At 42.9% G+C, this 288,358-nt stretch overlaps 1 protein-coding gene and 1 non-coding gene across 2 annotated transcripts; both read right to left on the reverse strand.

Moving 5' to 3' along the window:
- Positions 1-20,604: 20,604 nt before the first annotated feature.
- On the reverse strand, positions 20,605-237,456 carry NFKB1 (nuclear factor kappa B subunit 1). Its single transcript, XM_033935869.1, has 23 exons — positions 237,288-237,456; positions 197,231-197,279; positions 191,432-191,504; positions 145,410-145,447; positions 136,072-136,170; positions 95,623-95,771; positions 93,888-94,051; positions 93,303-93,461; positions 88,010-88,114; positions 77,853-77,944; positions 70,649-70,787; positions 63,637-63,774; positions 61,607-61,696; positions 58,691-58,826; positions 55,112-55,226; positions 53,834-54,035; positions 47,001-47,170; positions 37,544-37,646; positions 36,979-37,103; positions 35,944-36,010; positions 28,247-28,419; positions 25,511-25,673; positions 20,605-21,053 (listed from the first exon to the last, which is right to left on the reverse strand). The coding sequence occupies exons 2-23, from the start codon at positions 197,270-197,272 to the stop codon at positions 20,878-20,880; spliced, it is 2,718 nt and encodes a 905-aa protein (XP_033791760.1). The 5' UTR covers positions 197,273-197,279; positions 237,288-237,456; the 3' UTR covers positions 20,605-20,877.
- LOC117352815 lies at positions 52,353-52,459 on the reverse strand. Its single transcript, XR_004537868.1, has one exon. It is a non-coding gene; the product is annotated as a U6 spliceosomal RNA (small nuclear RNA).
- Positions 237,457-288,358: the final 50,902 nt, after the last annotated feature.

Consider the following 288,358-nt stretch of genomic DNA (forward strand, 5'->3'; position numbering starts at 1 on the left):
AGCAAAGGCAAAGTCTGCCTCCCTTGCTGACCTGCCAGCCTCTTCCATCAGTTATGCAGCAAGACAGCAGCAGCCCCTGCCTCCACCCGCATCAATGGCAGGCCATGGAGTGGATGTGATGATATCCTGGGACAAGAAGTAGTCGTCCGCATGATAAGTAGTGGCATGGCTCACTGGGAAAATGATATCCCTGGATGTCCAGTCCTTGCAGGTAGTAAAAAAAACTTGAAATGTAACTAGCTGCTGTGGCTGTTCATCCCAGATGCTCCAGGACAGTATCTAGCAGGTGCTTGATCCCTATCCTGTGCTTTCTGGGCCATGTCCAAATGCAGGCACAGTAAGTAGCACTGATTTCATGAGCCATACCTGGCCCAGCCCATACATTATGCAGGCAGGGGCAGGAAGTAACAAGTTTGTGTACTTTTTATTTTTGTAAACTGTCTTGTATGTTCTTGAAAGGTGGTATAGCTAAAATAAACTCTTTAATGGGGATACAGCAGCAGGGTACAGAACCATACTATGACCCATAAGGCCAATGAAAGACCAGGAGTGTCCCTAGGACTTTTGTAACAGTTGATGCAGGAACCATAACTAGGGCAGTGAGTAATGGGGAACATAAGAAGTGCCGCTGCTGGGTCAGACCAGTGATCCATCATGCCCAGCAGTCCGCTCAGGCAGCGGCCCTTTTGGTCAAAGACCAGCGCCCTAACTGAGACTAGCCCTACCAGCGTATGTCCTTGTTCAGTAGGAACTTGTCTTTGTCTTGAATCTCTGAAGGGTGTTTTCCCTTATGACAGCCTCCGGGAGAGCATTCCAGTTTTCCACCACTCTCTGGGTGAAGAACTTCCTTACATTTGTACAGAATCTATCCCCTTTCAACTTTAAAGTGCCCTCTCGTTCTCCCTACCTGGGAGAGGGTGAACAACCTGTCCTTATCTACTAAGTCTATCCCCTTCAGTACCTTGAATGTTTCGATCATGTCCCCTCTCAATCTCATTGAATATTGTTTCTTTGTTCTGAACACTGACGCCCTATTTTGGCTTGCATTAAATGTAAAAGTCTGGTACTTGTTTACAAGGGTCATCATGTTACTGCTCCTGTCTGCAGTAATTTTCTGCTCCTTTTCACTCCCTCATTCTTTTTGTAACTGACTTCTCACAGGAGGACCCCAGACTGATTCACATTTAACTTGTAGCCTAAAACTGTGTTTGAGGAAGTGTTGCATGCCTATCATCTCTATTATAAGCAAATCTGTCTCATGCATATTTGTTACTCAAACAAAATTTGGTACATATAAATCACTGAAGCAAAATAATTGTTCCTCTCTATTTTTGAATGCATATTCATTAGGGATATCTTGAAAACCTGACTGGCTGTGGGGGGTCCTTTAGGATAGGTTTAAGAATCACTAACCTAAAACATTACCAGGTTAGACTCTTTATTTCTTAAGCAAATTTTAATAAAACTTACAGTTCAGTTGATCTTAAGGAATTTCTTCATATTCAGAATCCACACTCTACCAATACATCCCAGAGACGGGGAAACTGGGAGTGTATTTCCCATACTCTTTGAAGGATAATATTTGTGCTCCAAACAACTAAGCTGTATTATTACTAGCAGATTCAAAACTTAGCAAACACTAAGGGGCTCATAATCGAAAGAGAAAAACGTCAAAAACAAGCCTAAGTTGGCACTTGGACGAACATTTCCCAAATACGTCCAAGTGCCGATTATAAAAATGGGTTTTGGATGTATTTCTAAACTGCCTAGGCCTACATAGTGCCACTGAACAACCAAAGCTAAATGGGGTGTTTTGGGAAGAGGGTTGAGGGCGGGACATGGGCCGGCTTAGACTTAGTCGTACAGCATGTATAACCGAAAGTTATACATGCTGTATGACAGTCTAAGCCGGCCCATGGTCTAAGTCACAAAAAACCACCTAAAGTCACCAGATAAGCACTGCAAACACATAAAACAGACCCCCCCCACACACACACACACTACCCCAGTGATTCCTCCCAGCCCCATAAAAATATTAATTGCACATTTAAAATTCAGCCTCAAGACCATCATCACCTGACCACCTGGCATAGGAAAGCTTAGTCATCCAGCACAGAGGCAGCTTAAGTCGTCTTGGGGACTCATGGAGAGGAGAACCCATGCCCATAAGCCCCTGTAATCACTGCATTGATACTGAAACATGTGCAATCTCATATACACCCCCAAAACCCTTTTGTACTGGCATATAAGTGGCTCCTGCAGCCATAAGGGCTATTGGGGTGGTAGATAAGTGGGTCTAGGGGATTCTGGAGGTGATTTGGGGGGCTCACCATGACCTATAAGGGAGCTGTAGTGAGGAGAAGACATGGCACTCTTTTTGTGAAGTTCATAGCAGTGCCCTGTAAGGTACCCCACTATTTAGGTGGCATGTTTGGGTGTTCAGTCCATCACTTTGCAAACCCCTCCCACATTCAACAGGGCTTGTCCTAGGCGTTTTGGACTTGGACGAAAATGTGGTATAAAGATGGACGATTTAGTGGCTTGGACGATCAGATCGGCAGGACGTATAATTAGACGATTTTCAAAATGAAAAAAAGTTGGACGTAGGTTTTGAAAATGTGTCTTAAGCTGTTTTGTTTTTTTTTTACTTTGGATGACATGCAAGATGGAAGTAAACGGACTTAGACGTCCCTTTCAATCATGCCCCTCCACGTTATTCAACAGCTAGCAAACTTGAGGCTAACAGATTGAAAGGAGTAAACCTAATGGGGAACAATGCTATCCTATGGCCATGTGCAGCTCTAAAATGGAGTCAGCACTCTCCAAATACAAGAGAAGCAGCCAGGAGAAAAGGGAGCTCAGCCCACTGGGCATATAGCAGTGCACTCTGGAAGCTTATCTTAAAGAATTATACACTCTGTTTATATTTTCTCCATACAGAAAATCTGTTCACTTGAATATGTCATCACTGATATTTTGGGTTGGTGAAGCTTTGAGGTACACTGCTGCAGCAGTCAGCTCAGAGGTCGATTCAGCTCTTTAATTACCATAACACTAAACACTGCATGACCACAAGAAGATCAGACATCAGAAAATATGTTCATCATCTCCCCCTGGTCTTACAATTCAATATGGTGCGCTATGAGTAGGCACAGAAGCTGCATATATCCTATTCTGTGCAGGCAAGGGGAACTGCATTGGATCTTTGGTGATGCCTTCTCTGTTCACAGATAATGCATACAAAAAAAAACCCCACAAGAATATTTATGAACAGCCTAAACGAATATAGATATCTATATAAATAAGTGAAGGGAAGGCTTTCATAACAAATTTTTCTGAGCCATCAAAGCAGCTGACAGTCTGGGCTGCTGCTAATAGGCCACCTTAAGTGTTTAATCAGAGAACTATTACGAAAATATTATTTCGATATAATGAACGTGCATCACAAACACCGAGAGCTGGCATGGTTAAAAGGTGAAATGAAAGAGGCTTTAAAAAAAATCCTTTAAAGAATGGAAAAAGGATCCAGATGAAGAAAATAAGAGACATAAACACTGACAAGTTAGATGTAAAGCATTGATAAAGAAAGCTAAAATAGAATATGAAGAGAAACTTGCCAAAGGCAAAAACTCATAGTAACAATTTTTTTTGAAACATCAAAAGCAGAAAACCTGTGAAAGAATTCATGGGACCCGTGGATGATCAAGGAGCACTCAGAGGACATGACCATAGCTGAGAGACAGGTCCGATTTCTAAACAGCAATCAATGTTCATATGGCTGCCCATGCAAATGAATTTTGCAGAGAGAAGTCAAAATCCCATTCAATTGCTCACATAGAAATCGGCTTTCACACATGCGCAGAGCCAGTTTGGGAAAGCCGGAACAGCTGAGCGGCTGGGGATGCCCCAAAGCAGCCTCCTGCCATTCAGCTGATGGGGCTTTTTTCTTTTTTAATAGCACAGATGTGCATGTGTTAACGCACAATATCTGCTGCATTTAAAAAAAAAAATTTGAGTTAAGCCACAACCCCCCCTACAATGATGAATCCTCCTCTATAACCCCCAGAAGAAAACTAGAAGCAGGAGGGATGCCCACTCCCTCCTGCCTCTGTGAACTCCTCCCCCCCAGCCGAACCAACCCCCTTACCAGGAACCCCCCTCTGCGGATTTAAATAAAAATTGGAAGGAGGGTTGCCAACTCCATCCTGTCTTTGCTAACCCCCTATGTTGAACTGACTGACACCCTCTCCTCACAGGACCCCTCTCTCCTCCCCTTCCCCACTTCCCCTACTTTAGAATCTGCAGGAGGGATGCCCACTCGCTCTGCCACCAGATACCACCCATCTCCCCTGAACCGGCCTTAGGTATCTGAGCCAATCAGACTCCTCCCTGTGTATCACTGGGGCAGGGGAACCTAAGGCCTTTATTTGTTCAGGTGCCCCCTGGGAGGGGCCTTAAGCATCTGAACCAATCTGGGCCTTAGGCCCCTGCACTGGTGTATCCTGGGATACACAGGGAGAAGCCTAAGGCCCTGATTGGCTCAGATGCCTAAGGCCCCTCTCAAAAGGCATCTGAGCCAATCAGGGTCTTAGGCCCCTCCCCATACATCCCAGGATGCACTGGGAAGGGGAAAACCTGCCATTTTATAGTGGCGGACCTGCGAGCAGGGACTGGGCATCCCTCCTGCTGTCTTCTTTCTGTACAGGTACGGGGTGGCTCAGGGGGGCCGGGGGCATCTGGTGGCAGGAGGGAGTGGGTATCCCTCCTAACGATTCTTTCTAAAGTAGGGGTAGTGGGGAAGGGGAGGAGGTCAGTTGGTTCAGTGGGGGGTGTTCCCATAAGCAGGAGGGAGTGGGCATCCCTCCTGATTTTTATTTAAGTCTGCAGAGGGAGGTCTTGGTTGTGGGGGTTCTTGGTGGTAGGGGGTCAGTTTGGCTCGGTGGGGGGAGGGTTGCAGAGGCAGGAGGAAGTGGGCATCTCTCTTGTCTCTATTTTTATTCCAGGGGTCATTGGTGGGGGGTGGGGGGGGGAGGAGAGCCAGCTTGGGGCAGATATTGTGTGTTACACACACATCTGTACCCATAGGAAAAAAGAGAAAAAAACAGGCAGAAAGGTCTAGACCAGTGGTTCCCAACCCTGTCCTGGAGGACCACCAGGCCAATCGGGTTTTCGGGATAGCCCTAATGAATATGCATGGAACAGATTTGCATGCCTGCCACTTCCATTATATGCAAATCTCTCTCATGCATATTCATTAGGGCAAGCCTGAAAACCCGATTGGCCTGGTGGTCCTCCAGGACAGGGTTGGGAACCACTGGTCTAGACCAGTTTTTTTCAGTTGGTATTAGTGATCCAACTATGGCAGGGGTTGGGAACTCCAGTCCTCGAGAGCCGTATTCCAGTCGGGTTTTCAGGATTTCCCCAATGAATATGCAAATAGATCTCATGCATATTCATTGGGGAAATCCTGAAAACCCGACTGAAATATGGCTCTCGAGGACCGGAGTTCCCTACCCCTGAACTATGGCATGCAATGTTAGGCCATACAATATTCCATGCTACTGATCCATGGAAAGCAGTGGCTTCCCAATGTTTTTCTCCATAGTCTGTTATTGAGAAAGACATTGGGAAGCCACTGCTTTCCCTGGATCGGTAGCATGGAATATTGCTACTCCTTGGGTTTTTGCCAAGAATTAGTCTGACTCAGTAAGGCTATACTTATGTTCTTATGCCATCAATCGGATGGCTCGTTTTAATTTTAATGACCTCATTTTAATAGTAATGAGATCATTTGCATGCCAGAATTGGAGAATGTATGAATGCTCAGAAAACCACATGGTGAGCCGTTTTCAACATCAGGTTGGCAAATTCAGTTGGTCGCTAAACCAGTCAAATTGGTTTAGTGACCATTGGTACACGATTGGAGCATTTAGTACATCTAGCCTTGATTTAATTATTTGCTTCGGTCTTTAAAGAAGAAGATATAAGAGATTACCTAAACTGGAAATGGTTTTTAAGGGTGATGATGTGGAAGAACTTGGACCAGATAGTATACATCCCAGGGTACTGAAAGAACTCAAACATGAAATTGCTGATCTGTTAGTGATCTGTAAACTAAAATCATCCTAGAACCTGAAAATTGGAGGGCAGCCAATGTTATACTGATTTTTAAAAAGGGTTCCAGGGGAGATCTGGGAAATCACAGAGCAGTGCAGGACAAGGCAGGAAGTGCAAAGGTTGCGCTCCTGCGTTGTGCGCTGCTCTATGAGAAAAGCAGCCATCCAGCAGGAGACCGCACTGGACCACCACCAGTTAAAAAAGGTACTGGGGTGGGGGGGGGGGGGAGGTCTGCAGGCTGCTTCGGGCTTCCCAGCACCAGACGCACCTACGTGTAGAGAAGGAAAAACCAAGAAAAAAAAAATTCTGAACCAAATTTTTTTTCTTGGGTTTTCCTCCTCTACACATAGGTGCGTCTTATGGTCAGATGCGTCTTATAGACTGAAAAATATGGTAAATGTTGTGCCAGCCCTTGGGGTGAGACTGCCCTGAGACAAGGTAGCCCTTACAGTTGTATGTATCCGTAGGTATATATGTAAATGTATCTCAAAAGTAATGTTTCTAACATAAATAATCCCACATTTAAAAGCATGTCATCAACTGACACATTCACAGCTACAAAAACAAATACAATTAACCAATGAAACTTAATTGCATTTCATGAATTTTTTTTATTATAAAAGTAAAATAAAATAAGCATTTATAAAGCAATATTTGCTTCTCAAGCAGTTCATCAAAACACATACAGTATTTACAAACAGTAAAAATAGACAGTTTCAAAGGATAGCAGTCACCATTTTAAATATGTTCACTAAAATATACATTCTCAATGTGCAGCATGATTACAAATTTTTTTGCCTGATCGGAACAGATTTACCTAGAGAGTGTGAAAAATACATGCTTGCCAGCTGTTTTGAATATTGCATGCTGGTTTTTGCTGTTCTCATTCCTATCAATATTTCAGAAAACAATTGAAGACCTATCTCTTTTCAAAATATTTGGTCAATTACATTTTCATGGTTTCCTTCCTTGTTATTATGTACCTTTTTGTACACCGCATTGAACTTAAGGTTCTAGAAACCTGATGTAATGTAATCAGATGTGTGTCAATGATTGGCATGCCTTCCTAGTTCAAATGCACATATTTTCTTTATCTGTTGTCTTCCTGAACCATTTGTATGCCTTGCCTTTGAACTTTCTGCTCCTTTAATTCTCTAGCAGGCAGGCTTTCTTATCCTGTTAGGTCATACACATTATTATTATCCAATGTCTTAAAAGATATTAGAATTGTTGCAGTTGCTGAATCCCAGACTACAAAAATTTTTTTATTGAAGGTATAACAGAAGAATTTCAATCCTTGATTGAACTTGGTAATATAAAGACATAAAACAACCCCCCCCCCCCAAAGGAAATAAGGTGATACTTTTTTTTCTTGGATTAAAGGTATATCACTTTATTTCCTTTGTTTTATTTCTTTATATTACCTTGGAAAGTGGACTAACACAGCCACCACACCATTTCACTCTTGATAGAATGGAAAATACTGACGCCTAGAATCAGGAGTAGGGTGGTAGTGGCTATTATATTTTATTGAATTTAATACACCACCTTTTCTAAGCACATAGCATAGTAGTTTACTACTATTACTAATATTTATCATTTCTATTTTTTTTTTTTTTAATTTAATTTTATATTTCGTTCTCCCAGGGGAGTTCAGAACGGTTTACATTAATTTATTCAGGTACTCAAGCATTTTCCCTTTCTGTCCCGGTGGGATCACAATCTATCTAATGTACCTGGGGCAATGGGGGGATTAAGTGACTTGCCCAGGGTCACAAGGAGGGTGCAGGTTTGAACCCACAACTTCAGGGTGCTGAGGCTGTAGCTTTAACCACTGCACCACACTCTCCCCTGCAAGGCATATGCAGCGCTGTACTTTTAACATACAATAGACAGTCCCTGCTCAGAAGAGCTAACAATCTGATTTGACATTTCAGGGTTGAGGAGATTATGGTAGAGGAAATGATACAGTAGGTACAGTTTACATATTAAAATTAGAAAGAAAGGAACACTGTTTTAACAAAGAAAGGGGGAAAGCCAAGTTACAATGATAGAGAAGGTCAGCCTGCCCTAAGTTGCCTCTCAACCTCACTGATCACTAAGCCCCCCTTTTAGGGTTTTTTTTTTTTATCGCTGGCCTCTGCGGTAAGAGCTTCAACACTCAAAGAAATTCTATGAGCGTCAGAGCTTTTACTGCAGCAGTTGGCGAAAAAATACCCTAACACGGTTTGATAAAGGGAGCCTACATGCCTTCTGGAAAAGATAAATTTTCAAGGCCTGTTTACCTCTGGTTCAATGCGTAGAGCACAGGGAATAGAATTCCAAAGTAAAGGAGCATCACAGAAAAATGCACTTTGACAAGTTGAATTAAATTGGGTTAAAGCAATGGGTAAAATCTTTTAGGACCTCTAATATCACAGGTTGCTGCGGTAAATGCCCCAAAGCCCATAGGGATTTAAAGGGTTTCGGGGCATTTGCCACACACTTGCTAGCATGGCTTCATAAAAGAGGCCCTTTAGTTTTTTTTGCCTCGAACGCTACATGTCTGTCTTTCTACTGGGAATGTGCCTTCATTAGTACACATTTGGCTCATTTGGGCACCTTAAAAATTTTAATGTGTGCAATATTGATTCTATACAATAGAATCAACATGCACAGAGGAAGGCGGTATATCAAATAGAGATAACCATTACCACATGTTGAAGAGTTATAATATATGTACAAAAAAGTTATTAAAATGAATGTATAAATGAACTGGGGAAAAGTACCTTCCAAAATTTAGAAAAATTGGAAAAATTACTCAAATTTGTTTGGCATATAATCCCTAATGTATCTGTTAGTGCACATTCGGCTCACTTAGTAATTCCCCACCTGAGTACTGTGTACAGATATACCTTTTTGTCCAGTTTGTCATAACTAGATTGTAAGCTCTTTTGATCAGGGACTGTCTCTTCCATGTTCAGTGTACAGTGCTGTGCAGGAACAAAGATTTGGAATGATCTTCTAACTGCACTATGAAAAGTTTCTTCTCATTATATCTTTAGAAAATAGTTAAAAACTTTTTATTTTTAATGATTGTTAAATTAATAATTTTGTACGGACACAATATTTTTGTAATTGTTGTCATCCGCCTAGAATCTATTGTGAGAATAGTGCGGAATATAAATAAATAAGAATACTAGTTCTTTGTATTCATGTCCACAACTTTGCTAGTTCTTTGCTATCATGTCTACAACTAGCTCAAAATGCAGCAGTAAGACTCATATATAGACTATGGAAATCAGAACACCTATAGCCCTACTATATGAAACTACATTGGCTGCCCATAACCGCAAGTTTAAATTAGGCATCACTGCCTTTAAGATCCTGAGAGGGAATGGCCCCGACTACCTAACAAAGTTGGCTATCCTACTCCAGGGTGATTCCAACAGATATTCCACCAGAAATCTTTTCCACTTAAAATTCCCAGCATGCAACAATATAAAGTCTTATCCACAGAACAATAAAAAAAAAGGCAAGAGTAGGAACTAACTCAATATAACTACAACACACTACTCTCTTCAGGAGACGTGAGAATGAATCTGCTCCAACAACTTTAATAATGTGGAGAAAAAAGACCTCAGTGCTCACAGCGCACCTCTTAAAGAGGCAAAAGCCACTATAGTCAAGAGGACACACACTAATCCTAGGTCGTCCCCCCCCCCCCCCCCCCCCACACACACACATCATTACTTTTGTTAACAGTCCATCCCCACAAACCCCTGGAAACTATGATGGAAATAGTGGATTAATGCAATGAATGATGAAAAATAATGTTTAGGTGCAGAATTCAAAACTCTAACATGTCCAATCAGCATGGGAATAATTCATAACATTGCATACAACAAATGTCCCCACAACTGGTGCAAATCTTCATATAAGGACAAAAAACATTCATCTGAGGCTTTGAGACAAGCTAATTGGCTATGGCAGGGACTGCAGCTTGAACAGTGATATAGAAAAAACAAATGAGATGGTAAGTAGATTCTTGTAGGTTAATGAAGATCTGCTCCTGATGGATGAAAGACGGGTTGAATCAGTAAAGTATTAGATCAAGGCATGTAGATAATGTAGGATTTGAATTTGGAGAATAGAGAATGACATGGGGACTGTTTCCCATGGTAAACCTGCAGGAACAGGGAAAAACATTGGCCGTTTGCTGCAAGTATGGGAACAAGGCTTTACATGTCCCCGCAGTAAAGGATCTGCCACGAGTTGCCTCCCTATTCCACCCCTCTCGGCCAGCAGCCCCCATCCACCCTCCATATCGCAGGTCCAACAGCCCCCCTCCTTTGCTCCCGATCGTGGGTCAAAATCGGCAAATCCTCCCCAAAACTGCGACTCCCCTGGGTCAGCCCCTTTGCGCCTCCCGCCTCGGTACTACCAGCCTCTTAGAAGCTTTGTCGATGAAGAGGCAACATCGCAGACCTGCTCCGGGACCTTCTTCCGGCCAAGTCCCTCCTTTTGAGAATGGAAATTTCCCCACAGCCCACTTTGGACATCTAGTGCCATATGTCCGAATCAGACTTAGACGTATCTTTTGATCATGCCCCTCCACAATAGAATGAGGAAACTAATTGGTAAGAAACTAAAAGGAGCAGTTACAAAGATTAAAAACCTGCAAATGAAGTGGAAATTCTTTAATAATACAATCTTTGAAGCCCAGTAAAATTAAAAAAGGTTGAAGGATAAGATAAAACACACCTGCAGGTTAAATGTAAATTATTAATAGTAAAAGCCCAGAAAGAATTTGAGATGATATTTGACAAAGAAGCAAAAGTTAACGACGAAAACTTTGTCAAATACATTAAGAACAAGAAACCTGTGAGGTAGTCAATTTAAGCAGTCTTTGCTTTGGTCTTTACAGCGGAGAACATTGGGGAGAGAACGAAAACAAATCAGTGTTAATCTGGAAGAGGTGCTACTCGTAGAGCAAATAAAAGCAGCAAATCACGATGGTATTTACTCCAGATTTCTAAAGGAATTCAAATATGGAATTGTGAACCTGACATTGGTAATCTACAGTATAACCTATCATTTAACAATGCCTCTGTACCAAAGACTGGAGGGTAGCCATTTACTGACAATTTCGAAAAAGGATTCCCTGGGTGGAGATCGAGCAAGAGGGTGCTGGTGGAGCTCCACTGCTGCATTTACCTTGGGTGGCCCTGGGGGAGTAAACTGGAGGGTGATTTGGAGTCTATATGCACTACTCTGCGGGACTGGAGGGGGGGTTAGGGGCACATTATTGTTGGGCGGGAAGTATTCTTGGTTCATCCCCCTGAAGTTCAATTGGAAATTCTCTCCAGGTTGGATTGCTATGTTATTTCAATCCTGGGAGACTAAGGGCTTGATCTATGTGGGTCAATTTATAGATCCAAGGGGGGGGGGGGGGGTTTGATTATTTGTGGACCTTAAGGAAAGGTATGGTTTGGAGCCTAGAGTCCTTTTTTCCTATTTGCAGGCCATGCATTATAGTCAAGTTTAGGGATGTTGAAGGACGGGGGGTGGGGTGGGGGGGAAGTCACCCTTAAATATATGATAGCGTGGAAGAGGGACTTGGGTCAAAACATTTCCTTAGAGGAATGGGAGCTTATATGACACCATACTGGGCCACTGGGGTTGGCAACCCTTTTGGTAGAGAACGGGTATAAAATGTTGATGAGATGGTCTTACACCCCATTTTTGTTTGCGAAAATGAAGCTGGAAAGAGTGGGGAAGTGTTGGAGAGGCTGTGAATCAGAGGGGATATATATGTATATGTGGTGGGAATGTACATTCCTCAGGGAATTTTGGAATTCTGTTTTCCAAGGGCTTTCCCAAATCCTGGGCCGGCAGCTTAGCGCCTCAGTTGAGATTGCTTTTTTGCATCTCTACCAGACTGATATGGCTGAAGGAGACATTTGCTTTGCTAAGTTGCTTTAGACAGCTGCACGGTTGGTTGTTGCCTCAACATGGAATAAAGCGATCCAGCTGGAATGGAGGCAAGTGAAGCAGAAGTTAGATGACTGATTTGCCCTGTATAGATTGACAGCTCAAAAACATTATAAGAATGGGAGTTTTCTTTGGAAATGGAAAAATTAATCAATTTGGGGAGACTTTCCTGGGACTTAATGATGTTTATGAAGGTGGAAAAGAGACAACAGTAGGTTGGATGGGTAGGAGGGTTAGAGGGAAGGGGGGGATCTGTTGGGAATTTGTTACTTGTTTCAGCGAAAGAAGATATTTGAGGCTACCTTTGAATACCAAGAAGCTCTTATCTGCAACAAACTACCAACATACCTAAGACAACCCACCACTTACCTTGACTTTTCTCTCTGTAATCAGTCCCTTACCCTTCACCTCCTCCCCCTAACAATCACAAGACAGGGCTTATATATGTAATTTCAAGAACTTGATCTAAGTCTTATTACAAACGGCATCAATTCCTTGGAGAGAATTGCAGTATATAAGACACTGCATTGTATTTTACTGTATGCTAGAACTGCTGCATTGAAGAAACAACATGTACCAGTTTTCCAGTGCTGTGACACTTAGACTGTATAGTTACTAAATGTGATACGCATATTTATGTGCAATAAAAGATTTAAATTTAAAAAAATGAACAAGGATTCCTCAGGTGACCCAATTAGTTGAAAAGATCAATAAATCTGATACTGATGATGGGCAAAATGGTGGAAGTTAACTGTTAAGAACAAAATTACTAGTCCTATATTTAAACATGGCTTAATAGGGAAGTGCCAGCATGAAGTTTGAAAATAAGGAAAGGCATTTAGTTCATATCTTTCAGAAGCAATTCAAGGTGCATTGCATTCAGGTACAGTCGACATTTTCCTGCCCCCAGAGAGCCTACAATCTCAGTTTGTACCTGAGGCATCGGAGGGTTAAGTGATTTGCCGAGATTATAATGGTGGCAATGGGATTTGAATCTGGCTTCCCTGGCTTTCAGCCCTTTGCTCTAACCATTATGCTACTCCTTCACTCCTAACTAATCTATTAGAAGTTTTTGAGGTGTGAATACGCATGTGGCTATAGTGATTTTGTTTTATTTATGTTTTAATGTAATCTCTCATGAGAGACTCATCAGGAAATTAAAATGTTAAGCAATAGAGCAGGGGTGCACAACTTTGGCCTTGCCAGGCCAGGTTTTCAGGATTTCCCCAATGAATATGCATGAGATCAATATGCATACAATGGAAGCGGTGCAGGCAAATAGATCTCATGCACATTCCAGGATGGTCTCGGGACTCAGGGAGCTCCCGTACGAGGAGCGGTTGGGGAATTTGCAGCTCTACTCACTCGAGGAGCGTCGAGAGAGGGGAGATATGATCGAGACATTCAAATATCTCACGGGCCGCATCAAGGTGGAAGAAGACATCTTCTTCTTCAAGGGTCCCGCGGCAACAAGGGGGCATTCGTGGAAAATCAGGGACGGGAAACTGCACAGTGACACTAGGAAGTTCTTCTTCACTGAAAGGGTGGTTGATCGCTGGAATAGTCTTCCACTTCGGGTTATTGAGGCCACCAGTGTGGCGGATTTTAAGGCCAGATGGGATAGACATGTGGGATCTATCCGCAAAGATAGATAGCGAGGATCACTGGAGTGGGCAGACTTGATGGGCCGTGGCCCTTATCTGCCGTCTATTTCTATGTTTCTATGTTTCCACTGGGGAAATCCAGAACACCTGACTGGATTCGGCCCTCGAGGGCCGGAGTTGTGCACCCCTGCAATAGGGGGGGGGGGGGTGATGTTTTACTGTGGATCAGCATCTGATGAAAATGGAAAGAAAGAAAGAAAGAGAGCTCTGGGGTCTGTACTGAGACCAGTGGAGCTAACATATTCATTAACAACCTGGAAAGGGCAGAACTGAGCGAACTGGTGAAATCTGCAGATTCCACAAAATTATTCAAAGTAGTTGAAACACAAGCTGCTTGTGAGGAATTGCAGGGCCCTGCCAGACTAGGGAAAGAGACATCAAAATGACAGCTGAAATTTAATGTGCACAATTGCAAAGCGATGCATCCAGGACAGGGCTAGGCAATTCCGGTCCTTGAGAGCCGGAGCTAGGTCAGGTTTTCATTCACACATAGAGCAACTTTTGGAACCCACCTCTTCAACTATTAGGAAAGAAATCGAGGGAATGGAGAATAAAACAGAAACTATCCTTTCATGCCTCTGTATTGCTCCAGGTACGAATGCACCTTGAATACGGCGGGCAGTTCTGGTCACCCCATCTCAAAACATATAGTGGAACAGGAAAAGACAGATACTTATAAAATCATAGGTTGGGTGGAATTGCTAGGGTATTGGGCTACATTTTAGGCACAATTTTGGTGCTATCTTGTAAAGCAGTGGTCTCAAACTCAAACCCTTTGCAGGGCCACATTTTGGATTTGTAGGTACTTGGAGAGCCTCAGAAAAAAATAGTTAATGTCTTATTAAAGAATGACAATTTTGCATGAGGTAAAAAAAACTCTTTAGAGTTTATAAATCTTTCCTTTTGGCTAAGTCTTAATAATAATATTGTAATTTGAGGGGTGGATTCCAAGATGGCCGCTGCATGTCTGCTGCAGTGAGGACGCCGTTAAGCTTCAACTTTACCTGCACTAATATGCCGAAGAGACGGGGCAGGAACGCTGGTGGCGCCTCCCAGTGATCGACTGCCCCTTCGGTAACGATCGATGATCTTCTTCGACGTCTGCAACAGGAGCAAGAGGCGTCGGGAGCTAGCTCGCATGGGACACCGTCGGGGAGTAGTGCGGTGGTGAAAACCTCTGGGCTCAATGTAACTCTAAGCCCCAACGTCAGGACGCCACCCCTTCAACCATTGCCGCAGGCAGCCAGCTCTCCACGGGACCAGAATGCACCCGAAGAGGTAGCCCTCTCGTCTCCAGAGGCCAGTGTATTGGAGGGCTTGCCGTTTGAGACATCTCAGAGTGGCATGTTCACTCTGGTAGGACCTGTGACCGGGACAACCGAGGTTGGGGTAGCACAAGACTTCATGGAGGTAAACCAAATCTCAGAACAGTCTCTCACAGCACAAGTACATCTTTTTTTTTCCTACTAAACCCCCAGAAGTCACTCTTGAAGCATTATGGGACTTGGTAGTGAATTTAAATCCTTAAATCCTCAAATTAAAATATGACCACATTAGCCCCTATTACACTAAACTCCACTGGCTGCCGGTGGAGGCAAGAATCATCTTTAAATTCGCTTGTCTCTGCTTCAAAACCTTAGCAGGCTCTTCACCAATTTACCTATCTGAGCACCTTGAAATTGCTGGCCCGTCTCGTACTCGAAATACCTACCTGTTTTCCTTTCCCTCCCTGAAGGGTTGCCTCTACAAGAAATTCCTCGACAGATCCCTAGCATTCCAAGCGGACAAATGGAACAAATGCCTCTCAACTCTCATCTCCAATTCCCCCCCCCCTATCAAACATTCAGGAAGTTAATCAAAACCTACCTTTTTGACAAATTCCTCTGATCTATCCACCCTCTTCCTTGCCTCCTCCTCTGACCTCGACTCTCCCCCAGACTCTTCACCGCCGTATGTAACACTGCTATTTGTAACACCGTTGTATGTAACTTACAGCAAATGTAACTACTCAGTATATGTCAACCTAGCTGAAAAAACAACTTCACCGTAAATTTATTGTCTAAAATGTAAATGTAACATTACTGAAAATGTATCATCTAAAATGTAAATGTAACATTACTGAAATTGTAACTTCGCTGTAAATGTACAGTCTCTTCATTTGTTAACCGCATAGAACTTCCATGGTAATGCGGTATACAAGAATAAAGTTGTTATTATTATTATTAAAAATTTGGATAAAGAACTTAAAGAACAAAAAGGAGAAATAAAATTGATAAAACAAGATATATCTCAGTTAAAAATAGAGACAAAAACACAAGTAAAGAGCTAACATTAGTAAAATATAATCAAGAGTTACTGGTTAAAGATAATATAATTCTCAGGAGGAAATTGGAAGCTCTGGAGAACAATGGTCGAGCTAACAATTTGAGAATTATAAATTTTCCTAAGATCTTATCAATTTCTCCTCAAGAAATGGTGAAGCGTTACTTTATGAAAATACTGGAAATTCCTGAAAGCTCTTTACCTCCTCTTACAAGGGTATATTATCTTCCTGTCAAATTCCAAATCAAAAAAGAAAAAGTTGAGGAATCTCGGGAAAGACCCATTGGACATTTCCGCAATATTGGAACAATCGGATAGAGAATTGGCTGTTTCAGCCACTCTCTTGTTGTCTGTGGCTTTGGCTCCAGACAAGGATTGGATATTAAAACTTTTCTTTAAAAATAGATCCAAGAACTTCCTGGGACATCACATTCAGATATTTCCTGATGTCTCAAAAGACTCAAAAAAGAAGAAGAGAATTCTTAATCTTGAAACCTGGAGTGACTCAAATTAGGGGTATTTTCTTTCTGAGATATCCATGTAAATGTGTAGTTAGATACTGTTCTTTGAAGTACACTTCACCCTCCGGATTCGCGGGGGATAGGGGCATAGCTGGACCGCAAATGGCGAAAAACCGCAAATATCCAGCTCTGACCCACCCCCGGCTCCCTCCCGCCCTTACCTGGTGGTCTTGCGAGCTTTCGGGGCAGGAGCGATCTTCCTACGCTCCTGCCCTGTGCAGATCGCCATTAGGAAATGGCTGCTGTGAGTTCCTGTAGTCTCTCGAGACTACGACGGGAACTCCCTACAGCTATTTCCTAATGGCGATCTGCACGGGGCAGGAGCGTAGGAAGATCGCCTCCTGCCCCGAAAGCCTGCTAGACTACCAGATAAGGCCGGGATGCCAGGGGGGAAGACTTAACAATTTTTTTTTTTCTTTTTTCCTCCCTCCCCCCAAAAAAATCATGAATATGTGAAACCGCGATTACCAATACCACGAATGGGGAGGGGGAAGTATATATCTTTACAGAGCCATCTCATTTGATAAGTTTCCTCTCAATGAAACGTCTTGAGAAAGGAATAGCTGCGCCTAAGGAAATTTAACTCTTTGTACTGCAGTAGACATATGGCTTTCCTTGATAAATTTTCTGATTAATTTTGCTCTACTCTTTAAATCTTGGATCCAATTATTGAGGACTAGTGTGTGATCAAATGAGTTTATGTATTTTTATTTTAAGTTTAGCTGTGTGTTTCAATTTTGGAAAATTAAGTTAATTTGGTTTTTGATCGCACTTTTCTGTACAAGATGTTTATGCTTGGTAATATTATAAAATTGTATAAATAAATAAATAATAATAAAAAAAAAAAAATATTGTAATTTATAGCTAAAGAGACATATGATCAAGAAACTGTTTTATTTTACTTTTGTGATTATGATAAACATACCGAGGGCCTCAAAATAGTACCTGGCGGGCCGCAAGTTTGAGACCACTGTTGTAAAGGTAGCAATGTGACTTTCACATTTATTTGACCTAAAGTAACAGCGACTCTATAAAATATCAACAATCACATGAATAAAGTAATGGGAATACCTCTCTCTTTACCAGGAACTGCCACTTGCTCTGGAATAGAGAATGACACGGGGACAAATTTTTCCCCGTCCCCGCGGAAACTCATTTTCCCATCCAATCCCCGTGAGTTCTTTTCCTGTCCCTGCCCCCATTCCTGCAAGCTCTGTCCTCACCTGCACAAGCCTCAAACGCTTTAAAATGATAAGTGTTCAAGGCTTGTGTGGTTAAGGCAGAGTTTACAGGAATGGGGCAGAGACAGGGACAGCGACAAAACTCGCGGGGACGGTGAAAAATTTGTCCCTGTGTCATTCTCTACTCTGAAATAAGTAGTATTCATTTAGGGCTAAGGAAAACTGCTCTAGAGCATGCTCAGAGACAAGACCACCACTGGCAAGAGAACAGAGAAAAATAAGGAGCGGAGACTTATCTTAAGAGACACAGCTGGGTCAGCACTGGCAAACCAGGGTGCATAAAATGTCAGCAGTGAATTTTAAATGCTCATTGCTGTATTTGAAACCAACTCTACCTGACATTCTTTTAATATTTGTTTTGTAACTGAACCGTGCTTTGTTGAACCGACTGCAAATCCCACCATCCGCTTGTAAAAGTTATAGATCCTGATACTCAGTCATTCCAGGCAACATTTTTTTAAAAACATCAACTGTCACTGGTATTTTATGGAGCACACAGACCTAAAGGAATCCACAACATAAACTGTAGCAAAGCAGACAGACAGCGACATGGCCCTCGGATGAAACCAAAGCTGGAGGTAGGGACAGTAGAAGCCACAATTTTATTAAAAGACCCAACACGGCCTGTGTTTGGTGTGTTGCCTGCATCAGGGGTCAATAATCTCACAGATTAGGCTTCCGGTGATGTCGAAATCCAACAAATAGGTCGTATAGTCGAGCACAGTGACCTGGGGACTGGCATAACTCGACTACACTATCCTATTTGTTGTATTTCTATTGTTTGAACATCACTTCCAGTGAGATCATTATTGACCCCTGATGCAGGCAACATACCAAAACACAGGCTGTGTCGGGCCTTTTAATAAAATTTTGGCCTCTACCACCCCTACCTCCAGTTTCTTCTCACCTAAGAGCCACTTCACTGTCTATTTGGTTTGCTGGCATTTTATACAGCGTTGGTATCCAGATATTGGCACTCGCTGAATACCTGGGTGAGTACAGCTGCCATCTGATTCGTGGCCAAATTCAGTGCTGTTTTAACTTTAACTGGCTAGCTCTCTGATTATGCACTGAATATCACTTCTAACTGGGTAACCTGCGACTCCCCCTCTCTCTGCCCTGGCACTAACTGGAAGGATCCAGTGCAGCCTGTCAGGATGTTCAACGGCACTATCCAGCTAGTGGTATTTATTCAGATAAATGCTTTTGAATATTGATTCATGTTTTTTCTATCAATAAGGTATACTTTGATATACGAGGGATGATTGAAAAGTAATGAGACTGCTGCTGTTTTGTTTTTTTTTAAAAATTCAGAATCAAGATGACTCCACAGGATTTGAACATTATTCTTTTTCAACGTAGCATCCTTCACATTCAAAACATTTTCTGATGCGCTTCAAAAATGATACAAGACGTGCAGTAGACTGTTTTACATCATCACTCAGCGCTGTGGTGTTTTTCACTTCATCATCAGCTCCCTGCATGATATCTTCCATGCGATTTCTTTGTAATAGCTATGTCTCTGTAGTAATTCTAATATTGTGCAAGTGGCAATGATTCCTAGGATACAAGAGTTGGTATGGTATGGTATCATCTGAAGAGAACTTCTTTCTGCACAGTTGAGTTTTTTTTTTTTTCTTTCAGGGTTGGGAAAGCCAAGAAATCACAGGGCGCTAAGTCTGGGCTACGTGGAAGGTGTTCCAGTGCTGTCCCATTAATTTCAGTCAGTGATGCCAATGCAACCTGTGGCCAGGTATTGTCATGGAGTAAAAACCACTGTTTCTTCAACAAATGTGGTCTTTTCTTCCTCATGGCTCCAGGCAAATGGGTTTTCAGGACGTTTGCATAGTATCCACCATTAACTGTCTGTCCATGTGGAACCTAGTGCTGTACAATCGTACTGTGCGCCTCAAAGAACAGCAGAAACATGACTTTACCCACCAAAAGACTCACACAGAATTTGGGGGGCGGAGGCGAATTTGCCTGTTTCCATACACTGGACTGTTGTTTGGATTTCGGGTCATAATGATGAATCCGCAATTCGTCACAATTGATGTCAGGAAATTGGGAATCCTCTCCAACATTCGAACAGTGTTCTTGCACACTTCAATTTGTCATTACATCCTCTGTGAGATTTCTGGGTACCCACCTGGCACACATGCAGCACATTTTCAGTTCCTCTGTCACAATATGTTGAACCCGTTCAAATGAGATGCCAAGTAAAAGCCAAAAGTTAGCCTTCTGTCATTTTGCAACATCTCCATAGCTCTGGCAATGTTGACATCCATAACCGCGGTGGGTGGCCTCCCAGAATGCGCTTTGTCAGTCACTCATGTGTTACCCTCTTTGCGGTGTTTCCACCACCAAAATACTGCAGCACAGCTATTTGTTTCACCACTGCATGTTTTCCATAACATTTCAAGACTTTGATTACCACTCTTTCCAAGTTTAACGCACTTCTGGCGTACTCTCACAGACACGGCTTCCTCATCTGCCATGATGAAACGTATGAAGTTCTTCCTCTCGCTATGACCCAACGATGAAGACTAAGGCAGTCAAACTGCAGGTTCAGAAATGTCAATGTATGAGCTTCAGAAGAACCAGCACAGCGTTGCCACGTCTACTTTTGAGAATGAGAAACAGAGGCAGTCTCATTACTTTTCAATCAGCCCTCATATATTTAAAAAACGTGCTTGACAACTGATTTTGGAATATCGAATCCCTTCACATAGAAAAAAAAAAAAAAAAGAAAACCCAACCCATAAACAAACATGATTGCTATCGTAACCCGTTTAAACACCTAGCTTTCTAGCGGTGCGTTCCTTTTCGTCAAGTCAGTTTGATAGAAAGCATTGCTTGCAACCTGTCTGGTTATCTTCGACTAGAGAGGAGCTGCAAGATATACCATTTCTCAATAGTCAATGCTTGGCTGTGCTGCTATCTTCAGTGCACACTGGATGACGCTCGTTTTGCAGCCTGTCAATTTAAGGAGTCCCTTTTCAAGCTTCTTCATCTGTTTTAGGTAACGTGAATTATTTGTTAAACTTTGCCTTCCTCTGAGTGTTTCTGTCTGACCTCTTGGAGAGCTGGCATGGGGGGTTTGAAAGGAGAGCGGCTGTTTAAAGACTCGGAGGAAGAGATGCTGAGTCTCTGAAAGGATGTTTCTACACCGCTGTCACACATGCTGTCATTGTCCTTGAGATTGTAAACTTCATCTGGGAAAGGGGGGGGGGGGGGAAAAACAGAAAACATGGGTTTGATTGTGATGTTAGCAGTTTAGCAGACTATTTTCAATGTTCACTTTAGGTTATGTTACTTTAACCTCCATAAAGAACTTATGTTTTTTTAAAAAAACAAGTAAGCCTTCACTACAGAAAAATACACTATATAATATTTCAAGTATAATCATCTTCAATGTGGTACTGGAAGCGGGTCTCGCGTGGCATTCTGAGGCAGCTGAGAATGTTCCAGTCCACTGTTTCCCAGCTTTATCCTGAAGGCACACCTAACCAGTCTGGTTTTTTTTTTTCAGGACATCTAACAAATAGGGAGGGGAGAGATTTGCACATACTAAAGGCATACCCCTGGATTCTAAATATGGTGCCCTAATTTGCACACATGCCCACGATTAACAAGCCCTTAACCAGCAATAACCGAGTGCTAACAACCAATTATTGCAGCCAATTGACATCGATCAGGATTCGTACGTGTCTGGCTGTATGGCACCCAAATCCCATGGTGCACATTTGAAAAGGGGTGTGGCTAGGGGGCATGTCAGGGGCTTTCCTAAAAGTTACATGCGCACTTACAGAATACTGCCTCAGTGTGCCTGCATTATATGCCAGCAGGCACATGTCTGGCAGCCAAGGTTAGGGCATGTGCCCTTTACAGAATCATACTTAGCGCTGATATTTTCCTGCACCCATTTCTAAATACCATTTACTGAATCCAGCCCATAATGGATGTTCCATAACTCTGAGCTGAGAAAACTAGCACTTACATGTGTAATTGTTCTAAGCACTATTCTGTAAGGCAGTGTATAAGTGCCTTAACGCAGAACACATAGGCAGAGCATGAGAGGGGCATGGGCGTGTCTCCAACTTATGCAAATAATTTATAGAACACTTTTACTAAGCCACGGTAGAGGTTTCTACTGTGGCCCGGAGCACTAATGCTCCGACGCTGCTCTGATGCTTATAGAATTCCTATGAGCCTCGGAATAGCGTTGGAGCATTTAGCACTCTGGGCCGTGGTAGAAACCTCTACCGTGACAGTTACATACATTGCATTTATGCCTACCATGGACCCGGAATCAATGATAATGCCGAAATGCAGGTGTGTCAATTTGGGTTTATGCTAATATTCTATAAGTAAACTAAACTATGAGCTCCTCTAAGTTTGCCGAACGGTGCTTCAAAAGATACAAAAAGGAGGCAAAAAATGTCAATAAGGACTCTATGAGTGTGTCTATCAGCTAAACACTCCTAACAAACCAAACCACACAAGTACCAAATATCAATTAAAGGATAGGGACGCTCTCAGTGTGAGGTTGTTAGCGACGGGAGAACAAACTCCAGCGCTTCCACTTACAAAGACGGAGGTGAATTACCTCCGTCTTTGTAAGTGGAAGCGCTGGAGTTTGTTCTCCCGTCGCTAACAACCTCACACTGAGAGCGTCCCTATCCTTTAATTGATATTTGGTACTTGTGTGGTTTGGTTTGTTAGGAGTGTTTAGCTGATAGACACACTCATAGAGTCCTTATTAATATTCTATAAGGGCATTTTGGCGCACAGATGCCATTATAGAATTGGTGCTGAGCATGCAGCACCTGACTGGAGACATCAAGTTATAGAATAGCCTCACCAGGGTATGAAAACATCTCTCGTGGGTATTCAAGAAAGCAATCCTGAAAATAATTCCAGGGCTAGCACAGGAAACCCAGTCACTCTTGCTCAGTACAGGGTTGTGAGCAGGTCACATGCTACCAGGGGGCACTAGATCATTATTCTAGCTTCTAGAATAATGGTAAACTTGGCTCTTCCCTCCCTTTCAGAATCACTCAGCTCTGGAACAGTCTCCCTTCCCCTCTCCGCAATTTGAGCCCCCTTCTACCATTCCGTAAGCTTCTGAAGACCTGGCTCTTCTCCAAAACGTAACCCCGTCCCTTTCCTGGCACTCTCACACCTAACCTCTCTTCTCTCTTACTTATATAATTCCACTGGAGTTCCGTTCCTTCCCTAACCATGTAAACCGTGTCGAGCTCCATCTGCGGAGATGATGCGGTATATAAACCCAAGATTTAGTTTAGTTTAGTTTCTCTGGTTCATGGGAGGCACAAAATTCAAAGCAAATTATGTTACGTAAGTTAGCTCTCTGAATATTGCCCTCCCTCAGGCTGGCTAAAGAGATGTACATTAAGAGAACCTTTCTGAGCACTGTGTTCTGAAGAAAGCCTCACAAAAAAGCAGGTGCAGATATCTGTGGATAATCTGTACGCAGCACATTTTAAAGCACCCACAAACTTTGCAGCATCGCAAACAGTTTGAAAATTGCCAATTTATTATCCTGCAATCCAGGATCCACAAAACTCTGACTCTGGAATCCTCAAACAGCGCTTGTTTAAGGGACATTCACAAGCATCTCTATCCAATATGCTCTCTAGGATCTAATTGCTAATGTAATAACTGATCCCAATCTTATTGTAAGCCACAATGATTCCTTGCTGAAAATTGCGGGATATAAAAAAACTACATGGTATGGTATAGTATATACATACTGGGCTGGAGTGGGATGATTTATAGTGGCCATTTCATCGTGGGATGCTTCATCACGACCACGATGAATTGTCCTCTCCACAATGGCTGCAATGAATCGTGCCTCTCGTTCTCGTGCCGGTGCATCTCCTCCTTTCTGCCCCCCTTCACTGCCAGTGCCTTTCCTTCTCCCCTACCACTAATGCCTCTCCTCCTTCCCATCCCCCCCACCATACCTCTTGAAAAGCGAGCAGCATCTTCCACCTCCTGCTCGGCTGGCCTTGGCTCTCACTTCCTAGTTGTGGGACCAGGATGTGACATCAGAGGAGAACCGAGGCTGGCGTGAGAAGGCGATAAAAGATGCTGCTTGTGCCAGTGAACTTTTCAAGGGGGGGGGTGTAGAGGCACTCCTACTTTGGAGGGGGGGTGACAGGGCATAGCCCCCCACAAGAGGTCAGGTGCTGCCGTGGATGATTCATCGTGGCTGATTCAGCAATGAAATGGCCATGATGAATTATCTTAGACCTTACTGGGCAGCCAGTCTAAGAACCAGTTTCATTTGCATACGTTTTTGAATTGAAAACCAGCCCAGGTGCAATACTCCAAGGCCAGGGTTTGGGAAAACACTGGCCCTCATACTGAGTTGGCATGGCGACGGGTTGAACTTAGGCTGATGGTATTGAGTCAATATCTGACTGCATAGCTCTGGTGCTTAGGATTCAAAAATGTGCTTATACATTCACCAGCCACTGGTGGACACAATTTCTTTCAAATGTTGGGCTCCACAAAAGATCCACAATACACAAACCATCCCATCAAACCTACCCTTTATTTTATTTATTTATCAAACAGTTAACACTGCTGCCTACAGGGAACATTTCATGGCACATCATACAGAAGTTCATACTAGCTAAAAAAGAATTATTTTTCTTAACCAGAACTATTGGTGGCAAACACTGAGGAAAGTGATCTTTCCATTTTAAGTACAGTTTTCATGGAACAATATTTACATTGGCCTTGCTCACCAGGGATCTGCATGAAATAATTTTTTAAGTGCTTGCTAGATTGGATAAGGTGTTCAGGTTGAGGATGATTTATTGTTGGGTGTTTTCACCCTGTTATAAAATAGATCTATGTGCTTTTCCTAAAAGGAGCTCCCACAGGCGGTTTCCTTCTGCTAGACAACGCAGCGCTTTTTCTGATCTCTTTTCTGTCTGCTTTTAGGAAGAGGTACAATCGTATTTAATCACAAAAGCTTAAATTCAACACGTATTGTAAATGAGGTTAGGTAGAAGGGATTCATTCATACCAAAAGGACAGAAAAAGACTGTTGAGAAAATCATAAAACGCAACGGAGAAAAATAAACCTCAATTGAGAGCAGCCGGGACTACGCAAGTGCCCTAAGCCGCCCTCATCATCACAGGTTTATTAAAAAAACTCCGTACAATTATAAATAACTTTCATACATCAAAATATTATATTTTTTTCAATTTTTCAATCTTTTTTCTTCAGTATGTTTGATATTTTCCCAAAAATGTCACTTATTGAATCTGTCCAAAAAAAAGGGGGAGAAATCATTCCCAAACACCTACTATGTGGCAATCAGCTCAAAGCTGCGTGACTTTGTGAAACCGAAATATCATATATCACTCATCTGGAGATGTGAAACTTCCTAGTCCCGACAGAAAAGACTTCCTGTTTCGCCAGAAAACGGCTACTTCAGGGGATCCATGTTGTTCGGAATACTCCACGCTTCTTAGCAAGACAAAACTACAGCTGGCTCCTCACAAAATGATTTTGTCAACAGTCTTTTTGGTATGAATGAATCCCTTCTACCTAACCTCATTTACAATACATGTTGAATTTAAGCTTTTGTGCTTTTAGGAAGATACATTCAACATATAGATTTTAATTTACCTGATTGCTCTCTAATGTTAGGAGGACCGGATGGCTGATCCACATTTCTCTCAGTGCTGGTCTTGTTTTCAGTGCATAAGGTTTCCTGAATAATTTCAATTGCTTCTATATAGTTCATCAGTGTCAAGGCATCCAGAAGTTCTTTTACTGTACCACCAGAAACCTGTCAGAAATGGAAGATGGGGGAAGTTGAGGGCTCCGCGACATCCCAATCACCAGATGTTGAACCCAGGGTTTCTTATTTTCTAAGGATACCTTTACATTTCATGTCTAACTCCACAGCCCTTGCTTCATTTGTCTCCTTTGTGCTGTAAGCAGAAAGGCCTTGAAACGCTGTATCTGCTAGTCCTGATCTGAGAAGCTGATGTAATAAGCTGTGTGCCAGTGTTCTAACACTGACGCTAAAAAAAAAATCATTTATTCTCAATGCACTAATCTAATGCAGTGGTTCCCAACCCTGTGCTAGAGGACCACTAGGACAACTGGGTTTTCAGGCTAGCCCTAATGAATATGCATGGAGCAGATTTGCATGCCTGTCACTTTTATTATATGCAAATCTCTCTCATGCATATTCATTAGGGCTAGCCTGAAAACATGATTGGTCTGGTGGTCCTCCAGGACAGGGTTGAGAACCACTACTCTGATGCATGCAAATTACAGAAAAAAGCAGCGAACATTGCCACGGTAAGCAGTAGCAGCTTTATTCACTAAGAATAAATGTTTCCCTTTCTTTTGGTGCATGATCAGGGGTCGGTCGATTCATACAGTAACAGGAAGGAGCAGACTGAAGGTCCTCCAAGTTCAGTATCCTCTTTCTAACAGTGGCCAATCCAGGTCACAAGTACCTGGCAAGATCCCAAAACAGTAAAACAGATTTTATGCTTGTGGACTTTTCTTAGGAAATTATCCAAACCTTTTTTAAACCCTGTTAACTGCTTTCACCAAATTCTCTGGCAAATGAATTCCAGAGTTTAATTACACACTGAGGCCCAGATTCTCTAAAAGTGCGTCCCGATTTTAGGCAGCTGTAGGCATAGCGGGTCCGCCCATCCCCACTTAATCTAAGGCCTGATTGGCCAATCAGACCTTAGACTTAGTAGGGATGGGCGGACCCGCTATTCCTAAGGCCTGATTGGTCCAGGCTTCTAGAGCCTGGGCCAATCAGGCCTTAGGCTTCGGCGGGATGGGCCGGGAAGGGGCGGGCCCGCCTCATTTCGATGAGGCGTGCCTGCTTGCTCAACGTGCAAGACCCATCTGTAAGAACAGGTTTGGTGGAGTGGGGGTTGTTAGCGCCGGGGGGGGTGCGTCTTCGGGCAGGAGGGATTGGGCACCCTCCTGCCAGCGACCGATATTGTCGGGGGGGGGGAGATCGGTAATGTCGGGGGGGGCGCGGTCGGTAGTGTCGGGGAGGGGTGTGTGTCTTCGGGCAGGAGGGTTTGGGCACCCTCCTGCCAGTGATCGGTCAGGGGGCCACGGCCCGCTATACTTATAGCGGCAGAGAGATCCCTTGCCGCGATAAGTGTAGCGGGCCGTGTCTAATCTAACCCGATTCTCTAACCCGCGTCTGTAACATGGACGCCGGTTACAGTTTAGTTTAGGCCGATTCTGAATAGGACGCCTCTCCCGGGCGTCCTATACAGAATCAGGGCCTAGGTGTCTTGCGGACTTCGCCTTCAATATAGGCGGCCTGCCTGGGGAGCATTTTTTTTAAAAAAACGTGCATCCCGATTGGCTGATTAGACATCTGTAGGACGCCTACAGCTGCCTAAAATCGGGACGCACTTTTAGAGAATCTGGGCCTGAGTGAAGAAATATTTTCTCTGGTTTGTTTCAAATGTACCACTTAGTAGCTTCACTGAATGCCCCCTGGTCCTAGTATTTTTGTAAAGAGTAAACGTGATTTACATCTGCCTGTTCCACTCCACTCAGTATTTTATAGACCTCTATCACATTCTCCAAGTTGAAAAGTCCTAGTTGCTTTAGCCTTTCCTCTTAGGGAAGTCGTCCCATCCACTTTATCATTTTTGTCACCCTTCTCTGTACCTTTTCTAATTCCGCTATATCTTTGTTGAGATGCGGTGACCAGAATTGCACACAGGTTGGGGGATAAGAGTGGTCCTAACAAGTATCTGAACAGTGGTGATATTCGGCAGCTAAAGATAATTTATCCTTGCAGCTTAGGTCTGCAAACTAAATAGGCACAACCAGCATGATCACCATACCACCTGTATGGATGGCAGCATGTAGTGTATGGATTCATTTAAGTGCTGGTGTCAGTGGTTAACTTAAGTCAACAACTGCGCTGGAAGAAAACTAATCCCTCTTTGGCTGGAAAGTTTGAAAGAGGACTGCTTCTATGATCAACAAGTTTCAAATTTTTATTAAAATTTGATTTGATCGCTTATCTTGTTTTACTAAGCGAAATACAATAATAAAAAAGCATTAAAAGACATACAATTACAATGTAAGAACTGAACATAAAATAAGGTAAACTAAACCGACATACAAACAAACTAATACAAAAGGGTAGAGGGGGTAGAACTACAATTTGGTTTGTAAAGTCTAAAAGAGTAACATGTATGGAAAGTACGATAAGGTAGGAGTGGGAAAGAGGAAAAAAAGAGGGAGAAAGAGAGAAAAGAAAAAGAATCGGAAAAGGAAGAAGAGATATCAATTTTAAAAGAAAAATAAAGGCTGAAAGCATCTTTAAATAAGAAACTTTTGCAGCAGATTCACCTCATAGTTGTCTAACAGAGTTTTGGATGGCAAGGGGCTCAGTCGGAAGGCATTGTTCAGTATTCCTAGTCCCAGGTTCTGTGCCAGGGTGGACCAGTTCTTGCTGGGATCAGGAGTGTCAAGCAACTTGTACAGTTTCAGTTTTGCATTCTCGTTCAGGCTGCTCATATCCCCTGGAGAGACAAAGGCACAATACAAGCTAGTTATGAACCCCAAATTGCTCCTTGGTGGAACTGCTGATAGCAGCATAGCTGAGTTAGTCAAGCTAATCACCTACTATGGCGCAGCACATTTAAGCAAATGACAATTTGGATTTTTTTTTTTTACACTGTAAATAAATAACTGTTTGGAAAGGCAAAATGATGTACCGTAAAGTTTCATTGCTCTGGGTAGCAGTACATTAAGGGGCTCATAATTAAAACGGAAATACGTCTAAAATCCCACCTAAACCGGCACTTGGACGATCAAAAAGACAAGTTGTATAAGTGCCGTTAATCGAAACGGGTTTTAGATGTATCTAAAAACAGCTTAGGCCTTTTCAGTGCCCAGAGGTGAAAGGGGCGTTTTAAGAGGAGTGGTGAGGGTAGATTTGGGCGGGACGTGGGCTGACCTAGACTAAGTATAACCGAAAGTTTAAAGTTTAACGAACTTGCCTAGATGGAACTTGTACGTTGTGTCTTAGGCGATCTAGAAACAGGTCTAAGTGCCCAGAAGGAATCCAAAGTGACCAGATAACCACTGCAGACACAAAATGCAGGCCCCCCCACACACACTGCCCCAGTGATCACTGGCCCCCCCCACCACAATACCATAATTTCATAATAAAAATGTACATACCTGCCTGCAGAACATTAGCACCTGGCATAGGAAAGCCTAGTAGAGCAGCACAGAGGTGGCTTAAATAGTTTAGGGGGTGGGCTAGTGAACCATAGAGAGGAGGACGCAGGCACATAAGCCACTCTAACCACTGCATTCATGGTGAAAAATGTACACCCACAACTCCCCACAACCCTACTGTAATGCCATATAGGTGCCACCTGCAGCCCTAAGGGCTATTGGGATGGTAGACAGGTGGGTCTAGTAGGTTTTGGGGGGTGTTTGGGGAGCTTACTAAGGCCTATAAGGGAGTTATGGTGAGATGTTTATGTGACACTCTTTCTGTGAAGTTTGCAGCAGTGCCCTGTAAGGTGTTGCCATGTCTGGGTGGCCAGTCCATCACTTTGCTGGCCTCTCCCACGTCCAAAAAGTCTTGCTCTAGGCGCTTTTGACTTGGACAAATTTTTGGACGAGAATGGAGTATAAAGATAGACAACTTAGCAGTCTGGACGATCAAATGGCTGGACATACAGGTAGACAATTCTCAAAAAAAAAAAATTGGGGGATGTATTTTTTGAGAATGGACTTTAGACACTGCCGACTTTGGGCGACTAGCCACTGATTATGCCCTTCCAAGTATTTTTTTTTTTTTTTAAATGCTTAATCATCTTACTTCCAAAATATGATGGTCTAAAAATATCATCCTTTATAGTTCTTTATATTATTCATTCTTTTTCAATTACAGTAATGTGGTCTAAGGACATACTTTGCAGTTTGGTTTTGTTTCTCAGATGAAAAACATAAAACCCCCAGCAGTGTCATTCAGTTTAAAAATATCGAAACAAAAAAAAGATATAATGGGACTAAAGGGACAGCAGTATATAATCCAGGACATTTTCCCATATGATTTTCAAAAACAAGATTTCCTCATCATTTATCCCGAATTTGACTTCTTTTTCCCATTTATAGCTGTCAACCAAATTTCACACATGCACAAATAACAATTTCGAACCCAGAAAGAACAAAGTCTTCATAACATGAACATTTCATATACAAAACAAATAATAAAAAAGATGTTTAAAGAAATAATAATAATAAAAATAATTTATTTTTATATACCGCCATATCCGGAAGTTGTAGGCGGTTCACAACAATTTAAACATGATACATACAATGCAAATCATTTAAAATTCAGTAAGTTAGATACATACGATATAGGAGGAAATACAAACAATTTTAAAATGAATAAAAGATAGTAAGATAAATATTAAGATTCATTAGGAATTCTGCCTATTGAATAATTGAATTTTTATTTGTTTTCTGAAATCAAGATAAGAGGAGGCTTCTAACACAGTTTTGGCAAGCCATGAATTCAATTTGGCCGCCTGAAAAGAAAAGGTTCTCTCTAGGAACCTTTTGTAATAACAAGATTTTATTGAGGGATATGCAAATAAGTGTATTCTTTGAGAGCTCTTGTTAGTATAATTCAAAGTAAAATGAGGAATAAGATAACCTGGTAGCATGCCAAATACTGTTTTATAGCAAATGCACGAGCACTTAAATAGAACTCTGGATTCCAATGGCAGCCAGTGAAGCCTTTGATAAAAGGGGGTAACATGCTCCCATTTCTTTAAATCAAAAATAAGGCGAACCAAAACAGTTCACACTTTGGAAATAGAGGTTTCTTCTTTAAACAGGCATTTGGACAAACTTCCCTATAGTTAGAGTGAAGAAATCATTACTTCTCTGTACCTTCATGCACTCTTTTTCAAATAAATCTTCCAATACAGCAAAACCCATTTCTCCCTGGAAAAGCGAAGACTTAGAGGAGACATGATAGAAACCTTCAAGATCATGAAGGGCATAGAAAAAATAGACAGGGACAGATTTTTCAAATTAAGGGGATCAATAAGTACAAGGGGCACTCAGAGAAATTGAAAGGGGAGAGGTTTAGAACAAACGCCAGGAAGTTCTTTTTCACACAGAGGGTGGTGGATACATGGAACGCGCTACCAGAGGATGTGATAAACAGGAGCACGCTACAGGGGTTCAAAGAAGCTTTGGATAGTTACTTGGAAGACAAAGGGATTGAGGGGTACAGATAAGAGTAGAGGTAGATTATAGGGATGGGATTAGAGGTAAGTTACAAAATTAATCAGGGACCACTGTTCAGGCACTAGGCCTGATGGGCCGCCGCGGGAGCGGACCGCTGAGCAAGATGGACCTCTGGTCTGACTCAGCGGGGGCAACTTCTTATGTTCTTCTCTTTATACACACTATATTGTGACTGATTCTACAGGAGCATTTGTTTATTTTAAAAAATTTCTTCTCCGCTTAATGCCTAAGCGGATTACAATAAAACAGACATAATCAATTACATACAGACTCAGAAGAAAAACATTATCTCTTCAACCTCTTCCCTACAAACCTCATATTACGAGTATATCAAATATACTTAAAAACAGTACCATTCTAATAAAAAAAACTTGTACTGATAAATACGTTTTAAATTTGTTTTTGAAAGACCTCAAGTTTTTACACAATCTCAAATAACCTGGCAATCCATTCCACAAATGTGGACCTGCTACTGAAATAGCCGTTGCTTGTGTTGAAAAGGCAGTCACCAAGTAGTGATGCATTTGCACTTCCATTCCAACTCAATGACAAGAGAGAGACAAAGAACTCTTCCGCCTCATTTGCCAAAAGAAACAATTGAATTTGAGGGCTTGTGTCACGTGATGTCTCAGCAACCAGCATCCATGTGGCAGAACGCATGCTCCAATGATCACAGGAGACAGATTTCAACAAGATTGGGGGTGCTAACTCAACACAAACTATCATCACAAAGTTGTTTGCTCAATATTGAGGGAGCTCCAGCATGCTGTGCCCTCATATAACTGGCACCTATGTCAATGATCACCACTGTAAGGGTAATTTTAACAGGGCATCTAGGCTGTGAAGACACACTGGCAGATAGATTCTCCCTATTTTATAAATGCACAACTATAACACTTCAGCTGTACTGTATTTAATTAGATTAGAAACCCCACCCCATATAATAACAATTATTTTTCTTCTTCTAATCTAATTCAGTGGTTCCCAACCCTGTCCTGGAGGACCACCAAGTCAATCGAGTTTTCAGGCTAGCCCTAATGAATATGCATGAGAGAGATTTGCATATAATGGAAGTGACAGGCATGCAAATCTGCTCCATGCATATTCATTAGGGCTATCCTGAAAACCTGATTGGCCTGGTGGTCCTCCAGGACAGGGTTGGGAACCACTGATCTAATTAACTACAGTTTGGACAACAGTCTACCATAAGGTTGTGAACATCGTATCTACCAGACTGAGAAGCAGGCATCAAATCAAGGATTGAAGGTGGGTCACTGGCACATGTGATCTTTGGGCTTCCCTAACAGACTTCATCTTCCAATATCAGTATTCCCTTCAAGGACCAATCCACAGTGCTGAATCATGACTAGTCTCTAACTAGTTCCTTTTCTTTTTTTAAAGGTCAATTCATGGACATGGACATGGACTGAAGCTGAGTCCATGACAAGTCCAAGACAAATATCAGGAAGTTCTGCTTCACGCAAGTGGTGGACACCTGGAATGCTCTCCCAGATGAGGTTATTGCGGAATCCACCGTTCTAGGATTTAAAAGCAAACTAGATGCACTTCTCCTTAAGAGAGGCATAGAGGGATATGGGTGACTAATATTACGCCAGGTGTACACCTGGCTGGGCCTCCGAGTGTGCAGATCGCCAGACTTGATGGACCGAAGGTCTGATCCGGAGATGGCAGTTCTTATGTACAGTGGAACCTTGGTTTACGAGCATAATTAGTTCCAGAAACATGCTCGTAAACCAAATTGCTCATATATCAAAGCGAGTTTCCCCATAGGAAGTAAGAGAAACTCGGTTTGATTCGTTCCACCTCCTCCCCTCCCCCCCCCCGAGGCTACCGGCGCTGCTCCATCACCCCCCACTCAAACCGGCATCACATCCCCCGTCCGTGAATGCCCCCCCGCGAGAACCGCATCGCACCCCTGTGCTGGAAGCAGCATCCGCCCACCCGCCCACCCAAACAAGCTCCTTACCCCATCTGCTGCATGCCGGTGCCAGTTAAGGAAAGATCTCGCCTCTTGCCTGGGCTGGGCCTTGAGCATCTGCGCATGCTCAAGGCCTTCTGGCTCTCGTTCTTTTCGAGTTCCCAGTTGTTCAATGACTTAGGACAGGGACAAGCTTTAGGCACCCAAAACAGCCTTACTTTTAAACCTGGCTTCACACTTCAGCTGTGCTGGGATTCCCTCCCCCACTGCACCAAAGCCCATTCACACCTCTGTCCTCACACACTCATTCAAATCTCAGTTTCAATCTTAACTTTTAAACAGTTAGGTTTCTTAGTTAATCAGCTTTATTCATCCATGCTTTCACCAAACATACCTTCCTCTGGTTCATAACTGCACTCTATGGCATAATCTGGGTTATTTGAATCAAAACCCTTCTCAGTTACTTCCATATGCTTCTCCTCTGTTCTCTGGCTCCCCACCTCCCATCCTGTGGAAGCCCTCGTTTCTCACAGCCAGCTTGTGTAAATTCTTCCTCAGAATCCTTCCCTTTCCAAGCTAACCTTTCTTGCCTGTGTGCTTCTGGCTGAATTTGCCTGCAAGGTAGAGAGGGACTGGTGCACAAACTGTCTCAGAGTTTGTTAAGGTGCCTGGCAGAATTCTCAGCTTCCCAGCTCTGGCTTGCTGCTCTTCCACTCATCTCTCAGCTGTAGAGGCTTTATTCTACAGTTAGCTGCTAGCTGGGACAGGACCCGACACCTCACCTCAAGGGAGGGAGGGATTGCTCCCACCCCAGCCTGGCTCACCACTGAATTACCAGAATTTAAGGTGGACCCGCAGAGAGGCCAGTGCTGGGTTCTGGAGGGGGGGAATAGTAGGGTAGGTGCACAGTTGGACGGCACTTGAATATAAACATTCAGTTTATGTTTGAGTTAACATTTCCCCCCTCCCCCCTTTTTTAAGGGGAAAAATGTCATCTCGGTTTATATTTGGATTGGTTTATATTCGAGTACATACAGTAATTCATAATTTAAAATCTTAAGAACAATGGGTCGAATATTAAAGCATCATAGCAACTGTATTAATTAGCTCCTCCTTCGCCTAAAAGCCCTTGTTTTGGACGTTTGGGACTTAGGCTTTTTTTTAGGTTGATTATATGGTGTTAGTGGGCATTTAAACAGCTGAACGTAGAGGCAGGCCATTATAAAAAAAAACCTTCTTTTGGACGTTTTTTTTTGATAATGGACATTTTCCCTGCTTCTACTTTCAACGTTTAAGGCCTTAGGCCAAAAGGGACTTAGACGTTTTTTTTTTATTATGCCCCTTCACCTGTTTAGTTAGGCCTGCTGTTCAGTAGGTCTAAATTAAATGCATAAGTTACCTGGATAGTTTCAAAGCCTATTCTCATTCCACCTCAAACCCAGACCCATACTATACAAACAGTATCGAGCCATTCATTCATATTTCAGCCTGAAACTATCCATATCATATATGGATAAGCCAGTTATATATTCACCAACTACCACTGAAAGTACTTTGAATACTTGCCTTCTTGATCTATCTGCTGCCTTTGATACTGTGTTGATCATCGTGACATGCTGTACTCGCTGGGATTCCAGGGTTCTGCTCTCTCCTGGTTTTCTTCCTATCTCTCTCATCGCACCTTCAGTGTATGCAACAGTGGTTCCTCCTCTACAGCCTTCCCACTATTGATTGGTATACTTCAAGGCTCTGTCCTGGGACCACTCCTTTTCTCATTCTACACTTGCTCACTTGGAGCACTGTTTTCCTCCCATGGTTTCCAGATTCACTTCTATGCTGACAACTCCCAGATCCACCTCTCCGCACCAGATATCTCTACTGAAACCTAGACCAGAGTCGCAGCCTGCCTGTCCGACATTGACGCCTGGATGTCACCGCCATCTAAAACTGAATATGGCTAAAACCGAGCTGCTCATCTTCCTGCCTAAATTCACCTCCCCGATTCCCCTGTCTTTGTGGACAACAATCTCATCCTTCCTGTCTTGTCTGCTTGCAATCTCAGGGTCATCTTTGACTCCTCTCTCTCCTTCACCGCCCAGATACAATATATTGCTAAATCCTTCGGCTTCTTCCTCTATAAAATCTGACCCTTCCTCTCTGAGCACACTACCAAAACCCTTATCCACGCCCTTATCACCTCACGCTTAGACTACTGTAACTCGCTACTTTCAGGCCTTCCACTTAGTCATCTCGTTTCCCTCCAATCCATCCAGAATTTGGCTGCACGACTCATATTCCGTGAGAGCCACAATACTCACTTTACCCCTCTTTTAAAGTCACTTCATTGGCTTCCCATCTGTTTCTGAATACTATTCAAACTCCTCTTAGTGCCCCTCACTATCTCTCTTCGCTTATCTCTCTATGTTCCCCTCCCCCCCCCGTGAGCTCCACTTAGCTAGTAAGTCCTCGTGTTTGTATCCTTCTCTTCCTCCGCCAACTCCAGGCTCCGTCCCTTCTACCTTAATGCACTGAATTCCTACAGCGGGCTCCATCTCTGGCAGTGTTGAAGGCCCAGTTACTCTTCGAGATTGCTTTCAACTCCTAACTCCTCTCACCTTGGGTTCTGCATCCTTAACCATATATGTCATGTCTATCTGTCCAAGTTAGATTGTAAGCTCTTCTTAGCAGGGGACCAGCTATTAAATTTCAAAATGTACAGCACTGCATATGACTTTCTGCGCTATATAAGTGATAAATAGTAGTAGTAGTGCTATTCTGTTTCAAAGTGGTAACAATATCCTTAATTCAGTTCTTCATGATACCTCACCTTGTATCAATGCATCATCAAATGTAACTCTAGATTCATAGGGCTTGCCATTTAATATGTCATATACCTGTATAAAAAAGTAAAAAAATGAAAAATGTGAAGAATAGAACCATTCATGTCATAGTTTTACTCTATAGGAACATTATGTTCCCTTTTAAATAAATTAGTAAGGACAAAACATACACCCTACTCATGATAAAAAGGTATCAAATTTTTCCCTCCAGCTTTCTTCCCTCCATTGTCTCATCTCTCCTCCCCACTCTCTCCTTTCCATCTACTCATCTCTCCCTTCAGCCTCTTTCCTCTAACTTCTCATACCCTGTTACCTTAGTCCTTCTGCTCTAGCCTCACACCACTCCCTCCTCCAATCTCTTCCCTCCAGCTTCTCATTTTTCGCCTCATCATCCCATCTGAATTTCTCATTCCTTCCTACCCCTGGCCTCCTCTCTCCAGGGGTGGCAATAAGAGGCTGAAGGGTAAGAGAGATGATAGATGGGGAAGGAAGAGATTAAAGGGTGTCTGGAGGTGATGGACTTTGCCTGGAGAGGTATGGGTGAAAAATGTTCAGAGGGAAAAACTGGAGGCAACGGGATGGTAGAAAAAACATATTCCTAGGCCTCAGGACATGCTCAGGACATGGAGAGTGCTTGCTATTTCCTGACTCTAGACTGTTTGAAAACTGCCCTTGAGAAGCTACAATGTACATGCAGGCTTCACAAAGGGAGCATTTCTCAGGGAGTAAAGTATGTGTGCAGAACGGTGTTTTCAAATCTATGAGCGTGTGTGTCCCTTTTCACACACCCTTGTAGTTTTTTCCTTGAAAACCACCTACCAGGTCAGTAGGCACAAAGGTACCTTTGGACTCCACACCTAGGTTGGCTACTCATAATCACCCTCTGGATCCAGTTCCAGTCATACATTCTTTCCTCAGCAAATGAACCGGCCCCTCTTGCCACTTACACCACAATCTGCCTTTCACATATGGTTACCCTCTCTTTCCTGTGCTTTTCTAGCTAAAGGATGCCTTTACATCACCTCATCACTAGCTGCCATGTCCAGGGGGGTTGTTCCGGGCACTATGCCTTCATCTTCACTGTCCTCATCTTGAAGATCCTCTAGGTCATAGAGAGGCTCACAGTTTTCAACGTGAGGATTTGCTCCTGCACAGCAACACAATCCGAGATGAATCTATTATATTACGTTAAATAATCCACAAATCTCACTAGATAATACATTCAGTAGATGTACTGTACTATATACAGTATATTGAACCTTCAGAGGTGTCACTTAGTTGTCCATGGAGATTTATATACCATGCTTGTCATTAGCACAATATAGGACCAAAATTTTAAGCTATTAAATCTTTAATGTTCTGATTTTTTTATAGTTTTACATTTTATTTTTCATAGCAAAAATTGTATACTCATTTTTTAAAATCAAAGTTAGCATAGGGACAAATATCTGTCATGAATCTTGTTGTGTCAAGGAATGATCCCTTTATAGTATAAGTCCATAATGAAGTTTCACTAATGCTTATCAAAATCAGTATTACTCCCCTCACCCCTACCGTGCAAGCAAACAGCAGCCAAGGTGCCCCTACCTGCTGCTTTGAGTAGGGCTGTCAGTTTCATTGATCCTCTTCCCGCTGCTATGTGAAGTGGAGTAGTTCCATCAAATGTAGTACTATCAACACGGGCATCACCCTAGTGTCCAAAGAGAGCAAGTTTGGTGTGTTATTTGACTATAAATGTAATCATTTTATTATTCTCTGAGTACTTCCACAGACTAAAGATTCCCCTTCTCATGATACCCAGTTAACAAAACAGGTATCCAGGTAAAAGTGTTGGTTGAACGTTACCTTCCCCTTTAGCAGGTTAAAGGATTCAAACCACAAAAGGGTGATGGCAGGTGGCGTCAGACAATTCACAGGGATTTTCCTATAAAATTTTGGGCCTGATATTCAAAAGACTGCACTATTTTGTACTGCATCCATGCTCTTTAACCATTCTTTCAGCTATCTTAAATCATGCCTCATTTTTTTTCTGCTCCCTAGGGATGTCTTCTCTGTTGTAGATCTTAGTAAATCCAACAAAATATAAATCCACTTACAAAGACATTAATAATGCATGTAAAAATATCTTACCCCCTCCTTTACAAAGCTGCGCTAGCGCTCTTAGCGCCGGCCGTGGTGGTAAGAATTCGGACGCTCATGGAATTCATATAAGCGTTGGAGTCCTTACTAGAGAATGACACGGGGAAAAATTCTGTCCCCGTCACTGTCCCGTCCCTGGACCACCATCCCCTTCACTGCCCCGTCCCTGTCTCCGCCCCATCCCCTTCACTGCCCCATCCCCTTCACTGCCCCGTCCCCTTCACCGCCCCGTCCCCGCAGCATCCATACAAGCCTCAGTACTGCAATATTTAGCTTATTCCTTCCTTATAAATCAAAGTTCTGGCTGCTGAACTAGAGAAAGAGATGTTCAGCAGCCAGGGCTTTGTTTATAAATTTTTATCAACACAACTAATATACTACTTTATCCTACAGCAAATAAAAAAAAAAAAAGGAAATAAATAGAAATTTTTTTTTTTACCTTTGTTGTCTGGTTTCTACTTTCATCTTCTCATTCAATTCCTTCCATCCACTGTCTGTCTTCTCTCAGCATCTTCCATTTGCTCTGTTACTGTGCCTTTCCCTTCACCCATGTTCTTCCCTCTGCTCCCCCCATAGTCTGGCATCTCTGTCTTCTCCCCACTCTGTCTTCCCCATTTCCCTTCCAGCGTCTTCTGCCTACTCTTGTCTTCCCCATTTCCCTTCCAGCGCCTTCTCCCTCCCTCTCGCCACCTCACTGTCCTTCAGCACCCCCTCGCACGGCCCGAGAATCCCCCTCCCACTTACCTTCGCGGCGCGTTAGTAAAGTAAGTTGCTGAAGCTGGCCAAGCCTGCCGGAAGTTGCGTCAGAGGAAAAGCTTCCGCCAACACACACACGCGACTGCAGGCAGGCTCGGCCGGCTTGAGCAACTTACTTTACTAACGTGCCGTGAAGGTAAGGGGGAGGGAGGGAGATATATTTGGTAGGTAGGAAGGAGGGAGGGGGGCAGCGCGCGGTGACCGCGCGTGTTCCCTCCTTTAACTGCGGAGACAAGGCCATTCACTGCTCCACGGGGCGGTGGATGGCCTTGTCCCTGTGTCCGCAGTGAGCACTTCCCCCTACTACTATTTCGGCAGGTTACCTGCAGCTAGCCGCGGGTATCAGCCACCGTGTCATTCTCTAGTCCTTACCACCACGACTGGTGCTAAAACGCTAGCATGACTTTGTAAAGGAGGGGGTAAATAAAATAAGATCTATACCAAAGCAAATCAAACAAACCACTTACTAGATTTAATAAAGTGTACCAATGCTGTTATATCAAATTACCTGTATTAGATAACATTTGGTAGTATATTACATTACATTAGTGATTTTTATTCTGCCATTACCTTGTGGTTTAAAGCGGATTACAGAAGAGGATTTCTGGACATGTCTAGAGGTGTTACAGAGTAGAGCAGGGTGCTTCACAGGATTGAAATGTTTCATATGGTGTTAGTTAGTCTTCATGGATTTCTTGAATAGCAGGGTTTTTATTTCTTTTCTGAATCTTTTATAGTCTGGGATCACGATTAGTAGATTGGAAAGTTGGTGGTCTAGTTTTGCTGCCTGTGTGGCTAGAAGGCCATCGTACAGTTTTTTCCGTTTGATGTCTCTGATTGGAGGGTATGTGAATGGTGTCTGGATTCTCCTGTGTCTGGCTGTGGTAGTTTGGATTAGGCGGTTGTTCAAGTAGGCTGAGCTGTCACCATTTATGGATTTAAATAATAGACAGTAGAATTTAAATAGTTTTCATGCTTGAATTGGGAGCCAGTGTGAATCGAGATATGCCTCGGTAATGTGGTCATGTTTTCTTAGTGAATAGATTAGTCTCAGGGCTGTGTTTTGTACTGTTTGTAGTTGTTTTATCATTGTTGCGGGGCAAGGGAGATAGAGGATGTTGCAGTAGTCAAGAAGACCTAGGACTAGGGACTGAACCATGAGCTGGAATTGTTTTCTGTCGAAGAATTTTCAAACTTGCCTTAGGTTTCTCATGACCGTGAATGATTTCTGTATTGTTTTGTTGATTTGTGGTTGCATGGTGCAGCATCTGTCTATCGTCATTACATCGCGACCAGTGGAGGTAATTCTATAAAACAATGCTAACATCTATGTGCTAGTGGTTTCATTATTTCATTTTTTAATAGGCTTGGAGTTAGCCGATTGCTTGTATACCTTCTATCACCATTTGGATTAAGAATTTTTCAGGCATTGATATACATTTAAAAATTCCTTTTCCAAATGATGTTTGATGTTGGTACTTTTACTTAAAAAAAAAAAAAAAAAATATATATATATATATAAAGAATGTGTCCCCCTCATTTAGCTTCATATATATGTTTGCTCTCCTAATTTAAATTAATATACATCTGATCCTCTTAAAGTTTTTTTTTTACCATAAATATTTTTGTTACACATTAGTTTATGTTTAATACCCCCCACTCCTTATACTAAGCTGTGGCAGAGGTTTCTACCACGGGCCGGAGTGTTAAATGCTCCAACGCTCTCAATCAACCAGAAAGCACAGTTACTTACCGTAACAGGTGTTATCCAGGGACAGCAGGCAGATATTCTTAACACATGGGTGACGTCACCGATGGAGCCCTCGGTACGGACCTTTTTAACTAGAAGTTTCTAGTTGGCCGCACCGCGCGTGCGCGAGTGCCTTCCCGCCCGACGGAGGAGTGCGTGGTCCCCAGTTAGGATAAGCCAGCTAAGAAGCCAACCCGGGGAGGTGGGTGGGACTTAAGAATATCTGCCTGCTGTCCCTGGATAACACCTGTTACGGTAAGTAACTGTGCTTTATCCCAGGACAAGCAGGCAGCATATTCTTAACACATGGGTGACCTCCAAGCTAACAAAGAGGGAGGTGGGATGGTTGGCCATTAGGAAAATAAATTTTGTAACACAGATTGGCCGAAGTGTCCATCCCGTCTGGAGAACGCATCCAGACAGTAGTGAGTAGTGAACGTGTGAACTGAGGACCAAGTGGCCGCCTTGCAGATTTCCTCGATGGGCGTGGAACGGAGGAAAGCTACAGAAGCAGCCATAGCTCGGACTCTGTGGGCCGTGACAGTTCCTTCCAGTGAGAGACCGGCCCGAGCATAACAGAAGGCAATACAGGCAGCAAGCCAATTTGAAAGTGTCCGTTTGGAGACAGGACGGCCCAAACGGTTGGGATCGAAAGACAAAAAGAGCTGAGGGGATGTTCGGTGAGCTCTGGTACGATCAAGGTAGTAAGCAAGGGCACGCTTACAATCCAGCGTGTGCAACGCCTGTTCCCCAGGATGCGAATGAGGCTTAGGGAAGAAGACGGGCAACACAATGGACTGGTTGAGGTGAAAAGCCGAGACCACCTTGGGAAGGAATTTAGGGTGGGTACGCAGAACAACCTTGTCATGGTGAAAAACAGTGAACGGTGGATCAGCAACCAGTGCATGCAGTTCGCTAACCCTCCTGGCAGAGGTGATGGCAATTAGGAAAAGCACCTTCCAGGTAAGAAGTCTGAGCGAAGTTGTGGCAAGAGGCTCAAACGGAGGTTTCATGAGAGCTGAGAGAACCACATTCAGGTCCCAGACGACAGGAGGAGGCTTGAGAGGCGGTTTGATATTGAAGAGCCCTCTCATAAATCTGGAAACCAGAGGATGAGCCGTGAGGGGTTTTCCGAGGATAGGTTCATGAAACGCAGTGATGGCACTGAGGTGGACTCTGATGGAGGTAGTTTTGAGGCCAGCATTGGACAGTGAGAGCAAATATTCCAAGACAGTTTCCACCGCCAAGGAGGTGGGTTCCTGATGATGCCGGAGACACCACGAGGAGAATCTGGTCCACTTCTGATGGTAACATTGGAGAGTGGCCGGTTTCCTGGAGGCGTCCAAAATGAGGCGGACCGGTTGAGATAGATTCTCCGGAGAGGTCAGCCCGAGAGAAACCAAGCTGTCAGGTGGAGTGAAGACAGATTGGGATGCAGTAGAGACTGATGCTGCTGTGTAAGCAGAGTAGGAAACACAGGAAGAGGAATGGGCTCCCTGGAGCTGAGTTGAAGCAGGAGGGAGAACCAGTGTTGACGAGGCCACCGAGGGGCGATGAGAATCATGGTGGCGTTGTCCCTGCGGAGTTTGGACAAGGTCCGCAACATCAGAGGAAGTGGAGGGAAGGCATAGAGGAACCGATCCCTCCAGTCGAGCAGGAATGCATCCGGGGCCAGACGGTGAGGCGAGAAGAGTCTGGAACAGAATTGGGGCAGCTGGTGGTTGTGAGGTGCTGCAAAGAGGTCCACCTGCGGAGTGCCCCATCGAGCAAAGATGGAGAGCAGAGTCGGAGGGTCCAACGTCCACTCGTGAGGTTGAAGGATGCGGCTGAGATTGTCGGCCAGAGAGTTCTGTTCGCCCTGGATATAGACCGCCCTGAGAAAGAGATTGCGGTCCGTGGCACAGGTCCAGATGCGCAGAGCCTCCAAACAAAGGGGGCGAGATCCGGTGCCGCCTTGCTTGTTTATGTAGTACATGGCGACTTGATTGTCTGTGCACAGAAGGAGGACTTGAGGGCAGAGAAGATGTTGGAAAGCCTTGAGGGCGTAGAACATGGCTCTGAGTTCCAGGAAGTTTATGTGATGACGACGCTCCTGTGGGGTCCAAAGTCCCTGGGTGCGTAGATCTCCTAGGTGAGCTCCCCATGCGTAGGGGGACGCATCGGTGGTGATGATCATCGAGTGGGGGGGCGGATGAAAAAGTAGACCCCTGGAAAGATTTGAGGAGGTCAACCACCATTGGAGAGATTGCTGAAGAGATGATGTCACAGAGATGGGATGAGAAAGAAGATCTGTAGTCTGTGACCATTGGTTGGCGAGAGTCCACTGAGGCGTACGAAGGTGGAGACGTGCCAGAGGAAGGACATGCACCGTCGAGGCCATATGACCCAGGAGGACCATCATCTGACGGGCCGGAATGGAGGGATGCATGAGTACCTGACGGCAGAGATGGAGCAGGGTCTGCTTGCGATCGGAGGGGAGAAAGGCCCTCATCAGCGTGGTATCCAGAACTGCTCCAATGAATTGAAGTCGCTGGGTGGGAAGCAGATGCGACTTGGGGTAGTTGATCTCGAACCCCAGGAGGTGGAGGAGAGAGATGGTGTGATGAGTAGCTTGTAGCACGAGTTGAGAAGAAGGTGCTTTCACCAACCAATCGTCCAAGTAGGGGAACACCTGGAGGTTGTGAGACCTGAGGAAGGCCGCCACCACTATCAGGCATTTGGTGAAGACTCTGGGGGAGGAGGCGAGGCCAAATGGTAGAACTTTGTACTGGTAGTGGTGGTGTAGTACCTGGAACCGCAGGTAGCGGCGAGAGTTCTGATGGATGGAGATGTGAGTGTAGGCCTCTTTGAGGTCCAGGGAACATAGCCAGTCGTGTTGAGAAAGAAGAGGGTAAAGTGTGGCAAGGGAGAGCATCCTGAACTTTTCCTTGACCAGACACTTGTTGAGGTCCCTGAGATCGAGAATGGGACGGAGGTCTCCCGTCTTTTTGGGTACAAGGAAGTAGCGGGAGTAGAATCCCTGACCCCTTTGATCTGGAGGTACTTCTTCGATGGCATTGAGAAGGAGGAGGGATTGAACCTCCCTCAGTAGGAGGGGGGTTTGAGAGGAGTGTGAAGCAGACTCTACGGGAAGGTTGTCCGGAGGAAGAGTCTGGAAGTTGAGAGAGTAGCCGTGGCGGATGATGTTGAGGACCCACTGGTCTGACGTGATGACTTCCCAACGGCTTGAGAAAATGGTGAGACGACCCCCTATAGGCTGTGGAAGAGGCAGCGAGGGTGGATGACTGGCTATGCCCTGGAGAGAAGAGTCAAAAGGGCTGAGATTGTTTAGCAGGCTGAGAAGGCTTGGAGGGTTGAGTGGCCTGAGATCGAGCCTGGGCATGGTGCGGCTGTTGACGGGGTCGCCGAGATTGTTGAGGAGGCGGATTGAGAGGCCTGGCTGAGAACCTCCGCTGGTAAGATGATTGAGGCCGATAGGGTCGAGTAGGCGGAGCCTTCTTCTTCGGCTTGATTAGGGTGTCCCATCTGGTCTCATGGGCCGAGAGTTTCTGGGTGGTGGAATCCAGTGACTCTCCAAAGAGTTCATCCCCGAGACAGGGGGCGTTGGCCAAACGATCCTGGTGGTTGATGTCCAGGTCGGAGACTCTGAGCCAGGCTAAACGACGCATGGCTACGGCCATGGCAGAGGCCCGAGAGGTGAGCTCGAAGGAGTCGTATATTGAGCGGACCATGTATTTACGCATCTGGAGAAGGCCAGAGATGTGTTGTTGGAATAACGGGACCTTGCGCTCAGGAAGGTACTTCTGGAGGGCAGACAGTTGTTGGACCAAATGTTTCAGATAGAAAGAGAAATGGAAAGAATAGTTGTTTGCCCTGTTGGCAAGCATGGCATTCTGGTAAAGCCTCTTGCCAAACTTGTCCATGGTCTTACCTTCTCTGCCAGGAGGGGTAGAGGCATAGACACTGGAGCCCTGAGTCTTTTTCAAGGTGGATTCCACCAGAAGGGACTCATGGGGCAATTGGGATTTGTCGAATCCAGGAATAGGAATGACACGGTAAAGGTTGTCCAGTTTACGGGGGGCTCCCGGTACCGTGAGGGGATTTTCTAAGTTTTTATAGAATGTTTCCCGTAGGATGTCATGCACGGGAAGCTTGAGGAACTCCTTAGGAGGTTGCTCAAAGTCTAAGGCTTCTAGAAAGGCTTGAGACTTTTTTGAGTCAGATTCTAGAGGAAGTGACAGGGCAGCAGACATTTCTCTCAGAAATTTAGAAAAAGAGGACTGCTCTGGTTTGGAGGTGGCATCGGGTGCCGATGGTTCATCATCAGATGAGGAGGGATCCTCCTCGGTACCGAGAGGAGTGTCCTCCCATAAGTCAGGGTCCCGGACCTCTGGTGCATGTCAAGACACCGGGGTGGAGGGCGCGGTATGGCGAGTCTTGGACAAAGATTTTCCAGAGCGCACCGAAACGGTACCAGGGGAGGAGGACCGGCGTCTATCTCGGTCCCGAGAAGAGTGCCGCACCGCCTGGTGCTGAGGAGGATCCAATGCGGCCTGAGAAAGAACCACTGGATCGCTATGAAGTTGTTGGGCCGAAAGGATCGGCATGGAGGTGTTCACCGGTACCGAAGGAGTGGACACCGGGGGCTCGGTACGGGGCTCGGGCCGGTCTGGTACCGGAAGGAGCGGTGCCAGGATAGTGGGCAACAGTTGTTCAAGTTGTTTCTTCAACTGCTCCTGGAGTTGAGCCTTTAAGATGGCCGAGATACGGTCATCGAGGGGTGGCATCGGAACCGCTTTCTTTTTCTTCGGTTCCTTAGATGCCGCTCCACGCCCCGGCGATGAGGAGGCCGATGACGAGGCACTCACCGAGATCGGGGCGGAGCGTTTGCGGGGCCGGTGCGATGCCGGCAAGGACGGTGTCGCCACCGTAGCTGGAGGGCGCTCGAGGGAAGAGGAAGGCTTCTTAGCCGGCTTACCTGGCGCCAGCGACGCCGATGCGGGGTCGGTCGGTGTCGAGGTCGACGGTGCCGATTTTTGAGGTACCGCCGTTGGAGGTGAGGAGTCCATTGCCGACTCGGTGCCGAAAAGAAGAGTTTGTTGAATTTTTCGGTTTTTAAGAGTTCTCTTTTTAAGAGTGGCACAGCGGGTGCAGGAATCCGCCCGATGCTCCGGACCCAGACACTGCAAACACCAATTGTGTGGGTCAGTTATGGAGATCGGGCGTGCACACCGCTGGCACTTCTTAAAACCGACCTGCGGGGGCATGAAGGGGAAGATAGCCTCCGCAAAATCGAAGCCCGAGGCCTGTATAGTGGCAACAGGCCCCGCCGGGGCAAAACGAAAGAAAAAGGGAAAAAAGCAAAGTTTTTTTTTTTTTTTGCAAATCAAAGAAAAATAAACCCGAAGGTAAAGAAAGAAAAATAAGGAAAAAAAGCGCGAGCGGGAAGGCAAAAAAGTGGTTTCAACGGCCGTTGAAAAAACACACGCGTCTTCTTCGCTCCGCGGAAACGAAGAAACTGGGGACCACGCACTCCTCCGTCGGGCGGGAAGGCACTCGCGCACGCGCGGTGCGGCCAACTAGAAACTTCTAGTTAAAAAGGTCCGTACCGAGGGCTCCGTCGGTGACGTCACCCATGTGTTAAGAATATGCTGCCTGCTTGTCCTGGGATAAAAACAGTTATCCGGCATCCACCAATCCCCATGGGTGCCGGATAACTGAGATTCTACCGTATTATGTTTCAGTTTGCTAATTTTCAGTTTACCTCATTCATTGCATTTTTTATTTGGTCTTTTTACCACTGTTATGCTATTAACAGAATTGCAAGCTTTATGTTGAATTGTACTCGCTGTACACTGCCTTGGGTGAATCTCTTCATAAAGGCGGTTAACAAATCCCAGTAAATAAAGAAATACATAAATAATGTATGCTCTGCCACGCCTGGCTTTGAGTACTGGCCCAGTAATTTTCAAAAGGGATTAGCAGGAATTCAATCCACATAGCCTGCAAGAATTAATGGGAGCCAGGAAAAGCTACATTTCTTCCCACAGAAGCTTAGCGTTGAATTTCAATGACTGCTAGGGAAGTACATTACATTAGTGTCTTTTATTCCGCCAATACCTCGCGGTTCTAGGTGGATTACAAAAGAGGTCTTCTGGACATTTCCAGTATAATTACAAGATAGATATTGAGTTGGAAAGTTAGGATCCAGGGATAGATTGAAGTGATCGGTTATATCATTACCTTGTCTTGATAAATTTCCTGAATAACATGGTTTTTTATTTCTCTCCTGAAGGTTTTGTAGTCTGGTGTCATGATCAGTAGGTTTTACATCATGCACACCCACCATAAGTAAACACATTGCAAAAAATTCATACCCCACTGCAGCATGGAGCTCACCTCGAGCAAGAGGCAGCCAGCCAGTGACACATTCTCTTGTTCAACAGCTAAATGCAAGGCGGTTCTCCCTGATTTTTGCTCCTGAGCATTGATGTCAGCTCCTTTTGTGATCATCAGCCTAAGGCAGTTCATACTGTTTGCCATCACTGCCAGATGAAGGGCACTTAATCCTGTAAAAACAAAAAAACATATGAGATACTGCAATCTGAATCCCAAAACGGCACCAATCTTTCACGTGTGCTGGTGTTTTAAACTGCAATGTGCTTCTTTTTCTAAGTTTCTACTTGCTGTGAAAAACAAGTCGGTGTTAGAAGACAATTTTCAGAAGTCATTTACTTGTCTAAACTAGCAGGCTGAAAACTGCCCTGCTCTTACCCAACACTTTTAGGTACATAGATACAAGAGAAGTGTTCCCAGAGCTGTGGCTACATTAGGGAAGGAACCCCTTTCACACTATCTATCGGGAAAAAGCAGTTTGAAAGAGGAAAGAATCTGTATGAGAGATGCAACTTGAAGATAAGTTTGCCTTGCTTGTTTATATCACGTTTAGTTAGACCTCCCGATATGAACTGAAAATCACTTTTTACTCCAAGCTGTTATATTTTGGCAGATTTAATCTCTCGTTCCATTCCATAATAATTATGAGGACAGAAAATGAACTTTGAAAAATGAAGTTGTCTTATTTTGTGTATTTCGTATATCTATATATTTCACAGGTCAGGAGTAGGGGTGGGTGGGGGGTGGTTTGGATCCGGTTTTCTACGGTGTATTCTAATGTATGTTATAGTATTGGGGTGTTACGATCTGTCCTGGGGGGTTTTCAGAGGGTTTTACATGAAAAATTGTATTGAGCACCTCTTGATCCTGCGACATCTGATCTTGGTTGTGTTTATGACCTTTGCTCTCTGTATGCCCGGTAGGGCGGTTTTTTTCCTGAATTGATGGATGTCCATTTACTCTGCTATGTTCTGTATGTACTGGTTTGCTCAATAAAGAAATATTATAAATAAAAAAAAAGAAAAATGAAGTTGGTAGGAACGAATGAAATGAAAAATTGATGATATAAACATATAGAGTTTTTTCAGACCAGTGATGATACGGATAGCTTAGGGTACTGTATAGTCCCAGCTGTTCGTGTATGAGGTCTGTTTTCTCCATTTTTTGTATATATTATTAGTTTCTGTCTTGTTTTATTTATTTTTGATGAGATAGTGTGAATAGGGTTTCTCTGCTAAATTTACTATACAGTATGGGTTTGTTTGTTTTTTTTAGTTTGTGTCTGCTACACACGACTGTACCCTGATATTATTGGTACATTAGGGAAGGTCCATCCAAATATTAAGCTTGAAAATCTTAAGTTACTCAAACACCAATCTTGATGATACACAACATGGAGAGTATACTTGTACAATATTAACCTATTTATAGGACCTCGTACATCCAGGACATTGCTCAAATTTCTTTCATGCCCTTACTGGGGTGGTGTATTCATCATTGGTCCTTTTTTTGATTATTTTCAAATTTGGCTATCTTACCCACTTGTGTACGCATTCAAAAAAAGAAAACGGAGGAAGCATTTAACTTTAGCCCAGTCCCGGCAAAGCTCCTGCCCCATAACCAACAATGGCCCAACCGTTTCGCCTCATGGCTGCATCAGGAAAAAGGGGAGGTAGAGCTTTTCAATTCGGCACTAACGTGCTCACTATAGGCTATTGTGAGCACGTTTGTACCGAATCAGAAAGCTCTACCTCCCCTTTTCCCTGATGCAGCCATGAGGCGAAACAGTTGGGCTGTCATTGGTTTTGGGACAGGAGCTTTGCCTGGACATACTTTGAGCTGGACATGCTGCAAAGATTAAGTTTCAAGTTTAAGTTTCAAGTTTATTGAGATTTTGATTTAAATGCAATATCAAATATTTTCAATGTGTATAACAAAAATAAATTTGGGGAAATAAATAAAACCATTTGAACAATAAACATACAAACATATCCATAGATGATTAAAAATACATAAGGAGTACAAGGATAAACTACATTTGTTTAAAATAAAAACCCCCAAAAGAAAAACATTTAGGGAAGAACAACATCAGGAAGGGTAAAACCCCCCCTCCCCACTGATTTTTGGGTGAAACTTGGTATTATCTGATCTAAGATTCATATGCATCTTTATAAAGATAGCTTTTTAATTTACTTTTAAATTTCTCTAGAGAGGTTTCGGCGCGTAGAGAGGTTGGAAGTTTGTTCCAGATCTGAGGTCCCAAAATAGAAAAGGTTGTAGTTCTTCTAGTGCCAATCACTTTCAATGATGGAATGGTCAGCAAATACTGATCTGCTGATCTAAGAGATCTAGCTGGCGAATAAGGTATGCTTCAACAATGTTTTTGTGCTTGAGACATTGCTTTAATATACTAACGGTGATTAATACACTAAAGAGAATTTGTGCTGTATGAGTGCTACTAACGGTGTGGCTAACAGTGTGGGAGCAGAAGGAGGTTTTTCTGCCAGTGATGTTACTTGCCCTCTCAAGATAGAGAAGGATTCATAGACAAAACCGCGGAAGACAAAGGCGCGCGCCGACAACTGAGCGCAAGACGGAGGCGCGCGCCGAAGAAAATGACAGTTTTTAGGGGCTCCGACGGGGGGGTTTTGTTGGGGAGCCCCCCCACTTTATTTAATACAGATCGCGGCGGCGGCGGTGGGTGGTTTGGAGAGTTGTAACCCCCCTCATTATACTGTAAACTTAATTTTTTCCCTGTTTTTAGGGAAAAAGTGAAGTTTTCAGTAAAATGTGGGGGGTTACAACCCCCCAAACCGCGGCGCGATCTGTATAAAGTAAAGTGGGGGGTTCCCCCCCACACACACACCCCCGTCGGAGCCCCTAAAAACAGTTATTTTCTTCGGCGCATGCGTCTACGCTGCGCTCAGTGGTTGGCGCGCGCCTTTGTCTTCCGCGGTTTTGACCTGACACCTTAGAGAAGGGCTCTTCTCTAACGGGGCTCTGAGGCTTTTCCTCCTTTTCGCTACAAGCACTAATCCAGAATTGCTGTCTTTTCACTTTTGTAAATAGTAGGGTTCCCCAGGTGTCTGCGCTGAGCCTGAGGCCTCTGCTTTTTTAATAACCTACATGGAGCTCGCAGTGACAGGGACAAACTTTTTCACTGTGTCCTACTCTAGTTTGGCCCAAAAGCCTCTAGTTTATCCATTTAAGACTTTAAACATAAGAATAATAATTTTAAAATGCATTTGAGATTCCCCAGGAAGCCAGTAAGGCTGTGTAATCACTCGGGATATGAGTCCTCAACCGTCAAAACTCCAACAGGTCTTGCCCCTGCATTCTGCAATATTTGAAGCCACCTAAGTGATTTCTGCAGCAGCTCAACATATACTGCACTACATTTGTTTATTCTAGACCGTAAATGAAATGGCAGACAGGGTCAAAAGTGATCAATAATCCTTAGAACAGGGGTGTCAAAGTCGATCACATAAGGGGCCGAAATCTAAAACACAGGCTATGTTGCGGGCCAAATTTTAAAATTAAGATACTTACCCCCTCTTCTATTAAACTGCGCTAGCAGTTTGTAGTGCAGAGAGCCATGCTGAAGGGTCCGTGCTGCTCCCGCCGCTCATAGGAGCTCTATGAGCGTCGGGAGCAGCACGGGCCCTTCAGCGCAGGTCACCGTGCTAAAAACTGCTATCGCAGTTTCGTTGAAGAGGGGGTTAGTCTTAGTAGAAGTATAGATCCTTCCTCACCCTGAGACACCATTCCAGTGATCCACCTGTTCTTTTCACCTCATAGATGTTACCATACTTAATCCCAACTTTATTTAAATAGTCACTCTAGGCATAGGCAGTGGAAAGCTTTTTTGTTTGGGGGGAGGGTGAAAGCTCCGCCCCAGACCCCACCTCATAATAGTACTAATTGTAATAGCATATTTTCCACAATTGCGCAGAGTTCTCAACCAGGACCGTTTTTAGCTTTTGATCCACGGTTTTTTGCCTTAGGACTTTCAGAGACCCCTGAGGAAGACAGGGTTGTCGAAACACGGACCATGTTGGGTCCATAGTCCCCAATTATTTGGGTCCTAGACATTTCATTATGTGGATTAATTGACTGTATTTTCAATAAAGCCTGCATCTTGGACATCATCTTCTCCACAGTGTTTTTGTTTTCGGATATTTTCCATTCATTTTTCATATATACACACAATATAATCTTATTAACAACACATAATGGTTAACCACAAAATTAAACTAAACAAAGCAGACTGTATGCTTTCAACATTCATTCCTACCAGAACACCTGGCTTAGGTCACACATGCAGAACACAGATAACCCCTATGCAAATTACGGGACCACAAACTAAAAGTACTAATATATACAAACGAAACCCTAAGATGCAAGACTCTGCATGCAGTACAACCCCAGAGAAATAGAAACAAATACATTTCTTTCTGAACAGTGCAAAATATAGACAGCAGATGTAAATTCTCAAAACTAACACAATTCAATCACTAAATTGAAAATAAAATCATTTCCCCTATCTTTGTTTTCTGGTGATTTTGTTTTTCAAACCATCTTTCCCCAGTCTCTGGCTGCACTTCCTTCTGTCTGTGCTCTTAACTGTGTATCCAGAGCCACCTTATCCATTTACTGTTTTTCTCTCCTTCACTTTCTGCCATACGTCCATTAGCATTAACTTTTAACATTCAACCTTCTTCCATTTTTCTGCTTTCTTCTCAAAATCTATCTATCTATCCAAGTGTAAAGCCCTTATTCCCTCCAAAAGGTGTCCTTCTCAATCTTGAGGGTCCTGATCTTCACTGATATGAAATGATGCAAGAGCCTATAGTCAGTCAGCACCGGAGACTTTGAGAGTCGGCATGTATACTAACATTCAACATCTGTTCTGAGGAAGGAGTTAAAGTTTAGGTCTCAGTGGGCATGTGCAAAATAGCCCACAAGGGTAAACATAACATGCTATTTCTTACATGCTCATTAAAGTTTATTTTGTATGCATTGATCCCTCATTTGTATGTAAGTATTTTAGTACATACCTGTTGATATGATCAAAACCCAATTTAGCATGCTAAGGGGCTCATAATTGAAACGGAAATACTTAAATACTAAAAACCGGCCTAAATCGGCACTTGTACGATCAGTAAGACAAGTCGTCCAAGTGCTAATAATCAAACCGTGTTTTAGACATATCTAAAAATGACTTATGCCTTTTCAGTGCTGCTGTATGACCAGAGCTAAAAGGGGCGTTTTAGGAGGAGTGGTGAGGGCGGGATTTGGGAGGGTTGTGGGCTGATCTAAACTTAGTCGTACTGCAAGTATTTTTTTTTTTTTTTTTTAAATATGGAACGCTTCACGAATTTGCGTGTCAACCTTGCGCATGGGCCATGCTAATCTTCTCTGTATCGTTCCAATTTTAGTATATGTGCTGCCGAAGCGAGCACAGTCGTACTGCAAGTATAACCGAAAGTTTAACGAGGCTGCCTGGACGGAACTTGTACGTTGTGACTTAGGCCATGTAAAACCAGGTCTAAGTGCCAACAAGGTATCCAAAGTGACCAGATAAGCACTGCAAACACAAAGTACAGACCCTCCCACACACTGCCCCAGTGATCACTGACCCCCCCAACACCATAAAAATCGGAATAAAAACGTACATACCTGCCTCCAGAACATCAGCACCTGGCATAACAAAACCTAGTACAGCATCACAGAGGTGGCTTAAGTAGTGTGGGTGGTGGGCTAGTGAACCATAGAGAGGAGGACCCAGGCATATAAGCCACTCTAACCACTGCATTTATGGTGAAACATGTGCAATCCCCAAACCACCCTAAACCCTACTTTACTGCCATATAGGTGCCACCTGCAGCCGTGAGGACTATTGGGTTGAAACACAGGTGGGCCTAGTAGGTTTTGGGGGGCTCACCATGACCTAAAAGGGAGTTGTAGTGAGTTGTTTAGGTGACACCCTTTTTGTGAAGTTCACAGCAGTGCCCTGTAAGGTGCCCCACTACTCTGTTGCCATGTCTAGGTGTCCAGTCCATTACTTTGCTGGTCACTCCCCCACTCCACGTCCAAAAGGTCATTTTCTAGGCATTTTCGACTTGGACAAATGTTTGGACGAGAATGGGGTATAAAGATAAACGACTTAGCGGTCTGGGTGATCAAACAGCTGGACGTACAGTTAGATGACTCTCGAAAAAACAAAATATTTTTGTTGTATTTTTCGAGAATGGACTTTAGACACTGCCGACTTTGGGCGACTTAGGCCCAAAACGGATTTAGATGTTTCTTTCGATTATGCCTCTCTAAGGTTTTAGTTTGCATTCCATTTTTTGTGCATGCCACACGGCCTTGATATACACACACTAAGATCTAGTGGACAGACCCCTACGTGAGTATATACAATGGATGAAATGCTCTGGTAACTTTATTTATATCAATATTAGGGTTACTAGATTTTCGGGAACAAAAATCCGGACCCATGGCCCTGCCCCGAGCCGCACACCCTCAACACGGTTGCTTGTCAGGAGGGCATCTGAGCATGCGCTGGTGTTACACGAAGACGCTGCACGCAAGCACGCATCCCCGTGTTGCACCTGAGCATGCACAGATGCTGTCCCAATGTTGCTGCTAGCTGGAAGCTTTTCAAAACCTCAACAAAGTGCCGGGTTTTGAAAAGCCATCCAGACCCCCAGACATTTCCTTGAAAAGAAGGACATGTCCGTGGAAATCTGGATGTCCGGTAACCCTAATCGATACATACAGCATCTCTTAAGTCCAGGGAGAGATCCCGAGCATCTAATGTGGTCTCATACCGTCTCCATTTGGTAGGCTTATTATCCTCGATGTCTTCTCATGGCTAAGAAGTGTGCTTAACACCTTTTCATCTCCGGCTTTCGCAGCAAGGTGCAAGGCTGAGTTGCCATGGCAATCTAGAAGGGCCACATCAGCTCCAGCAGCCAGCAGACACTCCACTATGTCGGCCTGACGCGTAATGACTGCCAAGTGCAAAGGTGTCTGTAAAAAGTAAGGGAAGGGCAAAAAAGAAAGTACAAAGTGAGTCATAACATGAGGTAAATCTTCGAACATGGCTTCCGGCCTCAAGGTGAAGGCACTCAATGCAGGGTTTTTAATTTTGAAAACAGCAGCGAAAATCCTAGGGCTAGATTTATAAAACCAGAAGTAGCCCTGGTTGACGCTGGTGACCCAGAGCCATTTCTATTGCTGAGGAGATGCTCAGGAAAACCAGGTGACAGGCTACCTTCAAAGTCAAATGAAGTGCAACTATAAACCATCCAAGTTATTTTTAAAAATTGACCTACAGTTTTGAGTATACCCTGGGAGTTTATGTGATTAGAGGTTTATGAGTGAATGAGGCCAAGAAAATTTTGTTTGAAAATTTAAACTTAAAATCCTGTATCATTTTTTAAAATAATAAATTCCAGTTTTGCAGCAAAACATTACATACCATTTGCACAGTGCATCAAGGAACATGAAGAGGTGTGTGTAGAAAACCAGACAAGGGAAATAAATGAAAATAAGAAAATGGAGAAAGTATCAGTACCAGCATCCCTAACTTCCAGTACCAAGTCAGACCTCATAACAAACTCAGGACCCCTTTTACAAAGCCGTGGTAGAGGTTTCTACTATGGGCTGGCGCGGTAAATTCTCCGACTTTCATAGGAATTCTATGAGGGTTGAAGCACTTACCTCGCCGGCCTGAGGTAGAAACCTCTACCACAGTTTTGTAAATATTTCAGTGCATAAGCCCAATTCTATTTCTGATTTCAGTTCTCAGAACCCACTTTTAATTGATACCAGAAAGCCTTCAAAGTTTCTCCTTATTTTTTAAGTGATAGATTATATAATTTCTGTGGAATGGAAGGTTCCAGATGTTTGGACTGGTCTGGTGGTACAATCTAGAACAAGAATTTTGAGATGCTCCTCTTCAAGCCGGTGGTGCTGGTGTACCACAAGGTACTAGTGATTCTACACCCAGCACATGTAAAGAGTCCAACAACAAACGAATCAAATCTTGTGCACGTTTTTCCATTTGTAAAAGGAATGTTTTCTCATTGAAACCACAAACATACCTGATAAAGGTCATTTCTCATATTGGCCACATCATCTGATATCAAACCTGATATCACATCTAAGAGGTTCCTCACTAAGGTGGTGTGTAGGTGGATGATGGCTAGGTGCAAGACACTAAATGATGAGAAAAACAAACAGGGGTTAGAAACAATTTCTCATCAGAGACTAAATTTGCAAACATGTGTTATCAGACCCTTGCATTTCTAAATACCTCTTCCTCTCCAATACATCTGCAAACTCTTTTACACTTTACAGCTAGGCACCCAAAATGGGTAATTATAAAGATCTTTTGCCCATGTGTAAAGACTGTTATATACACTGGAAAGGCATTTTATAAAATTGCCTGAATGCATAAGTGTGCACATATCTTTTATGTAATCTGCCTGTAGGTGATCCTGGGGGCAAAGTCTGGAAGGGAAAGGAGGTGGAGTTGCAATGTATTTGATCACATTTACTCCAGCTTCAGGGCAGGGCAAAAGTGTGTATTGATATCTAGGGTTACCATATGGCTCCAGAAAAAATAAGACGGATTAAGATATCCGGGTCTTACTTCCACTGAAAGCAATGGAAGTAAAACCCGGATGTCTCAATCCGTCTTCCTTTTTCTGGAGCCATAGGGTAACCCTAATTTGCACTCTACTGGGGCTGGTTCTGGGAACCTATTTTAAAAAGGCACATAGGCATTTTATGTTGCCTTTATAAACAGGTGTCTTTTTGGATTTTTGTGCGTGTCCTGGCATTGAATATCTGGGATTGGTTCAGCCCGTAGCTGAAAGCAGCTTGCTAGCCGCTTACCGCCGCAGGTTGAATAGATTTAGTAAGATCTTCAGCTGAAAATTAGGTGGCCATGTTTTGGCCAGCTATGTGCTACATCCTAATTTGCAAATTTACTCCTAAGCTTTGTAGAACATAGAGAATGATTTGAAATAGTGTGAAGAATTTATGGGTGAGAGGAAGCAAAGGAATCACCACAGCCATTAATGAAATTTCCAAAGGCCTCTTCAGAAACAGAGCAGACTTTTCATCTGGGATTTTTTTCCTGCACAAAATATTTGTTTCACTTATTTATTCGCATGTGGGAGATGACTGCTAAAGACAGGAAGTTAGCCAAAAGGCTGGGTGGTACTACAGTTATGTTTATCAAAGATCTGTCTTTTAAAGAAAAAAAATTGTATACTAGTAGCTTTCAATGATCACAAACAGTATCAGTGATAGTCCTCTGTATACGAAACAGGGGCCTCCTAGGTAAGTGACTGCAAGTTTCAAGTGTTTTCACCAACAGGACACAGTTCAAAGTCTTCCCTCTAAGTCAGTGAATCGCAAACTGTGTGCCGCCAGGGATTGAAGGACACATGCCATATGCCGAGTGTCGCTTCTGGCGTCAGTGCCTCTCCTCTCCTTCACCTCCACATGAACCTTGTCTCATTTTCCATGAGTTTGGGGCCGTGTTTGGAGGGCCTCTGATGTTGACATGATGACATTGTGCGTCATTGCGCTGACATCCACGCATGCTCGGAAGCCCTCCAGACCCAGCCCTGAGCTCAGGGAAAATGAGATGAGGTTTGTGTGGGGCGGGGCTGGGGGGTGGGGCTGGGTTGTGGGTGTGCTACAGAAAAAAAACATTTGCTCCGTTAGTGTGCCAGAGCAAAAATAAATTTGCAGGACAGTACTGCTCTAAGCTGAGCAGGAGTCATCCATTTAAAGTCCTGCCAGTAGGGGGTGCTGTTTCACTATCTCATTTTCAATAGTGAGGGACAGGCTAGCTCTGCAGGACTCCAGGGAACCTGCCTGTCTCTAGTGACTAAAAACACAATATTGACGCACCCCCTCCCCCCCAATGGCAGCAATGCAATTGGAGGGCTCCTGTTTAGTTTAGAGGGAACAGTGGTTCAAACCTTTCACACTCATACACAAGGCTTTACATAATGATACTTCCCCTGCCAGTCACATCTTTGTTAAGAATTTATTGCCCTTCAAGACCACTTCATTCTTCAGACAAGTGTTTACTAGATGTGCTGTGTTTTGGGCAAATTAAGCTGGAAGAGTATCATTTGTCATTTTTCTAGGTAGCTGAGCCAGTCTTATGAAATGCATTGCCTCTTGAATTACAGCTGATTGCTAATTCAACTTCCTTTCAGAAATAACTACAGGCTCATTTTTTTCAAGAAGGCTTTTCATAGCTTGTAACCTACCTAAGGTGACAAGATTTTCAGTGTCCTTAATTTTTAGAGGACATTATTAAGGGCGATGAAAATGAGGAAAGGCTAAAGTGGCTAGGGCTCTTCAGCTTGGAGAAGAGATGTCTCAGGGGTGATATGATAGAGGTCTATAAAATACTGAGTGGAATGGAAAGGGTAGATGTGAATCGCTTGTTCACTCTTTCCAAAAATACTAGGTCTAGCGATGAAGCTACTAAGTAGTAGATTTAAAACAAATCGTAGAAAGTATTTCTTCACACAATGTGTAATTAAACTCTGGAATTCGTATGGTGAAATCAGTTAGATTAGCGGGGTTTAAAAAAGGCTTGGATAATTTCCTAAAAGTGAAGTCCATAGGTGATTATTTAGATGGCTTGGGGAAATCTACTGCTTATTCCTAAGATAAGCAGCATAAATCTGTTTTACTACTTGGAATCTAGCTAGTACTTGGGACCTGGGTTGGCCACTTTTGGAAACAGGATACCGGGCTTGATGGACCTTCGGTCTGTCCCAGTGTGGCAATTCTTTTGTTTTTATGAGATGCATGTAGTTTGTGTGCATATGTATGTACCCTGACGGTGGTTATTTTAATGGCTATTTAGCTGCAATATGATTTTGTCTTGTTTTTGCTTTATGTATTGGTTTATATATGTTTTATTGTTACCTACCTAGAATTGCACGTAGGGGAGATATAAGTTGTTTTAAATACACGCATATATACCAGCTGACAAAAATAATTAAGAACCATGTGGTCCAAAAGCAACACCCAACGAAGAAGCACATTTCCACCAAGATGTTAATATCAACTAGCTACCACATGGGATATCAACTAACTATAACAGGGGATTGGAAGTCTAGGGAGCAGCCAGACCTTAAGTTGCTTGTAGCAGGTTTCTGGGTCTCGCTGCTTCTTGTCAGGTAGAAACTGATGTTTCAGCCATGCTGTGGCTTTCTTCAGGGTATGCTGTGAGGTCTGAAGTTTGTCTTTGCAAATAGTGTGTTCACTGACCTGATTGGATACAGGGCAGTTCACCAATTTGAATTTTGTTGGGAAAGTCAGTTGGTTAGAAATTCGAATTTTGTTGTGAAAGTCAGTTGGTCTCTTTTTCCATAGAATGGAAAAGTCTCTGGTGAGTTTAAAGATTTCTCCCAGTGGAGCTGGGTGACATGTTCTCTCAAATTGGTGGACTCGCCAAACAAGTTATCCACATAATTTTACCAACATATCCAGCAGAACTCCAACCTATGCCCATCAATATATCTAAATAAAATTTTTGGGACACTTTAGGATAGCAATTTGTTTGACCCAAAGTTAGACGAACAAATCATTTAGAAAGCAACCTCAGAGTAAACAAAACTTAACTGAAAAGACTAACATACTTGTCACCATTATCATCCTGGGCTGCTGTGAGGTGGCGTTGAACAGCAAGGAGCATCTTCACATCTCCAGTGACGGCATAGTCAAAGAGAGCATTGGCATGGCGCTTAGCAAGCTCACTGGCTGCCTCCAAAAAATCTGCAAGAAAAAGAGGACACTTTATACATTACTGAATTTAGAGCAACATCTGGTAAGTAAGACCATGTTTTCCCTCCACTGAACCCCTCTCTGCAAGAACAACTTCCAGACCTAAACTTAAGGTGAATGAATATAAAATACACTTCCATTTTGGATAGACTTTCTTGTATTTTTTTAAGATATTCAAATTATCATTATCAGTGTACCGTATATACTCAAATATAAACTGATCTGAATATAATCAGAGATAACCTTTTTTTCAAGGTTGACTTGAATATAAACCGAGGGTTTATATTCAAGTATAGATAATGCTTTCTCTCCTTCCTCCTCCTTCCCTAATTTCCAAATACCTGCCTTCCCCAAGGTGTCCTGTCCTTCCTGTTTCTGTACCCAGAACCTCCCTCCCTCCCACCCAATGCCCATTGCAGGCCTCTCTCTGGACCTACCTTAAACTTTGGTGGTCCAGTGGTGAGTCAGCAAATGAGCAATCCCTCTTTGTCCTGTCCTAGCAGACTCTGTGCACCCCCCCCCCCCCTGTCCCCTCCCTGACCTACTGCAGGCCTCCTTCGGGCCTAACTTAATCCCTGGTGGTCCAGTGGTGAACCGGAGCAGGAGTGATCCTCCTACACTCTTGTCCCATGCAGAGCAGCGAATGAAAATGGCTGCTACAAATTCCCGCGAGGTTTAGTATCACTTCTAGTCCGCCTTTATCCAAAGTGGATTAGAAAAATATACATACACAGTAAAACAATTAAAAATACATACATAACTATTAACAGGACTGCTTGCCTTTAAGGCCTAATCGTATAGTCATAGACCAAAAAACCGGTATATATGTTAGAGTCAATTACTTCAATAGAATGTGAGTATGCCTCAGCCCCACCACTCCACCGCTGTGCTATCTCTTGACTGCGGAGAGAATTATGTGGCACTTCATCATTGGCTGCTCATAACCATGTTTATTATATCCCTGTTCATTAAAGTGTTTATAAATATTTCTTCATTATTTGCAGTTTTGTTAAAATAAATGTACTTAGCTCATATGTTTAGCTGTTATCAGCCAACGCCTGGGAGTTTAACCCAACATGTTTCGCACCAACAGGCGCTGTGTCAAGGGTCTCCCGAGGTCGTGCGTGTCATCCGGCTCGAGTAGTATCCAGAGTAAGATGGATCTTACTCTGGATACTACTCGAGTCGGATGGGCCATCTTACTCTGGATACTACTCGAGTCGGATGGGCCATCTTACTCTGGATACTACTCGAGTCGGATGGGCCATCTTACTCTGGATACTACTCGAGTCGGATGGGCCATCTTACTCTGGATACTACTCGAGTCGGATGGGCCATCTTACTCTGGATACTACTCGAGTTGGATGGGCCATCTTACTCTGGATACTACTCGAGTCGGATGGGCCATCTTACTCTGGATACTACTCGAGTTGGATGGGCCATCTTACTCTGGATACTACTCGAGTCGGATGGGCCATCTTACTCTGGATACTACTCGAGTTGGATGGGCCATCTTACTCTGGATACTACTCGAGTTGGATGGGCCATCTTACTCTGGATACTACTCGAGTCGGATGAGGCCATCTTACTCTGGATACTACTCGAGTCGGATGAGGCCATCTTACTCTGGATACTACTCGAGTCGGATGAGGCCATCTTACTCTGGATACTACTCGAGTCGGATGACACGCACGACCTCGGGAGACCCTTGACACAGCGCCTGTTGGTGCGAAACATGTTGGGTTAAACTCCCAGGCGTTGGCTGATAACAGCTAAACATATGAGCTAAGTACATTTATTTTAACAAAACTGCAAATAATGAAGAAATATTTATAAACACTTTAATGAACAGGGATATAATAAACATGGTTATGAGCAGCCAATGATGAAGTGCCACATAATTCTCTCCGCAGTCAAGAGATAGCACAGCGGTGGAGTGGTGGGGCTGAGGCATACTCACATTCTATTGAAGTAAGTGACTCTAACATATATACCGGTTTTTTGGTCTATGACTATACGATTTGTTGATATTTGACCCCGGCAAAACGACAGTTAGAACAGCGGCCATTTACTTGGTGCCTTTAAGGCCTAAACATCTTACCAAATGCTATGCTTCCTATCCACTATTTAAGTTATTGCACAACACCAAGTGCCATATTTCACAATGCAAAACAAGTGAGGGTTTTTAACATTTGCTTAAATTCCTGCAGTTTTGTTAACCGACGTAAATATACAGGTAACTTTTCTACTCCATAGACCCTACACAAGAGAACATACTTTTCCTTGTATTCTCATAGTGAAGGCTTTTTGAAGATGGAACTTGCCTGTGTGGAAGATCTGAATTGTCTTGCTGGAACATAAAGCGTCAGACAATCACATAAGTACTTAAGAGCTATATGACTGAAACTCAAATAAACCATCAACAGTAGTTTGTATTTTACTTGAAACTCCATAGTCAGCCAAAACATTGCAATATGATGTCTTGTAACATGCTCAAATTTTTCAATCCACACAACATCCGTCTTATTGAATTTTGAGCCACCTGCAAAGCATGCAAGCACGTTGCTGGGATTCCCAAAAACACATTACAATAATCCAACCCTGTAATCATACCTAGGTAAGTATGATTGCAGATTATTTAACATTCACAGTTTAAAATAAGTTTTTAATTACGTTCTGCATGTGAGAGCGAAAGCTAAGCTGAAAATTTAACAAAACCCCTAAACAAAGTTACATTTTTGTTAGTGCTAAGCATTTACTTCTTGCTTTACCATGTTTCATTCCAGGATTGGTGTTCATTGTGCCTGAATGGAAATGGATCCCTCCATAATTAGGGTAACCATAGGAAGAGAAACCATATCCTAAAAGAGAAAAAGAACCATTACGTTCAAATGGTGAATGCACTGTATGACCTCTCTTCTATACTCGATATGTCACTATTTCAAAAAATACAAAGATTTATTTTCTTTCTTTCTTTAAATCTTTATTAATTTTTCAAAACTAATACAAAGTGCCAGGAATTGTACAGACATTAATAATCAACATAAGCACTTAAAATCAATCAATAACAATGCAGAAAAAAAATATCCCTCCCCTCCCATCCAACAATTTAATCAAAGAATAAACCAAAAAGATATCCCTCCCACCCTGTCCTGGATGTGTATAAAAATAAAAAATAAAAAAGTAAAAGACAACTATGTTGAAGTAACAAAGGATGTCAACGAGCCCCAAACCAATTTAAATAAATTGCTATGCCCCAACATATCAGCATTCATCTTTTCATTTTTGAGATTTATTTTCTTAAACTATCCAATCCAAAGGCAAAACAGTTGAGGAACAAAGGATATAATATCTGATGTGTGAATCAAAAATCTAACAAGCCTTTATTTAATCAAAAAGATCCGATATAGGCCTTGTTTCGGCCAAAGTGGTCTGCATCAAGGATCCAGAAAAAATCTAAAGAAAATATATTACTCAAATTACAAATAGGATCCATTTTACAAAGTCACAGTAGCGAGTCCCAGTGCGGGAATGCAACACAGCCTATAGGAACTGAATGGGCTGCATCACATTTGCCATGCGGGAATTGCTACCACGGATTTATAAAAGAGGCTCAATGTGACAAACCTTGTATATTTATGGTTGAATAGGTTTTATTGCTTTCCTTTTTTTCTTCATGGTCTCTTTGTGTAAGTGCCAGATATATGAGTACAGCTGGTTGCTGCCAGATAGGTGAGATCTGGGATTAGTACACTATTGTGTTAATCAGCCGCTACCACAGCTCTATCACGGTGGTCTGCTGTGTTTTTGCTTGGACTGGATATTACAGAGCTTACAGATCATTTGCCTGTTTGTTTGTTTTTGATAAATCAATTATGACACACAGTCATGTGATAAAATGAGGATACCCCATGATATATTCAGTTCTTTCTTAAGAAATGTTCATATATTAATGCCAAATCTTTTTTTAAATTTATCTCTGTAAAAGAAAGTGATGTAATTGAAGGTAAAAACAAAAATTTTCCGGGGTGGGGGTCTGCAGGTTTGGGTGGTGTCGGGGAGGAGGGTGTTAAGGTTTGGGGGTGTTGGTGGTTTGGGGGGATTGGGTATCCCTTCTGCCAGTCTTCAATGCAGGGGGGTGGTTCGGGGGATCGAAGGGGCTGGTAGCAGGAGGAAATAGGCATCCCTCCTGCCATTCTCAGATCTGGGGGAGTGGCGGCTGTTTGGGGGGTCTTGGAAGGAGGGAGTGGGCATCCTTCCTGCCAATTTGGGGGGTACTTGTTGGGGGGGTCCTCAGCTAATCACACATGGGACAAATCAAACGGTGCCATCTGCTGGCTGATGGCTATAACTCACAGGTTCTGGACTGGTCTGGCAGCGCTGCTAATTAATTATATAATTACAGTGCAAGAGAATTCTACATTTTCATAGTATGGCAAAAACCAGTAATACAAGGCAAATCCAAACATATTAGAGAATATTCTGCAGAACTTTACTTATTTTCTCTTTAAAGCATCGCAAAACCATCAAACAGTAAACAGACATGATCATAGGCCTGGGGGGTAAAGGTAATAGGAAATGTATGTACAGCTAAAAATGTCCCCAAAATGTCTATATAATTGCATCCCAATATTTATTATATTTTGTATACTGCCCTTTAAAATCCAATAACATACAAAAAATATTAAAAAGTTCTTTAGAGTAACTGTGCTGAATGATAGTGCGGTTGGATAGTGCGGGCTAAACATTTTATAAATAAATAAATTAATGAATTTTGTTAAGTAGATTCAAGCCATCTTACCACCTCCAGAGCCCACACCACTCCCTCCTCCGCTGCCAAACATTCCCCCTCCTCCTCCTCCTCCTGCACCACCGCCACCACTGTAGTCAGAAAAACTGGGCATTAGCTTCTGTCGCTTCCGCAGCACTTCTTCTTTGTCTGTTTTGGGCAAAGCAAAATAGAAAAGGTGGCTGTTCAGTGTACAATGTTCCTTCCTGTGGCTTCAGATAGGGGGCCCCTGTCCTATAGTCAGGAAGTCCATAAAGAAACGCGAAAAAAAAAAAAAATCACTGGCAGGTGTTTTTCTAACAATACGTGTGGTTAACCATTTTTATCTTGGACTTTTTTACTGCCTACAATATGGAATATATGGGCAACGGGAGGTATCTTGCCACTGTAGACCACTGAATGTAAGGAACATTGGCCTTATAACACTCCATCCCCTTCTTCTGTGTCTTAGCTATTCTATCGGTGTCAGGTTAAAAGTGCGCCGGGACAAAGGCGCGCGCAGACAATTGAGCGCAGCGTGGAGGCGCGCGCCGAAGAAAATTACTGTTTTTAGGGGCTCCGACGGGGGGGCGTGGGGGGGACCCCCCCACTTTACTTAATACAGATCGCGCCGCGTTGTGGGGGCATTGTGGGGGTTTGGGGGGTTGTAACCCCCCCACATTTTACTGAAAACTTCACTTTTTCCGTGTTTTTAGGGAAAAAGTTACGTTTCCAGTAAAATGTGGGGGGTTACAACCCCCCAAGCCCCCCACAACGCCGCCGCGATCTGTATTAAGTAAAGTGGGGGGGGGGGGGGGCTTCCCAACAAACCCCCCCGTCGGAGCCTCTAAAAACAGTAATTTTCTTCGGCGCGCGCCTCCGCCTTGCGCTCAGTTGTCGGTGCGCGCCTTTGTCTTCCGCGATTATGTCTATGAACCATTCTATCTATTCATCAATCTTATATACTACATTCTTCCCTTGAAAGGTCCTGAAGTAGTTTACAGAAAGAATAGTACAACCTTATAGATGAACAAATGAAAAACAGCATTATGGGCTCCTTTTACTAAGCTGCGGTAGCGTTTTTAGCGCACGCTAACCCCTGTGCTACGTGGAAAAACTAACACCAGCTCAATGGAGGTGTTAGCATCTAACGTGCGCGCTAAAACCACTAGTGCAGCTTAGTAAAAAGAGCCCTATGAGTTACTTGGGTATTCTTTTTGACAATGCACTTACGTTTGCTCTGCAAATCTCTTCTGTTGTAAAATCATGTTTACATTTACTTAGACTCATACGTTTTATTTGGTGATACATAGATGATGACTCTTTTACTTTATGCGTTGGTTACTACAGAACTTGACTACTGCAATGTTGTTTGTGCAGGTCTTCCTTTGATTTCCCACAAAAACTATTCAGCACAACTCGATCAAGCTACTCTCTCATGCATGACATTTCGATCATGTTACCTCCCCTGCTGAAAGAACACCACTGGCTTGCAGTAAAATATCACACTGAGTTTAAAATTCTTACATTGGTTTATAAAACATTACATAAGAACATAAGAAATGCCTTCACCGGATCAGACCTTAGGTCCATCTAGTCCGGAGACCTGCACACGTAGAGACCAAGCTAGGTGCTCCCTGATGGAGACCCTGTTTACCCGTATCCTTCAATGTGATTCGCAAGAAGGTGTGCATCCAATTTGCCCTTGAATCCCAGAATGGAGGTCTCCGATATAACTTCCTCCGGGAGAGCTGCGTGTGACATTTGTCTTGGGCCTGTTGCCCCTCAGTTTCAGCCCATGTCCTCTTGTCCGAGTCACATTTGACAATGTGAACAACGGCGTTTCTTGCTCTATCCTGTCAAAAACTTTTAGTATTTTAAAAGTCTCTATCATATCCCCTCTCAGTCTTCTCTTCTCGAGGGTGAACAAACCCAGTTTTTTGAGGCGTTCCTTGTAGATATATAACCCTGCAGACTCAGCAGTTGCCAATAAGTCCAATATATGAAATAATCTATAATTGGCTAACTGTTTTAAACCTCAGGGAGAGTGTTAGGCCTTGCAGGAATAAAAATCTATTCCAAACCCTGTTCTTAAACCCCCGAGACGCCATTAAAAACTTTTACTTTCCCGCAGCGATTGCTTGATTTTTTCACGCTCAGGAAGAAGAGTCGACAGATTTGAAAAGTTTTCTGTCGCCGAGTCAACTAAATCTAAGGTATCTTCCGCTCCTGACGAAGACGACGAAACAGAGCTCTGTCGAGTGGCAGTACTTTTCAAAATTATATTGAGCTAAGTACTCCTCAGTGCAGTATACTTTTGAGGGGTAGCACACTTTTCCTAAAATTTGTAGCAAAGTACTCCCCCGTGCAGTAAAACATAAATATTTCATGAATTAAGTGGTATTATAAACTGTTTATAGTTAAATGAATTATGATGAATTGTTATGAGTATTACATGAATTGTTAGGAAGCAACATGAACTTGTTTGGATGAAATATGAGCTTTCTATAGACTCTTTTCAGGATTTTCATTTTTTTCTATACACATTTTTTGGTATCTCTTTCAGTTTTTAATGCAATGTGTGTTTTTTGAACACCTATTTCTATGTGTTTTTATGAAATATTTCTTTATCTATAGCTGTGTTCATGAATTTTTGACAAATTGAACATCTGGGATTTCCATGTATGCTTTCTTTATGCACTATGCACTTTTATATGTGAATATGGACACTTATTAGTCCATGCTCTTTATGAATTTCTTGTAATCTTTCTGAGGCATTTTACACGTATTTTCATGTGATTTTTCCCCTTAGGGCACTGTGAGGGGTCCTTTCACACTATTGTGTATTTTTAATCCATTTCCAACTAATTGTATTAATTTATATTCCTAGCACTTGCACTTTAGACAGGATTTGTTATAGAGAATAGATAGGGCACATTCTAGGGAGTTTATAGAACGTAAGTTATATACTTTTTTTTTCCCCGGAGCGATTGTTTGACCTTGATCTTATAAGTCTTTGATTTATTTTACACGGTTTGCACATTCAGGACTAAATGATGTAAGAGGCAGCGCTCATTTAGACTTATGTCTGGTGCTGGTCACCCACGAGTTGCTACCTGAGCTCATAAATCCCACGTTTATACTGATGTCCATTTATTTACAGGGTTTGGAATAGATTTTTATTCCCGCAAGGCCTAACACTCTCCCCAAGGTTTAAAACAGTTAGCCAAGTATAGATTATTTCATTTTTTTTATAAAACATTACCCACTGGACTCCTTTCATATTTAGGGCTCCTATTACTAATCTGCGATAGCATTTTTAGCGCACGCAGAATTTTAGCGCGTGCAAAACCCGCGCTAAGCAGCTAGAACTAACACCAGCTCAAGGCTGGCGTTAGCGTCTAGCGTGTGCTAAAACCGCTATCGCAGGTAAGTAAAAGGAGTCCTTAGCTTCCATTATATTTAGCTTCTTTCATCAATTAACTATGCCTTCAGTACACATGACCAGACTTAATTCCAAATGTCACTCTGCTTTCTTTGCTTTAGTTCTATCACTATGGAACTCTCTTCCCTCTGAACTTTGCTCAGAATCATCTTACCCTAAATCCCATGCCCTCCTTAAAAGACTTCTTTTTACTCAGGCATTTGGTCAAAATGGCTGAGTATGATGTCGTATAGTTCTGTACTGAATCGAAAATAATGGGGGGGGGGGGTGTCTCCTATCTTTCAATTGATTTCCTTTCAATATTTTTAATTTGCAAACCACCTTCATGTTTGTTAAAGGTCAGTCTACAAAAATGTTATTGAATATAAACATAAATGATCATATTACAAAAAAAAAAACCAAAACCCACCCCAAAACAACCCAACAACAGCAGCAATTGTCCCTACAATAAAAAAGTTTTCAGATTTCTTCTTAAAACAAAAAAATTAGTTGATAAACCTACTAAACTTGGGGAGTGCATTCTAAATTTGAGCTGCTTTATATGAGAAAAATTGTTCAAGCAGAAATTTTTTTAATGATTTTTGATAAATAATCACCAAATATAAGTGTAATTCAAAACTTTTTTTGAAAATATTTTTTTCACTAAATCACAGTGATCTTGCTGTCTGTCTCTCCCTCAAAAGAAAATTGTGATGTCAGCAAGTCATTGTGATCGTGATCTTGGCTTAATCCTTCTGCTTGAAAATGGTCAAGCAGAAAGATTAAGCCGAGATCACGATCACATGACTTGCTGACATCACAATCTTCTTTTGAGGTGGAGAACAACCCCCTCCCCTGAAAAAGCTTCAAGCGAAACAGCCAGGCCTCCCATTGGGCTATTGAAGATAAGTGTTCTTCGATTTTGGGGCTGTTCCTTTTATTGAATGTGTTCACAGCCTTTTGAATTTGCTAACAGCTTTGCAGTTCTCTTGAATGCAGCCATTAGAGAAAGCAAGATCACTGTGATTTAGTGAAAAAAATATTTTCAAAAAAAGTTTGGAATTACACTTATATTTGGTGTTAGGTTGGTGATTATTTATCAAAAATCATTAAAAAAATTTTCTATACACCAATGTCACAAGAAGATTTTTGACCTATGGTAAGAACCCTAACCCCATTCGATTGTCATTACAAAAACTCCGGTATTTTGACAAAGGGGAAGTTGAGGTCTTTTTTCCCCGTTGTGCTCATTGATATCACGATTACTGTGTCTCTTTTTGGTATGTTAGTCTTAGGGCTCTTTTTACTAAGGTGCGCTAGCGTTTTTAGTGCACGCACAAAATTACTGCACGCTACACCGCACAGTACGCTTCTAGAATAACACCAGTTCAATGCTGGCTTTAAGGTCTAGCGCTATTCCGTGCGTTAAGGCCCTAACGCACCTTAGTAAAAGGAGCCCTTAGTTGTAACCACATATCATCCCCAAGCATGGCTGACAGTATCAACTATCAGTCAAGATGTCTTCCTCTCCCCCCTGAGCTGCAGAGCATCCTCACTCACTGCACATGATATTAAAGTAATCTACATTATTGGAGCTGCTGACACTTCACCTGTCTTTTGCTTGTTTTGTGAGATCAGATGTAAACGCAACCTGGTAAAATCTATTTTCCAAGTATGAGGAGAACCATCTCAGAGCCTGCCCTTTGATCCCAATTACAAAAAGATGGTTTAGCAGCAGTTGATTGCGTTTTGTCAAACGTTGAGGTGAGGGAGAAAAAGGGTCAGAAGGAAATAGTTGGGCTGGGAAAGAAATTATAAAAAAAGATTGAAATAAGTGACCAGAAAAGGAACACAGTGTCAATAATGCTTATCAGGAAAATAAATCTAAAGAACAAAGCTTTGCTTTTATAAGCAAAAATCCCCCAGTGAAATCATCTAAGATGATTCACATGAAAGAAAAGCAAAAAGGAGGAAGCTCCACAGAACGGTGAAGGATAAACCACCTTCAGTATATGACAGAAGGAAAGGCAGGGAAACTGCTCTCCTTACAAACCTGGCTCTGATCTGTAGCCAGGAGTGCAATTCAGAGCCTACACAACATGAAGTGGAGGAGTAACTTCACAGCTACAGACACAGGCTGAGAACCAGTTTCTCCTGTTGACAAGAACATTCATAAATGACCAGAATACTGGCATATGTGCTTTCATATATACACATATACATTTAAATGCCAATATTCTGTTCATTAAATGGCACCTAAATGCAATGGTACATAACTTGAAAGTGGCATAGGTGCTAATTTATTTATTTTTTAGCAATCTAAGCGCAAGCATTAATATCAGCTCAATGGCTGGAATAACTAGCTGCACTGAAATTACTGTATATGCATGTATTTGTACTGCTATGCTAGTATTCTATAAAGGAAAGTAGGTGTCAACTTTATTTTATAAAATGAGCTCCTTATGACCATTTTGTTGGTGCCTAGAAATAGGCACTCTTTTATAGAACTGCCCTCCACATGACCTTGGGCAAGTCACTTCACCCTTCACTTAGCTGTAAGCCCCTGGACAGTGAAATAATGTATACCGTATACTCCAATATGAGATTTTTGGGGCCAAAAAAATGGCCCAAAAATGGGGGTCTCAGCTTTTGTTCAGGCCAGCGCCCAACTGCCCCCCTCCTGGAATTGTTGCAGGCCACCAGGCTCTGCACCCTGTCCCCCCTCCCTGCCCTGACTATTGCACCTCCTCTCTGCCGATATCCTGCATGCCGTTGTGCCTTCCATATGACCCACGTACCTGGAATCCCTGGTGGTCCAGAGGTGTAGCGGGCAGGAACAAGCTTTCCATGCTCCTGCCCCACTCCTGAGCCAGTCACTGCCGTGAATTCTGGCGGTTCAGCTGTATGCTGCTGCCTGGCACTGAGTGGCTTCCTGAATGGCTGCCCTGAGTTCTCGCGAGTCTCATGAGAACTCAGGGCAGCCATTCAGGAGGCTGCTCAGCGCCGGGCAGCAGCATACAGCTCAACCACCAGAACAGTGCAGAAAGCTTACTCCTGCCCGCTACACCTCTGGACCACCAGGTATTTCAGGTACATGGATCATACGGAAGGCGTGGCAGCATGCAGGATATCGGCAGACAGGAGGTACAAGGGACAGGACAGAGAGGGGGGACAGGGTGTAGAGCCTGGGAGGGAGAGGGGACAGGATGGAGAGAGCCTGACAGGGTAGGCAGGGAGGGAAGGGGCTTGTGTGTAGTACCTGATAGGGGAGGGGGCATTGGGTGCAGATCCTGGCAAGGCAGGGCACTTGAATATTATGCCCCGTCTTATTTTCGAGTCAATTATTTTTCTTCCTTTTGGGGGGGAAATTGGGGTCTCGGCTTATATTAAGATTGGCTTATATTCAAGTATATATGGTAAGTCATGTACATGACTTTTACTCACTTTGACCTTTGATTTTGAATAGGTGAGTGATAAATCTAAAAATTTATGTCCAAAATGCCTTTGGGCTGAGAAATGTACTAGGTCACCACACTGATGATTAAGTAGAGCAAAACCTGAAAAAGTGTCATGCTCTTATGTGCTCACAGGTTTGTAAATAAAGCTATTCTAATTACTCACCTTTGATTTCTGGGTAGTAGAGGAAGGGCTTTGGTTCACTAGTTTCTAAATCAGATTTTCGTCGGAGTTGAACAAACACATTTGCTGGCTTTAGGATATTGACATCTCTGTATTTGGGGGTTTTAAACACTATAGCAAACTGAATAAAAAGGAAAATACAATATTACAGTATGCAGTTCATAATTCAACAAGTTTTACAAATACGGAGGACAAGATTCGATTCAAAGAGCCTTTAATTTTGTATTTTTATTCCCCTTATTGAGAAACACAACTTTAGATTTTTTTCCCTGGATTCATTCAGATACTGTGTGGTTTCATTTCCATTATCTCCTCCAACAACTAAAATAGTGAGCTCTATTCGTTCAGCTCCCTGGTATTTACCCCACTATCGGGCACTAAAACAGGGTTATAGAAAACTGGAACGAAGATGGAGAAAAACTAATTTAGATTCTGATAAGAGGAATTGAAAAATGAACATTAAGAAATATAATTTGGAGATTAGAATCACAAGAAAGAATTATTATGGTTCCAAGATAATTAAATCCAACAATCAAAGCACTCTTTTTAAACTTTGGCGATCCCTATCTTTATTAAATACAAAACCAAAACATAGTAATACTCCAATTGTGGAGGAATTAGCAAAATTTTTCAACAACAAAATCACTCTTATTAGAGATACTTTTACAGCCATTAATTTTGATGATTTTACTTTAGGCTCTGATGAACCTACACTAATCTTCACGGACCGTCTCTGGAAGGCATTTTATCCTGTTTCAGAGCTTCAAGTCCTAAAATTATGTGAAAAATTGAAAAGGTGTAGCTGTACTTTGGATCCCTTCCCTTCCTATCTTTATTGTAATATTCCTTTACAGGCCATCACTTGGTTGACTTCCTTACTAAATCATACTCTCAGTAATGGCCATTTTTCATTGGAGATGGGTAAAATAGTTCTAACACCTTTGTTGAAAGGGGTTGACTTGGACCCCTCAGTCTCTTCCCACTATCGTTCTATTGCAAATATACCTCTATTGACAAAAATGTCGGAATCAATTATTTCCAAACAACTTTCCAACTATCTAGAGAAGTTTTCTATTCTATAACCATTTCAACATAGATTTATTTTAGACCTAATTTCAGTACAGAAACTCTTTTGATATCTTTAATTGCAAAAATTCAAAATTTACAGTTACAGAATAAATATGCAGTATTATTACAATTTGACTTGTCTGCCGCATTTGATGTGGTTCATCATGATATTTTGATTCCTATGTTGGCTGACATAGGTTCTAGATTGGTTTAGTAAATTTATTTTGCAACGTTCTTATGAGGTATGCTTAGAGGGCCAGGTCTCATCTTCATGGATACCCAAATGTGGGGTGCCGCAAGGTTCTCCTTTGTCACCTATTTTATTTAATATCTATATGACATCTTTAAAACATTTCTGTCTTTTGCTTGCAGAATCTATTTTTACCTTTGCAGATGACATTTTTATTTTATTGAAAGTCAAACATGATTTCAGTGACCTGGTTACAGGCATAGATAGCTGTATCTCTAAGCTCCAGAGTTGGGCGAACTCCATTAACATAAGAACATAAAAATTGCCTTTGCTGGGTCAGACCAGTGGTCCATCATGCCCAGCAGATCGCTCACGCGGTGGCCCTCCCTAACTGAGACTAGCCCTACCAGCGTACGTCCTTTTGTAGCGGGAACTTGTCTAACTTTGTCTTGAATCCCTGGAGGGTGTTTTCTTCTATGACAGACTCCAGAAGAGCGTTCCAGTTTTCTACCACTCTCTGGGTGAAGAAGAACTTTCTTACGTTTGTACGGAATCTATCCCCTTTTAACTTTAGAGAGTGCCCTCTCGTTCTCTCTACCTTGGAGAGGGTGAACAACCTGTCCTTATCTACTAAGTCTATCCCCTTCAGTACCTTGAATGTTCGATCATGTCCCCTCTCAATCTTCTCTGTTCGAGGGAGAAGAGGCCCAGTTTCTCTAATATTTCGCTGTATGGCAGCTCCTCCAATCCCTTAACAATCTTCGTCACTCTTCTCTTGGCCCTTTCGAGTAGTACCGTGTTCTTCTTCATGTGCAGCCACCAGTGCTGTACGCAGTACTCCAGGTGAGGGCGCACCATGGCCCGGTACAGCAGCATGATAACCTTCTCTGATCTGTACATTATCCCCTTCTTTATCATTCCTAACATTCTGTTTCCCTTATCGCCGCCGCCGCACAATGCGTGGACGGCTTCATTATCTTGTCGATCAGAACTCCCAAGTCCCTTCCTGGGAGGTCTCTCCAAGTACCGCCCCAGACATCCTGTATTCGTGCATGAGATTTTTGTTACCAACATGCATCACTTTACACTTGTCCACGTTGAACCTCATCTGCCATGTCGATGCCCATTCCTCGAGCCTGATTATGTCAAGTTGCAGATCTTCGCAATCCCCCTGCATCTTCACTACTCTGAATAACTTCGTATCGTCCGCAAATTTAATCACCTCGTTCATCGTACCTATGTCCAGATCATTTATAAAGATGTTGAAGAGCACGGGTCCAAGCACCGAGCCCACTGGTGACGGTCTTCCAGTCCGAGTATTGTCCATTTACCCCCACTCTCTGTTTCCTAAGCTCCAGTCAGTTTTTAATCCACGTGAGTATTTCATCCTCAATTCCATGGCTTGCAATTTTCCGAAGAAGTCGTTCATGCGTAACTTTGTTGAATGCCTTCTGAAAATCCAGATACACAAATGAAACTGAATGCTTTAAAAATTAAGCTGCTTTGGATCGGACCTAGATTAGTTCATCTCCCTACTAATATTGCATTGAAATCAAATATTATATTACAACTTGACTTCATTTCTAGAGTTTTGAGTATTATTCTGGATTCCTCTATCACTTTTAATGACAAGATAAATTTCTTAGCAAAGAAATGTTTCTTTAGTTTGCGCATGCTGAGGAAAGTCAGGTCAGTATTTTATCAAGAACATTATTTATTACTGGTACAATCCACTGTATTGGCCCAGTTGGACTACTGTAATTCTATTTATTTGGGTATTAAACAGGTCAATTAATACAGAATACAGCGGCCAAACTTATTTTTGGAAAGAGAAAAGTACGACCACGTTTCCCCATTGCTGAGAAAACTCCATTGGCTTCCAGTCCATCATAGGATACAATTCAAGTGTGCATGTGTGATTTTCAAACTCCTTTATGGAATATTTGACTCTTTGATTCCCCTTAGTGGGAATTCCTTTAGATCCTGGTATTCAAGAATTACAACAATTCACAAATTAGCATTTCCTTCTCTGAAAGGTATTACCATATTTTCACGCATATAACGCGCACCCGTGTAAAATGCACACACGAGTATAGTGCGCGGGAAACCAAAATTTATGTAAATAAATTAACAGATAGCGCGCACATGCGTATACCGCGCATGCTGCTCATTGAATTAAAACCTCCTCCTGCCTTGCTGTCCCGACTCTCCTCTTGCCGCTCTGCCCCGAATCGCTGCCCTGCTCTTGCCTTGCCGTCCCGACTCTCCTCTCGCTGCCTGTCCCCCCTTGAAGTCCTGTTCCCCCTTAAAGTTCTGCCTGTCCCCCTTGAAGTCCTGTCCCCACCCTGAAAGCCTGATGCCCCACCCTGAAGGACTGCTCGCACCCCCACCCTGAAGGACCGCTCACCCCCCCCCGACGTCCGATTCATCCCCCAGCCCCCCCCCGCACCATTTGCGGTGGAGAAGCAGCCTACCGTGGGTTCGCAATGCCAGTGAGCCCTGCTGCTTCCTCTGCCGGCGGTCCCGCCCCTTCTCTGAGCCCTGCGCTGCTTCCTCTGCCGCGGTCCCGCTCTTTCTGAGCCAATCAGGCCTTAGGATTAGTGGGGATGGGCGGACCCGCTATGCCTAAGGCCTGATTGGTCCAGGCTTCTACAGCCTGGGCTAATCAGGCCTTAGATTTAGCGGGGATGGGCCGGGAAGGGGCGGGCCCGTCTCATTTCCACGAGGCGGGCCTGTCGGCTGGACGGCAGCAAGACCCGTCCAGCCGACCAACATTGAAAGGTTAGTTGGGGGAGGGAGATTAGTTGGGGCGGGGGGTCGTCGGGCTTTGCGGCAGGAGGAGTTGGGCATCCTCCTGTCGGCGATTATGAGTTTGGGGGGGAAGGGGTGTTCGGGGTTCCGACAGGAGGAGTTGGGCATCCTCCTGTCGGCGATTACGAGTTTGGGGGGGGAGGGGGGTCCGGGGTTCCGACAGGAGGAGTTGGGCATCCTCCTGTCGGTGATTAACAGTTTGGGGGGAGGGGAAGTTCGGGGTTCGGGGGTTCGACAGGAGGAATTGGGCATCCTCCTGTCGGTGATGGGACAGGCGGCCGCTATACTTATTGCAGAAGGGAGATCCCTTGCCGCGATCAGTATAGCGGCCGCGTCTACTTACAATGTAGACCAGCATTTTGCTGGCCTACATTTTAAGAGTCTCTTCTTCTACTAGGGAGATGCGTAGGGCCGCCTAGGTTCACCTAAGGCCCGCCTAAGGCCTTTAGGCGAGCTTAGGCATCTTGCGGGTCTCCCTAGGCTCCCGGAGGCACCTTCAATATAGGCGGCCTGCCTGGGGAGCATTTTTTTTTTAAAATGTGCATCCCAATTGGCTGATTAGACAGCTGTAGGACACCTACAGCTGCCTAAAATCGGGACGCACTTTGGAGAATCAGGCCCATAGTGCCTAAATCCATGACTAAAATTTAGGTGCAGCCATTTACACCAACTAAAACCTGGTGCAAATGCCCATGTCTAACTTAGATGCAGATCAGGCATATTCGATAACAGTGCTTGTAGTTGTTAGGAAAACCCACGACCCACACATGCCTCTCCCATACACCTAACATAAGAATAGCCATACTGGGTCAGACCAATGGTCCATCTAGTCCAGAATCCTGTTGCCATAGTGGCCAATCCAGATCACAAGTACCTAGCAAAAACCCAAATAGTAGCAACATTCCACGCTATGAATCCCAGGGCAAGCAGTGGCTTCCCCCATATCTGTCTCAATAGCAGACGTAGAAAACAGGAGAATCACCCCCACACATCAGTAGTAAGCAATCGAACCGTGGAGATGCTCAAAAAAACACAGGTTTGCTGGTCTGTTCCAAAAACTCAGCTTTATTCATTTAATGACTCTACACTTGCATGTTTCAGCTCAAACAGCCTTCATCAGGAGTCTTTGATTATTGCATCCTATTTTGTAAAATGACCAGAAAAACACATCAACATGTCAAACTTTGTACTTTGAGGCCCGGATTCTGTATAGGACGCCTGGTCTCAGAAGCTGATAGGCGTCCTATACAGAATCTGGGAGAGAGGGAGAATTAGAAGTCCTTGAGCATGCGCAGATGCATGCTCAAGGCAGGCAGAAGCCGGAAGATCTTCTAGGCACCAGCACGATCTGTGCCTGCGTGCCGGTGCCAGATGGGGGGGGGGGATAAGTTTAAGTTGTTCGGGGGGGGGGGGGGCAGTTCACGCTGGGAGGGGGTGCCGGTTGGAGCGAGGGGGCCCTTGCGAGCGGGGGTGGGGAGCGATGCCGGTTATCGGGGGGGGGGGGGGTGCTCGCAAATCGAGTCAACATTCGGTTTGCGAGTCAAAAGTTTTTCTGAGTGTTTTGCTCGTCTTGCATAACACTCGCAAACCGGGTTACTCGCAAACCGAGGTTTAACTGTATAAATATAATGATCTATTTCTTTAATAATTACAAATCTTTAAAAAAAAAAACCTGTCTCTTATGCTTGGGGGAGCCAGTGACTTCCCTCACTTCCCAAACAGTCAACAAATGTAATTGGTTTCTCCATTTCCAGTATTCATGGGGTGCACCTTGTGTCCAAGACTGCAAGATGCATTTCTATGCCAGAAGCCCCATTTTTCTAACAACAGAATTCCCCCTTTTATCTTTCTACCAAAAGGATTGAGATTTATCTAATAATAATTTGTCAGATTACCCTTCAATTCTGCATACTAAGACAGTAGCCATGTAATAAGTTTCCAGCCTCCAGAAAAATATACTGCCTGCTCCATGACATTTGACACAGATTGGAGATAAAACGCTACCTGCCTTATAAAGTTGCATCTGAATGAAGTAGTCTTTGTATATCACTCTAAAATAGCATTTCCTATACACCACATTAGAGGTCAGTCCGGGTAGCCTTTTAATGTTGTTCAACAATTCCCAGTTTCACAAACTTCTCCCTAAGTCCTGCTTCCATCGTTGCTTCACCAGTTCCATATCTTTGTCACACCACAGCTTGCAGAAAGCTTTGTGCGACCCAGAGATGAATGTGGTGAGTTCAAAGATCTCATCGAAAAAAGTTCTGATTTAATATACCTAGTTGGAGTTTCAGTGAATCCCTATTCAGAGAAATTGCTCAGTATTTCAGTTGACAGTAGGCAAATGTATCTCCTCAACAAACACTCCTATCAGAGGAGGGAAATTTGATAGTGACGTAAGGAAGTATTTCTTCACAGAAAGGGTTGTAGATCACTGGAACAAGCTTCCCGAGCAGGTGATCAAGGCCACCAGCGTGCTTGACTTTAAGAATAAATGGGATGTCCTAGTGGGATCCCATACATATCTGCAGTATGTTAAAAGGTAAAACCGATCCCTCTCCACCTCGAACATGTTCCTAAAAGCTTATTCCTTGTGCTGAAAAGGTTGGCTTCTCTAGGCCCAGCACAAAGACAACATTCCCTCTTAGGGATAGCTGATCGGCAGTACTCAGATCCCTTCCTAGTTTTTGCATGAGCACCCTTCATGCATCAAAATAAAGCACTTACCCAAGCGAAAGGGAAGCAGCCTACACTTGACTTACAAAAGAGAGTTTAAACTGATATGGTGTTAAGTTAATGGTATAAACTGATGTTGATGAAGCATCCAATCCCTGATGTGTCTCAAACATGTAATGTTATAAATTTTTATGCTAGACAACCCCCCAAATCTCCTTGACTCCAGTTTCCAATTAAGTACTGCAAACACAATTTCAGTTTTCTCTTTGCCTAACAAAATTTAGAGATTAGTTGATTGCGATGTCCGTAATCTTTCTGTAATAAGTGTATTGGCAGTGTCTGTAGCATACATAGCCACTGAGGAAATATAACCATGCAAATCAAGCTAATGCACCCCACCATCAATGCATGTATATATATATTTTTAAACAAAGGACGTACCTGCCTGTGCACATCTGTAGGGGAAAAATCTCCAAATCCTTCCCAGAATCCACCATTTTCATCCTCTTCATAAAAGCGGATCTGAATATCATCTGCAAGGAAAGTTTCAAACATGAGAATTGCCATACTGAGACAAACCAAAGGTCCATCAAGCCCAGTATCCCAAGTAGTAAAACAGATTTTATTCTGCTTATCCTAGGAATAAACAGTGGACTTCCCCAAGCCATCTCATTGAACTTCACTTTTAGGAAATTATCCAAACCATTTTAAAATCCTGCTAAGCTAACTGATTTCACCACATTCTCTGGCAACGAATTCCAGAGTTTTATTACACATTGTGTGAAGAAATACTTTCTATGGTTTGTTTTAAATCTACTACTTAGTAGCTTCATCGCATACCCCCTAGTCCTAGTATTTTTGGAAAGAGTGAACAAACGATTCGCATATATCCGGGTAACGTGTGTTTGCTTCCATTTGTTAGGTCAAAAATTTGGAAACTGATCGCTGTGTTCTGAGATGATCCGTATAGGCCTGCAGAAAAATGACATCTCAGCACTTCATTCACAGGCCAACTGTACACTTCAGTGAGCTGGAGGTACCTAGCACACAAGCAGAGGCCAATAGAGCGTGCTGCACTATTCAGAATAGATTACATAATAAATGGAATGAGTAATAATAATAATAATAATAATAACTTTATTTTTGTATACCGCCATACCCAAGGAGTTCTAGGCGGTTTACATTAGATTAACAAAAAATTACAAGTGGTTTAAAAACAATTGAACAATATTAGAGGCAAGCAATAAATAATACGTGGTTCGAAAACAATTGAACAATATTTGGAGCAAGGAGGTAGAATGAAGTTAGGAGAAGAGAGGGGGGTAGGTTAGGGGGGGAGGGGGTGGGTAGGTTGGGAAAGGAGGTGGAAGGGGGGAGGAGGAGATTGTTGTTCATTGGAGAGGGGTGTTAGGTGTCTTGTCCATGGAATAGGTGAGTTTTGAGAGATTTTCTAAACCCAAGGTAGGTGGGGGCCTCAAGGACAATTTGGGCTAGCCATGGGTTCAGTTTGGCAGCCTGGAAGGCAAAAGTTTTATCAAGGAATCTTTTGTAGTGACATAGTTTTAGGGAGGGGAAGGCGAAGAGTTGAATTCTGCGGGAGTACTTGTTTATGTGATTCAGATAGAAGTGAGGGTTTAAGTAGCTTGGGGATAGGCCAAATACTGTTTTATAGCAGAAGCAGGCAAATTTGAATAGGACTCTGGATTCAAAGGGTAGCCAGTGAAGTTTGTGGTAGAAAGGGGTGACATGTTCCCATTTTTTCAGGCCGAATATGAGGCGGACCGCAGTGTTCTGGATCATTTTGAGTCTTCTAATGGTTTTCTTCGTGGAGCTCAAGTAAATAATATTGCAGTAATCTAGTATGCTAAGGATGGAGGATTGTACTAGCAGGCGGAATGAGGTCTCGTCAAAGTATTTTTTAATGGTGCGGAGTTTCCATAGCACCGCGATGCATTTCCTAACTGTGATGTCTGTGTGACTCCCAGTATTTTTAAGGTTTGTTCGAGGGGGAAAGTAGATCCTTTCACTTGAATTGTGGTGTCTTTGATTTTGTCGTTGGGGGTGGCTAGTAAGAATTTTGTTTTGTCGGGGTTTAGTTTTAGTTTGTAGGATAACATCCAGCGAGTAGAGCAACACAATTGGATTACAATGGGGCATTAATCCCTAATGCTTTACTCAACTGTTTTTTTCTTAAATATTCAGTTTCTGTTTTGCTGGTCATTATCTGGATATCAGGGGTCAGAAAATCTTGTAGCTTGGATTAAAAAAGTTTGACCATGTAAGACCTTTTTATCAACGGCTGCATTGGCTGCCTTTTGAGGCAAGAATCTTGTTTAAGTTTGGTTGTATTTGTTTTAAGGCATTGTTTGGCTTAGCTCCGAATATCTTTCCTCACAGTTTAAAATATATAATTCTACTAGGAATACTCGAAACAATAACATGTTCATGTACCCATCTGTAAAATCCGTTCGATATTATTATTATTAGATAACCCAGTGGCATTATCATATGATACTGTGCTATTTGGTATGGCAATGAAAGCAAAAAGTCAGATTTCTACAAACAATAACAAATTATTACTCATAATGACTGGTGTTGCCATTCAACAAATTACGTATAATTGGAAAGACTGGAGTAGATTAAACTATAATTTTTGGTGGAATTCCTTATGTCATATATATAAAATGGAGAGATTTCTGGCAATACAGCGGGGTAGTTTCAAGAAATTTCAAGATGTTTGGGAGCCATTAACAAAGTATTGTACTGATTAGACGAAATTTTCTTTTCCCTTAAATTTACAAGTTCAATTGTGAGGGAAGGGGGGGAATTTTATAGTTATGTATTGTGTAAGTATTGATTATTTGATAGGTAGTGGGGGGGAAGGGTGAGAGTTAAGTATTTATCACTGTTACCATTGATGATTATTAAGTAATATTAAGTAATATAGATATTGTTAATTTGTTTGGACATTTTATCACACTTATTGTAAGTTTGAAAATGAATAAAGAATTAAAAAAAAAAAGAAATTTCTTGAAAGGACGTTTTGCTGGGAAAGTAAGAGAAAATGAATTCTTGGTTGAGTTCCCTTATTCCCCAAGCTGACTCTTACTATGCTTTTAGAAAGGTGCTAAAGACTAAGGGCTCCTTTTATCAAGGCGCGTCGGACATTTCATCACGCGCTAACCCCCGCGGCAGCTTAAAATCCTAACGCCTCGTCAATGGAGGCGTTAGGTACCAGCGCGGCAGGCGGTTTAACGCGCGTTAAACCGTTACTGCGCCTTTGTAAAAGGACCCCCAAGGGCTCCTTTTACTAAGCTGCGGTAGCGTTTTTAGCGCACGTTGCAGATTAGCGCGTGATAACCCCTGCGCTATGCGGAAAAACTAATTCCAGCTCAATGGAGGTGTTAGCATCTAGCGCACGGGGCATTGTAGCACGCGCTAAGCGTGTGCTAAAACCACTAACGCAGCTTAGTAAAAGAAGCCCTAAATTATTTGAAAAATTGTGAAATCTGATGTATTTCTATTTTAACTGTTTATTTACTTCACTGAATGTACAGTCTTTTTCATGTAAACTGCTCAGAACTTATGGCAGGGTGGTTTATAAGAATAAAGTTTATTATTATTATAATAAAATACTGAAATCACAATGAAAACACTTTGCCCAAACTGGTGGAAAAGAAGCGCACTTACCCCCTCTTTTACTAAGGTGCGATAACCGATTAGCGCGCGCTACACGCTAACACGTCCATAGACTAACAAGCACGTATTAGTGTTTAGCATGTGCTAATCGTTTAGCGCAGTGTTCTTCAACCGCCGGTCCACGGTGCGATCGATGCGGCGTTATCTTCGAGCCATCTCCCTCTTCTTAACTGATTCAATGCACAAAGCCACGGGCAGTGGCTCCTAGGGGCATCTTGCGCCTAAACCGGAAGCCTTCTCTCTGACGTTGCAATGTCAGAGGGAGGGCTTCCAGATGAGGCACAGGACGTGCAAGGTGCAATTAGTACTATTATGGGGGCGGGGTCTGGGGTGGAGATTGGGTAGAGATGGGCGGGGTCTGGCCCACAACTTAGCCCAGTGTTCTTCAACCGATGCCGATCCACAGAATAATTCTTTTATTTCTGCCGGTCCATAGGTGTAAAAAGGTTGAAAAATACTGGTTTAGCGCATCTTAGTAAAAGAGAGACTCAGTCTAACAATTAATCTGGCACTGCAAAAAGCATATGTTCTCTGTTTCTGATTAAAGATTCTGCAGCTCATGTGCATTTTTGTTTTATTTTATGTTTAATTTAGTTTGTAAGTTTATGGTTCAAGTTTCAAGTTTATTAATGTTTTGATATAATGACCATCACAAATATCTGGCTGAATTACAATAATAAGAGATAAAAATTATAAAAAAGTTATATATAAAAAACAAAATAAAAATAGGAGGGATAAGGTCGATACAAAGACTTGATTACGAAGGGTATGAGACAAAAGGAGAGAAAAGGGAAGGGAAAGTTTTTGAATTACATTGTATAAATAAAAATAAAATGAGGAGGGGAGGATAAAACGAGAGGAAAAAATGGGGTATCGCTTCCTGGAAGCGTTTTTGTTGTCCCGTTTTTATTTGGGTACTCAGTTGGAATTTTGATAAGCGTCTTTAATGGTTTATTTTAGGTTTAAATTTGTATTAAGTTATTCGATTTCCTTTGTTTACAATTGTTATGTGTAAATTATGTATACGATGTATTATTTGAAAAAGTTAATTAAAAAATATATTTTTAAAAAAATGAATGTAAAAGGTAAAGGGGATGGGACTTGATATACCACTTTTTCTGTGTGGTTACAGTCAAAGTGGTTTACATATTTTTGAATTAAAGCAAAAGTGCATATCAATCCACTCTAAATTACGCTTTACTAGCGCTAAACCAAATATACTGTTCAGCACAACTTTGGGGTCTTTTTATTAAGGTGTGGTAGCCGTTTTAGCGCACGCTAAACGCTAACATGCGCTAAAATGGCTACCGCACCTTAGTATTAGTGCAAGGACTTCACTTCTTCATCTGTCCATATTTTAGATATATATCTTTGAAAATCCTTTCAACAGATTATAACTGAGTTTTTTAAACTAATTTTTCAGCACTTATCTTTAAAGATGCTTTGGGGGGTGTCAGGTGCCGACGCAAATTCATGTTTTGCTCAAACCGGGTTGTTTCAAGGCAGACACAGTGAGAGGTTGCAAACCGAAAAAACACCATGAACACCTTCTCTCGCACCAAGCAGCATCATGGGGTAAAGACCTAGAACAATTACTTTTGCCCACTACTTATGAGGAATTTAGGAAACGTCTAAAAACACACCTGTTCCTAAAGCATCTAGACAACTGATCCACTCATCTCTCTCCTCCCAATAGCGATTAACTTGTCCTATTGATCACTTTCTCCTCAACAATGGATTTCCTGTCCTATTAATTCTCTTTCTTCCACCCCTCTTAAAGTCAATCAATTTGTACCTTTGCTTAATCTTTTGTAAACCGCATAGAACTTCACGGCACTTCGATATATAAACTGTTATTATTATTATTAGATCGATTGTTAGAGCTACCACAGAAGGGGATCTGCCTTGAAACAGCCCGGTCTGGGTGAAACATGAATTTGTGTCAGCAGCAGAAGAGACTGTGACAACTTCCGCACAGCTGAAGAAGCTGGGGAATGAGATTTGACAGTGCCTGGATGCACCACTGAAAGGCAACTCAAATTCCTCTCTGAGGGAAACCGTAGAATACGCAGGCGGTTGTACTCTCTGTACTGTTCCCACCCATGCAGGCCCTTTGCTCATCTTCATGTGGTCCTACAAACATGTCTCTTATACTTTCTCCTCATTTTCTTCACCCCCCATAAGTAAAGAAACTTTTGAGAAAATCATGCAACCAGCAGTACTCAATGACAGTTTGTTAGTTTATTTCTTATCGGCTTAACCGTTCAAAGTTCCAGCCTAAGTACAACAATTTAAAATAACCACAATAGAGTGAAACCTTGGAATCCGAACAAAAAATTTGAGCAAATTTTGTCCCGGAATCCAAACGCTGCTTTGGAATCTGAATGCCCTACATGTTGTTCGTGTGTGTTTGTGCGTACGCTTCCCCAGCGCCCGGCCACCCATACGTCATTCAGTTCATTGTTGGAAGCTGTAGTGAAAGCATCTCGTGTAATTTTCTACTTTGTGTAGAGTAGTGAGGAAAATACTGTACTGTATTATTATTATTTGTTAATATTTTACCTTAAAATCCAGTGTATTTACTGTTAAAATTTGAATTTGTGGGACCCAGGAACGGATTAATCCAGTTTCTATTATTTTAAATGGGGAAAATTGTCTTGGAACTCGAACGGGGTTCTGGAACGGATTAAGTTCGGATTCAAAGGTATCATAAAATTATTTTTAAAATTACAACCCAATTTCATATACACACTTCCAGGTAGCCCATTCTTTCACACCCTAACCCAGATTTTCAGAAACAACTATGTCTTCACACACTTTCTTAAATCCATACAGCCCTGCGTATCTCTAATTTCTTCTGGGCATATATCCCATTACTTTTTAAACTATAAGGAGATATATACTTATATTTCCAGGTCTTTCATATGTTTAATGTATTCATATCCTAGAACTTACTTTTTTATAAATGATATAGTGTATATTCCACAACCTTAAATCTCTTATTCATGATAACATTTTCATGACTCACTAAGGGCTCCTTTTATTAAGGTGCACTATGCTTTTTAGCGCGAGCTAACCACGCTTTAAACATTAAGGCGTGCATGTTAGTCTATGGATGTGTTAACAGTTAGTGCGCACTAAAACGCATAACACACCTTAGTAAAAAAAGGGGGTAAGTTCTAAGATATGAAGACATTACATTTATCCCATTAACCAAGAGCCGTATAATATATTACCTTCTCACATGGATTCCTCATTCAAACACACGAAAAGTGGAAAGCTTAGTTTATTTGCCCTGCTAGAACAAAAACACACAATCGGTGGTAGAAAATTCTAGCGTCTTGGCCGTATATAACACTGCCAATCCTTATTTCATTTTAATAGCAAAAGCCAATATTTTAATCATGACTCATACTTGAAACTGGCAAACAGTGTAACAGAGCCAAAAATAGGGATGATCTTTCTCATCTCTGACTCCCCAAGATCATTTTCAGCACTATATTCTAAAAAAAGTTGCACTCTAGCTTATTATTTCATGTCTATCCCAAATAAACAATACTACACTAGTCAAACTGTGATAATATAACTTGGATCACTTGTAAACTAACAGAGATTACAACAGACTTTTTTTAACCAGAATTGTAGTACCTGAAGATTGGAGGGTGGCCAATGTTATGCTGATTTTTAAAAAGGGTTCTAGGGGAGATCCGGGAACTACAGACCGGTAAGCCTGATTTCAGTGCTGGGCAAAATGGTAGCAACAATTATAAAAAATAAAATTGTGCAACATGTAGACAAATATGATTTAATGAGACAGCGTGGGTTCAGCTGAGTGAGATGTCCACCGATGGATTAGGCACTGGCTGGCGGGCAGAAAACAGAGGGTTGGAGTAAAAGGGCACTACTCAGACTGGCAATGGGTCACGAGCAGAGTTCCACAGGGATCAGTGTTAGGACCGCTCCTATTCAACGTGTTTATCAACGACCTGGAGACAGGGACGAAATGTGAGGTCATTAAATTTGCTGATGACACCAAACTCTGCAACAGGGTCAAAACCATGGAGGATTGTGAAGACCTGCAAAGGGACCTGACGAGAATGGAGGAGTGGGCAAAAAAGTGGCAAATGAGTTTCAACATAGAGAAATGCAAGGTCATGCACGTAGGGAAAAAGAACCCGATGTTCAGCTACAAAATGGGGGGAATATTGCTAGGGATGAGCAACCTTGAAAGAGACCTGGGGGTGATGGTGGACACAACTTTGAAACCATCAGCGCAGTGTGCGACAGCCTCAAAGAGAGCAAACAGAATGCTGGGCATCATCAAAAAAGGGTATCACAACCAGGACAAAGGAAGTTATCATGCCGCTGTATCGTGCAATGGTGCGCCCGCACCTGGAGTACTGTGTCCAGTACTGGTCGCCGTACCTCAAGAAAGACATGGCAGTACTTGAAGGAGTCCAGAGAAGAGCGACTAAGCTGATAAGAGGTATGGAAAACTTTACATATGCCAACAGGTTGAAAATGCTGGGGCTGTTCTACCTGGAGAAGAGGAGACTTAGAGGAGACATGATAGAAACCTTCAAGATTCTGAAGGGCACAGAGAAAGTGGATAAGGACAGATTCTTCGAACTGCGAGGAACCACGAGCACCAGGTGTCACTCGGAGAAATTGAAAGGGGACAGGTTTAGAACCAATGCTAGGAAGTTCTTTTTTACCCAGAGGGTGGTGGACGCATGGAATGCTCTTCCAGAGGTTGTAGTAGGCGAGAGCACAGTAAAGGGGTTTAAGGAAGATTTGGATAGGCAACTAAAGGATAAAGGGATTGAGGGGTACAGATAGCAGCAGAGGTAGGTTATAGAAGTAGAGGTAGATTATAAAGGTCAAGAATTCACTTCACAGGTCAAGGACCTGGTGGGCCGCCGCAGGAGCGGGCTGCTGGGCGAGATGGACCTCCGGTCTGACCCAGTGGAGGCAACTTCTTATGTTCTTAGATCTTGCCTCTCCAATTTGATTGACTTCTTTGAAGGTGTGAATAAAGGTTAGCTGGTTGATGTACTGTATCTAGATTTTCAGAAAGCTTTTGATAAAGTTCCTCATGAGAGGCTCCTGAGAAAATTAAAGAGTCATGGGATAGGTGGCAAAGTTCAGTTGTGGATTAGGAATTGTTTATCGGATAGAAAATAGAGGGTAGGGTTAAATGGTCATTTTTCCTCAATGGAGAAGAGTAAACAATGGAGTGCCGCAGGGGACCAGTGCTATTTAACTTATTTATAAATGATCTGGAAATTGGAACGATGAGTGAGGTGATTAAATTTGCAGATGACACTAAACTGTTCAAAGTTGTCAAAATGTATGCAGATTGTGAAAAATTGCAGGCAGACCTTAGGAAATTGGAAGACTGGGCGTCAAAGTGGCAGATGAAATTTAATGTGGACTAATGCAAAGTGATGCACATTGGGAAGAATAACCCAAATCACAGTTACCGGATGCTAGGGTCCCTATTGGGGGTTAGCGCCCAAGAAAAGGATCTGGGTGTCATTGTAGACAATACGATGAAACCTTCTACTCAATGTGTGGCGGCGGGCAAAAAAGCAACAGGATGCTAGGAATTATTAAAAAAGGGATGATTAACAAAACTAAGAATGTTATAATGCCCCTGTATTGCTCCATAGTGCGACCTCACCTGGAGTATTGCATTCGGAGAGAGAAAGAGGTAATAGTTACTGCGTATGGGCAGACTAGATGGGCCATTTGGCCTTTATCTGCCGTCATGTTTCTAATTCTGGTCTCCTTATCTCAAGAAAGATCTAGTGGCACTAGAAAAGGTTCAAAGAAGAGTGACCAAGACGATAAAGAGAATGAAACTGCTCTTGTATGAAGAAAGACTAAAAAGGTTAGGGCTCTTCAGCTTGGAAAAGAGACAGTTGATGGGAGTTATGATTGAAGTCTACAAAATCCTGAGTGGATTGATTTTTCACTCCATTAAAAATTACAAAGACTAGGGGACACTCAATGAAGTTACAGGGAAATACTTTTTAAAACCAATAGGAGAAAATATATTTTTTCACTCAGAGAATAGTTAAGCTCTGGAACGCTTTGTCAGAGATTGTGGTAAGAGTGGATAGTGTAGCTGGTTTTAAGAAGGGTTTGGACAATTTCCTGGAGTAAAAGTTCATAGACTTTTATTGAGAAAGACATGGGGGAAGCCACTGCTTGCCCTGTATCAGTAGCATGGAATGTTGCTACTCTTTGGGTTTTGGCTCAGTACTAGTGACCTGGATTGGCCACCTTGAGAATGGGTTACTGGGCTTGATGGACCGTTGGTCTAACCCAGTAAGGCTATTTTTATGTTCTTAACTATGATCTGAAATTTCATAGTCATGAAGAAACTAATACTATTCCTATAATCTTCAGTGTTTCTACTAATGGTTATACTGTAGGTAACGACTATCCTGGCCCCTATCCATAACAAATTAATTTTATCAGCATTCATTTTTAATCCATTCCTATCTATCCAGGTTTCCACCACTGAAAGCAATTGGTTAACAGAGCATATGTAGCGTAGGTTCTATATGACAAATTGGTTAGTTTTTCTCGATGACTGACTACAGACAAAATTTACCTAATTTATACCTCAATGATTTTATTCTGATTTAAAGACCCCCTTGCATGCAAATATATTTGCATTTGGGATCTTTGAAAGCTTGGTCTGTTTGAATATTTTGTAACACTGGAATTTAACAAACTCAGGGCTAGATTTATTGAAAGGCTCCACTGCTTAGCGCTATTTACTGGAGATTTACTAATAACATCATATTAGAATGTACTACTGCAGTTAATACACTTTAATAAATCTAACACTCTATGGGCGAAGAGCTTCAGCTGGCGGATATGCTGACCTTTCTGAACCTTGTCACACAGGAGATAGATCTCCTCTCCTCCCGTCACACATCCTGCTGTCCTGTCCATTCTCACAATCTTCAAGTTTGAGGCATTGGGGGCTTCTGTCGAGAGAGAAAAAAATTCAAAATGTTATTACTGATTGATTATCTTGGAAACATTTCCAAGTCTAAAGACCTTGGGCATCTAAAAATCAACTATGTATCTGCACTTCACAGGCTGCCTATATTCCTGTAAGAATAATGAATCAAAAGTCAATGTTTCCTCATGCCTATTCACTACGAATCAGGCCCATATTTAGGCACAGAGAACTACCTCCACTGCCAAATTTTAATTGGTGCTGGAGCACTGCCCCCATCTGGAATTGGTGCTGCTATCCAATTAAGGGAGAGAGTTATCAATGAAGGCTACTGTTAAAACTTCTTATTTTACTGTTAACCCCAGTTATTAGTAAATAGGTCTCATTGCATAAAATTGGACCTGTGCTAAAATGGAAGCATTACTACTGCAATGAGCTTATACCGATGTCACCAGTAACACAGTAGTGCAGCAATGGAGGTGTGAAATAAAGTGATATGACATGACTGAAGCAACATAGTTCAAGATGGAGGAAATACAGAAATCAATGGACCTCTCCCATCACTACCTCCTGCCCCTGTGCTAAACCTCCTTCTAGCTGATAACTGATAACTCTTCCCCTAAGTGATTCAACTGGTCTCCAAGCAGCAAAGAACGACAACAAAGATAAAATTCCACATAGTTCTTTTGTCAGTTATGTGTTCAGCACATTTAGAGCTATGTTTTAAATTTACTTCATACAACCAATAGCTTGACGTTTTTCTCCCAGGGATGGCTGAATCATTTATGTCAGTGGTTCTTAAACCTGTCCTGGGGGACCCCCCCCAGCCAGTCAGGCTTTCATGATATCTCTAATGAATATGCATGAGGCATGTTTGCATATAATAGAGCTAACAGGCATGCAAATCTGCCTCATGCACATTCATTCGGGATATCGTGAAAACCTGGGGTTCCTCCAAGACAGGTCTTATTAATCACTGATTTTTGGAATTTTTGTAAAAAGAGATTATCTGGTTTGCTATGACAAAGGGTGTGAAGACCTTTGTCGTAGCGACCAGACTTTCATTTCTTATACTCAAATCACTTTTTGGATATTTTGTAATTATTCTTTTGCAATAAGGTCTGCAAAATATGAGATGTTTCAGTCTGAATGCATTTTGAATTCTACTTTTTACGCAGGAAAATGAGAAAAATGTATAAAGGTGTGAGGGCTTTTATAAAAGTTAATGGCAAATCCAGAGCATCATCAAAATGAAACAACTTGTCACAACCATCACATGATCCAAATGAAGCTCAATATATGTTTGAAACAGAAACTGCAGACGTTATCAAAGCAGACTACTCTTAAGACAGATAATTTTAATGTCAACCCTAGTTATTAATAACTGGATCCCATTGCATAAAACGAGACATTAGTATAAAATAAAATGTTTTAATAGTAGAATATGCTGTTAACTAACATATTTTTTGCATTATAAGATGCACCTGACCATAAAACGCACCTAGGTTTAGAGGAGGAAAACAAGAAAAAAAAATTCTAAACCAAATGATGTACTAATATATTTAATAAAATATACCAGGTTCTGTACCCAACCTCCCTCATTCCCTGCCAGGCTCTGCACCCATACCACACATTCCTTGCCGGGCTCTGTACCCTAAACTCCCTCCCTGCCAGGCTCTGTACCCTGTCCCCCCTCTGGAAGTCTAGTGGTAGGCCGGAACAGAAGGGATCTGTCCCAGCCGACTAACACATTTTTAACTTCCCCTCCTTTCTTTTACCATTATTGAAACCTCTCTAAATATCCTGTTTCAATAGTATCCTTCAAAGACACTTCACATAAACAATCCACTACTGGGCGACTGTCAGCTTCCCCCCATCTCATTTTAAAAGCTGCTCTATCTCCTTTTTAAACGTTAGTGTCAGCAGCCTGGTTCCATCCTGGTTAAGGTGGAGTTCATCCTTTCAGAATAAGCTCCCCCATTCCTAGAAGGTTGCCCAGTTCCTAACATATCTAAATCCCTCATACCTGCATCATCATCTCAAACATGTTCATCTCTGCACCATCCTTCTCAAACACTTTGGAGCTGTGCCTGCCTCTTGGATCCTGCACATGGAACTGGGAGCATTTCTGAAAATGCTACCCTGGAGGATCTGGATTTCAGTTTTCTACCTAAGAGCCTAAATTTGGTTTCCAGAATCTCCCTCCCACATTTTCCTATGTCATTGGTACCTACATTCTCCTTTCCAGCACTACATGCTCCTCTCCAGCACTATCTAAAATCCTATCTAAGTGAGCGTGAAGTCTGCCACCCATGTACCTGGCAGGCATGTGATCAGGTGATCCTCACACCCATCAGCCAAATACATAATGATCGAATCACCAACAAAAACAGCTGTCCTAACCCTCAAGCACATAGGATGTCAGAAGGACAAGAAGGGATTACAGAACTTGGTAGATGGCATGAATGGCAGACTGGATGAACTTTATGGTCTTTATCTGACATCATTTTTTATGTTTCTATGGTAGCACCAGCTATTTTATGTGACAGGACGAATCTCAAGACAAGCAGAAAGGATGGCCTGATCTTGAGCAAAGGCAGGTGGCAATAATATCCTCTTAAAATATGACTTGTGTGGTGAGACACCAGATTTTGAGGTACTTTGTTAACGTTTTGAATTTTACTTGCTAGTTCATTACAAGTTTTAACCACACTGAGACCTTCCACTTCAATAGTTTGCTCTGGCGCTTGGGAGAGGACAAGAAAAACCGATAGGTGGCCAATGCTAAATATCCAAGAAGTTACAAAAAGCCTGGAAGAAAACATTGACCTCTGCTGAGTGATTAGGGAAGAGAAGGAGGAAAAAGTATAAAATGGAGACCCAAGATAAATAAATCATTTCAACTTATTACATTTCAGTACTCACATTCTGATTTACTATGGAATATCTTGTTGTAAGATATTTAGGGCTCCTTTTACAAAGGTGCGCTAGCATTTTTAGTGCACGCACCAGATTAGGGCACGCGCTAGCTGAAAAACTACCGCCTGCTCAAGAGGAGGCAACGGTAGTTAGCGCGCGCTATTCCGCGCGTTAAGGCCCTAACGCACCTTCGTAAAAGGAGCCCTTAATTTGGGTGCCTGTATGATATAAACATATTTACATTCAAAGTATACTACTAGATACATTCCTTAGTATAACTGGAATGTGTTTAGGTTCATTATGCTTTCGTACTGGAACGCTAAGAAAAATTTGAAATGGAAAATAAAAGGATAAAGCTCATAAAGTCAGAACGGAATATATTTATAAAAGTGGGTGCAATGTTTTTAAAGTTTCGTTTTTTTTCTGAAAGTAATGAACCGCATACATGGTTAAAGTGTATGAGGAAGTGGCTTACAGCTTTTCTCCTTTCCGCTACTGCTCTCACAGTGTGTGGATCACCACCCTCCCTCATTCGTTTGATGCAGATCCTGTTTTTCTATCCCTTTCTAGATTAGCTGAAGAAATGTCTAATAAATATGAGAGCTGGTTGTTGAAAAACTCTTACAATCAATGTGCAAAGAGAGCAAAACAGAGGAATAAGATTCAGTGGTGACATTTCTTATAACCAAAACAGATAAACTTAGGGATCTCCAAGGAGCTTTCAGAAGTGGTGTTTTGGGCTCAGCAGGGGCATTCTTCTCTCTCAGCCCTCAACCTTATGTTACTGAAACACATTTAAAGTTCTAATGTCCTTGTTGTACCACAACATTTGGAAAGGAGCAGGCACATACTATGCAGATTGCAAGACAGGCATGAAATGCAGCCTCTATACAAAGATGATGCTTTAGTGTGTGAACGAGTGGGGCCTAGTAATTGCTCCATTCCCCTTTTTCATACAGCTCAATCAGAATGAGTGTTGGGGTTCTGGTCCACGTCCATTCACTTTCAATCACCTGGAGATCTAATGTACCTGGGGCAGTGGAGGATTAAGTGACTTGCCCAGGGCACCAGGAGCAGCACAGGGTTTGAACCCACAACCTCAGGGTGCCAAGGCTGTAGCTCTAACCACTGCACAACAAACTTTTACCCTTTAGAGGTTACTTTCCCTTATAGGGGAGGGTGCTATTTTTAGTTTCACATCTAAGGTTACTTGCCTGTTGGATGAGAACAGCCCACTTCTGAACAATTTAAAAGACTTTGTAACTGCCATGATGCTCAGGTTTGGGGTGCTATTCCAAAGATTCCTAGGTCTGTAGCTTCAAGCCATGTTTCAGATTCTCCTGCTTCCAAGATTTCAGCTCCTGACATTCTAGTTCAAAGATTTCAGCTACCTTTACTTCTGTATTTCCGGCTTTCAAGGCTCCAGCTGCTTGTATTCCAGTTATAGTTTCAGGAGCGTTCATACTGCCAACTCCAGTTCCACAGACTCCAGCCCTGGCTGTTCTTGCTTCTACACTAGAGAGTTCAGTTTCAGAAAACTCATGTTTCCCTGGATCCAAACCTAGCCTCAAGGAACCTGGTAGTCCTGTGCCAAAAGGGTACTCCAGGGCTGGCTCAAGAAGCACTTGCTCTTACAGACATAGCTCATAGCTAGCAAAAACAAAAACTGCAACAAAAATAGCATAAAACCAATACTTTTTGGAGATCTAGAAGACTGAATATGGTTCCTTTCCTGATGTGTTTTTCTATTTGTATGAAGTGAGTCTGAGAACTGAAATATCCTTTTTTTTTTTTTTTTTTTTTAAATCTTTATTGATTTTCAAACTTTGACGGTGCAATGCAATTAATTGAACATAAAATACTGCATAAAACGCACTATTAATTACACAAGTAATACATAAAACAATCATTTTCTCCCATCCTCCTCCCAATTATTAATACAATAAGACATATGATGTCATTACAATATTATAATTAAGTATTTTAAATCCTCAAAATACATTTCCCTCCCCCCACCCACCCACCTTGGATGTGTAAGGAAATCTAAGAAAAGGAGAGATACATGACCCTTATTGCGAGATAACAAATGTAGTCAATGGGCTCCACACTTTATTAAATGAACTACTAAACCCCATACATTCCGCATTCATTCTCTCATATTTGGGACCTGAAATATCTTGATGCTTGTGGTAGTTAACACCAGTGAGACGATTACTGAGATGGTGTTCATGTGCTTGCAGATATATTACCTTCACTAGCATGACATATGTTTAAAAAAAAAAGAGATCACTCACTGCTGTCATAGATGGGGTCGGATATAACAGGTTCCAATTTTCTTGTAAAGCTGCCGTTGCTGTCAGGGAGGAAGGCGGTGAACATGAGCCGCACCACACTGAGGTCCATGTCTTTTGTCTGCTGAATCGCTATCTGGCGAATTATTTCCTTTTCTCGCTCTGAAACACAGAGAGATACATGTATATAATATAACGGCAAATAAAAGCATGGCTGAAGCAGCATGAGGTTGCCCCCCATAGCACCAAATTCACAGTTTCAGTAGTGCACAACACTTTTAAGGTCTTTGAACAATAATTTTCATTATTTCAACCCAAATTCCACATGAAATCATAAGAACATAAGAAGGTGCCTCCGCTGGGACAGACCAGAGGTCCATCCTGCCCAGCGGTCCGCCCAAGCGGCGGCCCATCAGGCCTATCGCCTGAACAGTGGTCCCAGACTAATTTTTTTAACTTACCTCTAATCCTCTAATCCTATCCTTATAACCTACCTCTACTCCTATCTGTATCCCTTTGTCCTCTAGGTACTTATCCACACCTTCCAAACCTATCTAAATCAGATATTCTCCTCCTTCATTCACTCACCTGTTAGTTGTCTTTCTCCACTATGTTCTCCAGGTATGTAATCAAGGTCTCGATGCACCAGGAGTCCGGCATTATAACCTTTTCTGAAGGCTTCTGTCATGCGGGAATTCAAGGTTTCAAACACCTTTTTCTTTGTAACATGAAGTATTCCAAGGTTGGGAAACCTAGAGAGAAACGCGCATCGAGAAGCAAGAGGAAAGCATTAAGAAACAAATTCACAAACTGATTCTTTCATTCAGGTTTTCCTAGTGAAGAGAACTCCGATTTGTCCCCACAAAACTGAACACAGCTACAGGTTTATTTTAAAAGATCACTAACTTCTTCCAGGGCAGATTTTTGTCTGTAGTAGATCTAGGACTTCAAGTAACTTTGGATGGGTAAGCAAGAGAAGCAAGAACATACGTATGTAAAAGGTTTCAAGTTTATTAAAATTTGTTAAACCGCTTATCACATTTCTAAGCGGCATACATATCTAAATTTTATAAAATCTGGAATATACATTTAGAATTCAAAAACAATATACGATGACATTACAGCGTCATACGTACAAACTGAAACATAAGGTTCGCGGTGAGAAATACAATAATGTATAGGAGAGTGAGACGAAAATGGGTAAGTACAACGGGAGAGGGAATCCTGGCTGTGCCGGTCAAAGTTGTGGAGAGGGTGAGATTATAAGTCATATGCATCTCTAAATAAGAAAGTTTTCAGGTTAGATTTAAAACGGTTGAGTTATGATTCTTCCCTTAGGTGGATTGGCATGGAATTCCATAATTCTGGAGCAGTTACTGAGAAGACAGATGAACGGGTGGTGCCATATATAATTTGCATTGAGGGGATTGCTAGAAGATTTTGATTATATGATCAGAGAGATTGAAAGGGGGCATAAGAACTTTATCTAGAAATTCGGGGGTATGATTGGACTGTATTTTAAATGATAGGAGCAAAATTTTATATGTTATTCTGTAGGAGATGGGTAGCCAGTGTGCGTTGATCAAAAGAGGTGTCACGTAGTCATACTTTTTAGTTTATGTTATCAATTTGTATAATTTGTAAGCGTCTAAGTTCTTTTTGTGTTATTCTTTTATAGAGTGAGTTACAGTAGTCTAATTTTGAGATTACCAATGAGTGTTAGGGTGTTTAATGATGATGAGGTATCACAACTGGGTCAGCTCAGTGTAGGTGTGAACTTTATATACCCCCACCCTTTTTATCAAGCTGCGCTAGAGGTTTTTAGTGCGGAAATTCTATAAGCATCGGAGCATTTACCACTTACTGGGAGTCAGAGTGATTTCTTTCTGACACCCCTCATTTTTTCTTGCATTTCTGTATCCCTTGTTTACTTAGGAATCCTGTTGCAGACCCTTTTTTGACATTTCTTCCTTCCTTCCTTCATGCTACTCCCTCCTCTCCTTTTATATTTCCGTTTCTTTCAAACTCTCAATTTCCTCTTTATCACCCCTTAATGATCCCTCCCTATTTCTTATACATATTGTAAATATTAAGTTTCTGTTTTTTTAGAACCTCATGGAAGCGTGAACAAGTAGGCTTAGCTCATCTGCCTAAGAACTTAAAGAGCGTGGCAGACACAATAACAATTTAAAAAAAAACTATAGGGGAAAAGTGACCTCTTCCACCCTCCCCCCAACCAAAAAAGTAAAGACTATCTTTGTTTTGGGCATTTGTATTTCCCACTGGGTGCATCACCTCCTGCTGACCAAGGCCATACACTTACCCCACAATCATATCTTTTGGTCCTGCTGGGACTGTGCATATTCCATCTTCACAGTGTTTCCCCACTAGACTGTGAGCATGCAGGCGTACCTCTTTCGAACTGGTGACTAGCTGCACAATGACTTTAGCGTGGCCTACAAAATTATGAATCTGGGGGGAAAAAATGAGAAGCAAATGCTGTAAAACATTATTGGAAAAACAGAGAAGAGGAGGACAGTCTTCACAGAACACAAAGGAAGCCACAGAGTGGGAGGCAACCAAAAGCGGAAACTTGAATCACAGGTGCAAATATGGGGTCTTTATTAATTGGCGGACCAGACACTGAAAGTAGTGCAATACATTTTGTACTGAGAGCAGCATTCCCCAGAGCACCAAACTACTTTCAGCATCTAGATTTTTTTTTTTTTTTGGGGGGGGGGGCTCAATCATCACCTGAACACAGTATAAATCAGCTTTGTGACATGGCAATAATCCCTGATACAGGCACTGTGCCAAAACATGGCTGTGTCAGGTCAGCCAACTAATAAAGATTCCATATTTGCCGCTCTGGTTCAAGTCTCCACTTTTGGCCCTCTCCACTCTGCGATATTTTTGGCAAAGCAGAACATATCTGTTATATGTCAATATAAATATCCATTTTTTTAAATCTGTGAATATAAGTTCCCCTATAAGTGTGTTGTAATGTGTCAGTCTGTTATGTATGTTTTTGGTATCCATTATACTTGATTGTTTTTATAGCTCACCCCATCTACTTATCAATCCTTATGGCTAAACTCCAAGATTCAAATTGGCAAGTCTGCGATCTTCTGGAAGTGATGGATGCAGGCAGGTATATGTACACTAGATGATGTTTTTTTCAAATGGGAAAATGCTTGATTTTTCACGACTGCAACAATCATTCGTTATTTCAAAGTCTCAAAATTATAAGTGGCTGCAATTGAAGCAAGCCATTCAGAAGGGCTTTCCTGATTGGCAAAATCTAAAAAATCATTATAGCTTGCAGGCCCTATGCTTCCGGACAGATTTCTTTGTGACATCAAGCTGCCCGGTGGTATAAATTAATATCTGAGTTCTTGAATAAAAACCCCAAAATCTAGTCTTAGAGACATTTGGAGCATTGAGATAAAGCAGTATATTTCTGCGTCTCGATGGCCACAAATTTGGACTTGGAGGATGAGATGTACAGCGTCAGCATCTATGAGCCAAACATGGGTTTTTTTTGTTACATAGATCTTTTTGGACCCTGGTTAGGTTGCAAAAGTTGGACAGTTCTAAATCTAATAGATGCTGGCACTGTCATCTAGACATTGGGACACTGGATCATCTGTTGTTCTATTGTCCTTTGATACTCAGCTTTTGGAAGTCAATATGGGGAAAGATTAATAACATACTGGAATCATCAATTCCATTGACATATGAGGTAGTCATATATGGAACATTATTGCATATTATACCCCATGGACCGCTATAAATGCCGGCTTTTCCTAATTATGACCAAGATAGCCATACAGATGGTAACTCATAATTGGAAAAATTATGATCGACTCAATTTTCCTTTTTTGGTGGGCAAATTTATGCTCCAGCTATAGGTATGAAAAAATAAATGCTGACATGTTGGGGCATAGTAATTTATTTAAACTGGTTTGGGGCCCGGTGACATCTTTTATTACTTCACTATAGTTGTCCTTTGTCTATAATTTAATTTTGTTTATTTCCACACACATCCAGGGAAGGGTGTGTGTGTGTGGGGGGGGGATATTTCTATTTTTATCTTAATTTTAGGCCTTTGAATATATACATCCAGGGGGGGTGGGAGGAGGGGGGGGTTTACATTAATACTTTAAATAGGGAAAGGTTACAGAAAGAATCTATGATTTTGTGTTTCTATTGATTAGTCATTGGGTAGGTGGGATAAAATGGTTGCTGATGTATATTTGTAAGATTAATGTGCTTTTATTGATTTATTATATGTATACATATTTGTGTTTTGCACTATTTATTTATTTATTCAATTTTCTATACCGTTCTCCCAGGGGAGCTCAGAACGGTTTACATGCATTTATTCAGATACTCAAGCAGTTTTCCCTTTCTGTCCCGGCAGGCTCACAATTTATCTAACGTACCTGGGCCAATGGGGGGATTAAGTGACTTGCCCACTGTTGATGTTTAGAAAATTAATAAAGAATTAAAAAACAACTGCTCCGGTCTTGTGAAAATAAAGCTTTAGTAAACGCTGTCTTTCATTTCCCTCGACCCCCCCCCCCCAACTCGAGCTTCACGAATTGGAGCTTCTTCAGGAGGGGGCACCAGAAGGGAGACTCCCGCACCCAAACTAACTGACAGCATTAGCCATATAGTGAGTATCAAGCTTCCTAGAATATATAAGGACAACATTATTTTTCACTCAACGTGGACTATGTTAAAATTTATAGATGCTTTAACTTCTATTCCGATACAGCAAACCACATGTCAATCCCTATGATTGAACTCCAAGATCACAAATCAGCGAGTCTAAAATCCTCCGGAAACATTGGTTACAGGCAGGCATTTGTACTTTAAATGATGTAATTTTAAATGGGAAAATGGTAGATTTATTACAGTTACAACAATCATTTGGTATATCAAAGTCTCAAGATTATAAATGGTTGCAGTTGAAGCAGGCCATTCAGAAAGGGTTCCCTGACTGGTGCAACTTAAAAAAATCAATACAGCTTTCCAGGTCTATGTTTCCAGACAGATTATCAAGGGCATCAGGCTGCCAAGTGGTATAAATTAATATCTGAATATTTGGAGAAAAAAACCCTAAAACAAGTTTAAAAGACATTTGGAGTATAGAAACAAAGTAGCATATTTCTGCTACACAATGGCCACGGATTTGGAGTTGGAGAATAAAGATGTACAGCATCAGCATCTATGAGACAAACTTGGTTCTTGTTCTTATATAGAATTTTTTGGACCCCAGTGTGTTTACAAAAGTTGGATAATTCAAAGTCTAATTGATGCTGTCACTGTCATCTTGAAGTCGGGACACTGGATCATCTTTTATTTTATTGTCCGTTGATACTCAATTTTTGGAAGTCAATTTGAGGGAAAATTAATATAGTATTAGGTGTCTCTATTCCTTTGTCTTATGATGTGGTTTTATTTGGGACATTGTTGAAACTTAAAGAGTCTAATTGACACACATAAAAATAGACTTATTATTATTATGACGGGGGTGGCCATGCAATTGATAACTAGAAACTGGAAAAATTGGGATAGGTTGAACTTTTCTTTTTGGTGAGAAACACTTTGTTTGTACTATAGGTATGAAAGGATGATTGCAGAACAATCTGGAAATAGTAAGAGGTTTACAGAGATTTGGAGTCCAGTAGGGTTCATAGTCTTAAGTGCGCGAGACAAACGCGTGCCAACAAACGAGCGCCGACAATTCAGTGCAAGACTTCAGCGCGCCACAGGAAAACCTTCTTTTAAAGGGCTCCAATGGGGGGTGTTGGTGGGGAACCCCCCCACTTTACTTAATAGGGATCACGCTGGAGTCGGAGGGGGTTGGGGGGTTGTAACCCCACATTATACTGGAAACTTAACTTTTTCCCTATTTTTTTAGGGAAAAAGTTAAGTTTTCAGTATAATGTGGGGTGTTACACCCCCCCAACACGGCAGCGCAAGGCAACGCTACCCACACCCCTTGTCGGAGCCCTTTAAAAGAAGGATTTTCTGCGGCGCGCTGAAGTCTTGCTCTGAATTGTCGGCGCTCGTTTGTCTCGTGTGCTTTTGTCCCGTCACCGTCCAGTAAAGGTATTTGTCAAACAGAAGAAAGATTGAATCCTTAATTCCTGGATTTCTTTAGCTTTCTACACACATCCAGATAAGGAGGGAGGGAGGGAAAGGGGGGGAGGGAATAGAGTAATTTGTTTCATTGTTTGTAAGAATACAAGTATTGTTATTCGATAAATCTGAATGTATATTTGTTTTGAAAATCAATAAAGATTTAAAAAACAAAAAACAAGTTGTATCACTCCATTTAATGTTAACATTTATTTCTAATTCTTGAAAGACAGCTTTTGTAGCAATAAGCACAGGATTCTTACCCAACTCCCCTACAGTTGTGAAAGGAATTGACCACAACGGAGCCTCAAATACAGTTTTCTCATACTGAAGCCAAGCCGGCAAGAGTGCGATTCTGCGAGTATCCACTTTGAACTCTGTCGAAGTATGAAAGCCAAGTGATATTCATAGAAGCTTGGAAAGTTAACTCCGCCCCAATCATGTTTTTATTGAGATTTTGAAAAGTGTAGCCCGAGAGCTTGTCTCGATGGACGAAGGGTAACACGGGGCTGGGAGGCTGACGTGTCACCCATCAAGCAAGCAGGTAGTTTGGGGGGGGGGGTCTCTAGGGATTGGGTGAGGAATTTTCCCACCTGGAGAATTTAAATTAATTGGTTCAGGGGGAAAAGATGGACGTGGGAGCGAGATTTTATAGCCGGGACCTTGGAGGATTCGTCTCCTTCCGGGGTCCTTCAGGATGGCTTTTCCACCCGCCCGCCCCTGGTTTTGGCTGGTGATGGTAGCTCATGATGGCAGTTCTTCCGAGCTACTTGGTGCTGGGGCTCATCTGGCGATGAGTGGTGGGCCGGCTGGGAGCCGTGCCTTGGGGTCAGGTGGGGCAAGTGGGCCTTGCCACCCCTCGGACTCTTGCTGATGTGGCAGGGTCAAGGGCCATATACTAAGTACATCTGGTAGCTCGGGAGGAGCTCTTGGTTATGTTATGTTAATTTATGTTATAACATGTTGAGGCTGTTATTTTGTTATTGTTGATCAATAAACAGAGCTGCGGGAGAGTGTGTAGTGACTTGATAAATATTGGGTATGTGGGTGGAGTGGAGGGTGTTCATGGGAGACAACAGGGTCTATCCAGATCCCGCTGTTATTTCACGTTGTAAAACAAAATACATAAAACAACCTTAAAACTCTTTAATAACATTCTTCCCATTATATATTAAACAAATACAACAACTCCCACCTGCAGTTTTTAATGGTGCCTCGTGCTCATTTTATCTCTGTAATCCTCTCATTACTCCTAAATAAACTAACCCAATTCCACCACAAATGCACATTAAAGTCACCTGAATTTTCCAATGACTAAAATTAACTTAATAGCCACCAGATGTCAGGTTATACAAATATACTGACAGTTTGTTTTAATCTTATGTCAGTGGCATAAACCTTCAACGAATCAGACCGCATGTATGTAGACTGAAATTTTAGACTGGTAAAAACCTTTGAATTTTGTACTGCACTGCTGTTGAATCAACCCAACAGCAAACTTTCACAAAAAGTGCTTACAATGGCAATAATTCTATACAGTGAACGCCAACATTTACCCTCCCCCCCCTCCATTTTACAGAACCGCGGAAGTGGGTTTTAGCGCAGGCTGGTGTGCTGAATGCTCTGCGTTGCTCCCAACACTCATAGGAACTCTATGAGCGTCGGGAACAGAGCAGAGCGTTCACCACACTGGGCTGTGCTAAAAACCTGCTTTTGAGGTTTTTTTTTTAAAAGGGGAGGGGAAGGGGTTAGGCACTAAGAGAGAAATTCTATAAAAGGTGCCTAAAGATAGGTGCGAAAGAGGCGCCTAAGGGCTAGATTCACTAAGCAAACCGCTCACTTTCCGACTCCGGCTCGATTCACTAACCTTCCTCCAGACCACATCCGCACCTGATCCGATCTGCGCATGCAAATGAGTAAAAAGGCATGTAAATTTCATAACGCGTCGATTCATGAAACCATTTCGTCCAAACAGACTGGCCTTTCATGTCCAAAAAGTTACGACTGCTGAGGACCAGTCGTTTACATCTTCGCCGACTATTTCTGCCTAGCAACTGGTCCGTGCATGTTAAGAACCCCATTAAAAATATATATCTACACCTCCAAAAATCCAAAATATATATAAACTTTTAAATATATGTAAACTTTCATGTACATAAGCGTTAAAAATATTTTTTTTAATTTTTTTGGGAATGCTCATAACGAGCACGGGAGTGAATCTTGGATTTGTAAAGTGCATGGTGAGAAAATCGCAGATTAACCCCGTGCTCTCCTTGCGCATTGTACATTTCAAATATCAGTGCCAAATAACAAAAAAAAATCCAAAATCAAATATAACTTTTCAGGGCCAGCTATCCCTCCCCCCCCCTTCCTTCCAGCTAGATTGTCGCATCCTAAAGAGCTAGCGCATGCATTATTGCTTCAAAACCAACAAGGATACAGTGCGCACGCACGTCAATTGATGTTTCTGCGCTAATAGTGGTGTGTTTACGATTGAATCATTTGCATGGAAAAGCTTTACTGAATCGATCGGCTACAATGACTCGGAAGCGGATAGGACACGAATCGAATAGATTTCGAGACTTTAGTGAATCCTGCCCTAAGTTAGGCACCTAACTTAATTAGTACATTGGCTTCAATTATGAGTTTTAATAAGCACATAATTGAAAAAAAAATTAATTAATTGGGTGATAGGTATCTTATCTTCAGACACTGAAGAAAAAAGCCCAAGGCGGTCTCACCAACGAGAAGCGCACAGTAGAGAATGACACGGTGGCGGTTTACCCGCGGCCACCGCATTTTAGCCGCGGGTCACCCGCCGAAAACGGGAAAGAAAACTAGCAGTCGCTGCGGCGACGGGGACAAGGCCATTCACCGCCCGCGGGGCGGTGAATGGTCTTGTCCCCGCAGTGAGGCATGAAGGATCGCGCGGTCCCCGCAGCTCACACCCGCCTGCCCAATCGATTCTAGTGTTTAGCCCGCTCTCTCCCTTCTCCTCACCTTAGTTTGTAGATTTTCTTTTTCGGCGACCCGCACGCTATCAGAGAGCCGCGCACCCGCAACTGCTCAGTTTTCAATCTTCTGCTCTGACGCTACCGGAAACAGGAAGTTGCAGCAGAGCAGAAGATTGAACACTGAGCAGCCGTGCGTGCGCGGCTCTTTGGGAAAGCGTGCAGGTCGCCGAAAAAGAAAACCTATAAACTAAGGTGAGGAGAAGGGAGAGAGCTGGCTAAACACTAGGATCGATTGGGCAGGCAGGTAGTGGCTGCGGGGACCGTGCGATCGCTAGTGTTCCCGGCTCAAATTGGAAGGAGGGAGTGAAAGGGAAAAGGATTCTGGGCCAAGGGGATGAAGATGGAAAGAAAACCCCACAGCAGGAAAGAAAGGGAAGGACAGGCAGGTGAGCCAGATGCTAGAAGCAGAGAGGGGTGGGGGGAGGAAGAAAGAGGGAAAAAAGCTAGATGGGGTTGAAAAGAAGAGACACACTGGTATGGAAGAGGAAGATAGGGGAAATCTGGACACAGGAAGGTAACAGAAAGAGGGGAAATTATGTGCATGGGGCATAGGGACAGAGACATAAAGGGGACATGCCATGGGGATGGTATATGGACACAGGGGGGGGGGCAATGACAGATACATAGGGGAGATATTAGAAATGGAGAAAATAGGAGCACAGAAGCGAGATGGTTTGTGGGGATGGGACAGGGACCGAGCTTGCAGGCTCCAGTGGCTTGCACAAATTACATTGTAACGTGCCATGAAAATAAGAGGAAGGAAGGTAGATAGGCCACGCGAGAGGAGCTGAAGGGTAGTAGAAAGGAACAGATGGTAAAGGAGGGAGGGAAGGGTGGTGGTGGAAAGGAATAGAACAGACATTGAAGGAGGGTGGAGAGGAACAGACCCCCAAGGGAAATGTGGAAGACAGAGTGGGAAGAAGACAGATGCCAGACTATGCGGGAGCGGAGGGAAGAAGATGGGTGCTAGACCAATTGGGGGGGGGGGGGGTTAAGGGAGAGGCACAGTAACAGCAAATGGAAGACGCAGAGAGAAGACACACAGTGGATGGAAGGAATTCAATGAGAAGATGTGGAAAGCAGAAACCAGACAACAAAGGTAGAAAAAAAAATTATATTTATTTATTTATTTTTTGCTTTAGGATAAAATAGTATATTAGTTGTGTTGATAAAAATTTATAAACAAAGCCCTGCCAGCTGAACATCTCTTTCTCTAGTTCAGCAGCAGGAACTTTGATTTATAAGAAAGGAATAAGCCTAATATTACAGTACTAAGGCTTATATGGATGCAGCGGGGACGGTGACGGGGCGGTGAATGGGATGGCAGTGGCGGTGACGGGGCGGTGAAAGGGATGGCGGTGACGGTGAAGGGGCGGTGAAGGGAACGGCGGTGACGGGGCGGTGCAGAGGATGGTGGGCCGGTGACGGGGCAGTGACGGGGACAGATTTTTTCCCCGTGTCATTCTCTAGCGCACAGCACAACAGAGGAGTCGTGAAGATAAGATGTCAATAATTCAGCCATGGGTGTAAAATTCAACATACACTTTATTGATTGTAGCACTGCGAAGACTCGAAGACTCAACACTAGCTGTGCTTCGGCATTTATGCCTTTGTCAAAAATGGAACGGTCAATAGCCGTACAACAGGGACGGTATAAGAAATTTATGGATGTTTGGGAACCATTGATTAAGTTCTGTAAGGAATGATAATTTATTTTATTTTATCGACCCTTAAGCATACACATCCAGGGAGGGTGGGAGGGGGGAGGGTTTTGCATTGGAATTTCAATCGGGGAATATATGGAGGTTTCCTGTAGGTATGTACTTTTTCTGATTATTTGATGAGGGGTGGGGTGGGGAGAAATGGTTATAAATTAATGTCTGTAAGTTAATGTGCATTTTGTGTAAACTTATGTATATTGAAATTGTTTGTTTGCACTATGGTAGTTTGGAAATTTAATAAAGATTTATATATATTAAAAAAAAAGTGTCTCAAAGGCTTATTATTCTATCACATGAACAGAGCATTCAACACAGGTCAATGTAAGGAGCGAACAGAGCAGTAACTGGTGTCCAAAGAAAGCTCATGTGACAGAGTAATAAGCAGGGCAGGATTAACCAATAGGCCAAGTAGGCACGTGCCTAGGGCCCAAAATGGTCAGGGGGGCCCGATGAAGGAAAGCATCAACATTGTTTTTTCCAAACGGCGATGGACCCCTCCAACATCGATCGGAAATGCACCCCCCCAATTGGCAACGTGGGCCCCCCCCCCCCATCGACAGAAAGTAAGACAAACAAGCAAAGCGGGTAAGAAAGGCAACGGGAACTGTAATTGTGCAAGCGGTGCTGCTTGCACAAAGCTTCCCTCTGATGCAGCTTCCTGTTTCTGCCTGGGCGCATAGTGGGGTGGGGTGGGGCGGGGCAGGGGGACCCAGTGTACTTGTGTGCGAGGCACCAGGACATGGTCCTCAGTTAGAGGCCAAGTCAAGTGCGAACGACCCATTTCAGAATTTTGAGTTCACACCAGGTGAAGTTTACAGCGAACTGTTAAGACTAAAGGTAAATAAAGCCATGGGACCAGACAATCTGCACCCAAGAGTGCTCAAAGAGTTGTGCGATGTCCTGGCGATACCGCTAGCTGCACTCTTCAATCTCTCCCTAAGCACGGGGAGAGTACCCTTGGACTGGAAAACAGCCAACGTCATTCCTCTGCACAAAAAGGGTTGCAGGGCAGAGGCTGCGAATTACAGGCCGGTGAGTCTCACATCAATAGTGTGTAAACTCATGGAAACTTTAATTAAACGCAAATTAGACACGATCCTGTCTGAGGGAAATCTAAGGGATCCCAATCAACATGGATTCACTGGGGGTAGGTCCTGCCAATCTAATCTCATCAGCTTCTTTGACTGGGTGACAAGGAAGCTAGACTTGGGAGAGTCTATGGACATCGTGTACCTGGATTTCAGTAAAGCATTTGATAGCGTCCCACACCGCAGGCTGTTGAGCAAAATGAAATAGATGGAGTTAGGAGAAACACTAACTACTTGGGTCAATGATTGGCTAAGTGGAAGACTTCAAAGGGTAATGGTTAACGGTACCCTCTCTAAAACATCGGAGGTGACCAGCGGAGTACCACAGGGTTCAGTCCTGGGCCCACTCCTTTTCAACATATTCATAGGGGATCTGACTCAGGGGCTTCAGGGTAAAATAACATTATTCGCCGACAACGCTAAACTATGCAATATAGTAAGGGAATGTACTTTACAGGATAGTATGGCACAGGACCTGCTTACATTGGAAAGATGGTCCTCGACCTGGCAGCTGGGCTTTAACGCTGGGAAATGTAAGGTTATGCACCTCGGTAGCGGTAATCCATGCAGAAATTACACCTTGAATGGAGAAACTTTAACTTGTACTTCAGCGGAACGAGACCTAGGAGTAATCATCAGTGCAGACATGAAAACTGCCAATCAAGTGGAGAAGGCTTCATCTAAAGCAAGGCAGATGATGGGATGTATCAGTAGAAGCTTTGTCAGCAAGAAGCCTGAAGTCATAATGCCATTGTACAGAACCATGGTGAGACCTCATCTGGAATACTGTGTACAATTCTGGAGGCCACATTACCGTAAAGATGTGCTTAGAATCGAATCGGTTCAACGGATGGCCACCAGGAGGATCTCGGGGCTAAAGGGTCTCTCGTACGAGGAGAGACTAAACAAACTACAGCTCTACACTCTAGAAGAACGTAGGGAGAGGGGAGACATGATTGAGACATTTAAATACATCACGGGACGTATCGAGGTGGAAGATGATATCTTCTTTCTCAGGGGACCCTCTGCCACTAGAGGGCATCCGCTCAAACTCAGAGGCGGGAAATTTCATAGCGACATCAGGAAGTATTTCTTCACAGAAAGAGTGGTTGACCATTGGAATGAGCTTCCAGCGCAGGTGATCGAGGCCAGCAGCGTGCTGGACTTTAAGAATAAATGGGATACCTATGTGGGATCCCTACGAGGGTCGAACTGGAATATCGGTCACTAGGTATAGACTTAAGAGGATGGGTCAGTAGGGTGGGCAGACTTGATGGGCTATAGCCCTTTTCTGCCGTCATCTTCTATGTTTCTATGTGTGCCTAGGGGCCCTCGCCAAATTAATCCTGCCCTGGTAATAAGCCTTTGAATCCAAGTCAGAATCTATCACTGTCTTTAAAATCAAGAAACTTATTTCCTATATTACAGGCATTAGTATAAATGAGTTTTTTAAAATGTTGCCTTTGTTCTTCATTGCTAGACAGTTAGTTAAAGAGCCATTCTATAAGCCAGGTTCACATAAAACATTTAGAATAATAGCATTTATGTGGATGTGTCACATACCTGCTCAAGTGCTAGCAGGTCTCGTAAATGCTATGGTGCAAATACTGGCTTAAATTAGACAGTGTACTTGCAAGGAATGCAAACACATAAATGGAGTATGAGGTGGGACATTTAGGCATCCATAATTGAAGGAAGACAGGCTAGTACATAAAAAAAGCTTTAGCTACCAGGGCATACTTCCTGTTTCCACCCTGCTTCTTTTAGCTAATTATCTTTTATTAGAAATTCATTCCTGTGATCTTCTATCTAATTCAATCCCTACCTGCAGTTTGATCACAGTTTCAGGTATCTGATTATGAAACTAGGGAATTTATATTGCAAAAATTTTTTTTTTAATTTTGATACAGGCAAGATTAATGGAAATGGATCTGGTTACTCTTCCCCCGTTCCCCAACATAAGGAGAATTCTATGATCTAGGTACCTGTTAAGTGTCTACAATGAGCATGTACATATGAATTACCCATGTGTAAGAAGGACACATAAATGCTACTCTACTAATACCGGTTTTTACAAATAAGCACCATGTAAGCAAAGGGGAGTGTGCTCAGGGGTGGAGTATGGGTGGGGCTCCCAGTTATGTATGGAACTACCTTCTACACGCACGGAGGCGTTCTCCAAAGTTGGCCATTTTTTAAAACTCGGTCCTCGGACACAGGCATGCTTTTCAAGCTAACCACGAGGAATATACATGAGGGGAGATTTTGCCAAGACTTTATAGAAGAAAAGGTGGTTGATCCTAGCGTTGTGGTATATGTAACACCATAGCGATATGACATTCCCAAACTGAGAGCAGAATACTTGAATGGAAACATGAAGGAAGAGGCTATTAACAGCAAAACTGCAGATGAAATAATGGAACTTGTTAAAAAAAAAAAAAATGGTGAATCAGTCTGGCCTTGACATTATCCGTATTCATAAATCATATCACACAGATAGTCCCAGCATTCAGGGCAATGGCACCCATTCATCAACAAGCCAACTTCTCTGACATTAAAGAGCTTTGAGAAAGTAAATTAAGGGATGGAAGCAAATCCATAAATAAAATAGGAGGAAATTAAAAAAAAAAAAAAAAGTGCATCCCTGTTGCATTTAGGTACATAAGAACATAAGACTAGCCTTACTGGGTCAGACCAATGGTCCATCTAGCCCAGTAGCCCGTTCTCATGGTGGCCAATCCAGTTCACTAGTACCTGGCAAAAACCCAAATAGTAGCAACATTCTATGATACTGATCCAGGGCAAGCAGTGGCTTCCCCCATGTCTGTCTCAATAACAAACTAAGGACTTTTCCACCGGGAAACTGTCCAAACCTTTCTTAAAACCAGCTACATTTACTGCTCTTACAACTTCTGGCAATGCATTCCAGAGCTTAACTATTCTCTGAGTGAAAAAAAATTTCCTCCTATTGGTTTTAAAAGTATTTCCCTGTAACTTCATCGAGTGTCCCCTAGTCTTTGTAATTTTTTACAGAGTAAAAAAATCGATCAACTTTACCCATTCTACACCACTCAGGATTTTGTAGACTTCAATCATATCTCCCCTCAGCCATCTCTTTGCCAAGCTAAAGAGCCCTAACCTTTTTAGACTTTCTTCATATGAGAGGAGTTCCATCCACTTTATCATCTTGGTCGCTCTTCTTTGAACTTTTTATAGTTCCGCTATATCTTTCTTGAGATATGCCGATCAGAATTGAATCCAAACAAAAAGAGGCACTGGAGATGTCAAAACCAGCTGAGTGGTCGGAGATCCTTTATTAGCAGTTTATATCAAGGTTAAAAACAAGCAAAATGCCCAAAGGCAAAGTCCCAACTAGGATCCAAGTTTCGGTGAAATAAATCACCTTCCTCAGGGGACAACTGTAACTTCTGTCGCTGCCTGCCTTCTTTTCCCTTTCCTGACCAGAATTGAATGCAATACATCAGATGAGGTTGCACCATGGAGTGATATAGAGGCATTATAACATTCTTAGTCTTGTTAACCATCCTGTTTTTAAATAATTCCTAGCATCTTGTTTATTTTTTTGGCTGCCGCAACACAGTGGGCGGAAGGTTTCATTGTATTGTCTACAATGACACCCAGATCTTTTTCTTGGGCGCTAACCTCCAAGGTGGATCTTTTGGTAACTGATTTGGGTTATTCTTCCCAATGTGCATCACTCTGCATTTGTCCATATTAAATTTCATCTGCCATTTGGATGCCCAGCCTTCCAATTTCCTAAGGTCTTTCTGAAGTTTTTCACAATCAACATGTGTTTCAGCAACTTTGAACAGTTTAGTGTCATCTGCAAATTTACACCAGCTCTATAGTGGGTGTAACCAAGAGCACCTAAACATTAGGTGCGCCAATACCAGGTTATGCTAGTATTCTGTAACATATCCTACCGTATTTTCACGCATATAACGCGCGCGTTATACGCGTTTTTACCTACCGCGCATACCCCTCGCGCGTTATATGCGTGAGCGCGGTATACAAAAGTTTTAAAACATAGTTCCCACCCTGCCCGACGCCCGATTCACCCCCCCAGCAGGACCGCTCGCACCCCCACCCCGAACGACCGCTCGCATGCGCTCCCACCCGCACCCGCATCCACGATCGAAGCAAGAGGGAGCCCAAGCCCTCTTGCCCGGCCGACTCCCCGACGTCCGATACATCCCCCCCCCCGGCAGGACCACTCGCACCCCCACCCCGAACGACCGCTCGCACGCGCTCCCACCCGACCCGCATCCACGATCGGAGCAAGAGGGAGCCCAAGCCCTCTTGCCCGGCCGACTCCCCGACGTCCGATACATCCCCCCCCCCGGCAGGACCACTCGCACCCCCACCCCGAACGACCGCTCGCACGCGCTCCCACCCGACCCGCATCCACGATCGGAGCAAGAGGGAGCCCAAGCCCTCTTGCCCGGCCGCCTCCCCGACGTCCGATACATCCCCCCCCCCCGGCAGGACCATTCGCACCCCCACCCCGAAGGACCGCCGACTTCCCGACAATATCGGGCCAGAAGGGAGCCCAAACCCTCCTGGCCACGGCGACCCCCTAACCCCACCCCGCACTACATTACGGGCAGGAGGGATCCCAGGCCCTCCTGCCCTCGACGCAAACCCCCCTCCCCCCCAACGACCGCCCCCCCCAAGAACCTCCGACCGCCCCCCAGCCGACCCGCGATCCCCCTGGCGACCCCCACGACCCCCCCACCCCCCTTCCCCGTACCTTTGGTAGTTGGCCGGACAGACGGGAGCCAAACCCGCCTGTCCGGCAGGCAGCCAACGAAGGAATGAGGCCGGATTGGCCCATCCATCCTAAAGCTCCGCCTACTGGTGGGGCCTAAGGCGCGTGGGCCAATCAGAATAGGCCCTGGAGCCTTAGGTCCCACCTGGGGGCGCGGCCTGAGGCACATGGTCGGGTTGGGCCCATGTGCCTCAGGCCGCGCCCCCAGGTGGGACCTAAGGCTCCAGGGCCTATTCTGATTGGCCCACGCGCCTTAGGCCCCACCAGTAGGCGGAGCTTTAGGATGGATGGGCCAATCCGGCCTCATTCCTTCGTTGGCTGCCTGCCGGACAGGCGGGTTTGGCTCCCGTCTGTCCGGCCAACTACCAAAGGTACGGGGAAGGGGGGTGGGGGGGTCGTGGGGGTCGCCAGGGGGATCGCGGGTCGGCTGGGGGGCGGTCGGAGGTTCTTGGGGGGGGCGGTCGTTGGGGGGAGGGGGGTTTGCGTCGAGGGCAGGAGGGCCTGGGATCCCTCCTGCCCGTAATGTAGTGCGGGGTGGGGTTAGGGGGTCGCCGTGGCCAGGAGGGTTTGGGCTCCCTTCTGGCCCAACTACCAAAGGTACGGGGAAGGGGGGTGGGGGGGTCGCCAGGGGGGTCGCGGGTCGGCTGGGGGGCGGTCGGAGGTTCTTGGGGGGGGGGCGGTCGTGGGGGGGAGGGGGGGTTGCGTCGAGGGCAGGAGGGCCTGGGATCCCTCCTGCCCGTAATGTAGTGCGGGGTGGGGTTAGGGGGTCGCCGTGGCCAGGAGGATTTGGGCTCCCTCCTGGCCCGATATTGTTGGGGAGTCGGCGGTCCTTCGGGGGGGAGGGATGTATCGGACGTCGGGGGGGGGCATCAGGCTTTCAGGATGGGGACAGACCTTCAAGGGGGGACAGTGCACGGAAGTCAGGGGGGGTGAACGGAGAGTCGGGACAGCGCACGGAAAGTCAGGGCGGGCGAAAGGAGCGTCGGGCAGCATGCGCGGTATACCCGTGAGCGCAGTATACCAAAGTTTTTGTACATATCATCGTGATTTCTGCGCGCTATACCCGTGTGCGCGTTTTATACGGGTGCGCGTTATTTGCGTGAAAATACGGTAATTGCCTACGTTCTGTTATAGAATAGGCTCCTACAGGGTGTCTAAATGGAGGTGCCCAGTTGTTGAATTGCCCCCAGTAAGGTTAATTTTATACACATAGAAACATAGAAGATGACGGCAGAAAAGAGCCACGACCCAACAAGTCTGCCCACTCTAAGGACCCTCCCCCCTAAGCACTTCCTTGAAGTGATCCCACATGCTAATCCCATTTTCTCTTAAAATCCAGCATGCTGCTGGCCTCAATTACCTGCAGTGGAAGACTATTCCAATGATCAACCACCCTTTCGGTGAAGAAATATTTCCTGGTGTCACCATGAAATCTCCCACCCCTGAGTTTCAACGGATGTCCTCTTGTCGCCGTAGGTCCTTTAAGAAAGAAAATATCCTCTTCTACCTCAATACGGCCCGTGACATATTTGAACGTCTCAATCATGTCTCCCCTCTCTCTACGTTCCTCGAGTGAGTATAGCTGCAACTTACCCAGCCGTTCCTCATACGAGAGATCCTTGAATCATACATAAAGTCATACATAGGTAACGTGTTTTCACAGGCCTATTTTATGATTTCTTGATTTTATAAAATACAAGTGTATGCGTGAAAAAAGGTGTGTACACATAGGGCTGGTGTAATATTAGTACATATTTTCCACAAGTATATGGAAATTAAGGAATTTTATAATTTATGCACATGTATGGACTCTTCCTACACTCTACTCAAACTCCACCCCTGCACATGCTTATATTGAAAGCATGTACAATACTTTGAAACTTATATATATGCTTTCATGCTAATTGGTATTTTACACGAATGAATGAATTTTACATGAATGAATAAATAAAGCGTCTTGATAAAAGAGGGCCTAAAATATTGGCATTACGTGTGCTCCATGTATCATTATCATTGCTTTAAAATCAATTTTTGTTATTGATCATACTCCTTCTTTTATACCTTGTGTTGTCTTTAGCACTTGTTTTATTGCAAACTGCCTTGATATACCAAATTTTATGAAAGAAATATCACAGCAATTTGCAGAATCTCAATCAAATTCGAGGACAATATCATTTAATCGTAGCGCTAAAATATTATATAAAACCAATTAAACATTCTGTATGCATTTCACAAGCCAGTTAAAAAAATAAAATTTTTTCAGCTTAGGGCTCCTTTTATCAAGCCGTGCTAGCGGTTTAACGCACATAATAGCGCGCGTTAAACCGCCGGCCGTGCTAGCCTCTAACGCCTGCCTTGAGCAGGCGGTAGTATTTTGGCCAGCGCGGGGGTTAGCACGTGATTAAAAGTCGCGTGCACTAACTCTGCTAGCGCGGCTTGATAAAAGGAGCCCTTAGTTTTTTGGGTTTTTTAAATTTTTTTTAATTCTTTAATCATTTTCAGACTTACAATAAGTGTGACAATATGTCCAAACAAATTAACAATAAATATATCACTTAATAATCATCAATGGTACAAATAATATGCTCTTATCACTCACCCTTCCCACCCTTTCCTATCATATAATCAAATATCTTGTACAATATGTAATAATAAAATTATCCCCCTCCCCCCCTCACCATTGAACTTGTAAATTTAAGGAGCCCTTAGTTTTGAAGCCAGCTAACCTTGACTAGTAGTAGTGTGGATTATGGGCTCCTTTTACAAAGGTATACTAGCAGTTTTATCGTGCGCTTAGCACGCGCTAAAATGCCCCGCGCGCTAGCCGCTACCGCCTCCTTTAAAGCAGGCGGTATATTTTCGGCTGTAATCCTGTGCGTGCGCTAAAAACGCTAGCGCACCTTTGTAAAAGGAGCCCTATATGTTCTCATTTTTTGTTATATTTAAAAAAGAAAACATCTTAATAATTATGAATTTGCTTGCATTTTCTGAATTGCTTTAAAGGACTGAATTACTGAAACATTTAAAAACATTTCTAATAGGACGTGATATTTAGCAACCTGGTACTTTATTCTTTCTGTATCAGCTTCTAAGGTTGAGGAAATGAAAGAGTCTGTAAATCACACCTCTGTATTACGTAATAGGGGACTTCCCAAACCCTGTTTGATCTTGATTGATGGCCAAACACAGCTACTGTTGACAAATGGTTCCACATTTACATATTCCTGTTTTAACCCACTGGTTTTAGGAAAATCAGATCCTCTAGCGCAGTGTTCTTCAACCACTGGTCCACAGTACAATCGATGTGGCGTTATCTTCCTCAATGATTTAGTGCACAAAGCCACGGGCAGTGGCTCCTAAGCGCGTCCTGCGCCTGAACTGGAAGCCTTTTCTCTGACGTTGCAACGTCAGAGGGAAGGCTTCCAGATGAGGCATGGGACGTGCAAGGAGCCGCTGCCCGCAGCTTTGTGCACTGCATCAGTGAGGAAGAGTGAGTCGGTCTGAAGATAATACTGGAGGCAGCATAAAATGGCCAGGCGGAAGCAGGCCAGAAGGTAAGGCATAGCATGGAGGAAGGGAGACAACAAAGGTAGGGGGGATGGTTTTATTTTTGAATTTAGTGATTGAATTATGTCAATTTTGAGAATATACATCGGCTGTCAGTGTGCTTTGTGTAGTTTAATTTTGTGGTTAATCATTACGTGTTGTTAATAAGATTATATTGTGTAATTGTGAAAAATGAATGGAAAAAATAGTGTTACAATTAGTACTATTATGGAGTGGAGTCTGGGGTGGAGATTGGGTAAAGATGAGCGGGGTCTGGCCACGACTTAGCCCAGTGTTCTTCAACCGCCGGTCCACAGAATAATTCTTTTATTTCTGCCAGTCCATAGGTGTAAAAAGGTTGAAAAACACTGCTCTAGCATATCAATGGTGGGGTGGTGGGGGCAGTCCACTCCAGGTGCAGGGAGTTGGGAGGGGGGTACATGGAGCGGTCATGGGGCTGCAGTCTGCATGCCTGCTGCCATCAGCTCTGCCCCCCCATCCCCCCACCGATGTTAACTTCCTGGTCTTAGACGGGATCTGGCAGAGCCAATGGCTATGCATATGAGGACCATGGCCCTGTGACCGACTCCATACACCCTCTATGCTTGGAGAAGGGAGGTTCTCTGGCCAAGGAGGGGGTGCTCACCCCAGGTGGCTGCTGAACAAGGTACGAGTTTATGCATGTATAAGGATTCTTTCAGGACACTCACTAACCCAGTATGTTCCTTTATTCAGGACCATATGAAGTCAGAACAGAGAGAAAATGTATGGTTCCAGCATCTCCCTTCCTGGGATGGCTGCCCCTATATAAGTCTGAGTGCCAGATGTACAAACTCACCATGTGTTTAACACTAGTCGCTAAACCAGTTTTAACTGGTTTTAGTGTCGAAGTATTTCAGCTATCAATGCACAAAATGGCAAATCACAGTCTCTTCTGTGGTTTGTAGCAACCTCCGATAATTGTATGTAAATACATTACAACGAGTTCATCAACATTAAAATGAGAACTCCGACTGATGCCCACATGATGCACAAAATGTAGCACCGGTTTTTAATGCTCTGAAATCTCTGGAGGTGCCGGTAGTGTTAACAAAGCATTGAACATCACCTTTTTTTTTTTAAATGGGCATGGATGTTGTGCGTGTGTTACACACGCACAATATATGTCCCCATTAAAAAAAAAAGTCATTCCAGTAAAAAAAAAAGTCAATGAGAGCCCACACCAACTGAACTTAACCCCCCCCCAAATGGACAGTGAGCTCCTGCCTCAGCCACCTGGACCCCTGACCCCCCCATCTTTAAATTAAAGAGCGGAAGGAGGGATGCCCACTCCTTCCTGCTGCCTGAGGTCCCTCCTACAAACCCCCTCACCTTTAAATGGAACAGTGGCAGGAGGGATGTCCATTTCCTCCTGCTGATGCTGGGGACCACCGTGAACCCCCAGCCCCCCCACAACACCATACCTGTCAGATGAAAATCTGAAACTCTCTTCTGCCAACAGGCCCTCCTCTTCAAATGGTGGGCCTTCTTATTCCCGGTGCATTCTGGGATGCACTGGGAGGGGCCTAAGACTCTGATTGACCCAGGTGCTTAGAGCACCTCCCAGAGAAGTGGCCCTGGGCCAATCAGGGCCTTAAGCTCCTTCCTGGTGCATCCTGAGATGCATTGGGAAGGGCCTAAGGTCCCATTAAAAAATAAAAAACAACTACTCTTCCTGCCCCTAACAGCTGAACGGCAGGAGGCTGTTTCAGGGCTTCACCTGCTGGCTCTGTGCATGTGTCAGTCGCTTTCTCCATGGACTGATCAGATGAGATTATGGCGGATCTTTGGGAAACAGAAGCAGAAAACCAATGAAAGAATCCATGGGACCATTGGATGATCAAGGAGCAAAAGGGGCGCTCAGGGAGGATAAGGCCATAGCAGAGAGACTGATTGAATTCTTTGCTTTGGTCTTTACGGAAGAAGATGTAAGATATCTACCATAACTGGAAATGGTATATAAGGGTGATGATGTGGAGGAACTGAAAGAAATCTCTGTAAATCTGGAAGATGTACTAAGCCAAATCGACAAGTTAAAAAGTGATTAATCGCCTGGACTGGATGGTATACATCCCAGGGTACTAAAGGAACTCAAACATGTAACTGCTGACCTGCTGTTAGTGATCTGTAACCTGTCACTAAAATCATCTGTAGTATCTGCAGATTGGAGGGTTGCCAATGTTACGCCGATTTTTAATAAGGTTTCCAGGGGAGATCTGGGAAATTACAGACCAGCAAGCCTGACTTCAGTACTGGGCAAAAAGGTGGAAACAAGTATAAAAAATAAAATTGTGGAACATGTAGACAAACATGATTTAATGAGACGGAGCCAGCATGGGTTCAGCCGAGGGAGATCTTGCCTCACCAATTTGCTTAACTTCTTTGAAGGTGTGAATAACATGTGGATAACGGTGAGCCAGTTGACGTGGAGGGGCATAATCAAAAGGGACGTTTAAGTCCATTTACGTCCATCTCGCAAGTCGTCCAAAGTAAAAAAACAGCTTAAGACACATTTTCGAAAGATACGTCCAACTTTTTTTTCGTTTCGAAAATCGTCTAATTTTATGTCCTGCTGATCTGATCGTCCAAGCCACTAAATTGTCTATCTTTATACCACATTTCCATCTAACTTTCCGTCCAAGTCTAAAATGCCTGGAACAAGCCCTGTTGGACATGGGAGGAGTCTGCAAAGTGATGGACTGCACACCCAGACATGCCACCTAAATAGTGGGGTACCTTACAGGGCATTGCTGTGAACTTCACAAAAAGGGTGCCATGTCTTCTCCTCACTACAGCTCCCTTATAGGTCATGATGAGCTTCCCAAACCACCTCCACCATGCCCTGGACCCACTTATCTACCACCCAAATACCCTTATGGCGGCAGGAGCTACTTATATGCCAGTAGAAAAGGGTTTGGGGGTGTATAGGGGAGTGCACATGTTTCATTATCAATGCAGTGATTACAGGGGCTTACGGGCATGGATCCTTCTCTCCATGGGTCGCTACCCACCCCCAAGAAGGCTTAAGCCGCCTCTGTGCTGGACGACTAGGCTTTCCTATGCCAGGCTGCCAGGTGATGATGGTCTGGAGGCTGAATTTTAAATGTGCGATTAATATTTTTATGGAGGTGGGGGGAATCACTGGGGTAGTGTGTGTGTGGGGGGGTTCTGTTTTATGTGTTTGCAGTGCTTATGTGGTGACTTTAGGTGGGTTTTTGTGACTTAGACCATGTTTTACATGGTCTAAGTCACAACATCCAAGTTCCATCGGTCCTGGGCTGTATAACTTTCCGTTATACATGTAGTACGACTAAGTCTAAGCCGGCCCACGTCCCGCCCCACTCCCGCCCTCGACACCCCTCCCGAAATGCCCGGTTAGCTTTGATCGTTCAGCGGCACTATGAAGGCCTAGGTCGTTTGGACGTTTCTGGGAAATGTTTGTCCACGTGCCGACTTAGGCCGATTTTTGGACATTTTTCTCTTTCGATTATGAGCCCCATAACTTGTAGGATACTGTAAGTCAGTGGCATAGTGAGGAGGGGTGGAGGAGGGCAGATTGCCCTGGGCACCGTCTTGGCAGGGTTGCAGGAACCTCTCCTCCTCTCCACCCACCCACTTCCCCCCCCCCCCCCCCCCCTTTGATATCAACTCTTTGTCATAGGACCAGGAAATGATGTCGGAGAGAGAGATGAGTCCGGCACCAATAGCAGCTAGGAGATGCCGCTTGCTGCCGCTCAAGATTTTGAAGAGGTATGCGGAGGGAGCGCACAGCATAGCGATGTTGGACTTCACCATCCTTGGTGACTCCTTCCCTCGCTACGTTACTGCTGTATGTTATGCACATATCTCTGACATTTAGGCATGAACACTTATTTTTATGGCTGGCATAACTCCTCATGCCTAAATTCTAGGGGCGTACTCTACCCATAGACTAGTATTCTGTAAAAGGAAAGTAGGCAACTAGATTCCTTTACAAAAAAGGCCAACCAGGCAATCTCCAAGCAATTATTTTAAGGCATCGGAGAACTGCTCTAAAAATGCACCAGTTAGTGCACAATAATGATTAGTATAGGACCAGAGTAACTTCTATGTACTGGTATGACAGTTACATAAGAACGTAAGCATTGCCATACTGGGACTAAAGGGCCATTGAGCCCAGTATCTTGTTTCCAACAGAGGTCAATCCAGATCCAAGTACCTGGCAAGATCCCTGCTCATCCTAGAAGGAAGCAGTGGATTTTCCCAACTCCATCTTAATAATGGCCTATGGATTTTTCTTTTAGGAAATTATCCATACCTTTTTCAAACCTTGCTAAGCTAACTTTCTTCGGCAGCAGGTTCCATTTTCTCCATTTGTTTAAATTTACTACTTAGTAGCTTCATTGCATACCCCCTAGTCCTTGTATTTTGGAAAGAGTAAACAAGCTATTCACTAACCATTCCACTCCACTGATAAAGAAGGGGAATCACAAACAGATCGGAAAAGGTTATCATGCCGCTATACTGGGCCATGGTGCGCCCTCACCTGGAGTACTGCGTACAGCACTGGTCGCCATACATGAAGAAGGACATGGTACTACTCGAAAGGGTCCAGAGAAGAGCGACAAAGATGGTAAAGGGGTTGAAGGAGCTGTCGTACAGCGAAAGATTAGAGAAACTGGGCCTCTTCTCCCTCGAACAGAGGAGATTGAGAGGGGACATGATCGAAACATTCAAGGTACTGAAGGGGATAGACTTAGTGGATAATGACAGGTTGTTCACCCTCTCCAAGGTAGAGAGAACGAGAGGGCACTCTCTAAAGTTGAAAGGGGATAGATTCTGTACAAATGTAAGGAAGTTCTTCTTCACCCAGAGAGTGGTGGAAAACTGGAATGCTCTTCCGGAGTCTGTCATAGGGGAAAACACCCTCAAGGGATTCAAAACAAAGTTAGACAAGTTCCTGCTGAATAGGAACGTGCGCTGGTAGGGCTAGTCTCAGTTAGGGTGCTGGTCTTTGACCAGAGGGCTGCTGTGTGAGCGGGCATGTTGGACCACTGGTCTGACCCAGCAGTGGCATTTCTGTTCTTCTGAGTATTTTATACACCTCTATCATATCTCCCTTCAGCCATCTCTTGGAGAACAGATGGCTAAGGGGTCAAGTTCACATGCTAACTGCTTACCCTGTTATGTTATGGGCAGGAACAGAGCTGGACCGCACATCGCAGTTGGCATATGGTCACTTACTGTGCAATCATCATCTTTGCAGACAGCACAGATCCACACTCTCTCGCTCACTACACTTATGTGGTAAACATTTCTTCTGTGTGGTAACTATATAGGAACATGCTATAAACACCACCAACATGCGTGCAAATGCTGAGTTGGAGCGAAGTAATATTCTACAAGTTTAACGTGCAACTCCAAGGGTGGGGGGGATGTACAGGTGGGCAGGTCCTACACTTCCACACATAACTTATAGAATACTATAAGTTACACACTACAGTGTATAGAATTTGTGCTCAGTAGCAACAAAATTTGGGTGAACTTTATAGAAATGCCTCCTTACTGTGCAGTATGTTTACTGTGAAGTAACATCTTTTTTTAAAATCTTTTCAATTTTTAATTTTATTTCCTTTATTTTGATAAGTAGATAATTTTACTGTATGTTTTAAATTTTGTAAACTGCTCTGTTATTGTATAAAGAAGGGTGGTATATTAAACAAAATAAACCATGAACCTTTCTGTGTTACAACTAAATAACATGCAAAAATTTACAGAATGTTAGTAAAATGATACCTAAAAGGATCATCAATCCATTTAAACTCTAAATTGCTGGAAATGTAGCTGAATTAATTGAAATGGTAGTGCAATGTGAGAACTGAAATCATTGTGAGAGGTGAGTGCATGAGAGTATAGAGAGAGTTGTGGCTTTGCTGACAGTTACTGCTCAGAGTTGTGATGACTCCATCTTCCTTGACCTTAGTAAATTCCACTGCGACCAGAAGTGACAGCACAGTCCCATCTGGAGAGAGGCCAACTTCCTCTCTTCTGCAGGAAAGTACATGAAACTGTGTGGCAGGGCACTGTATCATTTTGTAGTTCCCCATAAAATTCCCTCGATTAAATTAGAATGCAATAGCTCCAAAACAGCAGAAGCTGAAAATTTCAATTTTGTATAGTCACCACAGGAATAATTCAGCAAAATTTGGAACCAGAGAGACATTTCTGGCAGGGAGATTTGTCAGATTCCTTAAATAAAATATTCTGAATTCTAAGGCAAAGAAAAGTTTTGAGCCATGATCTTTCTTTCAACAATTTATAGCCCTCACAATCTAAAATCTTTGGTGGGGTACAATAAGTGTTAGACACCAGGTGCTGATGTTCTGGAGACAGGTATGTACATTAAACGTGTATAAAACAGTCCATGCTCGACAGAACTTATGATCTATTTGAGACAGGCAAACAGGACAAACAAGCAATTAGCAAATTACTTATTATGGAAATAGTTAAAACAGACATGGGACAGATCATGTGACTAGGAATTAGGTGTTAAAAGCAGCCTCAAAAAGGTGGACATTGTAGCCTAGATTTGAATATGGCCAGAGATGGAAGCTATTAGAATTATCATTTCCTGATCCTTTCCCAGTTTCACCAAGGATTTCTTTATGAGAGGAATAAGTTTCCAAGTTTATTATATAGTTAGATTAATCGCCTATTCAAAGTTCTAGGCGATGTACAAATTGTTAAAAATATCTAAAATATGGGTAACATATTACACAAACATACAATATATCATATTAAATTAAAATAATAATTAAAAAAATAAAAACATTCTTATACAGAGATTAAATCATTTCAGTTAAATAATTTATACATACAATATCGAGACAAAAGGAAAATTATTTAGTGGTTACAATCATTATTAAATTCAATATATTAAGGTGAAAACATTGGGAGGGGAGACAAAAAATGATTAAAGAAGAAATATTAGAAAAAAGAGTTAATAGAAATAAGCACACAGAAGGCCTCTTCTTCAATAGATTGAGAAGGTATCACCTGGAACAGGACTGCAGAAGCTTTCTTTTGGAATAAGAAGCAGACAGATCTCTGTCTGAAGTACCAAAGAAGCAGAATATCTGAAATGCTATCTGGTTGTTTAATGACCAGGATCTTATTGATGTTGTCTCCTAGGATTTTCTCTGCACCTGACAGATAGATAACTTGGACTACTGATGCACTGCCAGATTCTGACAGCTCCTAGATACAGGTGGTAGTAGCTTGTATCTCTCTTTGTTGATGAAGAACATTGCTACTTGGAGCAAGATTCTAAATGATCTTGAATTTCTTTTGGAGAAATCACGATTGGTGGTTATAAATTTTCTAGAATGTTTGCTAAATAAGGCTGGAATTTTGGTATTATGTAAAGCAGTGGTTCCCAACCCTGTCCTGGAGGACCAATTGGGTTTTCGGGATAGCCCTAAGGAATATGCATGGAGCAGTTTTGCATGCCTGTCACTTCTATTATATGCAAATCTCTCTCATGCATATTCATTAGGGCTAGCCTGAAAACCCGATGGGCCTGGTGGTCCTCCAAGACAGGGTTGGGAACCACTGATGTAAAGGGTTCTCTTTTGCCCAGACCCAAAGGTAGACTTTTTCAATTCTACATTGATTTTCAGAAACATTTTAGGAAGATGCAATTGAAAGCATTTTCTCTTCCACACAAAACTTGGATATGGACTTTTCAGTGGTAAGGAAGAAATCAATTTTTGAGTCCAGGAGGACCCATAAATATGATTTTATTAGCTTACAAAAATTTGGCAATGCGAAACATTAAGGGCTCCTTTTACAAATGCCACGCGCACTAGCGCCTTTTACAAATGCTAAAATGCCACGCGCACTAGCTGCTATCGCCTCCTCTTGAGCAGGCGATAGTGTTTCAGGTAGCGTGCGCTAATCCGGTGCGTGCGCTAAAACGCTAGCGCACCTTTGTAAAAGGAGGCCTAAAAGTTTAGGAATGTCATTCATATACTGGAAGGATAAATTTGTCTAGACAAAAATGGGCACTTTTATGGGGCTTGAAAATGGAACATCAAGTCATCAAAGGGGTGAATAAGAAAGGGGTGATAGTGCTGCAATTTAAAGTAGACCTATAATTTCTGCTAAGGGCGGTTTATCAGAGTACCTGTCAATTTCTGTAGATGCTTTTTTGAGATCAAAGATTAGCCAGCTTCCCTCCCATAGGATTCATTGTATTTCATCAAATTGCTGCAAGATATTGAAGCAGATCTAGAAGATCTGATAGTAGAAACGCATGTTATTACATCTTTATACATTAGTAGATACCAATTAGAAGCTATAGATGTAATTAAGGAGGTTCTGAATGTTCATCTGCTTCCACAGAGGATCCCTGATGAGTTTTTGGTGGCGCTAGCTATGTACATTTGGACTGAAATGGAACTACAGTATTTTTTATTTGACAATTTTTGAAATAAATATCAGAGAAAGATATGGGAGTTATGGCAACTCCTTCTTTAGCTAATTTATAGGTGGCTAAATTTGAAACATTATCCACATCTCATCTTTTCCAAAAAGGATCAGTTTATGGCATACATATATATATATATATAAACATGATGGCAGATAAAGGCCAAATGGCCCATCCAGTCTGCCCATCCGCATCCTCCTCCTCTCCCTAAGAGATTCCACATGCCTGCCCCACACCTTCTTGAATTCAAATACAGTCTTTGTCTCCACCATCTCTACTGGGAGACTATTCCACACATCTACCACCCTTTTTGTAAAAAAGTATTTCCTTAGGTTAATCCGGAGCCTATCACCTCTTAACTTCATCCTATGCCCTCTCATTCCGGAGCTTCCTTTCAAAGGAGATTTGTCTCATGCACATGGACCTCCTGCAGGCTTCTTGTGAATTACGAACACCTCAAGCGATTTACATCTTTCCCTGACCAACATTCAAAAGTTAAGTTTGGAGTCTTTTGCTCTTGGGGTATGGATGGGGGTTTTCATAGCAGGTTCTCTGCAAGTTTTTTGCACCAGTTATTACTGAAAATTTATGTAATTTATGCACTGAAATTTATGTAATTGTCTGTGTTTTTCACACTTTTCATTTGCACATAATGGTGAGCCCCGTGAGTGAGTTTATTTAAGCTCCCATACCAGTGTTGTTAAGCGCTGGGGATTCTTCTCCATATCACTAACTCCTCACACTGAGGGCTCACCTTTAAAACTTATTACATTTATTATTTATTTGTGCACTGCAGGGTCCCTGCTCTAAAAACATAAGAAGATAAGATTTGCAGTTGCTGGGTCAGACCAGTGGTCCATCGTGCCCAGCAGTCCACTCACGAGGCGGCCCTTAGGTCAAAGACCAGTGCCCTATTTGAGTCTAGCCTTACCTGCGTATGTTCTGTTCCAGCATGAGAACCTATTGACATCTTCTGCTCGTTTTTTTGTCTTTTGAAATATTTGCAGCAGTATATTTTGGGGACTTATACAGCATCATGTACATTTATGCCACATAGGTATTAAAATGTCCTCTAATATATCTCCTCTCTCCCACCTTTCCTCCAAAGTATACATATTGAGATCTTTAAGTCTGTCCCCATACGCCTTATGATGAAGACCACGTACCATTTTAGTAGCCTTCCTCTGGACAGACTTCATCCTTTTTATAACTTTTTGAAGGTGCGGCCTCCAGAATTGTACACAATATTCTAAATGAGATCTCACCAAAGTTTTATACAGGAGATCAATACTTCTTTTTTCCTACTGGCCATACCTCTCCCTATGCAACCTGGCATCCTTCTAACTTTCATTGTTGCCTTTTTAACCTGTTTGGCCACCTTAAGATCATCACATCTTATCACACCCAAGTCCTGTTCCTCTTTCGTGCACAAAACTTCTTCACCCGCTAAACTGTACCACTCTCTCGGAGTTTTGCAGCCCAAATGTTTTTGGTTATGTAACAGGCCAGAACAAGAGCTGTAAAGATTTGTAGCCTTGTTAAACATATGCAATAAGCACATATTAGTTTACCATGCAACATGATAGGGTGAGCACAGCTATTTATATTTTATGATCACTAAGAAAGAAGGTTGTTTTTTTTCTTACACATCAGTCCAGGGAACGGAAATACCTCGTTACATTATTCCAGCTTTCACCCTCGCACTTTAAAGGTCTCTCTGCAATTCATACAGCTTTTGAGATTTAGTAGCAAGATTCATCGCCCAAGGTTACCTCATCAAAAATGCATATAAAAGAACGTTTTATATTAATAGGAGTTTTTTCTTTAAGCAGAGTTCAGCGGGAAGAGTATATGATGAATCTGTAACATGCATACGGTGTCAGGTCAAAAGCGTGCCGGGACAAAGGCGCGCGCAGACAACAGCGCAGCGCGGAGGTGCGTGCCGCAGAAAATTACAGTTTTTACGGCTCCGATGGGGGGGATGTGGGGGGGAACCCCCCACTTTACTTAATAGAGATCGTGCCGCGTTGTGGGGGGTGTGGGGAGTTGTAACCCCCCACATTTTACTGAAAACTTCACTTTTTCCCTGTTTTTAGGGAAAAAGTTAAGTTTACAGTAAAATGTGGAGGGTTACAACCCCCCAAACCCCCCACAACGCCGGCGCGATCTCTATTAAGTAAACTGGGGGGGCTCCCCAACAAACCCCCCCGTCGGAGCCCCTAAAAACTGTAATTTTCTTTGGCGCGTGCCTTCGTCTTGCGCTCAGTTGTCGGCGTGCGTCTTTGTCTTTAGCGGGGTTGTCTATGAACCCATGCATACTTGTCACAGCCGAGTCCAGACAGGAACAAGTAGCTTCACCTATCACTCCCCTTCCCATTAATCATTTCCTTTGAGTTGAGCCCTTTGGTACTCAGAAGCTGGCAGGAGTTGAAGCACAAAGGCTCCAAGGAGGGAGTGGACACTAGGGCCTGGATTCTATAAGCGGTGCTGTTGCCAACCAAAAAAACGCCACCAATTGTGTTACGGCACTGTTTATAGAACTGCAGTTTTGTGAAAGGTAGGCACCAGAAATGTAGGCCAGGCTTTTCAAGGCCTAGATTTACGTCACTTACCTTTCACGTGAATCGTGGCTATGGAGGGGCTTTTTGACACCTAACGCCACTTCCCGCGTTAGCCAGGCCTACAGTGGAGTTAGATGTCGTAAAGCGCCTCTGTAGCTGTGATCCAGGCACCTTTCTTTTAGTTGTTGTAATAATAATAATAATAATAATTTTATTCTTATATACCGCCAAAGCCATATAAGTTCGAGGCGGTTTACAGCAAGAGGCACTGGACAATCAGCGAAGAGGTTACAATCAAAGTCAGCAATACAATCTTACATAATAAAGAATGTGAAAGCTATAAAGTTCTTAGGGTTACTGGATTGAAGAAGCAGTGCTGAGTAGATTCTTAGTTAACAAATCGATTGAACAGACTCGTTTTTAATATTTGTAGGTGCCTCCATTTTATTTTTTAAAATGCTATCATTTTTTAATGGTGTTTTGCACTTAAGTTGGTTCCATTAGGGGTTGGTTTGGCTTATTCATTTATATCCCGCCCTTACCCAAGGCGGGTTACAAAATTACATACAAAATCAACAATAAATAAACAACAATACAAGACACTATTAGCAACACAAAGCAAAAATACAAACAATAAAATACATAGGCGATTAGCACCTTACTGTCATCATCTCTTCCTTATTAACATCACAGTCTCATACCCTGTATTTCATCAGGCAAAAAAAGATGCCGTTTAAGCAGTCTTTGAAAATTCTGTATATTCTGTTGCCGACGAATGTACTAAGGAAGATTGTTCCATTCCCTAGTCCCTATGCAATGGAATATACTATCCCTAGACAGTGTTAGCCTTTTACAGATGGAATTTGCAGCTCTAATTGTTCTGCAGATCGATGTGGACGAGACGAAACACGTGGCAGAATGCTCTCAACAAGATGTTTTGGAGCCAGGTTGTGCAAACACATATAGTCTGTTAATAATAGCTTAAGGCGCCATTTATAGAATATGGGCCTAGATTTCAGGTGAAGGATAAAGCAGGAGAAGTAACAAATTGAAAACAAATCCATGACAACAGGCAGAGTCCAAGAACAGACAGAGGTCAAACAGGGAGTATAAAACAAAAGAAGTCAAACGCCAGGGATCAACAAAGGCATTCAGAGCTCCTTAAAATCTACAGTATCTGATGACAAAAAAGGCTGGGAGTTCCAAGGTATATATATACAGCATGGGCGTCAGGATGGGAGTGGCCACAGGGGCCATGCCCCCTCCCCTAAAAAAAATTGGCAGTTGGTCAGAAGAGATAGTTCTCCTGCCTCCCCCACCCACCTCCTCCCCAGTCCCTCTCATTTTAAATCTTCGGGCAACGGCAATGCATGAGCCGGCTGCCGTCAGTGTGCCTCAGAAGTCTTCATTCTGCAGTGTCCAATTGCTGCAGAATGAAGACTTCTACGGCAAGCCAACGGCAGTAGGCTCACTCGTTATCGCTTCCTGAAAATTTAAAATGAAAGAGGCCAGGGAGGAGGTAGGTAGGGGAGCTGGAGAGAGAGACAGAGGTCTAAGGTAGAGCTTTTGGGCCCCCCCAAACTAAAAGCATTCCGTTGCCTATGTACTGTATATGTGTAGGGAACCAATTGGTAGAAGCTTTGTACAAGGATTAATCAACCCAAAAAATCTAGGAAGGCATTATTCAAGAAATGCTACCTTATAGGGTGGAGGCAGGCGTTAGTATAAAAAAAGGAAGGGCCTGAGAGTGCTTTCTATTTAGGATCTGGGTCCTGTGAAATAAGGGCCTGACAGCCACTACAACATTCAATCCGGTCCTCTAGTATAGTGAAGATAATAAAGAAATATTGGGAGGTGTTTTCTACACAAGATGATTACGTAGGAAAATCATTACGGATAGCATATTTTAAGATCCTTTAATATACAAAAAAGAGTTTATTTCTCCAACACGTTTACTACAAATGAGCCAAAAATATAACTATATACCATAAAGCACTTGGGCAGTTGGATATTATAAATGTAGACACCGCCTGACAAGTAAGAGTACTGAGCAGATTTGAGAATCATTGAGTCCTTTCGATAGTGCTTCATTTACCAACTGTGTGTCAGGTTTTGCAGCTTATATGTTGGCTGGACCAAAAGAACTTTAAGATTATAATAAGGATTACTGAATATTGTTCTAGTTATAAACAAAGACTAGAGGCTGTCTCACTGAGAAACATGCATAAGAACATAAGCAGTGCCTCTGCTGGGTCAGACCAGAGGTCCATCATGCCCAGCAGTCTGCTAACGCGGCGGCCCATCAGGTCCAGGACCTGTATAGTAATCCTCTATCTATACCCTTCTATCCCCTTTTCCTTCAGGAAATCATCTAATCCCCTCTTAAACCCCAATACCGTACTCTGTCCTATCACACCCTCTGGAACCGCATTCCAGGTGTCCACCACCCTTTGGGTGAAGAAGAACTTCCTAGCATTGGTTCTGATAACTTCTCAATTTTTCCAAATGCCCTCTTGTTCTTGTAGTTTTTGAAAGTTTGAAGAATCTGTCCCTCTCCACTTTCTCTATGCCCTTTATGATCTTGTAAGTCTCTATCATGTCCCCTCTAAGCCTCTGCTTTTCCAGGGAAAAGAGCCCCAGTTTCTCTAATCTTTCAGCATATGAAAGGTTTTCCATACCTTTTATCAGTCGCGTCGCTCTTTTCTGAACCCTCTCGAGTATCGCCATATCCTTTTTAAGGTACGGCGACCAATATTGGATGCAGTACTCCAGATGCGGGTGCACCATCACACAATACAACAGCAGGATAACTTCTTTCGTTCTGTTTGCAATACCTTTCTTGATAATACCTAGCATTCTATTCGCCTTCTTAGAGGCAGCTGCGCACTGTGCCGACGGCTTCATTGTCTTGTCCACTATTACCCCCAAGTCCTTTTCTAGGGTACTTTCATCCATTACTAGCCCTCCCATCGTATAGCTGTACTTTGGGTTTCTGTTTCCTACATGCAAGACTTTACATTTCTCTACATTAAACTTCATCTGCCATCTCTTCGCCCACTCTTCTAGTTTGTTCAGGTCCCTTTGTAAATCCTCACAGTCCTTTTTAGTCCCAACTCCACTAAATAGTTTGGTGTCATCTGCAAATTTTATTACTTCGCACTTCGTCCCTTTTTCTAGATCATTTATAAATACATTGAACAGCAGCAGTACGAGTACCGACCCCCGCGGAACATCTCATGACATAAGAACATAAGAACTGCCATCTCCAGATCAGACCTTCGGTCCATTAAGTTTGGTGATCCGCACACGCGGAGGCCCAGCTAGGTGTACACCTGGCACAATTTTAGTCACCCATATCCCTCTATGCCTCTCGTAAGGAGATGTGCATCTAGTTTGCTTTTAAATCCTAGAACGGTGGATTCTGCAATAACCTCCTCTGGGAGAGCATTCCAGGTATCCACCACTCGTTGCGTGAAGCAGAACTTCCTGATATTTGTCCTGAACTTGTCCCCCCTTAGCTTCAGTCCATGTCCTCTTGTCCGTGTCACATTGGACATTGTAAATAATTGTTTTTCCTGCTCTATTTTGTCGATTCCTTTCAGTATTTTGAAAGTCTAGATCATATCCCCATTGCAGTCTCCTTTTCTCAAGGGAGAACAAGCCCAGTCTCTTAAGTTGTTCCTCGTATTCCAAGTTCTCCATACCTTTTATTAGCTTCGTTGCTCGTCTCTGCACCCTCTCCAGCAGTTTTATATCCTTCTTTAGGTTGGGAGACCAATGTTGGACACAGTATGGTCTGACCATTGCCCTATAAAGCGGCATTATAACTTTCTCTGATCTACTCATGATTCCTTTCTTTATCATGCCTAACATTCTATTTGCTTTCTTTGCTGCTGCCGCACATTGTGCTGACAGTTTCAGGGTCCTATCTATCAGTACACCCAGGTCCTTTTCTTGTTCGCTCTTACCCAGAGTTGCACCTGACATTCTATACTCGTGTTCCTTGTTCTTGCTGCCTAAATGCATTACTTTGCACTTTTCCACATTAAACTTCATCTGCCATTTCTCCGCCCATTTCTCTAACTGACACAAGTCACTCTGGAGTTCCTTGCCATCCTTCTGCAAACTGATTGCCCGACAGCTTTGTGTCGTCTGCAAACTTAATGATCTCACTGGATGTTCCTTCTTCTAGGTCATTGATGAAAATATTAAATAAGATGGGCCCAAGTATCAAGCCCTGGGGCACACCACTAGTCACTTTCTCCCAGTCTGAGAACTTCCCATTTATGCCCACTCTCTGCTTTCTGTTCTCCAGCCATTTGCCTATCCATCTTAATATATTTCCCTCTATTCCATGGCTTTGTAGTTTCCTGAGAAGTCTTTCATGTGGAATCTTGTTGAACGCTTTCTGGAAGTCCAAGTATATTATGTCCACCGGTTCTCCACTATCAATTTGTTTGTTCACGGTCTCAAAAAACTGAAGTAAATTCATCAAACATGAAGCCATGTTGACTGGCTCTCATCAGGTCATGTGTATCCAAGTGACGGACTATGCTATCTTTAATCAGTGCTTCATCCATCTTTCCAGGGACAGACGTAAGACTCACAGGTCTATGAGGAAAAAATAGCCCAGGAGGCCAAAAACTTCAAGCCCTTCTTTAGATACGTGAAAGGGAAAAAACCTGCAAAAGAGGCAGTGGGACCCCTGGACGACAAGGGAAGAAAAGGGTACATCAAGGAAGATAAACAAATCGCAGACAAACTAAATTCCTTCTTTGCGTCCGTCTTTACGAAGGAGGACACCTCAACAATACCTGAAGTGGAGAAACTGTTTACAGGAGAAATAAAGGACAGCCTCACCACAGTTGAAGTGAACTTAGATCAGATATACTACCAGATCGACAAACTTAAAAGTGACAAATCCCCTGGACCGGATGAAATTCACCCGAGAGTCTTGAAGGAATTGAAGGTCGAAATCTGAGAGTTACTGCAAAAACTTGCAAACCTGTCAATCAGAACTGGTCAGATACCAGACGACTGGAGGAAAGCGAACGTCACGCCAATTTTCAAAAAAGGATCGAGAGGAGAACCGGGCAACTATAGACCTGTGAGTCTTACATCTGTCCCTGGCAAGATGATTGAATCACTGATCAAGGATAGCATAGTTCAGCACTTGGACACACATGACTTGATGAAACACAGTCAACATGGATTCAGGAAAGGGAAATCGTGTTTGACGAATTTACTCCAATTCTTTGAGACCGTGAACAAGCAATTTGATAGTGGAAAGCCGGTGGACATAATATACTTGGACTTCCAGAAAGCATTTGACAAAGTTCCACACAAAAGACTTCTTAGGAAACTACAAAGCCATGGCATAGAGGGAGATATACAAAGATGGATAGGCAAATGGCTGGAAAACAGGAAGCAGAGAGTGGGCATAAATGGGAAGTTCTCTGACTGGGAGAAAGTGACTAGTGGTGTACCCCAGGGCTCGGTACTTGGGCCGATCCTTTTTAATATTTATATCAATGACCTGGAAAACGGAACATCCAGTGAGATCATCAAGTTTGCAGACGACACAAAACTCTGCCGGGCAATCAGATCGCAGGAGGACAGTGAGGAACTCCAGAGCGATTTGTGTTGGTTAGAAAAATGGGCGGAGAAATGGCAGATGAAGTTCAACGTGGAGAAATGCAAGGTAATGCATTTAGGCAGTAAAAATAAGGAATACGAGTACAGAATGTCAGGTGCAACTCTGGGAAAAAGTGAACAAGAAAGGGATCTGGGTGTACTGATAGATAGGACCCTGAAGCTGTCGGCACAATGCGCGGCAGCGGCAAATAAGGCAAATAGAATGTTGGGCATGATAAAGAAAGGAATCTCGAGTAGATCGGAGAAAGTTATAATGCCGCTTTATAGGGCAATAGTCAGACCCCACTTGGAATACTGCGTCCAACATTGGTCTCCCTACTTAAAGAAGGATATAAAACTGCTGGAGAGGGTGCAGAGACGAGCAACTAAACTAGTGAAGGGTATGGAGAAACTGGAATATGAGGATCGACTTAAAACACTGGGATTGTTCTCCCTTGAGAAAAGGAGACTGCGTGGGGATATGATCGAGACCTTCAAAATACTGAAAGGAATCGACAAAATAGAGCAGAGAAGATTATTTACATTGTCCAATTTGACACGGACAAGAGGACATGAAATGAAGCTAAGGGGGGGCAAGTTCAGGACTAATATCAGGAAGTTCTGCTTCACACAGAGAGTGGTTGACATCTGGAATACTCTCCCAGGGGAGATTATTGCGGAATCGACAGTCCTAGGCTTCAAAAGCAAACTAGATGCATATCTCCTTGAGAGAGGCATATAAAGATATGGTTGGCTATAAAATAAGCCAGGTGTATACCTAGCAGGGCCTCCGCGTGTGCGGATCGCCGGACTTGATGGACCGAAGGTCTGATCCGGAGATGGCGCTTCTTATGTTCTTATGTCTGTAGTTGACCGGTTCTCCTCTTGATCCTTTTTTGAAAATTGGCGTGATGTTCGCTATCTTCCAATCATCTGGTATCTGTCTAGTTCTAATTGACAGGCTGGCAAGTTTTCTTGTTCTTTTAAGACTCTCGGGTGAATTCCATCAGGTGCAGGGGATTTGTCGCTTTTAAGATTGTCGATCTGGTAGTATATCTGGTCCAAGTCCACTTCTTCTGTGGTGAGGCTGTCCTCTATTACTCCTTTGAACACTTTCACTGCTTCTGATATTGTTGCGGCGTCCTCCTCCAGTCAGAGTAGTGGCCCTTCACTCCTACCCGCCAACCAATTTTTGATCCATCTATGTATGTCTCCTTCCACCCCATGGTTCTTCAGTTTCCGTAGTAGGCGTTCATGAGGTACCTTGAAAAAGGCTTTTTAGAAATCTAAGTATACGATGTCTACGGGGTCCCCTTAGTCCATTCGTTTGTTAATTCCTTCGAAGAAGTGCAATAAGTTCGTTAGGCACGATCTTCCCTTGCAGAAGCCATGTTGGCTTGTTTTCATCAGTTTATTCCTTTCTAGATGCTGTCTTTTATTAGCGCTTCCGCCATCTTCCCCAGAACCGAAGTCAAACTTACCAGTCTGTAGTTCCCCGGGTCACCTCTTGATCCTTTTTTAAAGATGGGCGTAACATTTGCTATCTTCCAATCCTCCGGGATCACGCTTTTTTCAGGGATAGATTGCAAACCTGCTGTAGTAGTTCCACTATTTCCTCCTTTAGTTCTTTCAATACCCTAGGGTGGATTCCGTCCAGGCCCAGAGATTTGCCGGTTTTTAATCTATTTATCTGCTTATGTACATCCTCAAGGCTTACCTCCATGGATGTTAATTTTTTCTGTTTGATCTCCTTTGAAGATTTTTTCAGGTTCCGGCATGTTGGATGTGTCCTCTTTTGTAAATACTGACGAAAAGAACTTGTTTAGTCTATCTGCCACTTCTTTTTCTTCCTTCACTATTCCTTTCCTATCTCCGTCATCCAGCAGTCCCACCTCCTCCCTTGCCGGCTGCTTCCCTTTAACATATCTGAAGAACGGTTTGAAATTTCATGCTTCCCTGGCTAGCCTCTCTTCATATTCTCTTTTTGCTCTTCTAACCACACGGTGACATTCTTTTTGATGCTTCCTGTGTTCTTTCCAGTTCTCCCCAGTTTTGTCCTTTTTCCATTTCCGGAATGAATTTTTCTTATCTCCTATCGTTTTCTTCACTTCTTTAGTTATCCACGCCAGGTCTTTTGTTCGGCTCTTTTTGCATCCTTTTCTAAATCTGGGGATATACAGATTTTGCGCCTCGCTCACTGTGTCCTTGAATAAAGACCAGGCTTGCTCTACAGTCTGCAATTTCTTTGAGCTGTTCCTAAGTTTCTTCCTTACCATTACTCTCATCGCTTTGTAGTTTCCTTCCTTGAAGTTAAAAGTTGTCGCTGTGGTACTCTTTCCCTTCGATATTCCTACTTCAACTTTGAACTTGATCATATTGTGATCGCTGTTTCCCAACGGTTCCACTATTTCCACTTCCTTTGCAGGTCCTCTTAGCCCATTAAGGATTAGATCCATAGTGGCATTCCCTCTCATTGGTTCTCTGACAAGCTGCTCCATGAATCAGTCCTGTATAGCCTCCAGGAATCTGGTCTCCTAGCGCATTGTGAATTTCCAAGACTCCAGTCTATTCCAGGATAGTTGAAGTCTCCCATAATAATCATGTTACTGCTTTTGCATTCTCGCTTCATCTCGGCTTTCATGTCTTCATTGTTTGCTTCGGTTTGCCCAGGTGGACGATAGTACAGGCCCATCTTTATCTCGGGCCCTTTCCTTCCCGGTATTTTAACCCATAGTGATTCCAATTTGTTGGTCATCGCTGCTTTGTCCACTCTGGTCGAGTGTACGTTTTCCTTTATGTATAGGGCTATTCCTCCTCCTTTCTGATCTGACCTGTCTTCGCGATAAAGTTTGTACCCTGGCAGTGCTATGACCCATTTGTTTTCTTCATTCCACCATGTTTCAGAGACCCCAATAATGTCTAGGTTCTCTTTTTTTGGCCATGACTTCTAATTCTCCCATTTTATTTCTTAGGCTCCTTGCATTAGTATACATGCAGTTTAAGTCCTGGTATTTTTTTGGCTTCATTATCTTTTCCTGTGCTACGATCTTCTTGACTTGCTGTGATGCTACGATCATTTGACTTGCTGTGATGCAATGCCACCGATCTTATCCCAAAAGTGCCAAGAGAAGGAGACTGTGTGAAAAGGCTCTTCTGGTTAGAAAAATGTTGGCCTGAGACCCAGGGGGTACCAGGTTTAATTTTCACTGCAGCATTTTGTGACTCTGGCCAAGCCATCTTAATCTTGCATTGCCCCAGGTACAAAATAAGTATTTGATATGACATGTAAACTACTTTGATTGTAACCACAGAAAGGCAGATTCTGTGGTATAGCAAGTCCCGTTCCCTCAAATACAGAATGGGTACATTTTTCATCCAAATTTTCTAACATCTGTCAGTTGTAAGATTGTTAAAAGCGTAAAGTGGCAATGGCTTTGAATGCCTCTTTGTAAATAAGATCCTTTAAGATTGTTAAAGAATTTTGAAGGTTTTTTTAAAGACCAATGATTAGACATTTGAGCAATAACAGGAGGAGAAGGGATGGGATTTGATATACTGCCTTTCTGTGGTTACAATCAAAGCAGTTTATATATATTTGCATGGCCAATGGAGGGTTAAGCATCTTGCCCAGAGTCACAAGGAGCTACAGTAGGAATCCAATATAGCTCTTGAGGTACTCGGGGTGCTGCACTAACCATTAGGCTAATCCTCTACTCCTTTAACTGGCAGATGGTAAAACGGCTGCTCTGCGTAACTTGAGGTTGAACGAGAGCAACAGTGCCAAGTAAACAGGCATTTAGAGATGCAGATCTCCCATAAGAGCCATAGAAGACACAACAATGCTAAATAAAGGGTTAATATGAGATTCGTTCATTGGCTCTGTGCTGTTTGACCTCCCTGAACTATTGCCCATAAGGTCTGAGGACTTTTCCCCTCCTTTTCCATGAAACAAAAAGTGGAAGAAGTCTGGAATGGAACATGTTGATCCTCAATTCAAAATGCGCTTGACAAAATAGTTGAAATATAAGTGGTGTTTTTTTCACAACTGAAGACAGGAGCAAGTTGGTTCCTACGGAATTGAAATTATAAGTTTAAGTACTCATTAAATTAGGAGTAATGGTTACTGTGGTGGGCTGAGAACTACAGCTCCTTGTTACCCTGGGAAAGTCACTTAACCCTCCATTGCTCCAGGAAAAAAAACAACAACCCCCAAACAAAACCAGATTGTGAGCTCATAAGCTACTTTTGTTGTTGGTTTTTTTCATAGATTTGGCCTACCAAGGGAGTTAGTAGAAACAGTCGATTTTGAAACACTTTATTAAAGTTAATTAGCAATAATTATTTCTATTTGCAGCATGAAAACAACAAAACTTAATATACAGGAGCAAACATACACATAACAATCTAAACAGACCCCTGAATGACTACTTATAAATAAAACAACACCATGATAGCAGCCTTAGCCTGAAACCTCAGGAACTAGACAGCCCATAGATGAAGAGAACAAGAGAGCACTCGCTAAAGTTAGAAGGGAAAATATTCCGTACAAATGTAAGGAAGTTCTTCTTCAACCAGAAAGTGGTAGAAATTAGGAACGCTCTTCCGGAGGCTGTTATAGGGGAAAACACCTTCCAGGGAGTCAAGACAAAGTTGGATAAGTTCCTACTGGGACAGAACATACGCAAGTAAGGCTAGACTCAAATAGGGCACTGGTCTTAGACCTAAGGGCTGCCGCGTGAGCGGACTGCTGAGCACGATGGACCACTGGTCTGACCCAGCAGCGGCAAATCTTATGTTCTGCTGTATCAACCAAAGGCTTGAACAGAAGAAAAGTCTTCAGCAATTTATCTTTTTGCAAATGATCCTGCCCAGTGGTGTAGCAAGGGTAGGAGCCATCCCCTGCACCCTCCTCGCCATGTCCCATTCCTTCCCCACCCTTATATCACACTCGTGCCCTCCCTTCCCCCCGAACCTCTTTAAATATTTACTAGCGTGAGCAGCTTCTCTGGCCTGCTGTTGGCTTTCCCTCTGATGTCACTTACTGGCCCTGCGACCTGGAAGTGATTTCAGAGGAGAGCCAGGCTGGTCCAAGCAGCAGGCCAGAGAAGTTGCTCGCACTGACGAAGATTTAAAGAGATGTGGGGGGCAGAGAGGTGCCAGCTCCCCCACTAAGAAGGGTATGCTGCTCCACCCCCCTTATTATGCCACTGATCCTGCCTCAATCTCATTTCTGCCAAAAATGATCATACCACAGTAGAGCACTCACAGAGAAAGTTTTATTTCTAATGCCCTGCAATTAAATATGAAGGGATATACAACTGGTTAGATTCTGTCTGCGTGCAAAATAAATATCCAAACATTTAACAGAATGGGACCTCAAGAAACTCCTTCAAGCCTTTTTAAATTCAGTTATACTACTGGATTGACCACATTCTTTTGCAATAAATTCCACAGTCACCTGAAAAACTGCTTTCTTTTGTTTCAGAATGCAAAGTTCTTCCACTGGTAATCATGTGTTTAATGTGATTATTATTTTTTATGATTTCAATTATACATCACTTTGAGATGTTATGTGACCAGCAGAACATAAATAAAGAAAGGGGGAAAAAGATTTGCTAATAACGTCTCACCTATTAAAGTTAATTCAGAGAATGTCAATGTTCTTCTCCTTAGTGCTTTAAATGAATTGCGAAATAAATACAAAAAACCCAAGGAAGACATCCTACGGACAGACAAAGTAGAATGAGTGTGTAAACAGAGTACCTTAATCTGTGGATAAGACTTCTTATTCTTTTCACTTGAAGCACCAGGAAGTCCACCATGGGATGGTCCTTCGCACACATACCGGAAACGAAAGCCCCGCTGTGAAAAGAACAGATTGATAATAATTTGCCCAAGATATCAAATTTTCTCCATGGTAAAGACAGTACTGTTGCTACTATTTATCACTTCTAAAGCACTGAAAGGCATAGCCAGCGCTTTTATATGTGCATTTAACATGTAATAGATGGCCCCTGCTCAGAGACAGACAAACAGGACATATAGGGGTTGGGGAATTTCTCATAGAGAGAATGGTAAGATGGGCATACGTATCTTATGGTGAGTAGGAGTCAGGAGTTAAAAACAGCCTCGAAAAGGTGAGCTTTTAACTTGGATTTGAACACTGCTAGAGATGGAGCTTGATGTGATGACTCAGGCAGTCTGTTCTAGGCATACGGCACAGCAAGACAGAAGGGACAGAGGATGGAGCTGGCAGTGAGGGAGAAGGGTATGGTTAGGAGGGAATTAAATGATGAATGGAGTTCACGGGAGGGAGCAGAGAGGGAGATAAGTGAGGAGAGATATCGAGGGGCTACTGAGTGAATGCGCTTGTAGGTCAGTAAGAAGAACTGTATTTGGAAATATTGCTACTCTTTGGGTTTTGGCCAGGTACTAGTGACCCGGATTGGCCACCGTGAGAATGGGCTACTGGGCTTGATGGACCTTTGGTCTGATCCAGTAAGGCTATTGTAATGTTCTTATGGATGGGGAGTCAATGAAGTGATTTGAGGAGAGGGGTAATGTGAGTATGGCCGCTCTCATGAAACATAAGTTATGCTACAGAATTTTGAACAGATTGAAGAGGAGAAAGATGGTTAAGCAGAAGGCCAGAGAGAAGCAAGTTGCAGTAATCTAAGCAAAAGATGATGAGAGTGTGGATAAGGATTTTGGTAGTGTGCTCAGAGAGGAGTTTGGATTTTGGTAATATTATAGAGGAAGAAGCGACAGGCTTTAGTAGTTTGTTGGATCTAAGCAGAGAATGAGCGAGAAGAGGTTGTGAGCAGGCAAGACAGGGAGGATGAGAGTGTTGTCCACAGACACAGAGAATAGGGGGAGCAGTGAAGTAGGTTTAGGTGGAAAGATAAGAAGTTTGGTCTTAGCCATATTCAGTTTTAGGTGGTAGTGAGATATCCAGGCAGTAATGCCAGACAGGCAAGCTGAGACATGGGCCTGGATTCCCGTAGAGTTATCTGGTATGGAGAGGTAGACCTGGGAGTCATTAGCATAGAGGTGATACTGAAAACCATGGGAGGAGATCAGCACACCAAGTGAGATCAGAGGGAGAAAAGGAGAGGTCCCAGGTCAGAGCCTTGAGGTACACCAATTGATAGTGGGATAACAGCAGAGGAGGACATACTGAAAGTGTGGTGGGAGAGATAGGAAGAAAACCAGATGAGAACAGAACCCTTGAATCCCAGTGAGGACAGCATATCAAGGAGAAGGTGGTGGTCAACAGTGTCAAAAGCAGCAGATAGATCAAGAAAGATGAGGATAGAGTAGAGGCCTTTGGATCCGGCCAGGAACAGGTTGTTGGAGACTTTAGCAAGGGCAGTTTCCGTTGAATGTAGAGGGTGAAAGACTGATGGGTCAAGAATAGCTTGAGATGAAAGAAGTCCAGGCAGTGGCAGTAAGCAGCACGTTCAAGTAGCTTGGATAAGGAGAGGAGGGAGAAAGGGCAATAATTAAAGGGGCACATGAGGTCTCGTGAGGGTTTTTTGAGGAAAGTGAAACTACAGCATGTTTGAAGACATTGGGAACAGTTGCAGTGGAGAGTGATAGGTTGATGATGTGACAGATAGGAGGGATGACACAACCCCCTCCTTCCAACACACAAATTCTGAGGATTAACCAAGAACTAGAGAATGACACGGTGGCGGTTTACCCGCGGCTACCGTGTTTAGCCGCGGGTAACCCGCCAAAACGGGGAATGAAAAATAGCAGCCTTTGCGGGGACGGGGACAAGGCCATTCACCGCCCCGTGGAGCGGTGAATGGTCTTGTCACCGCAGTGAGGCATCAAGGATCGCGCTGTCCCCGCAGCCCCCACCCGCCCACCCGCACGCCGGCTCGATCGTTTAACCAGCTTCCTCTCTCCACCTCACCTTAGTTTGCCGGCTTTCTTTTTCGGCGACTGGCACGTTTTCAAGGAGCCGCGCATGCGCGGCTGCTCAGTATTCAATCTTCTGCTCTGACCCAATCGGAAACAGGAAGTTGCAGCAGAGCAGAAGATTGAACTTTGAGCAGCCGCGCATGCGCGGCTCTTTGAAAGCGTGCCGGTCGCCGAAAAAGAAAGCCGGCAAACTAAGGTGAGGTGGAGAGAGGAATCTGGTTAAACGATCGAGCCGGCGTGCGGGTGGGGGCTGTGGGGACCGCATGTTCCCGGCTCACACAAGGAAGGAGGGAGTGAAAGGGAAAAAGTTTCTCTTCCTTGGAAATAGATTCTGAAGTGACCTCAAAGAAGACCAGCACCAAATGTACAAGAAATCCCTTAAACAATGTCAAAAGAGCCCAAAAGAGAAAACTGCTACTGCCGTGAGACTCCATTATTGAAGGAATCAACTTGAAATCACAGTTCAAGAGACAGGAAAAGGTTAAATGCCTCATGGAATCTTCAGCCACAACACAAACCAAATTGTGAATGAAATCAGAGCAGACAGTAAGAATTATAAAATTGATGTCTAATGCTGAGGCATTAGAAATAATGCCTCAGCAATACAATTTTCAGAAGTTCTATTTGCTCATGGTAAGGGAGAAGAGAGACTGCTAGTGATGGTGGGGAGACTGAGAAGATATGAAAGAAGGGTGGTAGAAAGGAACAGATAGTAAAGGAGGGAGGGAAGGGTGGTGGTGGAAAGGAATAGAACAGACATTGAAAGAGGGTAGAGAGGAACAGACCCTGAAGGGAAATGTGGAAGGCAGAGTGGGGAGAAGACGCTGGAAGGGAAGAAGACAGATGCCAGACTATGGGGGAGCAGAGGGAAGAAGATGGGTGCTAGACCAATTGTGGGAGGGGGTGAAGGGAGAGGCACAGTAACAGCAAATGGAAGACGCAGAGAGAAGACACACAGTGGATGGAAGGAATTGAATGAGAAGATGTGGAAAGCAGAAACCAGACAACAAAGGTAGAAAAAAAAAATTCTATTTATTTATTTATTTTTTGCTTTAGGATAAAGTAGTAATTAGTTGTGTTGATAAAAATTTATAAACAAAGCCCTGCCAGCTGAACATCTCTTTCTCTCGTTCAGCAGCAGGAACTTTGATTTATAAGAAAGGAATAAGCTCAATATTGCAGTACTAAAGCTTATATGGATGCTGCGGGGACGGTGATGGGGCGGTGAATGGGATGGCAGTGGCGGTGACGGGGCGGTGAAAGGGAATGGCGGTGACGGTGACGGGGCGGTGAAGGGAACGGCGGTGACGGGGCGGTGCAGAGGATGGTGGGCCGGGGACGGTAGAGTGACGGGGACAGATTTTTTCCCCGTGTCATTCTCTACCAAGAACACATGAATTGCAGAGCGGTGCCCATAGTGATCATTCTTTCTAACTCACCCCCACCCCTTGCAACGGTCCTGACTAGAGCCTTACTCTGCAGCCCTGCCTGGAAGCAGTAAACAACATAAATCTGCAGTTCACTGTGGCCCCACCCATAATTTATAGGATGTTACTAAAATATTGCTGTTAGTTTTGCATTTTCATAACTACTTCTATTGTAGGAAAGAAGCAATAATGATATTTGGACTCTGAGCATATACTGTATGTCTCACTGAGTTACAGCCTTGATGATTTTGTAAGGAGGAGAGGCCTGGTGGTTAAAGCTGCTGCCTCAGCACCTTGAGATTGCGGGTTCATTCCCAGCACTGGTGCTTGTGATCCTGGGCAAATCACCTATTCCTCCATTGCCCCAGGTACCATACTTAGATTGTAAGACCACCAGGACAGATAGGGAAACGGGCCCAAATTCTCAAACTGCGCCGTGCGTTGAGTAGCAGTAGGAGCCCTACCACAGCTTAACTTAAGTGCTTTAATTGGTGTCAATCGACACAGTAATTGACCGCATCGTTTAAAACCAATTTAAAAAAAAAAAAAAAGTAGGTGCCAGGAAGCACTTGCAAAAAACAAGGACTCTGTAATCGCATCTACAGAAATGCCTAATGTCGCATAAGGTTAACGTAGGCATGGTTTACGCCGTAAATAATCTTAGGCACTGTTAGGCAACTCTCGTCAAAGGTAGGCGCAGGACATGTAGGCCTACAAAACCCTGGCCTACATTTCCGGCCCCTACCTTAGCTATGATTCTGCAAACAGTGCTGTACGCATGATTGACATGCGAGCGGCAGCATTTTTTTTAGGTTGCTGCTGATTGCAGTGCAGTTTGCAGAATCTGGCCCTTAAAGCAGTGTTCTTCAACCACCGGTCCATGGACCAGTGCCGGTCCACAGAAATTTCCTGCTGGTCCACAGGGCCAGCACATGCATCAAGCCCAACACAGTGTTCTTCAACCGCTGGTCCACGGTGTGATCGATGCGGCGTTATCTTCGAGCCAGCTCCCTCTTCCTAACTGATTCAGTGCAAAAGCCATGGCAGTGGCTCCTACAGGCATCCTGCGCCTGAACCGGAAGCCTTCTCTCTGATGTTGCAACGTCGGAGGGAAAGCGTCCAGATGAGGCACGGGACGTGCAAGGTGCAAATAGTACTATTATGGGGGCGTGGTCTGGGTGGGGGTCGAGATTGTGTAGAGATGGGCGGGGTCTGGCCCACGACTTAGCCCCGTGTTCTTCAACCGCCGGTCCACGGACAGATGCCGGTCCACAGAATAATTCTTTTATTTCTGCTGGTCCATAGGTGTAGAAAGGTTGAAAAACACTGCCTTAGAGTACCTGATCACTATTCACTGTAAACCAGTTAGATAAAAAAGTAGTATATAAATCATATACACATTTATAATTCAAGCAGAAAGTTAATTCCATAAGCTATGTTCTGCATACTTTTGAATTTTGCTGCTATTAGACAATCCTTATTACTAAGTCTTCTTGACTACTGTAATATTGTCTATTCAACAATCACAAAAAAAGAACTAGTGAGACTTGTATTAATACAGAACACAGCGGCTTGAAGAAATACGATCATGTCACACCCTTTTATTGCGAGCTACATTGGCTGCCTATGGAGGCTTGGGTACTGTTTAAGCTAGGTTGCTTCTGTCATAACGCTCTTTATGGTACAGCACCCTCCTTTATTTGGTTAATAGATTTTCTTTAGCTTCATACAAACAGAGCAGAAAAACCCATGCCCTGTTTAGCTTTCCTTCTGTTCAGGTTTGTAAAAACAAAAAATTTCTTAATCATACTTTAGCGTTTCAAGCAGCTTTTCAGGATAATGAATTTCGAACACTACTGTTCACAGTTTACTCCTACAAACATTTTGGAACACAGCTGAAGACCTATCTTTTTTCCAAGCACTTGTCTAATTAATTTATTCTATTCCCTGTATCATGTTTACTTTTTAATCTTTTGTAAACCGCGTTGAACTTACGGTTATGCGGTTAACAAGCACGATGTTAAGTTATATGTTATGTTACTTTTCAGTGATGTGAAAAAAAAAATACAACCAGAACTGGCGCTCAAATTCACAGTTGGCTATCAGATTTCACAACTCTATGTTCTAAACCACTGTTCTTCAACCGCCAGTACGCAGAAAATTCCTGCCGGTTCGCACAGGCCGTCGAGATCGACGCGGTTAAATTTCCTGCCCCGGTGGTGTTGACGGAAATCTGCTGCTCCTCCCAGCCTCAGGCGATCAAGACAGGCTGCCGATGTCGGGCATTCCCTCTGTGTCTCGCCTGTGCGGAAACAGGAAGTTGAAACAAAATAGGCGGGACTCAGAGAGAGAAGGTCCCAACATCGGCAGCCTGTCTTGATAGCTGCCCCTGCTGAGTTGCCAAAGAGGGCCGCAGGGAAAGTGCGGATGGAAGGGAGAGAGCTACAGGTGCAGGTAGAAGGGAGTTGGTCAACATGCGCGGGGGGGGGGGGGGGGTTCAACGTGTGGATTGGGGCCATCGGCAGCGTTTGTGCTGAGAGTCTACCCACGTGTGGAATACGGCGGGTAGAGGCCTCCGGCTCGTCTTGAGCGGCAGGACCTGCGGTACAACGCTGTTTATGCCGGCTTGGGGGGGTGCTGCGAATATGCAGGGCGCGCAGGAGCAAGATCATGGGGATCCATCGACAGTGGCTGTCTCCCCTCGCAGCAGCTCTTGTACTTGCCAGGGCAGTGATTCACTTCGGCAACTTCCCCTTTTCTCGGAGGCGGTAACGGACCCAAGACTGCCTAAGGAAATCACTGCTGCAGGCAAGTACTAAGAGCTACTGGAAGGAGAGGAAGCCACTGTTGGAGGCTGGGAAGCTGCAGGATAAAGGGAGAGCTGCTAATGGACCTGGAGGGAGGTACAATAGATGCTACTGGGAGGGGAGGAGGGATAGGGATGGGAAGAGAGTTATTGTTGGATAGGGGGAGGAGGGAAGGGAGAAGGAAAATAGGAAGGAAACAGCTTGCAGGGAGATTACAGGAGGGGAAAGGGGGTCAGGGTGCAATGGAGAGATCAGATGAGGGAAAGGGGAGAGACAGAGGAATGAGAAAGTAGAGAGAGATTGATGCTGGAAAGGGAGTCAGCAAAGAAATGAGAGAGGGATAAAGATGCTAGATCTGGTGTAGAAGAGATAAAAATGAAGAAAGCAGTGAAGCTGGAATGAATCATGTATAAAGGAGAGAGGAGGAACAGGCTGGATGGAAAGGGGAGAGGGGCATAGAAAGAAGTTAGATACATATGAAAGGGGGAGAGGGCAGAAAGTGGATGGAACGTGCAGATGCTGGATTGAAGAGACAGGGCAGATGCTGGAAAGAAAAGAGTGAAAAGAAGATGAAAGCAGAGACCACAAAAGAAAGAAAAAAATAATTGTATTTCTATTTTGTCATTAGAATATATCAGATTTGAAATATATATCCTGCTAGAGACATAACTGGGGACTGCAAAGCCCAGGCAGTCCTTCTTTAGCTTCCAACTGGCTTAGGACTCTCTCTGACCAGGGGGCACTCCCCTAACACTATTCCTGTCATGTGTGACTTCAGTATTCTGTTAGCATGATATTTCTGTGTAGCATTCTGTAATAATTTGGCTTGTTCAGTTTTTTTGATAGTAGAAGGGATATATGTGAAGGGGAGGGGAGACAGGAGTTTTGTTGGTCCTTGCTCTGTACATTTATATTTATAAAATGACAATTGTACAGAATATTGTTTCTTTTTATACTTTAATAAAATACGTTCAATATAAAATCATAACTGAGGCTTGTGCGGATGGGATCAGATGGTTTGTGGGGACCGAGCATGTGGAGACGTGGCGGAAATGTGTTTTTTTATTTCGGTCTTAGTAGTTTGCCGGTCCACAAAATAATTATTTTATTTCTGCCTGTCCACGGGTGTAAAAAGGTTGAAAAACACTATTCTAAACCACCAAGTGTCATTGTGAGAGTTTACTTTTAAGGAAAAACTTAATACAGAGTTTTAAGAGTGAAAGTTACTCAATTCTGGACAAATTTAAGCTGCAAAGGTTTTCCTTATTATATACACTATGCTCTTCTAGATACCACACATATTATTCATTTTTTCTGAAAATGACTAGATTACCACACCTATATTGTTCTCAGGTTCAAAATTTGTTGCTGATGCACACTTTCACTTGCATACTCCACTGTAGAGAGTTGCACAGGGCCAGAAATGTTACCCTTCCTCACCTATCCCCAATGGAATCTAACCGATACCCACCCATACCTGCCAAGATCCATTTCACCCCACCCATACCCACAGGAATCAATGCTATTATTTACTTGCTTGCAGCCTTCTGTTTCTTCCCAAGCCCAACAGCATCCTGTGGTTTTTGGGATGGTGTTCCAAACTTCAGTATGGTATTCTAATTGGCTCTCTTAGCACATTCCAAGCCTCATTCTCGAGTCACCAGAGATTTTGACTACAATCCCACAAGAATTCCATGGCCCCAACCCTCCCTCTGGCATCACTTCCTGTTCACAGGACCAGGAAGTATCATCAGAGAGTAGGCTCAACCGACGTGAGCAGTGGGTAGGAGACCATGCTCGCTGCTGGTGAAGACTAGAAACATCCCATGAATCTACTCCCCAAACTGCCAGAACCCTTTGAGCAACTCCTGCACCTCTCACTCCTACCTATAGTACCCAGTGGTAGCTCTCTCTAGTGGGAAGGAAGAGGGAATCCCAATTGTTCATACTTCATCAGACACCTGGGTGGAAAATATCTCTTCTGAACCCTAGCTATAGACTACTACTAAGGGTGAAACTGCCAAATAATTTTGAACCTGAATGCCTGCAGAGAAGGAACATCTGGGGATTGCTCCTGCTCCCCACTAGATCACCAGGGAGGGCCTGGAATTGGGGGAGTTCTTGCTTGGAAAAGGGAGGGAGGCTAGGGGGATGTTTGCATTGTTCAGGAGAAGGGGAACTTAACTGATCTGGGGAGGCCAAACTGATTAGGAATGGGATTAGGGATGAAGAGATATGTGGATGTTGGGAGCAGTGATTTAAAAAAGCTGTTTCCAACAACCTCATTTGGGAGGGCAAGACACTCTCCACCTCCCCCCTCAAACACACACACTGTTCCTGCTGGGTTCGCTGGCAAATACACTTGTATTTGTTGATGTCCTTCCGGATATTTAGAAAAGGCAGAGCATTCATAAAATACAGGGGGAATTGTATATGTCCCTGACCTGGACACCTCAATTTTCCTCTTCACGACCTAACATGGGCCTTCACATATAACAAATACAGTGTTCTTTACATACAATCTTGATTTTGTTTTCCTTTTTCACTCAGTGGTGCTTTCTTTTCCTTTCAGTCTACTCATAATAAAGGCTGAAATTCTGGTGCTTTGAGCCTTCCCCTAACCCATTTGCACCTGTACCATGGCCTTTAAATTTGGCTGCTAGATATCATCCTTAATGATGACCAGGAATCCCTCCCTCCCAATTCCCATTTCCCTCTGTAGCATTCCCAATTCCATCCGACCTGGGAGGAGGGGAGGTGGAAGACTAAAGGTGCAAGTTGAACCAAGGATTTTTCATATGAGCTGCACTGCCACTGAGCTACTGGATTGGCCAGCCTCCCTCCCTTCCTATCCCTTTCTCCCCATATTTTCTACTGACATAATTAACAGGTCACATGCAGAAATAGCCCTTGAATGCAAAAAGAATTTCTCCCTTACCTGCTTTGGCTGCTCTGTGATTTGAATGTACGGCCCATCTGTGGATCATAAAAAGAGGAAATCATAAGGTCTAGAAGTATGACAATACAGTACATGACAAAAACCATAAAAACACAATGTTAGCCATTTCATAAAGAGACATAAAATGAGATAGACATTTGGGAGTCCAATAAGAAAATCTCCCAAGGAAGCTGCAGTCATTCTAACTAAGCCTATTTGCAAAGGGAACAGGTGCAACAGTACACAGCAGAAATAAAACACATGGAAACTGATTATTCAGTCTCTGCACACAATCTCCTTCACTTGTCCCCTCTCTTCCATTATTTGTATATGTACTTTTACCCCTAAGGCAAAGAGTCAGCCCACAATTTCACATGGATGCATATGGGTTTATCTACCTAAGTCGCTGTGGAAGTTGAATTCTACAAATCAACAGGCCTGGAGCACTGATACACCTCTTTACTGGAAATATCAGGAAATCTGTCATCAGAAAGTCCCTAGAATACCTGCTCTCTTTTTGCACGTATACATGACTGTAAATCACAGAGAGAGAGGCTGGGCCTTACTAAGTGGCTGCTACAAGATTAACATTATGGGCTCCTTTTACTAAGCTGTGCTAGTGGTTTTAGCGTGCACTAAATTGCCCCGCGCGCTAGACGCTAATGCCACCATTGGGCTGGCGCTAGTTTTTGGCACCTAGCGTGGGGTTAGCACGCGCTAATCTGCAACGCGTGCTATAAACGCTACCGCAGCTTAGTAAAAGGAGCCCTTTGTCACACTCACAATATGCAACAAGGGTTACGTCTGTGAAAATTTCTCATCCTTTTACCTTACTTGAAAAAAACAAACAAACCTCTAATTAGGATTCCTCTAATTAGGCCGTTGGGTCCAGATTCTATAAGAGACGCCTAAAGTTAGGTGCCTAGATTGGCGTGCCTAGGCAATCCAGGTGTCTTAACGTAATTTTTTTCACTGGCGTTGATAATTGAAAGCACAATTAAAAGCCAGTTTTGAAAAATTAATTAGCCAGTAGACACCAAACTCGTTAGGCGCCATTTATAAAATCAGGGTCTTTGTGCATACTAAGGGCTCCTCTTTTAAAGTGTGCTTACTGCAGCTGAAAAGGGCTTACCATAGGATGCACTGAAGCATCCCACACTAAGTTCCAAATGTGCGCGTAGAAACTATGGGCTCCTTTTATGAAGGTGCGCTAGGGTTTTTAGTGCACACACTGGATCAGTGCGCGCTAGCTGAAAAACTGCCGCCTGCTCAAGAGGAGGCAGCAGCGGCTAGCGCGCGGGGCATTTTAGCGCGCGCTATTCCGCGCGTTAAGGCCCTAACGCACCTTCGTAAAAGGAGCCCTATGTGATAAAAAATATTAAGAATAGAAACAATTTCTTTTCAAACTAAGCAGATTCATTCAACATCTTTTTTTTTTTTAATATCTTTATTCATTTTTAATACTTTCACGAAGTGAATACAAGAAAAATACATTTTACACTTTATACATCACTTAAAATACTTCATCAATCACTATATAATAATTTTTGATGGGAAAATGTGTTGATCAACATCTTTTTTTCTTCAAAACATCGTCAAAAATTTTTTTTCTTCTTTCTTACTTCTTGCTTGTCTTTATAACAAACACCTCATACTTCCAAGAAGAAGAACCTCAATAATTTAAGCAGAAATAACGAGGGAGATGATATGAAATTCAATGAGATGAAATAAAGTAAAGTGAGGAAACCTCAAGTGCTCGCAGCAGTTAAATGACTAGAACTAGTCTAAAGCGTAACTGCCTAATGAGAGCTATCATCGATTCCAACACTCTCCTTCTAGGCTAACTGTACCAAAATTTCATTCGCTGATGTAGATATATTAAAGGTACTTAGATTATGGAAGCTTTAGAGCAGAGGTGTCCAACCTGCGGCCCAAAGGCCGCATGCGGCCCCATGAAGTATTTTGTGTGGCCCCGATCGAGGGCAATGCAGTGTTTTCCTCTGCTGCCCCTGGGTGTTTACCGTCTTGCCTGCTCCCTCCTCTGTCTTGCTGCAGCGTTTGCGCATTTTTGCGGCCCCAGAAAAATTTTTTCCGGCCAATGCGGCCCAGGGAAGCCAAAAGGATGGACACCCCTGCTTTAGAGATTCTTTTATTCCTTGTTGAGGTGATTGGAAATCTAATATAGCAAGAGATTGATGGTCACATGCTCAGGTGAAATAGTAATCACATATATTTATAGAATCTTAAAAAAATCCAGGCAGATGGCAATCCAAGGCTCCCGAGTCCTCAGCACATCTGATAGCCACCCCCCTAAACTTTTAGGCCCGAAGCATATGTCTAATTTGCCTGTGATTTAATTCGGCTCTGGTAATAGCAGTCATGAGCCCTTTAGGGTAAGTGTCTACTAAGGATACGGTACAGTGTCTACTCATTCCTCTCCTCAGAATAACTCAAGCTGTTTCAAGTTGGCTGAAGGTCATCTGTGGACTACAATCTTCAACTCTTGCAAGCAGATTTTCTATTGGCTTCAGGTCTGATCTTTGACTGGGTCACGCAGGGCTTTCATTTACTTCTTGCTGAGCCACACCAGTCTTGCTTTTGCTTTATGTTTAGCAATGTCTTGCTGAATGGTGAATGCTCTCCCCCAGTATTTATTTTTTTACTTTATTTTTATTGTATTTTTAATATAATCACCCAAGTATATAGAAAACTTGCTACGGAAAAAATGACCAGTACAAATATTTAGAAGAAATAGCTTAAAAAATTAAACTTAACCTTTGTTTTTCACTACTTCCCAAAATACAGAGGGACTCATTTATTTCACAAGACACAAGAAATATAATACCCAAAAATGATGAAAAGAAAAAAAAAAATTCATCTATAATAGTGAGAGCTATCCTGCTTCTTACGGTTCAATAGCTCCCTGTCTCACAGGTGAGCTAGAGGCAGACAAAGCCCCAGCTTGAGACTGGAGGAACTTAGATGCCACAAAGGGAGGCAAGAGTTGAAGTTCATTAAATGTAGAGAACTCCCTGTTATTTAAACAAACATTTACAAGGATAACGCACATACAGAACCCTTCCCCCAACCATGAACCTAATTTTGACACTGCCAGTTTCAATAATAAAAATGAATACCTTCTTTTCTGAGTATCTTTAAAAACATCTGGGAATATCTGTACTTTAGCACGAAGGTAGTATCCTTAGCATGGAAAATTTTTTTTTTTTAAGAAGACAGTCTCTAGCAGGGTCCAAAACACAAAAACAAAGTCGAAAACACAGGGTCTAGATCAGATCTCTGAAGCAATTTGGTCAAGTCACAATTGCTGAGCCAATAGCTCATAAATATTTTTATTTCTACTAAGAGGACTGACTGAAAGAGGGCTGTCTCATGCAATACAGACTGACCCACTTCAGAGACAGACTCCTCGTGAGGGCAACTGTTAAGCACTGGAAACCCCAGCTTTACAAGATTTATTTATAACCACATGAAAGGTGTAGGAGGAGCTTTCACTAATGGCCCATGAAGTAGGTATGTGCTGAAGGTATGTTTTTGATAAACGTTATGTCAAAGATTAAATAAACTTGAAACTATATCTGGTGTGTGCTTCTCACATTGGGTCTTACTACTTTTATTGTCTTTGCAATCAAAGACGCCATCATTATCAAAGCATTTCTCCTATTTTGTTTTTATGGGGCAAATGCCCTCCTGCAGCCTGAGAACATTGTGGAACTGGGTTCAATTCCCGTTGCAGCAACTTGCGATTCCTGGCAAGTCACTTAACTGCTGCAAAATATGTACCTGTCTGTTAATATGTAGAACGCTTTGACTGTAGCCACAGACAGGCAGTATGTCAAATCCCATCCCCTTCCCCCCTTGCTTTATAAATCTAGATCAAACTTTGTATCTGAGGGGAGGGAGACTTTATGTGACTTGCCCAAAGTCACAATGAAAATCAGTGAAATCTGAATCCTGGCTTCCCAATTCTCAGCCTAATATGCTAACCTGTATTCTACTTCACTGGACACAAATATCACGCTCAGCAGTCAATTCTGCAATTTTGGTTATTAAACAGAAATTTGACCACTGGGGAGGCATATCAAACATAGCTTGCTCAATATAGAGGCATTATCAAATAACAAAATGACCGTCTCCTGACTCACATCAACGCTGGATTGCAGAAAATTTTTCTGCTTCTTATAATAAACTTGAATCATCAGGAATAACACCCAAATTGTGTCAGCATTACTCATTGCTACAGAGCACTGATGGTGATGGGCAGTGAGGAAATAGCATTTACTCATATACAAAGTAATTACCGCTTAATATGAAAAATACACTGTGTAGGTATCATAATCCTATTCAGGAAACCAGGCCTCAGATTCGGAGCATACGCAAAGTCCTATCATGGACTAGACGGTCAGCGTATTCTTACAGCTCCATACTCTAGTCATAGGCCAAATAGCTTAAATTTGATTTTTTGATACTTTTCTTAAGTGAAGCTTAAATATTGTGATTAAAAGTCCAAAACTTTTAAAAGTGAAACTTAAATTCAATCGTATAAAGTTTAAGATTGAACCATATACAAAGTGTATTATTTATTTAATAGGCAGCTAAGTTACTTATCTCAAGCAGTTTTTCTTTGTGGCTTTCACATCCGATTCTTTATTTAGCCTATTTAATGGCTAAGCCGACGCAGCCAGCGTTTCGTGGACATCATTGTTGGTCCACTGCGTCAGGGCCAATAGCCAAAAGATATTAAATGCTTTATAACTGCCAAATTTCTCAAAACAGTGAGGAAATAGCCTCATTCTGAAACACCTACACAACACACTGAATAAACCAATGAATCATGAACCCAGGGAAATAAATTACTGAATACAAAGAACTTGGCATAATTAAAATTTTACACTTTTTTTTTAATACCAAAAAAGTGTCAAAGTTTTGAACAACAAAAAACAACCCCAAAATAAAATAACAATACAGATTTAGGAATAAAAGGATTAAAGAACAAAAAAAAAAAAAAGTTGACAACTGAAAAATTAAGAAATCAAGCCCAGCCTAAAATGAGGCTTATCCTCTTTAATTTCCTGGGCATTACCAAAGGAACAGTGTTGCAATAGGGTATGCCTTACACACTATTTCAGCCAGTAGCTAGTTAGTTATAACAAACAGAGAAAGCATACTGAAAATAGCTTATGGGATTCTTTCCAACATCTATGTATCTCTCTGCCTTGCAACGGTAAACTATGGATGGTTTGAGTGAAGCAGTTCCGAAAACGTGGAGTACTTGGGTACAAACAACAAAATGAAACAAATATCAAGTCATCCGATGTCACTGTCAACTGATTTCAAAAGATGCAGAAATGTCGGAGGGATCCAAGACAGCATCCATTGAGTAAGATGCTGTACCTTAGCTCCTACGGTTGAGGGTTTTTACTTGCTGTTTCTCTATTGGCCTGTACCGTTGCAATAGTCAAGAGGAAAGGGAAGACCACTACACCTCAGTTTGCGGTGATGTCAGGTGGAGCTGAAGCTTTGGGTGTTTTAAAGCCAGGAATGGAGTGGGAGCTGCACCCCAGCTTGAACCTCCAAAGTAGCTAAGGCAGAACCGGAAGTTATCCGGGTACTGCTGATATTTAGTGCTGGAATTTGAATAATCTGGGCAAATTAAGCCAGACCAATAGCCCAGGGTTGAAAAATTCAGATATAGAAAAATTTGTCATGGCTAGCATTAAAAAAAAAAGCTAACTGCTGCGGGTTAAATATTACCATTTTGAGAAATTAAAAGAGCTGCTGGAAGGGAAGGAGATACCCCTGACATCAGAGGAGGGATGGGACTGCGGTAGAGCGAATGTGGTGCTGAGGACGATGGCAGCCTGCAAAGATTGCTGCAGCACCGCAATCCTCTCTGCAGGCTGCCGATTATCTTAAGGTAAGAGTGGGGAGACCAGGGGGGAAGCCAGAGGATGCTGCAAAAGGCCAAGGCAGCACTTCCCGATTCCCCCTCCCCCCCTAAATCAGCAGCAGAAAGCCAGCAAGAAGCAGCGCTGCCGCTCCTGCTTTAGGGGGCGAGGGGGGAGGATTGGTAACCGAATTAGTGAGGCCAATTTTTTTTAAAAACAAATCAATTTGAATCAATTCACCCAATTCGAATTGGTGAATCGATTCGAATCGGAAATCGGGCAGCACTACTGCAAACTCTGCACATGGTTACTTCGGGTGTTATGTAACGCACAATCCAGGAACCATATGCAGCATTTGCAGAAAAGACAGACCCCTGGGGAAGGCTTATATTGCCGCAACATGGCCCATGTTGGGTCTAGGTTCCGTATTTCGTATTCTAAACTCCTGGGTTCAAGGACTGGCTCCACTTGGTGTACTTTGTGGATGTTCCTGCTTCTTTTGTGAAAGCCTGGTCTTTTGCTTCTGACTTTGGGATCGCTGTTTTTACAGCGTGCCCTTTCAGCGGTTTTGTGGATTGTGCAGAGTTAAATGATTTGCCTAGTCACAAGGAGCTAGAGTGGGAACTGAACCTAATTTCCCTAATTCTTAGACTGCTGCACTAACCATTACGCTACTCCTCCATTCCTAGGAAAATATATTACATCTAGATAACTAATGAATCATTTAAAAAAGTATACATTTTGGCCCGGATTCTCTATAGGGCGCTGATATCGGTGGCTGCTTTTTCACGTCAAGCACATGATGGTGCCCTATAGAGAATCGCACCTCTACAAATGATAGGCACCAGAAATGTAGGCCAGGGTTTTCTGTGCCTACATTTCCGGCACCTATCTATGCCGTGAATCGCACCTACGTAGGCGCTTAAGGCCGCCTAACACCACTTCTGATGTTAGCCATGCTCATAGTGGTGATTGGTGACCTAAAGAACCTATGTCGGCGTGATTCCAGTGTGTTATTTAGGCATCAGTAGGTGCTTTAATGGTGCCATTTTTAAACAGCGTTTTCTTTAACTTAACTTAGGCGCCTAAATATAGGTGCCGTTTCTAGAATTTTCCCCTTTGGGAACAATTTACAAAGTCACTTTTGTGTGTACGCAGCCACATACATGCTTAGACATGATGAGAAGTACACTTCTCCCTCCGCATTCGCTGTGATAGGGGATTAACAGAACCGCAAATACAGAAAAACCGTGAATAACTTTTTCATATGTTATTTGCTGTTTTCTATTAAAAACCATCGTGAATATGGTGAAACCGCGAATAACATGGCGGGAGACCTGGCCTGTTCCTGAAGGAGAAGCAAAACACGGTGAAGAAAGTGCTGGGAATCAGCGATTTTTCTCTGTAAACGCTTGGAATCAGCGATTTCTCTATGCGAGCTGATGTAATTTAGGGGGGAGGAGCCAGCAAGCTAAAAATCGTGAATAATTGAAACCGCGAATAACATGGTGGGAGACCCTGGCCTGTTCCAGAAGGAGAGGCAAAACACGGTGAAGAAAGTGCTGGGAATCAGTGATTTTCTCTGTAAACGCTTGGAACCAGCGATTTCTCTATGCAAGCTGATGTAATTTGGGGGGAGGAGCCAGTAAACTAAAAACTGTGAATAATCGAAACCGCGATTGCTGAAACCGTGAATATGGAGGGAGAAGTGTACTTTGCTGGTAGAATTTACTTGTTCCATTGTTAGCCTAATCAATTGAGTTCTGGCTATATAAAACCCCAAACACAGTGGGTTTTCGCCCTTTAAGAAACACCAACTGACTGGGTTTTCCCAAAACATACCAGTTCCCACGATGTATTACCAAGTACTTACAGGGAAATTTCAAAAGAAATACCTCATCATATAAGCTAGTTTCTTGCTGCCTTGCAAGAAATTTCTTGCCATTTGCTTGACTGACCTGGCTTACATCAGGGAATACCCAGACCTTACAACCACAAAATACATCTCATCTGTATAGCAAAAATAATTTTAAGAATCAACTTTTATATCAGACTTACGAGCCAGTTCAGTCAACTGTGATATATCTATATATCTATATATATCTACTGTATAGTGACAGATAAATTGATTTAGCATGGTTGAGCCCTGGATTATTAATATTTGAATTCAAATCACTATTTGGCCAAATACAACTAATGTATTTGGGGCCGAATCAAATCAAATAAGAATATTCAGTATAGCCCTACCTTCTACAATGCACAAATTATGGGCCCCTTTCACAAAGATGCAGTTGCAATTCTTGCGTGGCAAGTGCAATGCAGCCCATAATGCATTGCATTTGCCACGCTAGGACTCGCTACCATGGCTTTGTAAAAGGGGCCCTATATCATTGTTCTTAGCTTCAAACTCCCAATCCCCTTTTCACGCGATGTACTTAATCTCTTCCCATTTCCCGCCTTCTCCCTTTGGCTCCAGTATGTCAGCTTGTATTGTCTCTCCTTTTAATTTTAATTTATTTTTTTATTAGTTTTTAAAATATTTAAAAATTGTAAACCGTTTAGGCATATATTTGATAAATGGAACATCAAAGATTGAATAAACTTGGAAACTTTAATGAAAGGCAACACAGGTCCAACTTGGCTTTCACCTTCATTTCCTCTCACTGAATAAGGAATTAATTAACTGGCTGTGGTAGGAGGTATTAACTTCCTAGTTTCATTCGCAGTATGCTACACCTACGAATTTTATGCCCCAAATATATTAAACTATACTTCTCAACAGGGTAGGGTCTATTACCTGACCATCAGTTATCTAAACTATTATACAGACATGGTTCACAATTTAAACAGAAAAAAAGAACATTTTATTAGCCATAAACATTAATTAATTTATGGCTGGCTATACTATTTCAATTATATATTTTTCGTTTTCTTAAAAAATAGAAATACCATATTATTGTGCATCATAAACAACGATTTCATGACATTCTGATTTCAACCAATTTTCAATTAGTTTGGATAATCCACTCATCACTGTATAAAACATCAATTGCTACTTTTTGCCTATCTGCCTGAGATTATTATCCTCATGGATGTACGGAAATTAAGTTCAGCAAATAAGCATAAAGCGATAAATACCGTTTTATGGGACTAACTTTAATATATTCCATGACTAAGCTTCAGGAGCTAATACCCTTTCTGAAGTTTAAAACAAAAGATGATGCTGCCTGAACATACGAGTGAATCACAGACTACATTATAGTTGTGGCATGAATATATTTTTTTCTATACCGCAATACACTTAAGTTCTATGTAGTACCTGAAGATTGGCGGGTAGCCAATGTTACATCTATTTTTAAAAAGGGTTCCAGGGGAGATCCGGGAAATTACAGACCGGTAAGCCTGACTTCAGTGCCAGGCAAAATGGTAGAAACAATTATAAAAAATAAAATTGTGGAACCTATAGACAAACATGATTTAATGAGATAGAGTCAGCATAAGTTCAGCCGAGGGAGATCTTGCCTCAACAATTTGCTTGATTTCTGTGAAGGTGTGAATAAACATGTGGATAAAGGTGAGCCGGTTGATGTAGAGCAGGGGTGTCCAACCTTGGCCCTCGCCAGGTCAGGTTTTCAGGATTTCCCAAATGAATATGCATGAAATCTGTTTGCATACAATGGAAGCAGTGCAGATCTCATGCAAATTCAATGAGGAAATCCTGAAATCCCGACTGGATTGCGGCCCTCGAGGATTGACATTGGACAACTCTGATGTAGAGTATCTAGATTTTTAGAAAGCTTTTCACAAAATTCCTCATGAGAGGCTCCTGAGAAAATTAAAGAGTCATGGTATCGGTGGCACTGCTTGCCCTGGATCAGTAGCATGGAATGTTGCTACTCTTTGGGTTTTGGTCAGGTACTAGTGACCTGGATTGGCCACCGTGAGAATGGGCTACTGCAGGGGTGCCCAATACGTCGATCGCGATCGACCGGTCGATCGGGAAGGCAACGCCAGTTGATCGCGGAGCCCATCCCAGGTTCCGTGATAGACTCGTGTTGCCGTTCCAATCGGCCGGCCGATCAGCCTTCCTCTCCCCAAGGTTCCCCACCGGAACCTCCCCAAGATTCCCCACGCACACTCATTCTTGCTGCGCCCTTCCTGCCCGACTGCCAGAACCCGTCTTCCGACTGGGGGATGATGTCACTTCCTTCGGGAGAAGGCGGGAGGGAGGTCTAGGGAAGTCACGACCCTTGAGTGCTGAGCGCCGGCTGCCCCTGGCGGAATTGACAAGCCAGACTAGAGAAAGGCGGTCGGGAGCAGGAGGTGCTCTGCTCAAAAATGCCGGAGCTGCTGCTGCTGCTCTGACATCTTGAGCCTGAAAATGGGAAGTTGAGTGTCGTGCTAAAAAGAGACTGGAACGGCTCTCATGGAAGACTGGCTTTTTTTCTTTTCCTCGGCCCTGGGGATCTGGAGATTTGGGCCTGCAGAAGCCTCACGCTGACCAGCATTCCTCTCCCGGACATCAATTCTTACATCGGAGAGGAATTTCTGGGCCAGCCAATCGCTGCCTGGCTGGCCCGGAACTTCCTCTCCGACATCAGAATTGAAGGGGAGCAGAATGCTGGTCAGTGCAAGGCTTCTGCATGCAGAGCTTGGGGGGCGGTGGCTTGGAGGCCTGTTCCCCGGTGGCAACGGCAAACCTAGTGGCTTGGGGGAGGGCAGGGAGAAAGAAACAAAGGGGGCAGGCAGGGAGACAGAAAGAAAAAGGGAACAGGGAGACAGAAAGAAAGTGGGCATGGAGAGAGAGAGAAAGAAAGAACAGGAGGCAGGGAGAAAGAAAGAAAAAGTTGGGGGAGAGAATGCGGTATGGAAGAGAGAAAGTATATAGGAGGCTGAAAGAAGGAGTGGGCTGAAATCAGAAGATGTCAGAAGAAGTGCAGCCAGAGTGAAGTGAGAAGAAGTCAGAAGAAGAAAGTGCAACCAGAGACTCATGAAATCACCAAACAAAAGTAGGAAAAATGATTTTATTTTCAATTTAGTGATCAAAATGTGTCTGTTTTGAGAATTTATATCTGCTGTCTATATTTTGCACTATGGCTCCCTTTTACTAAACCGCAATAGCGGTTTTTAGCGCAGGGAGCCTATGAGCGTCGAGAGCAGCGTGGGGCATTCAGCACAACTCCCTGCGCTAAAAACTGCTATGTGGTTTAGTAAAAAGGGAGGGGCTATATTTGTCTATTTTTGTATGGTTGTTATTGAGATGACATTGCATAGAGTCATCTGCCCTGACCTCTTTGAAAAAAAAACCGGAATATGAATGATAATTAACATTTTCTCTGCCTTTCAGTGTGCTTTGTGGGTTTTTTAAAAAAATTTTATTGTTAGTAGATCATTTTGACTTGGTCATTTTAAAAGTAGCTCGCAAGCCCAAAAAGTGTGGGCACCCCTGGGCTACTGGGTTTGAAGGACCATTGGTCTGACTCAGTAAGGCTATTCTTAATGTTCTTAAGATGCTCTACTACTACTACTATTAATTATTTCTATAGCGCTACCAGACGTACGCAGTGCTGTACAGAGTCACAAAGAAAAACAAAAACCCAGTCCCTGCTCGAAAGAGCTTACAATCTAAACAGCCAAGACAGACTAACAGGATGTCATGGATACAGTTAAGGGGAACGGTTAATCAGCTGGCTGGGATGGCGAGCAGACGAGTAGGGTTAAGGATTGAAGGTTATATCAAAAAGGTGAGGTTTCAGTCTGCTTTTAAATAAGGGAAGGGGCTTGGCAGATAAGCTCAGGTAATTTATTCCAGGCATAGGGGATAGCTAGATGAAAGGAATGAAGTCTGGAATTGGCAGTGGATGAGAAGGGTACAGCTAAGAGCGGCTTAACTGAGGAACGGAGTTCTCTGTGAGAAGAAAGGACAGATATTGAGGGGCAGCAGAATGAACACACTTGTAGGTCAGCAATAGGAGCTTGAACTGTATGCGATGGAGGATAGTGAGCCAGTGAAGTGACTTAAGGAGAGGGGTGGCATGAGTGTAGTGTAGTGAGGTTGGTAGAAGATGAGTCGTGTAGCAGAGTTTTGCACAGATTGCAAGGGGGAGAGTCAACACTGTGGGAGACCAGTTAGAAGTAGATTGCAGTACTCTAAGCGTGAAGTTAAGAGAGCTGAGAGAGGAATGGGTGAATTTTGGTGATATTGAAGAGATAGAAGCGACAGGTCTTAGCAGTTTGTTGGATGTGCATAGAAAATGAGAGGTTGGAATCGAAGATGACTCCAAGGTTGCAAGCAGAGGAGACTGGAGCAACGACAGTATTATATGCTGAGAAGGAGAAAGGAGGAGGAGCAGAAGGTTTAGGAGGAAAGAGGAGCAGCTCCATCTTGGACATATTTAGTTTCAGATAACGGCAGGACATCCAATCAGAGACTTTTTCTTGGACTTTAGGTGATATTTCAGGTGTAGAGAGGTAGATCTGGAAGTCATCAGCATAAAGGTGATACTGGAAACCATGGGGGGGAGATCAGGGCACCGAGGGAAGAGGTGTAAAGAGAGAAGAGAAGAGGTCCTAAGACAGAACCCTTGATAAGACAGAAGGCGTTGATGATATCTTTTAAATTTACAGCCTTTAACAGATGGAAAAGTGAACAGAGCATGTGAATGTCTGAAATGTTTTGAGCTAGAAAATGTGAACGAATCCAGGAGAGCGTTTGGCATGAGGCCTGCTAACGCCTTGAAGCAAATGTTTATTAGTTAGGAAGGGAGAAAGCAAGGGTTGACAGAGACACGGTAGAATTATCTCCGATGCAAAGTTAAACCCCCCCCCCCCCAAGCCTCCTTACATTAATTTCGATTGTGCATCACCTCCATTGGGAAACAACATACCCACTACACTGGTGATTTTATGATCAAGGCAAATTTAGAACAACCCATCACGTTAGATAACTTAAATTTAAAGCACTATTACTACTACTATTTATCATTTCTATAGCGTTGAAAGGCATACACGGTGCTGTACATTTAACATGCAATAGACAGTCTCTGCTTGGAAGAGCTCACAATCAAATTTAGGATTAAATACTTCAGAACTGACTTAAAAGTACTTACCAGAGACTTGGCTTTTTAAACTTACAACTAGACAAGAATTCTGCTGTCCCTCTGTCACTTTCTACTAACACACCAGTCCTCTCTTTCCCTTTCTTCTTCACACCACCATTGTAATATAATCTGCAATTCACTTGTACTCGTACGCTTAGGATAATTTCCTAAAAGAGAAGTCCATAGGCCATTATTGAGATGGCTTGGGGAAATCCATTGCTTATTCCTAAGATATGCAGCACAAAATCTCTTTTACTACTAGCTAGGTACTTTGGACCTGGATTGGCCACTGTTGGAAACAGGATACTGGGCTTGATGGACCTACAGTCTTTCCCAGTATGGCAATTCTTATATTCTTAGGTAACTTGAAAATCAGCTTAATGAGGGGTAAAACGCTGCCTTGGGCAAATGTCTTCATAAAGGTGGTTAATAAACCCAATAAATAATTAAGCAAAACAAAACACTCGGTGCTTCAGCAAGTTCAGAAAATTTATATACACCCGAGCTTCTCCAACTGTGGGTCAGAACCACAAATGGGGGGGTCATACAGTCAATATTTGGGGTTATGACTTGGACAGGCTCTCTACAGATGCATCATTATTCCGCACCTCTGGTGGTGGTGGTGGTGAGGGAATCACAGTTTTATTTGGCTGCTACCAAAAGATTGATAAGCAGTGATACATAGCAGCAAACATGGTGTTAACATTCACAAAAACCTGAGCTCTATGCTAATGCTTTCTAATTATTCACTTTCCTTCCAAGTATGCCACCTAATCATTTTCCCTAATGGTGTTTGGTAATTTCGCAGAAATTTAACATTTGGCTAACATTGCAAGACCCTGGGCCTCTCCCCAGTTGTGACGACTTATCACACTTTGATTTTTTGAAAGATTAACTAGTTTTACCCAATACAACTTATTCTACAAATAAAAATATATTTAGGTATTTATATATCGCCTATCAAGGTTATCTAAGTGTTTACAATCAGGTACTCAAACATTTTCCCTATCTGTCCCGGTGGGCTCAAAATTAGAGAATGACACAGTGAAAAAATTCATCACTGTTCCTGTCCCCATGGATATCCGCCCTGCAGTAGGAGAGATGCCCAATCTCTCCCACTGCCAACCAACACTCCCCCCAACCCCACCTTGGCAGCAGGAGAGATAAACACGCTCTCCCGCCGCCACACAACCCTCCTCCCCGTTCCTCTGATGACCCCCCACCCTCTCCCCCTTACCTTACTTTTGATAGCTGGCCGTAGGGATGCCTACTCCTCCCGGCCAGCTGGGCCACCTCTTCAAAATGGCGGGCCTTTCCTTCCCTGGTGCATCCTGGGATACACCAGGCTCTGATTGGCCCAGGTTGTTTAAGGCCCCTTCTATGGAGGGGGTGTTGGTTGGCAGCGGGAGAGATTGGGCATCTCTCCCACTGCTGGAGGGGGGAGTGTCGGTTGGTGGCAGGAGGGACTGGGCATCTCTCCCGCTGCTGAGGGGTGTGTTGGTTGGCGGTGGGAGAGATTGAGCATCTCTCCCACTGCTGAGGGGTGTGTTGGTTAGTGACACTGTGTTGGTTGGTAGTGCGAGAGATTGGGCATCTCCCCCATCACTATCACCAGCGATGTGCACATGGAAGGTGTAGGAGGAGATTTCACTAATGGTTTATATGCCCATGAAAGAAATGCAGAGTAATGCATTTGGGGATTAATAATAGGAAGGAACCGTATATGCTGGGAGGAGAGAAGCTGATATGCACGGACGGGGAGAGGGACCTTGGGGTTATAGTGTCCGAAGATCTAAAGGCGAAAAAACAGTGTGACAAGGCAGTGGCTGCTGCCAGAAGGATGCTGGGCTGTATAAAGAGAGGCGTAGTCAGTAGAAGGAAGAAGGTGTTGATGCCCCTGTACAGGTCATTGGTGAGGCCCCACTTGGAGTATTGTGTTCAGTTTTGGAGACCGTATCTGGCGAAAGACGTAAGAAGACTTGAGGCGGTCCAGAGGAGGGCGACGAAAATGATAGGAGGTTTGCGCCAGAAGATGTATGAGAAGACACTGGAAGCCCTGAATATGTATACCCTAGAGCGGGGGTCGGCAACCCGCGGCTCCAGAGCCGCATGCGGCTCTTTTCCACCTTTGCCGCGGCTCCGGTAGTGTGTCACGCAGGCATGCAGCTTACAAGTCCGGCGCCGCGGCGGGAAATAGCCATGCTGAGCAGTGAGCTCAGCACGTACACAGATGAAAGCCTTGCTTGCTGGTTGGTCCGGCGGCCCCGCCCCGCCGTGCCGCCGGACCAATCAGCAAGCAAGGCTTTCATCTGTGTACGTGCTGAGCTCACTGCTCAGCATGGCTATTTCCCGCCACGACGCCGGACTTGTAAGCTGCATGCCTGCATCGCCAGAATTTAGGTAGGCTGTTTTCATCCCCGTGGGAGTCCCGTGGGCCAGGAGGCGTCCCCGTGGGAGTCCCGTGGGTCAGGGGGGCATCCCCGTGGGAGTCCCGTGGGCCAGGGGGAACAGGGAGACAGAAAGAAAAAGTTGGGGGAGAGAATGAGGTCTGGAGGAGAGGAAACATACAGGAGGCTGAAAGAAAGGAAGATAAAGTGAGATGGACACAAAGAAGGGTGATGCTGGAAAATAGGTGGAATGGTAATTCTGACAAACACAGAAGGGAAATGCTGGATCAAGGAGAGATGGGGCTCAGGCTGGATGGAATGAGGAGAAATGCCTTGTTGGCCCGGAAATTCCTCTCCTACGTCAGAATTGACGTCAGGGAGCGGAATGCTGGTCAGCGCGACGCTTCTGCAGGGAAAGCTTGGGACGGCGGTGGCTTGGGGGCTATTCCCCGATGGCGGTGGCAGCAAACCGAGTGGCTTGGGGGAGGGCACGGAGAAAGAAAGAAAGGAGGCAGACAGAGACAGAAAGAAGGGGGAACAGGGAGATAGAAAGAAAAAGTTGGGGGAGAGAATGAGGTCTGGAGGAGAGGAAACATACAGGAGGCTGAAAGAAAGGAAGAAAGATTGGATGCACAGTCAGAAGAAGAAAGTGCAACCAGAGACTCATGAAATCACCAAACAGCAAAGGTAGGAAAAATGATTTTATTTTCAATTTAGTGATCAAAATGTGTCTGTTTTGAGAATTTATATCTGCTGTCTATATTTTGCACTATGGCTCCCTTTTACTAAACCGCAATATCGTTTTTTAGCGCAGGGAGCCTATGAGCATTGAGAGCAGCTAACTCCTTAATGCGCTCCTTTGTGCGCTACTATTGTGCGCCCTGAAAAATTCTAAATCAAAATTAGAAAGGCTTACTGCATTTATAATACGTTCCCAACGTTCATTTATTATAATATATTCATTTTATTTACTATTGTTATTCGTTTCAAGCAACTGTATAACTTCATTTACACAAGATTCCACTACAATTCTTATGACACAATACACTTCTTTCTCCATGGATAACTTTTCTTCTATTCATCAGGACCCTTCATCTACTGTTATTCCAGTAATTTGGGGACATCGACCACTAAAATTAAAAAATAAAATAAATACTTCTTGTCTTCCTGAACGTAGAGAAATTCCCTTAGATATTCAACAAAAATCCTTAACTACCTCAAATTCATCTTTAATTTCCCATCAACTATATGCTACTACATCAAATTTATCATCCTCAGATCTGAAAATTAGACAACTCAAGATTGGTATAATAAATATACGCTCTATTAAATCAAAATTTCATATTCTTAAAGATCTTATTATTCAATATTCTTTTGATATTCTATGTCTCATTGAAACATGGCTTTCAGAAGGAGAGGAAGCATATCTTGATTATGCCTGTCCTCCCGGTTTTTCCTTTATTTTTAATCATCGTTATAATAAAAGAGGTGGAGGTTTAGCAACTATTTATCATGATTCTCTTTCAATAAATAAAATAGACTCCTCTTTAAACACTCACATTGAATATCTACAATTTTCCATTCAAACCAGGCCAAACATAAAAACAGATATACTGCTAGTATATATACCACCACCTATCAATACAGAATCACTTAATCATCTTCAATCTCTTCTCTTTGACTTTGGTTCCTCCACACTTAATCCATTAATTCTGGGAGACTTCAATATTCATTTTGATGATTTAACCAATAATCACACAAAAACGATACTTTCTCAAATCAACTCTTTAGATCTACATCCCTTACTAACTCAACCAACTCATCAAGCTGGTCATATTTTGGATATGGCCATGATACCTACTTCTGCAATCTCTAAATACACTGTAAATCCATTATTGCCAGTTCCATGGTCTGATCATTTTTTAATTCCTATAACATACTCCATTTCTTATAATAAGCCTCACTTTGAACATCGGACATTTAACATTAGAGATCTTAATAATTTTACCCCAGAATTAATTCGTTCATCATTCAAACTTGATTTCTCTGACTCAAAAAATACTGACGTGGAAAACTTATTAATACAATGGACGTCCTCCATTAATACATTATTAGATGAGCATGCTCCACTACAAACTAAAATAATTTCAGCACAAAGAATGCAAAATCCGTGGTACACAGCAGACATTTCACTTATGAAAAAACAACTTAGATCCATAGAGCGTAAATGGAGGAAAAACAAAACACATGAAAACACCCAACTATTTAAAGAACACGCAAAATTATATAAATCAAAAATTAATCAAACAAAAGCAAAATTCTATTCAGCAAAAATATTAAAAGCCAAAAATCCATCGATACTTTACTCATTACTTAATTCATTAACAAATTCTAAAAAACAGCAAGCCCAAGTTTCCAACTCTTTACCGACAGCTCAAGACCTTGCAGATTATTTTATTGAAAAAATTAAAAACATTAGGAAATCCTTTACAAAACAGCAACCCGATACTGAAAATGATCATCCTATCACAAACTTATCATATTCCACATGTTCCCGCTTTAACTTACTTGGTCTTAAAGAATTAGAATCCATATTAAAATCCATTAACATTAAGAGCTCAAAAGCAGACCACATTCCTCCGTTTATTCTAAAAAAATATTTTGAAATTTTTGGTCCTTACATGTTAAAAATAATAAATGAAAGTTTAATGCAAAGTAAAATGCCGAAATCATGGAAATCCTCTGTGATTCGCCCCATTATCAAAGATCATAAGATCAGTTCAGAAAAAATTTCAAACTATAGACCAATAGCAAATCTCCCTTTCATGGCAAAATTGACAGAAAAGATTGTTTTCAATCAAATTTCTGAGTTTATAGAAAAAACCAACGTTCTTCATCCGAACCAAACAGGATTTCGGCAATATCATAATACTGAACATTCTCTGATTGGAATGACATCTTCAATACATTACTTTTTGGACCATCATCAATCGGTTATATTAATTTCTATTGACCTCTCTGCGGCCTTTGATACCATAGATCACCATCTTCTATTAGAAAGACTTCGATCAGTCGGCATTACCGACCAAGTTTTTTCTTGGTTTGAATCTTACTTTACTGATCGAACATCCACTGTTACAATTAATAACTCAAATTCTAATGTTTCATCAACATCCCATGGTATTCCCCAAGGATCCATTCTTTCTCCGCTACTCTTCAATATCTTTCTTGCTCCCCTGATGATTGTCTGCCAATCTATAGGTTTTCACATATTCGCATATGCTGACGATATCCAACTATTGCACCCTTTGGATCATAATAATTCTTTTGACATCGTAGCAATTAACAACAAACTTGATCAAATCCATCAATGGTTAGATAAAAATAAATTGGCCCTTAATATTGAAAAGACAAAAACAATACTTTTCCCATGGAAAGAATCTCCTAAACTTACTGCCCCTATCTCTATAAAAAATATTCCTTTACAATTAGTCAATACCATTAAAATCCTAGGAGTAATATTTGATAGTAAATTAACTTTCCATGAACATATCAGCAGTATTGTCAAATCATCATTCTATAGACTCCGTCAAATTCGTTCTCTTTCACAGTATCTCTGCTCCAAATCATTAAATATCCTGATCCATTCCTTAGTAATCTCTAAAACTGATTACTGCAATGCGCTTTTTAAAGGGATTGCACAAAATGAAATAAAACGACTTCAAATCATACAAAATACATCCATTAAACTTATAACAAAGAAAAAAAAATTTGACCATGTAACACCACTTCTCAAAGATGCTCACTGGCTTCCAGAATCACATAGAATAACGTATAAAATTTGTCTACTCACTTTTAAAGCAATGCTTTTCAAAACGCCTGCATTTATTTTTAAATCATTGATCCCTTATTCCACAACAAGAATATTACGGTCAAACGAACAGCATTTACTAACAATTCCATCTCTAAAGATCATCAATACCAGAAAGCACAGTTACTTACCGTAACAGGTGTTATCCAGGGACAGCAGGCAGATATTCTTGACTGATGGGTGACGGCACCGACAGAGCCCCGGTACGGACACTTTTAGAGTGATTGCACTCTAAGAACTTGGAAAGTTCTAGAGACCGCACCGCGCATGCGCGAGTGCCTTCCCACCCGACACAGGCGCGCGGTCCCCCAGTTAAGATAAGCCAGCTAAGAAGCCAACCCGGGGAGGTGGGTGGGACGCAAGAATATCTGCCTGCTGTCCCTGGATAACACCTGTTACGGTAAGTAACTGTGCTTTATCCCAGGACAAGCAGGCAGCATATTCTTGACTGATGGGTGACCTCCAAGCTAACAAAAAGAGGGATGGTGGGAAGGTTGGCCATTAGGAAAACAAATTTTGTAAAACAGATTGGCCGAAGTGATCATCCCGTCTGGAGAATGCATCCAGACAATAATGAGATGTGAAAGTATGAACTGAGGACCAAGTAGCAGCCTTGCAGATTTCCTCAATAGGCGTGGAGCGGAGGAAAGCCACAGATGCTGCCATAGCTCTAACTCGATGGGCCGTGACAGAACCTTCCAGTGTCAGTCCGGACTGAGCATAACAGAAAGAAATGCACGCTGCCAGCCAATTAGACAACGTACGTTTAGAAACAGGGCGTCCCAATTTATTTGGATCAAAGGACAAAAAAAGTTGGGGCGAAGATCTGTGGGGCTTAGTACGATCTAAATAGTAAGCTAAAGCCCGCTTACAGTCCAAAGTATGAAGAGCCTGTTCTCCAGAATGAGAATGAGGTTTCGGAAAGAAAACAGGTAGAACAATTGATTGGTTGAGATGGAACTCAGAAACAACCTTAGGGAGAAACTTTGGATGTGTACGTAGAACCACCTTGTCATGATGAAAGACTGTGAAAGGTGGGTCAGAAACTAGTGCATGGAGCTCACTGACCCTCCTGGCAGAGGTGAGAGCAATAAGGAAAAGTACCTTCCAAGTGAGAAACTTGAAAGGGGCAGTAGCCAAAGGTTCAAATGGAGGCTTCATCAGAGTGGAGAGAACCACATTAAGATCCCAGATCACAGGAGGTGCTTTAAGAGGTGGTTTTACATTGAAAAGACCTCGCATGAATCTGGAGACCAGGGGATGAGCTGAAAGGAGTTTCCCATGGACCGGCTCATGAAAAGCAGCAATAGCACTGAGATGGACTCTGATAGAGGTAGATTTGAGGCCAGAGTCAGACAGAGAAAGCAGATAATCCAATAAGGTCTCTACTGCAAGGGACTTGGGATCATGATGATGATGAAGACACCAAGAAGAAAACCGTGTCCACTTCTGATGGTAACATTGCAGAGTGGTAGGTTTCCTGGAGGCATCCAGAATAGAACGAACGGGCTGAGACAGCAGAGAACCCTGTGAAGTCAGCCCGAGAGATACCAAGCTGTCAGGTGCAGAGACTGGAGGTTGGGATGCAGAAGGGTCTCCTGATGCTGCGTAAGCAGAGAAGGAAATACTGGTAGCAGTATGGGTTCCCTGGAACAGAGCTAAAGTAGAAGGGAGAACCAATGCTGCCTGGGCCACCGTGGAGCAATCAGAATCATGGTGGCTCTGTCCCTCTTGAGCTTGAACAAGGTGCGTAACATGAGCGGAAGCGGAGGGAAAGCATACAGGAACAGATTGGACCAATCCAGGAGGAACGCATCCGCTGCCAGACGGTGAGGAGTGTAGAGTCTGGAGCAGAAGTGGGGCAGTTGATGATTGTGAGGAGCTGCAAAGAGGTCCACCTGAGGAGTGCCCCACTGAACGAAGATGGACTGCAAGGTCGAGGGATCGAGAGTCCATTCGTGTGGTTGTAGAACTCTGCTGAGTTTGTCTGCTAAAGAGTTCTGCTCCCCTTGGATGTAGATCGCCTTCAGGAACAAGTGGCGAGCTGTGGCCCAAGTCCAGATTCTCTGGGCTTCCTGGCACAAGAGGCGAGAGCCTGTCCCATCCTGTTTGTTGATGTAGTACATCGCAACCTGATTGTCTGTGCACAACAGGAGGACCTGAGGAAAGAGAAGATGTTGAAATGCTTTGAGGGCATAAAACATCGCTCTGAGTTCCAGGAAATTGATGTGATGCTTCTTTTCCTGAACTGTCCAAAGTCCTTGAGTTTGAAACTCGTTCAAATGAGCTCCCCAGGCATAAGGGGAGGCGTCGGTGGTGATGACGAGTTGATGAGTAGGTAGATGGAACAGAAGACCTTTGGAGAGATTTGAAGATAGAAACCACCATTGAAGAGACAGACGAAGAGATGATGTCACAGATATGTGTCGTGAGCAAGGATCCGTCGCTTGGGACCACTGGGTAGCAAGAGTCCATTGTGGAGTGCTTAGGTGAAGACGTGCCAGGGGTGTGACATGAACTGTAGAGGCCATGTGACCCAAGAGTATCATCATCTGCCTGGCCGAGATGGAACGCTGAAGAAGTACCTGCTGACATAGGAATTGGATCGTCTGAAGACGGTTGGTCGGCAGGAATGCTCTCATCAGGACTGTGTCCAGCACCGCTCCAATGAACTGAAGCCTTTGTGTAGGTAGAAGGTGAGATTTGGGTAGATTGATCTCGAACCCGAGTAGTTGTAGAAATAGTATGGTCTGGTTGGTGGCCAGGAGTACTGATTGAGACGAAGCGGCCTTGATCAACCAGTCGTCCAGGTAAGGAAAGACCTGAAGGTGGTGAGAGCGTAGAAAGGCAGCCACCACAATCAGACATTTTGTAAACACTCTTGGAGATGAGGCAAGACCGAAGGGGAGCACTTTGTATTGGTAATGACAGTGATTGATCATGAAGCGGAGGTACTGTCTGGAGGCTGAATTGATCGGTATGTGAGTGTATGCCTCTTTGAGATCGAGGGAGCATAGCCAGTCGTTTTGATTGAGAAGAGGGTAAAGCGTAGCTAAAGATAGCATCTTGAATTTCTCTTTGACCAAGCATTTGTTGAGATCGCGAAGATCTAGAATTGGTCTGAGATCTCCTGTTTTTTTGGGGACTAGAAAATAACGGGAGTAGAATCCCTGCCCCTTTTGATCTGGAGGAACTTCCTCTATGGCGTTTAGAAGGAGGAGGGATTGTACTTCCCGAAGAAGCAGGGCAGATTGAGGAGTGTGCAAAGCAGACTCTTTTGGTAGACTTTGGCCCGGGAGGGTTTGAAAGTTGAGAGAGTAGCCGTGGTGGATGATGTTGAGGACCCATTGGTCCGAAGTGATAACTTCCCACCGGCTTAGAAAGAGAGTCGACCTCCTATAGGTTGAGGAAGGAGTGGAGATGGATGAACGCTGGCTATGCCCTGGAGAATCAAGTCAAAAGGGCTGAGTCGATTTTTGCTGAGGAGGCTGCTTGACCGGTTGTTGCTGCTGTGGTCTAGGTGTTTGCCGCTGCTGCTGACATTGCCTCCTAGGTTGTTGAGGTGCAGACTGTAAGGGACGAGCCACATAACGGCGTTGGTAGGCCGATTGCTGTCTGAAAGGCCGTGCAGGTGGGGGTTTCTTCTTGGTCTTAAGAAGAGTATCCCAGCGGGTTTCATGAGCGGAGAGCTTTTGGGTAGTTGAGTCCATGGATTCTCCAAACAGCTCATCCCCTAAGCATGGTGCATTAGCCAACCGGTCTTGATGGTTAACATCAAGTTCGGAGACCCTCAGCCAGGCCAAGCGGCGCATGGCCACAGACATAGCTGTTGCTCTGGAGGTAAGCTCAAAAGTATCGTATATAGATCTTACCATGAACTTTCTGAGTTGGAAAAGAGACGAAGAACATTGATGAAAAGGTAAACGTTTCCTCTCAGAAAGGTACTGCTCAAAGGAAGCCATGGTGGTAAGGAGATGTTTGAGATAAAACGAAAAATGAAAAGCATAGTTGCCAGATCTATTGGCCAACATTGCATTTTGGTAAAGTCTCTTACCAAATTTATCCATGGCTTTGCCCTCTCTGCCAGGAGGAACAGAAGCATACACACTAGCTCCCGATGACTTTTTAAGTGTGGATTCCACAAGAAGAGACTCGTGAGGGAGCTGGGGTTTATCGAACCCGGGGATGGGGATAACCTTATACAGGGAATCCAATTTGCGTGGAGCTCCCAGGACAGTAAGAGGAATCTCTAAATTCTTGTAAAAGGTCTCCCGCAAGATGTCATGCAGAGGGAGTTTCAAGAACTCCTTTGGAGGCTGGTCAAAATCAAGGGCTTCTAGGAAGGCTTTAGACTTTTTAGACTCAGCCTCCAAAGGGATGGAAAGGGATTCGCACATATCCTTTAAAAATGAAGAAAAGGACGTGGAATCATGTTTGGAGGAAGGGTCAGGAAGAACAGGCTCATCCTCCCCCGAAGAACATTCACTTTCTGAGAGAAAAGGCTCTTCGGAATCACCCCATAGGTCAGGGTCCCGAATATGGGAACTACGGTCCCGAGACTCGGGGGTGGATGGTTCCAAGTGTCGGGACTTGCGCACCGACTTACCCGACCTCATCGATGCGGTACCGGGAGATGTTATCGGTTGCACCGGAGCCGAGGTCTGTACCGACTGGTGATGAGCTCTCGGCTCCGGTGCAAGGACAGGCATCGACACCGATGAGGCCGAGTGTACCGGTACCGAAAGAGTGGATGCCGATAAAGCACAGTTACTTACCGTAACAGGTGTTATCCAGGGACAGCAGGCAGATATTCTTTACGCATGAGTGACGTCACCGACGGAGCCCCCGGTACGGACCTTTTTAACTAGAAAGTTCTAGTTGGCCGCACCGCGCGTGCGCGAGTGCCTTCCCGCCCGACGGAGGAGTGCGTGGTCCCCAGTTAAGATAAGCCAGCTAAGAAGCCAACCCGGGGAGGTGGGTGGGACGTAAGAATATCTGCCTGCTGTCCCTGGATAACACCTGTTACGGTAAGTAACTGTGCTTTATCCCAGGACAAGCAGGCAGCATATTCTTTACGCATGGGTGACCTCCAAGCTAGCAGAGAGGGCGGTGGGATGGTTGGCCATTAGGAAAACAAATTTTGCAGTACAGATTGGCCGAAGTGCCCATCCCGTCTGGAGAACGCATCCAGACAGTAGTGAGTAGTGAATGTGTGAACTGAGGACCAAGTGGCAGCCTTGCAGATTTCCTCAATAGGTGTGGAACGGAGGAAAGCAACAGAAGCAGCCATAGCTCTGACCCTGTGGGCCCTGACAGCACCTTCCAGTGACAGACCGGCCCGAGCATAACAGAACGCAATGCAGGCAGCAAGCCAGTTGGACAGCATCCGTTTAGAGACAGGACGACCTAGACGGTTAGGATCGAAGGTCAGAAAGAGCTGAGGAGACAAGCGGTGAGCCCTGGTACGGTCAAGGTAGTATGCAAGGGCTCGCTTACAATCCAGCGTGTGCAGTGCCTGTTCCCCAGGATGAGAATGGGGTTTAGGGAAAAAGACAGGCAACACAATGGACTGGTTGAGGTGAAAAGCCGAGACCACTTTGGGAAGGAATTTAGGATGGGTACGCAGAACCACCTTGTCATGATGAAAAATAGTGAACGGTGGATCGGCGACCAGTGCATGCAGCTCACTAACCCTCCTGGCAGAGGTGATGGCAATGAGGAAAAGCACCTTCCATGTTAGAAGTTTGAGCGAAGTTGTGGCAAGAGGCTCAAAAGGAGGTTTCATGAGGGCTGATAAAACCACATTCAGGTCCCAGACGACTGGAGGAGGCTTCAGAGATGGTTTGACATTGAAGAGGCCTCTCATGAATCGGGAAACCAGTAGGTGAGCCGTGAGAGGTTTTCCGAGGATAGGCTCATGAAACGCAGTGATGGCACTGAGGTGGACTCTGATTGAGGTAGACTTGAGGCCAGCGTCGGACAGAGAGAGCAAATAGTCCAGTACAGTCTCCACCGCCAATGAGGTGGGATCGTGATGATGCAGTAGACACCAAGAGGAGAACCTGGTCCACTTCTGATGGTAACATTGGAGGGTGGCCGGTTTCCTGGAGGCATCCAAAATGCGACGGACAGGCTGAGACAGATTCTCTGGAGAGGTCAGCCCGAGAGAAACCAAGCTGTCAGGTGGAGCGAAGACAGATTGGGATGTAGTAGAGACTGATGCTGCTGTGTAAGTAGAGTAGGAAACACAGGAAGAGGAATGGGCTCCCTGGAGCTGAGCTGAAGCAGGAGGGGGAACCAGTGTTGACGGGGCCACCGAGGAGCGATGAGAATCATAGTGGCCTTGTCTCTGTGGAGTTTGGATAACGTCCGCAACATCAGAGGCAGGGGAGGAAAGGCATAGAGGAACCGATCCGTCCAGTCGAGCAGGAATGCATCCGGGGCCAGACGATGAGGAGAGAAGAGTCTGGAACAGAAATGGGGCAGCTGATGGTTGTGAGGAGCTGCGAAGAGGTCCACTTGCGGAGTGCCCCAGCGAGCAAATATGGAGTGGAGTGTGGAAGGGTCCAGAGTCCACTCGTGAGGTTGAAGGATGCGGCTGAGATTGTCGGTCAGGGAGTTCTGTTCGCCCTGGATATAGACAGCCTTGAGGAAGAGATTGCGGGCCGTGGCCCAGGTCCAGATGCTGAGAGCCTCCTGACACAGGAGGCGAGATCCGGTGCCGCCTTGCTTGTTTATGTAGTACATGGCGACTTGATTGTCTGTGCACAGCAGAAGAACCTGAGGATGGAGAAGGTGCTGGAAGGCCTTGAGGGCATAGAACATGGCCCTGAGTTCCAGGAAGTTGATGTGATGTTGACGCTCCTGTTGGGTCCAAAGGCCCTGGGTGCGTAGATCCCCCAGGTGAGCTCCCCACGCATAGGGGGAGGCATCTGTGGTTATGGTCATGGAGTGAGGGGGTAGATGGAAAAGTAGACCCCTGGAAAGATTTGAGGAGTTCAACCACCATTGAAGAGATTGCTGAAGAGACGATGTCACAGAGATGGGATGAGAAAGAGGATCCGTGGTCTGTGACCATTGGTCGGCAAGAGTCCATTGAGGTGTCCTGAGGTGGAGTCGCGCCAGAGGAAGCACATGGACCGTTGAGGCCATGTGTCCCAGAAGGACCATCATCTGTCGGGCCGGAATGGAGTGGTGGAGGAGTACCTGACGACAGAGGTGGAGCAGGGTCCGTTGACGGTCGGAGGGGAGGAATGCCCTCATCAGCGTGGTGTCGAGAACTGCTCCAATGAACTGAAGCCGCTGTGTGGGAAGCAGATGCGACTTGGGGTAGTTGATCTCGAACCCCAGGATATGGAGGAAGGAGATGGTGTGATGAGTGGCTTGTAGCACAAGTGGAGACGTAGGTGCTTTCACCAACCAATCGTCCAAGTATGGAAACACCTGGAGGTCGTGAGTCCTGAGGAAGGCCGCCACCACAATAAGGCACTTTGTGAACACCCTGGGTGATGAAGCAAGGCCAAAAGGAAGCACTCTGTACTGATAGTGACGGTGCTGTATCTGAAATCGTAGGTAGCGACGTGACGTCGGATGGATTGGGATGTGAGTGTAGGCCTCTTTGAGGTCCAGGGAACATAGCCAGTCGTGCTGAGAGAGAAGAGGGTAAAGCGTGGCAAGGGAGAGCATTCTGAATTTCTCCTTGACCAGGCATTTGTTGAGGTCCCTGAGATCTAGAATGGGACGGAGGTCTCCTGTCTTTTTGGGAACCAGGAAGTAGCGGGAGTAGAATCCCTGACCCCGTTGTTCCGGAGGCACTTCTTCGATGGCATTGAGAAGAAGGAGAGATTGGACCTCCCTCAGGAGGAGGGGGGTTTGGGAGGAATGAGAAGCAGACTCTACGGGAGGATTGTCTGGTGGGAGAGTCTGGAAGTTGAGAGAGTAGCCGTGGCGAATGATGTTGAGGACCCACTGGTCCGATGTGATGACCTCCCAACGGCTGAGGAAGATGTGGAGCCTGCCTCCGATTGGTTGAGGAAGAGGCAATGAAGGCGGGAGACTGGCTATGCCCTGGAGAGAAGAGTCAAAAGGGCTGAGATGGCTTGGTAGGAGGAAGAGGCTTGGCAGGTTGGTTGGACTGAGCACGAGCCTGGGTGTGGTGTTGTTGCTGACGGGGCCGCCTAGGTTGTTGTGAAGGTGGATTGAGCGGCCTTGCAGAGAACCTGCGCTGATATGAGGACTGTGGTCTGTAAGGGCGAGCAGGTGGAGCCTTTTTCTTAGGTTTAATTAGGGTGTCCCATCTGGTCTCATGGGCTGAGAGCTTCTGGGTGGTTGTATCCAGGGACTCACCAAATAATTCATCCCCAAGACAGGGAGCGTTGGCTAGGCGGTCTTGGTGGTTGATGTCCAAATCAGAGACCCTCAGCCAAGCCAGGCGGCGCATAGCCACAGCAATGGCAGATGCCCGGGAGGTGAGCTCAAAGGAATCATATATAGAGCGCACCATAAATTTTCTCAGTTGGAGCAGGCTGGAGATTTGTTGTTGGAACAGTGGGACCTTGCGTTCCGGAATGTACTTCTGCAGGGCGGAGAGTTGAAGGACCAGATGCTTCATGTAGAATGAAAAATGGAATGTATAATTGTTCGCCCTGTTGGCAAGCATTGCATTTTGATAAAGTCGCTTGCCAAATTTGTCCATTGTTTTGCCCTCTCTGCCAGGAGGGGTGGAGGCATAAACACTGGAGCCTTGAGTCTTTTTTAAAGTGGACTCCACCAGGAGAGACTCATGGGGTAGCTGGGGTTTGTCAAATCCTGGGATTGGTATGACCCTGTAAAGACTATCCAGTTTATGGGGGGCCCCGGGGACAGTGAGTGGATTCTCCCAGTTTTTATAAAAAGTTTCCCGTAGGATGTCGTGTACGGGCAACTTTAGGAATTCTTTGGGAGGCTGATCAAAATCTAAGGCCTCCAGTAAAGCTTGTGACTTCTTAGAGTCAGACTCCAGAGGGAGAGATAGAGCCGCCGACATCTCTCTGAGGAATCTGGAAAAAGAAGATTGCTCAGGTTTAGACGTGGTATCGGGGGCCGAAGGCTCCTCGTCCGACGACGACGCGTCCTCCTCGGTGCCGGGAGGGGATTTTTCCCTTAAGTCCGGATCTCTGACATCAGTGTGCGCGTGCCGAGATACCGGTGTGGAAGGCTCGGTATGGTGGGTCTTAGACAGAGACTTGCCCGAGCGTACGGAGACGGTACCGGGAGATGAGGACCGGTGTCGGTCTCGGTCCCGGGAAGAACGGTGCCGGTCAGGGTCACGGGGAGACCGGTGCCCTGCCCGGTCCCAAGGAGGATCGGCCGTCGCCTGGGTGTGACCCACGGGAAGGGTATGGAGATGTGATGCCGAAAGAATTGGCATGGACGAGTCCAGAGGTACCGATGGAGTGGATACCAGTTGGACGGTGCGGGGCTCGGGCCGGTCTGGTACCGAAAGAAGCGGTGCCAAGATGGAGGGCAAGAGCTGCTGGAGCTGCTGCTGCAGCTGTTCGTGCAACTTGTCTTGGAGGATGGCCGCGATGCGGTCATCGAGGGGTGGCACCGGAACCACTTTTTTCTGCTTTGGTTCCATAGGCGCCGCTCCACGCTCCGGCGATGAGGAGGCCGATGACGAGGCGCTCACCGAGATCGGGGCGGAGCGTTTTTTGGGTCGGCGTGGAGCCGAAAGGGCCGGTGTCGCCACCGAGGTGGGAGGGCGCTCGAGGGTGGAAGGCTTCTTAGCCGGCTTACATGGCGCCAGCGGCGCCGTTGACGGGTCCGGCGGTGTCGAAGTGGCGGGTGCCGATTTTGTCGGCGCCGCGGATGAAGAGGTCGAGTCCATTGCAGAGCCGGTGCCGAAAAGTATATTCTGCTGGATTTGACGATTCTTCAAAGTGCGTTTTTTAAGAGTGGCACAGCGGGTGCAGGAGTCCGCCCAATGCTCAGGCCCCAAACACTGTAAACACCAATTGTGTGGGTCAGTGAGGGAGATCGGGCGTGCACACCGCTGGCACTTCTTAAAACCCGGCTGCGGGGGCATGAATGGGAATACGGCCTCCGCAAAATCAAACCCGGAGGCCTGGATCGTAGCAACAGGCCCCGCCGGGGCTGGTCGAAAAAGAAAGAAAAATAAAGTATTTTTTTTTTTTGGTAAATAAAAGAAGAAAGCACCCGAAGGTAAAAAGAAGAAAAAATCGCGAGCGGGAAGGCAAAAAAGTTAGTTTCAACGGCCGTTGAAAAAACACGCGTCTTCTTCGCTCCGCGGAAACGAAGAAACTGGGGACCACGCACTCCTCCGTCGGGCGGCCAACTAGAACTTTCTAGTTAAAAAGGTCCGTACCGGGGGCTCCGTCGGTGACGTCACCCATGCGTAAAGAATATGCTGCCTGCTTGTCCTGGGATAATATAGGCTGTTCCACGATCGGTACCGGCGGCTCAGTGGAGACCGACACCGGAAGGCTCGGTGTCAGAAGAGCTGGAAGGAGTGTTTGAAGCTGCTCCTTAAGCTGAGCCTGCAAGATGGCCGCAATGTGATCATCAAGGGAGGGCACCGGTACCGCCTTTTTCTTTTGCGGTACCTGCGGTGCCGCTCTACACCCCGGAGATGAGGAGCCCGATGTCGAGGGACTCACCTCAATAGGGGCGGAGCGCTTCCGCTGGCGTCTCACGGTCGGCAGGACTGGACTCGCTGCAATGGAGACCGGAGGACGTTCCAGCGGGGAAAGCTTCTTAGCCGGCTTACCTGAATGCTGCGACGCCGGCGCGGCGTCGACGAGGTGGGTGCCGACTGGGTAGGAGCTGATGTCGCGGGGTTGGACATGTCGGTACCGAACAGTAATCGCTGCTGTATTTGGCGATTTTTCAGTGTTCGTTTTTTTAACGTGGCACAGCGGGTGCAGGTGGAAGCCTGATGTTCCGGACCCAGACACTGTAGGCACCAGTTGTGTGGGTCCGTAAGGGAGATAGGCCGTGCACACCGCTGGCACTTCTTGAACCCTGGCTGGGGGGGCATGAACGGAAAAACGGCTTCTGCCAAATCGAAGGCCGAGGCCTCGATGGTGGCAGTAGGCCCCGCCGGGGCAAATCAAAGAAAATAAGAAAACTCGAACTAGTAACTTTTTTTTTAAAAAGAAAAGAAGAAGGACAAAAGACCCGAAAAAGTTTACGCGAGCGGGAAGGCGAAGGAAAAAAATTTTCAACAGCCGTTGAAACATGCGACTTCTTAGCTCCGCGGAAACTAAGAAACTGGGGGACCGCGCGCCTGTGTCGGGCGGGAAGGCACTCGCGCATGCGCGGTGCGGCCTCTAGAACTTTCCAAGTTCTTAGAGTGCAATCACTCTAAAAGTGTCCGTACCGGGGCTCCGTCGGTGCCGTCACCCATCAGTCAAGAATATGCTGCCTGCTTGTCCTGGGATAAGACAATTTATCTTTTCAGTTACTGCCCCACAAATCTGGAACTCTCTACCAATTTATTTAAGAGAAGAACATAATATAGATAAATTTAAGACTAATTTAAAAACATTTCTTTTTAAAGACGCATTTGATTAATTAGTCTTTTACTAAACTTATTAATGCTATACTTAACTATTCATTCAATTCCCATCCTTGTGTTTTTACCTAACCTCTTTTTCTATATTACATTGTATTTCAAATCCCCATTTCCTTATTACTCATGTTTTGTTAAGTTCGACATAGCCTAGTTTTATTTTAATGTCATGCTTAAATTAATGTTTTTGTTTTTTATTTTAATATTGTATTTTTAATTGTTTCTGTACATCGCTTTGAAGTAAGATTTAGCGATTAATCAAAAATTTTTAATAAACTAGAAACTTGATATGCAGTGTTAGATTTGTTTTATAATGGTTTTGCGGCTCCAAGTTTTTTTTTCTTTTCGAAAATTGGTCCAAGTGGCTCTTTATGTCTTAAAGGTTGCAGACCCCTGCCCTAGAGGAAAGGAGAGACAAGGGAGATATAATTCAGACGTTCAAATACTTGAAGGGTATTAACGTAGAACAAAATCTTTTCCAGAGAAAGGAAAATGGTAAAACCTGAGGACATAATTTGAAGTTGAGGGGTGGTAGATTCAGGGGCAATGTTAGGAAATTCTACTTTACAGAGAGGGTAGTGGATGCCTGGAATGTGCTCCCGAGAGAGGTGGTGGAGAGTAAAACAGTGACTGAGTTCAAAGAAGCGTGGGATGAACACAGAAGATTTAGAATCAGAAAATAATATTAAATATTGAACTAGGCCAGTTACTGGGCAGACTTGTACGGTCTGTGTCTGTGTATGGCCGTTTGGTGGAGGATGGGCAGGGGAGGGCTTCAATGGCTGGGAGGGTGTAGATGGGCTGGAGTAAGTCTTAACAGAGATTTCGGCAGTTGGAACCCAAGCACAGTACCGGGTAAAGCTTTGGATTCTTGCCCAGAAATAGCTAAGAAGAAAAAATAAAAAAAATAAAAATTTAATTGAATCAGGTTGGGCAGACTGGATGGACCATTCGGGTCTTTATCTGCCGTCATCTACTATGTTACTATGAAGTAGGTATGTGCTATTCTCCGTCAACCTCATTTGCATGAGCATTTTTTGGAGAATGACTCGTTTTTATAAAACCGCTAATATAATGGCTGTGACAGCAGCCCGTGTTTTTACTCAATTTTTTTAGAATCTAGGCCTCAGTGACATGAAACAAACACGTTCCATAGGAATTGGAATGGGGATGGCCACAGGGGCCATGCCCCCCTCCCCAAAGATTAGCGGTCTGAGGTCAGAAGAATTATGGCTCTCCTGCCTCTCCCATTCACCTCCTCTCTATCCACTGTCATTTTAAATCTTCGGGCAGCCGTCAGTGGCAACAATTAATCCTGCTGTCGTCAGCATGCCCCAGAAGTCTTCATTCTGCAGCGTCCAGTTGCTGCAGAATGAAGACTTCCAGGGCAGGACAACAGCAGCAGGCTCACTCGTTCCTGCTGACAGGAGGAGGTAGATGAGAGACAGAGGTCTAGGACGGAGCTTTTGGCCTATCCCACATAAAAAGTGTTCTGCTGCCTATGTATTCCCCCCGATATTCAGCAGTACTTAGCCGGCTATCCGCCAATATTCAGTGGGAGAGAGCTGGCCATCTCCCGTCAAATATCTGGCTTGCCAGATTGGCCGATAACCAGCTATGTCGTGTGACATAGCCAGTTACCATCAATATGCAGAGGTTGGCCAGCTAAGGCTAGCAGCTAGATCAGTGTGTCACAAACTTTCCAAAAATATTTTATTAACATTTGAATAAATCAATACAACGAAGTAACAAAAAAAAATACTAACACAATCTAACTAAATTAAGTATCAAGGTTGTCGTAACATAAAACAAAGAATTATAGATCTTACTCCTTCATAGTCAATAAAGTTCTAGATTTTTTTTTTTTTTTAATTTCATATTGCCACACTTACCCCCTCTTTTACTAAGGTGCGTTATGTTTTTTAGCACGCAATAAATATTAGCGTGCGCTAATCTCGTGCTAAATGCTAACACGTACATGTTATCCTATGGACCCATTAGCGGTTAGCGCACACGTTGATTTAGCGCACGCAAAAATGTTTAGCGCATCTTAGTAAAAGAGGGCCTTAATTATACATATTTTTTCACATTTGCTATATAGGAAAACTATATTCCACCAAATGTTGCATTCTAATTTAGAGAAGCCTTTCCAATTAGCTAGAATTGTTTTGATTGCAATCAGTAATAAATTCTTAAAGAACTGGGTTTTTTTATATGTGTTTAAAGTTGATTTAAAACCAAATTCTCCCAAAATAATTATTGAATAAGTCAATGGTTCTCTTATATATAGTAAATTTGACTCTGTTAACCAAATCTTACTCCTATAACTAGGCAGTTTTACAAAAAAAAAAAAAAAGGTCATATAAAAAACATACAACACATGTTATACAAACAATAAATACAACAATTCCTTCATATCAGCCATTATTTACGGCACTCAACAACGTATCAATACAAGAACATTTATAACTCAGTATAGACATTTATTGAAATGCTTCTACAAATAATGTAGTTTTTAGGAGTTTCCCTTAAATTTATCAGTTTAATTGTGTAGGGGGATATTTTATTATTACATATTCTATATGATAATGGAATATATGGTAGGGAGGGGTGGGAAGGGGGGAGGGATAATAGTTTATCAAGTTTCAAGTTTATTCATATCATTTGATAGCTTGTAAGTGATGTATTTATTGTTAACGTGATTGAATATATATAACACTTATTGTAATTTTGAAAATGAATAAAGAATTTTTTTTTAAAAAAGGAGTTTCTTAAACTTCTGAAAACCTACAAGAGCTCTTAGCGGTCGAGTTAACTTATTCCACAGCGTTACTCCCATGAAAGAGATAGCAGAAGACCTAGTGCTCTCATAGTGCACTGCCGAGAAGCCTGTCAGCGACAATCGTACTGCCCCCCTCAGATCGCAATGCTCTGCGTGGCCTATGCAGTGCCATAGCCTGTGACAGATAACATGGGATCCCTTGGTAAATGACCTTAAACGCCAACAATATTGTCTTAAAAATAATACGTGACCGTACAGGCAGTCAATAAAGTTTTTTCAACCACGGTGCTAGATGGTACAGTGGCCAATCCAGGTCACAAGCAGCCGGCAAACTTTTTGGTTTCTTTTAAAATACTTTGTGAACACTTTTATAATATTTCCTTTACATTGGCAATGTAGAGTGTGTTGTAGAGCTCAGTGAGCCAACCCCTCTGCTTTAATGCATTTTGACTTGTATTTTTCAGACAACAGAATGAGAAAAATGCACAAAGGTCTGTGGCCTTTTTCAGGCCACTTCTAAGTCTACAGCAGGTTACAAAGATTTTTCCATTTTGAAATATAGTATGATTCGATGCAATACATATTTTAAAACTCATATGCATACGTTTTTAAATCACTACGCTGGCAGAAAGACTCTGTCAGTTTTGAAAGGACTGTACTGATATTTTCATTTTACAATTATCATCACTGAGCTGAGGTATAGGATGGAAGAACAACTTTTGAAGTACCTGTGGCAGAAAGAAACTGGAAGCTGTGTCCCTGGGCTTCTGTGTTCACAGATCAGGGATCCGACCAGTGCAGGATGTCTGGAAGTCACCCTTCATGTTTGGTTATCTGCAGTTCGGTTGTTGACTTTATTTCTACATATTTGGGCAAGCAGATTTTTAGGTACCTAGCCATCTTTATACCTGGCTGCAAAATCCCCCCAAAACACAGCCCCCCTCCCCCTGTCTTCCTGAGTAATGGCTTTTATTTCTGCACACATCTCCCTCTTCATGTGCGTTTTTCTGCACCATTTTCCCTCATTCCTAATTTGCCTGTTAGCCAGCAATTCCTGCATGTTTATTGATTTCTTGCTTTGTAGTCCACAGGCTTAACTTTAGTAGTCAGGTAATCTGAATAGTACAAAAAAAAAAAAAATCCTATTTGTTGTCAAATTTGGTGTGGTTTCTATTTCGATCTTGTGAAAGTGGCAGGACTGATGAAGTCGTGGAAAACTTAACAGCAGAAAATGGCACGCTAGTTTCTCCACACAACTTCCATAGCGCAGCCTCTGGTACAGGTTTAGAAGAGTGGGCTTTCCTAACTTTGGGGCAGATTCACTAAACTCCCCTACCGACCCAATCCGGGTCCAATCTAGGTCTGATCCGTGGCCGGGGGGGCTGATTCACGATGCGTCCTCATGCACATGGGGACAATTGGAATTACGCCTCCAACTGACTGCACGGATCACTGAATGGCGAGCCCGTGGTTTTAACCTGCTATAAACCCACAGGTTAAAACCACGGGTTCGCACTGCGGGGAAGGAAAGCAGAATTGGGGCAGAAACAGGGCAGTGATCGGGGCAGAGAGTAGGAGAGTCTGGGCAGAAGCAGGGCAGCGATTGGGGCAGAGAGCAGGAGAGTCTGGGCAGAAGCAGGGCAGCAATCGGGGCAGAGAGCAGAAGAGCAGGAAAGTCAGGGCAGAGAGCAGGAGAGTCTGGGCAGAAGCAGGGCAGCAATCGGGGCAGAGAGCAGGAGAGCAGGAAAGTCAGGGCAGAGAGCAGGAGAGTCGGGGCAGAAGCAGGGCAGCGATTGGGGCAGAGAGCAAGAGAGCAGGAGAGTCGGGGCAGAAGCAGGACAGCGATTGGGGTAGAGAGCAGAAGAGCAGGAAAGTCAGGGCAGAGAGCAGGAGAGTCGGGGCAGAAGCAGGGCAGCGATCGGGGGCAGAGAGCAGGAAAGTCATGGCAGAGAGCAGGAGAGTCTGGGCAGAAGCTGGGCAGCGATCGGGGCAGAGAGTAGGAGAGTCGGGGCAGAAGCAGGGCAGCGATCAGGGCAGAGAACAGGAAAGTCAGGGCAGAGAGCAGGAGAGTCGGGGCAGAGAGTAGGAGAGTCGGGGCAGAAGCAGGGCAGTGATCAGGGCAGAGAGCAGGAAAGTCAGGACAGAGAGCAGAAGAGTCGGGGCAGAAGCAGGGCAACGATCGGGGCAGAGAGCAGGAGAGTCTGGGCAGAAGCTGGGCAGCGATCGGGGCAGAGAGCAGGAGAGTCTTGGCAGAAGCAGGGCAACGATCGGGGCAGAGAGCAGGAGAGTCGGGGCAGAGAGCAAGAGATGCAATCAGAAAGGACGTGAGCGACTGGTCCACAGCAGTTGCTTATTTCTTGATCGGCCAGCCCAGTCGGTGTCCCAGTTTTTTTGTTAGTGAATCGCTGCCTGCCTACTTTACATGCCGTTTCCCCTCATTTGCATGTGTGGATCAGATCGGAGGATGATCGGCACAGAGGTTAGTCGGGGGAAAATTGGGTCGCAAAGTGGTTGCTAACTGGTCGGGGCACGAGCTCTTTGCTCTGTGCAGCTCTATCAAGGATGTAGGTAAATGAGCCCCAGGGACCAAGTGAAAGTAGCAACCTTAAATTCTGATCTCGAGTCTGTACCCTACTGGTGTAGTGGTATTTCTTTCCAAGCTCAGTTTATATAGGACTGTCAGTGCATGCCTCAAACTGAGGCACATAAACTTTCTGTTACTCACATCTAGGGTTACCATATGGCTCCAGAAAAAGAGAAGGACGGATTGAGACAATGGAAGTAAAACCCAGATGTCTCAATCCGTCCTCTTTTTTTTTTTTTTGGAACTATATGGTAACCCTACGCCAGTGTTTCTCAACTCAGCTCTGGAGTACCCTCTTGCCAGTTGGGTTTTCAGGATATCCACAATGAATATGCATAAACTTGATTTGCATACACTTGCCTCCGTTATATGGAAATCTTTTTCATGCATATTCATTGTGGACATCCTAAAAACCTGACTTGCAACCAGGACTGAGTTGAGAAACACTGCCTTTCGCCACATCATTTTCCACAGCCCAGAAATTTACAAGGCTAACTGTCCATACATGCACACATGAAAAAATGTCACAGATGAAGTGTCAAGTGCGAATCACCTTCATACAGTAAAGGAATTCTAAAAAGACCTTCCCAACTTGTATCTGTCATCAAATCTGATATATTTTTTTTAAATAGGGTTCATGGTGCTCTATTTTCTTTGGTTATGTCTTAGTGTTGTTTTTTTTAAACAAAATAGTTTTCAATAAATTATGACTTTCATAATCAGAAAAACCAACAGTGCTTCTAAAACCAATATTTCATGTAACAGGAAACGCTCGCATTGTTGAAAAGGAAACCAGGTTTAAGTGATGCAGGAAACTGAAACAACTTTAAAGGGCATAACAAAACCTCACAAGCAAAAATTTGTTGCCCAAAACTAAGAGGAATGTTCTGAATATTGAATAGTGCTGGTGGTTCAGGAGGGTAGGGGTTATTTGAGAGAAAACTCGCCGGGCCTAGCCTCAATAAAGTCACCAAAGAGATCAGCAGGGGATGTTGTCACTAGGTACCAGTCACTTTCATAGGGTCCACTTAATAAATTCACTCATGCTTCATTTTTCTTTTTTGCAAGGGGGAAAGGGAAGAGTTCCAGTTAGTTTAAAAAAAAAAAAAAAAGATAAGCTTCATAGAAGAAACCAGAGGCCTGACCCAGTGTTAAGCACTGCATGTTGCCAAAAAGTGGATCTGGGTCTGATTCCCAAGCCAGAACTCAGGGCTAAGGATTCTGCAGAGACTGGGTTGATAACCCCTAGGGCAGTGTTTTCCAACTTCTTCAAGCCAAGTACCCCTTAGATCAAAAAATTTTCAACCAAGTAGCCCCAAGCTCCAAGCATCGGAGATTTTGAAATGGACATGTTATTGTTAAACAGTAACTAACTAAGTAACATACAAAGCAAATACAGATAACTGGAACTGGCGTATAGACCAAGGCATCCTTGTCATAATCTCTTATATTTCATGCTCATATAAACTTACAAAATGAGTGAAAATGAACAATTACACTTAGACAGGACCTATTTATAAGGACCTGCACAAAAGTTGCTATTAGTGACCAATGCAGTTTAATCTTTTCTCTGGGAAAATTAAACATGAAATCTGATTGGTCACTATGGGCCAGTTCTTGCATACTCATCCCACTCTGACACACACACACACAGACACACACACACATATATATCTCTCTGTCTCTCATATCCTACCTGCCCTCAGCCATCCTGTCCTTCTCTCTCTCTCTCTCACACACACACATATCCCACCAGCCCTTAAGCCACTCTGCCCATCTCTCTCACACCCATGCACACCCATCAGCCACTCTGCCCTTGTCTCTCTCTCTCTCTCTCTCACACACACACAGATATACCACCTGCCCTTAGCAACTCTGCCCTTCTCTCTCACACACATCCTACCTGCCCTCAGCCATTCTGCCTTTCTTTCTCTTGGAGAACTTGTTGATTTTGCTGTCTCATGAGACTGGGAGTTACAACATCAACAGGCTCCTCTTGTACCTCAACACATATCGGTTACTGAAAAATGTCTAAAGCCCTGTCTGATGTTATAACAAACTATATTAAAAAGTGTTGATATCACTTCAATAAAGCCAATATGCAATCCTGCCACTTCAAAACACTATGCACAAATTTGTGCAAAAGAGTTGGAACCCTACCACAAATTAACAGCACTAATTTCCAGGACTCAAAGAGCAACAACTTTATGTGTGAAAAAATGCACTGTAAATATCACACCAGGGCCTAAAACTCAAATACAGCACCTAGTGAGAAAATAGAATGATGGGACTGCTGCAAGATTTCAACACAGAAACATGCCAATTAAATTCAGAATGAAATACTTTTTACTACCTATGTTGGAGAGTGTGGTGCAGTGGTCAGAGCAAAAAAGGAAAAAGAAGACAAACACTCGCCTTGCTACAAAGTTAAAAATACAACAAAAGAGGCAAGTGAGATGTCTAAACCAGTGTTCTTCAACCTTTTTACACCCGTGGACCGGCAGAAATAAAATAATTATTTTGTGGACCGGCAAACTACTAGGACTAAAATTTTAAAACCCCGTTTACGCCCCATCTCCGCGAGCTTGGTCCCCGCAAACCATCTGATCCCATCTGCACAAGCCGCAATTATGATTTTATATTGAACGTATTTTATTAAAGTATAAAAAAAAACAATATTCTGAACAATTGTGATTTTATAAATACAAATATACAGAGCACGGACCAACAAAACCCCTGTCTCCCCTCCCCTTCACATATAGCCCCTCTACTATCAAGAAAACTGAACAAGCCAAGTTCATAGAAATATCATGCTAACAGAATACTGCAGTCCCCGGTTATGTCTCTAGCAGGTTATATATTTCAAATCTGATATATTCTAATCACAAAATAGAAATAAAATTATTTGTTTCTACCTTTTGTTGTCTCTGGTTTCTGCTTTCATCTTCTTTTCACTCTCTTCCTTCCAGCGTCTGCCCTCTCTGTCTCTTCAATCCAGCATCTGCCCCTTCCATCTACTGTCTGACCTCTCCCCCTTCCATATGGTATTTGTCTTCTTTCTATGCCCCTCTCCCCTTTCCATCCAGCCTATGCCCCTCTCTCCTTTTTACACGATTCACTCCAGCTTCACTGCCCTCTTCATTTTTATCTCTTCTACACCAGATCTAGCATCTTTGTCCCTCTCAATTTCTCTGCTGATCCCCCTTCCCAACTCATTCCTGTCTCTCCCCTTCCCCTCCTCTAATCTCCCTGCAAGCTGTTTCCTTCCTTTTTTCTTCTCCCTTCCCTCCTCCCCCTGTCCAGCAGTAACTCTCTTCCCTTTCCTTTCCCTCCTCCCCTCCCAGCAGCATCTCTCCTTCTCCCTATCCAGGTCCAGTAGCAGCTGTCCCTTTTTCCCCTTGCCCAGCAGCTTCCCAGACTCCTTTCCCTCCTCCCCTCCCAGCAGCATCTCTCCTTCTCCCTAGCCAGGTCCAGTAGCAGCTGTCCCTTTTTCCCCCTTACCCAGCAGCTTCCCAGACTCCTTTCCCTCCCCCCTCCCAGCAGCATCTCACCTTCTCCCTCTCCAGGTCCAGTAACAACTGTCCCCTTTTTTTTTCCACCATGCCCAGCAGCTTTCTCCCCTCCCAGCAACTCTCCTTGCCAGCGCTGCGATTCAGTAAGGCAGCCTCAGGTCCTTTGTTGGGTCGCACCGCCTCTGAGGAAAGCGGAAGTTGCATCATCAGAGGCGGCCCGACTCAGCAAAAGCTCCAAGGCTTCCTTTTTGAATCGCTGCGTTTGTAAGGAGAGCTGCTGGGAGGGGATAAAGCACAGTGTGAGGCTCCCTATTATGTCTCCGGCCCTGCGCGAATGGCAGCTCCTCGATCTTGCCGGTCCTGCGCGGACCGGCAGGAAATTGAAGAAGTTGATCTCACCGGTCCTGCGCGGACCGGCAGGAATTTTCTGCGGACCGGCACCGGTCCGCGGACCGGCAGTTGAAGAACTGTGGTCTAAACCACCAGAAATGTTACATTTACTTAAATCAAGTCCATAAATTAGAATACGTCCAGTGAAATCCAGATATGGCTACTTGATTGGGAAACCAAATAGGTGACGTCCTGACTAGGATCCCAGTCAGTTTCGGATGTGCCTTCCTCAGGGGACTAGCAAGTAACTTGAGTAGAATTTGATTCCCAGTTCATAAATCTGGACAATATGAAATGAAGAACTCAGGAAAATCTTAAAACTTAGGCGCCTGTAATGTAGGCCATGGCTTTACACTATAAGCACCTAACTCCTTTACAGAATCACGCCTAGCAGCGCCTAAATCACTCTCCACCCCTAAACACACCTACCTGACTGCTAGGCGTCTATCTTTTGTAGAATCGCACCTAAGAAGTGGAACCTTGGTTTGCGAGCATAATTCATTCCAGAAGCATACTCGTAAACCAAAGTGCTCGAATATCAAAGTGAGTTTCCCCTTAGGAAGTAAGGGAAACTCAGATGATTGGTTCCACATCCCAAAAACAGACAACCCCGCCCAAGGCCACCAACACTGCTCGCTTTCACCCCACCCCACCACATCCCAAAAAGACCACACCCCCGAGGCCACTGGCACACTTCCACCTCACCCCTGAGAACTGGCATCGCCCCCTCCGCCCACGAGCCCCCATCCCTGAGAACTGGCATCGCCCGCCCAAACCCACACCGCGATCTGGCACCGGCATGCAGCACCAACCCACAGAACGTGCCGGTGCCGGAAGAGCCTGCCGCTGATCTCTGCTAGGCTGGGCCTTGAGCATCTGCGCATGCTCAAGGCCTTCTGGCTCCCGCTCTTTACGAGAATCTCATTAGAATCTTGGAGAGAGCGGGAGCCAGAAGGCCTTCAGCATGCGTAGATGCTCAAGGTCCAGCCCAGCAGAGATAAGTGGCAGGCTCTTACAGCATCGGCACATCCTGTGGGTTGGTGCTGCGTGCCGGTGCCGGTGCCAGATTGCGGTTTGGGTTTGGGTGGGCGATGTCAGTTCTCAGGGGTGGGGGCTTGCAAATTGAGTCAACGCTCGGTTTGTGAGGCACGATTCGCAAGAGTGTTTTCTCGTCTTGCACAACACTCGCAAATCGCGTTACTCGCAAACCGAGGTTTGACTGTATTTTGTAAACCACTTAGGTTTAAGTGAATTAGAAACTTTATAAATAAATAAATTATTTTCAATTATAGATGCTCAGTATCAGCATCTCCATACTCATATATTGAGTAGGCGCATAAGTGCATGTGTTTTCTTTGGGGTATGTCATTAGAACAATTCTATAATAAAGCGCTTTCAGCTATGCGCCACTTGCATGTGTAAATGTACAGGGAAATAATCACTTGAGTACATAAATCAACTATGTGGTATGGCATAGTGTGTAAATGCAAGGGAGATGTTCATATGGAACAGAATGGGTGGGGCTTCCACTCACTCATGCAACTTACAGAATGCAGTAAGTTATACACATACTTTCTGTATTTAGGTGTCCGCAATTACACCGGGTAAGGATACATATGCCAATGCTGGGTTACACTAGTATTCGAAAACAAAAACAAAACTGCAGGAAGTGTTCAAGGTGCAGGAATTTTATTCAAATAAAAATGTAAAAACCAATAATAACAATGATAAAAATCCAGACATTGATTCTTGATATAGGACATACTGGATCCAACACGGTCCGTGTTTCAAAAAGCACTTCTTCCTCAGGGGGTCTAGGTAGTTCAGTATATTAATATTCAAGAACTGCTGGATCAGCGTTTCTCTGAGCAGCATAATCACAGGAGGATTCCTACGATTCTTTGTTATTTTTATCCAACGGTTCTTCAACATTAATATATTGAACAACCTGGACCACTGAGGAAGAAGTGATTTTTGGTTTAAAAAAGAACGACCATATTAGTCCATATTATCGTTTACTTCATTGGCTGCCTTTGGAGGCAAGAGTATTATTCAAATTTTCCTCTATCTTCTTTAAGCTGATATCGGGATTGTCTCCAGCTTACCTTTTTCCTCATTTTGTATTGCATAGACCATCAAGAGAAACTAGAAACTTCTACTTATTTGCTTATCCAAAAATTAATGGGTATAGATATAAGACCTTCTTAGATAGGACCCTAGCATTTCAAGCTGGTAGGTAACAATCTTGGTTAGGTAAATGTATTCAGCAACCCAACTGGCCCATGTGCCTAAGGCCCCACCCACAGGAGGGGCCTAAGTCAACTGGGCCGATTCTGGTTGGCCCAGGCGCCTCAAGCCCCACCTGTGAGTGGGGTTTGAGCCACCTGGGCCAATCAGGCCCTAAGGCCAGCCATTCCGGAGATGGGCTTGGCACCCGTCCGTCCAACCAACAATTTTAAGGTACAGGGAGGGGAGGTGGTGGGGTCATGAGAGTCAGCAGGGGGGTCGCAGGTCGGTGGGGGGGGCGATTGGGGGGGCCGGTCGTGGGGGGGAATGTGTCGAGGGCAGGAGGGCCTGGGATCCCTCCTTCCCGTATTTTAGTGGGGGGGTGGGGGTTAGGGGGTGTCGCTGGGCCAGGAGGGCTTGGGCTCTCTCCTGGCCGGATCATGGGGGGGAGGGGGGCTGGAGATCGCTGGGCCAGGAGGGCTTGGGCTCCCTCCTGGCCCCATTGGACTCAGCGGGGGGTGGGTGGGGGGGGTTGGGGATCGCAGGGCAAGAGTACTTGGGCTCCCTCTTGCCCGGAACGTAATCGGAGTTCAGGGTGCCGCCGGGAAAAGAGGTCTTGGGCTCCCTCTTGCCCCGAATGTAGTTGGGGAGTTGGGGTGTCGCAGGCCAGAAGGGCTTGGCCTCCCTCCTGCCCGGATCATTGTAGGGGGGGGGATTCTGTAACCGGTGTTGTTTTTGACATACACCGGTTACAGAATCCAGCTTTTAGGCGAAGGACTGGCTCCTCATTCGCCTAAAAGCTCTTGTTTTGGGCGTTTGGAAGTTAGGCTTTTTTTAGGTTGATTATATGGTGTTAGTGTAGACGTAGTGGTGGTCTGGGCATTTAAAGAGCTGAACGTAGAGGCAGACCATTATCAAAAAAGACCTCCTTTTGGATTTTTTTTTTATAATGGACATTTTCCCTGCTTCAACGTTTAAGACCTTAGGCCAAAAGGGGACTTAGACGTTATTTTTTATTATGCCCCTCTAAGTTTATTACTTAATGAGAGTTTTAGTACTGAAATTCTATTTTACAAATATTTGTAAAATATTTGGCTTCTGTAAGGGTAGGTCATGCCTCACAAACTTATTGTACTTCTTTGAGGGAGTGAACAGCCAGGTGGATAAAGGGGACTCTATAGACATCATTTACCTCGACTTCCAAAAAGCCTTCGACAAGGTGCCACACGAGAGACTGCTTAAAAAGTTATGGAGCCACGGGGTACAAGAGGAGATCCACCAATGGATCAAAAACTGGCTGGCAAACAGAAAGCAGAGGGTTGGCGTAAAGGGCCACTACTCAGACTGGAAAGGTGTCACGAGCGGAGTTCCGCAGGGGTCGGTGCTGGGACCGCTCCTGTTCAATATCTACATAAACGACCTAGAGGCGGGAACTAAGTGTGAAGTCATTAAATTTGCAGATGACACCAAACTATACAGCAGGGCTCAAACCAGGGAAGACTGCGAAGATCTCCAAAAGGATCTAACGCAGCTGGAAAAGTGGGCCGAAAAATGGCAGATGAGTTTCAACGTGGGGAAATGCAAGGTCATGCACGTAGGGAAAAAGAACCCGATGTTCACATACAAAATGGGGGGAACACCACTAGGGGTTAGTAACCTGGAGAGAGACCTGGGAGTGATGGTAGACGCAACACTGAAGGCATCGGCGCAATGCGCCACAGCCTCTAGGAAAGCAAACAGAATGTTGGGTATCATTAAGAAGGGTATTACGACCAGGACGAAGGAGGTCATCATGCCGCTGTATCGTGCAATGGTACGGCCGCATCTGGAGTACTGTGTTCAGTACTGGTCGCCGTACCTCAAGAAAGACATGGCGGTACTCGAGGGAGTACAAAGAAGAGCAACTAAACTGATAAAGGGAATGGAAAATCTCCCATATACCGATAGATTGAAGCAGTTGGGACTTTTCTCCCTGGAGAAGCGAAGACTTAGAGGAGACATGATAGAAACCTTCAAGATCCTGAAGGGCATAGAAAAAGTAGACAGGGACAGATTTTTCAAATTAAGGGGCACCACAAGTACAAGGGGGCACTCGGAGAAATTGAAAGGGGACAGGTTTAGAACAAATGCTAGGAAGTTCTTTTTCACTCAAAGGGTGGTGGATATATGGAACGCGCTTCCAGAGGCTGTTGTAGACAAGAAAACATTAAATGGTTTCAAAGAAGGTTTGGATAGATTTCTAGAAGAAAAAGGGATTGGGGGGTATAGATAGGGATTGGGGGGTATAGATAGGTATAGACCATTGCTCAGGCAGTGGGCCTGATGGGCCGCCGCGGGAGCGGACCGCTGGGCAGGATGGACCTATGGTCTGACTCAGCGGAGGCAACTTCTTATGTTCTTATGTTCTTATGTTCTTACTGTATTATTGCATTTCACTGATTGTCCAGCTCTTTTTAGTGTAAACCGCCTAGAACTTTTGGTTATGGCGGTATAAAAGAATAAAGTTATTATTATTATGTTTTGAAATACGGACTGTGTTGGGTCCGGTCTGGATTTTTATCATTGTTTTTATTGATTTTTACATTTTTATTTGAATAAAATTCCTGCACCTTGTACGCTTCCTGCAGTTTTGTTTTTGTTTTTGCGTTGCTATCCCTTCTGCAGTTATTGTTGGTTTCTTTTTGTTTGACCTTACACTAGTATTCACAATACTCAAAAAATGAGGAATGGAAAGATGAATAGTCAAACAACAAAAATCACTCCATTAAAGACAATCCGCTCTGCACCCAGAATGATTATAACATGCAAAAGAAAAAGCCTCAGACTATCCAAGTACTGATCTTTGAACAATGAGTAAAGGAAAGTTTTCCTGTTATTTTTCTACATTTGTCTGTGGAAGAGCATAAATAAATTTCTTATGTACATTTGTTTACATAGCCACTCGAGTGTATCCACGGTGCGCTTTCGATGTGATTGATGTTTTATCTTCTTTTATAAGAGTGATGCCATTTTCAGAGATGTTCAGTGACCCCTGATGCAGGCGTTTTGTTACGCCGAAACAAAGATGCTGCGTCGGGTCTTCACTACTGTATAATTTGGACTGAAACAAACATCATTGACTTCATCCCACTGGCTCTTGTGGAAAGCTTTATGTCCAGTCCCACTGTTTTTCCTGTTTACACTAGTATTCTACAATGGAATCTGGGTGCATAGATCCACGCAAAAGATAGGCTCTCACTGCACAGCATCAGGGTGCTTAAAGGAAGGTGCTTTGTTACCGATCCACCCTCCTGCAACACTGCTAAAAATACGCTTAGGGCTCCTTTTACTAAGCTGCAATAGCGGTTTTAGCGCACGCTAGACGCTAACGCCAGCATTGAGTTGGTGTTAGTTGTAGCTGCGTAGCATGGGTTTAGCGCGCGCTAAAATTCTGCGTGCGCTAAAAACGCTATCGCAGCTTAGTAAAAGGAGCCCTTGATTTATATATCTATATCAGCCACTGTAGCAGACGTCCAGACGGCTTGTTTGAAATTGACCCAATTGATGTTGTGAAACTGTAATAAAGTGTTCTTCCTAAGCAAAAAAAAAGATAATAAAAAGAGATCCAGCTAGAAGAGCACAAGCAACAGCAAAAGCAATAGTTTTATGCCACTATGAGAAGACAGATATGGGCAATATCCAGTGCTTCTTACCAGTCCGTAGAGATGGGTCAGATGCCGAAAACAGCGTGCTCATTCCCATACTAAATGACTCTGTTGAGAATATCTGCAGGGCAAAAAAAGAGTTCACATTTACTTAAAACACATTTTCAAGAGTGATACAGAACATAAAACAATTACTATGTGCAGAAAAATTATCCACCAAAGCAAGGTGTAAAAAATATATATATATCAAAAGGGTGACATGTCAAAACTGCGTGAGACAATCGCACGCAGACAAAGCTGGGTCGACAATCGCGTGCAGGACATCAGCGCGCCGGATTTCAACTCAATTTGAAAGCGCTCCGAGGGTGCTTTGAGGGGGTGTGTGGGGGGAACTCCCCCACATTACAGAGGAAACTGAACTTTTTCCCTAAAAAATAGAGAAAAAGCCTGTTTCCTCTATAATGGGGGTTTTCCCCCAACATCCCCCCAACGGCAGTGCCAACACTACTAAGCAAAGTGCAGTGGTTCCCCCCCCAAAAAAATAACAGTTAAGATAACTGCATAAAAAAGACCACTTAAATGCAGTCCTGTCTTTACACTGGTCTTCATAGCTGGTTAAGTACCAAATATCGCACTCAATTGGCCATGTTTTAGCTGACTTCCTCTATCCGGAAATGCAATGCCATAGCCTGGACACGGCCCAACAATGCATTTCCAAGTTTAACTTCAGTGGCAGTCAGCAAAACACTGATCGCTGCTAACAGAAGTTTGGCTTCTATGTTACTATTTTTATTTTACAGAGAGGCATACACTTAAGCAGAGTCTGGGTAGGGCACGGGCGGGACATAAATGCACAATTTATAGATTAATATAAGTTGCACATATATCTCCGGCACTTAAGCACAAACTCCAACTCTATGGCTGGCACAGGTGCTCCCACCTAATTTATGCAACAGGTTCCTACCAGATGCCCAATTATAGAATTGTCCCCATAGCGGATATTTGAAAATTTCTACTCCATCACTATCCTTATAGTGGAGGGATGGAAACAAGATGGCACATCAGTATTATCAGGATAGCAGTGATTTTCAGCTGCTATCCCAACAAACTATACATTTACGCCCTCTTTTACAAAGCCACGCTAGCGGATGCAGTGCGCTAACGGCCCCGAAACCCATAGAGATTTAAAGGGCTTCGGGGCTGTTGCCGCGTGGCTTTGTAAAAGAGGCCGTTAGTTCAGGCCTGCTAAATAACAGGCCTAAACGAAATGGTTAGTGGCATGTGTGGCCTACAGAGAATACATATGGTTAATTTTTAATATACACAAAATATGAAACTATTGAAAACCATTTGCACAATATAAAAAATGGACACTACTTCTATATTCCAACTTTTTAATTAAATTCACTACTTAAATAATTGGATTTAATAGTATAACTGTTGACTTTTAATCACATTACATTAATTAACTTCTAATGGGGACAAGCCTCAGACTTATGAGAACATGTTTCCCAAAATGGGATTACTTAAAGAGAGAAACACATTGCTCTCTTATCTCCTTATAACATCACTGGCTATTACCCCACCTCCCTACCAATATAGATAAATCAAATGTTTAATTCTCTATCTTTTAAAAAACTACATTACATTAATTTTTATAAATAAATAATTCTAAACACTATGGGGTTCATAATCAAAAAAAAAAAAATGTCTAAAAAGTGGCCTAAATGGCTACTTGGACGATCAAAAAGCCTGATCTTCCAAGTACTCATAATCAAAGCTGGTTTTAGACCAGTGGTCTCAAACTCAAACCCTTTGCGGGGCCACATTTTGGATTTGTAGGTACTTGGAGGGCCGCAGAAAAAAATAGTTAATGTCTTATTAAATAAATGACAATTTTGCATGAGGTTAAACTCTTTATAGTTTATAAAACTTTCATTTAACAGTTAAAAGGAAAGATATATAAACTATAAAGAGTTTTACCTTATGCAAAATTGTCATTTCTTTAATAAGACATTAACTATTTTTTCTGCGGCCCTCCAAGTACTCTATTTTTTCTGCAGCACTCACATTTAAAGTTTAATATCTTTTCTTTCTCAAAACTGGCACATTTCAATCACTAAATTGAAAATAAAATCATTTTCCTACCTTTGTTTGGTAATTTCATCAGTCTCTGGTTGCACTTTATTCTTCTGACTGTGCATCCAATATTTCTTAAGAACATAAGAACATAAGAAATGCCTCCGCTGGGTCAGACCTGAGGTCCATCGCGCCCAGCAGTCCGCTCACGCGGCGGCCCAACAGGTCCAGGACCTGTGCAGTAAATTTCTATCTATACCCCTCTATCCCCTTTTCCAGCAGGAATTTGTCTAATCCTTTCTTAAACCCCAGCACCGTACTCTGCCCCATAACGTCCTCTGGAATTGTATTCCAGGTGTCCACCACACGTTGTGTAAAGAAGAACTTCCTAGCATTTGTTTTGAATTTGCCCCCTTTCAACTTTTCCGAATGCCCTCTTGTTTTTTTATTTTCTGAAAGTTTGAAGAATCTGTCCCTCTCTACTCTCTCTATGCCCTTCATGATCTTGTAAGTCTCTATCATATCCCCTCTTAATCTTCTCTTTTCCAGGGAAAAGAGTCCCAGTTTTTCCAATCTCTCAGCGTATGAAAGGCTTTCCATCCCCTTAATCAGTCGTGTCGCTCTCCTCTGAACTCTCTCGAGTAATGCCATATCCTTCTTAAGGTACGGTGACCAATACTGGATGCAGTATTCAAGATGTGGACGCACCATTGCCCGATACAGCGGCAGGATAACTTCTTTCATTCTGGTTGTAATACCTTTCTTGATTATACCTAGCATTCTATTCGCTCTCTTAGCGGCAGCTGCGCACTGTGCTGTCGGCTTCATTGTCATGTCCACCATCACCCCCAAGTCCCTTTCTTGGGTACTCTCATTCTTCCCTTCTTTCAGCCTCCTGTATGCTTCCTCTCCTCCAGACCTCATTCCCTCCCCCAACTTTTTCTTTCTTTCTCTATGTCTGTCTTTCTCTGATTCCGTGTCCCATTTTTTGCTTTGTTTTTGGCTCCCTGTCCCCCCCTTCTTTCTTTCTTCCTCCCTGCCCTCCCCTGCCTTCCTGCCCTTCCTGCCAGGGAATAGGCTGCTGCTGCTGCCGCCATCGGGAACAGGCCAAGATCTCCCTACTTCTCTTCTCCACGGAGCCGACCAACTCTCGCCGCCCGACATCAATTCTAACATCGGAAAGGACGTTCCGGGCAGCCAGGCAGCGATTGGCTAGCCAGAACGTCCTCTCGACGTCAGAATTGACATCGGGCAGCGAGAGAAGCAGGGAGATCAAAGAACACGGTGCCGGCCTGTTCCCCGATGGCAGCGGTGAGAAGGGAAGGGAAGCAGGTTGGGCACCACTGCTCTAGACGAGCCGCACTCTAGGGAGAACAGTGGAAGGTGGCCAGCTGTGCGGACCGCCCCCCCCCCCCCTTGGTACGCCACTGGAGCAGCAGCGTGTCTGGCTGGCTCGTCCAGTTCAAAGCCGCGGGTAGCAGCTCCTTGCGAGATCTGCGCCTGCGTCTGAAGCCTCTCTGATGTTGTGATGTCAGAGAGGCTTCCGATTCAGGAGTGGATAGCGCAAGGAGCCGCCAACCCGCGGCTTTGAACGAACGAGCCGGCCAGATACGCTGCTGCTCCAAAAGGAAGAGAATGATCCAGTCCAGACCACGGGCCGCAATTAAAACCTGGAGAGCCACATGCGGCCCGTGAGCCGCGTGTTTGAGACCGCTGTTTTAGACGTATCTAAAACCAGCTTAGGCCTTTCCCCTGCTACTAAACGCACAGAGAGAAAAGAGGCATGTTTAGAGGAGGGGAAAGGGCGGGAGGTGGGCCGACCTACACCTAGGCATGCAGCAGGTATAACCAAAACCTTAGGCAGGTTGCCTAGTCGGCACTTATATGTTTTGACTTAGACAAAGTCAAAACAGGTCTAAGTGCCGAAAAAGGGGCCGCTGAGCTGATCGTGGCTGCTGCGATCAGCTCAGGGGCTCCAGCAACCTGCCTACCCCCTACAGCAATGATTGCGGCAGGAGAGATGCCTCACCTCCCCTACCACGATGCCATCACTCCTCTACCCGAACTGCTGCGACACGCGGCAGGAGAGATGCCATCGTGGTAGGGGAGATGAGGCATCTCTCCTGCCGCGATACATCACCCCCCCACACACATCGGGGCAAGAGGGAGCCCAAGCCCTCTTGCCCTGTGGCACCGACCCCCCCCCCCCGACTACGTTCGGGACAAGAGGGAGCCCAAGCCCCGACGTTCCCCGATGACATCCGACGACCGTCCAACCAACAATTTTAAGGTACGGGGAGGGGAGGTGGGGGGGGTCATGGGGTCAGCGGGGGGCTTGCGGGTTGGCAGGGGGGCGATCAGGGGTTCGGGGGGGGCAGTCGTGGGGGGGGTTACGTCGAGGGCAGGAGGGCCTGGGATCCCTCCTGCCCGTATTTTAGTGGGGGGTGAGGGTTAGGAGGTGTCGCTGGGCCAGGAGGGCTTGGGCTCTCTCCTGGCCAGATCATGGGGGGGAGGGGGGCTTTGACTCCCTCCTGGCCCCATCGGACTCAGCAGGAGGGGGGGGGGTTGGGGATCGCAGGGCAAGAGGGCTTGGGCTCCCTCTTGCCCAGAACGTAATCGGGGTTCAGGGTGCCGCCGGGGCAAGAGGTCTTGGGATCCCTCTTGCCCGAATGTAGAAAACAAAGATGAAAATATTATAATGCCCTTGTATCGCTCTATGGTATGGCCACACCTCGAATACTGTGTGAAGTTCTGGTCGCCATATCTCAAAAAAGATATAGCAAAATTAGAAAAGGTACAGAAAAGGTTGATAAAAATGAGAAAAAGGATGGGACGACTTCCCTATGAGGAAAGGCTAAAGTGGCTAGGGCTCTTCAGCTTGGAGAACAGATATCATAAAGGTCTATAAAATAATGAGTGGAGTGGGAAGGGTAGATGTGAATCACTTGTTCACTCTTTCAAAAAATACTAGGACTAGGGAGTCCTTGATGTATCCCCCCAAAATGGAGAAAAGACCTCAGTGTCTTTGGGGGTGGCTCAAAAGCCCTAACTCACCAACAGATAAGCCTGTTTCAACACTTCCCTGATGAAGCTTTGGCAAAACAGGGGTCCGGTTGGAAATTATGAGCTGTGAAGATCGAGGCGTTATGCGTATGCGCTCCAACTGGCGATTATTCTGCTTCTTTACTTAGCACTGCGGGAGGCTGGACATTTATGCAGATATGTTTGCTGGCTTTTTTCCCTTGAACGATATGATAATTTTGTATGGAGAACTGAAATATTTGATTTTGAAGATTTGAAATTATAGTGATTGTTTGATAAATTATCTAGCGTTTTTATGACCGAGGATGTATCTGCCTGCTTCAACGGAGAGTTGAAACAGGTTTGTCTGTGGGGGAGTTAGAGCTTTTGAGACACCCCCAAAGACACTGAGGTCTTATCTCCATTTTTTTTTTTTTTTTTTTTGGGGGGGGGGGAATATATCAGGGACTGTCATTTTTTGTTCTGCTCTCAATGCATGTTGAGTAATAATTGGATGATTATTGTATTGGTGAGTGTGTACAGGCCGAAAGGCCAAAAGACTGGATAAGCACTGAGACTAAACAATTTTAGAATAAGGGACATGATGCCTTGCTGTGATGCTGTCTGAGCTGTGTCTTCTCTGTGAATAAATGCAAAGCTTAGGTCTTCCACTTGATCCTTTTTCAGTACCACATGTCATTGAAATGAAGAAATAAAAACAACATAACTTAAAGCAGTTATACTCACTTGATCATGAATTCCCTGCAAATATACAATGTCTTCTGCCATCTTGCAACTGCAACAAGAACAGGGAATTCCGTTTAATGATTTCATTTATTGACGTACAGATAATGTATTACAAATAAGTCACATTTTTCAGAACAATTTTCTGTACATTACAGTTGAACAGTAAGGCAAACAGCTTCTCAATGAATTTCTTATTATTTAGGTGCCCACTACATTGAGGTTCTCATGCATGTAAAAAAAACAAAAACCAACAACTTTGAAAATCTACTACATTGTTAATTGATTCTTATTTTGTTTTGTTAAATAAACTGGAATATCACATCTGGTTATTATTAATATGACAGAGAAAAGATTTTACAGTCCTTACTAGGGATGATTTTGTTAAAAAAACAGGAAACATTTGATCGAAGGGAGGTCAAATATAATTTGGTCCAGAAACAGTCCAGAAAAGGAAAGGATCTAGGTATCATTGTTGAGGATACGTTGAAACCCTCAGCTCAATGTGCGGTGGCGGCTAAGAAAACAAATAGAATGTTAGAAATGATCAGGAAAGGTATGGAAAACAAAGATGAAAATATTAAAATGCCCTTGTATCGCTCTATGGTATGGCCACACCTCGAATACTGTGTGAAGTTCTGGTCGCCATATCTCAAAAAAGATATAGCAAAATTAGAAAAGGTATAGAAAAGGGTGATAAAAATGATAAAAAGGATGGGACGACTTCCCTATGAGGAAAGGCTAAAGTGGCTAGGGCTCTTCAGCTTGGAGAACAGATATCATAAAGGTCTATAAAATAATGAGTGGAGTGGGAAGGGTAGATGTGAATCACTTGTTCACTCTTTCAAAAAATATTAGGACTAGGGAGCATGCAATGAAGCTACTAAGTAGTAGATTTCAAACAAACTGGAGAAAGTATTTCTTCACACAACGTGTAATTAAACTCTGAAATTTGCTGCCGGAGAATGTGGTGAAATGAGTTAGCTTTGCAGGGTTTAAAAAAGGTTTGGATAATTTCCTAAAAGAGATGTCCATGGACCATTATTGAGATGGTTTGGGGAAATCCACTGCTTATTTCTAAAATAAGCAGCATAAAATCTGTCTTACTATTTGGAATCTAGCTAGGTACTTGGGGCCTGGGTTGGCCACTTTTGGAAACAGGATACTGGGCTTGATGGACCTTCGGTCTGCCCCAGTATGGCAATTCTTATGTTCTTAAGAGGCAGACTTTGGGAAATACAAATATGAATCACAAAACATATTTTTGGTTCTACATTGCTGATGGCAAGATGGCAAGATGGGTGGGATGGCAGAGGGGACTTGATTAGACTTAATGAATTTGAACAAAGATTTATTTTTTCTTTGGATACTGTGGAGCCCTGTGGGCTAAACATCGAAATTGAATGGGGGACGGTATAATTCAGTTTAGACCAATAGAATGCAGAGGGCGGTGACTTGTGCGATCGGGAGGGAGGATTTAAATCCTACACCAAGGACGCCGCCGCCATCTTTTCTCATTACTAACTTGGAGTCGGATGACAGCGGCACCCTTGGCGAGTATTTTGTTTAACGTATTCAACTATCTTTGGATTAACTTTAGATTAGAGGGGGATGTGGCACAATTGTATGTGACAACTTCTTCTTTATATATCTTGCAGGGAGACTCTTGATAAAACACTTGGTTGTGAAACATGTCGGGTCTGACTCCCTGGGTTTTTGCTGAGATAAGTACAATTTAAAATTACTATTTTTAAAGCATATACTATGGCATTCAAGAAATGAAGAGCCTTGGAAATATTTATTTCTTAAAAGTTTAAAAAATTTACAAATATTAAAAAATTAACATAAACTAAAAAAATATATTAAAAGAATGATTAAAATAGACTGCCAATGATGAAGCACCACATCAAGCTTCTCGCGGTCTAAACTATTATTTGCGGTGGAGTGGTGGGGCTGAGGCGTCTGTTTTTTGAAAGATTAAGCGTCTGCTTTTGAAAGTTTAAGCACATTTAATCCAGACAACTCTAGTTACTTTTGAAACAAAGCATCATTTTTAAAATCAGTCAGAGAAAGCTTAAAAATTTATGTAATCCCCAATGATTCACGCAAGAGATCAGACTATCTCTTCTACACTGGTTTTACAAAATTTTCTAGCATGTGAATAAAGGCAACTTTTACTCATTGCACCTTTATTGGTTTTCTTGCAGCTTCTTAGGAAATTCTGTTATTGTGTAATCTTGTTTTAATCCTGCCAAGAGGCAACAATGATGGAAAAGTTGTGTTAAGAACTACTGACTTCATTTTTCAGTTTTCCACCTACTTTGGAATTACAAAATTTGGAAGCGTGGACGGGCATAATCGAAAGGAATGTCTCTAAGTCCATTTTCATACAAGTCTTAAGTCGTCCAAAGTAAAAAACAGCTTAGGACACATTTTCAAAAAATACGTTCAAATTTTTTTTCGTTTCGAAAATCGTCTAACTAAACGTCCTGCCGATCTGATCGTCCAAGCTGCTAAATCATCCATCTTTATACCACATTTTTGTCCAACTTTTCGTCCAAGTCAAAAACACCTAGAACAAGCCTTGTTGGAAGTGGGAGGGGTCTGCAAAGTGATGGACTGAACACCCAATCATGGCACCTAAATAGTGGAGTGCCTTACAGGGAACTTCACAAAAAGGGTGCTATGTCATCATCTCACTACAGCTCCCTTATAGGTCATGGTGAGCCTCCAAAACCACCTCCAGAATCCCCTAGACCCACTTATCTACCACCCCAATAGCCCTTATGGCTGCAGGAGTCACTTATATGCCAGTACAAAAGGGTTTTGGGGGTGTATAGGGGAGTGCACGTTTCAGTATCAATGCAGTGATTACAGAGGCTTTCCTATGCCAAGCTGCCAGGTGATGATGGTCTGGAGGCTGAATTTTAAAGAACATAAGAATTGTCACTGCTGGGTCAGACCAGTGCTCTAAATGAATCCAGTCTCACCAGTTTAGCATGAACTTGTCCAACTTTGTGATTACAATTTTTATGGGGTTGGGGGGGTGTCGGTGATCACTGGGGTAGTGTGTGGGAGTTTGTAGTTTGTGTCTGCAGTGCTTATCTGGTGACTTTAGGTGGGTTTTTGTGACTTAGACCATGTTTTAAATGGTCTAAGTCACAACAAACAAGTTCAGTCTATGCTGTGCTGTATAACTTTCGGTTATACATGCAGTACGACTAAGTCTAAGCCTGCCTATGTCCCGGCCAAATCCCGCCCTCGACACTCCTCCTGAAACGCCCCGTTCAGCTATGTCATTCAGCGACACTGTCCAAATCCCGGTTTTATTATTGTCCAAATACGTCCAAATCCCGGTTTTATTATCGGCACTTAGACGTTTTTAGCTGATGATCGTCCAAGTGCCGACTTAGGCCGGTTTTTGGACGTTTTTCTCTTTCGATTATGAGCCCCATACAGTATACCTAAGCTGCTATATATCTCATAATTCTTGCTGCATTTCTTTCTTAGGAAGAAGTCTGGGCCCTTATTTGGATAGCAGTATCTGTTTCTAGACAGATACCACTGACTGGGGGGGGGGTCTTCTATTGATTTTCAGCAGATTCTATATAGGTTGCTCAAAGTTTAAGTGTACAAATTTAGGGACAGTCACAGATCCACACATAAATAGTTAATGAGGCATTAACAATTAACAGGCAGTCAGTATTAGTATTAGTGGATCTGCCTTATGCCCTATTCTATAAAATGCATGCTAAATTTTATGGTGTGCTTCTCCAAAAGGGATATGGTCATGGGATGCTCAGGGACATTCCCAGGATTTACTACTACTATTTATCACTTCTATAGTGCTGAAAGGTGTATGCAGAACTGTACATTTTGACATTTAATAATAATAACAGTTTATATACCGCAGGACCGTGAAGTTCTATGCGGTTTACAATTATTAGAAATGTTACAGATTAAATGGAATAAACAAAGTACAGACTTAATTATTGATAGTTCTAGCGATCATTTGTTGAGGATTGAGATTGTATAGGTTGGTTTCCTAAGTACTTCATGAACAGATGTGTTTTTAGACGTTTCCTAAATTCCACATAGGTAGTGGGCACAAGCAATTGTTCGAGGTCTTTACCCCATAGTGCTGCTTGATGAGCGAGAAGATGTTGGTAATGACTTTTAAATTTACAACCTCTGACCGGTGGAGAGACAGTCACTGGTCGGATTTGTATTTATTTATTTATTTTTGCTTTTATAGCCCACTCATAGCCTAACTAGTTTATATTCAGGTACTCAAGTATTTTTCCCTATCTGTCCCGGTTGGCTCACAATCTGGCTAATGTACCTGGAGCAATGGACTGCTAAGTGACTTGCCCAAGGTCACAAGGAGCAGTGCTGGGCTTGAACCTGCAATCTCAGTGTGGTGAGGGTGTAGCCCTAACCAGTAGGCCATTCCCCCACTCCACTTACAGTCTAACCTTGGACAGGCAGACATGACATATAGGGTTGGAGATGCAGAACCCAAGGTGAGAAGAGTTAGGAGTTGAAAGCAGTCTCAAAGAGGTGGACTTTTAACTTGGACTTAAACACTGGCAGAGACAGAGCCCGCTGGAGGGATTCAGGCAGTTTGTTCCAAGCATATGGTACGGCAAGACAGGAGGGACAGAGTCTGGAGTTGGCAGTGGAGGAGACGGGTACAAATAGGAGGGACCTACCAGCTGAGCGAAGCTCATGGCAGGGGAGAGGGAGATATGTGAAGAAAGATAATGAGGGCCTGCTGAGTGAATGCATTTAGGCATGATGTTATAATGTCATTTATGCGCACAACTTCCATTAGCTGAGCACCAGCATTTATGGCAACTTTTGGCAGGCATAAATCAGGGGGTCTCAAAGTCCCTCCTTGAGGGCCACAGTCCAGTCGGGTTTTCAGGATTTCCCCAATGAATATGCATGAGATCTATGTGCATGCACTGCTTTCAATGCATATTCGTTGGGGAAATCCTGAAAACCCGACTGGATTGCGGCCCTCAAGGAGGGACTTTGAGATCCCCTGGCATAAATGCTCATGCACAAAGTTAGGTGGGGAATGCACATTAAACTAACGTGCAGAGTGCAGAGTGACCTTTGCAGAAAACTACCCTATGTTTACTTAGATAATCGCCCGAATAACCATTTGAATAACATCGTTATTAGGATAACAATGGCGATATTCTATCCAGATATTCAGCGCCACTCACTGGTCTCAACATTTAAATACTGACCCATCTATATTTTAAAAGCAAATACCATGTTCTGTTTTCAGCTGACTTTTTCATATGGTGTTTTTTTCTCTACTAGAGTAGGGCAGTGTCCATCTGATTTCATGTAAGTCAATAAATCCAAGCAGGAATCCATCAACAGAAATAGTGCTGTCATTTGAGTATTACTGCAGTAAATACTTCCCCAATGAAAATACAAATATGAGGGACAAGGGGAGATTTCTGCATTATATTCAGGCCTAGATGTCGCCTCAGTTCACATATATTAAAAAGAAACTAGTCCTCAGGGCATGATAAAAGATTCTTGTTGTGAATATGATTTTGGTCCTTGGTAGACAATTTGGAGATCGCAGCTACATAGTAACATAGTAGATGACAGCAGTTAAAGACCCAAATGGTCCATCCAGTCTGCCCAACCTGATTCAATTTAAATTTTTTACATTTTTTTTTCTTAGCAAGAATCCAAAGCTCTACCCGGTACTGTGCTTGGGTTTCAACTGCCGAAATCTCCGTTAAAACCTACTCCAGCCCATCTACACCCTCCCAGCCATTGAAGCCCTCTCCAGCCCATCCTCCCCCAAATGGCCATATACAGACACAGACTATGCAAGTCTGCCCAGTACTGGCCTTAGTTCAATATTTAATATTATTTTCTGATTCTAGATCCTCTGTGTTCATCCCACGCTTCTTTGAACTCAGTCACAGTTCACAGCTGCACAATGATAAGAAGATGAGGGCAAAGGGAAGTACCGACTGAATGCAAACTAGATAACAGCATGCTCAGTGGAATGGCTTGTCTAAATGTCAGTGAAACCCTGGTCACTGAGATCCAAAAAAGCCTAAAGCAGAAATGCCATGAAAATCATTTCTGAGTGTATTTTGCATTTTACTCATCATTTTAATTAAGTATACCATAGAAACTATATAACGCAGCTTGATATAAGGTGGGACTGCTTACAATGCAGTCAAGGGGCGGATCCCTCCTTTTCTTTTTGCTATTATTATTCTTTGGATTCCCATATAATGCGGATCCATTTATAGGGCTTCTTTTACTAAGGTGCGCTAGCGTTTTTAGCGCGCGCTAACCACACAATAAATGAAAAAAAACCTAACGCCAGCTCTATGGAGGCATTAGCGTTTGGTGCACGCGGCATTGTAGCGTGTGCTAAAACCGCTAGCGCACCTTAGTAAAAGGAGCCCATAATGTGGCCAAATATCATGGACTGCATCAGTGTTATATATATGTAGTTATAAATTTCAGCGTTCTATGGGATCTTATGTACTAAAGCGCATGCTAACATTGGCAGGATTAATTTTAGAATGTCTTTATTTTTCTTGAGTTATAATTTCCAATGTATTGATATAATGATAGCTGCATTTTGAAGGGTCTGCGGGCATTTCAACATTGGACAGTAAAAAAAGCATGTAGAAGGGTATGAAAAGAATCCTCCTCCACAAAACCCCTAATGGCTTTTAACTGTTTCAGCACCCCAAATCACCCCTTAATTACTGACGACATCTGTGCCTCAAACATTAATCCAGAATCAAAATAAATACCCAAATATTTAAAACTATCAACCTATTTTACAACACGGTGTCCCGTGGTCAAAGTGAACTGAGGCTGTTGTCTACCCTCAGTAATACAGCAGGCTACGGACTTTGAAATGATTTTCTTTCAACCAACAACTTTGTAATAAGCGCAGATCTACAGTAATTGGGAGGACAAGAGTTTATAAATCAAAATCCACACATATATAAGCACTCAACCCAGTTTCCTGAATTAGTTTTGCTAAAGACCTCAAAAATATGTTAAACAAAATAGATGGAAGGGCTGAACCTTGAGCCCCTCCCCCCCAACAATCTAAACTTTTCTCACTCGAAACACCGGCCCCAAAAACTACTTTAAAAAAAACAGTTATGAGGGGGCGTGGCTTGGACGCGCATGGGGACGGTCGGCTGATAAGAGAGCTCCGTAGAAAAAGACCTTGAAAGTATCTAAAGTCGTCAGAAAATTAAATCATTTTTAAAAAAAAAAAAATAGGATTTATGGTAAATACAGAGGTTAAGAAGATGGCGTCAGGAAAACAAAATAAAAATGACTTTGCATTGTCTGGCAGCAGTAAACGAGCGAAACCTGAACAGGAGACAGGGCTAAAGATGGCAGATACTGAGGTAATGAAAGAATTAAAAGATATAAAAGAAATGCTTTCAGTCTTAACTAAAAAAGTTACTGATATATCGGAGGAAGTATCAACTTTAAATAAGAAAATGGACCTAATGGAAGTTAAATCAAACAATTTGGAAGAAAGAATGATGGTTGTTGAGGAAGAAATTTCTTATATTCAAACGGATAGGAAAAAAATTGAAATACTTACTCAAGAGCTGGAGGATTATTCGAACCGAGAAAGAAGAAGTAATGTCCGTTTGCTTGGCTTGCCGGAAGGAGCAGAGAAAGGAAATCCGGTTGATTTTATTGAAAATTTACTACCCAAACTACTTCAGTTTAAAACAAAGTTTCCCATAGAGGTGGAAAGGGCACATAGAGTGCCGCAAAAAAGAGCAGAAAATCAACATGGACCGAGACCATTTATCTTTAAATTATTGCGCCACCAGCAGGTCATGGAAATATTTCAAATGGCAAAAAAAAATAAAGGTTTGAAGTATCAAGATGCTTCTATTCACTTTGTTCCAGATTTCGCAAAGAGCACAGCTATAAAAAGGAAAAAGTTACTGGACTTAAGGCCAAAATTAAGAGAATTGGGGGCAAAATTTGGTTTAGTTTATCCGGCAAATATGAAGGTTACCATTGGAAATAAAACTTTAACTTTTAATGATGCAGAGAAGCTGGATAAATTTATTCAATCTCAAGAAGTGCCAATGTCATCTTAATTCTTTGTTATATCTAATTTTGGATCTTTATTTATTGTAATATATTATTTTACTATATTATATTATTTTTGTTTAAAAGAAATCTTATTTGAATATATGAAAAAGTTAAAATAAATTCAAAAAATAACGATATAGAATGTTATCAGGTAGCTTCAAATATATTCCATTTCAACGTTTTTCTTGCTTAGAATAGTATGAATTAGACATTCCATGATGGAACAAGAAGTTTTTTTTTGTGGCTTGAGTTAGTATGTGGATATGGATAAATAATAGAAAGTACACTATAATATATAAAGATAGAGAGAAAGTAAATATTTGGTGAAGGAATTTATGAAAAATTTTCTTAGTTCCCAGAATATAGATTTGAAATGTTGTCAGCAGGGGGAAAAGGGAGGAAAAAAAAGAAAAAAAAAAAAAAAAAAAATAAGGGGAAAAAAAAAAAAAAAAAAAAAAAAGAAAAATATTAAGGACATGCGTTGAAAAAGGGAATGATGTTGTGGATTGATGTATTTCTGGGAGGAGGATCTTTTGCATGGAGGGGCTGATGCGGGTCATACATTAGTCTTACTTATAGGTTTATTAACTGCACTTACATCCCTGGAAGGATCAGCAAGAGGAAATCGGTGAAGTGGATATTTTACAGGTACCGGAAGAAGATTTGAGATATGGATTTTATGGTTGTGTGTTATATTAACAATGACATATTTATTAATATTTCCAAGAAGAAAATAAACTATATTTAATCACATAAGGACAATATACCACGCTGGAAATAAGAAGAAAGAAGAGGAATTGGAAGAACAGAACTTTACTTTAATTGTAAGAGCATGTACTGGAGAGGGGAAAAATTAGATGAGTGTGGCTGGTGTGTGATTCTGTGTTGGCGTCTTCCGTGGGGAGGGACTCTTTACTCGGAGGTTCATCAATTACATAACATCATAATCCCAAATTAATATTTTCTGCTGATAATATTTATAATAGCAGATGGGGAAAATGTTTTATTGATTTCAGCTGATATTAAAGATTGTATATTTTATTCATATTTAAATTATTTAATATGGAATAGTATAAGATGTTTTTTTTTTGTTTTTTTTTTTGCACTTCATGATTTTATCTGAATGTTAATTGAAATATATATATGACTTAAGGGAAAGTTATAAAAGAATAGGTCTTCTCGGGGTATCTTGTTGCCGATCTATGATGCGTGTGGCCAAGTTTACACAATTTGTCTTTAATGGGGAGGGGAGGGAGGGGGGAGGGAATAGGGGAAGGGAAATGGGTAAAGAAAGTTCCAAAGATAAGGGTTTAATAGTAAGAAAAGGAATAAATGATACATATGTGCGGATATCTGATCAAAAACTTTATAATAGTGTTTCATGTCAAATATTACTTGTTAATTTAGATGGCACTTAAAATCTATTCTATTAATGTCAATGGTCTAAACCATCCTGTTAAAAGAAAAAAAATAATGGGTTTTCTTCATAAGCAGAACGCAGATATTTACTTTTTGCAAGAGACGCACCTATCAGTGGTTGAATCTAATAAGCTAATAGGGGGTTGGGTATCCAAATGTTTCTTCGCTCCTGCTGTTGGGAAAAAAGCGGGAGTAGCTATCCTGATAAATAAGAAATGTATTGCTGATTTTAAGTTAATAAAATTTGATGCTTTAGGAAGATGGGTACATATTAAAATGAGTCTGAGAAATACAACCCTGGATTTATTTAATTTATATGCTCCTAATGTGGGTCAAATGGAGTTTTTTAAACAAATTCAACAGATATTACTACCACTGGCTGCCTCTAATTTAGTAGTAGCTGGGGATTTCAATGCTGTAATGGATCCTATTTTGGACAAAAAACCAAGTAAAATTATGAAATCACTAGGATTAGATAATTTAATACAATCTTGTAATTTAGTTGATATATGGCGTATCCTTCATTTTAATGATCAGGAATATTCTTTTTGTTCACAGGTCCATAAATCCTTTTCAAGAATTGATTATATATTTGTTTCTAATAATATAGCACAAAAAGTGATAAAAGCAATTATTGATCCTATTATTATTTCTGATCATGCTGGTGTGTGGATTGATCTGCAGAATGATATATCAGTTTATTCTAAACCAATTTGGAGATTTGATAATGCGTTGCTTGCTGACATGAAATTTATAGAAGATATTAAAGTAAAAATGCATGAATTTTTTCAAATTAACAATTCGGATAATATAAATATTGAAATTTTATGGGACGCTTATAAAGCAACAATGAGAGGAAATATTATATCATATTCTGCATTTCTGAAAAAACAACTTAAAAAACAATTTATAGAACTGGAACAAGAAATTAAATTATTAGAACAAAAATTAATTATTAAATGGGAACATGATATATTACAAAAATTATTAAAAACAAAAGTTAAATATAATGAGATTTCTTCTCAATTTGTAAGGAAAGACATGTTCTGTCAACAGGTACAGTATTATGGAAATTCAAATAAAGCTGGAAGATTGTTAGCAAATTTTATTAAAGCAAAAAAAAGAAAATCTAAGATTATTGCAATTAAGGATAAACGGGGCAACACACACACTAGCAATGAAGATATTATAGAACAATTTCTTGATTTTTATAAGGATTTATATACTTCTGATACTTATGAAAATAAAGAACAAGATGGTATAGAATTTTTAAAATCATTTATTGGACCAAATATTCCGGATCATATAAAAGGAAGTTTAGAAGAACATATATCTTTAAAAGAAATAGAGTCAGCATTGAAGTCTCTTAGAGTTGGATCCGCTCCAGGTGGAGATGGATATACTGTTGAATATTACAGAACATTTCAAAATATATTAATACCTTATTTATTAAATTTATATCAATATCAAATAAAAAATGGAAATATATCAGGAACTATGGCTGATTCTGTTATAATTGTCTTGCCAAAACCAAACAGGGATCCGACGTTGATAACAAACTATAGACCTATATCTTTGATGAATGTAGATGCTAAATTAATTGCTAAAGTATTAGCTATAAGACTGGCAAAAGCTCTTCCTTATATCATTGATGTACACCAAACAGGATTCGTTGCTAAAAGACACTCTTCACATAACACTAGATTAGCATTTCATTCTCTAAATCTAGCAAAAAATATGAATGATCCAGCTTTTCTAATATCATTGGATGCAGAAAAAGCATTTGATAGAGTAGAATGGAAGTTTATGTATCAAGCTTTAGAATGGTTTGGTGTAGGACCTGGTTTTATTAAAATGATTCAAACATTATATAGTTCCCCTGGAGCAAGATTAAATATAAACAATAATTTATCTAATAAATTTAACTTGCTAAGGGGAGTTAGACAAGGTTGTCCTTTATCTCCCTTACTTTTTGATATTGTTTTGGAACCCTTATTAATTGCAATAAATCAAACTAAGGGAATAAAGGGACTTTCATTTACCAGTTTTGAATTTAAATTATCTGCATATGCAGATGATATTTTATTATATTTAAGAGAACCAGAAGACACCATTCCATATCTACTTAACTTAATAGAAAAGTTTGGAAAATTTTCTGGTTATAAAATCAATTGGGAAAAATCTGAAGTTCTTCCAATTAATATTCATTGTACCAAAGGATTATTTGACTCATATTCATTTAAATGGAAAGAGGAAGGTCTAAAATATTTAGGTATTATTATAAAAAATACAATTGATGATACAGTAAAAGAGAATGAAAAACTTTTATTAAAGAAAATAACAGAAATGTGTGAGCAATGGAATCCTTTACATCTTTCTTGGTGGGGGAGAATCCAAACAATTAAAATGATGATTTTACCTGTGGTTTGTTATCAAATGAGTATGATCCCAATATTTTTTCAGGGGTCTTTTTATAAAAAGTTAAACAGTATACTTACAAAATTTGTTTGGTTTGGGAAAAGACCCAGAATCGCTATAGCATCATTACAAAAAACAATTAAGGAGGGAGGGGTAAATTTTCCAAATTTCTATAGGTACCATCAAGCCTATATTTTAAGACAGGGTATGTATTGGATCCTCCCAGATCTCATGGAAAATATACCCGATTGGTTATATTTAGAATGGCGGCTCATGTTCCCTTTACATCCAGAGCATTTCATTAGTATAACAATGCCTAGGAGATATAAAGATCATAGAATTCTAATAGATACATGGAAAACATTAAGATTTATAAGTAATTTATCTCCAGATCCATTGGCTAAAACTTTAAATCAATCTATTTGGGTAAACTCCAGGATCAAAATTGGTGGGTTTAAAATAGTATGGAAACAATGGATAATAGCAGGCATACGTACTTTAAAAGATGTAATAGTAAATGGATCACTGCTTAGTTTTTCACAATTGCAACAAAAATTTGGATTAGATAAATCGCAATATTTTAAATGGATGCAATTGAAGCAGGCTATTCAGGAAGGGTTCCCTGAATGGAAGAATCTTAATGATCAATATAGTTTGCCAATCCTTTGTTTTCAAGCAGATTTTTTAGGACACCAAGCCGCAAAATGGTATAAGATTATATATGGATTTTTAAACAAAAAAAAGAGGACAGGACTTAGGGACATTTGGAGTATTGAGATAGGACAGACAATTTCTGCATCTCAATGGCAAAAATTCTGGTCCTGGAGAATACATACTACAAGGTCAGCATCTATGAGTCAAACATGGATGTTTTTATTACATAGAGTTTTATGGACCCCTACAAGATTACAGAAAGTAGATAGTAGTAGATCTAATAGATGCTGGCATTGTAAGATAGAAGTGGGGACATTAGACCATTTATTATTCTTTTGTCCCTGTATTAATTCCTTTTGGAAATTAATTTGGCCCCAAATTAATAAATTATTAGAAAATCATGTTGGACTATCATATGATACAATATTATTTGGAACAGCAATGAGAACACAGAGTCCGATATCTGCTAATAATAATAAACTTTTATTGATTTTAACAGGGGTCGCCATTCAGCAAATTACTCAGAAATGGAAAGATTATACAAAATTAAATTACACTTTTTGGTGGAATTCCACTTGTCATATATATAAAATGGAAAAAGCTATGGCGCTACAACATGGTTATATTAAAAAATTTAATACAATATGGGGACCATTGACAAACTTTTCTACTGATTAGATATCATTGCACATATTTAGAATATATAAAAGGGATAGGGTGGGAAAATTACTGTAATAATATGGTGTTATAAAATTATATTAAAGGGGGGGAGGGCGTTAAATTATAATGAACAAACATTTACTAATAATTTCAAGTGTTTTTCATAATTGAATGTATTAATTGTATTTCACTTGATGTAAGAATTTTAAAATAAAAATTTATTGGAAAAAAAAAAAAAACAAACAGTTATTAAGGAATGATCTACTGTAAACCAATTCAACACCACTCCTCCTATCCCTATATCTCTCAGTCTCTGTATAAGCAAAGTGCGATCTAGTAACCATTTTCAGCATATTGGGTGGGGGAAAGAGGGTGTTAAACAGAAGAGATGGGAAGGGTTGAGGGATGGGAGTTTATTGTTGAATAACTTGTGATTAACCCACAAATGAAATGTGACAATATTAAATTTAGCTGCTTGTTGTAAAGCCTTTTTATGAGCGTGCTTATTTGTTCAATAAAGAGAACTGGATGTGCCACATTTTCATCATATTTGCAATGAATTTAAACAAGGAGAAGCTACTCCGTTTCAGGGCCTAGTGAGTGAAACAGGCTGTCAGTCTTCAGCAGCATAAGAATCTTATCATTGTTTAAACAACTGTTGAAGCGACATATGGTCAAAGAGCACTTTATGATGAGCTGCAACAGCTTGGACTTCTTGTTACTGTACTCATGTTTTTGTTATGTGTGTATTTGATTAGTATGTGTACCCAGTCTTAGGCCCCTCCTCATGCACCGGGGAGGGGAAGGCCACCATTTTGAAGAGGCGGGCCTGCTGGCCGGAGGGAGTAGGCATCCCTCCGGCCAGCCATCGTAAACAAGAAGGGGGGTCATCGGAGGCACAGGGGGCGTCGGGGGGGGGGGGGGTGTTGCATGGCAGCGGAAGGGAGTGCTTAGCAATTAGGGGAATTACAGATGGCATGTTTATATCTATATTGATAGCTATTACAAAAATTTAGGTCCCTATATTTAAAAGCACCTGCTACCTAGATAAATGCTGCTAACTGGGGCCAGTCAGTGATTTTCAGTGTCATTATTCAGATAATTGCAGATTGCGCTGGACTATGGAGGCTGGGTGGAGCTGTAAAATATCTGAATAGTGATGATACTCAGTGCCAGCATCTGGATAACTTAGAACAGGAAAAGAACTGGTAACAGTCATTGGCATATCCAGTTGTTCAGGGCTGACCATGGACTTTAAATATTGAGCCTTTAGTTTTTAGAAATGTATGTAGTTCTCTGAAGAAATATCTCAGAATCAAACCAACAACCTGTTGATCTAGAGGCTGCAGTTCTACAGGCCAGCCAAAAGGGGGCCTGCTTGTTGCTTAATGTATAGAGTCTTTTTTACATCATTGTGACACAAGAGCAGGTTCAGCACCCTCTTCTCGCCACTTTTTTTCAATACTGGTAATAGCCGTCTTCAGCACAGGTTCCCATCCAGATTCTTTTTCCTCTCTTATATGAATATATTGTGATTATTTATTTATTTTTTTGTGTGTGTGTGTATCTTTTTTTTTTTTATATATATAAATCTTTATTGAAATTGTATGTTTAATAATGCGTTTTATGAAATATTTATGTTCAGATAATTATGTATTGTGACTAACTGATGCCCCGGCGTTGCACGGGTATTTAATTATAGCAATAACACTGTAAATGGATTCAAATAAAGATACTTTATAGTGGTGAATGAAAGTATTTTTTTACAGCTTAATAAAAAGTACAATATTCAAATTATAATGTGAAATATTTGACAAAATGAATACAATACAACTAACGCAAAACGTGATTATAAACAACAATTTTAGTTTCACCTCCTGGAGCAAGAACATATAAATTATTGGGTGAACCCACCCTTGAGCAAGCAACATAGAGTTGTGGGCCACGAGACCCCCAGAACATATCAACCCAGGTAGTGAGGGATCTGCATACCAAGTTTCGTTCAAATCGGTCAAGCCATTTTTGAATTACTGTGAGAATGGCAGCTTTTTACATATTTTCCATTGACATGAATGGGTGAAATCTGATTTTCTGTTTGTAGGTCCGCCCACGTGTGCAGGTGGGCTGCAAGACCCCCAGAACATATCACCCCAGGTAGTGAGGGATCTGCATACCAAGTTTCATCCAAATCGGTCAAGCCGTTTTTGAATTACAGTGAGAATGGCAGCTTTTTACATTTTTTCCATTGACATGAATGGGTGAAATCAGATTTTCTGTTTGTAGCTCCGCCCACGTGTGCAGGAGGGCCGCGAGACCCCCAGAACATATCACCCCAGGTAGTGAGGGATCTGCATACCAAGTTTCGTTCAAATCGGTCAAGCCGTTTTTGAATTACTGTGAGAATGGCAGCTTTTTACATTTTTTCCATTGACATGAATGGGTGAAATCAGATTTTCAGTTTGTAGCTCCGCCCACGGGTGCAGGTGGGCCGTGAGACCCCCAGAACATATCACCCCAGGTAGTGAGGGATCTGCATACCAATTTTTGTTCAAATCGGTCAAGCCGTTTTTGAATTACTGTGAGAATGGCAGCTTTTTACATTTTTTCCATTGACATGAATGGGTGAAATCTGATTTTCTGTTTGTAGCTCCGCCCACGTGTGCAGGTGGGCCGTGAGACCCCCAGAACATATCATCCCAGGTTGTGAGGGATCTGCATACCAAGTTTCGTTCAAATCGGTCAAGCCGTTTTTGCGTGATCGCGGCACATACACATACACATACATACATACACACATACATACCTCCGATTTTATATATATAGATTATTTAGGTTTAGACACATCATTTACCAATATAGAAATCATTTACATTGAGCTGTTAGCTATTATTGGGTTTCTACCATCTATTTTTGTTTTATAGTAGGCCCAGGAGCTCTGCCCTGGCCTTGGCAGAATCCTGCAGCGCTGACCTTTCACCAGCTCCCGACTCACCCACCCACCTCCTCCCAACGCTGTACTTTAAATCTTCAGGCAGCCGCCACGCAGCGTCAATGAGCAGCCCTGCCCCGGAAGTAGAATGAAGGGTTCCAGGGCAGTCCTATTAATTGATGCTGCACAGCGGCTGCCCAAAGATTTAAAGCACAACACCGGGAGGTGGGAGGGCACCAGTTTTGGGGAGGCTATGGCACCTGTGGCTTTCCCCATTCTGATGCCTATGGCATAGATGCACTTTCTTGTCCAATTTGTCTGTCTTGGCTAGACTGCACGCTCTTTTGAGCTGGGACTGTCTCTTCTATGTTTTGATGTACAGCACTGTGTATGTCTAGTAGCGCTATAGAAATAAGTAGTAGAAGTAGTAGTAATATAAACAAGAAAGCTGCAATTCCATACCTGCATGACCAACTAACACAGGGGTAGGCGATTCAGGTTTTTAGGATATCCACAATGAATATGTATGAGATGGATCTGCATGCCCTGCCTCCTTGAGATGTAAATCTAATTCATGCATATTTATTGTGGATATCCTGAAAACCTGACCTGGCTCCGGCTCTCGAGGACTGGAATTGCAACAACACAACCCTGTTTGAGCTAACTGAAAAACTAGATGCCATCACGGTCTAAACTGAATGCATTACATGCACAAATAGTTTGCTAAATGCTCAACTAACTCAGAAAGGAAACAAGGTTTGTGATCCAGAGACCACTCCTAATCAGATTATTCAAATGATGGAAAAATACTTCCTCTATTTCACATACATTTGCAATTACAACAGCACATGTTTTGCTGCTTGGACACAGTGTCTTCATCATCCTTGCCATTGGCTTTATCTATCACAGAACTTCCTGGTTGTTTTTTTTAATGGATTTAAATCTGGCTTTTTTCCATCCTTCCTTGATCTTGATATTCTTTATTCTTTTATCTGTATGTCTGGTTCCACATTTGAATATCTGGATTAATCTGAGGTTTTAGTGTCTGTTTCTACACTACTGGTATATCGGTTGATTTATCTCTGTCATTTATAGATATGTGATTCACTCTTCCCTCTCTTTGCACAAGGATACTATTTCTGTGTTTGTCTGTAATGGGTATAATGCAGTATGAAGTACAACAGAGGCACACAATTCCAGTTCCTGTGATTCTGGCACTTGGAGCAGGGAGCATTGCAAACAGGAAGTAATTACAAGGCTGTTTTACTTTGTTGTCATTGTGCTGAGGAAAATACCCCTAGGCACTTAAATGGCCATATATTTCTTATCTTCAGTCATGTGTGCTACTTGATTTAAATTTAAAAAAATATTTGATTGGGCTTCTTTTGCTTTCTGCAATATGAACAAGATACAGAGTATTAAAAAATTGCTCCCTATATTACAAATAATTTTATAAACTACTATTGTATCTTCTCTGAGTCATTTCTCTCTTTGCAGGGAATATCTCTTACCTCAATAGATTAATGTATACTTCTCTGATAATTGTTTTCTATACTCCAACATAAAGTGACTTTCAAAAATAGTTTGTTTTTTTTTACAGCTCAGGCTACATACAACTCTTCTGCAGCCTAGGCCCCCCCTCCCTCCCTGCTTCTCATCCCATCCATCCCTAGGCTCACATTACATTTATACTACTAAGCATTAATCTCAACCCTCCAGCTGTTCCTATGGAAATTTTCATTAATTGAGTCTCCCAGCTTAAATATTACAAACTCACTCTTACCTAGAGACCAACCTACAATTTACAACTATTCTACCAACTCAAAGTAACCTTTTCAGCACATCCACCTTCTCTACAAAACAGACCTTACATTCCACCTGCAGACTTGTCCCAGCACTGCCTAAGGCAGGGGTCAACAGCTCGCGAGCCACATGTGGCTCTTCTGCCATATTGCTACGTCTCTCCAGGCCTCAACCCTTTAATCTCCTTCCCAACTCCCCAGGCCTACCGAGGTACCTGGTGGTTCAGTGGGGGGTCTTTGTGGCAGGAACGTGGCCCTCTCGCGCCTGCCTCCTCGAAGTTGCCTTATATACTGGCTGCTGCGGCAACTCACAGTAGCCCAGGAAATGCCGCGAGCAGCTGCGAAAGGTCATGGCAACCATTTTAGAAGGTAGCCACATGGAGGCAGGAGTGAGAGGGCCGCGCTCCTACCTCGGAAGGCCTGGGACGGGATCATGGGGTTGGGAGGGAGATTAAAGGGTCAGGACCTGGAGAGGGAGAAATCCTTGGCTATGGATTGGGGGAGGGGGATGGGCAGGGCAGGAGAGGGAGGGTGGGAAGAGAGGTGCAGAGCCCTGAGAAGGGTTGGAAGGAAGAAAGAGGGAAGAGAAGCTTGACCTTGGGGCGGGAAGAGAGAGTGAGAGACCTGGAATATCTCAAATTCCCTTCACTATCCATTACGGCTCTTTGTAAATCTTGGGTCAAATCTTTAGGAGAAATGAGCTCTTTGCTCTAAAAAGGTTGTCAATCCCTGACCTAGAGTGAGCCCTTACCAACATCTCCTCAAGTGTCATTTTCAACTGATGTCACTTGTGCCATCGACTCCGACACAATTACAGCAATTAACCACATAGACAGATTATAAGGAACACGAGACAACTCAGATACAATTGCAGAATTTAACCAAACTTACCAGCTATAAGGCACTAATCTCTGGATATGAGTTCATTCAAATATATCTACAACACCCACCAAATCTTCTACAGTAAAATAACCAAAATGAGTTGGTATCTCAAAACACTTCTGCCTATAATCAGCACCAGATGAACCAAAGTCTATTCTACTCATTCAAAAGGCAGACCATGTATATACCGAAAAACCTTATTTTCTATTTATGTGTTCCATTTTTGCTTATGCCCAGTGTTGTCTATTAAGATGTTTTATTGCATATTGTGTTGAAATTGTACATAATGTAGCATATCATACCATGCTTTGTATTGCTATTTGAATATTTCTATTGCTGTAATTATCTATTGAAGTGTCCCGCAAACATTCTTGAGCTGTGGCACACTATGGGCTCATTTTATCAAGCCGCGCTAACAGTTTAACGCGCATAATAGCACGCGTTGAACCGCCGGCCGCGCTAGCCGCTAACGCCTGCCTTGAGCAGGCGGTAGTTTTGGGGCCAGCGCGGGGGGGGGGTTTTAGCACGTGATTAAAAGTCACGCGCGCCAACCCCGCTAGCGTGGCTTGATATAAGGAGCCCTAAATGTAATGGCCGCGGCTTGAGGCATCCAGAAGTGCGCAAATGTTGCCGCGATGACGTACGCAAACGCACAAAGGTCCTCCAGACAGGCCCTGAGATGCCAGAAGGGGGTGCCAGCAGGGAAGAGGGCTGGAGAGGAGAGGAGCTGGCGCTGGCTGATTGTTTACAGGACGTGCCTCTCGCCACGAGAGGCACGTCCTGTAGGCAGTCAGAAGGGGCCGGTGCCTTTCTTCCTCCTCAGTGTGCCGCGGCACACCTGAAATCTCAGGAGGCACACTAGTGTGCTATGGCACAGTTTGAGATACACTGCTCTAGAACCTCACGGTACAGCGGTATATAAGAAATAAAATTATTATTATTATTATTGCTTATGTTTGACTTATTCTTGCTGTACACCACCTTGAGAGAATTTCTTCAAAGAGGCAGTAAATAAATCCTAATAAATTTCCTTTTTTTCCTTTATTCTATTTTCTCCGCCTTATAAGTGGATGAATGTGGCTACCACAACATTTTAAATGAACATCGTGGATCTTTTATAATAATTTAGGGGAGATCACATGATGAGCTGAGCGAAGCAGGTCACACTTTGCCTGGCTCCTTGGCCCCCTTCTCCATCTAGTTAGAAATTTGCCTTTTACTAATCCATCATCAGCATCAGACTCTCTGAAATCTTTGTGAGCCCCTTTATGAACAGATTTCTCACCAAATCGGCTGCAGGAATGACCTCAAAACAACAACAAAAAGGAGGTTTCTTTGGGAGAATTGCCCTGAGAACTGTTACCTGCTTCTAATCGCTCCTCTGTACTTGCCCCCGGGAGAACTTTGGAGGGAAGCTCTTGCTGCACTGCTGGCCCAGACAATCTTAGCCATGCCCCCTGAGTGATGTCACTCGGGGAAGGGAGGTGAAAAAGGCCAAGCCAGTGGGGAGTTGATACTGGGGGACTATGGTGAAAAAATGTATTGCTCGATGACTGTTTTTCTTTTTTTCTCCTGGAGCAATATGACCTTGAAACCTGTAGGAAGAAGAGGAACTAAGATGGCGGACGTCTAGCGGCTGTGGTCCGATCATTGAATTTTTTCTTCTAAAATTTTTACCTCGCGATGCTGCTCTGAGACTCAGTTTGCGTTTTTTCTTGAAGCATGCCCCACACTAAAAGAAAAGGAGCAGTGAGAGGGTTGCAATCTTTGCCAGTTCAGCCGACATTGCAGCACTTTTTTGAATCGCAGACAGCAGACCCTCAGTTACCCCAACAACGGCAGACTTCCGCACAGACTCAGAGTGAGGGAGCATCCGAGTCTTTGGAGTTCCAGACATCACTGTCGCAACGCATGATCTCTGCACCGCTCTGTCCAGCGAGCGGGCAGAGTAGTGATTCCTTCTCCGGAGAGGAGGTGGGGGGGGGGGAGTGACACCGGAGAAGGTAACGGGTGAAACTACACTCCAGGCTGAAGCACAGGGATGGAAGAACACTGAGGGTGAGGGTTTGGGAACCTCAGCTAAACACCCTGCGGTAACTCTGGAAACTCTATTGTAAGCCATAAGGAGAATAGATGAAAAGGTGGATAAAACCTATTCTGATATGGTTAATAAAGTGGACTCTTTTTCTTTAAACGTTGAAAAGGTGAAACAGGAATGTTTTGATAAAATTGAATCTGAGACTGTCTCTTTGAAAAACTCAATTGCTACAATTATTAGAGAACAATCTTTAACTTCAAGGAAGATTGAGACGATTGAAAATCATCATTGCCACCTGAATTTGAGAGTATTGAACTTTCCAAAAATTGATACTATACCGCCAATTGAGCTCTTTAAAAAATTTCTTACAGAAAATGTGAAGTTTCCAGCTGACCAGATACCATCTATAAATAAATTGTTCTATTTGCCTGCCTCAAGGAAAAACTTTGAGCCAAAAGAATTACCTGCAATTGGATTACCTATGTCTGATAGTTTACCTGCTGACACTGATTTACAGAACTTAGCGGCAGTTTTGGAAAGCTTGTATTCTGATATTAGAGAGCTACACTGATTGTTAAGTTTTATATTTTAGCAAGGTCTTAATTCTATAATGAGATTATTTTTAAAACTCCGTTTAAACATTTTGTGGTCCAAAAATTTGGTGATATCATGATGTAACAAAATTAACCCAAGAAAGGCACAAGTTATTTCTTGCAATGAGAGATGAGACAAAGAAATTGGGTGCTACTTTTATGTTAACCTACCCCTGCAAGTGTATTATTAAATATGTGGGTTTGAAATATATATTTTATGTGCCTCATCAGCTAAGATTCTTGTTGGACCTCAAGGGGTTTATCTGAGATGGAGTGTCTGGTTCAAATAATTAGTAACTGAGGGGTTTGATGTATTAAGCCTTTTCCTAAATAGTTTCCTGTAACTTATCTCTCGGTAATTTTGATTCCTCCTTTCCTTCTGTTTGTGGTCTAAGAAAGAGCTATCACTTGTATAAGATTGTTATTACTTCTTAGTTTGTATTTAGATTTATTTTCATGTTGGATTATGGCTCTGTATTTCCTTAAACAAGTTGTTATACTTGTGAAAAATTTGTAATTAATAAAAATAAAATAATTTTTAAAACACCTAACAAAAAAAAAAACAAGGATAAAACGAGGCCACATGAGGCTCCTGCGGCGGAGGAGGCTGCACCATCTGCGAAGTTTTTGGCCGCAGAACATATTCTCCAACTCATCATTGATGTGGTTCAGGCTTTGGAACCGAGACTGGACAAGCTCTTCAGGCAATTTAGCTCACTGGAGACTCTCCTTATTGAATCTTCCCAGCGGATTACTGTGCTTGGAGAACTCAGCGCATGGATTCTCTGGCCTGTCTTGCAACATACGCAGATAAACTGGATGATCTGGAAAACAGATCTAGATGAAATAATCTGCGTTTTATTGGATTCCCTGAAATGGTGTTTGACATGCAGCTTCCTAAGTTTCTGGAGCGCTGGCTGCCATTGGAGCTGCCCTTAAAGGATCGCCCAGAACTTTTCCATATCAAGTGGGCCCATCGCCTTGGCCGCAAACAGGATGGATTGGCCTGACCTTGAGTGGTTATAGCTAAGATCTTTAATTATGCCCATAAAGTGGACTTGATGCGAGCATATAGAGCACGTACAACAGATGTGCTTTATGAAACCGTGCCTCTTAAGATCTTCCAAGATTACTCGGCTTCGCTCTTGGGACAGGCACAGGAAATTTACGCTGCACTGTAAATCCTTGTCTGCATCTAAAATCTGATTTATGCTTCTATATCCTGCGCTGCTTAAAGTATATCATAATGGGATATGGAGAGTTTTTGACTTAGTGCAATCAGCGAAGGATTTTGTGCACAGCATACTGGATTCATCCACAGAGGACATCTGATATAGCTTAATTTTTCTGAACAGGAACGCTGGGCTTTATATAACGCTGGTTTTTGCTAGTGTTAACTACTCTTCATATGTCCGCATGTGACACTGCACTAATGTTTGTTGCTTGCTGCCTTTTGAGCTGAGGTGGAGTAGGGGGACCCTTGGCCATCTAAAGTGATCCCCAGTGTCCTCCCATCGAGTTGAGGAGAGTACACTTGATGGTTTTTATGTGTGGTATGGGTGGTTGGGGGGTGTTGCTGCATGCTCTGTTGCTTGCTGTTGTTTGGGGACCGCAGACCTATTTTTCTGTTCTGAATGTATTTGTATTCTGGGTCAAGGTGGAGGCTGGGCACCTTGATCTAGGTTTGCTTTGTTGCTGTTTGACATGCATCTCTCATTCCCTTACTGCAGTTGGGTAGCACCCTGCAATTGATTTCCTAGAATGTGGCTGGGATAACCTCGCCTATCAAACGCAGTAAAATCTTGACCACGGAAGCCAGGCTGACATTGCTTGTTTCCAGGAGACCAGACTCACTGAGGCTGAGCATCAGAAATTGAAACAGGGCTGGGTAGGGCAGATTTTTAGTTCTTCCTCTTCCCGTCACAGAGGTAGGGTAGTTATATTGCTGAATAAATCTCTCCAAGGGAGGGCGGAATTAATTGATAAGGATGAGGAGGACAGGATTCTCTTCACTAAACTTCAAATTCAGGGTACTACTTATTTTCTCCTGAATCTTTGTGGTCTTAGAATCTTCTCCCCAGAGCTCTATTTCAAAGTAGTGAAGAAGTGCCTCCCTTATATTGATCAAACTATCTTAGTGGTGGGTGACTTTAACATGGCCATGGACCCGCGATGGGATAGAACGGGTGTACCTTAGAGTAATGCACACAGGGTCTCCTCCTTTTTCATGCCTTTGTGACACTTTAAAATTGCTAGGTCCTTCATATGGATGAAAGGGATTACACGCATATCTCACGGGCCCACGGTACCTGCTCCCGCCTTGATTTTATTTTTCTCAGTGAGCATAAATTTTCAGATGTTGTCTCAGCTATTGGGACAGAAGTGGTTTCGGATCATTCTGAGGAAGGGATTAATAATCAGAAGGAACCGTATGTGCTGGGAGGTGAGAGGCTGATATGCACAGAGGAGGAGAGGGACCTTGGGGTAATAAGTGTCTGAAGATCTAAAGGTGAAAAAACAGTGCGACAAGGCAGTGGCTGCTGCCAGAAGAATGCTGGGCTGTATAAAGAGAGGCGCAGCCAGTAGAAGAAAGAAGGTGTTGATGCCCCTGTACAGGTCATTGGTGAGGCCCCACTTGGAGTATTGTGTTCAGTTTTGGAGACTGTATCTGGCGAAGGACATAAGAAGACTTGAAGTGGTCCAGAGGAGGGCGATGAAAATGATAAGAGGTTTGCGCCAAAAGCCGTATGAGGAGTAATTAGAAGCCCTGAATATGTATACCCTAGAGGAAAGGAGGAACAGGGGAGATATGATTCAGACATTCAAGTACTAGTGCTTGAAAGGTATTAACGTACAACAAAATCTTTTCAAGAGAAAGGAAAATGGTAAAAACAGAGGGCATAATTTGAGGTTGAGGGGTGGGAGACTCAAGAGCAATATAAGGAAATTCTTCTTTATGGAGAGGGTGGTAGATGCCTGGAATCCGCTCCCGAGAGAGGTGGTGGAGAGGAAAACGGTGACGGAGTTCAAAAAAGCATAGGATGAACACATAGAATCTAGAATCAAAAAATAATAATAAATATTGAAGAACTAAGGCCAGTACTGGGCAGACTTGCACGGTCTGTGTCTGAGGGCTTCAATAGCTGGGATGGTGTAGATGGGCTGGAGTGAGCTTTGACAGAGACTTCAGTAGTTGGAACCTAAGCACAGTACCGGGCAGAGCTTTGGATTCTTGCCCATAAATAGCTAAGAAGAAAAAAAAAAAATTAAAATTGAATCAGGTTGGGCAGACTGGATGGACCATTCGGGTCTTTATCTGCCGTCATCTACTATGTTAAGACAGATCCAACCATGGAGAAGGAGGGAGAGAGGGAGGAGAGAGACCCAACCATGGAGAGAGAGAGGAGAGAGAGAGGGAGACCCAATGATGGAGGGAGGGAAGACCTGACCATGGGGGGGGGGGGGAGGGAGGAAGTAGAGAGACATACCCAACCACCGAGGGAGGAAGACAGATCCAACCATGAAGGGAGGGAGGGAGGAGAGAGAGAGTGACCCAACCATAGAGGGAGAGAGAAGAGAGAGAGAATGAGACACAACCACAGAGGGTAGGAGGAAGGAGAGAGAGAGAGAGAGAGAAAGAGAGAGACCCAACCATGAAGGGAGGGAGGAAGGAGAGAAAGAGAAACACCTAACCACAGAAGAAGGGAGGAAGAAGAGAGAGACCAAACCACAGAGGAAGGAAGGAGACAGAGAGGATAGGATCACAGGAAGATTTGCTGTGAGAAAGAGGTGCAGATGGGAAGATAGGGTGATGTTTGAAAGTGTTAGATTCTGAAAATAGGGATGGACCCCCCCCCCCCCAGGGAAATGGCGACAGAAGGGAAGGAGAGAAATGGCGAGCACAGACTGGTGGGCAGAGGGAGAGTAGGGGAGGCAAGATAGAAGAGAGAGTACCCACAGAAAGGAAAGGAAGGGTAGGGGGATAATGGTGTCCATAAATGGAAGGGAAGGGAAGAGGCAGAAACTAGACAGATTTGAAAAGGAGGAAGAAATCCTGATCGTGAAAAATGGACATAGGACAAAAAAGTAAAGAGGAGAAAAAAGAAAAAGAGTGAATAGAGAGATCACAGGGAAACAGAGCCAGAGATGTTGAACAAAATGATTAGAAAGATAAAATCACCAGACAACAAAGGTAAGATAAATGATTTTATTTTTTAGTTTAGTAAGGAGGGGTAATAGGATTTGAAATATTGCCTTTCTATGGGACAACTGAACTAAATGTGTCAGTTTTAAGAATTTATGTCTGCTATGTATATATTGAATAGGGGGCACTTTATGCAATTAATCGTGTGACCAAAAATTTTAATCGATGTACAGCCCTTTTTTTCAGTCAATAAAGAGTTAAAATAAATTGCCCAAACTTTTCAGGAAATAAGTCATTTCCAGTGGAAAAGACAGTGTTATGGAATTAATTCTTCATAGAGAAGATGGTGAATGAGTAGGTAAAACAGAGAAATTCAAGAAAACAAATATGAATAGAGAATCCTAGGATGCAAAGAAACATGAATAAAACCCGGGACTGGAGAAGCTCTTGTGGTTTGCTTCAGGAATAAGGGGAACTGATGGGTCTCGCAGACTTTTATCTGCCATCACTGCAAGTTCTAGAGGTCAGCAGAAAAGTTTCCATGTATCAGGAGAGTGGCTAGAAATTGTACCCATCAGGATTTTGGTGCTGGTGGTCTCTATAGCTCTGCCTGCTGTTTGGCCTCACTGTTAGACCTGGTGTTCCTGACACCTGAAGTAGCTCCATCGTCTGCACTACCACCATTCTTATCAACAAGGATGGCACCAGAAGACACCTTGATCTCTGCCCTCATTTACTATGGGCTAGATTCACTAAAGATCCATGGCCATGCGACCGATTCACTACGAGTCCTTATGCAAATTAACGCGATCGGAGGCACGCCCCACACCAACCCGACGGATCACTGCAAAGCGATCCTGACGCATTCGCAGACCATCTTCTTTGCCTGTAGATGTGGTCCGCGCATGTGCTTGCTCTCTGCACAAGGGGGGAATGCTTTAATAGAACAGAACATGCTTTAGCCAGAGCTATGGAACAGAACATGCTGCAGCCATGAACAGAACATGGTTTTAACCCGCGGGTTATAACCACGGGCTCGCACTGCAGGGAAGGGCGGCAGAGAGCAGGAGAGTCGGCAGAGTTTGCTTTCTTGTGCCGGTTTGTTTTTTTGTTTTGATGCTGGGATTTCAGGGCTGAAGGACTGGGTTTTCAGGGCGGCAGAGAGCAGGATGGTCGGCAATAACGTGAGCGACTGGTCCTCAGCAGTCTCTTCTTTTTGGATCGGCCAGCCCAATCGATGTGATTTAGTGAATTGCTGCCTTCCTACTTTGCAGGCCATTTCCCCTCATTTGCATGCACGGATCGGATTGGGTGAGAGGTTGACCGGCCAGGAGGTTAGTGAATCAGGTTGGGGGCGGAGAAGGCTCGCAAAGTGGTCGGAGAAGGCTCGCAAAGCATAGTGAATCTAGCCCTATGTTACTATGGTATGTCCTCCATCAGGTTCTGTGAGCATACCGCTGCTGTGCTATAATTGTATTTTTTTAATTCTAAGACAAAGTAAACCAGCATACTGGAACATAATAAATACAAAAAAATATAAACCACATCTAAAGCACAGTAACTCAATCGCACAGCATAACATGCTAACAATGATAAAATAAACAACACAAAGAACATGTCTATTCCCCTGCATTACATCACCCTAAAACCAAAATTAAAATCTCAGTCAAGTCCATCAATAAAATTTTACAGTAATATTTCAGCAATTACAAAACAAAAATGAATGCCACAGAACTATCAGAGGAGGAAGGAGGAGATTTTTTCAAAGTGGGTAGTGATGCAAAAGGTACAAAAGGTGAAGTTTTTTTCCCTTCCAGCTGTGGGCAGGATTAAACTATTCTTTTATTTGCATGTCTTTCATGAATTCTGCCCATTCACCTGCCTTTGTCTTGGCATGTTTTCTTTCTTTCCTCTCCACAGAGAGGTAGGAATAGGTTTGCTTTCTGTGCCAGGAAGAGATTTCTCAAGTTATGCTTCAAATTTTCCACCGGAATAATACTAGATAACAGGCATGGGCTGTCATTTGCAATAAAATGTTGTTCAATAATAATAATAATTTTAAAAAGAACATTTAAAAAAAATAGCCCACTATTTGCAAAGAGGGTGCACTCTTCTTAAAATGTGTCCTCTTTCACATACTGTAATGCACAATCTTTTGCAAAGGACACATGCTCTTGATGACATTTAGAGAATGACACGGGGACAAATTTTTCCCTGTCCCTTCGGGAACTCATTTTCCCATCCTGTCCTGTTGAGTTCTTTTCCTGTCCCATTTCTGCAAGCTCTGTCCTCATCTGCACAAGCCTCAAACATTTTTAAATCATAAATGTTTGAGGCTTGTGCAGTTAAGGCAGAGCTTACAAGAATGGGGCAGGGACAGCGACAAAACTCACAGGGATGGGATGGGGAAATTGAGTTACTGCGGGGACGGGGAAAAAATTTGCCCCCATGTCATTCTCTAATGACATTCATTCCATAACGACGACAACCCTAGAAAAAAAAAACAGCACAACATTAATTTTGGGGGGGGCTACCCATCCCTTCTAGACACTAGTTGAAACAGCCATGGGCAATGGTGATCTATTTCTCATATCCATCCAAGAAAGTCAAATTTCCTTCTGCTAACAAGATAATATCATAAATCAACCCACTATAATTATGCTATCACTTAACAGGGGTTATAATGAATATTAATCAGCTCTGACTTTTCAAATTATTTTCTTCTTTTTATTCAATAGGGAAAAAGCCTGAGAGTCAGAGCCATTAACCCATTACCGTAATAGCTGATTAATGTTCAATATAACTCCCGTTAAGTGATAACATAATTATAGTGGGTTGATTTATGATATTATCTTAGGATTTGGACCACTAGGACTTATTTATAAACATTTTTGTATGACTTCTGCTAACAAGCACATTTTAACCCCTGGGAGTTGGTGTCAGCAAGATCCTATACACCATGCAGACCTCATTTAAATATTATTGTACACCATTATCAAACATTGTCAAACTAAATGGAGAGACCTCCAACCCCTGGAAAGCCATCTGTGGCATGCCACAGGGCTCCCCACTCTCCCCATCCTATTCAATCTCTTCATGAGCTCTCTCGGTAACATCAAGTTTGAAGATGAGAGCATATTATCCTATGCAGATGACCTCTTTCTCCTTATTCCCATAACCACCAATCATTCGAACATCACCAACAAAGTCTCACATAATATAGAAAGAATCCAAATCTGGACGACTACTAATAAACTAAAATTAAACTCATCTAAAACCAAAGTTCTATACTTCCATACACCCCAACAGACGGCACCAATAAGTATCACTCTTCGATCAGGCAAGACCCTCCCTGTAGAAGAATCCTCCAAAATCCTAGGTTGCATCTTGGACTCCACACTTACCATGGAACCACAAATCTCTAGTCTCCGAAAGAAATCCCTCTATACCTTGAGACAACTAAGGCTAATCAGACCATACTTTCACCAACACCACTTTGCCTTAGTTGTGCAACTGATGATACTACTACAACTGGACTACTGCAACTCCATCTACATGGGAATCAAAACCACTCTGATTCACAAAATGCAACTCATCCAAAACACCGCTGTCAGACTAATCTTCAACCTGAGAAAATATGACTCGATTACTGACTTCATCAGGCAACTGCACTGGATACCTATCCCATCACGAATAACCTTCAAAACTGCATGCATCATTCACCGTATATTTTACGGAAACTCCGCAGCTCCTCTCATCCAACTCTTCTCCAAGGCATGGTCTACTTCCCTCAGAACCCTCAGCAGAATACTTCAAAATCTCCCTTTCACAAAAAATTTGCAATACAAACGTGTTTTCCACTCCATGCTCACCTTTCTAGATGTAAAAACTTGGAATGACCTTACTGAAATGACCAGGATGGAACCTAACTACACCATATTCCGGAAGAAACTGAAAACTCATCTATTTTGACACTTAATCACCTGTATCCTATATCGTCTCCCTACCCCCTGCTACCCTCCTCTTCTCCCACCCCTCCTTCCTCTTCCTTGCCCCCCTCTTTAAGTCCCCTTGAGCCTACCTAGGTATTAGCGACGCAGAAATAGAAGATTAGATTATGACAGAATTCGAATGCTGTTATACAAAACACCATTTAAACAACAAAAAAGCAAACCTCAAAAAGCGTTTCATGGTTTGCTTCTACAAAACAAAAAACAATATCCAAATGTACTGCAGCTCAAAGTCAAAAGACAAAAACAAAGGACAAACTGCAGATGCAACGTACAAGGTGTGAAATCTGATCTTTATTAAAGAAGATTCAATGTAGCATTCAGAATTGAATAAAAACTAAATAAAAACCAATAAAAAAATGGTTCTCAGGTGTGAGTCCACAGGACCCAACATGGTCCGTGTTTCAGGGGTCCAAAATTGCAAATGCAAAGACTCATAGAAAGAGAGGAGAGAGGGGAGAGAATAGGCAAGAGGGGGCAAGAGGAAGTAGGAGACAAAGTGGAAAATAGGAGACAAAGAGAGGATACAGGAGATTGAGAGGAGGGAGAGGGGGAGAGGAGAGGAAAGAAGATAGGCAAGAGGGGGAAAGAGGAAGCAGGAGAGAAAGTGGAAAATAGGAGAGAAAGAGAGGATACAGGAGTTTAAGTGTAGAGATGAGAGAGGGGAGAGGAGGGAGAGGGATGGGAGGAGAGGGAAGAGGATAGGCAAAAGGGGGAAAGAGGAAGTAGGAGAGAAAGTGGAAAATAGGAGAGAAAGAGAGGATACAGGAGATTAATTGTCGAAAAGATGGGTTTTCAGTTTCTTCTGGCATATGTTGTGGCTAGGTTCTGTTCACATCTATGGTTTGCTTCTAGCCATTAACAAAGCACCCAGAACCATCCAGATAAGGGACAATCAGATAACTTTTATTGTAGGACCCGACATGGGCTGTGTTTCATGGGGGGCCTCAGGGGTCTATACAGAAATGACGTATACACATAAATAACATGTTAACACATGCCATGTTGCATATTATTATGTCACTTAAACATACCATCTAATATAATAAAACGCTAGGCCGCGCATGCGCACTCCCATCGCGTGCTTCCGTTTTCCGTGAGCTGTAGCGACCCACAGATAGGAGTGCGCATGCGCTGCTTAGGGTTCCGTTTTTCCGTCTGGCCTGCTCCCTGCCAGTTGGCCACCTCCCTTGCCAGAGTTATTTTTTCTGTTTAAAGGTGCCGCCGCGGCTCCTGTCACCAGCCACACCTGGCTAAACACTAACACGCCGCGACTCACCCCCCCCCCCCAACGACCCTACCCGGCACAACTGAAGCCCCCGTTGACCCTCCCACCGCTACAAGGCTGACAAACCCGGCAGGAGCAGCAGCGTCCCAGGCACACTAAACGCTGCTTCGGGTCTTCTAATGGCCTTAATTTCATCTGCCGCGTCCCTGATGATGTCATCAGAGACACGGCAGAGGAAATTAGGCCAGTAGAAGATCCGAAGCAGCGTTTAGTGTGCCTGGGACGCTGCTGCTCCTGCCGGGTTTGTCAGCCCTGTAGCGGTGGGAGGGTCAACGGGGGTTTCAGTTGTGCCGGGTAGGGTCAGCGGGGGAGGGGGGTGGGGTGAGTCAGGCAGGCATCGGGGTGGGGGGGAGTTTCAGTGGAAGAGGAATGGGAGGCAGGCAGGCTGGCATCGGAGGAGGGCTGGGGGGGTTCAATGGAAGGCAGACAGGCAGGATGGCATGGGAGGTTCCATGGAAACATGCTGCTCAGGGGGATGGGAGGCAAGCAAGCAGGCAGGCGGGGGGGGGGGGGGTTCAGTGGAAGGGGAATGGGAGGCAGGCAGGCTGGCATCGGAAGAGGGGTGGGGGGTTCAATGGAAGGCAGACAGCCAGGATGGCATGGGGGGGGTTCCATGGAAACATGCTACTCAGGGGGATGGGAGGCAGGCAGGCAGACTGGCATGGGGGGGGGTTTCGGTGGAAGGGGGATGGGAGGCAGGCAGGCTGGCATTGGAGGGGGGGTGGAGGGTTCAATGGAAAGCAGGCACGCAGGATGGCATCAGGGGGGTTTTCCATGGAAATATGCTGCTCAGGGGGATGGGAGGCAGGCAGGCTGGCATGGGGAGGTTTCAATGGAAGGGGGATGGGAGGCAACGGAGGGGGTGGGGGGGTTTCAATGGAAGGCAGGCTGGCATCGGAGGGGGGGAGGAAGGAGGCACTGGGGGCACTAAGGACATAGAAAGGGGCACTATGGACACAGGAAGGGGCACTAAGGACATAGGAAGGAGGCACAGGGACATTCACAGACAGAAAAAATGACAGACAGGCAGCATGCAAGGAGAGAGAGACAAAGAAAAAAAAATACCAAGACAGACAGACATGAAGGGAAGGGGGGGCCGACAAAGAAGAGGACTCGAGCCGCAAGGAAGAAGCTGGGCCTGCCTGCCTGTGGGGAACGCTATAAGGGAAGGGGGGGGGGCATGGAGCAGGCTAGACCACGGGAAGGGAAGGGAGAGGAGCCGAACGGAGCAGCCAGATCGCAGCAGGACACAACGAGGGGGAGGGGCCGAACGGAGCAGGCCAGATCGCGGTAAGAGAAGAGAAGGGGTGGGGGAAATGCTGCAACTGCTGCACAGGGACCTGGAGGGGAAGGCAAATACCGCTGCTGCTGCACAGGGAAGTCGGGGGGGGGGGGGGGGGGAGGAAGGGAAACGCTGTTGCTGTTGCTGCTCCACAGGGAAGTGGGGTGGAAATGCTGCTGCACAGGGAAATGGAGGCAAAGAATGACAGACAGACAGCAGGAGGGAGGGAGACAGACAGAAAAAGGGAGCCAAGGAGAGAGAGAGAGACAGCGGGAGAGAGAGAGAGAGAGACAGAAAGACAGATAGACATATATTCTAGCACCCGTTAATGTAACGGGCTTAAAGACTAGTGATACATATAAATAAATATGAATCATATATGTGGAGATATAACTGGAGGAAATAGAACCAAAGGGGAATAAAAAGATGAGTAACATGGAACCAAAAATACATTTTAAAAATTTTCTGATTAAAATAAGAAATTAACCCCCCCCCCCTCTTTTACAAAACCATGACGGCTGCTTCAGAGGCTAAAATAACCAGATTAGTGTGAGAACAGGCATGTAACCAATCTTGCTCAATTGTAGTCCTTCTCTCTCAAACACTCTTCTTGTTGCTATAGCCCCTGAAGCAGCCATTTGGTAAAACTTGGCCAAGTCAGGCACTGGGTTCAAAACCCTCCACTCTTGTTGTACAATAAAGGTGTTTTTTAATATTATTTTGGAATTCTGTGGTCTTTTTGTGGTCCGGGAGCTCATAGCAGCCATTTCCTATTGGCGATCTGCACAGGGCAGGAGCATAGGAAGATTGCTCCTGCCCCAAAAGCCCGCTAGACCACCAGGTAAGGCCGTCACAGGCTGCCCAGCCCAGAGAGGAACAATCTTCACTCTGCCCAGCCCGACACCGAAGCGGGGAAAGAGGAGAAGCATCCGCACTGGCCCCTGCAAACATGCACGGAAAGAGGTGATCGGAGGCAGAGACCACCAGGCATGGTCTGGGGGTGGGTCAGAGCCGGTACAAAGTTATTTGCGATTTTTCACACTTCGCGGTCCGGCTCTGCCCCTAACCCCCACGAATACCGAGGGAGAAGTGTAGTTCTCATGAGAACCTGACCTGTTGGCAGGCCTTGAAGACTGTGAGTGAAGACCAAGGGCATATGTAAATCTTTCTCATGCATATTCACTGCAGATTTCCTAAACATGGAGTTTGGGATTACTGCACTAGGTCAATGTACTGTATCTCACTCTTCATTTCGCCTTAACATATGCTTAAAAGGAACCCAACTTTTCATTTAAAAAACATCATATTCGCCCTCCTTTTTTGTACATCATCATCTCTTAAGCTTTGGTTATCCATTCCTTTGTAAGCTGGAACTGTAGGAGATTTCCCAGTTCTTGGCCAGAACAAATTTGGCCCCTCGTGATTATTATATAAACTTTGTATGACCGCTCAAACTCCATGTCTTCAACAGACAGCGTTTGTGGCCTAGTCGAACAGAAATTCCACAACCTCTTCAGTTTCCATTTTAAACACCTCCCTAAAGCTTTCTGTCTGTTCCATACGTGCGGGACTTAAGGCTTTCCTCTTCCAGGAACAGTGTTTTTTCACTGTATCAGTCCTAGGGAGTGGAACAACCTTCCAGGATATATTCGCAAACAGCAAAATTTACAGAACTTTAGGAAAATGCTGAAAAGACACCTGTTCTGTAAAGATGAAATAAATGGTCTGAGCTTGGCTGAGGGGGAAGGAGTGATGGCTGTTGAGTGCTGGTCATGGAGGTTTTCGATGGTCTGGTCTGCTTTATTTGGTATAATGATGTTCGTCATTGAGGCATTTTGTATGCCTTATGCAATTTTAGATTTTGATGTATGACAAGGTTGGCCAGTATTCTGGCCTTAAATGACGCTCCTCGTTGATGCAACGTGTATGTCATATGCAATTTGATTTTTATATGTATGTATGTATGTAGTTTATTATAGTGTTTTCTTGATGTGACTTGTATGATAAATGTTATGTTTTATTTTGAATGTTAACATGTAACTCGCCCTGGATAAGGGCAGGCGATAAACAAACAAACATGATCACAGTCCACCTGTATAAGGGTAAAAATTCCTATTCAGTTAAGTGATGCTGAGACAATTGTTCAACTGAGACAATTTCAGAGAGGTCATAAGGGGAATTTAACATACCTAAGAGATAGGAAATAATGCACACAAGAACACATGTTTAGAATGTTAATAACAAGAAAGAAAGGGGAAAATACATATGGGTCACTATCACTCTAGTTCAGTGTTTATGAACTCGGTCCTGGAGTACCCCTTTGCCAGTCAGGTTTTCAAGATATCCACAATGAACATGCATAAAAGAAATTTGCATAGAATGGAGGCAGTGTATGCAAATCAAGTTTATGCAAATTCAATGTGGATATCCTGAAAACTTGATTGGCAAGGGGGTACTCCAGGACTGAGTTGAGAAACACTGCTCTAATGTACCAACACTGTACAATTTATATTATGTTGAAGTTATTAAATTAATGGTGCACAGAAATACTAGCCTATATACAGGTGTGTGTAAAAGATGACATTGTGGAATTCCCTCCCTATTGATCTCAGCCGAGAAAATTGTGCCTCAAAATTAAAATCAAGTCTTAAAACTTTTCTTTTCAAAGATGCCTTTGAAGCATAGATCAAGACATTACCCTTAGTATTATATATTTCTCTTCTACTTGCCTTTTGTTTTTCCATGTCCTCGTCCATTTTTTTAAATACAATGTAACCTTTACTGTCTTCCCTTTTGTATCTAGTGTAGTTTCCTTCATTTTTAATTGTTTGTGTTTGTACCCCTTTGTATTAGCATTTTGATAAAATTTTATTTGGAACCGCTTAGATTGTACATTAGATTGTACATCAAGTCAAAATAAACTTGAAACTATACAGCAGGGGTGCCCATAAGGTCGCATTGCCTTCGCGTTCTACTTGCTTCCTGACTCAGAACACCGAGCTGACCAACTTCCCCCACCCGATGTCAATTCTGACGTCAGAGAGAAAGTTCCGGGCCAGCCAATTGCTGCCTGGCTGGCCCGGAACTTCCTCTCCAACTTCAGAAATGACGTCGGGAAGAGGAAATCTGGTCGGCCCAACGATTCTGCGTGGGGAAGCACAGAGTGCTTGGTGCGGCGGTGGTTTAGAGGCCTCTTCCTCGATGGCAGCAGCAGTGGCTTGGGAGCAGGCCGGGAGACATAAAGAAGGGGGAGCAGGGAGACAGATAGAGAGAAAGAAAGGGGGGACAGGAAGAAAGAAAGGGGGCATGAAAAGAGAAAGACAGACAGAAAGAAAGGGGAGCATGGAGGCAGAAGAAAGGGGGGACAGGAAGACAGAAAGAAAGGGGGCATAGAGACAGAAAGAAAGAAAGAAAGAAAGGGGAGGGGTCAGGGAAAGAGGAAGAAAAAGTTGGCAGAGGGAATGAAGTTTGGAAGCATACAGCAGGCTGAAAGAAGGGAAGAAATATTGGATGCACAGTCAGAAGAAGAAAGTGCAACCAGAGCCTCATGAAATCACCAGACAACAAAGGTATAGGAAAAATTATTTTATTTTCAATTTAGTGATCAAAATGTGTCCATTTTGAGAATTTATATCTGCTGTCTATATTTTGCACTATAACCCCTTTTACTAAACTGCAATAGTGGTTTTTAGCACAGGGAGCCTATGAGCATCGGGAGCAGTGCAGGGCATTCAGCGCAGCTCCCTGTGCTAAAAACTGCTATTGTGGTTTAGTAAAAGGGGAGGAAGTATATTTGTCTATTTTGGTTTAGTTGTTACTGAGGTGACATTGCATAAAGTCATCTGCCTTGACCTCTTTGAAAACCCGCGCAATATAAATGATAATTAACATATTCTCTGCATACAGTGTGCTTGTGTTTTTTTAAAATTTTATTGTTGGTAGATCATTTTGACGGTCATTTTAAAAGTAGCTCGCAAGCTCAAAAAGTGTGGGCACCCCTGCTATACAGTATATATATATATAGAGAGAGAGAGAGAAAAAAAAAAAGATAGATAGATATACAGCAGTTATCTCAAACTCAAACCCTTTGCAGGGCCACATTTTGGATTTGTAGGTACTTGGAGGGCCTCAGAAAAAATAGTTAATGTCTTATTAAAGAAATGACAATTTTGCATGAGATAAAACTCTTTATAGTTTATAAATCTTTCCTTTTGGCTAAGTGTTAATAATAATATTATAATTTATAGCTAAAGAGACATATGATAAAGAAACTGTTTTATTTTGCTTTTGTGATTATGATAAACATACTGAGGGCCTCAAAATAGTACCTGGCGGGCTGCAAGTTTGAGACCACCGATATACAATATACACACAACCACACAAGACATACACTGTGCCAGTCAGATAAGTTTGTCCTTCCTCAGTTCAGTGACAACTTCACCCATCCTGCCAACTTCTCTCTCTGTTATTTATTTATTCAATTTTCTATACCATTCTCCCAGGGGAGCTCAGAATGGTTTATATGGATTTATTCAAGTACTCCATTTTTTTCCTGTATGTCCTGGCAGGCTCATAATCTATCTAATACCTGTGGCAATAGCGGACCAAGTGACTTGCCCAGGGTCACAAGGAGCAGTGTGGATTTGTATCCCCAAACTCAGGGTGCTGAGGCTGTAGTTCTAAACCAGGGGTGTCAAAGTCCCTCCTCGAGGGCCGCAATCCAGTCGGGTTTTCAGGATTTCCCCAATGAATATGCATGAGATCTATTAGCCTACAATGAAAGCAGTGCATGCAAATAGATCTCATGCATGTTCATTGGGGAAATCCTGAAAACCTGACTGGATTGCGGCCCTTGAGGAGGGACTTTGACACCCCTGCTGTAAACTCTGCAACACACTCTCAGACCTAGTATGGTAGGAGACAGCATGGCAAACATTGTCTGACAGAGATAGCAAAAAACATAGTTAACAAAATATATGACAAAGATAAACACAGGAGAACCAAATCCACAAACTCAACGTCGCAAAGCAAAGAGTGGATATGTCCTAATAAGATTGGTGAACACTATTTATTACACAAAAGTCCTTTATTCATCAAATAATTGAACAATTCAAACTCATTGAGGTTGAATTGTTCAATTATTTGATGAATAAAGGACTTTTGTGAAATAAATAGTGTTCATGGTATGGTGAAACTTAGCATGACGAGTATAGTACATCAAAATATAGCATGGCAAACATATGATTTGTCAAAATTTGTAAGGCAAGTGTGCATGACGCAAAATAGCATGGAAGACATGGAGCGGCAAACATCGTGTGGTCAACATGGCATGGCAAAACACAGTATGGTTAATGTGGCATTGCCCTTCTTTCATACTTCTATAGCCAAAATTAAAATGTCCATTTTTATTTTGTACACTGCCGTGCCCCCTCCCCCCATCTGTCCCTTTTATGTTCATGCCATTCCCCAGTCAACAGAGCCCCGAACTCAACCTCACCGCCTGCATGTGGCTCAGAAACAGCAGCGGAGGTCAGCCAGAGCACATACTGAGATACCAGAACTGTTTTAATTCTAGTGGCGCTTCATCGTCGACCCAGAAATAGGAACCAAACTTTTGGCAGTGATTCCTGGTTGAAATCATAGGGTGTGACACTTTTCTCTTCCAGATCACTTCTGGACCAAATTAATCAAATCCCATTTCATTCCCCCAACTCACTATGAATGAAGGGAAAGGGGAAAGTAGGATAGCCCTATACATGGAAATACAAAGTCACGCACAACCTATGGGATCCACTGCTTTCCATAGGGCTTTAGGACCGATTCTGATCCTCGGAGTTTGGTAATCATATTTTGCTTATTGGCCACACCCTGATGTGGGCGTTGTGCGCCGAAACATGGCTCGTGTTGGGTCAATAAAGACAAGACCCTCGCTGTATCCTAATACAAAGAGAATGTGAATGAAATTGTGTTTTAAATCCTAGCAAGCGCTAATGATAATATAACACAGAGAGATTTAAAAAAATAAAATAAAATTACAGCTTCTGACTGATGTTTACTCCTTGTCGTCGGTAAGAACCTGCACTTATAGGCATCGGAAAAGGAAGTTCAAATATAAAACTTAGGGATCAGATAGATCCATACTACAAAGTTTTCTCTGCCATGAGCATTTGCAGAAGCAGCAGACAGGCCTCGCTTTATGATCCGCTAAAAATATGGGGAGGGCATCAGGCAAAGGAAAAGATTTGCTACTTTGTGCCCTGCTGCTCCTGGAGGTTGCAGGTCAGGATTGAAAAGGAAAAAAAAGTACTGATGTGCGGCCTGTGTTGTCCTGTGCTCCCTTCCCCCATGGGGCCAAAAATGAGCCACTGCCAGCAGCATCCCATCACTCAGTGGGGGTCAGGGAGGGAGGAGTCCATGGCCCTTTGGCATCAGCTTCTGAGAGGTGACAGAGGAGGAACTGAAAGGTCCAAAAATAAAAAAACACAGGGCCTTTGGGGTGTGACGTGTGTTAAAGGGGACTACAAATGTAAACGCAGCAGTGGCATAGTAAGGGAAGGGGAGGCGAGGGGTGCAGACTGCCCCGGACACCGTGAAACGAAGTACTGTATGTATCTCTTGGGGGAGAAAATGGAATCAGAGGTACTTCATGCGGGAGGGGATGCTGGCATCAGAGTTAAGCAGCAGGGGGGGGAGGGGGACAGGTGAGGAAAGAGACTAAAGGTCATGGGGGGAGTATACATGAATTTGGGATAAGCCAGCACAGCAATGACAGTGTGGCTAGGGGCTGTGAAAAGCTGAATAATATTACCAAGCATAGACATCTTGTACAGAAAAGTGCGATCAAAAAAAAACAACAAATTAACTGAATTCCCAAAATTGGAATACACATGTAAACTTAAGATAACAATACATAAAATAAAATAAACTCGTTTGATCACACACTAGTCCTCAATAATTAGGTCCAAGATTTTAAAGAGTAGAGCAAAGTAAATCAAACAATTTATCAAGAAAAGCCATATGTCTACTACAATACAGAGTTAACCTTCCTTAGGCGCAGCTATTCCTTTCTCAAGACGTTTCATTGAGAGAAATCCTATCAAATGAGATGGCTCTGCAAAAATATACTTCAAGGATAAGTATCTAACTACACATTTACATGGATATCTCAAGAAGAAAATGCCCCCTATTTGAGTCACTCCAGGTTTCAGGATTAAGAATTCTCTTCTCTTTTGAGTCTCTCTAGAGACATCAGGAAATATCTGAATATGATGTCCCAGGAAGTCCTTGGATCTGTTTTTAAAGAAAAGTTTTAGCATCCAATCCTTGTCTGGAACAAGAAATCTTAGCCAGAACTAAAGGAGCCACCTTTCCTGGTCCGAATATATTGCTAACATCAGCAAAACACCCTATGCCCCCTCTCAACTTGATAAGAAGGTCCAAACGAAAAAAGTGTCGGTTGCCACCTGACTTTTAGCCTACTGTTTACCTGTCAACGAAACTTCCATTTTAAGGTAGTTTCTTGCACGATCTCACTCTACAAACCCAATAATGCTACCGTTATTATAACGCGTCTCCTCCTCCTCTGCCGAGCATGCCACCTCAAGCAAAGACCACCAGCCTTCCCCTCTCCCCCCCCCCCCCAGCAGCCACAGGAGCCTCTCGAAGGAGGAAGTGAGCGCGCCAGCGGCTGGCTCATTTGCTCAGACCATGCACCAGTGAAAAGGAAAGATGTCAAAAAAAGCAACGTCCCGGGGCCACGCGACGACTCAGTAGCGGCAAGAAGGCCGCCGGCTGACACTTACCCGCAGAGGCAAGGGCTGGCTCGCGCTCACAGCCGCATGTCCCTCCCGCGCGACTGCCGGGTCCGAGGCTCGCGGCCACTGGACTGGGGGGCGGGGCAGAGGTACCCGCACCTCCGGCGCCGGCGCACGCTCTTTAGCAGGGCGAAGCCTCCCGCCGTCCGAGCGGTAACTTCTCACAGCGCGTCTCACTTCCTGGCTGGAAATTCCCACTGACGTCAGGAGAGGGAGGGAGAAAGAGACAGAGAGAAATCGCTCGGTGCCGGCGCTGCAAGAAACGAGGAAGTCCTGGCCCTTGCCGTGCAGGCTCCGTTACTTACAAACTACGAAAGACCCCCTTTGTCTGAAATGTGCAGACCGTGTGTTTCATTCTTTTTTTGTTGTTGTTGTTCATAAGCGGAGTATGCTACAAAGATGCAAAGTTCAGAATTAACTTATATTACTATTAATAATTTCTTTTTTTTTTTTTTAATCTTTATTAATTTTCCAGGCTTTAGCAGTGCATTACAAATAATATGACAATAAAAAAATTACATAAAATGCACCATAATACACAAATAGAAAAGAAAACAACCTTTTCTCCCATCCATCTCTCAAATATAAATACCTTAATCATATTGTTTATATAACATTACACTCAAATATTTGATTCTTCAAAATACCCTTCCCTCCCTAATAATTTCTATAGCACTACTAGACGTCTGCGGCTGTATTGCCCCTGTCCCTAGTGGGCTTACAGTTCATTGAATCTGGGAGGGGTAAAACGCGGACATCACGAATCTTTTTTTTTTTAAGTTCAAGTATTTTTTTATTTTTTTTTACAAAAAATGTACAATTATTGAATAAAACATAAAACAAATCAACATTGGAAATCATGCTAAGGGCTCCTTTTACAAAGATGCGTTAGGGCCTTAACACAGAGATAGCATGCACTAAATTGCCACGCGTGCTAGACCTTAACGCCAGCATTGAGCTGGCGTTATTCTAGAAGCGTACCACGCGGTTTAGCATGCGGTAATTTTGTGTGTGCGCTAAAAACGCTAGCGCACCTTAGTACAAGGAGCCCTAAAAGTGGCAAAACTTTTGCCCTGAGGTCTGTGCCATGGTCTGTCTCAGCATAGGGAGGGAAAAGCATTAGGATCCGTCAGAGCTAAAGTGTCATAGAGGTCTGTCAGAGCCATTATCTATGTCGAGACTAAACGTGGCACAGACCTCAGATTTTTAAGGACATGCAGTTAAGATCCTTGAGATCCGCATTTTACCCCTTTCCTACCTGGGGCAATGGAGGGTTAAGTGACTTGACCAGGGCCATAAGGAACTGTAGCAAGAGTTGAACCCAATCTGCTGCACTGACCTTTAGGCTACTCCTCCACTTAATTTTGTAATATATTTCCATGATCTCCAGGATATTAATGAGGGTCCATCAAGGCGTTCCTAGTCTAGGAACTGCCATTCAATGCACTTCAGTGGTGTCTTAGCTTGCTGGGTATAAAAAGGGATTGTCAGGGCACGGATGATCCTAGTAGGGGGCAATAGGTCACTGTTAGAACCCAAAGCTCTGACCTGCAGAGCCCACCTTAATAGAAGCCAGTATTGCTGCCCGATTCAGGAAAAAAAATTTCGATTCGATTCGATTCAGCCTATTGAATCAATTTTTTGATTTGATTCGATTTTCCTGCCCAATTGGGTGCTTTTTTAAGCTTTGCAGTTATGGCACATTAATTGCCAAAATTAATGGGCTGTAACTGTAAAATCATGGTAGTGCCAGACCAGAAAATCCCTAACTTGTGTCTAATCCTGAAATGGGTAAACTTTCACACTCCCAAATGCCAAAAGCTTACTGAAAACGTTGTCAATAGACAATATAAATGTTAACTGTATTCCCCCCCAAATCATCCTGCTCCTTCCCCTTACTCTCCCTCGCATCCCATCAGGGACATCAGCAAATCCTCTCTCAAACTTTCATCCTTTGAAGTCTTAACGCTGTTGCTCAGTTTACTCATTATTTTTTTTTCCCTTGAAAATTTATTAGAAATTTTTCAATACAGAAAGGAAAAATAAACAAAACAAGTCAATAGTAAATGGTTACATAGGTCAATGTGAAAAAAATTTCAACATTACATAAAATACAGGAATATAATGATATTGTCACTGTGATTGTGCAAAAAGCAAAGGAAAAAAAAGAGGAAAGTGATAAAAAAAGGGGGAAGGAAAGAAGGGGAGAGGGAAGAAGCATAAAGTAAAATAGAAGGGCAGGAGAAAGATCCTAATTCAAGGGCGTGAGAGAGGAAAAGGGGAAGAAGGAAGATCCCCAAGAGGCCAAAGACAGGAAGAAGAAGGAAAAGAAGACGAAAGCAAAAAGAAGAGCAGCTCACTCATTATTAAAAGGTTAAAAAAAAAACTACTACATATCCCACAATCCCTAGCGTCAGGCTCTCAACATTCCGGTCAGATTCGCAGTCGCCAATAGAAGGGAGTTAGCTGGGAGGCTCGCAGGTAACCTGGGATACAGGAAGGAACTTTTGAGAAACCTGAAAAGAAGGCCGCAGAAGCTGACAAGCGCAGGAGCTGAGGCGCAGACCCTCCCTTTGCCCGATAAACCCTGAACGGAGTAAACACGGGTTCCAAATGCATATGAAGGAGGGCTGCCCCCCTCTTCCCCCTCGGGCTTACCTAGGGCCACCTCACAGGCTTTGTGCAACTGGGAGTGCTGGGAGCGCTTCACTTCCTTGTCGGCCAGGATCTTCTCCGGGGCCCATGACAGGAGCATGCTTTTTGTCTGGCTCTCCTGCTGCCCTGGCTCCTTAGCTTGGCCCACTCTCTCGCACCCAGCCACGCAGGAAGGCAGCCCCGAACCCCATCAGGAAGGTACAGTGCTACTTCAGGCCTGCACCCTCCCCCCTTGTCCTCTAAAGGAGGAGCGGCAGCGGCCAGCCAGCAAGAGGCAGTGCTGCCTATCCTGCTTTAGGGGGCAGGTCAGACAATGAATCGGGAAGCCGATTTTTTTTTTGTTTTTGAATCGATTCGAATCGATTCACCCGAAATGAATCGGTGAATCGATTCGAATCGTGAATCGGGCAGCACTAGAAGCCAGAGACAGAGGAGCTGAACTGTAGCTGCAAAACGTCCTCTAGCCAGAGAAAACATGATGAGCCCAGTGGGGTCATAGCCTGAAGTTTTTGAGTGCTGGTTATTCTGTGATCGGTAGAGGTTGGGTGCATCATTTTTTGTCTCCTACAATTCCTTCCTCATGCTAGGGGTGTCAAAGTCCCTCCTTGAGGACCGCAATCCAATTGGGTTTTCAGGATTTCCCAAATGAATATGCCTGAGATCTATCAGCATACAATGAAAGCAGTGCATGCAAATAGATCTCATGCATATTCATTGAAGAAATCCTGAAAACACGACTGGATTGCGGCCCTCGAGAAGGGACTTTGACACCCCTGCTCTAGATACTCATACAGGGCAGGCCCAAGGGTATATGACCCCCTTCATGCACTCCCTGCCCACAGGGACAGCTCAAGACCCTATGTTTTTAAATCCTCACCTCCTCCCTTTCCTTCCTTCTGTCCAGGATCTCCTTGTAATACAGCCTCTTTCTTCTTCCCATCCCTTCCATTCTTCCTCTAGAGATCCCAAACAGTGAGTCACAACCCTAAACTGGGTTGTGCACACTACATTTGGGATCACAACGGCCTGGTAGAAGGTACATAGGTGCACTATTACGATGTGCCTCATCAGGGTCATAGACATTCTTGGAGCCAGGGGTCACGGCTTGAAAATGATGGGTAACCGCTGCTAGATAATCAGGGCCTATTCTCCAGGGCGGCTGGGTTGTAACAAAATAATACATGATTTTTAACCCAAAGTGCGCATTTCCCCATGGTTTACCCTTTTCTTCTGCTGTGCACCTCCCCCATGTGCATAAGCATGACCTTGTCACCCTAACCAGAATCAGTGTACTTCCCGGACAAGACAGCACTGTCTCCCTAGCTTCCTTCATGCCCATTCCTCAGGTGCAGACTCACTCCCTCAATCCCTCCCCCTTCTCTGGTTAGCCCCAGGGTCCTTCTCTCTGTTGCAATTTCTTTTTGCTGCATGGGTGGGATGCGGTAGAGGGAAAGCCTCAGGATGGCCAGAGGAAGGCTTGATGTAACCACTGATGGCAACCACCACAAGTTTTTTGTTTTTTTTTAAAATTCTTTATTCATTTTAAAATTAAAACAGAAAGTGCAATAAAATATACAAATAGCTGGTACAATAAATAGCACTTATAACTAAGAAATTATCATATAAGTACATATTTAACCCCCCCCCCCCTCCCTGGATGTGCGTGAGACTCATTCAGAAATAAAGGCATATGCTAATAATCAGTTTTTACTTATTATGACATGAGTTGACATGCAGCAAATTACAAGAAATGGGAAAAATTGGGACAGACTAAATAATAACTTTTGATGGGAAACCCTGTGCCAATTTTACAGAGATGAGCGAATGAACTCGGAACAATTGGAGCGCTATAAAAAAATTAAAGAGACTTGGGGGTCCATTAACCACCACAAGTTTTTAAACTTGCGGCTGATGGGAGAGAGACTGGACCTGAGGGACGAGGAGGAAGAAGATAGAGAAAGAGATTAGACCCATGGGAGGAAGCAAGAGGGGGAAGGAGGAGAAACAGTACCTAGAGAAGGAAAGGCAAAGGTGAAATGTGGTCCAATAAGGAAGGGGGGGGGATGCTGCACATGAAGAAAAGGGAAGAGGGGCAAAATGCTGCACATAGATGAAGGAGAAGAGAGATAGAAAACTAGATAGGTTTGAGAAGGGAGGCAGAAAAATGGAAGGAAGCTAGACATAGGGCAGAGAGTGAAGAAGAAAGGAGGTGAGAAAAATAGCAAATGGACAGGAGGCTCTGGAAACAGAGATAAGAGGGAAGCAGAACCAGTGGCATTGCGAGAGAGGTTGGTGCCCAGGGTGGTGGTGCCCTGCATCCCCATGCCTTGCACCCTCCCTGACCCCTGCGTACCTTTTAAATGTTCACCGGCATAAGCGGCATCTTCCATCTGTTGCTTGCACCAGCCTCGGCTCTGTTCTGAAGCCACATCCTGGTCCTACGACCCGCAAGTGATGTCACAATGGAGCAGAGGCCGGAGCAAGCAGCAGGTGGAAGATGCTGCGTGCATCAGTGGACATATACTCCCCCCCCCCCCCTCCCTTTAACAAAACCGTAAAAATGGTTTTTAGCACTGACTGGCATACTGAGTGCTTTGCATTGCTCCCGATGCACATAATAATAATAGTTTATATACCGCAGTACCGTGAAGTTCTATGCGGTTTACAATGATTAGAAAGCTGCTACAAATTGAGTGGAAATTACATAGTTGGAGATTAGTGGCTAACAGTTTAAGAGATCAGTTGTTATGGGACTTCCATGAGAGGAGTGAGAGGAGCCGCTGCCACGTCTTCAGTGGCGTACCAAGGGGGGAGCAGTCCGCCCCGGGTGCAGCCTTAGGGGGGGTGCATAGCCGGCCAGGTCCGGATCTGGCCGGCTGTGAATCCCCCTAAGGCTGCCGTCAGAGAGGAAGTTCGGGCCAACCAATCGCTGCCTGGCTGGGCGGAACTTCCTCTCTGATGGCAGAATGCTGGTCGGCCCTATGGTGGGAAGCAGAGAGAGCTTGGGGCAGCCGTGGCGGTGGCTTTGGGACCTGTTTCCCCCGATGGTGGCAGCAGTGGCTTTGTGGAGGGTAGGGAGAAAGCAAGAAAGAAAGGGGGCAGGCAGGGAGACAGAAGGGAAACAGAAAAAAAGAAAGGGGGCATCAAGAGAGAAAAAAGAAAGAAAGGGCAGGGAGAGAAGAAGAAAATGTTAGGGGAGGGAATGAGGTCTGGAGGAGAGGAAGCATACAGGCTGAAAGAAGGGAAGAAAGATTGGATGCACAGTCAAAAGATGAAAGTGCAACCAGAGACTCATGAAATCACCAGACAAGGTAGGAAAAATGATTTTATTTTAAATTTAGTGATCGAAATGTGTCTGAATTTATATATGCTGTCTATATTTTGCACTATGGCCCCCTTTTACTAAATTGCAATAGTGTTTTTTAGCGCAGGGAGCCTATGAGTGTCAATATCAGCACTGGGCATTTAGCGCAGTTCCCTGCGCTAAAAACTGCTATTGTGGTTTAATAAAAAGGAAGGGGGGTATATTTGTCTATTTTTGCATGGTTGTTACTGAGGTGAGTTATCTGCCTTGACTTCTTTGAAAAAAAACCAGAATAGGAATGATAATTAACATTTTCTCAGCATATAGTGTGCTTTGTGTTTTTTTAATTTTATTGTTGCTAGATCATTTTGACTTGGTCATTTTAAAGTAGCTCGCAAGCCCAAAAAGTTTGGGCACCCCTGAGCTAGAGCGTTGAAGCTGTGTATTTCTATTTTATTCCCCCTTTTACAAAACTGTGGAGCGTTTTTTAGCGCCAGTCGTGGTGGTAGCAGCTCTGATGCTCAGAATTTTTTGAGCGTCAGAGCTGTTACCACCGTGGCTAAAATCCACACTACAGGTTTGTAAAAGGGGGAGGGGTTAGTTTGTGACGACATATTCCATACTAGGCGAAGGTTTTTTCTGTGTTCTGTGTGTTCGAAAGACATGGTTTTCTGTTAGGATTGACGGTGTAGGATTGATCTGTGCTGGTCTGGCTTGTTTAGTTTTACAATGGGTGTATTGATGTACTGCTCACTGCAATATGTAAGATGCTGCCTTTTCCTAGGTACTCATGTGTGACGTGTGGCTTGTTAGTAAAAATCATGTTTTTCGTACAAATGGGGTGGGGGTGCCAAAAAATTGATGGGTCCTGGGTGTTACATATGCTAGGTACGCCACTGGGCAGTGGTTGACCACGTAACAGTTCTTTTTTTGTTTCAGCCTTTTTCTCTGTTTCCCTTCTTTCCTTCTGTCTCCCTGCCTGCCCCCTTTCTTTCTTTCTCCCTGCCCTCCCACAAGTCATTGCCACCACCATCGGGGAACAGCCCCCCAAGTTACCGCCATCGGGGAACAGGCCCCAAAGCCGCCGCCGCCCCAATCTCTCCTTCCCTGCGTCTTCCCTGTGTCGGGCCAACCAGCATTCCTCTCCCCGACGTCAATTCTGCCGTCGGAGAGGAAGTTCCGCCCAGCTAGGCAGCGATTGGCTGGCCCGAACTTCCTCTCCGACGGCAGAATTGATGTCAGGGAGAGGCAGGCTGCTCGGCCCGGTAGAATTTTCCGGACCTGGCCGGTTGTGCACCCTCCCTAAGGCTGCACCCGGAGCGGACCTCCCCCCCCTGCTCCCCTTTGGTACGCCACTGCCACTGCCTAACAAAAGAAGGCAGAGATGGTAGGATGATCATTAAGAGCTGATAAGAGAAGCAGAAGAGCAAATAGTCCTCATTTGACAACCCTCAAGAAAGCCTGGGTGTTTCAAGACCATCTACCTGAAACTGCCAGACAATAGCCCTTGTCAAGTACATTGAGGGAGGTGTATCTTAGTACCTGAACAGCCAGGAAACATGTGACCAGCTAAACCAACTTTTCCCAGAAAGAACCACTTTCAACTATTCCTTAATTGTGATTGGGTTACTACATACCAGGAGACCTCAGTTTCTAGACCCAAGAAATTACAAAATCAGACTTAATTTCCTCTTTCTCACTCTAGACCAGTGGTTCCCAAACCTATCCTGGGGGACCCCCAGCCAATCAGGTTTTCAAGATATCCCTAATGAATATGCATGAGAGAGATTTGCATACCTGTCACTTCCATTATATGCAAATCTCTCTCATGCATATTCATTAGGGATATCTTGAAAACCTGACTGGCTGGGGGTCCCCCAGGACAGGTTTGGGAACCACTGCTCTAGACCCCCCTACCCCCCTCTCTCTGGACCTTTGCTGGACTCATTTGTACCCAAGACAAGATTTTCTCTAATTTCCACTTCCATCCATTCTACAAAGAGGTGGCCTCTGCCAGCAAAAGATCATTAGGCTACCCTCTGCTGATACAAGACCTCCTTCACCACTCCAACCAGCAGCAAAAAAAGAATACACATCTGGACCTCAATCAGAGTAAGTTTATCCTGATTCATCGCAATTAATAATTCAGAATTTCTAGCAAAATGTATCTTGTGGCAGATTTCTCAGGTATGATAGATAGATTGTGAGCCTGCTGAGACAGATGGGGAAAAATGTTTGGGTACCTGAATGTAAACCACTTGGACAACCTCCATTGATAGGCTGTATATAAATAAATAATGCATAAATAAATAAATTAATCACCTTTCATAGTAAATCAAAGCTGTTTACAAGAGGATAATCAAATGCCACCATAGAGGTCTTATATAAGACCCCTAAATTAAGTGCTAAAATTAACACAATTCCTGTATAGTGTTGTAAAAAATCTTGTCTTTCCTTAACTTTATGAGTGTATTTGACTTCAGTATAAATAACATCTGTACCAATATATAAAATTTTAATTTGTGAAGAATGTGGGCAACAACTCCACTGCCTAATTTATCGGATGTGGATTGGCATATCATGTTACAAAACTGGAGAGAAGCAGAAAGATTGTGGATGCCTCAAAGGGCTTTGCTCAAATAAATGGAGATGGAACCCACAAGGAAAGAGTCAATACTGGATTTAATACTTGCTGCTCCTTGTGCCCCTGGGCAAGTCACTTAATCCCCCCATTGCCCCAGGTGCATTAGATAGATTGTGAGCCCTCCAGGATAGACAGAGAAAAATGCTTGAGTACCTGAATAAACTCATGTAAACCGTTCTGAGCTCCCCTGGGAGAACAATATAGAAAATTGAATAAATAAATAGTAAGAAAAGCTTCAGCCTCTGATAACCAGAGCTGGTACTGTGACATCATGATACCTCATTCTACCAATGCTTAAGAGCCAACCTTATCAGTGATGTCACAGTGACTTGATTGTCCTGTGCTTGGCTCACTTTTACTACATTTTGATTTCTAGAGTGGTGTAGTGGTTAAAGCTAAAGCCTCAGCACCCTGAACCCACGCTGCTCCTTGTGCCCCTGGGCAAGTCACTTAATTCCCCCATTGCACCAGGTACATTAGATAGCTTGCGAGCCCGCCGGGATAGACAGAGAAAAATGCTTGAGTACCTGAATAAATTCATGTAAACTGATTTGAGCTCCCCTGGGAGAATGGTATAGAAAATTGAATAAAGAAAGAAAGTGTGTGTAACATCCAGATGGGTGCCCACCTGGGCGGCAGTGATCCTTAAGAGGTTTGGTTTAATATAATAGCTAAGATCAAGTCCAGTCATTACCCGCTGAAAAAGTCCCGGATTTCACACATGCTGACCTCAGTAAAATGAGGAAGTACCTGAAAGAGGAGCTGGCAGGGTGGGAGAAAATAAGAGAAGTTGAAAGATAACGGGTTAAACTGAAAGGAGCTATAAAAAAAAGACAATACATTATGTAAGGAAAGTAAATAAAAGCAAGACGAAAAGAAAACTGATATGGTTCTCCAAATAAGCTGCAAAAATAAAGGCAAAAAAAAAAAGTAATATAGAAGATCAGCAAATGAGGAACTTAGAATACCATATAGATGGAAAGAGACACAAAGGCTCCCTTTTATCAAACCGCTTTAATTTGTTTTATTTTTTTTAATTGCCGCCTGCTGTGGTAAAAAAAACAACCTCCAATGCTCATAGGAATTCTATGAGGATCAGAACTTTTACTGCAGCTGTCTGTGATTAAAAAAACCCTAATGAGGCTTGATAAAAGGGGACCGAAATAAATCAGGATGGCAGAGGCACAAGCAAAAGAAAAAAAAAGGTTAAAAATATAAAGTGAGGTGACAACTTTCTTCGGGTATATTGGAGATAGGAGGAAAGTCAGAACTGGAATAACAATACTCCAAGGTGCTGAGGATCAGTGTGTGGAAAGTAATGTTAGTAGAAATTCTCAATAAATGCTTCTGTTTGGTGGCAGAAAAGCCTGGTGCAGGTCCACAGCTGATTGCCAAAGATACATATGAGAATACTGTAGATACCATAGCAATCGCAAAAGAAATATTTATCAACAGCTTGTGAAACTGAAAGTGGACAAAGCCATAATGCCAGATGATATATATCCCAGGATATTGAGGGAGCTCAGAGAGGGTCCAGTGGATCCCCTAAAGGTTGTGTTTAGTAAATTCTTGAAGACGGAGTAGTTCTGCAAAATTGAAGAAAGACTGATTGTGGTCCCTTTTCACAAGGATTGGGAAACTATAGGCTGGAAAGTCTTACCTCAATGGTGGGAAAGGTAATGAAGATGCTACTTAGCAACATAGTAGATGACAGCAGATAAAGACCCAACCTGATTCAATTTTAATTTTTTTTTTTCTTCTTCTTAACTATTTCTGGGCAAGAATCCGAAGCTCTACCCAGTACTGTGTTTGGGTGCCAACTGCTAAATTTTCCGTCAAAGCTCACTCCAGCCCATTTACACCCTCCCTGCCATTGAAGCCCTCCCCAGCCCATCCTCAACCAAAAGGACAAATACAGACATGCGGAGGGGCATAATCGAAAGGGACGTCTACGTCCATCTCGCAAGTCATCCAAAGTTAAAAAGAGCCTAAGACACATTTTCAAAAGATACGTCCAACTTTTTGTTACTTTCGAAAATCGTCTAATTATACGTCCTGCCGATCTGATCATCCAAGCCACTAAATCGTCCATCTTTATACCACATTTCCATCCAAATTCAAAATGTCTAGAACAAGTCCTGTTGGATGTAGGAGGGGTCTGCAAAGTGATGGACTGCACACCCAGACATGCCACCTAAATAGTGGGGTACCTTACAGGGCACTGCTGTGAACTTCACAAAAAGGGTGCCATGGCTTCTCCTCACTACAGCTCCCTTATAGGTGAAGGTGAGCCCCGCAAACCACCTCCAGAATCCCCTAGACCCACTTATCTACCACCCCCAATAGCCCTTATGGCTTCAGGAGCCAGTAAAAAAGGGTTTTGGGTTGTATAGGGGAGTATACATGTTTAAGTATCAATGCAGTCATTACAGGGGTTTATGGGCATGGGTCCTCTTTTCTATGGGTCCCTAACCCACCCCTAAGATGACTTAAGCTGTCTCTGGGCTGGACGACTAGGCTTTCCTATGCCAGGTGGCCAGGTGATGATGGTCTGGAGGCTGAAATTTAAAGTTGTGAATAACATTTTTATGGGGGGGGGGGGTTGCTGATCACTGGGGTAGTGTGTGGGGGTCTGTGTTATGTGTTTTCAGTGCTTATCTGGTGAGTTTAGGTGGTTTTTTATGACTTAGACCATACTTTACATGGTCAAAGTCACAACGTCCAAGTTCCGTCTAAGCTCTGTTGTAAAACTTTCAGTTTTACATGCTGTACGACTAAGTCTAAGCCAGCCCACGTCCCGCCCAACTCCCGCCCTCAACATGCCTCCTGAACCGCCCCGTTTAGCTTTGGACGTTGAGTGGCACAATGAAGGCCTAGGTCGTTTAGAAATACGTCCAAAACCTGTTTTTATTTTCAGCACTTGGATGTTTTTGAGAAATGTTTGTCCAAGTGCCGACTTAGGCCGGTTTTTGGATGTTTTTCTCTTTCAATTATACCGTTTTTCTCTTTCTCATACCGTGCAAGTCTGCCCAGTACTGGCCTTAGTTCTTCAATATTTACTATTATTTTCCGATTCTAGATCCTCTGTGTTCATCCCATGCTTCTTTGAACTCCGTCACCGTTTTCCTCTCCACCACCTCTCTCGGGAGCACATTCCAGGCATCCACCACCCTCTCCGTAAAGTAGAATTTCCTTATATTGCTCTTGAATCTACTACCCCTCAACCTCAAATTATCTCATGGATTGCAAGATCCAGTGCAAAATGGCACAAATCTGATTGATTGGGTGATGAAAGAACTTGCTCAAAGGCTTGTGCTGGATGTAGCCTACTTAGATTTCAGCAAAGCCTTTGATACTGATTCTCACAGGAGGCTCAATAATAAACCGATCAGCTGTAAAGTGGTAAATGGGATCAAAAATTGGTTGACTGACAGGAGAAAGAGGGTGGTGATAAATGGAGTAGGAAGAAAAAAAAAAAAAAGGCAAGTAACATAGTAGATGACAGCAGATAAAGACCCGAATGGTCCATCCAGTCTGCCCAAATTTGTTGGGGGGGTTTTTTCTTCTTCTTCTTAGCTATTTCTGGGCAAGAATCCAAAGCTCTTCCCGGCACTGTTCTTAGGTTCCAACTACTGAAGTCTCCTTGGGGATCGGTTCCATGGGTGATTCTGATCAGTACCTTTGTGAGTGATATTACCACAGTTTTTTCCCCCACCATTTTGGCGGGTTACCCGTGGCTATCTGTGGCTAGCCGCGGGTAACAGCCACCTTGTCATTCTCTACTTCAGAACTCAACAATAATTCAAGCTCTGTTGAAAAGACTCCTGTTTCTAAGTAGATGACTAGCATTCCTCCCCATCAAGTCACAAACCTGTCAATCATGCTGGCAGAATGGATCAGGGAGGACCCTAAGAATAAGGTTCTAATTTTGCCCTTTCTTTTGACGTCTGTACAGGGAAGATTTAGAGTGCACATCTCTCCTCTGTGTATGATTTATTATTTTAGTGTTGCTGACATCTAGTGGTTGTAATACAATTTTTTCAACTTTGTTGGTAATACTGTACATAGAAAGTGAAACTGATTTGTTTAATCGTATTCATTCTGCTCACATTTTTATATTATGTAGATAAATATAATATTTTTTTTACATTTATATTTTTATATAAATTTTTACAATATATTGTATTTATTTTTTATATTTTTAAGCATATATGCAGTGGCCTAGAGAGGATGGAGGTGCCCCCCGTACCCTCTCCACTCCCCTGCTCCTTCTGCACCCCCATGCCACAATCATGCCCTCCCTTCTCACCCCATACCTTTTTAAATCTTCACCAGCTTCTCTGGCCTGCTGCTCGTGCTGGCCTTCTCTCTGATGTCACTTTCTGGCCCCACAACCTAGAAATGATTTCAGAGAGAGCCAGGCCGGCGTGAGTAGCAGGCCTGGCAGCTTCGTTGCATACCCCCCTAGTCCTAGTGTTTTTGGAAAGAGTAAACAAGTGATTCACATCTACCCCTTCCACTCCACTCAGGGCTAGACACTCAAAGCTTTAACACCGTCGCTAAACTGTTTTCCGGCAGTTTAGCCTGTACGCAGTTTAGTGACGGATTATCAAAAGGATCTTCCTCTTTAGCAAGGATTCTAGCAGTCTCTGACACTGACATTCAAATGGGCTCTTCAACATTGAAATGAGCCCTCTGGTGGATTTTTAAAAATTGCATCTGGGGAGGGGCTTGAGGCTCTGATTGGCCCAGAGTGTTTAAGGCACCGCCTATGTCCTTCCTATGGGAGGGGCTTTAAACATCCTAGGCCAATCGGAGCCTCAGGACCCTCCCCGGATGCATCAGGATGGGTCCTAAAGCTTTGATTGGCCTGGATGCCTAAGGCCCCGCATATGGGGTGTCCAGGCCAATGAGAGCCTTAGGACCCTTCCCAATGCATCCAGGGGGGGGGGGGGGAGGGCCTGAGGCTCTGCTTGGCCCAGGATATTTAAAGCCCCTCCCATAGGAGGGCCATAGGCAGGGCCTTAAACACTCTGGGCCAGTCAGAGCTTCAAGCCCCTCCCCGGTGTATCCCATGATGCACCGGGGAGGGAAATTACAATTTTAGACAATGCAGCAGGAGCAGTTGCTGGGAAGATGATGTCCATGTTCCTCCAGTTGAGCTCTTGAGGTAAGGGGGAGGGGGTCCGGGGTTTGGTTGCAGCAGGTAGTTTACTGCAGTAGGAGAGATGGGAATCTCTCTTGCTGCTGGTAGGGGGGGGGGTTGCAGCCGGGTCAGGGGGGGTCATGGCAGGATTTTTTTAAACTTGTGCTGCAGGCAGGAGAGAGTGGGCATCTCTCCTGCTGCAGGGGGGGCTGCGGCCAGGATTTTTTGTTTTTTTAATGGCATTGACAACGTGTTTTTTTTCTACGCATGTGCCCATCAGCAAATGTAGGAAATCTTCACTGCTGCCTGCCGATCTTATTTGAATGAGTGATTTTTTTTAAAGAATGTCTCAGGTTTTTAGATTTGGTATTGGAACGGCTGCGCTAGCAGACTGTCGCCCTTTAACGCGGGTTTTTGAGAATCTTCCTCTCAGTATTTTATAGACCTCTATCATATCACCTCTAAGCCGTCTCATCTCCAAGCTGAAGATCCCTAGCTACTTTAGCCTTTCCTCGTAAGGAAGTCGTCCCATCCCTTTTATCATTTTCATTGCCCTTCCCTGTACCTTTTCTAATTCCGCAATATCTTTTATGATATACACCAACCAGAATTGCACACTATATTCGAGGTGCAGCCAGCATTATAATATTTTTATCTTTGTTTTCCTTTCCTTTCCTGATAATTCCTAACAATCTTTCATAGCCGCTGCCGCTGCACATTGAGCTGAGGGTTTCAACAATGATACCTAGATTCTTTTCCTGGGCAGTGCATCACGTAGCTATCAGGTTCCTCTTTCCCACATGCATCACTTTGCACTTTCTCACATTAAACGTCATCTGCCGTTTTGATGCCCAGTCTTCCAGTCTCACAAGGTCTTCTTGCAATTGTTTACAATCTTTCTCTTGCGATTTAACAACTTTGAGCTCCTTTTATTCAAGCGCGCTAGCGGTTTTATTGCATGCTAAAATACCACGCGCGCTAGCCACCATGCCTCCTCTTGAGCAGGTGGTAGTTTTTCGGGTAGCGCACGCTAATCCTGTGCAGGCGCTAAAAATGTTAGCGCACCTTTGTAAAAGGAGCCCTTTGTGTCATCAGCACATTTAATTATCTCACTAGATATTCCCATCGCTAGATCATCGATAAATAGGTTAAAAAGCCGTAGTCTCAGCAGGGCAGGATTAACCAATAGGCCACGGAGGCACGTGCCCAGGGCCGGATTTTCCTATAGGCTAACTAGGTTTCAGCCTAGAGCCTCAAGATCAAGAGGGGCCTACATTCAAATTGTTAGCAAAATTAAAATTACACTATTCTAAAAACAGTGAATACTAAAACACTGAACCGAAAATAAGGAGAAATTCTACGCTTTGGGATCGGAACCGGCTCCGGCCGCAACGGGGCGCCGACTCGGCTTCTCCCTTTCTTTTTCTCACCCTGGGAGGAGGATCGGGGAGGGAAAGACGTCAGTCCGGAAACAGCTGGGCAAAGCCCAGCCCCGCGGGGAGAGAGGCAAAACGTGGATCCGTCAGGATAGGGCGGCCCAGACTGGCATGGGAGGGGGGTGGGGGGGGGTTTAATGGAAGGCAGGCAGGCAGGATGGCATGGGGGGTTCAATGGAAGGGGGATGAGAGGCAGGCGGGCATCGGAGGGGGATGGGGTGAGGAAGGACGCACTGGGGGCACTATGGACATAGGAAGGGGCAATGTTGTGTCTTATGTTTGATTAGTTATTGTTACAAGTACTATATATGGTGCTGAGAATAAATGTCCAAATAAGTGTTCTCGACTTTTTTTTATGTATTATCCGTGTCACATTTTTTATAAAGGTTAGTACCAATAACAACATGTTTCATTTAACATATTGATATATATCACAGTAATGATGTATTTTATTATCTCTCATGTAATTTACAAACTTAAAAATGGGAGGTGAAAGGGCCTCATAAGTGGAATAGCCTAGGGCCTCTTTTCATCTAAATCTGGCCCTGCACGTGCCTAGGGCCCGAAATGGTTAGAGGAGCCCGATGAAGGAGGGCATCAACATTTTTTTTTCCAAACAGCGATGGGCCCCTCCAGCATCGATCGGCAACGTGGGCCCCACCCCGATCGGCAATGCGCCCTCTCCCCCCCATCAACGAACAGTAAGACAAGCAAGCAACGCGGGTAAGAAAGGCAACAGGAGCTGTAATTGTGCAAGAGGTGTTGCTTGCCCAAAGCTTCCCTCTGACGCAGCTTCCTATTTCCGCCTAAGCGCATGGTGGGGTGGGGCAGGGCAGGGGGCCCAGTGTACTTGGGTGCCTAGGGGCCCTCGACGAATTAATCCTGCCCTGGGTCTCAGCACTGACCCCTGGGGAACCCCACTATTTATGAACAACTCATGTATCTAATCAAACATCCATTATCAAAAGAAGCTAAATTGAATCAGTGTTAAAGGAGGAAAATCCCAGTTGGGGAGAAAACCCTCCTGCAACTTGGGAGGGCTGGCAATTTCATAGGCAAAAAAACCTCCTTAACAAAATGTTTTAAAGAATATTGAAATCTTTGGACTTGGAGGATGAGATGTACAGCATCAGCATCTATGAGGCAAACTTGGCTATTTTTATTACATAGATCTTTTTGGACCCCGATTAGATTGCAAAAGTTAGATAGTTCCAAAATCTAATCGATGCTGGCATTGTCATATTAATGTAGGGACGCTGGATCATCTGCTATTCTATTGTCCCTTGATACTTAGCTTTTGGAAGTTAATATGGGGACATATTAATTTGATTATGGAGACAGTGATTCCATTATCTTATGAAACAGCAATCTATGAGACACTATTATCCCCTAAGCCACCAATAGATAGACATAAAAATAGATTGTTAGGAGTCATGACTGGAATAGCCATTCGTATGATCACATCAAATTGGAAGAACTTTGATCGCTTGAATTTTAGTTTTTAGTGTCACTCACTATGTCTTTGTTATAGGATGGAAAAAATGATTGCTGATCAAAGGGGAAATTTTAAGAGATTTCAATTAATATGGAATCCATTGACTAACTTTATCAATAATAACTGAGCGATTATAACTTACACATCCGAGGGAGGGAGGGGGGATTCTTTGATTTTTACAGAAATTTCCTGTGGAGAGGATCTTGTTGGAATCTACAGTTGGTATCTGGATGGGAGGAAGTGGGGGGTAAAAATGTTTGCTTATGGTTTATTGAAAGTTGTGTTTTTTTCTAGAGTTATTATATGTATGTATAATTTAAATGCACTGTTGATAGTTTGGAAAAGCAATAAAGATAAGAACATAAGAATTGCCACTGCTGGGTCAGGCCAGTGGTCCATCATGCCCAGCAGTCCGCTCACACGGCAGCCCTCTGGTCAAAGACCAGCGCCCTAACTGAAACTAGCCCTACCAGCACACGTTCTTGTTCAGCAGGAACTTGTCTATCTATCTATATCTATATATACTGTATAAAGAAATCTTTAAGCTTGTTTATTTCTCACCTACCCTTATCCAGGGCGAGTTATATATTAACATACAAAATAAAAGATTTACATTTATTCTACAAAACTCTTCACAGACACACTATAACAAATTACATACTTACATATCAAATCAAATTACATATAACATACATGTCGCATCAACAACAAATTTCACTGTTCACTTATCTCATGGCATGCATAGAAAACAAACTCTCAGCCCAGGCCAATGATGGCCAGCGTTTCGCCTCGTGGCTGTGTCAGGAGGCACCAAAAGGACTGAGCCTGCAAAATAAACATTCAGGTTAAAAGTTTAACCAAATTGGATAAAGCATTTCCACAAAATAGTAAAACGCCTTGTCACTAAACTCGTACATGGCGCACATTCACGCTCTCAAGATGTAAACGCAAAGAGGGAAGCTATGCCGAATGACTTTATTAACGCCCACCCAGCTAGCATACTGATGTTGGTTCTTTGTAACCAATCAAAAAACAACCCGGGAATATGTGAAAATTATTCTTCTTACTTTGCAAACACAATTCAGCCACGGGAAAACTCCATCCAAAAAATAAAAAAAAAAAAGAACTGTAATTCAAAATCATGCTGAGTCGAGAAACATTCAGTTAAAAATAAATATTCAATCAGAAAAAATGGCACCACTCCACTTTAGCATTCAAACCCAGCAGGCTCTTCAGAATGCAATCTCAAAATCCACTCCTGCTTGTGACGTAGGAGCAAAGATCACCTATCGGTAGCACACTGCAATGGCGGAATATGGTCAATGATGGTATATATCAGTGGTCTCAAACTCGCGGCCCGGGGGCCACATGTGGCCCGCCAGGTACTATATTGAGGCCCTCAGTATGTTTATCATAATCACAAAAGTAAAATAAAACAGTTTCTTGATCAAATGTCTCTTTAGCTATAAATGACAATATTATTATTAAGACTTAGCCAAAAGGAAAGATATATAAACTATAAAGAGTTTTACCTCATGTAAATTGTCATTTCTTTAAAAGACTTTAACTACCGTAATTTTTCTGAGGCCCTCCAAGTACCTACAAATCCAAAATGTGGCTCTGGAAAGGGTTTGAGTTTGAGACCACTGGTATATATCAATTCTTCTAATTTGTGCTGTCTCTCAGACCAAGGTTGCACTACAGGCTCTTTCAGAACACTGTTCACTTATCCGTGTCCAAAAGCAATATGAGGTCTGCCTCATGTAAACCTTTGATCAAGACTGGCTAATTTTTTGAAAAAATGTGTGGAATCTCTCACATATTAAAAACCACGTGCAACCTTAGGTCTTAAAAAACAGTCCACAAAAACTGATAGAGGCTCCAACAGGGAGCCCCTACTGGAAACTATTGGTCTGCCAGGAGGATTCACTAGGATTTTGTGAATCTTCGATAATAGATAGATCACAGGCACCTTTCAAACAAGAGTGTTCTTGTGGAGTCATAAAGCCTCTATCAAGACCCTCTTAAGTAATGTTAACAATTAATTAACAATTAACAATTTACTCTTCTCCACTGAGAATATTGACCATTTAAAACTACTCTCTGTTTTCTTTCAACCATTTCATAATCCATAATAGGATTACCTCCTATCCCATGACTTTCTAATTTCCTCAGAAGTCTTTCATGAGGTGCTTTGTCAAATGCCTTTTGAAAATCCAAATACACAATAGCAACCAGTTCATCCCTTCAAATAAATGTAGTGGATTGGTGAGGCAAGATTTTCCTTGACTAAATCCATGTTGGCTTTCTCTCATTAATCCATGCTTATGTACATGTTCTGTTATTTTGTTCTTTATAATAGTCTCTACCATTTTGCCCGGCACCGATATCAGACTCACTAGTCTATAATTTTCCAGATCACCTCTGGAACTCTTTGTTAAAAATCACCTTCCAGTCTTCCGGTACTATGCTGAATTTTAAAGAACAATTGGTGAAATATTTTGATACCTACCAGACAGGACTGAACAAAGACCTCAGTTTCCTTTCACACTACAAAGAAATTTAAACTGCTTTTTCACCTCTCTGACTCCTACTTACTCCTACTCCCTCTTCCTGTGAAACTTTCACTGAAATGCTTTCACGATTTCCCTTACATATACTGATATTTGTCAACATTTGCTTATTTCTGATCTGAAGAAGAAGAGGTTACCTTTGAAAGCAAATCATAAAATGCATTGAGTTAGTCCGTGCCTTTATGTTCAATATTCATATCTTATTAGCGAGTATTTCTCTTAATACTTTAATAAATATTTATTTTAAATATACTCATCTTTTAAATCTCCATTTCTCTGAAGTGGAGGGGCATAATTGAAAGAAACGTCTAAGTCCGTTTTCGTCCAAGTCGTTAGTCGTCCAAAGTATACGTCCTGCCGATCTGATCGTCCAAGCTGCTAAATCATCCATCCATCATCCACATTTTTGTCCAACTTTTTGGCCAAGTCAAAAACACCTAGAACAAGCCCTGTTGGACGTGGGAGGGGTCTGCAAAGTGATGGACTGGACAACCAGACATAGCATCTAAATAGTGGGGTACCTTACAGGGCTATGAACTTTACAAAAAGGGTGCCATGTCATCATCTCACTACAGTTCCCTTATAGGTCACGGTGAGCCTCCCAAACTACCTCCAGAATCCCCTAGACCCACTTATCTACCACCCCAATAGCACTTATGGCTGCAGGAGCCACTTATATGCCAGTACAAAAGGGTTTTGGGGGTGTATAGGGGAGTGCACATGTTTCAATATCAATGCAGTGATTACAGGGGCTTATGGGCATGGGTCCTCCTCTCCATGGGTCCCTAACCCACCCCAAGATGGCTTAAGATGCCTCTGTGCAGCATGACTAGGCTTTCCTATGCCAGGCTGCCAGGTGATGATGTTCTGGAGGCACAGTTTTCAAGTTGTGATTAATATTTTTATGGGGGTGAGGGAGGGGTCAGTGATCACTGGGGTAGTGTGTGGGGGTTTGTAGTTTGTGTCTGAAGTGCTTATTTGGTGACTTTAGGTGGGGTTTTGTGACTTAGACCATGTTTTAAATGGTCTAAGTCATAACGTCCAAGTTCCATCTATGCTGTGCTGTATAACTTTTGGTTATACATGCAGTACGACTAAGTCTAAGCCTGCCCACGTCCCGCCCAAATCCCACCCTCGACACTCCTCCTGAAATGCCCCGTGTAGCTATGGTTGTTCAGCGGCACTGTGAAGGCCTAGGTTGTTTAGAAATACGTCCAAAGCACGGTTTTATTATCGGTACTTGGACGTTTTTCACTGATGATCATCCAAGTGCCAACTTAGGCCGGTTTTTGGACATTTTTCTCTTTCGATTATGAGCTCCATAGTTTATGAAAAAGCTTTTTATCACCCTTTTCATTTATTATTTCTTCTTCAAGTACATCAGCCTAAATTAACGGTTTATTTAAGAGGTAATGCTATTTTAACTTCAATGAGGTCAATCTGGGGTAATTTAGTTATATTATGGGGTTATAATCCGCGTATAACAGATATGTTACCTATTTAGGGTAATGGAGATTTTCAACCTGGTATGACATCTAGGATTTTTAGAAATTGGGGGTTTAAAGGTATTTATTATTTAGCGCAGGTATTGGATGAGACAGGGAAGATAAGGAGTTTTCCTGACCTGTCTGTAATAGTAGGAGGGGGTCCTGGGTCTTTACATGCAATTGGTGAATTATTTGAATAAATTGCGGAGATTGGATTTTTCAAGTGGAGTTTGTGATAGCATTCTATCTTTTTTTAATTAATGTGAAGATGTGCCTATTTCAGTTTCTTTATTACATAAGTGGTGGTGGAATTTACTTCCTACTCGTAAATATGAAAAAATTTTACAAAATTGGAATGAGGAGTTGGGAATTCAGATTTCACTTCTCGATATTTCTCAAGCTATTAATAGAATACCAAAAGTTATTATGGGGTCTGTTTGGAGGGAATGTACTTATAGAGTTTTACACAGGGCTTATTTCTCCCAAATTCAAGCTTTTCATGCGGGTTTGGTAAATTCCCCAATTTGTATTAAATGTGATAAGGATCCTGGCACATTATCTCATGCTTTTTGGCTGTGTCCTTTAATCAAATCATTCTGGTCTGCCATCCTATTATATTTGGGCTCTTTATGGGGTAGTCCTGTTGTGGGTTCTCCAAGGGGAGTAATTTTTGGTAAGGCAGCAGCTTGCAGGGTATTTGGCCAAAGGAAATGTCTTTTGTTTCACAAGGCATGTATGATTGGGCATAAATGTATTATGCAATTTTGGTTACAGAAAGAATCTCCAAGCTTTTGGTATTGGAGGAACCAGTTTCATTGTTTACTTTTGTTTGAAATTTGGGAGGTTCGGCGATCTTCAGTGGCGTACCTAGCATATGTGACACCCGGGGCCCATCATTTTTTGACCACCCCCCCCCAATCTGTATGAAAAACATGATTTTTAGTAACAATCCACATGTCACACATGAGCACCTAGAAAAAGGCAGCATCTTACATACTGCAGTGAGCAGTACAACATCAATACACCCATTGTAAAACTAAACAAGCCAGACTAGTACAGATCAATCCTGCAGTCAATCCTAACAAAAATCATGTCTTTCGAACACACAGAACACAGAAAACATCTTCACCTAGTATGGAATATGTCATCACAAACTAACCCCTCCCTCTTTTACAAAACTGTAGTGTGGATTTTAGCCACGATGGTAACAGCTCTGACGCTCATAGAATTCTGAGCATCAGAGCATCACGGCTGGTGCTAAAAAACGTTCCACAGTTTTGTAAAAGGGGGGATAAAATAGAAATACATAGACAAAGATTAAATTGAACCAGCAAGAAGCTGGACTCTGCATACAATGCAACACCACAGAAACAGTGACACATGTCTCCTAAAGCAATAAATAAATAGAAAATTTTTGTTCTACCTTTGTCTTCTCTGGTTTTCTGCTTTCCTCATCTTCTTGTTACTCTCTTCCTTCCATCCACTGTCTGCCGTCTCTCTGCACCTATATGGCATCTTCTCTCCTTCTATGCCCCTTCCAGAAACTGTATGCCTCCCCCTTCCATCTCTCCTTTCACCCCCATTGGTCTGGCATCTCTCTCCTCTCCTTCCCTCTCACACACCTCTCCTCTGCAATCCCTTTCCCTTTTTCACCTCATTTTCCTTTTCAATTTATTTTCTGCATCCATCTAGATTTAGTTCTTACTATCCTCTCAATTTCCTTTTTTTACTGTCTACCTACAGCTCACCACCTCTTTTCCTCACCCCTCCAGTATTTCCCTAACTCAATCCTTTTCCCCCCATCATGTGCCCTCCTTTTATTTACCCCTCCTTCCATCATGTGCCCTCTTTCTCTACCCCTTCCATCTAGTACCTTCTCCTCTCTCTGTCCACTTCCATCGTCTGCTCCCCTCTTTCTCTCCTCCCATTTCCTTCCTGCATTTGCTCCCTTATCTCTCCCATCAACACTTCCATCCAGCATAGGCTCCACCTCTACCCTCCCCACTACCATCCAATGTCTGCCCTTTCTCTCTCCATCCACCCCTTTTCAATCAGCATCTGCCCCCTTTCTTTCCCTCCGATCCAATTCCATCCAGTATCCTTCCCCCTTATATCTCTCTCCCCTTTCCCTGTACATCAATTCCATCAGCACCACCCTTCCATACCACCCTGCCCCCTTTCTCTCCCTCCACCACTCTTCCATTCTAGCAGTCCTGCTCCTTTCCCACGATGACTGTAGCTGCCGGCTGCCGGTCCACCCCATTCCGACGTACTTGCTCTGGAACAGAGTCGGCAGCCGCGTGCTGGAAGGTCCCGGCTTTGCTCTGGAAGATGTAAGTTATGTTGGAGGGGGTGGACCCGGCAGACGCAGGGAGTTGCAGCACGGTCACACGATGACTGCATCTGCCGGGTCCATCCCTTCTGACGTAACTTACTTCTTCCGGAGCAAAGCCAGCATATGAGTCATCGGGGGACCTTCCTGCACCTCAGTGTGGCTGCCGACTCTGCTCCAGAGCAAGTACATCAGAGGGGATCCACCGTCAGCCGCGTTGAGGTGCAGGACGACCCGGACCTGGCTGGCTGTGCACCCCCCCCAAGGCGTGCACCTGAGGCTGACCTCCCCTTGGTACACCACTGGCGATCTTCTAGAAGAACGCGTCTTTTTATGGAAGTTTGGGATCCTTATATTCAAAACCTTTCACCTACAGCAAGAAGTTTAATTCTCAATGATTTACATTGAAGCTAAGGTTGTCTAAATTACATTCCAGATCTTTATTTTATTTCTTTATTTTTGTCACCTTTCATCTGGGGTGGGGGAATTGATTATGGGATAGAGGGGAGGGAAATGGGATGGAGTGGGGGGGAATTAAAGATTTGGAAGGAGGGGTTGGGGAGGGAGGAAGGGGGAGGGAATGGGGAGGGCTGGGGGTAAGGAAGTGGTGAGAGGGGGTGATGGGGGATTATGGTTTATTATATAAAATGTTTGGAGGAATGAAGAATTTTATGGAATATATGGATTAGAATTTTAACATTTGTGAATTCATTTGTAAAGAATACCTTTCTGTATAATATATATGTATTTTTGCTTTATTCTTTCAATAAATGTTTGAACATAAGTGCTTCTATGAGATTAGTTTATTGTATTTGATTGCACTTTCTGTATGCATGTTTTTCATTATCAATAAAAATAGAATTAAAAAAAAAAATAGAGGTAATGCTGTTCTACAACAAAAGGTTAGCATAGCAACCAAGGAAGTAGGAAAACAGTGACGCATAATAATGGTCCACTAGGTGGTAGCAGTATACAGTACATTAACACCTGCAACAATTGCCTCACTGGTAAGGAGAACCCTCTCAATTCTAGAAAGTACTGTATCGAGCACAAAATGACATCTGTCACAATTAGTAGGACTAGGGTTACCATATGGCTGCAGGAAAAGGAGGACGGATTGAGACATCCGGGTTTTACTTCCATTTATTTCAATAGAAGTAAAGCCCAGACGTTTCTATCTGTCCTCCTTACTTCCATTGCTTTCGGTAGAAGTAAAACCTGGATGTCTCAATACGTCCTCATTTTTCTGGAGCCATATGGTAACCCTAAGTAGGGCCACAAGAGGTCTCCAAACTTTAAATCTGTCTGAATCACAGGGGGGTCTCTACACGTGTACTGCAGCGCTGTTGCAAAATCAGAAATACATATACTTTTACAGGCCACCCACAATGTGCCTACAACACACCCACTTCAAAACATGTGCTGTGGATCTATATGTATAAATAATGGCTTTCTAAGATAGCTATTGTAAACAGTAGAAAAGAGTTTGCGTTACCTCTTTGGAGAAAGGAGTTCAGTCCCAATCCTCCCATGCAACCCCATTTCAGCGGAGACTGAGGAACAGATATTTTGAACTTGGAAATGTGCTGAGCAGTGAGCCAGTGACAGCCATGGGGAGAGAGAGCTGAAGAGCTGCAAGAAGTGAGACCACCACCTCCACATGGTGGCAGCGATCACAGCAAATTGAATTCCTCATAGCAATTACAGTCATGAGGAAAGCGAGACACGACTAGAAGCAGATGTATCTTTGGGAAACATGGAATTCCCTACTGTGGCAGTATCAAGCGGAGCCATGGCAGAAAAAGGGATATCTGGACGAAGCAGTATTGTTTTCCTTCCCCCTCCCACAAGTCACCAAGGGTAGCTGGAGGGAGAAAATGGACAGTTGCAGAGGCTGCATATAAGAAGGCAGTCTGCCATTGCACAGACAGCTAGGATCCACAGGAAAGAGGAGGGTGTGGATTCCAATGGAAACCCCCTACAGAAGACTGAGGTAAAGAAAGCTTCTGTCCCTATCAGAGCCCAGAAGAGGGTGGAAGAAAGGTTCCCTCCAAGGAGAGAAGTGGAAATGCACAGAGCAACACCAGGAAGTGTCAACAGAAGAAAAAATAAATAAAAAGAAGAAACTGAAAAAAGAAGCATGTTGAGCCCTATGCCTGCAATAGGAAAATTAGAAAACAAGTGGAAGAAGATCAAAGGTGACCCAAGTACAAAAGACAGTGAGCATGTGGAAGAGAGGAGTTATGGGACCAATGAGGAGAAAACTAAGGCCTTCTTTTATCAAGCTGCATTAGGATTGGTTTTTTAACTACAATTCACTCCAGTAAAAACTGCAATGCTCATAGGAATTCTATGAGCGTCAGAGCTTTCACCATAGTGGCATGCGATAAAAAAAACAACCTAGTGCAACTTGATAAAAGGGGGCCAAAATTTCTATTGTTGGGCCAAGATGACAATATCCTGAAATTGAGCAGTCAGAATTTTTCATTTGAGGACAACATTACAATCTTAGGGATAGCGTTATCCATTAGGAGCACACATTAATTTGTTGGTTAAGAAATCTTTTCTTTTGCTGAAAAAAGTGAGGAGAATCCACAATCTGCTACTTTCACTTGGTATGAGTAGTTCAAAGTTTGCTTCTCTCAATTCTGGATTAAAGTAATAGTACAAGGCCACTGAATAGTTCTCGGCCCAGCCAAGAAGAGATTGATGTTGGTCATGAAACTTACAAGTTATTCCACACTTTTTTTGACACTTTTAATTTCAATGATGTGAAATTAAATGAAAAGTGTCAAGAGTAGTGTGAAATAACTTGTAAGCTTCATGATTCCACATCATTCTCTTCTTGGTTGGGCTGAGAACTTTTCAATGGCCCCTCGAATATACGTATGCAGGTTGTCAGAAAGGCCTGAAAAAGAAAATTCAAATGATCCAGAATAATCATAATTTCTTCTTCTTCTTTCATTCTTCCTCCTCACGGATCGATGCGGTACACAAAACTGATCATTTCCAGTGAATTATAGAATAATCATTTTAATTCTCTAAACATTTTATAAACAAAGATAATTTTAATAACTTTGTGAAATGTGTGTAAGAACCAGACTTTCCCACCTAGCTGCATGATTAATATAATAAAGTCGCATAAGAACATAAGAGTTGCCACTGCTGGGTCAGACCAGTGGTCCATCATGCCCAGCAGTCCACTCACGCGGCAGCCCTCTGGTCAAAGACCAGCGCCCTAATGAGACTAGCCCTACCAGCGTACGCCCTTATTTAGCAGGAGCTTGTCTAACTTTGCCTTGAATCCCTGGAGGGTGTTTTCCTCTATGACAGACTCCGGAAGAGCGTTCCAGTTTTCAACCATTCTCTGGGTGAAGAAGAACCTTCTTACATTTGTATGGAATCTATTCCCTTTCAACTTTAGAGAGTGCCCTCTCATTCTCTTAACCTTGGAGAGGGTGAACAACCTGTTCTTATCTACTAAGTCTATCCCCTATAGTACCTTGAATGTTTCGATCATGTCTCCTCTCAATCTCCTCTGTTCGAGGGAGAAGAGGCCCAATTTCTCTAATCTTTCGCTGTATGACAGCTCTTCCAACCCCTTAACCATCTTTGTCGCTTTTCTCAGGACCCTTTCGAGTAGTACCGTGTCCTTCTTCGTATACGGTGACCAGTGCTGTACACAGTACTCCAGGTGAGGGCGCACCATGGCCTGGTACAGCAGCATGATAACCTTCTCTGATCTGTTTGTGATCCCCTTCTTTATCATTCCTAGCATTCTGTTTGCCCTTTTCGCCACCGCCACACATTGCGCGGACGGCTTCATCGACTTGTCGATCAGAACTCCCAAGTCTCTTTCCTGGGAGGTTTCTCCAAGTACCGCCCCGGATATCCTGTATTTGTACATGAGATTTTTGTTACCGACATGCATCACTTTACACTTGTCCACGTGAACCTCATCTGCCATGTCGATGCCCATTCCTCAAGCTTGATTATGTCACATTGCAGATCTTCGCAATCCCCCTGCATCTTCACTACTCTGAATAACTTCGTACCGTCCGCAAATTTAATCACCTCGCTCGTCGTACCTATGTCCAGATCATTTATAAAGATGTTGAAGAGCACGGGTCCAAGAACCGAGCCCTGCGGCACCCCACTGGTGACTCTCTTCCAGTCCGAGTATTGTCCATTTACCCCCACTCTCTGTTTCCTATGCTCCAGCCAGTTTTTAATCCACGTGAGTATTTCACTCTTGATTCCATGGCTCGCAATTTTCCGAAGAAGTCATTCATGCGGAACCTTGTCGACCGCCTTCTGAAAGTCCAGATATATAATATCAACTGGGTCGCCCTTGTCTATCTGCCTGTTTACTCCCCACTATTAATAGAGTTACATTGGTTGTCAGTCAAAGCACAAATTCAGATCACAATTTGTACAACAGTTTACAAAATCCTCTATGGCTTGGCTCCTTTTTACTTAGTCAAGTGGGTTCTGATTCCAGCTAAAGAAAGATGTCTTCACAGTCATGTGTTGTTACATTTTCCAAATCTTAATAAGTTGAGAAATAAAGCTATTGTTATCTGCAGGTTTTGCATATCAGGCCCCCACTATCTGAAATTTGCTCCCTGTTCAAATTAGAAAGATGCAAGATTATGTGCGTTATAGGAAGACATTAAAGACTTTTCTCTTTAAGAAACTTTTGAAGGCTTTAATTAGTTTTCTTCATGTCATTCTTGTGAATTTAAATTGTCAGTTCCTAGGGTCTGCCTGGTCCTCTTTGACTTTGTGATCCACATAGCAATTGAAGGGTATTTTTGGAATATAAGAATCTTTGTAAAGAAGGTGCGCTGGGCAGAGGTACATAAGAACAACCCTCTGACAAAGCAGAGTTAGTAGTGGAGGGACTGAGTTGCAGTGGGGAGCTGTGCCTCCCAGCCTGAGAAAAGTGAACTCTGAGCTGAAAAAAGGGCTAAGGTGGACGGTTGGAGAAGCTGTTATCTGAGGCCAGCATCTGGAAAGAGACCCAGGTCAGCAGAGAACTGCAGAGGCAAGAAAGCTAACTTGAGAAGTGCTCAGAGCCTGTCAAGTATCCCAAGGCTGTGGAGCTGGAAGATACTGTAAATCAGGTACCCGGTAGTGAGAGGGGCAGAAGCAACCAGTGAAGATGGAGTGGCTAGGGTGAGACCCAGAGAGACTACAGAAACTGACATACTGCCCAGAAGCCAGAGAAGATCCCTGAGGAGAAGCAGACTTTTAGGGCTGGAAGTAAAATAGTCTGTATCTAGACAGGAACTGGTAGTTTAGTATACCAAAACTAAGTAAGTCCTTTAGTTTATTATGTGGATTATTTTATCTTTATGAGGATTATTCTATTGTAATTTTTGAACTTTGAAATTTTCAATAAAGTCCATTACTGGAACATCGTCACTCCATAGTGTTTTTTGGTTTCAGTTTAGTATACATACAGAGCAGTGCACACACTCGAAATAGGCTAACTTCAGTGTGAAGAACCCACTGAGGCTTGTCAGCTGGGAATAAAGAGGTTTTCTATACCTTTTATAGCCGGTATCAGCTTTGATGAGGGACAGAAGAGGATTGTAGCCCACATCTCGAGAGAGGATCTTTGTCTCCAGAGACACTCATTTTTTCCAGGATACCTGTGTTTCATGTTCAGCAGAGAGCAGGCTACAAGGCACTCAGTGGTAAGACATTTTCATTCACCTGCACAATCATTGGTCAGAATACTCTCAGTAATTACGCTCAATTATACAGTTTGGTGGGGCAAACTGGTGGGATGCATCAGAACTCAAGCCACTTATACAAAATAAGGGGGAGGGGGGGGAGACAGTGCCTATTGGGAGTGGCACCATTGCAAAAGATACTCCCTTTAGATTTGCTGTGTCCCAAAAATTCCTGTGGATTCTGCCTTTCAGACATAAGAATATAAGAATTGCCGCTGCTTGGTCAGTCCAGTGGTCCATCATACCCAGCAGTCCGCTCCCGCGGTGGCCCCTAGGTCAAAGACCAGTGCCCTAACTGAGCCAGCCCTACCTGCGTACTTTCCGGTTCAGCAGGAACTTGTCCAATTTTGTCTTGAATCCTTGGTGGGTGTTTTCCCCTATAACAGACTCCGGAAGAGCGTTCCAGTTTTCTACCACTCTCTGGGTAAAGAAGAACTTCCTTATGTTTGTACAGAATCTATTCCCTTTTAACTTTAGAAAGTGCCCTCTCGTTCTCTCTACCTTGGAGAGGGTGAACAACCTGTCTTTATCTACTAAGTCTATTCCCTTCAGTATCTTGAATGTTTCGATCATATCCCCTCTCTGTCTCCTCTTTTCAAGGGAGAAGAGGCCCGGTTTCCTTAATCTCTTGCTGTATGGCAACTCCTCCAGCCCCTTAACCATTCTAGTTGCTCTTCTCTGGACCCTTTCGAGTAGTACCGTGTCATTCTTCATGCACGGTGACCAGTGCTGGACGCAGTATTCCAGGTGAGGGCATACCGTGGCCCTGTACAGTGGCATGATAACCTTCTCCGATCTGTTTGTGATCCCCTTTATTTTGACACAGTTATTTTTGCGAAATATAGTTAATATTGAGAAGTCTTTATGCATTTGGATCTAACATATAAGTATGACCTGGGCATGACTTGAACATAGCTAGGTATAGAAAAGCCTGCAGTAGCTAATGTTTAAAAACACTATGGGGCTCATAATCGAAACAGAAAAACGTCTAAAAACTGGCCTAAATCAGCACTTGGACGATCTAAAAGACAAGTCGTCTAAGTGCCAATAATCGAACTGGGTTTTAAACTTATTTAAAAATGACCTAGGCCTTCACAGTGCTGCTGAACGACCAGAGCTAAAAGGGGCGTGTCAGGAGGAGTGTTGAGGACGGAATTTGGGCGGGACGTGGGCCGTCCTAGACTTAGTCATACTGCATGTATAACCGAAAGTTTTACAACACTGCCTAGACCAGGGGTGGGCAACTCTGGTCCTCGAAGGCCGGAATCCACTCGGGTTTTCAGGATTTCCCCAATGAATAGTCATGAGATCTCTTTGCATGCACTGCTTTCAATGTATATTCATTGGGGAAATCCTGAAAACCTGACTGGATTCTGGCCCTAGAGTACTGGAGTTGCCACCCCTGGCTTAGACCGAACTTGGATGTTGTGACATAGGCCATCTATAACCAGGTCTAAGTCATAAGAAGGTATCCAAAGTGACCAGATAAGCACTGCAGACATAAAGTACAGACCCCCACAAACTGTCCCAGTGATCACTGACCCCCCCTAAAAATCATAATAACAACTTTCCATATCTGCCTCCAGAACATTAGCGCTTGGCAGCCTGGCATAGGAAAGCCTAGTATAGCTGCACAGAGGTGGCTAAAGTGGTCTTGGGGGTGGGTTAGTGAACCGTGGAGAGGAAGACCCAGGCCCATAAGCCACTCTAATCAATGCATTCATGGTGAAAAATGTGCACCCCCTATAAAAACCCCTAACTCTGTTGTACTGCTATATAAGTGGCTCCTGCAGCCATAAGGGCTATTGGGGTGGTAAATAGGTGGGTCTAGTAGATTCTGGGGGTGTTTTGGGGAGTTCACCATGACCTATAAGGGAGCTGTAGTGAGATGTTTATGTGGGACCCTTTTTGTAAAGTTTACAGCAGTGCCCTGTAAGGTACCCCACTACTCTGATGCCATGTCTGGGTGTCCAGTCCATCACTTTTCTGGCCCCTCCTGTGCCCAAAAGGTCTTTTTCTAGGCATTTGTGACTTGGATGAATTTATGGATGAAAATAGGGTATAAAAATGGACAACTTAGCGGTCTGGACAATCAGACTGCTAGATGTACAGTTAGACGATTAAAAAAGAAAAAAAAAAAAATGTTGGATGTATTTTTCGAAAATGGACCTTTTCCCATGTCTGACTTTGGGCGACTTGCGACTTAGGCCCAAAACGGACTTAGACATTTCTTTTGATTATGCCCCTCCTCGAGCTTAATATTGATCAAATGCAATTTGTTTAGACTTTCACTTTAGCATTTTCATCTTTTCTCATCACGTTGGAATCTCAAAACAACATCAGATAAGTATTATTTTTTTATTAACTTTGAAAATCACTAACTTACTTTTTTTTTTAACAAAGGGCTCCTTTTACTAAGCTGCGATAGCGTTTTTAGCGCACGCAGCATTTTAGCACGCGCTAAACCCGCGCTACACGGCTAGAACTAACACCAGCTCAATGCTGGTGTTAGCGTCTAGCGCGCGAGGCAATTCAGCGCGCACTAAAACCGCTCTCGCAGCTTTGTAAAAGGAGCCCAAAATTCCTTACTTAAAGGTGCTGATATTTTTGTGTAACATTTTTTTTTCTACAGGTGCACTAGACGGGCACTTTCACACTATTCTGGTAAGTATACATGTGAGTTCCGCGTTGTTGGATTTAAAATTGTCCATTTAAAAACTTTTTTATTCTTGAATCTAAAATCTCAAGGAAATCTTCTCTTTTAAAATCTTTATTAAAAATACTAAGTAATTTCTGGCCAGGGTATAAACAGATTTGAATGCATGTAGCTCTCCTGTAGCAACTCAGGGCTGGATTCAAAAGCAGCGCCCAACGCCAGAAAGGTAGGCCAGGGTTGTAGGTCTGCATTTCTGGAGCCTACCTTTCGTGTGAATCATGACTAAGGAGGCACTTGAGAGCGCCTAAGGCCTTAAGCTCCGCAAGGTGCCTCCTTAGACGGGACAATTGTGCCATTCTTAAAGGTACTGTTAGGCGCTTCCATTTTTTAACAGTTTTTTTAATCAGTGCACTCAATTACTGCACCAATTGAACCAATTAACCCCCCCATAGTAAACCGCAATAGCAGTTATTAGCGCAGGGAGCCACGCAGAATGTTCCTTTGAGCGTCGGAAGCAGTGTAGAGCATTCAGCGTGGCTCCCTGTGCTAATAACTGCTATTGCAGTTTAGTAAAAGGGGGGGGTTGGGTAAGTTAGGCAGTGATAGGGCACTTAACGCTAACTAATGATGCTATTTAGAGAATCCAGACCTTGGTGTCTTATCCTGTTTAAGTTCTCTTGTCTGTGTTATAAATCAATATTTGGTCTGGCCCCCACTTACCTAGTTTCCCATTTTAATCTGGCAAGTTCTATTAGGCCCACACGAAGAATACATCTGTTCCGACAATAAAGGCCTGCCACTACAAGATTCTTGGACAGAACTCTTGCCTTCCAGGCAGGCAAATGGAACGATTGGCTTAGTAACGTTATCACACTCTTCTCATCCTACTTCAATTTTAGAAAACTGGTAAAAACGAGTTTGTTCAATCGATTTGTAAACTAAGAATCTATACAGCTCTGCTTATTCAACCAGTAACCCTAAGAACTATATAGCTTTCCAATTCTTTCATTATGTAACCTCTTCGCTGATTGTCCAGCGCTTCTTGCTGTAAACCGCCTCGAACTTCCATGGCTTTGGCAGTATATAAGAATAAAATTATTATCAAGTTCTTGTTTTATTTCTTCTGTTACCTACTAGCTTATCTCAAACAAATCAACAAGGATAAAACCTATCGTAAGCATATCTCTTTTTTCCCTGCTGTTATCTTTATTATTGTTTGGCATTAACCTTGATAGCAGATTTTTTTTTTTTTTTTTTTTTTTTTTTTTTTACAACATCTATCTTCACAATAACTCAAACTAAAGTTAAAAACTGTCGGGTACTTACCGAGCAGCTAAAGCTCGTTCTTTTGATTTATAAAAATGGCGATTGCGTTGAAACCACGCCACGCATGCGCTTTATATCTCAAACTCTATTGCGCAAGTGTGGAACTTTAAATTCTCATTAATAATTTATAACATCTCGAAAAAAATTTTTCAAAATGAAAATGCATAGATGTACCAACATCAAAGCCTGACTCTCTTCAAAGGACATGTTTCTCTTTTTTCTAAAAAAAGCTGAAAGTAGGAAAATCTAAAAAAAGGAATTCCATTCTATCGTGGAATTTAACCCCTTAGGTTTTAAAGTCTCAAGGCGGAAAATCCATCTAGATTCCCTCTGTAAAAGTTTCCTTTTTCTGTCTCCACCTCTTAGATTCGCCTCTTCTTTGTCAATACAGAAGAATCGAAGTTCAGAAAAATTGTGTGATTTTAAATTACAATGTTCTACTAAGGGGGCATTCAATTTCTGACATTTCAAGCTGGATTTGTGTTCTGAAATTCTTAGCTTAAAAGAACGAGTTGACATCCCTACATATAGCAAATTGCATGGGCATGTGATTACATAGATTATATAACTCGAATCACAAGTCAAGAAATGTTTAATTTTGTATTCTTTACCTGTTGAGGGATTGATAAACGTTTTTTGTGTGATAGTAAGATGGCAAATACTACAATGACCACACTTGTGGAATCCTTCAGGTAAAACTCTCAAAGGTTTTGCAGTGCTTGGAATTACTGCTGGTGACAAAAGATCTTTAAAATTACTGCCTCTTGCAAAAGCTACCAATAAATCCTGTTCTTGAAACAATGGGTGAGTTTGAACAATTTTCCAATTGTTTCGAAGTATGTTAGCTATATCATTCCCATGAGTGGAATAACGAAGTGTGCAAGTACATTTATCAGATGGATTATTTTCTTTCTGCTTTTTCTGTAATAACCAGTCTCTCTGGTAATATTTTGATCTCTTGAATGCTCTATTTACCACATCTTGTGGATATCCTCTCTCATCTAATTTTTTACAGAAAACTTTTGCGTGTTTTTTGAAAGTTTTATCAGAAGAACAGTTCCTTTTTATTCTTAAAAATTGGGAGAAAGGTAAATTTCTCCTCAGACTTGGAGGATGAGAGCTTTTAAAATTTAATATTGTATTTCGATCAGTAGGTTTTGTGTGAACTTCGAATTCAAAACACTCATGTTGCTGGATGTTAACCATGCCAACAGTGGCCTTAAGCGCTGCAAGGTGCCTCCTTAGATGGGACAATGGTGCCATTTTTGGAGGTGCCTCTATTTTTTAACAGCTTTTTAATTGGCTGAACTAACATCTCTCTCAGAAGTGAACCTAACCACACCTTATTCTGGACACCTTTTCTGGACGCAACTGATAACTACTTCCTGACAACTGAGTTCTTCCCGCTCCCTTTTTTTCCTCCCTCTCAAACAAGGGTCCCTTCTAGTTCCCTCCTCTAGCCCCCCATTAACCCCTCTCTGTGAGTCACCTAGAGCCTGAATAGATATGAGCGACACACAAATGGAAGATTAATTAGAATTTTAATCAGTGCAGTCTACCGCTGACTAACTAATGCTGCCATTTAGAGAATCCAGGCCTCAGTGTCTTGTCAGTTGAGTCCTATTTCCTGATGTTTCTCGAGTAACCCAAAAGATGAGACTATTTCTGCTGTTGAAACCACAGGTTTTGCAGATGGGGGCTGCCTTTATTCTCAGATATCAATGTAAATGTGTTTTTACATTTCAAGGTGTGAGATATCCGCTATAATAAAACCCTTAGCGCGCATGCGCAGTTGAAACTTCGTGCGGCCATGATCCCTGATCCGTGGCTCTGTGTCGCCGCATGCACAGTAGGAGCCTTCGGTGGTTTGCGACACATGTGGCAGTTTCCCCAGCAAGGTTCCTGCCCCAATCTCCGATGCCGGCTGACTTCTGACGACACCTCTCCTTCTCACCCCTGGACCAGCAGCGGCAGCAGCCACGGGGCATTTGCTAGGCCGGCCCACTTTCATAATGCGAAGCGGGCTGGCCTAGCAAAAGCCCCGAGACTGCCTGGCCTAGTGGATGTTGGACAGTGAGCAGGTAAGGGAGAAGGGGTACTACTGGACAGGGGGGAGGTAAAAGGAATGGAGGGCTACTGCTGGACAGGGGGAGCAGGGAAGGGGTAAAAGGAATGGAGAAGGGCTACTGCTGGATAGGGGGAGCAGGGAAAGGGTGCTGCTGGACAAGGGGGAGGTAAAAGTAAGGGAGAAGGGAAGACAGACAGGGGGCAAAAAGAAAAAAAGACAGACAGGAGGCAGAGAGAAAGAAAGAAAGAAATGCCTAAGTCTAGCACCTGTTAATGTAACGGGCTAAAAAACTAGTATATATATATATTTATTTATTTAGATACTGGGCAGCTCTCAGCTTTTGTATCTCATCGTTCTACAACAGGATCCAGTGCCCTCAAGTGATGGAGTATGTTTTTTGTTATGGGTTTTTATATCTCCTGTATTAATAATTACGGTACAGTTTCATTAGTATCTTTAGTTATCCTTCAGAATCTGCTTATGTTTTCCTGTTATTTCTTGTTTTCTCCCCCAAGTTGTGGACTAACAACATCATATTGGAACATATATATATTTATTTTTTATTTTTTCCACTTTTTATTTTTTTCTGAATATGATGTGATTCTACATAATTTTCATTGTTTTTCATAGTTGCTTTAAAGTGCATAAATAAAAAAATAATAAAAAAAGTAATATTTAATAGAAATTAAATTAATGAAGGAAAAATTCAAAAAGGGTAGAGTCCTGAAGTTCAGCTGACTCTCCACATCCTTGATCTTCTGGTGCAAGACCAGACCATTGTAAAGTTGAAACTTGAGGATCTACAGTAAGTCTCGTCTTCATCTCAATGGAGCCGAACCTCTGATCCAGGTGTGTTAATTTTTCTACAGCATGAGAAGAAAACTGAAATAATTGACCTAAAGAGCTTTTAAGCAGTCATTCTGTTCTAGTAACAATACACTGAACAAGAAAATTACTTGAGGAATTTCACCCCTGCCCTGTTTTATGTAACTCTCCTGGAATTGTTGACTAAGCGGGTAATAAATGCCATTATTAGATTAGATTGGGCCTTGAACAGAAGAAGAACCAGTAAGAAGTCCTTTACTTTTTAGCCTCCACTTGACTATCTCTAGTTCAACTGAAGCAACAGATAACCAAGCATACCTGATGATATAATGCTCTTCTTCATCTTTCTCCCTGCTGATCCATTGCAGCTTCAGGGTAGCTCCACAGGGGTGGTTCCTTTTTGGGCATGCAACTGTGGCTGTGCGCTTATAGTTACGTCCTACACCCATTACTGTTTCTAAATGTTGGGAAAAAACCTCATTGACGGGTTTGAGGTCCTTCAGTTAACCAGTGGTTATGAATTTAGTGAACTGCTATTTGTGCAGTCTTACTTACCTAGATAATTCTTTGGGTATCAGCATTGAATATTAGTGGGAAAGTTCATTGGTCATAAATGTGAAAGTTACATGCACAATTTAATATACTACTGGATATAATTGGTGTTAATATGACAGTGACAGTTATGCATGTAACAGTCAGTATTCTAGAAATGGAACACACAAAATCCATAAGTGTACAACTGCGAGGGGAGCCTGGAACTGAGAGGGGCATAGGCTACTCCTTGTGACTCTGGGCAAGCCATTTAACACTCTATTGCCCCAGATTGTGAGCCCACTGGGACAGATAGGGAGAAATACTTGAATATCTGAATTAGAGAATGACACAGGGACAAATTTGTCCCCACAGGAACTCAATTTCCCTGCCCCATCCCCGCAGGTTTTGCCGCTGTCCCTATCCCTGCTCCATTCCTGTAAGCTCTGCCTTAACTGCACAAGTCTCGAACACTTATGATTTTAAAGTGTTTGAGGCTTGTTCAGATGAGGACAGAGCTTGCAGGAATGGGGCCGGGACAGGAAAATGAGTTCCTGTGGGAACGGGGAATAATTTGTCCCCATGTCATTCTCTAATCTGAATGTAAAACCGCATAGGCACACAAGTGCACTTGTTATAAAATACTAACAGGTAAACATCTAACTGAGTGCAGTTAGGTGTGAGCATTTACCCCAGCTATTCAGCTAACATAAGAACATAAGAGATGCCACTGCTGGGTCAGACCAGTGGTCCATCACATCCAGCAGTCCGCTCACATGGCGACCCTTTTGGTCAAAGACCAGTGCTCTAACTGAGACTAGCCTTACCAGCGTACGTCCTTGTTCAGTAGGAACTTGTCTAACTTTGTCTTGAATCCCTGGAGGGTGTTTTCCCCTATGATAGCCTCCGGGAGAGCGTTCTTTCCACCACTCTCTGGGTGAAGAAGAACTTCCTTACGTTTGTACGGAATCTATCCCCTTTCAACTTTAAAGAGTGCCCTCTCGTTCTCCCTACCTTGGAGAGGGTGAACAATCTGTCCTTATCTACTAAGTCTATCCCCTTCAGTATCTTGAATGTTTTTATCATGTCCCCTCTCAATCTCCTCTGTTCGAGCGAGAAGAGGCCCAGTTTCTCTAATCTGTCACTGTACGGCAGCTCCTCCAACCCCTTAACCATCTTAGTCGCTCTTCTCTGGACCTTTTCGAGTATTACCGCGAACCTCTTCATGTACGGTGACCAATGCTGTACGCAGTACTCTAGGTGAGGGCGCACCATGGCCCGGTACAGTGGCATGATAACCTTTTCCGATATGTTCATGATCCCCTTCTTTATCATTCCTAGCATTCTGTTCGCCCTTTTCGCTGCTGCCGCACATTGTGTGGACGGCTTCATCGACTTGTCGATCAGAACTCCCAAGTCCCTTTCCTGGGAGGTCTCTCCAAGTACCACCCCGGACATCCTGTACTCTCGCCAGAGATTTTTCTTACCGATATGCATTACTTTACATTTATCCACGTTGAATCTCATCTGACATGTCGATGCCCATTCCTCGAGCCTGGTTATATCATAAGTACATAAGTACTTATGCCTATATAGATTAAGACTGATATTAAAACTCTGAGATAATCGTGATAAATGTAGTTAAGTAAGAGTACTTGAGGTTGTTAAAAATTGCCTTTGTAAATTTGGATCATGCTCGAAGTAAACTGGATCATGCCCGAAGTAAATTGGATCATGCCCGAAGTTAGGCACGTTACATAGTAACATAGTAGATGACGGCAGATAAAGACCCGAATGGTCCATCCAGTCTGCCCAACCTGATTCAATTAAAAAAAATATATATATATATATTTTTTTCTTCTTAGCTATTTCTGGGCAAGAATCCAAATCTTTACCCGGTACTATGCTTGGGTTCCAACTGCCGAAATCTCTGTTAAGACTTACTCCAGCCCATCTACACCCTCCCAGCCATTGAAGCCCTCCCCAGCCCATCCTCCACCAAACGGCCATACACAGACACAGACCGTGCAAGTTTGCCCAGTACTGGCCTTAGTTCAATATTTAATATTATTTTCTGATTCTAAATCCTCTGTGTTCATCCCACGCTTCTTTGAACTCAGTCACAGTTTTACTCTCCACCACCTCTCTCGGGAGCGCATTCCAGGCATCCACTACCCTCTCTGTAAAGTAGAATTTCCTAACATTGCCCCTGAATCTACCACCCCTCAACCTCAAATTATGTCCTCTGGTTTTACCATTTTCCTTTCTCTGGAAAAGATTTTGTTCTACGTTAATACCCTTTAAGTATTTGAAAGTCTGAATCATATCTCCCCTGTCTCTCCTTTCTTCTAGGGTATACATATTCAGGGCTTCCAGTCTCTCCTCATACGTCTTCTGGCGCAAGCCTCCTATCATTTTTGTCGCCCTCCTCTGGACCGCCTCAAGTCTTCTTACGTCTTTCGCCAGATACGGTCTCCAAAACTGAACACAATACTCCAAGTGAGGCCTCACCAATGACCTGTACAGGGGCATCAACACCTTCTTCCTTCTACTGACTACGCCTCTCTTTATACAGCCCAGAATCCTTCTGGCAGCAGCCACTGCCTTGTCACACTGTTTTTTCGCCTTTAGATCTTCGGACACTATCACCCCAAGGTCCCTCTCCCCGTCCGTGCATATCAGCTTCTCTCCTCCCAGCATATACGGTTCCTTCCTATTATTAATCCCCAAATGCATTACTCTGCATTTCTTTGCATTGAATTTTAGTTGCCAGGCATTAGACCATTCCTCTAACTTTTGCAGATCCTTTTTCATATTTTCCACTCCCTCTTCGGTGTCTACTCTGTTACAAATCTTGGTATCATCTGCAAAAAGGCACACTTTTCCTTCTAACCCTTCAGCAATGTCACTTACATACATATTGAACAGGATTGGCCCCAGCACCGAACCCTGAGGGACTCCACTAGTCACCTTTCCTTCCTTCGAGCGACTTCCATTAACCACCACCCTCTGGCGTCTGTCCGACAGCCAGTTTCTGACCCAGTTCACCACTTTGGGTCCTAACTTCAGCCCTTCAAGTTTGTTCAACAGCCACTTTTCTTGAATATGGCAGTTGTCATCCCAGACACCTGAAAAACAGTCTGCCATTCTCACAGATGTTGAGATTGAGAAGGAATTGCTCTTCGCAACATGAATTTAAGATTCAGGCAACAAATTTGAGCAAGAAACTTGCAGCAAGAGGGTATCCTTCGAACATCATAAAGAACGCATACAGACGGGCAAAATATAATGACAGAAACTTGCTTTTAGATGAATCTAAAGATTATCAAGATACGGACAATGATTCGGTTTCTACATGTGTTTTAAAACACTCCATTTCCAGTTTCAAGTTGAAGAAGATTATCAAAAAACACTGGACTATAATACAGTCCCTTCCTCAATTTGAAAATCAAAAACTACGCTTTGCTTTTTCTAGAGGCAAGAATCTAAAAGAATTTTTCAGTACAAACAAAGTTCATGATACTGACATCACTCCTATTTGTGTAGGGCATTTTAAATGTGGGCACTGTAGTTACTGTGAATTTTCTATTCAAACAAAGCTTTTTGTTAATCCCATTAATTCACTGACTTACAAAATCAATCATTTCAGTACATGTATTACAGACCACGTAGTGTACATTATAATGTGCCCTTGTCACAAGTTGTACGTAGGCATGACGACCAGACCTTGGAAAACTGGTTTGGCTGAACACAAGTCAAACATCAAAAGAAAATTGGTCAAAGAACCTTTAGTACAACATTGCATTGAAGCAAACCACAATTTTGACCAATTAAAAGGGTTAGTGATTGATGTTATCAAGAAGAAAAGCAAAGGAGGAGACAGAAATCTGTCCCTGAGAAGACGTGAAACTTTCTGGATTTTCACGCTGCAAACTCTCCAACCCGCAGGATTGAATGACAAAATTGAATGGTCCAGCTATTATTAACTGCATAATAACTTTTCAATCACGCACATACACTTACGTCGGTGTCCCATGTACCTTAGGCACTTCAGTTGTTCATTCCGTTTTCTTGCCAGCTGTTTTTGTCAGGCTTTTTATGACAAGGTAAAGTTTTAGCCTTTGGCTGAAGACAAAAAATTTTTTTTGTATCTTGTTTAATCACATGACACGTAACAAGCACGTTTATCACGATCTCACGTTTTTTGCGTAATGCACGCAACTGACGTAAGACCCGGTAGGGGCAATAAAAAATCCGAATGTCGGCGTTCTTTTCGCTCGCCGCCATTTTCAAAGAACTTCTCTGTTAAGACTAAGTAACAGAACTGTGGTCCGTAAGTTGCTTTGTTAAATTTGTAAAGAAATATAAGCAATGTTTATAAGATTATGATCTTTAAAGAAATACTGATTTGAATTTGCTTTACAGGCACTGTCAAACCTGTTTCCCCTGACGAAGCCACATTGGGTGAAACGGTGGCCCCGTTGGGATCCACAGTGCTGACGGCATACAGATAAGTGCTATTAAAATTTAGGCACTATCTTATTAAAGTTTATTATATTTATTTCTTAAAAAAGTTTTTTGCTAAAAAATCAAAATAATGTGATAAAAAGTAAAAACTAAAAAAGACAAAAAGAATTTAAAGAATAATTTTGAAGTAAATGCAGCAAGCATATGCCTGATGCCAATGAGTGACACCTTGGCCGAGGACAAGCTATAACGTTTGTTTTGCTGGATGAATCGGTCTCTGAGGCACGGCTATGCTTGTCACAAAACAATTTAAATAGGAGGTAATTTTGTACACCAGTATTTATTCAATACTTCCTGAGTATTTGCATTTTGGCTTTACCAAGTATTGCTATACTATGTCCTCAAGCAATTGGAACACAACTTTTGGGTTCAATACTGCGCAAGCTGAATCCATTTTGAATGTACCGTCTCAATATGAGATTAATCCCACCGGAAATGAAACTTTAACCACCGATTGGAACTTGTTTTTTAATCAAAACAAGAAAATTACGAAGATTGAGCTTAACAGCGGCATCCTTGTAGAATACTGCAAAAGTGAAAGAATTCCGAGGGGTTTACGTATTAACAAAGAACCCCAGAACTTCAAAGAAGACAATGATTTTCTGACGAAATGGAACATGATTCTTAATAAATGTTCATTCGATCTAATGTTGTTGATCATAGACAAAAGTAGAAAGCAAGTTGAGGAACTTAAACAAGATTTAGAGACAACGGTAACAACTCTAAAATCAATGCAATCTCCTGAATCATTCCAAAGTCAGTTAACGATAACCAATGAAAATTTACAAAAGTTTAAAGAGAACACCAAAAAATTCAAACTGAAAAAATTCTACAGAGATGAAAAGGACTATAAAAATAATAAAGTGTACCATTGGATGCAAACCACTGATAATCAGGATACTATGGCTGGAACCAATAATGTTGTTCCCAGTACTTCGTCGGGGAGTCTGAGTTCCTCTGCAAGCTCCTCTACCGGAAAATCTTTTTTAGGGGCAAGAGGTGGATTTCAAGGCAGAAAGAACAGACGAGGTCGGGCGGCCAACAGAAGCAGACCATGGACAAGATCGCAACAAAAGAATCCATAACGACCTTTAATCTTTCACAACTTCAACTTAATGCGGGTGACATAGAATTATTGAATCATGGATTATCTTATGTGCCAACTGTTCCCTGCAATGAATTTCAATTTAACATCGATTTTGAAAGATTTATTAGAATTTTGGAAATAAAACTCTTTTTTGCCACCAAAACAAATTTTGCAGATAGAACTATTATCGCACCCAAATCCACATGGAAACCTTCTGGACCCATGGATATCAACATTAAAGTTTTCAAAGATCTAGTATACAAAGATTGTAAAAAGATGTTCAGTCAACCCACAAAATTTAAATCTAATCTGACTTATCAGGAACACATTTCTTTAACCAATCTTCAACATAACCAAGATATTGTCATAAAATCAGCAGACAAAGGTGGAGGGATCGTGATCCAAGATACTTCGATATACAACAAAAAAGCCCTTGAACATTTACAAGATCCAGCAGCTTATTTGATGATCAAATTAGATCCCACGAAAAAATTACAAAATAGAGTCCGGAAATTGACAGATTCAGCTTTAAAAACAGGATTCATCACGAATAGAGACTACAGGTTTTTGAATGTAAACTATCCAATGATATCTCACATCTATTTTTTACCCAAAATACACAAAGATGCAGACAATCCACCATTCAGACCCATAACATCAACCAAAGGATCTGTTTTGGAACCACTTTCGAGATTTGTGGATCAATTCATTAAAGATGAAGTTGTCAAATGTAAATCATATATTAGAGATTCCAAGCACTTTTTGAATAAATTAAATTCAGTGAATGTGGAGGAAGGACCTTTTTTTATGGTCACCCTCGACGTAGTTTCGTTATACACGTCAATACCACAAACAGATGCGCTACAAGTCATTAGAAATACATTAGAAAGTCAACCTAAGCCCCAACTTGTACCCACGGAATTTATCATGGCACTTGCCACTTTAGCCATGTGTGAAAACTATTTTAGTTTTGAAGAAAAACTTTACCAACAAGTACAAGGTGTAGCCATGGGGGCGACTTTTGCCCCCTCGGTGGCTAACCTTTTCATGATCGCATTTGAAACTAATTGGGTTGAATCTTCCCCGTTTGAACATCTGATTTCTGCATGGTGGCGATTTATTGATGATGTCTTTATGATCTGGAAAGGCTCTGAACATCAATTACAGAATTTTGTGTCTTGGCTAAATACTTGTAATACACACATTCAATTCACATATGTATCTTCTCCTGTTCGTATCCACTATTTAGATATAGAAATTACTTTTCAACAGCAACAATTCAACACACGAACTTTCGAAAAACCGTCTGCAAGAAACACTTTTCTTGAATATGGCAGTTGTCATCCCAGACACCTGAAAAACAGTCTGCCATTCTCACAGATGTTGAGATTGAGAAGGAATTGCTCTTCGCAACATGAATTTAAGATTCAGGCAACAAATTTGAGCAAGAAACTTGCAGCAAGAGGGTATCCTTCGAACATCATAAAGAACGCATACAGACGGGCAAAATATAATGACAGAAACTTGCTTTTAGATGAATCTAAAGATTATCAAGATACGGACAATGATTCGGTTTCTACATGTGTTTTAAAACACTCCATTTCCAGTTTCAAGTTGAAGAAGATTATCAAAAAACACTGGACTATAATACAGTCCCTTCCTCAATTTGAAAATCAAAAACTACGCTTTGCTTTTTCTAGAGGCAAGAATCTAAAAGAATTTTTCAGTACAAACAAAGTTCATGATACTGACATCACTCCTATTTGTGTAGGGCATTTTAAATGTGGGCACTGTAGTTACTGTGAATTTTCTATTCAAACAAAGCTTTTTGTTAATCCCATTAATTCACTGACTTACAAAATCAATCATTTCAGTACATGTATTACAGACCACGTAGTGTACATTATAATGTGCCCTTGTCACAAGTTGTACGTAGGCATGACGACCAGACCTTGGAAAACTGGTTTGGCTGAACACAAGTCAAACATCAAAAGAAAATTGGTCAAAGAACCTTTAGTACAACATTGCATTGAAGCAAACAACAATTTTGACCAATTAAAAGGGTTAGTGATTGATGTTATCAAGAAGAAAAGCAAAGGAGGAGACAGAAATCTGTCCCTGAGAAGACGTGAAACTTTCTGGATTTTCACGCTGCAAACTCTCCAACCCGCAGGATTGAATGACAAAATTGAATGGTCCAGCTATTATTAACTGCATAATAACTTTTCAATCACGCACATACACTTACGTCGGTGTCCCATGTACCTTAGGCACTTCAGTTGTTCATTCCGTTTTCTTGCCAGCTGTTTTTGTCAGGCTTTTTATGACAAGGTAAAGTTTTAAATCACAAATTCAATGTATCAAGTCAAGGAATCCCAAGATTAAAATTCAAATAGACTTGTTAAAGAATTTAAGAGGTATAATCAGCCTGTACCCTCAGATACCTGCTTGGTAGATCATCAAAGATCTCAATGACCAAATTTTGCAGGTTCAGATATCAATCATTGAGTACAGAGTGAAAATTCAAAAGTGTACTAAAGTGCTCAAACTAAGAATTGAAAATAAATGAATATAAATGAACTTATCTTAGTGTTGTGTAATTACTGCAACCCTACGGGGACCCGTTTCACCATAACTTGGCTTCTTCAGGGGTCTATTATCTACAACACAAAAATTGTATAGTATTAAAACCATCTTAAACCCATTACAAGAAGGATCTATATCAATATAACTATAAAACGTGAACTTTAAAAAGTTAAATAAATAAGTAAATGGTTCTGACTTACTTGTACTACAACTCGGTTTTACGAGACAAAAATGGCGTTAATGCTGAAAAGAACGCCAGCGCATGCGCTATTTAAGCCGAAAACTTAACTCAACAGCGCATGCGTGAATTATAAACAAACAAGTTAGAATAATATTAAAAAGTTATATCATTCAGAAAAACACCCTCCAATCTACCGAACTGTTCAAACCCCTTGGTGTCAAAGTATGAAGTTTATATATCCATCTGATTTCTTTCTGTGCAAGGCGTTTTTTCTTATCTCCTCCTCTTATGTTAGATTCCTCCTTGTCTATGCAAAAGCACTGTAAATCTTCGAACTTATGTTTCATACTCAAACAATGCTCTACTAAAGGAGCTGTCGTTCTTTTATGTTTGAGATTAGATTTGTGCTCTATTATTCTTATTCTAAAATTTCTTGTTGTCATCCCGACATAGATTTTTCTGCATGGACAAGTGATTATATAAATCACATGGTCAGAGGAGCATGTTAGAAATTTTTTGATGGAATATGTCTTGCCGTCACTTGGATTTATAAAAGAACTTTGAGAGACAGTAGAAGCACAAATACTGCAATGGCCGCATCTATGAAAGCCTTCGGGCAACAATCCCTTCGTTGAATCTGATTCATTGTTACGTTTAGTAGATGATAATAGCTCCTTTAGATTTCGTTCCCTAGAAAATGCCACTCTTAATTCCATGTTGTTGAAAATTTTATGCGTTTGAACAATTTTCCAATTGTCCTTGAAAATTTTTGCTATTTCGCTCCCATGACTTGAAAATCTCAACACACAAGTCATTAAATCATCATTGCGTTCATCATTTTCTTTCAAGATTTCTTTTGAGTCCATAAGCCAATGTCTGTGTATATTTTTTGCTCTTCTTTTTGAATGTTTCAAAATTCTTCTAGGATAACCCCTCTTCTCTAGTTTATGTAAAAAATTTTTTGAGTGTTCCTTATAATCTCTATCATTCGTACAGTTCCTTTTAATGCGCAAGAGCTGTGAGAAAGGTAAATTTTTCTTTAAGCTGAAAGGGTGACAACTGTTGAAACTCAAAAACGTGTTCTTGTCAGTAGGTTTCAGATGTAAATTATATTCAAAACTATTTGAAACCTGTATGATGTTCAAATCTAAAAATTCTATCTGATATACAGAATATTTCATAGTGAACTTAATATGATCGTCACAATTATTCAGCCAGTCAGGCGTTGCTATGGGGGCTGTATTTGCCCCGTCTGTGGCCAATTTATATATGTGTGAATATGAGAAGATATGGATACAAAATTCCCCCTTTGATAATAATATCTTTAAATGGTTTAGGTATATTGATGATGTTCTAATGCTGTGGAAGGGATCTGTTGATAGTCTAAACCTTTTTTTCCACTGGCTGAATAATTGTGACGATCATATTAAGTTCACTATGAAATATTCTGTATATCAGATAGAATTTTTAGATTTGAACATCATACAGGTTTCAAATAGTTTTGAATATAATTTACATCTGAAACCTACTGACAAGAACACGTTTTTGAGTTTCAACAGTTGTCACCCTTTCAGCTTAAAGAAAAATTTACCTTTCTCACAGCTCTTGCGCATTAAAAGGAACTGTACGAATGATAGAGATTATAAGGAACACTCAAAAAATTTTTTACATAAACTAGAGAAGAGGGGTTATCCTAGAAGAATTTTGAAACATTCAAAAAGAAGAGCAAAAAATATACACAGACATTGGCTTATGGACTCAAAAGAAATCTTGAAAGAAAATGATGAACGCAATGATGATTTAATGACTTGTGTGTTGAGATTTTCAAGTCATGGGAGCGAAATAGCAAAAATTTTCAAGGACAATTGGAAAATTGTTCAAACGCATAAAATTTTCAACAACATGGAATTAAGAGTGGCATTTTCTAGGGAACGAAATCTAAAGGAGCTATTATCATCTACTAAACGTAACAATGAATCAGATTCAACGAAGGGATTGTTGCCCGAAGGCTTTCATAGATGCGGCCATTGCAGTATTTGTGCTTCTACTGTCTCTCAAAGTTCTTTTATAAATCCAAGTGACGGCAAGACATATTCCATCAAAAAATTTCTAACATGCTCCTCTGACCATGTGATTTATATAATCACTTGTCCATGCAGAAAAATCTATGTCGGGATGACAACAAGAAATTTTAGAATAAGAATAATAGAGCACAAATCTAATCTCAAACATAAAAGAACGACAGCTCCTTTAGTAGAGCATTGTTTGAGTATGAAACATAAGTTCGAAGATTTACAGTGCTTTTGCATAGACAAGGAGGAATCTAACATAAGAGGAGGAGATAAGAAAAAACGCCTTGCACAGAAAGAAATCAGATGGATATATAAACTTCATACTTTGACACCAAGGGGTTTGAACAGTTCGGTAGATTGGAGGGTGTTTTTCTGAATGATATAACTTTTTAATATTATTCTAACTTGTTTGTTTATAATTCACGCATGCGCTGTTGAGTTAAGTTTTCGGCTTAAATAGCGCATGCGCTGGCGTTCTTTTCAGCATTAACGCCATTTTTGTCTCGTAAAACCGAGTTGTAGTACAAGTAAGTCAGAACCATTTACTTATTTATTTAACTTTTTAAAGTTCACGTTTTATAGTTATATTGATATAGATCCTTCTTGTAATGGGTTTAAGATGGTTTTAATACTATACAATTTTTGTGTTGTAGATAATAGACCCCTGAAGAAGCCAAGTTATGGTGAAACGGGTCCCCGTAGGGTTGCAGTAATTACACAACACTAAGATAAGTTCATTTATATTCATTTATTTTCAATTCTTAGTTTGAGCACTTTAGTACACTTTTGAATTTTCACTCTGTACTCAATGATTGATATCTGAACCTGCAAAATTTGGTCATTGAGATCTTTGATGATCTACCAAGCAGGTATCTGAGGGTACAGGCTGATTATACCTCTTAAATTCTTTAACAAGTCTATTTGAATATTAAGGTAAAGTTTTAGCCTTTGGCTGAAGACAAAAAATTTTTTTTGTATCTTGTTTAATCACATGACACGTAACAAGCACGTTTATCACGATCTCACGTTTTTTGCGTAATGCACGCAACTGACGTAAGACCCGGTAGGGGCAATAAAAAATCCGAATGTCGGCGTTCTTTTCGCTCGCCGCCATTTTCAAAGAACTTCTCTGTTAAGACTAAGTAACAGAACTGTGGTCCGTAAGTTGCTTTGTTAAATTTGTAAAGAAATATAAGCAATGTTTATAAGATTATGATCTTTAAAGAAATACTGATTTGAATTTGCTTTACAGGCACTGTCAAACCTGTTTCCCCTGACGAAGCCACATTGGGTGAAACGGTGGCCCCGTTGGGATCCACAGTGCTGACGGCATACAGATAAGTGCTATTAAAATTTAGGCACTATCTTATTAAAGTTTATTATATTTATTTCTTAAAAAAGTTTTTTGCTAAAAAATCAAAATAATGTGATAAAAAGTAAAAACTAAAAAAGACAAAAAGAATTTAAAGAATAATTTTGAAGTAAATGCAGCAAGCATATGCCTGATGCCAATGAGTGACACCTTGGCCGAGGACAAGCTATAACGTTTGTTTTGCTGGATGAATCGGTCTCTGAGGCACGGCTATGCTTGTCACAAAACAATTTAAATAGGAGGTAATTTTGTACACCAGTATTTATTCAATACTTCCTGAGTATTTGCATTTTGGCTTTACCAAGTATTGCTATACTATGTCCTCAAGCAATTGGAACACAACTTTTGGGTTCAATACTGCGCAAGCTGAATCCATTTTGAATGTACCGTCTCAATATGAGATTAATCCCACCGGAAATGAAACTTTAACCACCGATTGGAACTTGTTTTTTAATCAAAACAAGAAAATTACGAAGATTGAGCTTAACAGCGGCATCCTTGTAGAATACTGCAAAAGTGAAAGAATTCCGAGGGGTTTACGTATTAACAAAGAACCCCAGAACTTCAAAGAAGACAATGATTTTCTGACGAAATGGAACATGATTCTTAATAAATGTTCATTCGATCTAATGTTGTTGATCATAGACAAAAGTAGAAAGCAAGTTGAGGAACTTAAACAAGATTTAGAGACAACGGTAACAACTCTAAAATCAATGCAATCTCCTGAATCATTCCAAAGTCAGTTAACGATAACCAATGAAAATTTACAAAAGTTTAAAGAGAACACCAAAAAATTCAAACTGAAAAAATTCTACAGAGATGAAAAGGACTATAAAAATAATAAAGTGTACCATTGGATGCAAACCACTGATAATCAGGATACTATGGCTGGAACCAATAATGTTGTTCCCAGTACTTCGTCGGGGAGTCTGAGTTCCTCTGCAAGCTCCTCTACCGGAAAATCTTTTTTAGGGGCAAGAGGTGGATTTCAAGGCAGAAAGAACAGACGAGGTCGGGCGGCCAACAGAAGCAGACCATGGACAAGATCGCAACAAAAGAATCCATAACGACCTTTAATCTTTCACAACTTCAACTTAATGCGGGTGACATAGAATTATTGAATCATGGATTATCTTATGTGCCAACTGTTCCCTGCAATGAATTTCAATTTAACATCGATTTTGAAAGATTTATTAGAATTTTGGAAATAAAACTCTTTTTTGCCACCAAAACAAATTTTGCAGATAGAACTATTATCGCACCCAAATCCACATGGAAACCTTCTGGACCCATGGATATCAACATTAAAGTTTTCAAAGATCTAGTATACAAAGATTGTAAAAAGATGTTCAGTCAACCCACAAAATTTAAATCTAATCTGACTTATCAGGAACACATTTCTTTAACCAATCTTCAACATAACCAAGATATTGTCATAAAATCAGCAGACAAAGGTGGAGGGATCGTGATCCAAGATACTTCGATATACAACAAAAAAGCCCTTGAACATTTACAAGATCCAGCAGCTTATTTGATGATCAAATTAGATCCCACGAAAAAATTACAAAATAGAGTCCGGAAATTGACAGATTCAGCTTTAAAAACAGGATTCATCACGAATAGAGACTACAGGTTTTTGAATGTAAACTATCCAATGATATCTCACATCTATTTTTTACCCAAAATACACAAAGATGCAGACAATCCACCATTCAGACCCATAACATCAACCAAAGGATCTGTTTTGGAACCACTTTCGAGATTTGTGGATCAATTCATTAAAGATGAAGTTGTCAAATGTAAATCATATATTAGAGATTCCAAGCACTTTTTGAATAAATTAAATTCAGTGAATGTGGAGGAAGGACCTTTTTTTATGGTCACCCTCGACGTAGTTTCGTTATACACGTCAATACCACAAACAGATGCGCTACAAGTCATTAGAAATACATTAGAAAGTCAACCTAAGCCCCAACTTGTACCCACGGAATTTATCATGGCACTTGCCACTTTAGCCATGTGTGAAAACTATTTTAGTTTTGAAGAAAAACTTTACCAACAAGTACAAGGTGTAGCCATGGGGGCGACTTTTGCCCCCTCGGTGGCTAACCTTTTCATGATCGCATTTGAAACTAATTGGGTTGAATCTTCCCCGTTTGAACATCTGATTTCTGCATGGTGGCGATTTATTGATGATGTCTTTATGATCTGGAAAGGCTCTGAACATCAATTACAGAATTTTGTGTCTTGGCTAAATACTTGTAATACACACATTCAATTCACATATGTATCTTCTCCTGTTCGTATCCACTATTTAGATATAGAAATTACTTTTCAACAGCAACAATTCAACACACGAACTTTCGAAAAACCGTCTGCAAGAAACACTTTTCTTGAATATGGCAGTTGTCATCCCAGACACCTGAAAAACAGTCTGCCATTCTCACAGATGTTGAGATTGAGAAGGAATTGCTCTTCGCAACATGAATTTAAGATTCAGGCAACAAATTTGAGCAAGAAACTTGCAGCAAGAGGGTATCCTTCGAACATCATAAAGAACGCATACAGACGGGCAAAATATAATGACAGAAACTTGCTTTTAGATGAATCTAAAGATTATCAAGATACGGACAATGATTCGGTTTCTACATGTGTTTTAAAACACTCCATTTCCAGTTTCAAGTTGAAGAAGATTATCAAAAAACACTGGACTATAATACAGTCCCTTCCTCAATTTGAAAATCAAAAACTACGCTTTGCTTTTTCTAGAGGCAAGAATCTAAAAGAATTTTTCAGTACAAACAAAGTTCATGATACTGACATCACTCCTATTTGTGTAGGGCATTTTAAATGTGGGCACTGTAGTTACTGTGAATTTTCTATTCAAACAAAGCTTTTTGTTAATCCCATTAATTCACTGACTTACAAAATCAATCATTTCAGTACATGTATTACAGACCACGTAGTGTACATTATAATGTGCCCTTGTCACAAGTTGTACGTAGGCATGACGAC

Source organism: Geotrypetes seraphini, chromosome 1, assembly GCF_902459505.1.
Source record: "Geotrypetes seraphini chromosome 1, aGeoSer1.1, whole genome shotgun sequence".
Lineage (NCBI taxonomy): Eukaryota > Metazoa > Chordata > Amphibia > Gymnophiona > Dermophiidae > Geotrypetes > Geotrypetes seraphini.

Excerpts from the sequence above, each read along its gene's own strand:
- NFKB1 (XM_033935869.1), bottom strand. The coding sequence starts at position 197,272 with ATGGCAGAAGACATTGTATATTTGCAGGGAATTCATGATCAA. Across the intron at positions 145,448-191,431 it reads TGACCCATCTCTACGGACTG|ATGGGCCGTACATTCAAATC; the intron begins GTAAGAAGCACT and ends TATGATCCACAG. Across the intron at positions 88,115-93,302 it reads CGACCCCATCTATGACAGCA|AAGCCCCCAATGCCTCAAAC; the intron begins GTGAGTGATCTC and ends CTCTCTCGACAG.